The 222,650-nt window shown below is 36.8% G+C and overlaps 5 protein-coding genes and 1 long non-coding RNA gene across 99 annotated transcripts in view; 4 read left to right on the top strand and 2 right to left on the bottom strand.

Moving 5' to 3' along the window:
• Positions 1-21,700: 21,700 nt before the first annotated feature.
• Positions 21,701-35,578, bottom strand: LOC106873545 (chromobox protein homolog 1). Of its 2 annotated transcripts, XM_014920950.3 has the most exons (7): positions 35,525-35,578; positions 34,313-34,426; positions 32,257-32,304; positions 31,961-32,112; positions 31,673-31,844; positions 30,447-30,547; positions 21,701-23,877 (listed from the first exon to the last, which is right to left on the bottom strand). In XM_014920950.3, the coding sequence occupies exons 2-7, from the start codon at positions 34,346-34,348 to the stop codon at positions 23,730-23,732; spliced, it is 657 nt and encodes a 218-aa protein (XP_014776436.1). In that variant the 5' UTR covers positions 34,349-34,426; positions 35,525-35,578; the 3' UTR covers positions 21,701-23,729. The 2 variants fall into 2 exon arrangements, with proteins under 2 accessions (XP_014776436.1, XP_014776437.1); XM_014920951.3 differs by lacking the exon at positions 34,313-34,426.
• A 1,718-nt stretch (positions 35,579-37,296) lies between these two features.
• LOC128248094 (uncharacterized) lies at positions 37,297-50,438 on the top strand. Its single transcript, XR_016242093.1, has 2 exons — positions 37,297-37,597; positions 50,042-50,438. It is a non-coding gene; the product is annotated as an uncharacterized LOC128248094 (long non-coding RNA).
• Positions 50,439-68,149: 17,711 nt separating this feature from the next.
• Positions 68,150-83,845, top strand: LOC106873544 (heterogeneous nuclear ribonucleoprotein A1). 20 transcript variants are annotated; one of them, XR_016242092.1, is made up of 14 exons: positions 68,150-68,224; positions 69,856-69,926; positions 72,155-72,309; positions 72,766-72,886; positions 73,367-73,571; positions 73,670-73,747; positions 73,861-73,881; positions 78,159-78,203; positions 78,378-78,425; positions 78,818-78,967; positions 79,709-79,822; positions 80,478-80,510; positions 81,928-82,009; positions 82,514-83,845. XR_016242092.1 is itself a non-coding variant. In XM_089353245.1 (13 exons), exons 3-12 carry the CDS (start codon positions 72,287-72,289, stop codon positions 81,978-81,980), a joined length of 858 nt encoding a protein of 285 aa, XP_089209371.1. In that variant the 5' UTR covers positions 68,150-68,224; positions 69,856-69,926; positions 72,155-72,286; the 3' UTR covers positions 81,981-82,009; positions 82,514-83,845. The 20 variants fall into 20 exon arrangements, 14 of the variants coding, with proteins under 14 accessions (XP_089209371.1, XP_014776433.1, XP_089209372.1 ...); XR_016242091.1 differs by having other exon boundaries at positions 78,818-78,973; XR_001409890.3 differs by lacking the exon at positions 69,856-69,926.
• A 912-nt stretch (positions 83,846-84,757) lies between these two features.
• Positions 84,758-107,634, top strand: LOC106873551 (heterogeneous nuclear ribonucleoprotein A1-like 3). 21 transcript variants are annotated; one of them, XM_014920968.3, is made up of 12 exons: positions 84,758-84,783; positions 87,115-87,163; positions 87,602-87,765; positions 88,827-88,947; positions 89,038-89,239; positions 89,375-89,569; positions 89,673-89,708; positions 90,974-91,045; positions 92,342-92,404; positions 94,800-94,901; positions 95,061-95,134; positions 104,931-107,634. In XM_014920968.3, the coding sequence occupies exons 2-11, from the start codon at positions 87,152-87,154 to the stop codon at positions 95,108-95,110; spliced, it is 1,017 nt and encodes a 338-aa protein (XP_014776454.1). In that variant the 5' UTR covers positions 84,758-84,783; positions 87,115-87,151; the 3' UTR covers positions 95,111-95,134; positions 104,931-107,634. The 21 variants fall into 21 exon arrangements, with proteins under 21 accessions (XP_014776454.1, XP_014776452.1, XP_089209352.1 ...); XM_014920966.3 differs by having other exon boundaries at positions 87,107-87,163; XM_089353226.1 differs by lacking the exon at positions 104,931-107,634 and adding an exon at positions 102,473-102,952.
• Positions 107,635-109,091: 1,457 nt separating this feature from the next.
• On the bottom strand, positions 109,092-132,759 carry LOC106873541 (uncharacterized). 5 transcript variants are annotated; one of them, XR_016242088.1, is made up of 13 exons: positions 132,714-132,759; positions 130,763-130,935; positions 130,534-130,654; positions 130,117-130,318; positions 128,102-128,230; positions 127,702-127,767; positions 127,362-127,439; positions 126,413-127,087; positions 126,074-126,214; positions 125,835-125,963; positions 121,499-121,552; positions 109,951-110,058; positions 109,092-109,186 (listed from the first exon to the last, which is right to left on the bottom strand). XR_016242088.1 is itself a non-coding variant. In XM_089353221.1 (11 exons), exons 1-10 carry the CDS (start codon positions 132,747-132,749, stop codon positions 125,869-125,871), a joined length of 1,716 nt encoding a protein of 571 aa, XP_089209347.1. In that variant the 5' UTR covers positions 132,750-132,759; the 3' UTR covers positions 124,268-125,400; positions 125,835-125,868. The 5 variants fall into 5 exon arrangements, 4 of the variants coding, with proteins under 4 accessions (XP_089209347.1, XP_089209348.1, XP_089209349.1 ...); XM_089353221.1 differs by lacking the exons at positions 109,092-109,186; positions 109,951-110,058; positions 121,499-121,552 and adding an exon at positions 124,268-125,400; XM_089353222.1 differs by lacking the exons at positions 109,092-109,186; positions 109,951-110,058; positions 121,499-121,552 and adding an exon at positions 124,268-124,512.
• Positions 132,760-159,111: 26,352 nt separating this feature from the next.
• The window catches only part of LOC106873546 (uncharacterized), a 174,516-nt gene continuing 110,977 nt past the window's right edge, over positions 159,112-222,650 (top strand). For 39 of the 50 annotated variants that reach the window (XM_089353193.1, XM_089353181.1, XM_089353194.1 and 36 more), the window contains exons 1-4: positions 159,112-159,239; positions 191,519-191,596; positions 211,998-212,012; positions 219,714-219,857. In XM_089353193.1, the coding sequence (XP_089209319.1) occupies positions 191,578-191,596; positions 211,998-212,012; positions 219,714-219,857 (178 nt within the window). In that variant the 5' untranslated portion in view covers positions 159,112-159,239; positions 191,519-191,577. The remainder of the gene's footprint in view (positions 159,240-191,518; positions 191,597-211,997; positions 212,013-219,713; positions 219,858-222,650) is intronic. The other 11 variants (XM_089353197.1, XM_089353186.1, XM_089353184.1 and 8 more) reach the window with 1 other exon arrangement.

Below are 222,650 nucleotides of genomic sequence, written 5' to 3'. Positions count from 1 at the left end.
ACTAAAGGCGGTGCTCCAGCATGGCCACAGTCAAATGACTGAAAGAAGTAAAAGCATAAAGCTAATTCTTAAAGGTTGTAACTTTGTGATACTTAACCCGATTCTTGTGTAAAATAAAGGGACATCTGAGCAATGCCAGCAGGAATCTATTCCATCATAGTTTCTTACATTCCTCTTTTGAATGAGAGCCAGATATTTATTCACATACACAAGCTGATATCGATCAGACACCGATCAGAAGTTGTACAGAAGTTGTACTGAGTGTACTATTTCTGAAGTTGATCCTTTCCTGACAAATAGAAGTTATCTCCCTTCCATCCTGGTAGTCAGTAGTTTTCCGAGGTTATCTCCTCCTGTTCAAACACTCGCCAAGAATAGATCTTCTGTATTTTTTTCCTAGCAGACTGTCAGCGAGAACTATTACAGTAAATATTGCAGTATAGAATTTCCTTCAGAAATGTTTATTCTCCATAAAAAAAGAAAGACGTTTAGGATTAACCATTAATTACTCCTTTTTTTTGAAGCTGATATTCTGTGTGCTATAAGTGAGTATGTATATATGTATGCATGTGTTTATACGTATTACCAGTCTGTATGCAGCTGTCCGTCCTCTTGAATTATTGAATTTCTGGATTCGATTTTGCTTTGTTTTTATACATTTACTTTATTCAGATTTATTTCGACTGGTTAATAAAAAAAAATTATCAATTTACAATTACTTCATTAACCTGTAAACGCCTCCCCTCTCCCGCACCTTTTTGTTTCTTCTTCTTCTTCTCATAAGACATGTATTTAGATAGATTTTATTTTTTAAAACTACGTCCAGAATTGTAAACATTTCAAAGCCAAAGTTACTATTTGATAAAATGTTTGTGGATACAAGTCTAAATTTATTGTCTTGACTTGGCAAATGATTGACTAAAATTTGGAGAAACCGATTTTTAAGCTTCAATTCAGTCTTCCTCAAGTAGATATTTTAAAGTTTTTAGTATAAAAATTGTCAAACAAGTAAATGTGTTTGTAAATCGAGAAGGAAAAAAATATATATAATAAAGAATTTCAAATTAAAACTGCTCCATTTGTTTGTTGGTTTTTATCTGAAAACTAGCTGAGGGCAGGTGGTCCTGCTGTGGGCTGAAGAAGTTGACTTCCTAATCACAAGGTTTCAGGTTCAGTCCCACAGGGCAACCAAAACCTTGTGAGTGGACTTGGTAGATGGAAACTGATAGAAAGCCCATTAAATATGGGTGCCAGTGTCTCCTTATTTTGACATTGTGCGATAGTTGTAAATGAGTGTCACTCTCATACAAGCAGTGTCATTTGTTGCCAATATTCTGTGGAAAACTTGTCTGACGGTGGGGAAAGATTACTTGGAATAAACAATCCTGTCTGACCAATGCAAGCATAGAAATGTGGATGTTGAAAAATGATGATTCTACATGTCTTATGTACCAAACATTACCCACCAAATGTAGGAATATATGCACATACACACACCATTGATTGCAATACCTGTGTAGGTAAATGGAAACTAATAAAAGTATAAATAGATGTATGAATAACCACTGTTTGGAATCACTCCAAATACACATCACTGGGAATTTAAAGATAAATATTGTATGACCATACCTTGTTATACTAATGTGGCTGTGAATAAAGGCTGCCAGGAGTCCAACCCATACCAGCCTGGAAAAACAGACGTTAAATGGTGATGATGGTGATGACTGCACGATTTAAATAAAGGGAGAAAAATCCGTATTCACTTAATCCAAAAGAATGCAGCAATAGACTACGATTTGTCTGTTTAGATCCTGTTTTCAAACCACCAACCTCGATGCTCCCTCTTTCTCGCTCTCTCTCCTTTTGAGTATTCCAAAGAAACAAGGAAAGACTCCAACTATGTCTTTCTCCATGTCTTTTCGTAACAGACAACAGGATGTCATTTGAGATGTGTATCTCAGGCTGACCAAAGCCTTGGGAGTGAATTTGGTGGCAGAAACTGAAAAAAGCCCATCGTATATATGCGTGTGGGTGTTTGCCCCGCCCCACCACCACCACTGCTTGACAGCCGGTGTTGGTGTGCTTACATCCCCATAAAATAGACCAACAGAATAATTCCCAGGTTTTAAAAAAACTAGAAAAAGTAGTGAGATCGATTCATTTGACTAAAATTCTTCAAGGTAATGCCCCAGCATGGCCACAGTCTAAAGAGGTAAAAGATAATATACACACACACGTTTCATCCTTGTGGTTGCTTGGAAGTTTGAAATGTAAATTGGATGCTTAAACCGACTGGATCATCAGAGAAACCCTTTATGGCAACAAGAGAAGTGATGTGGGAAGTTGGGGAAATGACAAAGCATTTTCTAAGTATTTTGAAAGAGAAGAAAGAAAGAAAGAAAGCATAAGACAGACACAGAAAGAAAGGGGGAGAGAGAGAAACAAGACAAGAAGAAAAGAAAGACCGAACGAGTCAACCATGAAAGGAATAAAAAAGTAAACATTTTAAAGATTAGGATGAAAAATAAATGGAACAAGAACACTCAGAGAGCACCAAACCTCTGCCAAGGCAACACCAATGTCCTCTCAATGATTTAGCAAGAGATAATTTTTAAAACGAGAATATCTTAAATAAATTCGACTGCTCTCACAGACGAGAATACTAAATATGAACCTGACCGCTCTCAAAAATTAAGTAAAAAGCAGGAAAAATAATCCAGAATTCTTGTCTAGTACCAGATCGATCCCAAAATCTAATCAGTTTGTGCCAGTCATGAGGCCAAACATCCCTGAAAGTTTCATCCGAATCCATCCAGCGGTTCTTGAGATATCTTGTCCAGTGACAAACAAACAAACACAACTGAAAACAATACCCCCGCCTTCGCTAGGCGGAGATAATAATAAAATGAAGGCAAATTAAAAAAAGGAATACTTTGCAAGAGAGTTTAGTAGTTTGTCGTCTGTAGCTAAAATAGTTGAATGATATAATCATGCAAGAAGTGTTATAGAGTAATCTCCCTTTAGTAAGGTTCTCCGAAGATTATATTTCATGAGAAGTAATTCTTAATTAATCAAGAAGCTTCGCATTTCTCTTGGAAGTTTCTAGAATGTCTAGCGTTCCATTAATAAAATCAGTTTGCTTGCCCTGCTCTTTGCTTCTTTGTCGATTAGACTCAGAGCCATTCACGTCGTTGGTATGTCTATCTATTCCTCTATGCCACATTACTAAAAACCACTATTTAGCTGTTACTCTTTTACTTGTTTAAGTCATTTGACTGCGGCCATGCTGGAGCACCACCTTTAGTCGAGCAAATCGACTCCGGGACTTATTCTTTGGATACCTAGTACTTATTCTATCGGTCTCTTTTGCCGAACCGCTAAGTTACGGGGACCTAAACACACAAGCATCGGTTGTCAAGCGATGTTGGTGGGGGCAAACAGAGACACAGACATATACACACACACACATACATATATATATATATATATATATATATATATATATATATATACACGACGGGCTTCTTTCAGTTTCCATCTACCTACCAAACCCACTCACAAGGCTTTGGTCGACCCGAGGCGATAGTAGAAGACACTTGTCCAAGATGCCACGCAGTGGGAATGAACCCGGAACCATGTGGTTGGTAAGCAAGCTACTTACCACACAGCCACTCCTGCGCCTGTTATTTCTACATTTCTGAACTTTCTTGCATAGATTAGTTTCTACATTTTGATTATGTTTCATCGACAACCAGTGAATAAAATATATTTTATGTAATATATATATTATAGTTCCTAAATTTATTCTTTTTCTCTGTAAGAATTCTTCTAAGATACATGCAGCATTTCTAAACATATATTCGCACTACAAGAGAAAGAAAAAAAGCATGGTAAAAAGAGAGACTATGATGGCAGAAAGGGACGATAGAAAAAAGGGTATGTTTTGAAGGGGTCAGGGTTTTGAGGCATCCATTGAGACCATTAGAAATTGGAAAATGAATATAAACACGTGTGTGTGTGTGTGTAGGTGCAGGTGTAGCTATGTGGTAAGAAGCTTGCCGGGTGAAATGCTTAGTGGTATTTCGTCTGTTGCTACGTTCTGAGTTCAAATTCCGCCGAGGTCGACTTTGCCTTTCATCCTTTCAGGGTCGATTAAATAAGTACCAGTTACGCACTGGGGTCGATGTAATCGACTTAATCCGTTTGTCCCCTCTGTGTGTAGTCCTTTGTGGGCAGTAAAGAAATAAGAAGCTTGCTTTCCTACTACATGGTTCCAGGTTCAGTCTCACTGCATGGCACCTTGGGCAAGTTTCTCTACTACAGACTAGGGCCAATCACTTGTGAATGGATTTGGTGAACAGAAACTGAAAGAAGCCTGTCGTATGTATATGTCTACGTTTCTCTTTGTGTCTGTCCCCTACCACTGCTTCACAACCGGTGTTGGTGTGTTTATGTATCCCCTCCCCATAACTTAGTGGTTTAGTAAAAGGGGCCAATAGAATAAATACCAGGTTTTCAAAAAAATCCTGGGCTTGATTCATGAGGTGCTCCAGTATGGCCAGTTTCATGACTGAAACAGGTAAAAGCAAAGATAAAGATTACTTTCCAACTGCTGGAAGGGAGGGGGGAGGTCAGCAAGGTCAACCTCAAGCTGGATATAACATATTTTGATGCCAGAAACCAAGATAATAATAACCCTTTCTACTATGATCTCAAGGTCTGAAATTTTGGGTAAGGGGCCAGTCAAGTAGATCTAACCCCAGTATGCAACTGGTACTTAATTTATCAACCCCATAAGGATGAAAGGCAAAGTCGACCTCGGTCAAATAACAGTAGGCACATGGGCTGAAATTTGGGGCAAGAGAGAAAGTCAATTACATCAACCCAGTACACAACTGGTATTTTATTTCATCAACCCCAAAAGAATGAAAAGCAAAGTCAACCATGGCAGAATTTGAACTCAAAACTTAAAGACAGACCAAATGCCACTAAGCATTTTGTCCATTGTGCCAGCCAGCTTTTTTAATAACAATAATTTAGTGAGTGGTGTAGCAGCACCATAGTCAACTGCTACAAAAGTAAAGGTGATGCTCTAGATAGAAATAATTACAGAGGTATCAAATTATTGGATCAGGTGATGAAAGTTATAGAGAGGGTCATAGCCCAACTAATTAGGGAGAGAATTAGCCTAAATGAGATGCAGTTTGGTTTTGTGCCAGGTAGAAGCTCCTCTATGCTGATGACCTTGCCCTAATAGCTAAGTCACTGCCAGAACTAGAGACAAAGTGTAGGGTGTGGAAGCAAGGTCTAGAATTGAAGGGCCTTAGGGTTAACCTAGCAAAAACAAAAGTGTTAGTAAGTAGGAAGGCTGACAAATCACAAACCCCTTCAGGTAGATGGCCCTGCTCAATCTGTAGAAAAGGCATGGGTAGAGACTCCATATGATGTACCCAGTGTAAGCTATGGACACATAAGAGGTGCAGCAATATCAAAGGAAGGTTAACTGGGAAGATAGTTTTTGTTTGTGGCGGATGCACAGGGACAATAAACACTGAAGATGTACAGAAAATAGATTCCATCACATGCCATGGGGAAAAACTAGAAGTAGGACTGAAAGGAATGAAGCTAGTATGCTTTGCTGCATGTGTAATGTCAGTGTGCATACATGACAGAGTGTAAGCACCCTGAGAGAAAAGTTGGACATAAGAAGCATCAGATGTGGTGTGCAAGAGAGACGACTGCGCTGGCATGGTCATGTGTTATGTATGGATGAGGACAGCTGTGTGAGGAAGTGTCACTCCCTATTTGTGGAAGAGGTAGACTCAGGAAGACATGGGATGAGGTGACCAAGTTAGTAGTGGGGGAGGGTGTGCTGAAAGTGTAGCTGCTAGAATAAGAATAGCCTGGGCAAAGTTCAGAGAGCTCTTACCTCTGCTGGTGACAAAGGGCCACTCGCTCAAAGTAAAAGGTAGACTGTATGATGCATGTGTACGAACAGCTATGCTACATGGCAGTGAAACATGGGCCGTGACTGCTGAGGACATGCAAGTGCCTTGAGAGAAAAGTTGGACCTAAGAAGCATCAAGTGTGGTGTGCAAGAGAGATGATTACACTGGTATGGTCAAGTGGCAAGAATGGATGAGGATAGCTGTGTGAAAAAGTGCTACACCCTAGTGGTTGAAGGAACCTGTGGAGGAGGTAGACCTAGGAAGACCTGGGATGAGGTGGTGAAGCACGACCTTCGAACATTAGGCCTCACCAAAGCAATGACTAGTGATCGAGACCTTTGGAGATATGCTGTGCTTGAGAAGACTCGGCAAGTAAAGTGAGATCGCAGCCATGGCTGATGCCATTGTTCCATGTCCGGCCCATTTAAGAGTACCTGGGCGATGTGATATGCTTGAGAAGACCTGTTGAGTCAAGTAAAACCAAAATCATAGCTGTGGCCAGTGCCCCCTGACTGGCTCCTGTTCCAGTGGCATGTAAAATGCATCATCTGTATGTGGTCCATACGAATGGCATGCAAAAAGCATCCACTATACTCTTGGAGTGGTTGGCGTTAGGAAGAACATCCAGCTGTAGAAACATTAGCATATCAGATTGGAGCCTGGTGCAGCCGCTGGCCCTCCAGACCTCAAACCGTCCAACCCCTGCCAGCCAGGAAAACGGACGTTAAATGATGATGATGATGATGAGTGTAGAAGCCATCTCGAACCTTATTTTTCTCTTATAATGAAAGCAGTGTCAAGTGTGGCGAATGGTTATGACCAACAAATGTATTTTCTTTTCTAAATTCTTTATTATTTTATCAATCTAGTTTTACTTTTAATTACCTCCCTTGGCACATTCACAGTTTCATGAAAAACAGTAAAATTTATGCTACCAATTGTCAGAAACAATAAGCTATTGCAATTTAATAGAACCATAACAGTACACTATTAGTGTTAAGTTTTTATAATATACATACACACACAATAGGCTGCTTTCAGTTTCCGTCTATCAAATCAATTCACAAGATTCCATTTTGACAAAGGTTACAATGGAATGTAATGAGACTGAATCCAAAACCAGATGCTTGACAAACAAACATGTTAACCACACAGCCACGCCTGCACCTATGCTATATATATATATATAGGGGTATATATATATATATATATATATATATATATATATAGGGGTAAATATATACATATATAGGGGTATATAATGGAAACTACTTTTTATTAAACTAATTTTTTTTCTATTGTGCAATAACAACAAATTCAAAATTATTCTAGTCTGCACATGTGTTGACAGGCATTAAAATGTACGTTTTGTGCATCATTGTACACCCACTTCCCCACCCCACCTTTTTATATGTTAATGTGTTGAGATGTATGACCTCCCCCCCACTGCTAGGGGTGCAGGTGGTTGGAGCTGCAGATTCCAAATGCTGAAAGGTAACAAGGAATTATCGTAAGGGACAAAAAATCGTGCTGAGATGATTGGAAGTTGACGTATGTGGTTAAGTCTTTAAAACTGGCCACAACAATTAAAACCGTCATAAAAAGAGGATCAAAGTATAAACTTGTGCCATGACAACTTCATTGTTATCAGTAATGGCGATTTGTTCCAGAAGCTTGGAAGGAAGAGAAATAGAAGACATATTTGCTTCAAGAGTGGACAATGAAATACAACATTAAACCAATTTCTCAGAATGGGAAAACAAGCAACAGCAACAATAAAAAGATAATTGAGAAACATTGACAAGCAACAAAACAAAATCCTAACCTATACAGCATCAATAAGTCTGGTGAATGTTGCTAATACAGACACCCAGGTAAGTGAAAGAATTTCTTCAGATTCTCAAGAATCTCACTTAACATGGTAACTCTCTTCTCTAATTTGTCTTCAATGGAGATGAAACAGGATTTTGCTGAAAATGAATGCCAACCTTCACTTTTATCTCCTGAAAGAGAGAAAAAAACACTGCCAGGTCCAAGGCCACAAGAAATCTGTTGAGCTTGAACACCGTTATATCTTAAGAGTATTGAGTCTTGAACTTCAAGTCATTGTTCTGTTACTTTTAAGTATGATGACCAAAGAGCAGAATATCAATGATGGATCTATATGGGATTTAGAAATCAGACAACTTTCCAACACCTTGATGAAGAAAATGTTGGCCAAGATGTCAAAAAAAAAAAAAAAAGAAAGAAAAGAAAAAGGTAAACTTTAGGTTAGTTGAAATATGTTTATCACAGATTTCAACTGCTAAAAGGCAAATACACTGCAGTTACTATGGAAAATATATCTCTTATATGGTTAAAAGCTGTGAAAACAGCCATCTATTAGGAAGCCCAGACATCAATGTTTCAAGCTTTTAGGCTCTTGTCAATGAGATGCACCTAAGAGAAGCAACTCTGAACGAACTTATAAAGCTTTATGTATAACTCGGTCAACGTTGTTGACTGATTTGTGCTAGTAGATTGCCCGACTGGGGAAAATAACAAAATGTTAGTACTAAGAGCTAACCTATCATGAAATCCTGAAATCCACAGAGAATACGAAAACAAAAACAAGAACTGCATGATCAGGGATTTTAATGATCATCATCATCATCATCATCATCGTTTAACGTCCGCTTTCCATGCTAGCATGGGTTCGACGATTTGACTGAGGACTGGTGAAACCGGATGGCAACACCAGGCTCCAGTCTGATTTGGCAGAGTTTCTACAGCTGGATGCCCTTCCTAACGCCAACCACTCAGAGAGTGTAGTGGGTGCTTTTACGTGTCACCCGCACGAAAACGGCCACGTTCGAAATGGTGTCTTTTATGTGCCACCCGCACAAGCCAGTCCAGGGGCACTGGCAACGATCTTGCTCGAAAATCCTACAGGAGCCAGTCAGGCGGTACTGGCAACGGCCACGCTCAAAATGGTGCATCTCATGTGCCACCCGCACAAGAACCAGTCCAGGGGCACTGGCAACGATCTTACTTGGCTTGCCGGGTCTTCTCACGCACAGCACATTTCCAAAGGTCTCGGTCAGTAGTCATCGCCTCGGTGAGGCCCAATGTACGAAGGTCTTGCCTCACCACCTCAGCCCAGGTCTTCCTGGGCCTACCTCTTCCACGGGTTCTCTCAACTGTTAGGGTGTGGCACTTTTTCACGCAGCTATCCTCCTCCATTCTCACCACATGTCCATACCAGCGCAATCGTCTCTCTTGCATGCCACAACTGATGCTTCTAATGTTCAGCTTTTCTCTCAAGATACTTACACTCTGACGGGTATTCACATTGACATTACACATCCAACGGAGCATACTGGCTTCATTCCTTGCGAGCTTACGTATGTCCTCAGCAGTTACAGCCCATGTTTCACTGCCATGTAGCATGGTTGTTCGTACGCATGCGTCATACAGTCTGCCTTTTACTCTGAGTGAGAGTCCCTTTGTCGCCAGCAGGGGTAAGAGCTCTCTAAACTTTGCCCAGGCTATTCTTATTCTAGCAGCTACACTTTCAGCGCACCCACCCCCACTACTAACTTGGTCGCCCAGATAGCGGAAGCTATCGACTACCTCTAGTTTTTCACCCTGGAATGAGATAGAAGTTGTTTCCTGTTTGTTTACAGTCTTTATTGCACCTGAACATCTGCCACAAACAAAAACTAACTTGCTAGTTAACCTGCCTTTGATGTTGCTGCACCTCTTATGTGTCCATAGCTTGCACCGGGTACATCTTATAGAGTTACTACCTACTCCTTTTCTACATACTGAGCAGGGCCATCTACCTGAAGGGGTTTGTGTTTTATCTACTTTCCTACTTATTAGGATTTTGGTTTTAGCTAGGTTGACTCTAAGGCCCTTCAATTCTAGACCTTGCTTCCACACCTGAAACTTCTCCTCTAGTTCTGATAGTGACTCCGCAATTAGAGCAAGGTCATCAGCATAGAGGAGCTCCCAGGGGCAACCTGTCTTGAACTCCTCTGTGATTGCCTGGAGGACTATGATAAATAAGAGGGGGCTGAGAACGGAACCTTGGTGGACCCCTACCTCTACCCGGAATTCATTGCTGTACTCATTTCCAACCCTCACCTTACTGGCAGCATCTCTGTACATGGCTCGCACAGCTCTCACTAACCATTCTTCTATCCCAAGTTTCCTCATTGACCACCAGATAAGGGATCGGGGAACCCTGTCAAAGGCTTTCTCCATGTCAACGAAAGCCAGGTACAGAGGTTTATCCTTAGCTAGGTATTTCTCCTGCAACTGTCTCACTAGAAATAAGGCATCAGTAGTGCTTTTACCTGGCACAAACCCAAACTGCATCTCATCTAAATTGATTCGCTCCCTAATTAGTTGGGCTATGACCCTCTCTGTAACTTTCATAACCTGATCTAACAGCTTGATGCCTCTGTAATTATTTGTATCTAAAGCGTCACCTTTACCTTTGTAGCAGTTGACTATGATGCTGCTACACCAGTCATTGGGTATGACTCCTTCGTGTATCACCTGGTTCGTAATACGGGTGACTAGGCTATAGCCAACACTGCCAGATATTTTGAGCATCTCTGCAGTGATTCCTGATGGGCCGGGGGCTTTCCCGAAACAAATCTTGCTAGAATTTCACAAAGATAAAAGAACCAAAATATGCCATTTTTGAGAAGACAAAGTGTGAATATAAACTGGGAATGGAAAAAAATTGGGAATTACAGGTAAGAACTTAGCTATTAAATAAGAAACAGAGTTAAAGTAACTCACTCATCCAAAATAAGTTTGAAAACCATAATGTAGAGCCATGGATACCAGAAAAAATTCTTCCAACTGAATTCCTCACTAACAGAAATTGAAGACTAGTTTCCTGACCTTCAATTCTTTATCCATATTCCCAAATTCACCTTGTGAACAGGTGTTTATGCTCCAACGGATTTCTTCGCGGATAAACTTGGAGCAGTGTCTAATGAACATGGTGATAAAATTTCACCAGGACATTAGTGCTATGGAGAAACGGTGCCAAGGCTTCTGGAATGACAGTATGCTGGATATCGTGATCAACCAGATCCGGTCAGTGGCCCTCAGCAGGTTGACTGTATGTTGCATGTGTACGAACAGCCATGCTACATGGCAGTGAAACATGGACCGTGACTACTGAGGACAGGCGTAAGCTTGCAAGAAACGAAGCCAGTATGCTCCGATAGATGTTTAATGTCAGTGTGCATACTTGACAGAGTGTAAGTAACTTGAGAGAAAAGTTAGACCTAAGAAGCATCAGTTGTGGTGTGCAAGAGAGACGATTGCGCTGGTATAGTCATGTGGCAAGAATGGATGAGGATAGCTGTGTGAAAAAGTGTCACACCCTAGCAGTTGAGGGAACCTGTGGAAGAGGTAGACCCAGGAAGACCTGGGATGAGGTGGTGAAGCATGACCTTCAAACTTTAGGCCTCACCAAAGCAATGACCAGGACCTTTGGAAATATGCAGTACGCGAGAAGACCCGGCAAGGCAAGTGAGAGCATAATCTATGACCTCTGCCAGCTCACTAATTCGTATCTTTACTCCATTGGACACTAAAAACCCTGCTTGCGATGACCTGTTGAGGCAAGTGAATTTGAAATCGAACCGAATCCGATGACTGGCACCCATGCCAACCTCTCCTTCATTGGACACTAAACTCTGCTTGCAAAGACCTGTTGGGGCAAGTGAAATTGAAATTGAGCCATACTCAATGACTGTGGTGCACTAACAGCACTGTCAAGCGTGTTCATTGCCAGAGCAGCTGTCTGGCTTCTGTGCTAGTGGCCCGTAAATAGCACCATTTGAGTGTAATCATTACCAGCGTTGCCTTCTAGCACTTGTGCTGGTGGCACGTTAAAAAACCATTCGAGTGAGGTCATTGCCAGTGCTATTGGACTGGCTCCTGTGGAGGTGGCACGTAAAAAACACCTTTTTGAGCATGGCCGTTGCCAGTAACATGTGACTGGACCTCGTGCTGGTGGCATGTAAAAGCACCCACTACACTCAGTGGTTGGCATTAGGAAGGGCATCCAGCTATAAAAACTCTGCCAGATCAGATTGGAGCCCGGTTACAGCTTTCTGGCTTGCCAGTCCTCAGTCAAATCGTCCAACCCATGCTAGCATGGAAAGCGGACATTAAATGATGATGTGTGAAGCTATATCCCTTTCTATTTCATCAAAGGCTTTGAGTAATGTCTCTAAATCTCTGTCCATTCATAGGATTTTTAAGCTTCCAGACCCTTCTTTTCCATGCTGGTCGTCTTCTGGGCAACCACTTAGCACTGATCCTAAAGTCACTAACTACCAGTCCATTCTTCGCCTGGGAAGGTCTTGGCATTTATAAGCAGCCATCTTTCCCCTTTTTGGCGAGGATGTAGTCAATTTGGCTAGTGTGTCTACCAGAACGGTAGGTGACTGGCAGGTTTCCCGAAGTTAGTATTGCAAACCATAAGGTCATTTGCATCGCAGACCTCCAGCAGCCTGGTTCCCTCCTCATTGTGGGAACCAAAACCATAGCCCACATGTAAGGCCCTGTATGTTGTCCAACATGTCCACTGAAGTCACCAGCCACAAAGAGAAGGTCCCTGCCATTTGTCAAGGTAGTCTGCAAGAGGGTGTCATAAAATCGGTCTTTCTGTTCATCTGGTGGCCCCAGCCGAGGGGCATAGACCGAGATAATGGTTGCTAACCCATGATGAAGGACTAATCTAATCTTAAGTATTCTATCACATACTCTGGCTACCTCAATTACCTTATCCACCCATTTCTCCACAAGAAGTATATCCACGCCCCCGACTGTGTTCTTTGCCTGTGAGGAACCCAGCCGAACCTCCTTTCCACCTTATTTCTTGGAGGCAGCAGATATCGGCACATCTCCATTGCATCTCAACAATCTCACCAGACTTACCTCATAGTGTGCTGACGTTGAGAGTGCCAACCCTGAAGGTGTGGGAGGTATGGGCCCATGAGGCCCTGGGACGGGACAGCAGCATTATGTACCTGAAAATAAAGCTCGCATTTGGCAGAATTCATAAACAAGCAGTAGCCTTTAATTCAACCGGCATACGCTGCACTATCATATTTTTGCACTATATGATCACTACCTTACATAGGAGGAGATAAACCCTAAGTAGGGGTGGGGGTGGCGTGAAGCCTTTAGAAGTATTCATGGGAGACAAGACAACCAGAGGATGGGAGAGGATAGGAACTTCCGGTCAGGTGGAGAGGGTGGGAGGGCAGGTGCACCATGAGCAGAGTGAGGCAGAGGTATTAAGATCGAGTAGGGGAATCGGGGTGTGTGCGTTAGTTTATAGTCCTGGCGAAGCGCTAAGTAATTGAAAGCGGGAGAGAGATTGAGAGTGAGACAGAGAGAGGGGTTAGGGTTAGTGGTCAGAACACGAGGGAGAAAAATATTCTTTTAGGATTTGTGTAGCATAGTTTAACGAGAGCATATATATATATATATATATATATATATATATATCATCATCATCATCATCATCATCGTTTAACGTCCGCTTTCCATGCTAGCATGGGTTGGACGATTTGACTGAGGACTGGTGAAACCGGATGGCAACACCAGGCTCCAGTCTGATTTGGCAGAGTTTCTACAGCTGGATGCCCTTCCTAACGCCAACCACTCAGAGAGTGTAGTGGGTGCTTTTACGTGTCACCCGCACGAAAACGGCCACGCTCGAAATGGTGTCTTTTATGTGCCACCCGCACAAGCCAGTCCAGGGGCACTGGCAACGATCTCGCTCGAAAATCCTACAGGAGCCAGTCAGGCGGTACTGGCAACGGCCACGCTCAAAATGGTGCATCTCATGTGCCACCGGCACAAGAACCAGTCCAGGGGCACTGGCAACGATCTTACTTGGCTTGCCGGGTCTTCTCACGCAATGCCGGGTCTTCTCACGCATGCCGGGTCTTCTCATATACACACATGTGAATATAGATATACACACACATGTATATATACCTTGCAGCATGCCAGCCCTTGGTTAAACCATCTAACCCATGCCAGTGTGGACAAAGGATAGTAAATTATGACAATTATACACACACACTGATCACCAACAGGAATAACAGAAAATTCAGAGAGCTATTACTCCTCTCTATAATGCTTGTGTAAAACAGTAACACTATAATAGTAGTGATACGCAAGTCTGAATGTAGAGGACATGCAAAGAGTAAAAGAATGAAGCTGGCGTGCTCCACCCATTAGTGTGTGTGTGTGTGTTGAGAGAAAAATTAGGCAAAACAGGAATGAAAAGTAATGTGAAAGGGAGAAGAGTATGGATGAGGACAAGTGCACAAGGAAGTTCCAGTTGCTTAAAGTGGATGGAACTTGTAGAAAATGGAGACCTAGGAAGACATGGGATGAAGCAGTGAAGGCTGATCAGAGATGACAAAAGATTGAAATAATTGGGTGAATTGTTATGCTTAAGGAAACTGATCCATGGAAACCCGAGTCCTAATAGCATTGTGGGTCTGCTAGCACATATGGGGCACTGCTGGGTCACGTATCACTGCCCTACTAACGGCATTTCTTATTTGCTGCAATCAAAGCAGAATCTTCATGTATTACAGCCCACTCTTTGTCTCCATTGATCACCATGCTTGTCACACTATTTCCTCCTCTCTCCACTGCAATATCCCATCCCAACACCTTTCACTCTTGACATACCCTTACATCACCCACCCACACCTTTGTTGTCCTGCTACATCTCCCTCCCCTCCATTCCTACACCTTGCACATCACCCAACTACTTTCTCATTTATTCTCCTTCTTCAACTATTTCCACCCGTCTCTCATATTCACTGACTTTTACCTGCAGATGCTCTCCCACCGATTCTTATATAATGCAAGATAGCCTTGTATCTCCTCTATGGCAAGACACCAGTGCTTGTCCCTCTATCATAATTTTAGCCCCACAACTCTTTGCCCCCACCCCACCCCCACCCCAATGACCACCACCTGAAAAATTCTCTCCTACTCAGTCAACAGCTTTTCCCTGTTCTTTCTCTCTCATGCATTACTCAGCCACCTACCTAGTGCTAGGGCCACGTAAAAAGCACCCACTACAGGCTGCTAAGTGGTTGGCTTCAGGAAGGGCATTCATAAGAGTCAATGCCAAAGCTAACACATCCCTGCAGCTCATCTGATTAGAGTATTCGACCCATGTTAGCAGGGAAAACAAAAATCAAAGGATGATAAAATTATTGGATGTATATTCTATGCAAGAGATAAGATGCTCAACCAAGAAACAGAGATAAATGCTTGGAGAGTAAACCATGAGAGCAGGGCTGAAGTAGGCATATGCAAGTTGACAAATGCATCAAATGATTGAGGTAGTCAGGACATGCAATTAGGATAACCAAGTTGAAGAAGTGGATACGGTTCAAGACATAAGACTAACAGACTTCTGTGCTGCAACTGACCTAACAATATGCAACACACACACTTCAGGACACCAGCCAAGCTTAGTGGAGACCCAAATCAGAAGAGCCATTACAAACACCGAAAGCTTTCCTGCCAAAAATATGCACTATCCATCATAGAGTCAAAGACAGAAATGGAAGGAGATTATGAAGAAAGGTATGGAAGCTAACACTTTGCAACTGGAAATGGATTTAAAGAAATTGTAATTGATGTCTATAACAGTATGGAGGAAAATTTAGATGTCTGTAGCAAAGGTGACAAGCAGGTTATTTTATAGAAATTCCAGATCTTTCTGAATTGACGGGCACCACTTGTTTTCTTAATGAAACACTTTCAAACTTGGGATACTGGTAGAATGTGTCATATAAAACATCTTTTTCTCTTAGCCTTCTTAACAAAAATGTCTATATTGCAAGTTATTTCATGTTAAAGTTGTCGTATTTCTGTAATTTCAACCAATCACTGACATCTATTCAGCTGAATAGTTACTGCTGTTTTCGTAAACAATAATTTTTGCCGGTGTCAAGATCGTTATTCTCTGGTAATTATATTGGTATTCCCTAGTAAGGGTTTAGGGTTAGAGTTATGAGTTAGGTTATAGCAAAAATAATCATAACTCTAAAACCCGAACCCTAAAACCAGTACAAACGATGTTATAAATAACAGTACCGCTGATAGTTGTTGTTGACAAACAACGGCACTAATTTTATGCAAGGGAAAAGATCCCATTACACTGTACAACGTGTGGTGTTCACAATTCACAGCAGTAATTGTTTTCACCTCAATAGACGTCAGTAATTGGTTGAAATTACTGAAATACGAAAATTTTTACATGAAATAACTTCGAACACAAAACATACAAGTATACGAAATTTGAAAGTGTTTCGGTACCAAAAACACTACATAAAACATAAATGAAAAGTGGTGCCCGTCAATTCAGAAAGATCCGAAATTCCCAGTTAAGGTAACAGGTCGGAATTGTGAATTGGGCAAAATCTTAGTCAGGCCAAGAATAATGAGGTTGAATAACATGATTGATAAGGCAGTGAAAGCTTGGAAAACCAGGATGAAAGATGGTAACAGGAAGCATTATCAAATTGTTAACACATCTAGGTGACAGGTATACCTGGCTAAAGGTGAGGCAAAAAGGAAGGGGTCTGCACACATACTGCAATTTGAGGATCAGAGGCATGTAGTGTCTAGGGTTTGCAAGACCATGTTATACAGAAGCAAGACATCATTGGAGAGAACTGTATGCAGAATGAAGAAAGCAAGTCACCATTGATATAGAAGACAAGGAAATGATGTACAAGTGCTATTATGAGATGGTGCAGAAAGTGGAGAATGCATGGGATAAAGAGGGGCTGCTTTATGTTGACCCCACAGAGGGACCAGCAATTCCATGTGACAGCAGAGTGGTGGGAGAAAGCAAGAACACAAAAGAGCAAATAACTAATGGACCTATTAGAAATAGTTGAGGAAATGCTCAAAATATCTGCTGAGGTAAGATACAGGATTACCAAAAGAAAGGTGTCATAACCAATGACTGGCATTGCAGGATCATCATAAACTGCTACAAAGGAGATGCCTACAAGAATCAAACTGTTAGATCAGGTTAATAAGGTCACAGCACAATTGATCCATGACAGAGTAAGCTTAAACGAGAGGCTCAGCACAAGGATGCAATCTCCATCACTAGTGAGGCAGCTGCTGAAGCATGTCTCAGAGCAGACGTCTGTTTCTAGCATTTGCTAACCTGGACAAGGTGCCACACACTGTTCTTAGGTACTAAAGTAGCTAGGTTTTTACGAATGGCTTGTGAGGCATTTACATCACATGCATGTGTTTATATCAAATATTTATATTAAATACATACATATGTAATACACATCTTTTTTTATCTCATGAAAACTAAATCCTATACTCTCCTTTTACTTGTTTCAGTCATTTGACTGCAGCCATGCTGGAGCACCGCCTTTAGTTGAGAAAATCGACCCCAGGACTTATTCTTTGTAAGCCTAGTACTTATTCTATCGGTCTCTTTTTGCTGAACCACTAAGTTACAGGGACATAAACACACCAGCACCAGTTGTCAAGTGATGGTGTGGGGACAAACACACACATATATATATATATACGACGTGCTTCTTTCAGTTTCTGTCTACCAAATCCATAGACAAGGCTTTGGTCGGCCCAAGGCTATAGTAGAAGACACTTGCCCATGGTGCCACGCAGTGCGACTGAGCCTGGAACCATGTGGTTGGTTAGCAAAAACTTTCTTCTACATTTCATGTTAATTTGTTCCAAAATGCAGTTATTTCACGAAATACCTCAAAACTTTGGAAATTAAATGGTATATTTCAACAGAAATATGGTAAGAAGAGGGTTAAAACGTCCCATGTATGAGAGCATGTGTGTGCGAAATCAGAGAGTGGTAGCTGGTGTAGCCTCTCCCAAACCATCCATGCCAGTCCAGCACAGAAAATGAATGTTAAAATGACGATGATGATGTTAGTTTTTAAACAGGAGTGGCTGTGTGGTAAGAAGCTTGCTTCCCAACTACATGGTTCTGGGTTCAGTTCCACTGCGTGGCACCTTGGGCAAGTGTCTTCTACTATAGACTTGGACCAACCAAAGCCTTGTGAGTGGATTTGGTAGGCGGGAACTGAAAGAAGCCCGTCGTATATGTGGGTGTGCTTGATTCCCTCAATACTGCTTGACAACCGATGCTGGTGTTTACATCCCCATAACTTAGCAGTTCGGCAAATGCAACCAATAGAATAAGTCGTGGGGTCGATTTGTCTGACTAAAGGCAGCACTCCAGCATGGCCAGTCGAATGACTGAAACGAAAGAGAATATTTTAGTTAAAAGACAAGTTTGTATTTGGTAGAATTGACATAAAGTAAAATAAAACCGCTTTTCTTTGGAAACATCTAACAAATAAGGAATCTGGAATCAATTTTGGCCGATGCTGGATCAAGCTTAGAATTTTGTAGACAGTAATGTCAGCAATATCCGATTCAACTTTATAATTCTAAAAGACAGAATGTTTACAAATTCTGTAATTGTCATGAAAGGAGACAGACAAAAGCAAGACTAAAGAGCGCTGTGTATTTATACAGAAGAAGGACTGAATTTACTGGAGCAGCAACTCATGAGCAAACCTTCATTGAGCCTTGTCGACGAAATGAACCTACTTTCAATGGTGTACATAAGCTACGATGCAACTATTTTAATTTCACGCTGCTTCAACTGCATACCCAATTTAGAGGTTACGAGTATTGCTCCCGGTATAGCAGGGTTTTCCTCTGCTCACCCCCAATCAAATTCTATGTCCAACATAGCTTTATAAGTTTCCTCATTGCAGATGGCACTTCTCAATCATCTTGAATAAGGATTCTAAAGACAAAAAATCCAAACAAAAAATTCATGGTTTAAAGAATATAAAAAAATTTTTAAAATTTCCATCTTAATACATAAATCTTATTCAGCTGTTGTTTCCATCAAGGCAGAATCACAGGCCCAAAATAATGTGGAGGCCACACCACATGAACTCACTCCCAGCCACTTGTAACCTCTCTTTGAACCTATTATACCCTACTATCAGTTGCTGTTTCATCTCATCTTTTACAAAGGGTTCTTCTGGCCAAAACAAAGCTTTCCTTCTTCATTCTGGGATCTAGTTTCCTTCTTAATAACATCACTTGTGTAATTAAAATAATACTCAATGCATCATAGGTCACTCAAGTGCAGCTGGTAGAAGCAGTTACATCATTGGTTCAGCAGAAACTAAACCGGTTATCACACAAGCTTCCCAGAAACCCAGCAGAAACAAACCAGATGAACTCAATAATGGGTCAATATCCAGCAATACTGGACGATTCCGAAACGCCAGGTTAATGTCCAGTATGCTATCAACTTACTGGGAGTGAGGTGTCCTTTAGCCTTTGTTAAAGCATACCTGGTATTCCCAGCTTGGCCCAAGAGTAAAACTTATCCCTGCCTATAAAAAAGCAAACCACTACAGGAAAGCAGGACAAAAGAGAACTCTGGAATCAGGAACCTTATTTAACGCCAGAACATTTTGTAGGTACACTATCTGTGTGTGAGGCTCCAATCCGGGTTCATTTGTTCTGCTAAATCCCCACCATAGCTGCAGTTCAGTGGTTGGAATAAATTGATTAATAGTTCAATGACTCAGACCAAAACATTGCATTATTAAAGTGAACAACAGGGTGAGATATTAGTATACTATATAGTACGTACTACCATTTATAAACTATTTAGTTCCAATAAAGATAACACACAGCAAGTGTTCTAGCCATGACCATCCAGCAGGATCCAACATGACCACTATATTTTGAAAGCAGTATAATGAAATCAAGCTAACATTGGCACTTGCAACAAGAAAAGTTCCTCCTTTACCATAGTTTGCATGTCTTGATATTCCACCCACCCCCATACTAGTAAGGGTCAAAGAAAATCCCAAAGCAGATTCCTCTGAGCAAATCCTCCTTTGTTGCCAACAATCCCCTGCTTCTGAAATGATGTAGCTTTCTTTTCACAAGTCTTTTGAACTGAACTATAAAAGTTATTAAGCCATTTTGTCCTTGTGAAAGGTCCAGACAGTGTTAAAAATTTGTGTACCATCAAACCCAATTTTATACATAGTCACCAAGAATTAGACCAAGTCCAATTCAAATGGGGACATTACAAGTGGTCAAAAGTGAAACAAGTTGTCTTATTTCTAATACCTAGTAAAATACTCAACAAGAAATCAATTTAAATATAAAGCAGAAAATGAGAGCAAGAAAAAGGGGGTAATCATTGTTTTCTTTAATTGTTACAACAAAAAGCAAACATTTTACGACTACTAAAAGAAGGTTCACCAACCCTGTCACAACCTTCTCTTCGTCCCCTTCCCCAATTGTAGTCATATCTTTCTGCATCTTTCCTCGACTTCTGGACATATTCATTTCTCTCGCAGCACACCATGCAACAATCTTTTCTTCTTCTTGTTGCTCTTTCCGCTTCTTCACACACCAAACCATTCTAACTCCTCCTCTGCTGCTCCCAGTTCCAGCAATATTCCGGTCCTCATTAACATAATCACTCCCTTCAACTTGTATATTCAACATACTAAATTAACAATATATATTCACACCACACCATTTCCAACAGCTCCTCGAAATGTCGTTGACACCTCGGTTAATAATCATGATCACATGATTTACATCTCCAATGGAACATCTCAGCTTACTCTCAACATTGTTCCAAATATGCTACGAGATAATGTTAATATCTTAATGAATCAACTTGATTAGATCACTGAGCAGAACCAGCACCCAGAACTCCAAATAAAAAGAAAAAAAAAACCTACTTATTAATCAATAAAAAAAACAGTACTTTTATAACGACCTTACATTTTAAGAAAAATGAACAACACATTGAAAGATCCGACTTAGAAATCATTCAGAGACCCTAGTTTTACAAGCCGAAACACACACACATGCACACACAGCTATAGCAAATATTAAAATGCAGTTTATAACCAGGACCCATCTTAATTTTAAAACTATTTGCTTCCCCTTGCATTGTTTAGGCAATAACCTAGAATATTTATAAAAACCAATTCATATTCAACAAGCAGGTAACTTACAAACAAGTCTAATAAAGAGCCAAAATGGAGAATTATGCTAAAAGGGATACAGCCTCTCATTTCATTCACTTCGAATAATGACAGAATATGACATTTGTAAAACCAATGAAATAGATTTTGAAATGAATCCAGATAAATGTAAAATGAAAAATAAAGATAGCTCGCTCCAGACAACATCATCCAAACAGGACTACCATTAATTGTAATTTTATAAAGAAAAATGTTTCTATTATTAAGTGGATCAATTAAAACTGGTTGAGCATTTAGAAAGCAGAATATCAAATGAAGAAACATTTTAAACTATAATTAAACAAGTATTAAAATAAAGTCCAAGTCAAAAACATTTCCTAAGTGCCTGAATTCTTTCAAAGGATTGCCCTCCCCGCCTCACCAGGCTGGAACAACTTTGAAAGAGGCCTTATTATGTAAATTTTTAACATTCTGAACAGAGACCGAACACTTTAAAATAAAAATATAAAGCTAGAGAAACATGTTGCTTACATATAAAAGTACAGCTTTTATTAGTTTTAGTTATGTTTAATTACAAAATAGAAGTCAAAAATATTTAGAGAAAATTCTTATAATGAAAATCAGTGAACACAATTTCTGTCTGTGACGTTTAATTTTATTACATGAAGAGGAGCAGTTAATGTAGTGATCCGAGTACATTGTAGTGTATGAAAGCTAGTATATGTCTACTAACAGTAACAGTTTTACAATAACTACTAGTTAACTGCCAAGGGAATGAAGAGGGACATAGAACTTAACTAGAACCTACTTGTTGGAAAAATCAGAGATATATAACACCAACAGGCATCTAGACACAAGAAGTAAATGTAAAAAAAAATTTTTTTAATTAGCTGAATCTTAGATGAAAAATAAAAATCATATGAAACCCACAACCACAATTAACTAATTCTGCTTATGAAATAGTTTGGCACAAGTGTAAATAAGTTGCATTAGTTTGTGCAACCATTCAACTGGTTTAACTCCCAAACAATGCTGAAATTTAGAGGGAAGGGTAAAAATAAAAGCCATGCCCATACACACACTAAGTGGCTTTAACTTGAGCAGTTGAAATATTTTCCACGTGTCTTTGATTAAGTCAGTCGCATAAAAATCAAATGGAAAGTAGTCACTGCTAACAAGAAAATTTAACATCGATCTTGGTGCCAAACAATGTCTTTTTTTATAATAGTATTGCAATATATATAAAATATCGTAATGTATTATAAGGTTTTTAGCAACTAAATAAATTTTGGCTGTAATAATGGTACAAGTACTTCAAGTGCTAGAAGAAAAAAGTAAATAAGGGAAAGGAGAAAGAATTTGATTAAAATCCATTTATTTCACGAGACACAGGCATGGGAGCACTACCATTTTCTAATACAAGTAATGAATCAAGGAAATTAGCAAGTTTACATACAGCATCCTAATCCAGCAAGTCTTCACAAATGAACAATACAGTACAAACAGCAATTTTCAATATGAGATTCTTAAAGGTACTAATGACAATGAGAATTCATATACTTGTAGCCTCTTTAGTGATGATCCAAGTAAAGTGTTGAGTGAGAAGCAGTTGGGAACGTGACAATGTCCCTACCCCCATACAATTCTTCTCAATCCAATCTTTTTATAAGATATTACGTAATTTACTACTTGAACCAAATTAACAATCTTTGCAGCAAACCCCACCAAGCTCATTACAATCAAACTTGGCTGGACCAGTTGTCTACTGTACAATCATCAAGTGTATGTCACCGATAATGAAATCAGATGAGTCATGATCACAATGAAACGGTCTCTAAAGAAAATGGCATAGATATGTTACATGGAGATATATACAACTTTTGTGAATGAGTAAATCTAATTAAGTTGTAAGTACAATAGCTTTTTGTAAAAATAAAATACATGACTGCAAAAAGTCCACTTTGAAAACCTATAATTAACAATTTAATTACTTTCATGTTTAATTGTCAAATATTGATGTTCCATGTCATTGTTACAAGCTTACAAATGTGGACAATTCTTATATAATAAAAACAGTTGCTTACCTTGCCTAAAAAGAGAGGCAGAGATTTATAAAGGAGGTGAAATTTGGTTGTTAAATGAAGTAATGTTTAAAAAGAATATTTGAATGAAGATAGAGAAGTAAAAAAAGGTAAAATACAATAAATTCCTGGGGAGTTAAAGTGGGTAGGTTGTGTAATTTGGATTTATCAGCATTTAAAGCTGGCTTTTTGTAATATTGGCTTTTTTTTTTTGAATACCAACTAATCCCAGCAGTAGCAGCAATGTCCCTATTTCATTCCCAAACACAAACAAGACCTAATTCACTTTCATCAGCAGGGATTTCCATAGAACAATGAAAAGCATTCATCCAAAAATGGTACAGCAATAGGGGGGGTGGGTGAAAGAAGTTGGCGTGACAATATCAATGAATTTTGAGAGATGAACTATTAATACTCATCTTGTTTTGTGATTTGTAATAAAACATGCTCTTGTACCAGTTTCTCTGCCAAATAAAATTGCCACACATCCCAGACAGACTGTTATAGGACACTACACAAGATGATTGACTGTACAAAATGTGGACATAAAAATTGCTGAAACAAACTTAATCATTTGTAATTCATGACTTGCTCTCCTCTTTTTCTTCATCTTCATTGTCATTGTGTGTATGCCAAGTTAGCCTTTCTTCATAGAAAGCAATTACAATCTGTGGGCACTTGACATTGGCCTGTCTTGCGGGTACCAAATCTGCCTCATCACTATCTTTCCTACAACAAAAACAAAGAAAATAAAATAATATCCACTGCGACAATGTGTGCGTGTGGGCATACTGCAATGACATCGAAATTAATACTAATTCTCAAAAACAATTTCCCACTTGTGTACCGTAAGAAAAATTTACACAGGTGATTTTTCAGGATAAAAATTGTTTAAAAAAAAAAAAAAAGTGTTTTGCTCATGTAAAATTCACGCCCAAAAGTTTTCAGAATTGTCGATGTGGTGGTGGGGTTCAATTTAGTTGTATTTAGCATAATTTCACTTATTAGATTTTATCAAATTTTCATTAAAAGTAATTTCTGTTTAACAGGTATCACATTAAAAGCTATTAAATTTATAAAGTGTTTGTGTTGTTTATAATAAACTTTATTTTACATTTCTTGCCCACAAGGGATTATGTCCTACCTTTAGCATACTGCTGTATGTCTTAAATCAATTACAGGAAAAGTTAAGAATTATCAACAAAAACTAAGCTGATAAATACGCACAGGTGTGTGGCAAATTAAGTCTGATTATCAATAAACATCAGCTTGGATGACACCACTCAACCGAGTAAAATATGGCCTGGGCCGTAATTACTAGCATGAATGTCAGACTTCAAAAAGTTGTTAACCATTTAATGGTTTTAGTAAATTTATACAGAAAAGATAAGCATTATACCATCCAACATAAATAAAAGTCAACTTCATTATATTTAAATCGTTATTTTTTCTATAAAAACCTGTTCTGACATTAAATGAGTCAACTTCCAGAATGAATGTTTACGTTTTGTATGTCCTTTTACAACAAAAAAACATTTCTAAAAAATCCTGGAAACGACCTACTCATGTAATATATGCACCCACTAAAGTTTAATTTTATTTTTGTGAAAAAAAAAAAAAAAAAAATGCGTAAATTACATGGGTTTCTACGGTAATTGTTACTTAAGTCCCCCACTCCTGTCACAAAACTTAGTATATACACTCATCTTGCACCTCTTTTTACCTCTGTATTTCTTGCAGGGGGTAGGGCAGTGCGAAATGTGACAAGGAAAAAAACCCAACTAACCTTGAGGATCGTTAGATATCACTGTTACTCCGTCGATTACGACGAGGGTTCCAGATCTGATCAACACAACAGTCCGCTCGTGAAATGAATGTGCATGTGGCTGAGCACTCTACAGACACACATACCCTTCACGCAGTTAGTTCTCAGGGAGATTTAGCATGACACAATGTAACACAGCTGATCTTTTGAAATACAAGTTTAACTCATTTTGGCCAGCTGAGAGGACTGGAAGCAAAGTGAAAGAAAGCCTCTTGCACAAGGACAAGGCACCACCAGGAATTGAACTCGCATCATTACAGCCATGAGCTGAATACCCTAACCACTGAGAAATGTGCCTTCATAAGATATATATATATATATATATATATAAGTAAATTCAAAAAAGGATAAAACTCTTTTATAAGAATTTTAAAAGAGTTTTATCCTTTTTTGAATTTACTTATCAAATATATACACGGAATACATTCAATGTTGAATTTTTTATTCCTGTCTCCACATGGGTACCCAAAAACAACCTGGAAGTATTTCCCGCTTCTTTGATGAAGATATATACAGATAAACTTCATTCCCTTTTCTGTCGGATATGTAGTTGTTCGTTTTTGGTGAGGTGAGAATTCTGTTTATTTATATATATTTTTGGGACAATACTGTGCTGATGAACGAAATCTAGATTCATTCTAGTAATCGCGAAATCGGTCGATACACAATTAAGTCTATTTAAAAGAGAGTTGGTAATCTTCTTTTGGTTGTTTTTTCCTCGCATTGGGTACTAAATGCGGTTATTTTGAGAATGCCACTGTGTGGCGTTTTTATTTTTCTGTAATAATGCCCTTTATATAAATATATATATATATATATACATATGCAGTCTTTTTCATGCTCTTTATTATTGCTTTGATGCATTAAAATCCTACAATACATGCACACTCTTATTTGAGATTCGGTTTACACCCATTGCCTACCCATATACGTTTCCAAGCAAGGCAGTACGTCCCCATTGCCAGACATGCTCTTGTAGAATATTGGAATGAAAATGACACTCCTTGAATGATAGTAGCAATCAGTCACAACTATCATACACTGTCAAGGCAAGGTGACACAAACACATACATTTATCTATTTAGCATCCATCTTGCTAAATGCTTGCATGGGTTGGCCAGGCAGAAGACTGCACTAGACATGCTCTGTGTCTGTTTTGGCACACTTTTTACAGCTTGATGCCCTTCGATCAGTGTAGACTGGATGCTCAGTCATTTAACATCCGTTTTCAATGCTGGCCTAGATTGGACAGATTGACCAGGTCTATTAATCCATGAGGCTGCATCATGCTCTATTTAGCTTGACATGGTTTTTGCGGTTGGGTCCCTTTCCTAATGCCAACCACTTTACAATGTGGACTGGGTGGGTTTTTTCATGTCACCAACACCAGTGGGATTTGTCAATTAATTTGTAATACAGAAAAGCCCTTTTCTCTAAGTAGGAGAGTATTATACATACAGACAACTCAAAATGGTACTCTGGTTATGACAAGTAAGGTTCCAGTAGAGCCAACCAATGGAACAGCCCGTTTGTGAAATTAATGTGTATGCGGATACACACTCCACAGGCAAATATGTACCCTTAAAAAAAAAAAAAGGGTCTCAGAAAGATTCAGCAGGACACAGAATGTGACATGGTTGGCTCTTCGAAATACAAGTACAAAGCAGTTTTGCCAGCTGAATGGACTGGAGCAATGTGAAAGTACTTTGATCAAGGACAACATGCTGCTGGGAATTGAACTCACAACCTGATGATCATGAACCAAATGCCCCAACCAGAGCCACACACAAACACTTACTGGACACAAGTTTGTCGAACAGGGTTGGGTTTTTAATCTTCCTCTAATGTACTTTTGAAAAACTCAACCATGTTTGGGCTTGAAGATATCTATGCTGGACTCACTCACCCGTCCAACCAGCCCCTTTCGGAAGGGAGTTTTCTGACCCCCATTTTATGAATTCTACTATCATCTACAAACTGCCTTCCATTTCTAACTACACACAATTTACCTTTCTTAACCCTTTAGCATTTAAACCAGTCATATCTGGCCCAATTATTCTCCCTGTTTTATGTTCAAAGCAGCCAGATCCAGCCTTTCACACCTTCCTGATAATGTTATTCTTAAAATATGCAATTACATCAACAAAGTCTCTAAGCTATGAGATAATGCAAGATTTTGTTCGACAGAATAATTTGAATGCTGAAGTATTATTAATAGAATTTATCCTAATTCTATCAATGACAAACTGGATTTCTCAAAATCACTACAAACACAGCCTTGCAACCACTTTGACCAATCTGGACTAATTAATTTCATTTTGCAGATTCTTCAACCGTTTTGAAAAATGCCAGTAATATTCATAACATGGTGCACTTGTTGTGTGTAGAGAAACTCAATTTGGAAGTTCAATAAAGTGCACAATTCTTTTATACAACATATCTCAGCTGAATATTGGCTAATAATTTGCAGGGTGAGATTTAAATAGATTTTAAAAGTTAACAATTAGTTTTGAGATGAAGATCCACCACAGATTTACAGAGAAACCTCTTACTAAGTCAAATATGCACATCATCAATAAACAAAGGGGATATGGCCATTGTCCGATCTTTATTTAAAATTTAAATCATGTGAGAATGCATTTTAGGTTTTTAAAGTTATCGATAAATGAGAAAGGAAAAAATCAAAGCCAAAAACGTTACCCATATGCAATAAGAAACCAACGTGTAGTAAGAATGATAGGCTACAACAGTGAGATGAATATAAAAGCAGACAAACAAATTCAGAGAAGGCTTCACATTCACTGTCGGCCGTTCTTTCTCCAATTATATCACATGTTAATCAAGACAACTTTTCACTATCATACTTTAACTTTTCAATCACTTGAAAGAAAGCCACATTCTTCAATACTGAAACCCAATTCAGTTGAAGGGTTGTCTTACAAGTTGTCACCTCACTCATGCCAGTATACACTATAAAGCAGCCAGCCGTTAGGAAGCATAAGAAACTATGCCAAAGCTGACAATGGAACTCAGACAAGATAATACCACAACATAAGGCAGCCATATATGAATGCATTTTCAGGCTAAAACATTTTGTCCCATAACTTATGAATTCAGTAAATGGTGATGAAACCCTAAAGAGTAGTGCCCTTGCAGGGTTACAGTCCAATCACTGAAACCAGTAAAAGAAATGGCACTTCTATCTTCTGTTATTAGCTCTGAAATCTAAAAATGACTTCAATTTCTTATTGTTTTATAGGCATTCAATTTAAAATAACTGATAATTTACAGGTGAACAGTTGAAATGCATTCTCCTAAACATTCAACACCTTCTGTTGAGCCTACTTTGAACCAATTTTACAAGACTTTTCTTCCATTATTATGGCACTACATCAATAGAGAGTAACAGGGAGAAATATCAATATCTGGAACGTGTGTAGACTTTGAAAACTGGACATTAATCACTCCATTTTTTTTTTTGCTAGTATCAACAAAAAACTTTTTCACTTTGGGAATAGTATCAGACAATTACATATGCGATAATATTGTATAATTCAATATTGACATGCGATGGTTCAAAAGAAGTGAAGCTGGCATGCTTCACTTGGATGGGTAATGTCAGGGTGTGCATACAAACTGAGTTTATGTGATTTGAGAGAGAATCTGGGTATACAAGGCAACAGATGCAGTGTGCAAACAAAATAGGTATGTGATGCATATGACAAAAGCTGCATCAAGAAGCGCCAATCTTTAATTGTGGAGAGAACATGTTGAAGAAGACCCAGGAAAACAAGGGTCATAGTGGTGAAAAAGGATCATTGAACATTGGGGCCACTTCTGCTGTACCTGAGAAGATACACCCATCTAAGTTAAATCAGGGATGTCCATATACATAGGCATGTCCTCTACATCCTACTCTCAGGCAAGTCTTGAGCTCATAGATGCCAGGGTCATGTAAAAAGCACCCAGTCCACACAGTGTAAAGTGGTTGGTGTTAGGAAGGGCATCCAGCCGTATAAACCATGTCTTCAGCTGTCAAACCGTCCCACACTTGCCAACCACCCATGACAATAATGATGAACAAATGACGTTTCTCAAGTTGCCAAGAAGCCTTTCTCTTGTATGAATCTCATCAGGATGCTTTTTATCTAATAACCTAGGCATTAAGTCATGACAATTCTCATATATGCATCAACCGGTTAGTCATACCACATTATCATAAATTAGTTTACATTGATAAAATAGAAAAAAAAAAAATTCTAAATCTTGAGAAATATCCAAGAAAAATGCTTTAAAAAAAAAAAAAAGATCCCTTTTATCATTTCCAATTCCAGTGCACCTAAGATCCCGGTCCGACAGCTCGCCATAGTTAAAATTCAGTCCTCAGAGAATGGGATTATATCAAAGAACTTTCTTTAAAAAAAGCTTTAGGATAATTTGCCAGGCACTTTCAACTTAGAATGAAACCAAACCAAAGCCACACTGCATGTCTTCCTTTCATTATCCCATATATATTAATACAAAACGAAAGGGACTTTCTTCTCAGTGGTTTTCTTAAATTAATAGTACGAATCAATTTCATTATGGCCTTTAGATCTTTCGATTTTCACAATTGGGCCTTCTTCCAAAATTACTTACACTTGACAAAATGTCATGCAAGCCAAAAGACATCATTTAAGAATCGCAAATTAAAACTACAATCTCATTTAGATACTTTCATTACTTGTAAGATGGGGTTTTGACTTAAGACATTATCTTCAAACGTTGGGCCTCACAGAAGCAATGATTAGTAACAGAGACCTTTGGTGATGCTATGCTTGAGAAGACCCATCAAGCCAAGTGAAACCAGTCGTGGCAAGGCACCTATGCTGGTGACACATAAAAAGCACCTTTTGAGTGTTGGGCTTCAGAGGCAATGACAAATGAATGAGACTTTTGGCAATATGCCATGCTTGAGAAGAAGACCCATCAAGCCAAGCGAAATCAGTTGGGGCAGATACTGGAGTCATGCAACAGGCACCCATGCCAGTGGCACATAAAAGCCCGTTACACTCTCAGAGTGGTTGACATCCAGCCATAGAAACCATGCCAATTCAGACTGGAGTCTGGTGCAGCCTTGGTCAAACCTGCCCCCCCCATGCCAGAATGGACAACAGACGTTAAATGATAATCATGAAATATTGAACACTGAATAATGTTGTAACACTAACTCTTAACATTTAAACTGGTCAAATCCAGCCAAAATATTCCGTTTTACATTCAAACCAATCAGTTCTGCCCTCTTCTACCTTACATTCTGAAACTGAATCACATTATCAAAATCTTAAAGCTATGAGATTATACAGGATTGATTCAAAACATTTGACCAAGTAATCTGAATGCTAAACGGTTAAGTCTAACTACTTTTAACCACTCTGAAAATTCCACAAAAACTACACAAACAAAATGTGAAGCTAACGAAATTTCAACCTACCATTTCATTAAAAACATCAATTCCCCACTGCTATCTGTTGCTCCAATAATTCTTTCGGGTTGCAGACCACGGTCAAAACCTCTGGGTTTATTGTCTTCTTCCTGATTTAGAAAAAAAAAAAAAAAAACTTCATTACAAACGAAATTCTATTTTGCATTTCATTAGCATCCAAAACTAATTTACTAATAATCAAACATCTCGAAAATTTGCAATTTCTGGCCATTGTATCTTCCACAGTTGTAATTATATATTTTCCCAATAATTAAGAAAACCGACATATTAGCTGTCTACAAATAAATTAGCCCTTCAGACTAAATTCCTAGCAGACCAAGTTCTACCATTTAAAAAAAATTAGTATATGACCCAGAATTGGCTGTAACTAATTGAAGGGACTCAACAAATATTTCATACTAATATCACATCAGAGACTAAGAAATGTCTAAGCAATTCACTAATTACAACTGAACAGAGAAACTATTTTTGTTGAAAGTTCTTTACGAAATTTGAAAATTATATTTGCTAAATTTTACACATTTCTTGAAGTTCATAACTATATTACTGCTATCTCTGTACCAGCATTTGGAAAGTTTTTCTAGTATCTATTTTCCTACGAAGGTGGATAAATTGAATGCAAAGCCATGAATAATAAACATTAATAAAAAAAATAAGAATAAAACAAAACTAAACTCATAGGATTTCAGAAACACTATCAGTTGCAGAAATAAACTATTTGGGGGTTAAAAAAAAAAACCACTTACCTGAAAGTGGTAATATGTTGAATATAATAGTAAATTTACTTATTTCATGAATGATTACATAATGTAAGAAAATTAGTGCGTGTTACTAGCAATTTTTATTGAGCAAAAATCAGTTAACATAATGGCAAAATTAAACCCTAACTCGAAAAATTCCAGAAATACATTTGTTCAAGTGTATTCACATCAACTGGAAAAGAAAAAGAAAGCCAATTAAATATCCCTAAAATGATTATGCCATTGTTAAAATTGAGAAAAATGCAAAATAGCAGAAGAAAATTGATGAAATCTTACCTGTTTATATTCTTGCACATATCAACAATTCAACTCTGCTGGGTCCAGTAGTGTGGACAGAATAATGGATAGATCAAAACTATTAACACATTTCACTATGAACCTTTGCTTATATGCTGAATATTAAAAGATTAACCAGTCACAGAAACTTTTCAGAAATAAACCAAATATACTTACTGTTGATCTCACTTCTGCTATTTTCTTTTTCTTTTTAGTAGAACTTTCGTCTTCTCCATTTTGTTTCCGTTTCTTTTCTTTTTCTGCAAGTTTCTTTTTTTGCTTTTCTTCATATTCTGCTATTAGATCCGGACAATCTAAATTAGCTTCGGGTTCCCAGGTGTTTTCAGAGCTAAAAGAAACAAGAAATTTGGATAGCTTGGCTGCTTTTGTAAGAAAAAAAAAAATTTTTTCCCCACCTCCTCCGTTTGTATTCGAACCAAATTTCAAACTAGAATCAATTCTTACTCTGGATATCCTTTCCATTTCAGTAAATATTCACGTCGACCTCCTCTCATTCGAGAATCAACCACTTTTTCAACAGTATATTCCTCCTCACCCAATTCTTCCTCTTCTTGAGGATCTTCAAATTCTTTTTTACTTTTCTTCCCAATTTTGGGCTGCAAAAAGATTTGAAGCACTGATAAATTGTTGAATAGTTAAAAAGACTTAAAATTCAATTTTACTAAACAAATAAAATAAAATGACAATTATATCGATATTGTGTTCAATAAAAGGGATAAAGATGGGAAACCAATACATACTTGGGTGGTACCTGGCTTCTTTTCTAACGCCATGACTTCCGGCTTGGCCTGCAATACAAAATAGAAGCTGCTTTACATTCTTATAAAATTCAAAATAGAAATATATAATGAAATATAATTATTTTAATTATAAACTTTATCAATTAAAATTTCGTAGTGAAAATGCTATGAATAATTTAAGAGTAAAATTTATTAGTATCCGATTAGTGAAAATTAGCTTTCATGGTTATCTTTCCTGAATGCAATATTTAAAAGTGTAAAAACAATTATCTGAAGTGACTTTAATATGCAAAATAAAGAGGATCCCAGAAAATATATATAGATGGATACATAGTGAGAGGAAAGAAAAAAAAAATCAACTTATGTCAATATATTACAAATGACGCAAAACTAGGCAAACAAATTAATATAGAAATTATCTAAATCCAACATGGAAATATCTGTATGTAGACGTTTCCCCCCATTCATTCATTATTCCTCATTAATTTAATGCGGAAAAACAAGGTTTAGTTGCGGAGTTATTGCCCTTCTTTGATACAATTATTCAATTAAACGTCAAAATATAAACTAATAACATAAAAATGGCATATATACACACAATCTAAAAGGAAATTACATTTTGTACAAACATCGATAGAGAATTAGTATAATTAAAACCCTAGATACTCCATATAGTAGATATAAACTTACACACAAACCTATACACTTAATATACGAATTCTCTTAGCAGATACCGTGTCATCTACAAGATATTTTTCACCAGTAAAATTGCTTTACAGATACACCGCTTTAGAGTCCCACTGAAGTTCTTCTATAGCCTTTCAAACAGTAAAAATAAATAACTAGATAAATAATAGCAACCAAAACAACGTTGGAGGTAATCGATGGACAATGAAAAATTTCCAAACACATCAACTCTCACGTAATACTGATCAACATGATTAATTATTAGTTAGCTAAATTACACATTTTAACATCGGTGTTATCAAGAATATCTTGGCTTATACACTGGATTTACAATTTAATCAACTTTCAAATTAGAAATAATTAGTTGCCGCTAGAGATACGAAGAACCTGAAATTTCATTAATTTAAGCTTCTCTTTTACGATATTATCTTAGACAAATTACACAATTTTTCAAAACAAAAATCTAGTCAGAACTGTAACCATTCCAATCAACATACATTCATATCTTTAACAAAGAACTATTATTTATATCAAGATTTCCAGAAAATATGTCTTTAAAAAATTCATGTTATTAAATAACTAAAGAAAAAAAAATGATTCCACTCAACAAATATACAACATTCTCGCAACGATACACGTCAAAATAACCAAAAATTCTAATAGTACTTTTCTCTGGAACTTAAAGCTTCAATTAGATCCAAACACAAATGCATGACCACCAAGAATATTTTCAAAATATCTCCATAATCATCATCATTCTAATCAATCATGCAACAACTTTGGAAATGTAAAAACACCCAATTTTTGTTACGTTTCCTCTTCCTCGCTGTTTTCGAAAACATCGCATACCAGAAGGAACTTTTGTCTAGAGACATGGAAGAAACGGAATGGTGTCCGCTTCTATGAAGAACTGTAAATAGCAACTGTTGTAATTACGGAGCCAACCAAACTAATGAACTTCCTTCGATTAGCAAAGGAGATAAATGGAAATTATTAATGAGAATATTCAGCGAAACATACGAAGGAGAGATTGAAAAACCTTCAACTACCTACCGCCAAAAGGAATTAGGAAAAAAAATTTTTTAAATGAAAGAAAGAAAAATAGCCAAAGGCAAGTTTCGAGAATTTCGACAAAAATTTCTTCCTTGAAAATAAAAGGAGGGGGAAGGATTTAATTAAAATTTGCCTAGTTTTTTTTTGTTTTGTTTTTTTTTTTGCTCTATTATGGAAGATTTTTTTTTTTTTTTTAAATTTTAAAAGTAGATTTTCAAGATACAAGGAGAGAAAAAATGACCCTGATTTTAAGGTGGTGTCACTTTATCTCCATCATTATCATCATCATCAATAAAGAAAACCTAAAAGTAAGTACATCTCTTTGTTTGACTGCGAGGTTATCAACACTCATGTTATGGTCGGAAGGCGCAAAAGTCTACAATTCGCAACAGTCAGAGGTCCACTATTGTTGAATGAACGCAAATCCAAGCTAGAAAAGATGAAAAAAAATGTAGAAACAAAATTAACGTTCAAACTTTAAACATTAACCGCTCCTCACAAGAAGCACATGGTGTAAATAAGGAGGCACAGTTTTTTGAGTTTTTTTTTTTAATCATTTAAAACATGAGACATAGGCAATAATTTCAGCCAAAAAACATTGATTAATCGCCAGAATTTAAATGGGTTTTAAATCGTGTATTTTTGCTATTGTATACAACGATCTCACTTGATTAATTGGAGATTTAAAAGTTTGTCCCAATTTAGTAAAGAGGAACTAAGTTGAAATAGGGAACCGAATAGGGTGGAATGGGGTAAATAGAATGGGAAATAATAAAACGATAAAGTACATATGAGTATTTATGAAATTATAAATAAAACAATATGAGATAGGATTTACAAGAGAAGCGCAAGAAACCAGACGATCGCAATGAGATGACGACTAGCTTGACATACTTCATCTTCGAAGCCGGTTCATTGTTGGATCTTAAAATAAATCTAAGCAGAAATAAATGTGGTGCTCGCTTCCACCGAAATTTAATGGAAAGTTTTTTGGTGGGGAAAATAGCAATGAAATGAAAGATAATATGAAATTAAACAAGAGGCTCGTGCATAAGTTTTCATGAATTTAAAAAAAAAAGTTTATTAAATAGGCGGTAAATCAAACTGAGTCTGGGCGCATCTTGGCAATGTTGTGCAGTATTAAGTGTAGCACGCTTTCACCACCTCCCCACCTAAAACAGGGAGGCTGATTTCATTTTTTTTAAATTTAACTAAAGTGAAATAAAACTGCAAGAGTTCGTCCACAGCTATCAAATTATACATAATGGAAGTGGAGCAAGAAACAGTGGGAAAGGTGAAGAGAAAACGCATTTTGGTAAAGAAAGACAATGAAGTGAAAAGCTCTGGCAGTTCTAACAGAATTGTTGACAGCTAAGGCGCCATTTTGAAAAATTTATTCCTACTAAACAAACAGTGTTAGTTAGATTTATTATTTTATAGATTATAAAATAGAACAGATAGATGAGTTAATTAATGGAAAAAGGTGAATCAGTAGATAATTGTAGCTAAACAATCAAGTCATACATACCTGGAAGGTATATCACTCCTTGCCTATTTGAACGTCTATTAATGACCTCTTTGCGCATGCGTCAATATGACATCCGGGATATTATGAAGAGGGTTTTAGCGGGAAAATGATCCCTTCGTAAAGAATTTTGGTCGAAAATTCAGTAGGAAGGAATCAACTTTGTTAATTTATTGTTTAATTTCAAAATTTAAAAACCTTTTTAGAAATAAAGAATGAAGCTGTTTTCAAGAAAAGTTGTTATATTCTTGTAAATTAATTAGTCACGTGATTTCGCTTTATTGTTTTGTGTGGAGTGTTCAGCAGTAAATTCAAGGGACGTAATCGATCGATTCTCTTTAATTTCCTCCACTTTTTCTCATCGAAAATATTTCCATTAATTTTTAAATCAATATTTTCTGTTAATTAACCGTTCAATTAGTCTTGTGTTGTTGTAATGTAACCTACAAGTTGTAATATCGTTCATGTAATAATATTTCTTATCTAAGACCCATATTTATCAAATGCAAACATTGTTTTGAAAAACGTTATTGATTTTCATAAAAGAAAGGGTGGAATCATTGATAAAATACAAAAAAGAAAAATATATTGACCCTCACCTATAAATATCTCGATATTTAATATTCAACTTTTATTTAGCAAACTTCAATAAACTCTATCTTTCGTTATGATCTTCGTTAGAAACCCTCTCCTCAGATATCTTACTTTCTTCTATTGCCGCACGTTATTCACAATAGACATTGTTAGCTTTCTATAATACTTAAACCATGTTCTTTATTATTGCAAGATGCTCCTGCGTTTAAACTTCACTTTTACACAATTTCGCTTACGCTTGAAAGGGGGAAAGTTTGTTAGTTTTGTTTTTAACGGTAGTATAGTCATAAATTTTTATGTAAAGGTGAAATTGTCATCAAAATATTTCTATGACCCACAACTTCTAATCAATGAGAAGAAATTGTAAAAGGAAAAGAAAAAAAACGTTTTATCTAAAATAAGAACAGGATAAAGAAATTGGAAATAATTATAAACCTTATTTTAGATGAATTAATAATTGGTGAGAGGGAGTGCTATGTCCAAAAGGCTATTAATAGTTGAGTAGCGAAAAATAAGTTTCCATAACCATTGTACATCAAATATTTCCACTATCCCTCAGTGCAAGACTTTCCTTCCCTTAACGAATATTCTTAAACCCAATTTTTTTTTTCTTTTTACAAGTCATTGCCGTCTTATTGGTAAAATATTAGCATCCTTAAACCGAAGACTTCTAAAAAAAATTCCCTAGCAAGTTTCTTATTGAAAATCCTGAGCCAACAGGTTCTAAATCTTTACCACCAGATCCCACCTTGGAGTAAAACCATGAAAAAAAAATCCCAATCATTTTAAGCATACTGGCTTTGAATATCAGTCGATGAGATAATGGTCATCTTTGTCTTTTAGTGAAAACTGGACTTTAGCATATGTTTGCATTGGTCTTTCCAATTTAATTACAGTCGGGCACTTAGCACATTTGGGAGGAGGGGTGTGTTTTTTTACAAATAAACAAAATTTAGAAATAATTATTTCATTTTTAATTATGCTAAGGAAGGTATTAATTTTTCTCGATATAATATCGTTGTTGCATTTGCAGAATTTCCTTGAAATTTTCCTAGTTTCCTATAAATTCACCTGATGTAAGATTTTCATGTGCGTGTATGTAAATATAAAGTATACATCATTATATATATATATATATATACATACACACACACACACACACATATGCCCGACGCGCACACAGACACAGTCGTATATTGTAGGAAGAGGTCTGCTATAATTCCTGAAAGCGTGGAACAATTGAAAGTAGTTTTGTATTTACTGTTATTCTTAATTTCTGTTTATCACATTTTCTGTTTTTGATTTTTGTCGTGTTCGTGAATTCATTCTAAGTGCGTCAAACCAAAATCCATCTCTAAGAATCTATAAATAAGCCTTTTAGTTTCAAAAAGCTATATGTTTAAGAACCAGACTAAAGCCTATAAAATCGTATGTGTTGTTAATTACAACTGCTTTCAGAAATAAATTACAGAAAATTCACAGGTGAGATTTTAAAGTATTTCATAAAAATTCAACAACTGAAATGTTTTCTTATGTTTACAGAAATTAATTCATAAAATGCATTGTTATTTTAAAATTATTTCGATTTTCTTTGTTTTTCTGTTTTTAGTTTTTTAAATTTCATATGCCAAAACAAAAATATTGTTTACGTATTATGTCTGCGCACGTGTTAATCGTAATTGCCGTTGTAAAATTACATACTCTTAATGTCTCTTTAATTGATGTCAGTAAAACTTTTCAACTCCATCGCATGAGGGTTAAATGAAGTGGCCCTCCTCTCGGCTACATACATCCATTGGATCAGAGGGATGGTCTTGCAATATTAGTCTTTTCCCTCCCTCAAACAATTTGTATCTACCTCATTTTAAACGGTTCTTTTATTGATAACCTAAACGTTGTCCCTATTGACTACATCTTATTTCTCTCACATTTCTTAAATAAGCTTCATTATCTTATTACGACTGAGACTTTGGAAACGTACTTGAATGTGAACTTGGAAACTTGTAACAGCACAAACAGCACAGATTCCTACAAAACAATTATTAAATTCTCATAAAAAAAATATTTAGCTGAAACTATGAATTTTCCCTACACATCCTATACCGTTACTTATAAGTAAACCACATTATTTACTTGATCAAAGCCACATTAGAAAGGCCGGATTCCCCTCTCTGGTCTAGAATTTACTTCTGCCAAAGATGGGTATTGAACCATTGTAATGTTTACACCCTACAAATATGGGATGAAGTTGTAACAGATACTTCATTGGTATATTTGTGGTACCCCAATAACTTGAATGTGGATCCATAAACAGGCACTTTGCTTTTGTCAACAATTGTGTAACACCAGACGAGTTAGCATCAGTTGATATACCTACATCATCTTCCAGACTAGTCAGTTTGTGCAACAGCTGTTATGTGCAGATGCACTGCTGTCAAAAGATATTCTAAGGTCCTAAGATCAATCTGTGCTGCTATGTCATCAACACAGGTCTGCCAACATGTTCACTTTTTGAACCAATCAGCAACATAAACCAGGAAAAAATAGCAACTGCTACCTCAGGTCACGCAACAGATGAGTATTGACTGACTGTCTTTCTTGCTAGTAATTATCAGGTGTCCAGCCTAGTGCAATGATGCAGTACCCTAGTGACCAGTGATTACTGGGTCTCTGTCAACAGTGGACAAAACAACAATGCATAGCAGACCAACTACATCATCATCAATTTGAATATAATTTTCACTGGCATCCCAGATACTGTCATACAGGAAAGAAACCAGGTTCAATACTCACACCTTCAGCTTAAAGAACTTCAACTGACCTTACACAGAAGTGACTACAAGCACATCGTACCAGTGTTTCACCAACAACACAGTTGCTTGGCATTTTCAAATCAACAGCTTCCAATATTGAACTTTTCCACCAGTATGTATACTTTTCTTCTCAATACTATGCAAAGACACTACACACATACAGTTATACCACGTGCAACAGCTAATGGCCACATCTATTACAGTTTCTACACCAATTAAAAGTTACCTTTTCACAGGTAGCACTCACAGAACTTTCTACCGACTCACATGCACAAAAGTACGCATATCCTGCAGATTTACTTGTGCAGGCATGGCTGTGTGGTAAGGAGCTTGCTTTCCAACCACATGGTTCTAGGTTCAGTCACACTGCATGGCACCTTCAGCAAGTGTCTTCTACCATAGCCTCAGGCTAACCAAAGTATTGTGAGTTGGATTGGGTAGATGGAAACTGAAAGAAGCTTGTCATATATATGTGTACATCTATGTTTTTGTGTCTGCGTTTCTCCTCCACCACTGCTTGACAACTGGCGTTGGTGTGTTTACATTGCCAAAATCTAGCAGTTCAGCAAAAGAGATTGATAGAATAAGTACCAGGGTTTAAAAAAAGAAGAAAAAAACCTAGAGTTGATTAAAGACCCTTCATGGCAGCACCCCAGCATGGCCACAGTCAAGTGACTGAAACAAGTTAAAGATAAGACATCACAATTATGATGCAGACCCTCTTGCATTTGGCATGCACATAAATGGTATATTTATGTATATGTAGATATGTGTATATTTCTATCATTATATATAAATAAGCTTTTACAAGGTAAAGGTTGAAAGTGACTGCAAAGTGTCAGCTCGATCACCTTCATCAGACAGTCTGACAAAAGGAAGCAAGCCAATCTTTCGAAGTCACTATCAACTTTTTCCTTTGTTAACATTTAATAAATATTTACTTTACTAAAAACTATTGAGTTATCCTTCACTTTAATATTGAATTGTTTTTATGTATAACTTCATACACACACACACATATATAAATCATCACTGTCCTCTTACATCCACTTTTCATGCTGGCATGAGTTAGTTGGGTTATCACAGTTGGGGTTCTTTCTTATTAGCAGCGACTATTGTTCTCATTGTCTGGTTCTGTTGCATATGTCATTTTGGCTTGGTTTCTACAGACTAGGGACCCTTCCAACTGCAAACCACACAGTACTGGCACCACTACCAGGGCCCTTCCAACTGCAAACCACTTTATAGACAGTACTGGCACCACCACCAGGGCCGTTCCAACTGCAAACCACTTTATAGACAGTACTGGCACCACCACCAGGGCCCTTCCAACTGCAAACCACTTTATAGACAGTACTGGCACCACCACCAGGGCCCTTCCAACTGCAAACCACTTTATAGACAGTACTGGCACCACCACCAGGGCCCTTCCAACTGCAAACTACTTTATAGACAGTACTGGCACCACCACCAGGGCCCTTCCAACTGCAAACCACTTTATAGACAGTACTGGCACCACCACTAGGGCCCTTCCAACTGCAAACCACTTTATAGACAGTACTGGCATCACCACCAGGGCCCTTCCAACTGCAAACCACTTTATAGACAGTACTGGCACCACCACAAGGGCCCTTCCAACTGCAAACCACTTTATAGACAGTACTGGTACCACCACTAGGGCCCTTCCAACTGCAAACCACTTTATAGACAGTACTGGCACCACCACCAGGGCCCTTCCAACTGCAAACCACTTTATAGACAGTACTGGCACCACCACAAGGGCCCTTCCAACTGCAAACCACTTTATAGACAGTACTGGCACCACCACTAGGGCCCTTCCAACTGCAAACCACTTTATAGACAGTACTGGCACCACCACCAGGGCCCTTCCAACTGCAAACCACTTTATAGACAGTACTGGCACCACCACCAGGGCCCTTCCAACTGCAAACCACTTTATAGACAGTACTGGCACCACCACCAGGGCCCTTCCAACTGCAAACCACTTTATAGACAGTACTGGCACCACCACCAGGGCCCTTCCCACTTTATAGACATTACTGGCACCACCACTAGGGCCCTTCCAACTGCAAACCACTTTATAGACAGTACTGGCACCACCACCAGGGCCCTTCCAACTGCAAACCACTTTATAGACAGTACTGGCACCACCACCAGGGCCCTTCCCACTTTATTGACAGTACTGGCACCACCACTAGGGCCCTTCCAACTGCAAACCACTTTATAGACAGTACTGGCACCACCACCAGGGCCCTTCCAACTGCAAACCACTTTATAGACAGTACTGGCACCACCACCAGGGCCCTTCCCACTTTATAGACAGTACTGGCACCACCACTAGGGCCCTTCCAACTGCAAACCACTTTATAGACAGTACTGGCACCACCACCAGGGCCCTTCCCACTTTATAGACAGTACTGGCACCACCACCAGGACCCTTCCAACTGCAAACCACTTTATAGACAGTACTGGCACCACCACCAGGGCCCTTCCAACTGCAAACCACTTTATAGACAGTACTGGCACCACCACCAGGGCCCTTCCAACTGCAAACCACTTTATAGACAGTACTGGCACCACCACCAGGGCCCTTCCAACTGCAAACCACTTTATAGACAGTACTGGCACCACCACTAGGGCCCTTCCAACTGCAAACCACTTTATAGACAGTACTGGCACCACCACCAGGGCCCTTCCAACTGCAAACCACTTTATAGACAGTACTGGCACCACCACCAGGGCCCTTCCCACTTTATTGACAGTACTGGCACCACCACTAGGGCCCTTCCAACTGCAAACCACTTTATAGACAGTACTGGCACCACCACCAGGGCCCTTCCAACTGCAAACCACTTTATAGACAGTACTGGCACCACCACCAGGGCCCTTCCCACTTTATAGACAGTACTGGCACCACCACTAGGGCCCTTCCAACTGCAAACCACTTTATAGACAGTACTGGCACCACCACCAGGGCCCTTCCCACTTTATAGACAGTACTGGCACCACCACCAGGACCCTTCCAACTGCAAACCACTTTATAGACAGTACTGGCACCACCACCAGGGCCCTTCCAACTGCAAACCACTTTATAGACAGTACTGGCACCACCACCAGGGCCCTTCCAACTGCAAACCACTTTATAGACAGTACTGGCACCACCACCAGGGCCCTTCCAACTGCAAACCACTTTATAGACAGTACTGGCACCACCACTAGGGCCCTTCCAACTGCAAACCACTTTATAGACAGTACTGGCATCACCACCAGGGCCCTTCCAACTGCAAACCACTTTATAGACAGTACTGGCACCACCACAAGGGCCCTTCCAACTGCAAACCACTTTATAGACAGTACTGGCACCACCACTAGGGCCCTTCCAACTGCAAACCACTTTATAGACAGTACTGGCACCACCACCAGGGCCCTTCCAACTGCAAACCACTTTATAGACAGTACTGGCACCACCACCAGGGCCCTTCCAACTGCAAACCACTTTATAGACAGTACTGGCACCACCACCAGGGCCCTTCCAACTGCAAACCACTTTATAGACAGTACTGGCACCACCACCAGGGCCCTTCCAACTGCAAACCACTTTATAGACAGTACTGGCACCACCACCAGGGCCCTTCCCACTTTATAGACAGTACTGGCACCACCACTAGGGCCCTTCCAACTGCAAACCACTTTATAGACAGTACTGGCACCACCACCAGGGCCCTTCCCACTTTATAGACATTACTGGCACCACCACTAGGGCCCTTCCAACTGCAAACCACTTTATAGACATTACTGGCACCACCACTAGGGCCCTTCCAACTGCAAACCACTTTATAGACAGTACTGGCACCACCACCAGGGCCCTTCCAACTGCAAACCACTTTATAGACAGTACTGGCACCACCACCAGGGCCCTTCCCACTTTATTGACAGTACTGGCACCACCACTAGGGCCCTTCCAACTGCAAACCACTTTATAGACAGTACTGGCACCACCACCAGGGCCCTTCCAACTGCAAACCACTTTATAGACAGTACTGGCACCACCACCAGGGCCCTTCCCACTTTATAGACAGTACTGGCACCACCACTAGGGCCCTTCCAACTGCAAACCACTTTATAGACAGTACTGGCACCACCACCAGGACCCTTCCAACTGCAAACCACTTTATAGACAGTACTGGCACCACCACCAGGGCCCTTCCAACTGCAAACCACTTTATAGACAGTACTGGCACCACCACCAGGGCCCTTCCAACTGCAAACCACTTTATAGACAGTACTGGCACCACCACCAGGGCCCTTCCAACTGCAAACCACTTTATAGACAGTACTGGCACCACCACCAGGGCCCTTCCAACTGCAAACCACTTTATAGACAGTACTGGCACCACCAATAGAAAGGTTGGTAAATCCTCAGCAAAATTGCACTAATGGGACCTCACAATTCTATGCTTTCTCTTATTTCCCATCCACTTTACAATGCATGCTGGGTATATTTTTGTTTTGTAATACTGGCACCAGAGAGGTTCTCAAGTCCTCTGTAGGACAGGACGAAGGGATATCTCAACTCCATTTTGTCTTTACTTGATCCTCAATCACTTTAGAGCGGAGTTTCTCAACCACTCTTTACCTATGGGTGCCTTTGATTCCTGTATCACTTGGATGTACATCCCTAGCCACCCAATGCTGAAAATAAAAATCATTTTTTTATAATTAAATATTATTAGGAATTGAATAAACAAAATTGTTAAAATATTTTGTGTATTGTAGAAGTAAAACCAATTTGATTATCATCGTTTAACGTCCGTTTTCCATGCTGGCATGGGTTGGACGGTTTGACTGGGATCTGGGAAGCCAGGAGGCTGCACCAGGCCCCACTTTGATCTAGCAGTGTTTCTGCAGCTGGATGCCCTTCCTAGCACCAACCACTCCGAGAGTGTAGTGGGCACTTTTTACATGCCAAATATAACAAATTTTAAATGAAAGATGCGTAAATGATATAAATATTTTAAAGAAGTCCTTTAAACAATACAAACGAGAAATTAGGCAAAACATATAAAATGATGTCGATAAAAAAAAGATATTATATCAACCTATGTAGTTTGTTGAATGCTTGTATTATATTTAGGGAAAGCTTCCTTTTGTCAATTAAGAAGCAGAAAATAATGCAAGAGTTTGGAGAACAATTATTATTATCATTGGCCAGCCATTTTGGTGTTGTGACTGGACTCTTGGATTATTTTCTGGTCCTTGTCTTTATTCACATCACCTACCATATTTTACCTGACTTCTCACCTGCATTGTTTAAAGATCCTTTTAAAAATAAATAATTTACAATTGTTAAATACTAGCCAGTAGTTTCGGGGTTTTAATGAACTGAATTAACTAATACCCAACAAATTATACATCTACCCACCACCACCATACACACACACGCACTCTCTCTCTCTCTTTTAAGCTATAGTAAAATCAACTGACTGAAGCGCACACTTTCATTCACCAACATGAAACTTGGCCTGTTATCAGTCTAAAGATCTCTTCTATTTCTACTACAAAGTCCTCTAAACTTGTTGACTGTATTCTATTTTCACTTAAACTCCCTTCCCACAAACACACCCTACACGTCTCGTGTTTTCCCAAACACAATCACACGCTGGCTATTTTATATGACTATTAACATTTTCAAGCACATTTGCATATCCTGATTTCCCAGTCAAAGCAAACTGTAAATAAATGTCAATGAATTTTTATTAAAAAAAAAAAAAAGAATACTTGAAGATCTCACCTGTTTTCTTCTGCAATTTCCTTTGGACACAGCCAATCGTAGGAGACCTTGTGCTTAAACAAGGTATCCTGATTTTGCTAACAAGAAGGTATGTTCCTGTAATAGATGGGCAGAAAGCATACTGTTTTTACAGAGAAATAAACAATTGCAATATCATTCATTCTCTTTACAGTGGCGAACTGGCAGAATCATTAGCACGCTGGGTAAATGCTTAGCGGTATTTCATCTGCCGTTACGCTCTAAGTTCAAATTCCGCCGAGGTCGACTTTGCCTTTCATCCTTTCGGGGTCGATTAAATAAGTACCAGTTACGCATTGGAGTCGATGTAATTGACTTAATCCCTTTGTCTGTCTTTGTTTGTCCCCTCTGTGTGTAGCCCCCTGTGGGCAGTAAAGAAATAACACTGGGCAAAATGGCAGAATCATTAGCACGCTGAGTAAATGCTTAGCGGTATTTCATCTGCCGTTACGCTCTAAGTTCAAATTCCGCCGAGGTCGACTTTGCCTTTCATCCTTTCGGGGACGATTAAATAAGTACCAGTTACGCATTGGAGTCGATGTAATTGACTTAATCCCTTTGTCTGTCCTTGTTTGTCCCCTCTGTGTGTAGTCCCTTGTGGGCAATAAAGAAATAAATATTATTCAGTCTTTTGAACTAACTCTGTGTACTTTTATTTTTGTCATTGGAGAAAAAAGAACCATCTGAACATGGCTGATGCCAGGGCTGCCTTCTGTGCCGGTGGCACGTAAAAGGCACCAACTGATCATGGCCGTTGCCAGCTTCCTCTGGCCCCTGTGCCGGTGGCACATAAAAAGTACCCGCTACACTCATGGAGTGCTTGGCATTAGGAAGGGCATCAAGCTGTAGAAACACTGCCAGATCAGACTGGAGCCTGGTGCAGCCTCCTGGCTTCCCAGACCCCAGTTGAACCGTCCAACCCATGCCAGCATGGAAAACGGACGTTAAATGATGATGATGATGAAATTACAAGAAAAAAAGACTGCGCACACACACACACACACACACACACACTATTGTTGTGTATGTGTGTAAAGTCAGTAGATGTGAGAGATGAATAGAAATATATTCTTGCATATGTCTACAGCCATTTTATAACCTTCATGTAGTATTATCAATTTTGGAATGCAAAATTATACATAGTTGTTTACACGGATGCTCACCATTGTGGCTGTGTGGTAAGAGGTTTGCTTCCCAACCACATCTGAGTGAGTGTCTGTGTTTGTCCCTCGCCACTACTTGACAACTGATGTTGGTGTGTTTATGTCCCTGTAACTTAGTGGTTCGGCAAAAGCGACCAATAAAATAAATCCAGGCTCAAAAAGGATAAATAGTGGAGTCAATTCATTCAGCTAACCATTCAAGGTGGTGTCCCAGCATGGTCGCAGTCTAATGACTAAAACAAAAACAGTAAAAGAAAGAATTGTTTATTCACAGACTGATGCAAATAATGCTAATCCCTCAGATCATTGGATCAGCAAAGCCATTTCTCAATGTAGTGTCCATTGCAACAGATACATTTATACAATTTCTGAATCCTCTTTGAAAAAATTCACATCTGCACTATTGTACCCACTCCTTCTCAGCCACATTGACCTCAGCTGTGTCGATAAATTGTTGTTTGCAAACACCATCCTTCATTGCACTGAATGAATGAAAGTGAGAGGGTGTGCATCCGTCACAGGGAACCACTGACCAATCCTCTTTGTCATTTCTCTGACTTGTTGCCAAAGATGCGTGTTGGTTGTACATCCTCATGGTGAATATGGATCTCTTTCAGATTATTGTTTGGTCTCTTAATGGCTTCTCTCAACTTTTTCAGTGCCTCAATGTACTGCTCACTGTTCAAGGTGTAGCAACATTTCAGACAGTCAAAAGAAATGACACCATTATCATTCTAAAAAACAAAAAAACAGTAATCATAACTTTCTCTGATGATCATTGGTTCTTGAAAGGGAACAAGATGTGTAACATCATTCTATGGGACTCAAAATTTGTTTCCGGATCATATAGATACACCCACATTTCACCTCCTGTAACCAGACTGAAAAAATGTCTGCAATAGTTTCAAAGACTTTCAGTAGAGCAGAGCAGACAGCCACCCTTTTCTCCTTCAAATTGGATGTCAGCTGCTAGGGTACGCATTTGCACATTCAAAATCTTCCAGCAATTTCTGTTATACATTGTGACTATGATCCTGTTGTGTAGCAAGCTCACAGGTTGTGACCCATCTGTCTGCATAAATCATTTCATCCATTCGCTAGTGATTCATGCGATTGGTTGTCTCCTACTGTGTGGTTTGTCTTCAGTGCTGGTTTCCCTTTCTTTAAACCTCTCCATCCATCTGTTTATATTGCTCTTGTCAGTAGTATCATCTCTGCAAACAGTCCATAGGACTCTATGGGTATCAGACAGCCTAATCTTTTATTTGCTTGCAATAGAGAACAATAAAAAGAGTTGATAGAAGAAGAGTTACGTTACCAACATGTTCAATTTGAATGACAGTAAAATAGTTATGTCAACTTGTGCATTACTTTCAGTATATGTGTGTGTAGGTCATCTCATGCAAGCATGGAAAAGTGAATGTTAAAATGATGATGATAAAGATGTGTGTGTGCCCTTTTTATTTATATGTAAGTGTCCCATCTACTGAAGTTGGACATCTGTTGAGGCAGAAAGACGTCCATGTCTCTCCCCTTTTCTCCAGACAAACAGACTATCTTTTACTTAGTAGCTTGTCAATTTTGAAGAATGTATGTCTATGTGTCTCATTCTCCTGGAGTTACAGTAGGACAACTGCTGTGCTGATGATACTTAAAGCAGTAGAAACACATGCCCCCAGCTGTCCTTTTGTCTCCAGACAATCATACTGTGTTTTCTTTAATGGCCTGTTAGTTTTCAAGAATTCTTGATTTTTTTTAAAATTACCTCCTCATTTGGAATTGGTCCCCAGTTACCACAATGATTATTCTATCTTCTCTGGAGGCAGAGATGATTTCAATAGATAGAGAAATTTAACTGGTATACTGTTTAATAAACTTTTATTTGCTTTTATTCAAATATATACTCCTGGCCACTCAGAGTTACTTATCTCTTTTGTTTCCTGCAGCCATTAATTGAGACACTTTTTTTTTTCTCTCTGTTCATTCGTTTCTGTTGAACAATGTAGGCTCAAAATATCACGGACTCTTCCATTTTACCTGAGCATCAAACTAATATACCAAGTTTGTTGTTCCCTCACCTGTCTCTGTTTTTTGTCTTTTTGTACAATTTAGAACCACATACATACTTTCTTTTATTCTTTTCAGTCATTTGACTGTGGCCATGCTGGAGTACTGCCTTTAGTCGAGCAAATCGACCCCAGGACTTATTCTTTGTAAGCCAAATACTTATTCTATCAGCCTCTTTTGCCAAACCGCTAAGTGACAAGGATGTAAACACACCAGCATCGGTTGTCAATCGATGGTGGGGGACAAACACAGACACACACACATACATATATATATATATATATATATATATATATGTATGTATACGACAGGCTTCTTTCAGTTTCCGTCTACCAAATCCTCTCACAAGGCTTTGGTCCGCCCAAGGCTATAGTAGAAGGCACTTGCCCAATGTGCCACGCAGTGGGACTGAACCCGGAACAATGTGGTTCTTGTACCTATATATATTTAGATTAGTTCAACTCTGGGACATATTTCACTTGTAAAAAAAAGGTCTCTTGCACATCCCCACTCACACACACACTCCTAACTTCTCTGTCCTCACTCACTTCTACTCACCTCATACCGTGAGTTGTCACCTGGACACTTCTTTACCTTTGTCTATCTCCTTGGAAATGTCTCTAGTTCATTTCCGCTCTCTCCTAAATCTAATTAGCCATGTAGCTCCTCTACAAGAAGACCCTGCTCTACCCCAACCTTTTCTCTTATACCTTAACCCACCCACTCCAATCTAGTACAGTATTACCTCACTTTACAAGGACCCACTTTTTGAGACCCCGGGTTTATAAGTTTTATTTCGCAGCTCACTTTTGTATAGTGAACTGAAATTTTTCAAGCACAAAATCCAAATTTTGAACGAAGTGAAAAGTTTCTGCATGTTACCAAGAAATTTATAGAGAGCAGAAAAAAAGGTTCTTCTAAGCAAACAATTCTAGACTTGTTTTTTAAAAAGAAATCTACAAGTGGTGCTGTGCGCAAGTCTAATACGAGAGAAAGTGATTCAGAAAACAGTTATAATAATAATATTTTTTTATTATAAATGATCTTGACATTCTTTTTACTTTACATAAAATATTCTTTACATTCTAGTGTCGTTTTATTGCCATTTATTTTACGAGTATTATAAATTTTAGAGGTAAAATATTCTTCTGGGAACAAATTACGATTTATAACATTGCTACTATGGGAAATTATTGCTCTGCTTTATGAGTGATCTCCGGGAATGAATTAACTTGTATATCAAGGCATGACTATTAGGATGCACTCTTACCCCTTTCTCTGGTTATGTACACTTGCAAGCTGAACAGCAACCTCAATAGTGCCAGTGGCACAAAAATAGGACACAGTACACACTGTAAAGTGGTTGGTATTAAGAAAAACATCCAGCCCCAGATACCATGTCAAAGCAGACACTGGAGCAGAATGCAGTTCTTGGACTCATTGGATCCTATCAAACCATCCAACCAGTGCCAGTATGGAACATGGACATTACATGATGGTGATAATATGTATGTGCATGCATGTGTATTCATTTTGGCTTCTCAACTGCATGTTTCAGTTGGAAAGAGAACCTCTTGCATCTCATTGAATCCCTGGAAACAGGTGAGGATTAGCACGGAAAATCTGCCTCAATAAACTCCACCCAACCCAAGCAAGCATGGGAGGTTGGGCATTAAAGTAATGATGAGGATGTGTGTGCATCTTTTATCGTTTACTTTGTTTCAGTCATTGACTGTGGCCATGCTGGGGCATGCTGCTTTCGAAAGCAATTACCTGCAGTACTTCTTTCTTTCTGTTTTATTTTTTTTAAGCCTGCTACTTATTCTGTTGGTCTCTTTTGCTGAACTGCTAAAGTTACAGTGATGTAAACACACTAATACCAGTTGTAAAATGATAGTGGGGGGACAGACAGACCCAAAGACACACACATAATGGGCTTCTTTCGGTTTCCATCTTCCAAATTCATTCAAGGTTTTGATATAGATGTATGAATGTGTCTGTAGCTATGTGTCATCGTCATCGTTTTAAAATCTGCTTTTACATGTTGTTACAGGTCAGACAAGAGTGTGTAAGACAGAGTTTCTTTGGTGATACACGCTTCCTGCACCAACCCTACCGCCAACATCCAAGCAAGGTCTTTTCAACAACAAACAACCTGGACGTGGTTTGTGTGATGAACTAGAAACAAACCACACTGTATGAATGAGCCTTTTGTTAACAAAGATTGCACATGTCAAGAAGTGGACTGCAAGCACAGAACACAGTCTGTATGAAGAATAAGACTTGTTTAATCAGTGGACCGGCACAACGACGATGGGAGATAGAAACTCCCTCACACAAATGCATGCTTACATACTTATCCATGTATGACAAGGATGAATATGAAGATCTCCGTGTAGCATAACCCTAACCCTTTCATTACTATATTTATTTTGAGATGCTCTGTGTTTCTTTCAATTACTCCAAATATAACAAAGAATTTAGTAAAATAATTTGGTTATCATTAAGCTAGTGTTACGAGCATAAATTGTGACTAAAGTTTGGTGGAAGATTTTAATTCAAAACTTATGAAAGCACAACATTTGTACTCAGAGCCAGAGCCGGTTTCAGCTGGGTTAGTAATGAAAAGGTTAATATTTGTTACAATTCTTTCAGCACTGCTCCACTTGGAACCATATTACATTTAAATGATTATGTGTGACAAATTATACAAGACTTCTATGAATTTACCTCTTATTAACATAGGAAGAGTGGGGAATATATATATATATATATATATATATATATATATATATATATATATATATATATATATATACATACATACACACACACACCCGCGTGTGCATACAGTCATGGCTGTATAGTAAGAAGTTCGCTTTCCAATCACAAAGATTTGGGTTCAGTCCCTTTGTGTGGCACCTTGAGCAAGTGTCTTCTACTATAGCCTCAAGCCAACCAAAGCCTTGTTAGAGGAATTGGTAGGTGGAAACAGAAAGGTATTTGAGGATATACCTTTTTGGGATCGTTGCTGTATTTTTTGCTCACTCTGTATAATCTTTGTTTCAGAAAATAATGGCAGACCCTCAGCTTACTCAAGAAATGAAGAAGCATGCTGTTATTGTGCTGAGCATAGCAATTTAAAAATATCTCAATTTTTTAAAAGTTGCCAGACCTTTCGTCTACAAAATTTGTAAGGAGTGAGAGACTGAAGATGGAAACATATCACCAGCATCAAAGCATAAAAAGCATTCTAAACACTCTGAAATCATCAGAACACCTGAATTTATCCAGCAAGTTCAACAGACCATTGATTACAATCCCAGAAAATTCATGAAGTCGATTGCAAAAGATCTCCATGTGTCAGAAGGAACAGTCAGAAAGGTTGTCCACGAAGACATCAGATATAAGTCTTATATAATGAGGAAAGGTCAGTTTATCAGAAAAAGCAAAAGAAAATCACTACATCAGATCTAAAAGGTTCTTAAACAAACTGAAAAATCCAGCAGAAGATTTGATTTGGTTTTTCTCAAACGAGAAAAACTTTGACCAAGATCAAAAAGTTAACAGAAGAAATGACAGATGGTTATGTGCAGACCCTTCTGAAGTTCCAAGTGTTATGCTCGAAAGTTGCTAGTTACGCAACACCAGCATCAGCCACATTGCATCCATGAGACCCAGTACTCAAAAGGTGCTTTTTACATGCCACCGGTATGGTTGCCAGTTACATAACACCAACAACAGCCATAGCTATAATTTCACTTGGCTTGACAGATCTTCTCAAGCATAGCATATCACCAAAGGTCTCAGTCACTAGTCATTGCTTCTATGAGGCCCAATGTTTAAAGATCATGCTTCACCACCTCGTCCCATGGAGATATATATATATATATATATATATATATATATATAAAAATTGAGGAAGTGGAAATGGTAAAATTCAGGCTACATATGTTTCCTAGCTAGCAGATCCTCTGTTGTAATAATTACTCAATGAGGGGCACTCAGCCAGCAGCTACTTATCAGGCAAATGATACTACCTCATAGTAAATATATATATATATATATATATATACATACATACATACATATTTGCATTTCCTTAACTTTATGATCTCTTTATATTTTCCTTTTTGCATATGGAGATTTACATGCATGTACGTGCACATTGATACTCTGGGCATCCTGTGATGTGCACCAATATGCATGTATATTTACTATGAGGTAGTGTCTTGGAGAAATTTCGAACCTGGGTTATCATTCCTAAGGTATTTTTCAATGTTATTATTATTATTATTCAGGTCACTGCCTGGAATCGAACTCTGTCAAATGTAAATAATGTACATAATTACTCGTCTCTTAAATATAGAACTGTAAGATATAAGTTTGTTGCGTGTTACTGAATTAGTTTTTGTAGTGTTGTAACACTGTTACATCATCATCATCATCATTATTGTTTAATGTCCACTTTCCATGCTAGCATGGGTTGGATGATTTGACTGAGGACTGGCAAACCAGATGGCTACGCCTGGCTCCAATCTGATTTGGCAGAGTTTCTACAGCTGGATGCCTTTCCTAACGCCAACCACTCCAGGAATGTAGTGGGTGCTTTTACATGCCACCGGCTCGAAGGCCAGTCAGGCGGTACTGGCAATGGCCACGCTCAAAATGGTGTATTTTATGTGCCACCTGCATAGGAGCCAGTCCGGCGGCACTGGCAACGACCTCACTCGAATGTCTTTTCACATGCCACCGGCACAAGTGCCAGGAAGGCAACGCTGGTAACGATTACGCTCAAATTGTGCTATTTATGTGCCACTGGCATGGAAGCCAGTTAGCTGCTCTGGCAACGATCATGCTCGGACGGTGCTCTTAGCGCTCCACTGGCACAGGTGCCATCACAATTTCGCTTTCACTTGCTCCAACAGGTCTTCCTAAGCCGAGTTTGGTGTCCAATGAAGGAGACTTTGGCATGGGTGCCAGTCATCGAATTTATTTCGATTTCACTTGCTTCAACAGGTCTTCGCAAGCAGTGTTTAGTGTCCAATGGAGGAAAGGTACGCATAAGTGGGCTGGCTACACCCCTGGCAGAGAGGCCTTGGATTATGGTCTCACTTGGCTTGCCAGATCTTATCACACACAAACTCAAGAATATAAGAGGTGGGTGGGGATATATATGTGCAGTAGAGTGTGAAAGGGGTGGGACTAAATATTAGAGATGGAGATTGAAATGAACATAGTAAATAGTATCATTGGGAAGGCTTGACAGGATTTTGTTTTGTTTTTCTGAGATTAATGGGTCTTCTTAAGCACAGCATATTGCCATTCAGCTCAGATTTTTGTCATCTCTTCTGTAAGGCTCAACATTTTCAGGTTGGTCTTCATTACCTCCTTCCACGTTTATGTATTCTTCCATAATGAGCACCAAAAAAGGTTCTAGAAACTATTGAATGTTGTATTTTCTGGTTTTATCAGGACATTTCTGTCATTCTTTCACTCATTATGTAAAAGATTGAACACCTTCAATTTCTCACAACAGCAACAACAAGAGACAGTGGCAGTTGACATGGATTCAAGAAGTTGTTGGGATACAAATCTCTTAACCACACACATGGTAACCATATTTTTCTTCTCACGATTTCAATAAACAATTGTTTCAATTTTGTGTTTTTCCTTCATTAATCCTTTTGTTCCATTCACCATATTTACCAGGGTATACATTATGCTTTTTTACATCTTCAAATGAACTTAAAATTGTCCTGCATCAAATGCAGCTAAATGGTTACGCATGGAAAACCAAGTGACCATAGGTTAGGGACCCATATGAGCTTAACATTACTGGGCACAATAATTATTCCCAATTACAAAATATTGAAAACAAGCCAAGATATTAGTCTATTAACAGAAACTTATGAAAAATGGCTTATAGTACGTCATTCATTTTATGTGAGGTCACATCATCTCATTATATCTCCTTCCTCAGCATATATAACCCACACCTGATATGTGTCTTGTCTTATTTAATGACTGTGTTCCCCTTAAGAAACTTTTTTCTTTTAATTATCTAAATATAGCTAATTCCTCAGATCATTGGATCAGCAAAGCTAATACTCAATGTAGTGTCCATTGCAACAGATACATTTATACAATTTCTGAATCCTCTTTGAAAAAATTCACATCTGCACTATTGTACCCACTCCTTCTCAGCCACATTGACCTCAGCTGTGTCAATAAATTGTTGTTTACAAACACCATCCTTCATTGGACTAAATGAAAGTGAGAGGGTGTGCATCCGTCACAGGGAACCACTGACCAATCCTCTTTGTCATTTCCCTGACTTGTTGCCAAAGATGCGTGTTGGTTGTACATTTTCATGGTGAATATGGATCACATTTAGATTGTTTGGTCTCTTAATGGCTTCTCTCAACTTTTTCAGTGCCTCAATGTACTGCTCACTGTTCAAGGTGTAGCAACATTTCAGACAGTCAAGAGAAATGACATTATTATCATCCTAAAAAAAAAAAACAGTAATCATGACTTTCTCTGATGATCATTGGTTCTTGAAAGGGAACAAGATGTGTAACATCATTCTATGGGACTCAGAATTTGTTTCTGGATCATATAGATACACCCACATTTCACCTCCTGTAACCAGACTGAAAAAATGTCTGCAATAGTTCACTTCAGAAAGTGGATGACAACAAAACCATAATAGAATCATGCCACACACATGGCTCATTGCAGTCACTCAAAACATCACAGCCAGATATATAAATATTACATTTAGTATAGCAATTCTCTTGACCAAAATGTAGGTAACCATAAAACTGAAATACAGGACTCCCATGTCATAGTTTACTTAGGATAAATTTGTGGTTTCAGACTCCATTCCAGCATTCATGCAGTTGCATGAAACTTTAGTCACAAGTTTCAATAAAAAAAAAGATATTCTCTACAACAGGCACTCCTCTCATTTGTTCAGCATTAAGCAACATATGAATAAATGGCATCCATGAGGCAGAACACTCCCATCAAACCAAGAAACAAAAATTGTAACAGATTCAAATAAAGAATGCAATGGAATGAGACTCGAGTTGTGAGACAAAGTCCCGATTTCAGTTTCAATAAAAAAGACTATATATGTGTGTATATATACAAATATACTTATAAGATAAGGATATAATCATAGAATGACTTAGCACTTAAAAATGACTATAGGTAACATTAATTTTTATTTTACATATCTTATCTATAAAGATATAGTTATGGGCTACTGGAAATGACCAGCACCAGTGCTAGAAATAGGTGTCAAATACCTATGATCCACTCTACAATTTGAGAACAAATTGTAGGTATTTGACACCTATTTCTAGTGTTGGTGCTGGTCATTTCCAGTAGCCCTTAACTATAATTATATATGTATATATATATATATATCCTAATGTAGCTGTTATAAAATATATTAAGGAATATATATTTCATGTAGTAAAAACGTTATCAGATATACAACTCAATCCATTGAATAGAATGGATAAATCTGTTTATCAAAAGTTGATAGTCCATTCTAAATTTCTCCTGGTCCACTTTCCATGCTAGCATGGGTTGGACGATTTGACTGAGGACTGGTGAAACCAGATGGTTACACCAGGCTCCAATCTGATTTGGCAGAGTGTCTACCACTGGATGCCCTTCCTAACGCCAACCACTCCGAGAGTGTAGAAATACTTTAATCAAATAAAAAGTATTTTAATTAAATAAGTTCATTCAAAAATTATTTACTCTCAATTAAATTTCACTCATTTTATTTCTCAACAACTATTCTCCATGAGGCATTCTTATGATTTTTTTATTTTTTATGTCTTATATTCTCCCTTTTGGAAAATAGTTTAACTCATCTCGCACTATCCGTTTATTTCTGTAATAATAATTCTTTATACTTTAGGCACAAAGTCTGAAGTTTCTGAACAGCAGAGCCCAGTTGATTACATTGACCCCCAAAAGTATAAAATGTAAAGTTGGCCTAAGCAGCATTTCAACTCGGAATAGAAAGAGGGATAGTATTCTTATTTCTTTATTGCCCACAAAGGGCTAAACATAGAGGGGACAAACGGATTAAGTCGATTCCATCGACGCCAGTGCACAACTGGTACTTATTTAATCGACCCCGAAAGGATGAAAGGCAAAGTCGACCTCGGCGGAATTTGAACTTAGAACGTAGCGGCAGACGAAATACCACTAAGCATTTCGCCCGGTGTGCTAAGGTTTCTGCCAGCTCGCCGCCTTAAGGGATGGTATTCTGCTAAGCATCTTGTCTGCTCTGCTAGCTCTTCTGCCAGCTTGACATCTCCTTTTAAAACTTTGATGATTCTGAAGGTTCCATGAGGCTTTAATACGAAATAATCCTCTCTACTATGGGTACAAAGACTGAAATTTTGGGAGAGGGGTAAGTCGATTCCATCAGCTGTGGTGCTCAAATGGTGCTTGTTTTATTGACCCCAAAAGGGATGAAAAGCAAAGTTAACCTCAACACCATTTGAACTCAGAACATAAAGCTGAAAGAAATGTTGTTGAGCATTTTTGAACAGCACAGTAATGATTCCGCCAGCTTGCTTCCTTGATGATAATAATAATAATGGATTCAAATTTTGGCACAAGGCCAGAAATTTTACATCAACACCAGCATTTTGCGCAGCACGCTACTGATTCTGCTAGCTTGCCACTTTAATAATAATAATAACAACAACAACAACAACAATACTAATGATAATAAAAAAGGGGGACCTAGCCATATATAAAGCACATGAGAAAGGAGAAATTATGTAGGTTAAATTTGATGGGAAATGGAAAGAATGGTCACTGCAAATTAAGGCACCCATGCTGGTGACATGTAAAAGGCACACAACACATTCTGTAAAGAGGTTGATGTTAGGAAGGGCATCCAGCTGTAGAAACCAGACTGGAGCCTGGTACAGCTCTCTGGCTTAGCAGTTCTAGTTAAACTGTCTAACCTATGCCAGCATGAATAATGGACACTAAGTGATGATGATAGAGTTAAGCTTAAGATGTCAGGTTGTATATCTTTGTGTTACAGTGATGTCTATAACTCTGGTCATATAACAAGAGAAAACTAAAGTAGTCTGCCTTGTATTTGGTGGCTGGTCTCATGGACTACAAAAAAGTTAAATGAGAAAGCTATGTCAAGCCATGTACAAGAGATCTACAAGTTTCAGGTGCCACTTGAGGTTCTAATCTCATTCTGCTTACTTTCATTCTAGTCATTGAAGCTACCAAAACATCTTCAGAATTGATTGTTTGTGGGATTTTCTTTATACTAACAGTTGAAGAATAGTAAAAAAAAAAAAAAACACTTTTTAACCTGGAAGAGTGGATTTGAGATGAAAAGAATGGAGATAAGTATGTACAATGACTAAAGAATTAATTTAATACTAAGTCCAGTAATATTCAACAGATAATCAATATATTGAAATTCCATATGGTGTTGTTTGTTCAAACAATGAATGCACAAAAATGTATATTGGTAATTCTCAGAGAAAGGATAAGCAATTAGAATTTTAGACATGCCAGAGATAGTGAAATAATTAAAAGCATCCAGTATTAACGATTGCTCAATGTAAAGAAATATATTAGCTTTATAAGAAAATATATTTTTCTGAGAAAAGACTTGGGGAAAAAAATTCTGTCACAAAGAAAAAGACAATATTTGTAAATGCCTATCAGTATTTTAATTATTTCAGCAAATATGGGAAATAACTTTGGTCATATTTCAGTTTATTTAGTCCTCCTCCTATGGTGTCAAGAATAATGAAGCATAGACTTCATAGGTCTTGAGAAAAATAGTAATGAGAGAATCATTGAAAAAATGTGCAATGTTATTATTTTAGAGCTCGCTATGTTAGGTAGCATAACATTAACTTGACTATGGTTTTTCATGCAATGAAATATAGCTCAGAAATTATTGATAAATATATCTCAGTAATTCATTCTATAAAATATGAAAGCATCTCAGTCTTTCAAAAATCTTGGAGGCAAATTTGATTTGATAGAGATCATCATCATCATCATCATTTAATATCCGTTTTCCATGCTGGCATGGGTTGGACAGTTTGACTGAGGACTGGCGAGCCAGAAAGCTGCACCAGGCTCCAATCTGATTTGGCAAAGTTTCTACAGCTGGATGCCCTTCCTAATGCCAACCACTCCGAGAGTGTAGTTGGTGCTTTTATGTGCCCCCAGCATGGGAGCCAGTCCGGCGGCACTGGTAACGACCATGCTCAAATGATGTTTTTCATGTGAAACAATCACACTCGGATGGTGCTTTTTACGTGCCACCGGCACGGGAACCAGCCAGCGGCCCTGGCAATGGTCGTGCTCGGATGGTGCTTTTAACATTCCACTGGCACTAAAAATAGCAGTGTACAGGGCACATGTGTTTTGATCCCTTTTCAATTCATAAGAGACATGGAGGATATATAAGGAAGCATCTCAAATTACTCGAGTAATTTTATCATTGAAGTTCATACTCTAGATTAAAATCATATGGGTGTAGAAGGTACTGGATACAGATGTACTTGAGTGTACTGCTGTGAATAGCATTGAAACTGAAATTCATCAATGCAGCCTTTGCTGGAATGGCCATCTGATAATAGAATCTATCAGATAAAAGAGGCCCAGCAGCCTCAATTCAAACCAAAAATGCATTTCAAAGATTCAATAAGAACTTTGAAATGATGGATATAAACTGGGAGAGTTTTTATGCAATTGATTGGCCAAAATGAAGGAGTAAAATCTAAGAAGGTACTGTTTTGTTTGAAGATAACAAGAAGAAACCAGCAGTGATTAAAAGAGAGGCAATAAAGGGGTTTGCTTGTGGCCCATGATTCTTCTTTCTTTATTTATGATACCTGCAACTGTATTTGCTTCTCCTAAGCAGGTCTGTTTAGTCATGAACGAAAGCACTTATTTAGGTCCCTTACTGACTATTCACAATTGCAACCTGTTGAATTATTTCAATTTGTTTGTAATCAGATCCGCAGAAGTAAATCTGAGCTGAAATCTGAGCTAGGCACATGAAATGTCGTGATATCAATTTGCAGCAGTTTTCACAACTAAGTCAAGCATTTTCATGTTGTCTATATAAAAAAATTTGTAAATCTCTTGCTGGACAAAAGAGTCATTTCTGATCATATAACGCATAGACCATCTATGAATGTCTAGTAGTAATTTTCTAAGTGGGAAATATTTTATTCTATAATATTTTTTGTTTTTTATCAGTGGTTCTGAATTCAATTTGTATATAACTGTTGTTTATATATTAATTTCTAGGAGTAAATAATTATTTATTTATTTATTTTAATTATTTATCGTTATTCAAACATTTTATTTTCTTTGTATTTAACAACAACTTAATTTTGAATGTCATTGAGTTACTAAATTCTACTGCATTGATAACTTTCCCTGAATAACTTGTGTGGTTTTGTGTTTAGCTCAGTTCCTATGTATATATACTCTGTTGGTGTGATGTTGGGAACAGTCATTCTTGATTACCAAGTCAACAGCCACCATATATCATTATCATCATCATCATCATCATCATCATTTAACGTCTGTTTTCCAAGCTGGCATGGGTTGGACGGCTTAACTGAAAGCTGGGGAGCTGCACCAGGTTCCAATCAGATTTGGCATGATTTCTACAGCTGGCTGCCCTTCCTAATGCCATCCACTACAGGAGTGTAGTGGATGCTTTTTACGAGCCACAAGCATAGTTGCTAGTTATGAAACACCGGCATCAGCCATGACTATGGTCTCACTTAGCTTCATAGGTTTTCTCAAGCACAGTATATTGCCAAAGGTCTCAGTCACTGCCTCCATGAGGCCCAAAGTTTGAAGGGTGCTTTTTAGGTGCCATGCAAAAAACCCATACATGTGCCACATAAAAACTACTGTGCTGATGCCACATAAAAAGCACCCATGCTGGAGCCACGTAAAAAGCACCTAAACTGGTGCAACATAACAAGCACCCATTCTGATGCCATGTAACAAGTAGCCATTTTGATTCCACATAGAAAGCAGCTATGCTGGTGCTACATAAAAAGCACATAGTCCACACTCTGTAAAGTAGTTGGTGTTAGGAAGGGCATCCAGCCATAGAAACCTTGCCAAAACAGACAATTGAAGTCTGGTGCAGCTCCCTTCAAAACCGGGTGCACAGCTGAATGAGACCCTTAAGTTGCCTATTAAATAATCATCTATACCCATGGAATTGTGTAAAATTTTTGTCCACTATACTGAAGAAGATGCTTCTTACAGCCTTCACAGAGCACTGAGCAGCAGTTGTGATGTTGGCATTTTGATACCAGGTGCAAATCATCATGATACAGGTAACTCTTTCCCAATATTCAGATAGCTTCCAGTCCTCCATGTCAGCTGCTTCTACACTACACCTTTAATCTTTATGCTCTCCAATGCCATTGATTGTTCACCAATACATGAAACTGTTCCTGAAAAACAAGAGACAAAAAAATTGTCAAACGTAGCCAAAACACATGGCATATATAATGACCGAGACTTCTGGAGATATGTTGCAATTGAGATGATCTGGCAAGTAAAGTGAGATCACAGCCGTAGCCTATACCAGTGTCACATAACCAGCCCCTTTAAAATGTATCTTTGAATAATCAGGTGACACACATGCTTGAGGAGACTTACTGAGTCAAGTAAAATCAAAAATCAAAAATGGAAATTGTAGTTATGGCCAACACCAGTGCCACTTGACTGGCTCTTGTGCTGGTGGCATGCAATAAGCACCATTCATGTGTGGGTCATTACTAGTGCCGCCCTGACTGGCTCCTGCGCCGGTAGCACATAAAAGCACCATCTGAACGTAGCCGATGCCAGTTCCATCTGACTGGCTCCCCGCGCTGGTGGCATGTAAAAAGCACCATCCGTCAATGCCAGCCCCGCCCAGACTGGCTCCTGTGCCAGTAGCATGTAAAAAGCACCATCCGAACGTGGTCAATGCCAGTGCCGCCTGACTGGCTCCTATGCTGGTGGCACATAAAAAGCACCCACTACACTCTCGGAGTGGTTGGCATTAGGAAGGGCATCCAGCTGTAGAAACATTGCCAGATCAGATTGGAGCCTGGTGAAGCCACCTGGTTTGCCAGTCCCCAGTAAAACTATCCAACCCATGCCAGCATGGAAAACGGACGTTAAACGATGATGATGATGATGATATTTATATACACTGAGTATGGAGTGTGGATGTTAAAATATGACGATGAGTATTTGAAAAAAACCCAATACATCTACAAATAATTTAACCATCCCAAAAGCATAATTAAAAACCTAGTAAGGAACATACTTCTATGACTCTCTTTTTTATCCTCTAATGAAATAATGTTCAACAAAATAGCAATCCCTTATAATGAACCTCTCAATAATAGTGATTACAAGGAAACAGTAAAATATATAAATAACACCATACTCACAATAAATTTTTAAAATGCAAGCATAGAAAAAGGAAAATTATCTGGTTCAACCCCCACTCTTCAACACATAAATCTCCATATCAATAACCAAATTATTTTTCAGATACTTCATAAACACTTTCATCCCAAGAATAAGTCTCAGAAACTAATAAAGAAACACATTATAAAATTGTCATATTCTACAACCAACAGCTTAAAAAAAACTCTAGCCAATTACAACCACCAAAAACTGTCAAAAACCAAAATTACATACATAATAACAATAATTGAAAGTGTAGAACCTTTTATTCAACCCTCTGGAATGAAACAGTTTCCTAAGCAATATTATCTATAGTGTAACCATAACCACAAACACTACATCAACTACTACATTTACGTATATAGAGTCTGAAACAAACCAGTTCAAAACACGATACAACCCACACTTCTTGCAACCCAAACAGGAAAAATGATATCTCACTATCCAAACATATGTGGACATTAAAATTAAGAAATACTTCATTTACCATTAATTAGAAATTATTTTCACATGCACAACCATACAAAGGTAACAACAAACCCTGTCAACTTTGTACCAATGAATCCTACCCATAAGTTGACACATCTAATGAACACACCTAATTACAAAGATTTTACTGAACTGAATACTGAACTACTGAACTTTAACCTTCACATTTTCAAAACAAAAGGTTAAACATCCCATTAGTATCCTAATAAACCCAACAACTAAACCTAGTGACACATTGACTGATTAACATATACCTTCAACCTAACTACATTCTTGTGTGAATCCCCATGACCTGAAGATGATGCACATAAATATACACATCTGATTATAAAGGTTTACATACATGAATAAATTCTCAACAATAGTACAACCCCAAGTTTAATCAATAAAAATTCTCCATAACATTTTGTCACCACAACCTACCATACAAGTTAATTATCATTCAACAGACCATGGCATACTCTAGAAAATTTTATCTTAATAAAAACTATATAATGCCAAGATGGACTCATGTGCACCACAGCCTGATGAAAGCTTAGCTGGTTATTGTCAATGCTGTTCTTGTTAAAGAATAATAAAGTTGTATTCTGCCAAATGTATTAAGTTATCCTTGAATTTAATGTAAAATTGTTTTTATTAAAACATAAACTCAAAATATCTGGCAGTGTTGGCTATAGCCTAGTCACCCGTATTACGAACCAGGTGATACACGAAGGAGTCATACCCTATGACTGGTGTAGCAGCATCATAGTCAACTGCTACAAAGGTAAAGGGGACGCTTTAGATACAAATAATTACAGAGGCATCAAGCTGTTAGATCAGGTTATGAAAGTTACAGAGAGGGTCATAGCCCAACTAATTAGGGAGCGAATCAATTTAGATGAGATGCAGTTTGGGTTCGTGCCAGGTAAAAGCACTACTGATGCCTTATTTCTAGTGAGACAGTTGCAGGAGAAATACCTAGCTAAGGATAAACCTCTGTACCTGGCTTTCGTTGACATGGAGAAAGCCTTTGACAGGGTCCCCCGATCCCTTATCTGGTGGTCAATGAGGAAACTTGGGATAGAAGAATGGTTAGTGAGAGCTGTGCGAGCCATGTACAGAGATGCTGCCAGTAAGGTGAGGGTTGGAAATGAGTACAGCAATGAATTCCGGGTAGAGGTAGGGGTCCACCAAGGTTCCGTCCTCAGCCCCCTATTATTTACCATAGTCCTCCAGGCAATCACAGAGGAGTTCAAGACAGGCTGCCCCTGGGAGCTCCTCTATGCTGATGACCTTGCCCTAATTGCGGAGTCACTATCAGAACTAGAGGAGAAGTTTCAGGTGTGGAAGCAAGGTCTAGAATTGAAGGGCCTTAGAGTCAACCTAGCTAAAACCAAAATCCTAATAAGTAGGAAGGTAGATAAAACACAAACCCCTTCAGGTAGATGGCCCTGCTCAGTATGTAGAAAAGGAGTAGGTAGTAACTCTATAAGATGTACCCGGTGCAAGCTATGGACACATAAGAGGTGCAGCAACATCAAAGGCAGGTTAACTAGCAAGTTAGTTTTTGTTTGTGGCAGATGTTCAGGTGCAATAAAGACTGCAAACAAACAGGAAACAACTTCTATCTCATTCCAGGGTGAAAAACTAGAGGTAGTCGATAGCTTCCGCTATCTGGGCGACCAAGTTAGTAGTGGGGGTGGGTGCGCTGAAAGTGTAGCTGCTAGAATAAGAATAGCCTGGGCAAAGTTTAGAGAGCTCTTACCCCTGCTGGCGACAAAGGGACTCTCACTCAGAGTAAAAGGCAGACTGTATGACGCATGCGTACGAACAACCATGCTACATGGCAGTGAAACATGGGCTGTAACTGCTGAGGACATACGTAAGCTCGCAAGGAATGAAGCCAGTATGCTCCGTTGGATGTGTAATGTCAATGTGAATACCCGTCAGAGTGTAAGTATCTTGAGAGAAAAGCTGAACATTAGAAGCATCAGTTGTGGCGTGCAAGAGAGACGATTGCGCTGGTATGGACATGTGGTGAGAATGGAGGAGGATAGCTGCGTGAAAAAGTGCCACACCCTAACAGTTGAGGGAACCCGTGGAAGAGGTAGGCCCAGGAAGACCTGGGCTGAGGTGGTGAGGCAAGACCTTCGTACATTGGGCCTCACCGAGGCAATGACTACGGACCGAGACCTTTGGAAATGGGCTGTGCGTGAGAAGACCCGGCAAGCCAAGTAAGATCGTTGCCAGTGCCCCTGGACTGGTTCTTGTGCGGGTGGCACATGAGATGCACCATTTTGAGCGTGGCCGTTGCCAGTACCGCCTGACTGGCTCCTGTAGGATTTTCGAGCGAGATCGTTGCCAGTGCCCCTGGACTGGCTTGTGCGGGTGGCACATAAAAGACACCATTTCGAGCGTGGCCGTTTTCGTGCGGGTGACACGTAAAAGCACCCACTACACTCTCTGAGTGGTTGGCGTTAGGAAGGGCATCCAGCTGTAGAAACTCTGCCAAATCAGACTGGAGCCTGGTGTTGCCATCCGGTTTCACCAGTCCTCAGTCAAATCGTCCAACCCATGCTAGCATGGAAAGCGGACGTTAAACGATGATGATGATGATGATGATAAACATAAGTATTAATATATATATGTGTGTGGTTGTGAGGTAAAAAGCTTGCTTCCCAACCACATGGTTCCGGGTTCAGTCTCACTGTATGGCATCTTGGCCAAGTGTCTTATAGCCTCAGGCTGACCAAAGCCTTGTGAGTGGATTTGGTAATTGGAAACTAAAAGAAGCTTGTTATATGTGTGTGTGTGATTGTGTGTTTGTCCCCCAACTATTGCTTGACAACCGATGTTGGTGTGTTTATGTCCCCATAACTTAGTGGTTTGGCAAGAGAGACCAATAGAATAAGTACTAGGCTTGCAAAGAATAAGTCCTGGGGTTGATTTGTTCAACTAAAGGTGATGCTCCAGCATGGCCGCAGTCAAATGTTTGAAACAAGTAAAAGAATAAAAGAATATAATTATATACATACATACATGTATATATATATATATATATAAAGCTATATTAATGTTTATTTTTATGTTCAGTTCTAATAAAAACAATTTTACATTAATCTAATGACTAACTATAATTTTGTAGAGTAAAAATCTAGGATTCTTAAACAAGAATGTTGCTGACAGTGTTGGCAGCTCCATAAAGAAGTGCCAATCAAATGAAGAGGGAGACCCAGGAAGATATGGAACAAATTACTGAAGGACAACTTCTGGATACTGAACCTTACAAAGGAGATAACAAAGGACTGAAACATCTAGTGCCTTGCTATACTTCAGAAGACTTGTTAAGGTCACTCACCCTGGTGGAGAGGATTCACCTACCAGAACCTAGTGCTAGTGCCATGTAAAAAGCACTCTTGCTGTCATCATGTAAAAACGCTTGTACCAGTGCTACATTAAAAGCACCCAGCACACACTGTATAAAGTTGTTGGCATTAGGAAGGGCATTCAGTTGTGGAAGCCAACCCAAATCAAACTGAAACCTGGTGCAGCTCTTCTGCTTATCACCTCTTCTCAAACCGTCCAACCCTTGCCAGCATGGAAAATGGACATTAAATGATAACAATATATATATATATCGTTATTTTTACACACACACACACGCACGCACGCACGCACGCACACACACACACACACACACACACACACACACACACAGCCTCGGACCGACCAAAGCCTTCTGAGTGGATTTGGTAGACGGAAACAGAAAGAAGCCCGTCGTATCTATCTATCTATCTATCTATCTATCTATCTATCTATCTATCTATCTGTCTGTATATTTGTGTGTATGTCTGTGTTTGTGCCCCACCATCGCTTGACAACCGATGTTGTGTTTATGTCCCAGTAAATTAACGGTTCGGCAAGAGACCAATAAAATAAATCCTGTGGGGTGGGGGGGTCGATTTGTTCGACTAATGGCGGTACTCCAGCATGGCCGCAGTTAGAAACAAGAAAATAGTATATATATATATATATATATATATATATATATATATATATATATATATATATATATATATATCGACTTCATTTTCTCTATACTTTTAGGTTGTGCTTGCAAATGCATTGATATAGATTGCAGGAAAGGCGTATAAATTCATTACAGAAGCACCAGTAAATTATTTAATTTGGAAAGACGCTTATACTTTTCTGATAAGAGATTTATTGCATGCAGGTGACTGTGATTTGGTAAGCCATTCAATCAGTGACATGCAGCATCTAAAGTTAAAACTTGATGAATCCAGTTTGGCCTTTGGGCTTACAGTAAGTTTAGATAAAACTGCTGTTTTAACAAGCTTCCATCCCGTATTGTGAGCCTGTGTGTATATATATATATATATATACATATATATATATATATATATGTGTGTGTGTGTGTGTGTGTGTAAAAATAACGATATATATATATATAAACACACGTGTATATATATATATATATATATATATATATATATATATATATATATATATATATATATATATACACATATGTACATATATATATATATATACACATATGTGTTTGTGTGTGCATTATTATTTTTAAAAAGCAGTTTTGATTCCGCCCCATGCCGAATAATAATTGTTAATAAATGAATATCATTATTTAGCAATAATTAAAATAATATATTTTTTGTGTTTTGACTACATTATTAAAGCATACTTCAAGTGAGGTAATTAATTTATTACAATTGTAAAGGAAATAAGTGAAACATACCACTTAACATTACTGAAGTAAATTTAACTTAGAATATATAAAATGAAATAAAATTTGAATGTGGATGAAGAAATAGTTCACCATCAGAAATATAAAATATATTGCGTTTTCATGGAAGGATCGACATTTTATAAATCTATTTCAGTTATTACAAACCAACTGTCTATTCTAAAAGAAATCATTATTTATGAAAGAGAGAATATAAAAAAAAACTGTCACTATTCATGTCAGAGAAACATCTTGTTAAACAGACGTTTATGTAATTTATTAAATAAGTTGATTGATGAAAAATGTAAGAAACCATAGTAAGAGTTGTAAGAACCTGGTTGTAAGCCGGTTCTCAGTAGAACAGCTTCACTTACGTCACCTTTTATAAGAATAGGTATTACAGACTTCCACTTTATTGTAATAAATTGAGGATTACTTAGGTTACCTATTCAGATGATTCTTTCCAATGTAAAACAAATAATTAAATATAAATATGACAATCCGAGTTTATTAATATAATGCTATTCCTAATTATACATATTTTATTAGCTAGCATTTTGTAGGTGTTACAGTTTACATCGAAATTAATTTTAATAAAAGCAGTGCTATATTATGAACTTTTTTTTTAATTCAGATATAGGGAATTTTCTTTTGAATGTTTTGTTTTAATATGTATTTCATTACTATATATTAAGATATTAATTTCAGACTTTTAGCAAACATTTTCAGCCCTCCTTTTTATTTATTAAATCATTGTGTATTTATAAATGTAATATTAGAAATAAACACGATTCAATAATTATGAAAAAAAAAAAATCTTATGAAAGTTTGCGGTAAGTAGACTAGTAAGTTTTGGGTTGAGATACTTAGAAAGCCAATAATGGAAGTCAGAGCTGGCTTTAAAATATCACGCAATTAAGGGAAGGCCCATACAGGAAGGAATCAGGAGGAAAAGCTTTAAAGAAATAACTAAAAGAAGAAGGATAAGTGCAAAAGAAATAATAATATAAACAGAGAAGAGAAAATGTTTAATGAGGAATGATTTTACGATTTATTTTAATGAAAAAAGACTAAACATAAATGAAATACATTTAAGAAGTCTGTGAGCAAATTAGTTTTTCTTCATGACGGAAAACAAACCAGAATAGGTCGAGTACGCATGCGCACTAGGCAAAGTGATTTTTATAAATTATAAAAATATATAAAATTATGAAAATCACTTAAAGTGATTTTTATAATTTTTATAAAATATTTGAAAATATTTTATATTTATTAGCGATGATTTAAATTTTGAAGGCAAAATCTTGAGTAGGTATTTCTCGACAGCGAGCGATGTGGCAATCACGTGGCAATCACTCGCTGATTGGCCTCTCCCCATACCACGTGCAGAGGTTCTGTAGTTGGAGAAGGAAGTAGAGAATTGTTAGAGAAGTTAGATTAATCGCTAGTCACAATATTATCAAAATGCCTGAGGTAGGAAAGTTATTTATGCATTTTGTTATGTTTTCATAGTACTTATTGTTCCTTAAATTGATATCATCCAAAGTTGTCGGTTTGTTCCTATCACTGTACGCTATCTCTTGTGTAAATAACGATAGCTACCTATGAAAGCCGGTTCCACTCTCTCTTCCTCGTCCCATCAGACATTTTAATCTCGGCAGAAAAATAGAAGAAAAATGACAGATGTATTTATTTCAGAAACTACTTCACCACTTACGGCATTCACTTTTGCTTTAAAACTCTATCGCTATCCTATTTCTGGTCAATGTGTTGTCGTAGCCGGCCTTAGTGTTGAGCTGCTGCTCCCCAACGCTCACCTTGCTACTATTTGTAGGGTTAGTAGCCATTGGCCTTAATCACTAACAACTGCTACTGCACCATTTCACCACACATATTCTCTCTTAGATCGCTATCAACCTATTATTAACACCAGATATATTTTCTCTTTTCCGTTATATTTATTTTATTCTCTCTCTCTTCTGGTTCATCTGTTCACATTTTTATCAGCTACCAAACACCTCAATGTCTTCTTATTTCGCTGCCCTTTTTTAAAAAAAAAATTTTTCCGAATTTAAAAAAAATTTTATCAGAAGTTAAAATATATTTTTTTCCTTCAAGTTAATTTAAACCAATTCCTACGTTCAAAGCACAGCTTTATTGCGTTTAACTCTTTTGGTTAAAAAAAAAAATACCTCAACACAAACCCTGCAAAGTTAATAGAAAGTTCTAGTCATTCCAAATCCAGTGACTTCGACATAGTTTCATTATTTAACTTCATATCTTCCATATCTTTATTATTTTTGCATACACCTCGGTGTACATATGTATCTATATATAAAGTGTTTTTTTAAAATGAGTGTAATAATAATAATGATTAAAATGCCATGCCGCCAGAGAAATGCATTGAGCGTATGAATAATAAGTGAGACCTGTTTGTGGTGGTAGAAGACACATGAATGTTTCTTCGAGTGATCATGGCATCGACGCCAACAACTTCGTCGTCGTCGTCTTCTTGCAGCAGCTTTTTCCCTCCTCAACAAGTGGAGGAGCAACAATTTAAACTTCTCACATTCGAATATCGCACAAAAAAACCACACATTTTGACCAATAAAATTTACTTATAATTCCCCAAACTTATCTTATTTTACGGCTATGTATATATATATATATATATAACATATATTGTTATATATTGCGCCATTGGGTTGTGATATTTTTCTCACTTCTTGAATTGAGTGCGTGTTTAATCAGGGATTTATTTAATGAAAGATTAATAAAATATAAAAAGTTGCCATTATTTGGTAAAGTCTGGTTTGAGATAAAACAGTTTCGTTAATTTGTGGTGTAGGGTGTTGTATATAAATGGTTTGATTGTTAGTTAAGTCGGATTTAATATGCTTAATGTTCAGTTTCCTAAAATAACTTCTGACCTAGTTTATTAATTTTTAAAATAAATATATTTATATATGGCCGTATTAGTATAACGTAGATCGTCAACAAAATAATACTAAAAAAAAAACTCCGTGGTTGTTGCTTTATTTTCACTGTAAGGTTATTTTTGATCTCGCTATTAAACATTTTTTTGTGTTTATTTATAAATTTAGTTTAATTATTCTCGAAATAAAAATCTTAAAACCAAAGCGAGCACCGGTCATTCTATTGATCTGAAAAAAAGGTAAACATATTTTGGCATCATTTAACATTTTGAAAGATATTTGTAAAATATCGATTGTAAAGTGGATTGATTAATAAAAAAAAAAAAAAAAAAAAAAGATGCGTAGGTAATTTGAAATATTTAACCTCCAGATCCATATGTCAAGTTTTCTATTAATAAAAAAAAAAGTCAAAATATCGATCTTTATATCGGATTCTCTGTTCAATTCCACTCGGATCAAAAAAAGTTATTTAATTTTTATATATTTCTAAAAGAAAAAAAAAAAGATCAAAACAGCCAATGTATGTATGTGTGTGTTTGTGACGATTATCAATGTATCACGATTTGTCTTTTTAAACGGAAACGAATTCTTAAATCTATTTGTGACTAAAGATAGATATGATTAATGTTACATGACGGAATCTCAGCTCGACTGAGTTGAACCGAGTGCAATATGTCTGGGTTCTGTGGCACAAAATCCAATTAGAATAATTGTGTATTCAATGACGAAGCAATTGAGTATAAAACTCTGTTATGGAACTAGTTTGGCAAGTGAAAGTTGTATTAACAACGCGTGTATAAATGTATTGTTTGCTAACATCAACAGAATAGAGTGATATACACACCTTACTCGAATTATTTTGTTCAGGTATTCTTTAATAGACTCTCTATTTTATTTATATCGATAATTTTTGCTGTTTGATTATTGACATCGATTTCAAATACAATATTAAAGATGTCTAGTTTTGTTCCAAAACACCCGGTCATCATCACCAATCTCAGACACATCAATAATTTTGAGTTTTTCTCTACTTACAGAGCTTGCTCAGTCTTTTGAATGTCCCTAACTTGGTCTGTGCCCTTCTGCCGGTGTTCCTTCAAGGGTTTTGTTTGGCGAATTAATCGATCGTTTTTCGAATTTGCAATAGCCATTTGCTATTGATTTTGCATTTCTGACCAAAATCTTTAAGGCTTCTCTGTCGTTACGAAATATAACCACCTCTCGTCTTGGCATTGAACTGATTTCGTTAAAAAATGCATATTTGAAAAAGCAGTAATACCTACTAAACGCGATTTTTTTAATTTTATTTTTTACAAAAAGACCCCAAAATAAAATCGATATAGTTGAAAAATAAAGTTAAGAACTAATAAAATAAAAGTATTGATGTATCAAGTGATATTTCGTAATGAGATAGAATATAGAATAGTTTCACTGATGGGTTCAGTAGCTGTGTTATTTGGTTCATATATAACCAGTTTCTGGTATAGAATCAGTGCAAGTTAAGAAAGCAAGATTTCATTTTTAATGGTCTTTGAAATATTAGTCTGACTAGTTACCTACTCAGAAATGTTGTTTTATCTCCAGTTTGTCCCTCAGTGAACAGACCTATGATGGAAACCTTCCAGTTGCGATCGTAATTATTCTTTCTGTCAGGACTTAATCTGGTTTTTCTTTGTTTCCTGTTCCCCGTCAAAGTATTTACCTTATCTTGTGTAGGTATCTTCAGGCTGAAAAATGGAAGTTCTTTGTTAGTAGGGTTAGATAATATAAACCCTCTAAGAGTATGGTTTCCATTAAGTTGAAGCCACCAAACATTTTGTGATTACCTTCATAATTAATATGAAGAATGAAGCATGGCTGTTAACTATCCAAGTTTGTAAAGAACTTTTAGAATGATTAACAGCAAATACAAGAGAGAAAATCATGTTAAGTAGAAGTCATTGATCTCGGTTAGTTGAGTGTCAAGTGGAAGAGAATTTCTGTTGTGATTTGTGTTCACAGCATTTTATTCCAATTGATGAGAAAGCATTTGAACAATTTTTTTATGATTTAAATTTATTTACCATTTGTAGTTGGAAAAAAAACTCCTAAAATCTTTTTTCTTATCCTTTAAAAAAAAAAACCTACCCCCCCACTTTCACTGCAAGCCCCCTCAAGGTATATACTTTCACTTTCAGGGTTCCCTGAAAACTCCTGAGAGGTTATAGTGAAATTTAAGGGAGATTTGGCTAGTGTTTCTCACGGGTTGGGTGATCTCATACAGGCACCTGTTATGTTTTATATATGTTTGAGTGTGTGTGCGTGTGTTTAATGTATATATGAATAATCTCCAAATGTTTGAAGTAATAGATTTTCCTGAATCAAGATTTTTAAACTTGTGAACTTTGACCATAGAATTTTCCCTTGCTGTCAATATTGAAGGTATAACAGTTGTTTTAAAGTGTAAAATATGTTGTCTCTATTTTAGGTACAGAGATACAGGAATGGGGAAGATGAAAAGTTTTGTAAATTGTTTATTGGTGGTCTAAACTACAGCACAACTGAAGAAGGCTTAAAGAGCCATTTTGAACAATGGGGTGAAATAGTTGACTGTGTTGTAATGAGAGATCTAACCACTAAAAGGTTTGTATTTTTGAAATTAATTTTTACTTGATAGCCTTGTGTGTGATGCACACAGTATTTACCTAATGGTAAACAAGTTTAGTTTGTGATTATGAGGTCCTGCGTTCAAGTTTATTGCATGGCATCTTGGACTTTTAACATAATCTCAGACATCCAAGCTTTGTTAGTAAAGTTAGTTGATGGCAGCTGTACAGAAGCTCCTCCACCAGATAATTTATACCTATCATTCAAAGGTTAAGCTGCATTCTGCTGATTCCACCTTTGGATTGCATTAAGTACATATCTGGGGTGTACTTAGCCATTTAACATGGCAAGGAACTTGAAGTCATCAAATAACTGTATGCTCGTTGTCGATATAAGTGAAGATGAATTTGCTTTTTATTGTGTGACACACGCGCACATATATATAATGGGTTTGTGTGTGATGTATAGATGTTTGTTTAATATGTTCTGCAGGTCCAGAGGGTTTGGCTTTGTCACTTATAAAACTGAAGATATGTTGGATGAAGCACAAAAGCACCGTCCCCACAAAGTAGATAACAGAGAGGTTGACACCAAAAGGGCTATTCCTCGTAGTGTGAGTAAAATTAACCTCTTTAGATTGTTAATGCAAAATTGTTTTATCCATCCATCTATGTTTTCCCCTGATTAAAAAAAAAAAAAGTATAATGCTAAGAAGCATTTTGAGATCAGAAACAAAAATTACTAATCCATCAATACAAAGAATATAATTCTTCGGTCTAAAAATGTTATCCAAATGCTTTAATAATGCACTTGTTCAATCTTTCTTGTTAAAAGACTTTGTTTGGTCTCTTACCATAGTTGAAAGTTTTATTAATATTTTTTAAAAAATTGATTCTAATCTTTTCTTGTCTTTGATCATTGTTCTAAAGCACACCATAAAATATGCTACAAGATTTAATTGTCCACAATTCAATTATAGTGAAAATAAATATGTGCTCTTTTAGTTAATTGAGAAATAAAAATTTGTTATTCATGATTCAACTAGTATTGATCTGTGATGTATATTGATAACATTGCATTTTCTTCTGAGCAGGAAGCTGATGAATCTCAAGCTGCTGTGAAGAAAATGTTTGTTGGTGGCCTGAAGGAAGGTACCACTGAAGATGAAATCAAAGAGCGATTTGAAAATTATGGTACAATTGAAAAAATAGAGTTAATTAAAGACAAAGCTACTGGAAAGCAGAGAGGATTTTGTTTTGTCACTTACAATGATCCTGATGCAGTTGATAAATGTGTTTGTAAGTTTTGTTTCTTGGGGTTTCTACATTTATTCCCATTTATTCAATCAAGCAAATTGTTGCACATGTTTATTTTTATGTTGTAACTTATTTTCCAGTGAGAAAACGCATTCAGTTAAATGGAAAAGTGGTTGAAGTGAAAAAAGCTGTATCAAAAACTGAAATAGAGAGAGCTGGTATGTAGATTACAACTTTCTTTTTTCTCTTTCTTTCTGTTGTTTTTTTTTTCTGTCAGTCTCTCCTCCTCTTTCCTCTATTATAACATTATTGCTTTTCTTTTTTTCTACAGGTCGAGGTGGTATGCGTGGAGGTAGGTTCACATTTTCTATTTTTGCAAACTTATACCACACTCTATTGACAAAATTTAACTTCATAACTTTGCTATCAAATTTGGGACAGCTGAAATTTATTCAAACGGAAATCTTTTAACGATAAATGGAAAATCAGTTTTTAAGGAAGCTGCTGTCCTCAAGGATCCACTCTAACACCTCTACTCCACTCTCTTTCCTGGTCACTATCACCTCCTCCTCTTAAATATATTAGCCATGTAGCATCCCAATAGGAGAAAACCTATTCTGGCACCTTCTCTCACATTTTAATCCCTCATTCCATAGAACAAAGCCACCTGCCTCTTTGCAGAATGTTATCAAACCACTGGTTGACATTAGCAAGATCATCTGGCCATCAACATTATGCAGTCCTTGGGTTTGGGTCCTGTCTGGCTGTTTTAGATGGCTTGGTCATGGATGTTAAATGACGGCAATGGCCTTCATTTTAGTGGGTAGTTTCTTAAAGTGGTTGAGAAACTATTTGTTCAGTTGAAGCACAAGTGAGCCACTCAGTGACTTTCTGACACAGCAGAGATTAAATATGAACTATTGGCTTCTCTTTAACCATTTTGGTACTATATTTCTAATCTAAGCACTCACACTGGACTGCTTTCCTAAAACAACTCCAGTATGTGGTGATTTATGGAACACAACAAAAGGTTTTTAACCAAATGTATTGCATAATTTTGTCTCAAAGTGTATCTACTTACCGGTCGGCATAGAAAATGAGTTCCTAGCTAGTATTCAATTTAGTCTACAATAAAATTTTGATATAGAAAAATTGTACAAATTATTGACTGATCAGGTGAATTTAATGCGCATAAGACAGGTACACCATAAAGGTAAAACAGGGAATGAAATATTGAATTTATCTTTGAAGGAAACTAGGAAATGAAACATACCATCAACTAAATGAAATAAACTTACATGCATAGATAAATATAGAGAAACACATACATACACATTAACAAGTCCAATTTCTTCCAAGCATATGGGCAAATTTGAAACTTTTTTCCTCTTTATTCTAGATAATGATTCAGTAATTGCTTCAAAGGAGAAAAAAGTTTAAAAAAACTTAATCTATAGGTTTCATTTTGTTGGAAAAACTAGCTAGGTCTTTTATCTTCCTAAAAATAACTATGCAAAAATTTTCATATTCTTACTACATTCAAGAATTTATTTTCCTCATTTATTGCTATCGGATCTCTTGTCAGAATCATTTGCTTTTTGAAAATAGAAATATCCAATTCATAATTACACACATTTTTATAGTCGATGTATGTTTTGCTAGACTTTTTCATGTCTTTTGAAAATCCTTCAAATTCAAAGTCACAACTTGACAACATAGTGAAACACTTCAGAAACTGAAGTGAACAAAAATGAAAGGACAATCCACAGCACACAGATATCGCATAATGTCAAACAGTATAACTCAATAATTTATGTAGTAGTGAAATGTGTTTTCATAAATGTACTTTGAAATGTGCTCATTTAATTACAAGTAGATCATTTAAGTCAGCAACGGGTGGTTCAATAACTTCAATCAAAATAATTTTGAGGTGTGTATGGGTGTCTATAATAGAAGGGTTTTAATAAACTGTCGTACAGTTAAAAATACAGAAAGCAATGTTGTATAGTGTTTTATTAGGTTTTTCAAGTGGTTCAAATATTAGTATCCTCCCCATCACCATCATTGTCATTGTTTTGTCACTTGTCCATGCTTGCATGGGTCTTTAGACGGAGTTTATTGTGGCAGATGTCATAATGGATGAATGTCCTTCCTGTCATCAACTTTTTTTTTTTTTTTCAAGTAAGGCCAGACATGTCTTCACAAAATATTGGAAATTAATATAATTTCACTAGCAGCAGCCAGTCTGGTACCAGATGCCAGAATGAAAAGGCAGTTGATTCAATATAGGATAGGAATGGCCAAACAGCCAGTGTTGTCACAAATAACTGGCAGGCTACAAATGAATTAGTTATTAACAACAGTAGCAGTGTTTGTAACAAATAATAATTCAGGTGTTCAAGCTAAAGTGGATGTGTTGTTTAGATTGCTTTAACCCTTTCGTTACCAAACCGCCCAAAGCCGCCCGAAAAAAATTTTGGTTCATGTGACCAAACCGCCCGTAATCACCTATTCATATTTAAATGAGAATATCTGAGCAAATCTCGTTAGTACATTCGTGAAAACACGTGATTATTTGTGTAAACAGTTCAGCTATAGTTTTGTACAACAATCGACGTGTTTTTTTAATTTTGTGAATTTTGGGAGATTTTTTTCCAAATTTGTTCCTGTTGTGTTTTCAAAATTTGTAATCCTGACAAAAAAATGGATACGAATTTTATTCTGTCAAGCAGCGAGTCAGAATTCGAAGGATTTTCCGTTGAAGACCTTGATAAATCTAACTCTGTAACCAAAAAAAAAAAAAGCACGTGGTATTTGATAATGAATCTGAGGTTTCATTTTCCGAAAATGAAAGCAGTGAATCCGAGAGCTCCGATGATAGCGATAAAGAGAATGAATTAGTACCTGAATGGAGTGAAAATTTAAAAACTTCTTTCAGTGATTTTTCTGAAGAAACTGGACCAAGTCAGTCTTACCCAGGAGAGTAAAGCTTTAGACTATTTCTTTTTGCTTTTTCCGATGTACCTATTTGAATTGATTACGGCGGAAACAAACCGTTACGCTAAATGTAAACAGCGTAAAAAAGGATAGTTTGAGGTTTCCCATAAACTTGAATGAAATTAAAGCATATTTTGCCATAAATATTATTATGGGCATTAGAAAGTTACCTAGAATAACAAATTACTGGAGTAGTGATGAACCCTTTGGCGACGAATATGTCTCAAGTATAATGACGAGGATACGGTTTTTAAAATTGACTCAATATCTACATGTAAGAGACACGAGCAGTACACCAGTACGTGGAAAACCAGACTTTGATCCCTTATTTAAAATAAGACCCCTCATTGACTGTGTTCAAAGCACATATAAAACAGTTTATAGATAAGGATATGGTGGGCTATAAAGGCCGAGTGCGTTTTCAACAGTATATGCCAGGAAAGCGCACAAAATGGGGGATCAAAGTTTGGAAAAGATTTGTGAATCAAATACTGGGTACTGCTCTGGATTTTAATTTTATACTGGCAAAAGAGACAGTAATAAATCCAGTAATGTGCACAACTCTTCTATAATAATATTTTGTTGTATACCCAATTGAATATTAGCTAATAACCCATTTTCTGTAGCGCTGTTTGAACAAAAATTTTAATAATTTTATATTTTGTTGTATTTACCTGTAATTAAAGTCACTTTGTGACAAAAATTTTGGTATAGAATTGGTTGAGAACCTTTCGTTAATTTATCTTCCAAAAATCACATTAATATGTTGATAAATAAAAGAGTTGTTTAATGAAACCAGCCTAAATTTATGATTATGTTAGAAATTAATTGAAACACATAAGGGGTGTAATTTGGTTAGAAATATGGTAACGAAAGGGTTAAACTATTTACTCCCAGAAATATCGACAATGTGCTAATTCAGCACTGACTATATCAGTTGATGAGGTGATTGCACTGGTGGACAGCGCTCTTGTCTTCTGGTATTTCACCTGCTTCCTCAGATCATCATCAGCAACCAGCCTCACTGAATGACAATGAAAACCAGTCAAACTGATGTAGCAATGGCCAAACAGCCAATGATGTAAATATCCAAATGTAAAAAGTGGGGTGCAATTCATTTCTATATTGAAGTTAAAATACTGATGATCCTTAAATTACATCAGCACACTGCATTTCAATGTGTTGTAATTAGCAGATTAACAAACTAAAAATAAAATATATATCTAACTTAATGCAAAACAAAAACAAAGAATTACCACTGTCTTGAAAGGAACTAAACTAACAGATTGGACATGAAATTGTTTTGTGTTGGTTAGAAAATGTTTGTGCAGGTGAAACTTCACACAGAGGCTATCCTTTATCACTGATAAGCTCTGCTACTTTGTAAAACTGAATAACTAATTACTTATGCCACCATTGCTATTGTGTCTCAATCTGTTGTACGACTACAGGGGCTGCATACATATCTGAATGCTTAACGATGTTACAGTAAATAATGAGAAATACATTGTGTATAGTGGTTGGTGTCAATCTAGGAAGGAATTACTGAAAGATAAGAATTGGTTAAAATTGAAATCTTGACACAGATGATGTTTTAGTTTGGTCTGATACGTTTTATTGTTAATATTTCAGGTTCTGATTATGGTATGCGTGATAATTTTGATGATAACTATGGTGGTGAGTAGATTAAAACAAATAAGCTTTCTTTGTTTCTTGTTTTCAACACTCTCCCTCCTTTGACCAGCATTTTTAAAATCACCTGTACTAAGCAATTAGTTTAATTTGTAAATGTTGTTAGTTGAAGTAAATAAGGTTAATTGATATAGTTCATAAGTACGTACTTAATTTCAGGTGGTGGTAACTGGAACATGGGTGGTGAAAACAACTGGGGTAACTCAGGTAAGCTACGCCAGTGTTTATAATTTTTTTTATTAGACTGTTTTTTTTTGGTTTTTTTTTCTACCAACAAATTGTGTGTTTGTTATGATAGCCGGTCCCAGAGTTTTCTTTTCAATGATAAAAGAATACAGCTTTGCTATAATAACTTTTGAGATATTTGCAATGGAATCCTGTTCAGAAAAGTTAGAAAAATTATTGAGAATCTACTTTATTTAAAACTGAATTAATAAGTTTAAATAAATGGTAAATTAGTTTACAAAACTAATTTACCATTTATTTAAACTTTAGAGAGAAAAGGGGTTTGGCATAAAGCTTAAAATACTGGTCAAAAGTTGGCTTTTGTTGTGATTTCTGCGAATAGTGTAAAGTTATTTTGTAATCTAATGTTGCAGGTGGTTATCCAAACCAAGGTGGTGGCTGGAACCAAGGTGGTCAAGGTGGCTGGAACCAAGGATTTGGTCAAGGCAACAACACTGGGTGTTATGGTGGCAATTTTAATCCTCGAGGCAACTTCAATAATAATTTCAGGAGTGGAGATTATGGTAATGGTATGTTTTTGAGAAGGAAATATTTGTAGGGCTATAAAGAGGGTGGTTAAAGACCTTTACTAGAATTAGTGACACATCTTGTAAGCTTCTTGTTAGTTTATTAACTTGAGATTATTTTCTTAGATTCCCAGCACTGTCTGGCACATAAACGTTTTTTTGTAATAGTAGTATTATTGTTTTTAATAATTCATCTTGAAGTCATTAGACTGACCATGCTGGGGTACTGCCTTGATGAAGTTTTAGTTAATCAAATCAAGCCTAGTATTTATTTCTTCTAAACTTGATACTTATTCTGTTGGTCTCTTTATGAGCCACTAAGTTACATAAACATACCAATGCCAGTGGTCAAGCAGTGACTGAAGACAGGTGCAAACGTCTGTTTTCCATGCTGGCTTGGGTTGGACGGCTAGATAGGAACTAGCAAGGTCAGGGGCCACACCAGCTTCCATTGTCTGTAGATCACACACACGCAACAGTCTTTCAATTTGTGTCCTAAATCCTCTCATGGCTTGGTTGGTCCAAGACTACAGAAGATGCTCACCCAAGGTGCCAGGAAGTGGGACAGAACCCAGAACTATCTGGTTGGGAAGCAAACTTCTTACCACCCAATCACACTATTGTTGGGAGCAAAGTCATAAATTTCAGAGAGGTCACCATTTTGATTAAAAATGTTTTGTTGTCTTGATTAATCAAATGCTATGATTGATGACTGACTTAGTTTTTTTTTTCTTTTAGATGGAAACAATTGGAATAACCCCCCCAATTTTGGAACTGGCTATGGAGGGAGTGGCAATGCTGGCCCAATGCGTGGTGGCAACTACTCTCAGCGATCAAGTGGACCTTATGGAGGTACATGAGATTTTTGTTCACTTTTAAATCATCATCATTTAACGTCTGCTTTCCAAGCTGGCATGGGTTAGACGGTCTGACTGGAACTGGTATGCTGGCTTGGGTTGGACGGCTAGATAGGAACTAGCAAGGTCAGGGGCCACACCAGCTTCCATTGTCTGTAGATCACACACACGCAACAGTCTTTCAATTTGACTTGGAACGGTTTCTATGGCTGGATACCCTTCCTAATGCCAACCACTCCAAGAATGTAGTGGGTGCCTATTACTTGTCACCTGCCACCCAAAACAACCCATTTGTATTTAAATGAGAATTTCACTGCAAAGTTCATTAGTACATTCATTAAAAAATATGTGATTACACTATGCAAAGAATTGTTGTATTGTCAAAGAGGGGAAAAGGATAGTTTGAGGTTTACCCAAACTACTTTAAAGAAGTCCAAGCATTTTTAGAATAACGTGTGTGTATTATACATAAACTTAATTTATATATTTCGTTTTGGGATTTGGTTTGCAAAATTCTTTATGCGAGTTCGTGTTGAAGCATATTCTGTTGTATCTGGGGAGAATCATTTTCTTTTTGTACCTTATAATTTAACACATTCACTGCTAAAATTTCCACTTATTTCTGTTTTTTTTATTTTACTAAATTTTAGGAAAATAATAAGAAATGAGTGGAAGTTTTACCGGTGAGTGTGTTAAATTATAAGGTACAAAAAGAAAATAACTCTCCCCAGACACAACAGATTAATTTATATATATATGCTTTTTCAAGTTTACCTCGTTTTTTATTTACATATAAGATGTGTGAGAAATTTTGGTTAATTTGTATTGTAAATCATTACGGTGATTCTGTAATTTATGTATGCATGTGAATTAATTTCATTTAGTTGATGGTGTGTGTGTGTGTGTTTTATTTTCTAGTTTTCTCCAGAGACATGTTCCAATATTACATTCTGTTTTTTCATTCTCTTTTACCTTTATGGTGCACCTCTCTTATGTGCATTTAAGTTCAACTGATAGAGAAGCCAGTAATTTGTACAAATCCTCTATATTAAAATTTTGTTGTCTACTCAATTGAATATCAGGTAATAACTTGTTTTCTGTGCTGATGTTTAACCCTTTAGCATTTAAACTTGTCATATCTGGCTCAAGTATTCTGTTTTATGTTAAGACTAGCCAAATCTGGTCTTTCACACATACCCGCTGATGTCTTGAATTTACTTCTAATTAGATTTGCTTCGAGACAAAAATTAGGAAGTCCTCATCATTGTGTCCAGCTTTCCATGCTGGCATGGATTGGATGGTTTGACTGAAATTGGTAAGCCAGAGAGCTGCATCAAATTCCAGTCTGATTTGGCATGGTTTCTATGGCTGGATCCCCTTCCTAATGCCAACCACTCCAAGAGTGTAATGGATGCCGGGTATGTGCCACTAGCATGGGTGCTTTTACATGCCAATCACGGGACAACAGCATTGGCCATGACTATGATTTCACTTGGCTCAACAAGTCTTCTCAAGCACAGCATGTCATCAAAGTACTTGATCACCTGCCATTGCCTCTGTGAGGTTCAACACCTGAAGACCATGCTTTACTACCTCGTCCCATGTCTTCCTGGCTCTACCTCTTCCACAGGTTTCCTCCACAGGTTTCCTCCACAGTTAGAGATCCACACTTCTTTACACAGTTGTCCTCGTCCATATGCATCACATGGCCACACCAGTGCAGTCGTCTCTCTTGCACACCACATCTGATGCCTCTTATGCCTAACTTTTCTCTCACGATGCTTACTCTGTTGAACATGCACACTGACATTGCACATCCAGCAAGGCACACTAGCTTCATTTCTTTCAAGTTTCAAATAGATTTGGTTAAGAACCTTTTGTGAACTTGTGTTGCAAAAATCACATTTTATGAAACCATTCATGATTATTTAGGAATTTTATATTTAAGGTATATGTTTCGGTTAGAAATTTAACTGTAAATAGTTTTTATCCATCATCATTATTATTTTATAAAATGGTCCCGTCATGTAAATTCTCAGCTTATGTATAAATTTAAATTATTGACTTGAAGTTTTTTGTAATATTGATTATTTCTTGCAGGTGGCTATGGAGTTGGTGGTGGTGGTGGTGGTATGGGTTATAACAGACGGTAACTTCATTATTTCCTATCATTATAACTTAGGTACGTAAACTTTCGTTATGCAGTCTTCCTTTTTACATAGATTTAAATGTTGATTAAATAGCCAAATTATTATTATTTTCTGTTTTCTATAACAAATATTGATACTGCAGCCTAGCAGAGAAAGTATTAATAACATTCTAGATATCTAATTCTGAATCATTTATGGTTGTAGATCTCTGAAAGTTAGCAAAATTACCTATCCTTTCTTCTTGTTCCCATTGTTTTCTTACCATCCTTAGACAGCATACTTGAGAAAGTATTGACTGGCTGCAACAACCATTTTGGAAGGGTCATTTGTTGTGACCCACTTCTACTTAGAAAACACAGCTAATACCAAAATACAAATTTGCATTGTTTCATAGAAATATAAATTTTATTATACTGTGATGTTTATTATGTAATCTTTTTTAAATATAAATTATTGTAGATTCCTATGTAAAACAGGTTACCTGTTTCGATTTGGAACTGTTTACTTTAACTGACTGTTTTTCTTTTCCTTCTCAGGTATGGTTAAATGTGGAACTGATTCATCAAAGCATCTTCTCTATCAAAATGCTGACCAACTGGAGTACTTACTCTTGACCTGCTGATTTATTTGTTCTTTTTTTTTTTTTTTTTTTTCTACATGATTCAGAGAACCCCCAAGTTACACCAGACAGCTGCAAAATATACCATCCTAATTAAACTAAACCATAAAATTGAAAAAGGGAAAAAAAAAAATATTCATAGACTGTTTCTTTTTATATTGTAAATATCAGTTTCATAAAAAGAAAAATTAGGTTGAAGATTTCAAAAACCTCACATTTTGTACAAGTCTTAAGATTGTGCTTACTCTTATCTTTGCTACATTGTCATGGTTGGTATTCTACTTTTAAGACCAAACTGTTTTTTTTAGATGGTATTGCTAAAGACATTTATTGTATGGGTAACAATAAAAAACAAACAACAAAAGATAAACAACCATCTCATTTCTTACTTCATAAATATCCATACAATTCTTTCAACCACTCCTAATGCTAATTTGTTTCACCTTCTGCACTTACACATTCCTGCCATCCAAATTCAATTAGCCTTGATAAAAATCAAGGCTGTTAATAAAATAATCTTATTTCATGACTTCTCTTCATTTTATGTCAAAAGAAAAGGGGGGAAAAAAAAAAAAAGAAAGAAACCCCAGCTAAATACATATATCTTAAATATAGATTGCTTTAGGAAATTTTTCTCACTGTCCAGCTTCTAGATATAGGAAGTTAATGGCATACAAAATTTGTAAAAAGCTGGATATAAAAAAATTTTAATTTCTACTTTTCTTTTCTGCAAATTATTTAACTATTTCACAGCTATTTTATCACTTTTATATTTGAACTAAAAGTTTTAAATGAAGCTCTTGCAGTGGTATGAGATTTTTCATTTGTCCAAAAAATTTCTAAACACTTGTATGATGAAAGTTGGACTGCAGTTTTTGCGCTGTCCTTTCTTCTTCAGCTTGACATTTCTCTAAGATCCATTTATTCACATCTTGTGCCATAACTTCATCTTAATTTCACATTGGTATAACTTGAAAAATTTTCACCCATTAAATTGTTTAGTGATGAACTGTTCAATTCCATAACTCATTTTGAATTAGTGGATCTTGCCTTGTGAAATTCTGTTCATTAAATAATAGAAATGGTACATTTTGTTTGGACTTGTTTTTCTTAATTTTTTTTTTATTTTAATTTTTTTTAATTTTTATTAATGTTGATTTGCTTGGATATTGGTTTTTCCTTTATAGATTAGATTGAACTGTATAAATTTTAATGTTGAATAAACATGAAATAAAATTTTAGATTTTTTCATTTTTGTTCTGATTTTTCTTTAATATATTTGTATGAATGTTTTTTATTTTGTTCGTCTGTGCCATACGGATCTCACTTTATTTCAAATCAAGAGCTGGTCAACCCGGGAGCTTCGAGTGTTTTCGATTAGGGTGGATTAAATTCCTGTATTTAATAAAACACCAATTGACATTCCCAGATATCCTGCAATTTACCAAGAAATATGATGGCGATTTTCGTTGAAATTTGTTTATTATTAATCAATCTCGTGAAAATGGATTTGAAAAATGTCTGCAGAGGGCGAGGGTAAATAAAGCTAGCAAATGAGGGGTTTGATAAATTATTCTGGAAATTTAAACGCAGATGTTTTATACTGCTGATGAAATGACTTGAATTTCGTTCGAACCAGTTTTTGTATTAAAATTTATTTCATTCGTTGAAAATTGACATTTAAAAATAATTTTCTGTTCGGCATAGGAACTATATTGATGTGGCGTAAGGCAGTGCTTTGGTTATCAATGTGAAGAGGAGGGAGGGGCCGTGATGGAGAAACAGAATGCCATTTTGTAGTCGCCTATTTGGCGTCACTTCTGGTGCTGCCACGTCGCGGTAGAAATACTAACTAGTAAAATATTTCCCTCTCCTCCCCCTATAAATAAAAAATAAAGAAACAGGCATCACCGATAACATTTATTGGTGCAGATACAATTATTGGAAAATAAAAACATTGAAATAAGCTGGGTCTTTTTTAATCTTTCGAGTTTAAAATCTAAAAATTTGCATATTTTGCAAATAATTAGGATTAGTGAAGTAAGCCAGTTGTAATTGACCAATCAGAGCCATCTTCTTTGATTTAAATGCACCAATGAAATGGCTCAATGTGGAGCCTGTATATAATGGCCATTAAAGCGGAAGTCGTCTTTCTTGCTTTATCACAAAGGATCTATCATGCCTGAGGTAAGGTGTTCAAATACATTTTAGGTCTTTGACCAGCCCTTACCTGGCTCATAGTAACATTATTAACTATTAACAATGGCATTAATTGTGTCATTATACGAGGTGTTCAAATTATTTACATTAGCCATTTATTTTTTTTCCTTTCCCCAAAAAACTTCAAGCTAAAAGCAATCTTAGATCACAATTGTTAAAATATTCAAAGATTTAAAAAATATTTTTTGGTAATTTAAATGGAAAACTTGGGTAGTCAGGTTGAAATATTCGAAAATTAGAATATCAAATGAACTACCTTCATAGCGTGACCTTGTTAAGCAATGTCGTCGGATTTTAAACATGTATGCAATTCTTCTCTTGCTTAATTCTATAAAAATCATTGTCGATTTTAAGGTCTTCTACTGGAATATTTTAACGAAATCATTCTATAGTCTGAAAAACGGTTAAATGTTGTTGTGCTATGAAATCTCTAAGTCAGTATTCGTCTCCTAAAATGGAATGGTTGCCGGTTAAAAGAGTGAGGTGTGTGTGTGTGTTGGCGGCATCACACTCTTGACATAGATATTACCGCACATGCCGAATGGAGATTTTCAGCAGCACTTTTTTTTTCCCTTTAACATTAATATCATTTAAAAAACCTCATTTTCTTAGCAGAAACGAATATTTTTATATTTACTTTCACTCTCTTATTTAGTTTTTCAATATTTGAATGATTTCCATGAATATTGATGATAATTTTAGCTTCACAATGAATTTTTTTTTTTAAGCCTTATTAAGATATTCAAGTACACCTACGTTAAATAAATAGAAAAATTTGCTCGGTATCAAATAATTTCGTCATATTTGTCCCTCAGCAAACGGCCCCGTTAACTGCTTGTGTTCTTCTCTAAAATACCCAGAATCTAATATGGCTCTTGGATGGAATCAGACGCCACACATACATACTCTCTCCCTAGCTTACTCTCTTTCACTCATTAACTCTCTCCCTCTATCTCTTTCACTCCCTCACTTTATCTCTCCCTTTCTTTCTCGTGTTCCAATTAACAAAAAAAAAAAAAAAATTATCCTCCATCTTTTTTTATTGTAAGGATATTTATTTGTTGCAGACACCTACAGAAATAGACTATAATAGGACAAACACATAGTTAATTTAATAATTTTAATTGTTCAGTTTAGCTTGAAATTCAATTAATAAGAAGGCTATGGTTAGTGCCAAGTTTCTATTGAAACTTCCGGAAGGTGAAAGAAACAGCCATGTGCTTTCTCCATGGCGGCACATTAATATATTTCTACACTCGGCTTTTTTTTTTTTTTTTTTTGAACATTTATATATAACCATCACTGTCCAGTATATTTAGTCATACATATATATATATATATATATATATATATATATATGTGTGTGTGTGTATATATATATCTTTGTGTTGTATGTAGTCATGGGGTCTTGTGATTAGGGACTTTTTCTCCTGAAAGCTATTCCAATTAATCTCAGTAAAACCTAATCTTTATTACTTTTTTTTTTTCTAATCTCTGATATTGGCCTAATTTTACCACTTTTCCCTCTCTCTTCCATCTAACAATAAAAGGGTAGATTTACAAATCGTAGTTCAATAAAAATTATTTTTTTAAAAGAAAACCTAAAGATTGTTTCTTTAAACATTCTGTTAAAGTGGAAATATTGTCGGATTCCCGGCATATTTTATTTGTAACCATCGTCGGTTAGAAAATATTTTACTCAAAATCAAAAATATTTTTTCAGATTGAATTTATTTTCGGTATTGTGAATTACTTCAATAAAAAAGAGTATGGATGAGTGCGAGCGGGAAATCTAAGTCAATTAGCTTTGAGATTTGAGATTTTATTTGCTGTTTTAGCTATTTTCCACCGGTCTTTTAGCTTATGTTCTAATTATACAGCTGAAATAGCGTTTAATTATTGTGTATTTGAGATTAGGCTTACTTATTTCTAATAGATGAATAAATATGTGTTGAGATTATGAACAGCACCGATATCATTGAGCTTAATTAAGTTGGACATGTAATTATTTTAATTAATGATGATTCTAACAGCGATCGGAGGGTGTAACCTAATTTTTCGTTGACGTGACCTTTTGTTTTGCCATGTTAAAAGTAAAAATCTGGAAGACATCCTGATAAATTTATTATACTCTGCTTTTGGCATCCAGAATAGAGAGGAATGGACTTCTGGATTCTTGATAGATATCTTTTCCGAGATTGTAATCGGTTCTTGTGAGAAACTGTATACATACATTCATTCTTAACGCACGATCTTGCTGCTCCATAAAATTGATATTAAATTTTCATAGTGTTCTAGGTTCCAACAGAATCATAAAGTAGTCAAAGACAGAACCATGCCAAGAAATGTATGTATACTATTTTTATAAAGAAAATATTTCTTATTCGAACTGTTTTAAAGTTAGCATATGATGAAAGACAAGAATAATGAATAGAAACAGGTTTATGACGATACTATATATTATATTCCTTGCAAATATAAGATATTTTATCCAGTTTAAAAACCTCTTTTCGTTATTGACCTGGGATCGGGTGACTTTGTAAGTTACAATTATATATTTAGATTTTCTCTCGTTAAAATCTTTTTATCCCGCGATTTAAATAAGCGATTGCTTTGTTAATTCATAGCTAATAAATTACGTGTCTGTTAACCGTCAGTTTTAAGGAATTAAAAAAATGACTTTGTTCATTAAACCAATTTTATTTAATGTTAGAGAGATCGGCACTCCCCAGACCGAAATTGTCCTGATTGTTCCTATATATTTCTTGCTATTTTTCTTTTACAGTCAAGAGGAAGATATCGAGAGAGCGACAGCGATTCAGAGAAGTTCTGTAAGCTCTTCATCGGAGGACTTAGTTATTCCACAAATGAAGAATCGATGAAAGAATATTTTGAACCATGGGGTGATGTGGTCGATTGTGTAGTGATGCGAGATCCAAACACAAAAAAGTAAGTCGGCTTTACATTTATTGTGTGTGTGTGTGTGCGCGCGTGTGTCTGACTTTTGTCCTTTTGTTAGTGAGTTTTTCCCCACTTGCCCTCATTGTTACAATTACTAAAGGTAAGCTTATTGCTTACAACTATACTATATTTTTGCTTTTAATATAAGTGATTAAAACGTTTTATTTTAGAAATATCAGGTTTAATATATAAATGATGGAAATCACAACGAAAATTATATAATTTGAATTATATGTACGAATTTAGAGGTAAGGGAGAGAGGACGAGTGAATTACCATGATTCCAGTAGGTAGCTGGTATTATACAAAGGTAAGATAAATGGGGTGTAGAGACAATAGAAACGGAGTTCCAATTAATTGGGACTTCTAGTATTACTTCTTCCTCGCCGCCTTTTCTCACTCCCCATCTTGTTGGATGTAGCTGTAAATTTTATTTTTAGAAAGTATACACGTACACTGAATTATTTGGTCTTAATCGATTTAAGCTGGATTATTCAAAATGATAGCTTCATTAAGTCTTCTGAAGCTTAGATTTGAGAGATACTAAGCTGTTTTATTAATATATTTATTGTATTATAGGATTAATGAGAGATTAATGGTGAAGCTCTTCCACCTCTGACATGGTTCCTAAAATTATTTTACTATTTTTTTTTTATTAAAAAAAATCCATTTTGATAATGATGTGTGCTTTTGAGAGGAGTCGGCTGGGAGCAGCTTATTTGTGCCGGTACTTCCCAGATGAGTGCTGACATAGTTAACATAAGGATTGTGGGTTCAATCTTCAGTCTGGTGAAGGCAAAAAAAAAAAGTTTACTCATACCCCACATCCCAGATGAAGAAATAAATTGATAAAAAAAAATGATGCATTCTGATGGCTTGGCTACCATTTCTAATGGAACTTCTTTGACAATCAGTTGTTATATTTTGATATTTCTTCCACAGTATATCTTTTACCAATTCCACAACAACACTTGTATACTTATTTGTTCTGTCAATAATATAAATTTAAGCAAACTGATGTTCATGTTTAAAGTACATTCTTTTTTGTAGGTCTCGAGGATTTGGTTTCATAACTTATAAGACAGAAGAACAAGTTGACAAGGCCCAATGTAATCGGCCCCACAATATAGACAACAAAGAAGTCGAGACAAAGAGAGCTATGCCAAGAAATGTGAGTTCTTCTCATATTTAAGATTTACTTGTAAGAATATAAGAGAGTTATCCTCATAAAATGATTGTTTTATTTGTGTTGTCTTTTTAGGAAACAGATTCTCAAATTACTGTGAAAAAATTATTTGTTGGTGGCATTAAAGAAGACACAACCGAGGAAGATATTCGTGAATTTTTTAGTTCTAAAGGAAAAATCGAGTCGATTGATATGATAACTGATAAGGGCACAGGAAAGAAAAGAGGCTTTTGTTTTATTACATTTGAAGATTATGACACAGTCGACAAATTAGTATGTAAGTATAATCCCTGTCTATGTCTTTGGCATTTAATTGTGAAATATTTAATAAATATTTCTAACTTGAAAGATAGGAAATGAAAAAAAATTTTTTTTTCTAACTACTTCAATTGAACTTTTTATATCTTTTTAGTACGAAAGTACTATGACTTCAAAGGCAAACGGATAGAAGTTAAAAAAGCCTTGTCTCGTGCTGAAATGAATCACAACAAACAGGCGAATATGAACCAAATGAGTGGACCAATGGGGCCTATGGGACCTGGCCCACATATGGGACCGATGGGGCCAATGGGGCCTGGCCCACACATGGGGCCACCAGGACCACATGGTAAGTTACAGCTGCTGCCTTTTTATATATTGGCTTTCATTCACTTCTCTCTTAATTCGTACACATTTTACAATATTGTTGTATATTTTTATGATATTTTTAGGTCGTGGGAATCGAGGTGGTATGGGTGGCGGCCGAGGTGAGTGTTTGTCATTCCTTTCCATTAATGCACATTATTTAGTCATTAACTAAAATAATAATAATAATGATTAATAATTAATAATAAACATTTTAAAACCTGATAGTTTTGGACAAATTTGCACTTCTTTAGTTATTTTTGTAATCTATTCCATCTTTTGCTTCTAGTTTGCATGTGTAAAAATAGTATTTTTGTAACCCTAATCACCTAACTCTGGGCTTTTTAAGCATCTACAAGAATAGAAATTCCATTTTAAATCTTTGTTCAATTTTAGAATTGCTCAATGTTCTCTCCCCTCCCTCCCTCTTTATTTTTGGAACTTATATTTAGTATGCAATATCAAGATTTGGCTTGTGAAGGCATACAATGAATCTTTATTTGATTGGTGTCTATTCTAATTGCCTCATCTCCTGAGTAGACATTGAAATGCTAGAGTTATCTATATATAACAAGAAAACAACTTTTCGAAAATCTGATGTCACATTGGACAGCATTGGGAATTTGCTGTGTATTTATGACTTAATTCTGCAGACCTGCTTTACTTTGTTCCCTTGTCGAGTTATTATTTCTGAGTTATCCATATTGAATAAGGATTTAGAACAACAAGTAGATTATTAAATGAAAATATAATCTAATTGTGTTTGTACAAATTCATAGCAATATAATTGAGAAATTTTTAAAGAAACCTCACTTGCTGCATATAACAGAAAGCAAACTTCAAATGAGAATTGTTAGATGTTTTACATATTTAACTATATTGTCTTATATTGTTGTTTTTATATTAAATTCCCTTCCCGAGCCTGCCCACACTTTTTGCTTAAATTAAGTCTACGAATTAGGTGTAAGTCGTGCTACAATGCTGATTTACATATTTGTTGGTATATGATATCATTATTATTGAGGGAGAGAGGGTTGATGTATAAACAGGATCCTTTACAGTTTATTGACTGCATGTTCCAGATAGAATCTTTTGGCTTTTGACTTATTTCAGTGTTTTGTCTATTTTAGTGAACAATAAAAATTCTAGTTTTCTGTGAGAATTTTGAATATTGACTTATGAATGTAAATTGAGTTGGCATAAATTGTGTGAAGATGTATTTAAGGAAAACATTGTAATTTTTGTATTTAATTTGAATGCTAGAATGTAGTGTGTGAGGTTAAATTTTGGAGACGGTTATTCCAATATATGTGCTCTAGGGTAACAACCACTTGTATAGGTTTGTGCAGGTAACTATTTCTCTGAAACTTACTACTGTTCTGTGCAGGCGGTGGTGACTGGCACAACTCACCTGGTAATTACAGCTACGGTGGTAACTTCAATGGAGGATATCACCAAGGTAAGAAGAAGCTAAACTAAGTAAACTGAACAACTTGTCATTTGGAAACTGATATGTCGTTAACTTTCATTGATTCCCTCTGAAATAGTTCGATGTAGCAGTTTCCTGTGTGATGATAGTTTTCTGACCTGTATATAATATTTTGGTTTAATTTTTTTTAAATTTTGTTTCCCTAATCATAATAATGTTATTAATAAGTATTTATTACTTAATTATAGACACTCATCTATTTTCTGTGTTCTCTTCTAATATTTCATCTTTATTTGTCCCTTTTCCTTGTTTAAGCATTTTTTTTTTAAGTATTTACAACTACTAAATGGCTCCAAACTTTCTCGTTTCTTATTGTGTGCTGCTGCTGTTTTTATTTTGTGTAGAGTTTGCAAATCTTTATTTTTTATGAATTGATTTTTAGATTATTTTGTGCTTCTGAATAGCTTTATGTATTTCCTATTGTATTTCATCAGAGAATGTTGAAAAGATTTTGGTTTTCAATGTCATTGAAATTTTTAGATTAACTACATTTATGAGATCAGTTAAATTGTATTTGTTTTGTTAACGGGTGTGCATCTAGTGAACTAGGAAGTTGAGTTATGTGGTGGAATTGAAACTATTACCAACAGAACAAACTAGCTTTTCTTTTTTTTTTTTTCTTAAGTGCAAGCCTATTGCTTTTTATAGATTATTATAAGGATGATCACACATCATTTTCTTTTTTCACTAACTTGCATGGATGCACAGTCTACTAATTGCACTTTTTTTTTCTTAGTGGAAAAACAATACTTTAGCACATTGAAATATACGAAAATGCATGCTTAACCCTTTGGCATTCAGCCCTTACTCTATCAAATGTAATACTTATTTATTCACATTCTTTTGGATTATCATACATTATCTCACGACTTAAAAATTTTGATGATCTGATTGTATTTTTAGAATTACATTGTTGGGTAGGTGTGAGAGGTCAGATCTGGCTAATTTGAACATAAAATGGATGGAATATTTTGGCTAGATACGGCTGGTTTAAATGCTAAAGGGTTAAAATATAATTTATCGTATTTTTTAAGATTCTATATTTGTAGTGAGCCTAACTTTTAATTAAAGAATACGACTTTTAGGCTGGCTGTAAGCTACAAGTTTTAATTACTATTTTAGTTTAAATAAATTTTTTCGTATAATTTTTGTGCGTTGCTTGCTTTTGAAATTTTGCCTCTTAGTGCTTTTTTTGTGACTCAGTGTAATTGTTTTCCTCCAGTGGAATATTTTTTTAATAAAGACATTTAATTTCTCCAATTTTAGGTCCAGGTAATTGGGGAGGGCGAGGTGGTCACCCTGGTTATGGTGGAGGCTACGGATACCAAGGTATGTAGTAGTATCAGAAATTTAAGGCAAAATTAGATGATTAAAAAAAATGTTTGTTTTGGTTTGTTTCTATCCTAGATTGGATCCTTAAGCAAATCTAGGAATTTATCCCTCTGATGTGAGTTTTAGCTCTTTTCAGCTAGATTATGGGGTACCATATTTAGGGATGCACCCAATGCAATGCTAGTGGGTCGACTGTTCTTAACCACTCAGCAGCTACAGAATTTCTGTCTTTCATGGTTCTTCATATACTTGTTCAGAATGTCACTAATTTGGTCTCCATCTGTCTGCTTAGACAATGGGATGCATCATTACGGCAAAAGCAAGTTCTAGAGACCCTGGGTTGCCCAGACACCAGCATGGTCAACATGATGACTCAAGAACTACACCTGGCAAGTTATATATTACAGTTTGATTTTATTTTTCTTAATTTTTTATATATATAACAACTTTCAACAATTATTCGAATACTCTAAACCTAATATTTAAAGCCTCTTTGTTTCATCATTAGCAGATATTTGGAAAAAATATTGTTTTAGTGAGCATAACATTCTCATGAGAATCCACGTTTACAGACAATATTTAAAGTGCTTCCTTTCTGCTTTTCTAATTCTTCTCTGTTTCTTTAACATATTGTTTTGGTTATGGTTCCCTAAAGTCCACTTGTGAAGCAACACAATTTCTGGAATTATTCTATGGTTCCAATTACAGACATTATGGTCAGTCTTGGTGTTGCAGCTTTTAGCAGTCTTAATAAACATTCCAAAATTCAGTGGCATTTGTGTTGGATTCCAAAAGAGTGCAGTATTAAATGCTGTAGCTAGATTCTACAGCGCTTTGGCTTCAGTATTTCCATATTAATACCTTTGGCTTTGCACATTACTGCTATTTCCTATATGATTAAACATTCTAAATATCTGTAGGGCAATAAATCACCAATTAAAACTTTATGATGAAATTTTTGCACTAATTAGCCTTTCTCCTTCATCTGAGAATCCACCACAACAATTCTATGATTATATCAAATTATTAAAGAACTGGGTTATATCATAATTGATAAACATTTGGTTTGGCATTGAAATGGAGGTTTTTTTTTTTCCTTTCTTTCTTTCTTCCTACTTTGCAATGTAGTGATAATAATGGCGTTGAATTTGTTTGATTAACTGCTATGTTCTTCTTTTACATGGCCCCTTGATTCTTATTGTAAATCTCACAAGGGATCTTTGAAATGGGAACAAATGATTGTAACATGATGCTTGTTCTATTTGTGTTGATAGATGGTGTGTGTAGATATTTCAAATATATATATACACACACAGTGAGATTGTGTGTTACACAAGGTGCATTCCACAAGTCTTGAGGCATTAATTTCAAAGATATAAAAGACTCCTTCAAAGTGGTGTCCAGGATCCTTGTCACAGCCTCTTTCAGCTTAGTGAACAACCAAAAGTCATAAGGAGCAAGGGTCTGGACTGTAAGGGGCAATGGGTGAAGGACAGTTTCGAGGTCCATGTCTGTCAACTTGTTGGTTTCCAGGATGGAATTGGGTTGCTGCAGGTGCTCTGGCCTATTGTGATGAAATCTCCTAAATTCCTTCAATACCTACTTTTGGTTGACCACTTGACCAGAGGAAACCTGGTGGATGTAGATAATGCCCTTGCTGTCAAAAAAGAGGATTATGAGCTTCTTGTGCCAGTTGAAAATAAATGTTTGGCTCATGCAAGTTAATCCATAAGCAATCTGGAGTGTAGCATTTTTGCAGTTTAACACAACTTTATTGCATAGCAAGATTTCATATATCCCAGCTGCATTCTACAACCTAGTCAGCTGTATCAAGCAGTGTTTGAAGTGCTGTTATAGCTGTCTCCTTCAAAATAAAAAAAATGGCAGGTCAGCTTATTAGAAGTAACAATATACTAAATTTACAAGAATCTAAGACAGTTCTAACTGCTTCTCCTAGAAAAGCCTCAACACTTCTGTAATGCCCCTTGTGTGTGTAGATGTTATATTGTCAGAATCGTTTTAGTGTCTGCATATCCCATGCTAACATTTCTGGGTACCAACCCTCATTGTTTTCAATATTGTTTTAACATTGCACACTATGAGAAGACAACACACACACAACCTATTAATGTGATTTCTGCCTGACAATTGGAATCATGAGTCATTGGTTATGACAATGGCAGAAGCAATGAGCTTTGAAGCCAGGTGGCTTTTGAAATGAATATGATGAAGCCACATGCAGCAGCTATCCATGTGTATGCATGAGTTTACACATGCACACACACACACACACACTCTCTCTCTTGTACATGTAAACTTCGTTTGTAGCATGAATCTTTATTATTTTTATTGCCTTTGATTAATTTCTATTTTAATTGATGTTTCTGCTCAGGTAATTATGGTGGTGGTCATGGTGGCTATGGTAACCAACATGGCTATGGAGGCTGTGGTCAAGGTGGTTGGAATCAAGGTGGTGGCTATGAAACCTTTGGAGGTGTGTAGCAAATTATTGACATTTTATTTTAATTACCTTCATTCAATATATTATATAAATTAAAACGCTTGTTGATCATATGCCTGTTTTCATCTTTAGCTTTTCTATAAATTTCAGCTATTATGTAAATTACTAACCAATTATTGTAATTTCTTTTAGGTGGTTATGGTGGTGGTGGTGGTAGCTATGGGGGCGGCTATAGGCGATGAGTCTGAAGTTGGCTTATCTATCAGGTAAATATTCTATTTTATGTTTTTAGAGAAATAAATCTCACATAAATTTATATATTTCAGTTTTCCTCTGATAAAATTCAAGCACATTAATTTTTCTTCTATTGATCAAAAAATTACTGTTTTGAATACAAAAAAAAATCTTTGTGTAAATTGTTTTTCGTTCATTTACATGTAAACCTTTTTGCTTATGTTTTTAAGTATTTAATTAAAATGTGTGTATATATCTATATCATCATTTTCATGATGTAAAGTTGAACATGGGGCAGTCTGATCGTATCGTAGTTGGGAAATTTGGAGAGTGGTTGTATGACTTTTTAAGGGGCAGAAATCAGACGGTCATGGACAACAGTACTCTCTCAAAAGGAAACCTTGAATTTGGACTCTCAGAAGGTCAGTTGCTGGCTCTATTGGACATCATCTCAGTTCTACATATGGTCGCTCGAATGAGCTATGCTAATGATATCAAAGTATCTCGGGTAATATAGAATATTGTTGATGCTGTGAGCCTACGGCAACACTTTCATCCAATTTACGAATACATTGAAGGATACAAGAAATTGAATGCCGAAAAATTCCATGCTCCTCTGTATTATTAGCTCACAGACACTCTCTAAATAGGGTGGAGAGGATGTGGATGTATAACAATTGCAGGGTAACAATAAGCTGGGGATAAATATGAGAAACTATGCATTGTTTCGTGAACAATGATGTACAGGAGACAGTAGGGAACCATGTTGCTTTTGTGGGGTCACTTTGTCTTCAGCTCCCATGACTATTGTTCACAGCTATAATTGCAAAATAGTATTAACCTGTTTCTTACTATATTTATTAACAAACTACAGCTGTTATGTTTCTGTTAGAAAGTTATTGTGAATTTAGACAAGTTTTATAAAAACTTTTATTTAGGAGCATATTAATGCAATTTATCAAAAGGATTGTTTTTTTGTCTCATGAGGCTGATTACAGGTTAATTCATCAGAATATGAAATTATTTAAATTTTGTTTAAGCATCAGCCTAGAAAATGAGTTACTACCTAGCATTCAATTGAGTACACAACAAAATTTTAAAATATAGAATTGTGCAAATTACAGTTTGTCAGTGGAACTTAATACACATAAGACAGGTGTATCATGAGGGTGGAATTTATTTTTAAAGAAAATTAGAGAATAAAATGCACAAAGTGCAATAAATTCATGTGCATACATATAAATAGAAAAACACATAATGATTCACAATACAAATTAATCAAAATTTACCACATCTTACAAGTAAATTTGAAAAAGAATCAGATGTGTGTGTGTGTATCATTCAACTACAGTAGTAGTTGAATAATATTCTTAAGGCTGAAATTTACTCATGCACAACACCATTCAGTTCTTAGCCGAATTGAAAACTTAACATTTTTGAAGAGGACTGGTCCCTTGCTACATTTTGGCATAAAAAAATTGAGATTTGATCCAGTTGAGAAAGGTTTATATGAGAATTTGTTGCACCAACAATCAAGTATATATCTAAATAACTTTTTTATTTTAAAATAAAAGTATAGTTATCTTAGCTTCAATGATAGAAGAAAACATGAAGAATTTCATAGTTTTGTTCCTATCCATCAAAAGTTTGTATCAAAAAAGTTGTGAGGTAAACTATGGAAACAAATATATGGCAAAAAAATTGGATTTAAGTATAATTAACTTTTTTATTTTAAAGACAAACTATATTTTAATTAAACTTAAATGAGAGAGTTCAATTCAAGGAATTTCTTGGTATCAACCTCATGCAAAAAGGTATGAGTGTTTGTTTGGAGGCTGAAAACAGTTCTATAAGGGGACTTTTAATATGTCACCAGCATCATTGGGGTAAGGAAAAAATTATCAACGACACCGCTGACACATTATTGATTAGCATAATAGCATAGACTGGAAAAAACATGGATTACATGGGAAAATACGAGCAAGAGAAGTAATATTCTTAAGATTATAAACCTGGAAAATTACAGGTCAAGTTATTACACTTGGAAAGGTTGAGGACAACTTACTACATCTGGTAAAGTAGAGAGCAAGAAAATTTTTTACTTCAAATATTGCAGCTCAGGATAAAATTGGAATATTAAGAATTATTTGATTTTAATTTACAAAGTAATATTAATTAAAAAAATTTGGCGGGGAAGTGGGGATAGTCGATTACATCGACCCCAGTGCGTAACTCCTACTTACTTCATTGACCCCGAAAAGATGAAAGGCAAAGTCTACGTTGGCGGAATTTGAATTCAGAACGTAGCAACAGCAGAATATTGTTTTTCTTACTTGCATTTTTCCATGTAAGGTATATATATATATATATATATATATATATCATAGCGAAAGCGAAATTGTGATGGCACCTGTGCCCAGCGGACGCCTTTCTAGCACTCGTGCCAGTGCCCCCAGCTCCTGGACTGGCCTTCGTGCCGGTGGCACGTAAAAGCACCCACTACACTCTGAGTGGTTGGAGTTAGGAAGGGCATCCAGCTGTAGAAACTCTGCCAAATTAGATTGGAGCCTGGTGTAGCCATCCGGTTGCACCAGTCCTCAGTCAAATCGTCCAACCCATGCTAGCATGGAAAGCGGATGTTAAACGACGATGATGATAATGATGATCATAGTTTAGTGACTGCCTTCCATGCTGGCAATGGGTTGGACGGTTTGACAGGAGCTGGACAAGTAGTAGACTATCAGACTTCTGTGTCTGTTTTGGCGTGCCAACCACTTTCCGGTGTAGATTGGGTACATTATAAGAGGCACCAGCACTGGCAAAGTCACCAACTATCTTGCAAGACAAAGGACCTTTGAGAGGGGAGGAGGACATTGCAGGAAGTGGTCTTATGTCAAATGGTGGAAGGTTAGAGTTTGACAGGGTGGCAAAAAACAGGTGTCTTGCCGTGGAGGAGGTACAAGAACTTTATATGTATATATATATAATCATCTCATAATGTATAAGTACAAACAAGCGCAATATTCCTAAAGATGCTTGGTTTTCTTCCAAGCATGTGCGGAAATCTCAAACTTTTTTTTAAAAATTTGATTGCTCACAGAACTGTTGTCGGAATCATTTTGCTTTCAAGAATAGAAGTATCTAATTCATAGTCATGAGTGGTTCTTGTGTTCACCTTGTATTTTCTTTCGAAATCCTTCGGATTCAAATTTGCTACATGAAGACATTGAACTGGTATCTAGCTTTTTATCCATAGTGAAACATTTCATTAGTTGAGGTAGAAAAATATCTCCAAAAATTATCAGCACTCAGATATCCTATAAAAGAATGCCAGCCGGCATAACTCAGTTGTTTACATGGTGAGATCACGTTTTCACATCTATTCCAATGAGATAAGTCATTCTGGGCAGGTTAGTTAATTGAGCTAAAATAATTTTCAGGTGTTTTGATGATGAAAGTGTTGCAGAATTGTAGGTCCAGAATCAATCTCATGATGCCTCACATAGAACATCTGAATGCAACTCATTATGAAACTGGGAGAGGTCAAAGACACTAGTCTGTGGGAAGTTATGCAGTGTGTGTGGAAGATAGATCCTTGAAGTGATATACCAATCCCAGATCAGTATTTTAAAGATCTCAATGTCCCACCCTCTACATACTAAATTAGCCTAGGGTTCAAGGGCCCACAAGTTTCCAGTATCTGGCCAGAGAAATAGGATGATTAGAAGTGTATTCAAAAAACACTTGGTTACTTTTGTCTGCACTTCTAGAATCACCACCGTTATATGAAGTAAGCCGAAAGGACAAAGTGGTGACTGCTAATATAGACTGTAGGCTTTGCACTCAGGTGGTCACCCATATCAACCTATGAGATGTGCAGTGTATCTGTAGACAGAATATTCCTGTTAATGCAAATTTTAAGAAGCCAGAAAATGTGGATGGTATTGTCAGTGTTGATTTAAAAGAATTCTTGTCAAGACCTCAGTTGTAATGTATGACAATCTGTGACGGGGAAAAGAAATTTAACCCAGCAAACACCTCTAAACTAAACAAATGTTAGAGTTGAAGCTATGGTTAGTGACTGAGTCACTGCTGTAATAATTAGTTATCTGAGCTGGGTTTTTCAAAACTAGAAGAAACAGCAAATCAGGTTCTCATTAAAGACCTGCTGTAAATATGTAAATCCTTCAGAATTAAGATATTGACATATAATTTCAAACTTCTCCATCCACACATTGCAATATATTTATAAGCTTACAAATTAAACTAAGAAAAGACACCTGTATGTAATGTCTATGTTTGTGTATACGACCACAAAAATGTGGCAAAAGCAGTGCCAAAGTAGGCCCAACTTTCTTCACTAATTTGGTTCCCTTCTCCTCTATACGTTGACTCCATCAGTAAACTCTTGAAAATATTCCAGTAGATACCATTCCCAAAGACTGAATATCAAGGAGAACAATACTTTTGCCTTGCCAATATGGACCACATAACCTTTTGTGCCAATCATTAACTCCAGAATTTGTTTAATGTTGAAGAGATGCAATATGCTGTTCCATTTGATTGGGCCTTCATCTCTGAATCACAAAAACACACTCTTATTTCATTGCCTGTCAATAGATTGCAAACAAGCTTCTCATTGGCTTCCACAATAACAACAAATGAAGAATTGTCGACTGTCAAGATATCCATTTGGCATATACTGCCCATGCTCAAATGCTTGCACTTTCTATAACGCATTGTCACCACAGCCCATGTATGGCAAGTTCAAGGATTATAATTTGCCTGTCCGCATCAATCATTTCATGCCCGTGGTTTCCCACCATAGGGCTTGTCTTCAGTGTTGGTTCCTTTTTTTCTTATTCATCCATCTTTTGTCACCTAGGGATGTCAGGCCACCTGCGCCACTCTTTCATCACCTTGATGGTGGAATATTGCTTCTGCTTAGAACCCATTGTTTGTTTGCAGTTAATGGAAAAGGTCCATTTTTGCATTATGTTCAGTATATGTACACACAGACATGTATCTATAGTTATGGGTGTGCTTAGGAAGTTTGATTCCCAACCATGTAGTTTCAGGTTCAATTCAAATGCGCCTTTTGAGTGGGTACAGCCCAATTACCCATGTGGTCAATCAGCGCTTGGCATAGTTGCCTCATGATTGGTTTATGCAAGAGTGAAGAAGATACTTTAGATGGAATTCCTGAGCCTGGTCATGGAATTATGGCTTGAATGAATAAGTAGGAAATTGGAGGAGATGAGGTACAGTTTTGTGCCAGGGAAAAGTAATGTAGATGCAGTATTCAAGATGAGGCAACTGCAGGAGGAGTATTTAGTCAAAGAAAATCAGTGTATTTAGCATTTGTCAACGCGGAGGAAGTATTCTACAAGGCCTTGCCCTGTGGTCTGGTTGTCACTGGAGAAGTTAGAAATAAATGGCCTGCAAAAACCATACATGCTGTGTGTTGAAGCTTGATTCTCAGACATTTTGGTCTGCCATGTGCTAGTGCTTTCATTATAGTCATAATAGAACTAGATAAAAAAATTCCTAGGCTTCAAGGACAGTCTGGAATCAAACAAGACCTCAATGTTGTCTTAGCAAAGTAAATGTCTGACGATGTTGAAAGTGGCTGCAGATTTGCAGGTTGTGGAAGATTTTACCAAAGACTGATTAAGAAAAAGACAACTGGTCATTTGGTGTGGAGGCAAGAGAATCAATATTTTTGACTGAGCAGTTCTGCTCACTCAGAAGTATGACCAGTATAAATATCTTGAAGAATGTAAAGATGTTGGCTGTGGTGGGTTTCTGGGACGTAGTGTGAGGATTCCTTGTTGCTGGGGCAAACTCATCGTGAAGAATGTCCAAGGCTCTGAATTCTGATTAAAGAGATAGGTGGCTCTAACAGAAGGTTGAACCAAGGCTGGTTGCCAATTGTGCACTGGATGCAATTCGCATAAATAAGACCTTCGTTGTGAGAGCTGGCTTGTACATTAGGTGTTAAGAATGTACGATTAAGATGAAGGGATAGGAACAGATATGTTGCTGTAGAAGAGATAATATCGAACATTGAAGTTGTCCCCTGCAACCACCCATCTTAACACATATTACTCTTCTAAGCTTACAGCTCTACCCTCAACTGCTGTAATTATACTTGAGGACAGAGATGCACATATTTATTCCCTACACCTTTTGATCTCCCCTGACCAGTTCTCAACTATCCTGTTCATCTCTTCTCACATATCCACCCTCTTGTACTTTGAGAGTATGTTTTAATGCCTACTTTTCTCTCCACCATCTTGTTTCTTTTTCTAGCTGGGGTGTGTGTATAATGTGGGACCGCTCCCTCAGAGTGAAAAGCAGATTGTGTGATGCCTGAGCACGAACATCTGTGCTGCATGGCAGTGAGACCTGGACTGACTATTGGGGATGTGCAGACGTTTAAAAGAACTGAAGCCAGTATGGATGGGTAATGTCAGTGTTTTGAGAGAAAAACTGGGGCATCAGATATCGTTTGCAAGGGAGAAAACTGCTGGTATGGTGATGGATGAGGACAGATGACAAGGGACTGAGACTTGTGGCAGTTTGCTGTGTTTGAGGACACATCAGGTGGAATATTCATTGTCCTTGCCAGCCTGGAAAAATTGGTGTTGAACAATGACAATTGATATATCTATATATGGGGTGTGTTTATTGCAAAGTTGCTGCTGTCAAAAGTAGAACAAATTTTCAAAGGTTATTCATGGCTTTATCACCATTTTCCACCTTTGTCCTCTCCTTCAAGCCTGTAAAATTTCTTTGTAGTTTACAATATTTTTCTTACTTGGCTATCATTATTTATATCTTGTTAAGTTTTACCAGAATTACTACCAAATATATCTACCTGTATGTGAACAATCTTGCTGAATTATTGGCAAATGAATTTTCTATTTCAGTCATTCTTCCAGCAACCCACTTGCTCCCTGCTTTTTCTTTCATTGTTATCCAACTCCCTGCCCTGCCTTCATATTTCCTTGCATTTACTGTCTTTTTATCACAATTCAGGCTCGTGTCTTTCATGATTTTCCATCTCTGCCTTTATAGGTATTTATTAATAAAAGCCCTAAACAGACAAATGGCGTACATAGCTAAGATGAGGCTGTATATAAAAGTGGGGTTATTGTATTTAGAAAAAAAAACTTCCGTATATGTTCCTCATTTACTGGAAAATCCTGTTTTCCCTCTTGGTTTAAAATTGCTTTCTTTTTCCTCGCCAATCCCATCATTAAAATTATCCTAATTTCTAGTTGACTGCCTGACTGATGTAGATTTTGATGAAAACTTTTTAAAATTCATTGCTCTAATTTATTTCCATGCTTTCTGTTCAACCCTAGGCAGGCTTATTGTATGCAGGGATGAATGACAGTTTTGCTGGCTGGAACCTGGCAGCTAGCATTATTCTTAGTTTCGCACATATTGGAGTCTGACATAATGGTACCAGTGCCATTTAGTAAAAAAAACACTTGTGGAAGCTCAAGTCAGAACTGAACTAGTCTCCATACATTCACTAGAATCTTCTCACTCAAGAACTTTTATCTGCTTTATTATCATTTTCCTTCTTCCCAGCTAATTGTAAATTGCTGATCTTTCTTCCTTCCATTTTATACTTTGCTTATTCTCTTATTCAATATTTCATAAGTTATCGATTTATCTTCTAAACTTTCTAGCTGCTTTGTTAAGTCCCATGTAATATTGTTTGATAAAAAGTAAAGATATACTAAATGTATAATCTGCCTCACAGATAAGCCTAATCTTTTTTTTTTTCTGTACAATGTAGTTTTTCCCATAAAAAATAAAAAAGTAAGGAACTCCAATCATGTTTGTTACTTTATTATTTCTATCTTAGTTTCTCATGGCTGAAGAGTTCATAGGCTGTTTAAGATACTCTTATGGAACATGACCAATTGAGGTTTATCTTTCAACCCGTTCTGGTCCACTTCTTTCATCAGTGTTGCAGTGCTTGGACCCTGCTGATGAAGAAGCTTGGTCAAAAAAGTCATCAAAAGCAGACGTGACAACATCATCACTTTGATATTGGTTCCCAGCCAAGTGTTTTTCATGTTAGGGAACAGATGATAGTCAAATGAGGCCAAATCGGCAGAATGGGAGGCTGATCAACCGGTTCAAAGCCACAGTTGTGCACAGCAGCCATCAAAATCAAGAACTTGTGTGCTGGAGCATTGTCCTGATGTAACGAGAGGCCTTTCCTCAGTTTTCCTGGGTGATTGGTCTTGATAGCTTTTCATAACTGCCTCGGCAAGTTGGCAGAGCACTCTTTGTTGATGGTGTGGCCCTTTTGAAGATAGTCAATAAACACAATGCCTTTTGCACCCCAAAACCCTGAAGCCATCACCTTCCTTGCAGATGAAATGTCATAGGCTCTCTTTGGAGCAGGTGAGGAGGAGTGTTTCCCCTGCATGGATTGTCTCTGACTCAAAGTGATAAACCCAACACTCATCCTGGGTTAGGAAATGTTCAAGGAAACCAGATGGATCTGCCTCAGACAATGTCGGATTTCTCCTGTGATGTGATCAGTCTGGTGCACTTTTGATCAGGTGTCAGAAGATGTGGCACCCACCAAGCAGAAACCTTTGTCATGCAAAGTTCATTGTGCAGAATATTCTCAACTCTGTCAAGGGATATGCTAATAGCATTGGCTATTTGGTTTCTAGTCAATCACCTGTCATCCATCACCATGTGATGAACACGATCAAGGTTTTCCTCATCAGTTATAACATGTTGGGTTGTCTTCAAGACTTCTGAATTCGTTGCCCATTTTGCACTGGTGATGAAGCTGACCATCATCCCATAACATAGCAGCCGTGTCTGCATAAATGTCCTGCATTTCTGCATGTTGTTAATAAGAAGAGTTGCAATTAATGCATGCAAGGTGTCACACCTCCCAGCATCACTCCTTCATAGTCGGCCAATGAACTTTTCAGCCTCCACCCTTTTTTTTTGTTTTATTTCTTGCAATTTTTTCTAAAATACTGGAGAAATAAATTCCATAAGATTTTGTTTGATGAATTATAGAAATAATTCCATTTTCTATATTTCTCATTATTTCACTGAAAGTTTGCCAGGAATATTTGTAGAACACCATTTTTTCAGGTTTTGCTGAAGTGGTTTGACAGTTGTGTGTTGATTTATTGGGTTGTACATTTCATGTATTAAAATAGTGGAGAATTTAGGAATCTGTTATTACCATACTTCTGTTGAAGTGAAGCCTCTTTCTTTTGATAAATTACAAAATTTTGAAGAGGAAAGTCAAAAGAAAATACACTGTTTCCTTCTCTGGACAAGTGATATTGTGAATAACATTTCATGGCTAAAGCAAAGCTGGAGTTTTAAGGAATGTATTAAATGACTTAACTGCCGTTGTCTTCTGATTGTAACACATTTCCTGTACAATGTCTGTGTGGACACATTCGAAATTTCTGTGCTAATTCCTGGATAATCCCGGTCTTAAAATTTGGTAATTGATCTTTTAGGATTAAAGCATGGGTTTGATAACCTGCATTAAAATTGATTCAAATAAAGAGGAATACAAAGGCATAAGTAATTTAAAATGATTTCCTTCTTGTTTTAGGTAATGTGAAAGTGAACAGCTTGCATTTCTTCTTCATTCTTTCGGGCATGTTCTCATCAATTGCACCACGTTTGTTTTGTTTCAACTTTGATGTATTCCAAATGAATGTGGTCAGTTGTAAATAGGATCCCCATTGATGATGTTTCCTCTCTTTCAGACCTGGTTCTCAATGATCTACCTCTGTTTTGTGTATTACATTGTAGCTGGATACGTGGTCAGTTCCAAACAAGAAGAAGGCCTCCTGAAACGGTGTATGTCTATGGTAGTTGGCAATGCCAGGCATGTGTGTCTGTCGTCCTGCTGTTCCAACAACCCTGCAGTGGAACAACAGTCCCCCCCGCACTAGAGCCAAACTGTCAACTTACCATCAACATGTGGTTCATAGGAATACATGCAGGGGATCCATTTAATACTGCTTAATGTCATCAAAAAGCAGATAATCAGTTTGATATTGGTGAACTATTAACATTTGTCTCGCAAGCAATTGCAGCTTGCAAAGCAAATGAAATTGAAGGGAAAAACTGTCAATTGAAAACTGATGTTTTATGAACCAGCTGGGGAAAAGAATTAAAACTACTGGCAATTGTTTCTTGGTCAGTCCAACCAACCGATGGAAGCAACATATTCCTCACCTAATGATGGGATTTTTGTCTCCTTGACAAATTGTTTGGTCCTGTACATAAGAGTGCAATTGTGCACTAAAAGGCAAACCAGTTCCTCAAAAGACAACTGTAAAACTCTCTCATGATGACTGGAGGATTTGTCCACCCTATGTCACTTCGTTCACTCATTCATTTTATTTTATTTTTATTGATTCTGTAACCAACATTAGTTTCAAATGCTTTCTCTTTAACAATTTAAATCTTTATATCTGTCTATCTACATCTTTTATATTCACACTCACACATTGTGTGTGTGTGTGAGCATGTATGTGTGTTGTGTATATATATGATATATATATGTGCATATACACACATACATTGTTACCTGTGTGTCTGATATATTGAAGAGTTCTTCTGTTGAATCTTCAATATTGAAAAGAGGTTATTCAAGTCGATGCTGCGTTATTTGGCTTAAAGTAATCCAGCTTTACATAGAACGCCGGAAGTCCGGTTGGTTCTATTGCTTGACCTACGCTATTCTTATCTTCAGTTCTATACGTCTTCAGGCATAAGTTAAATAAGTTTCCAAAGAAAATTCTTTTCCTCTAACTAAACTAATATTTAGACTAATAATATTACAGTTTCACTCTAAATTATTAACTCTACCTACTGAAAATATCAGTGTGTCTTTAGGTGGGAAGGATTTTGCGTTGAAACATGACATATCTGTTCTGTATGACATGAGCACGTGATATTTATGGCCACCTTAGGAGAATTTTAATAGGTGTTTAGTGGTAGGGAGCTAACTATCTGCTTCGGTATGTGCTGTATATATATTTTTTATATATACATGCATACATATACACAAACATCATTAGAAATGAAAAAAAAAACTAATTGTTGGTTCCAAGCCAGCTAATCCCATGCTGGTTCTAATAAAAAAAAAATCGCTTTTTTTTTTTTTTCTTTTTTCATTTTTTTTTTCCCCCACAGTTTGAATACTTTTAACAAGAATTCACCTTAAATGATCGCTATTTTCCCCCATGAAAGGTAATGATTGTCAAGTAGTAGGTCTAATTAAGGGTACCTACTTAAGAGTTCTAGAAAAATATTATCAACTTATTAAAAAAATGAAAGAAAAAAACGCCACAATGTATTTTTAGACTTTAACTTGTCGGTATTCCAAACCATAGACAGTGGATTCATTCCACCTACTGTATTATTAAAGTACAACCGTTTCAAAGCCCTTAAGAGTAGAGGATAAAAGGACTATTAAGTGTCAAATATGTAACTGGGCTGATGGAAAACAAGCTAGCAAGTGAAGGATACCAGGAAATTATATTTAGATCTTTCACAAAGTTTTTAAATTACCCTTTAAAAAAAAAAAACCATTTGAAAAATAATTGCTGTATCGTTATTTCTTATTTTTAAATAAGTTTCGTTTGAAAAAAAAAAACTCAAATAACTGCACTAACAGACAGTGTATAGCGATATGTGTAGCCATGTTTTATCTGGGGCATAGTACTACGAGTGGTCAACTATAAACTTACAGTTAAGGCCGTCCCTTAAGGTCTAGTGGCACGAACGGCATCATGTTAATTGTAGTTGTACAAAGCCGATCTGAACGCTGCTTTCCATGACATGTTAACACGTCTTTCTTGATTAACGGATGACATAACTGGGAGAGGAGGGGTTTTTTGGTTTTTTAGTCTTGGGTTTTCTTTCATGTAGGTTTAGTTGTAACACTTCAGTTTTTCTGAAATTCAACATTTATTTAAACACTTATGGCAGTTGATTCTTCCATATGTCTACGAATTACTTCTATTTATTTTTGTTCTTTTCATGAAACATTTCTCACTCGTGTTTTGGTAAATAATCAGTTATTCTTAGGATTAAACTCGGCTCTCAGTTAAGAAAGTAATCTAATCTTTGCCAACATCAGATGCGCACCAGTGCCATGGTGACTATTGATTGACTTGCTTGGTTGGCAACGTATTAAGAATGAAACATGTCATAAAAAGAAAGCTAATTTAGGACATCATCTTTCAGATCCAATTTACTCTATTTAACATTGGTAGGCCAACATATCAAAGACATTGTCTTTTTTCCTTTTTTCAATTTTAGTTTAGCTATACTGTTGCATGACTTCTACTGACATTAGGAAAAATGTAGGCTAAAATAAGGATGTATTGTTATACTTTAGCTGTACATCAAGGTCATACCCACCCTTTTAACCCATCAGTTTGTCTTTGTGAAACATGTAAGTGAAAAAGAAAGTCAATAAACCATAACATGTGTGTAGCAATCTTCTGAGTTTTTCTTCTTGGATGTTCTTTGCTTCTCATTTTTTCAACTCCATTTTAATACATACCAAGCACCGGTTCACAGTCACACTTAAATGGAAGGCAAAAGACATCTCAGTTGGTCCCTGGTATCCCAATATGAAAATTTCCCTCACCAGGGGGTAGGGGAATTACTGTTGGTGGATTCCTTAACATATTTCTAAGTCTGAATGGGTTAAAACAAGAACATATTGCCAGACTGACTCCTGTGCTGGTGGCACGTAAAAAGGCACCCACTACACTCTCGGAGTGGTTGACATTAGGAAGGGCATCCAGCTGTAAAAGCATTGCCAGATCAGATTGGAACTGGGTGCAGCCTCCTGGCTTGCCAGAACCCAGTCAAACCGTCCAACCCATGCCAGCATGGAAAGCAGACGTTAAATGATATTGTGTCAGCTTTCTATAGACAGGTGCTCTCCTTACCACTCCAAAAACAGCAGCTTTCACAGATGATTACAAATTCTCCTTGCTTTGAAGGGAGTAACTTTCTTCCAACAACCAACTCTACAAGTGACTCTATACACACACTGAGGGATATATGCTAGAGAGAAAAATGTTGGCGTATTTTGATTTGGCCAGCTACAAACTATAAACGAATGCCTTGGATGATCATTGTTATATCGTTTAAAGTCTTGTTTTCCTTGTTGGCATGGGTTGAGCAGTTTGACAAGATCTTGAGAGCTACACTAGGTTCCAGTTTCCACTAGATGCTTTTTATGTGGCAGCACCATAGGTTATGGTATTATTGATTGAAGTATATTGAGTACGCTGAAGAAAAATGGGAAGACTTCTGGTTTTTTTACTGATTATTTTGGAGATTTCTTCATGACTAACCCTTGATTTTGCCATCTGCCAAGCAAATTAATAGAAATCTATTCAACAGGGTTAATAAATTTACAGACTCCTCCAAATCAAAACTAAAAAAAAATTATCTTCAAAAATATGTTTTACAGAAGGGCATCTTGCTATGTAGATGCATTAAAGTTTACACTGCTTAAGCATGACCTTAGCTTATATAAGAGAATTTACCCGTGGGATCACATTTAATACTTATCCCTATTAATTTTGAAACATTAAGCTCATTTTGATCACTTTTACTGCTTAGCATTTAAGCTGGCCATATCCAAGTGAAATATTCTGACCTTCACACCCACCCTATAATGTCATTTGAAAAGCCATCACAGCAAAATCTCAAAGCCGAGGTTGATTCAATACAATGTGGATAAATAAGCATTACATTTGACGGAGTAATTTGAATGCTAAAAGAGTGAAACAGGAAGTAAAGATTATGATAGAAACCCCAACAGTCATACTCGACACATCTGACATAAGGAGGCAGCTTTTGCTTAAACATCAGTCATTAATCAAATGTCAGCATGAAAAATACAAGCAGGATCAGAAAAGACAAATTACAGAAGCATTTGTAGAAAAATAGATTTATTTAGTTAAAAAGGTTTTTATGTACATTCATTCATGCTTCCAGGATGAATAGAAGCCTCCACTTCCACAAGTAATCTGGAGTAAAGAGAAAGAAAACATTAAGCATAACATGTCAAAACAGTACACGAAAAGATAGCAGTAATTAAAACAGGGACTGAGACAACAATAGTTAAGGATGGTCATTATTAATTTAGCACAAATAAAATTATTTCTATTTCACTCAATCAAAAGGTGGCAAATTGGAAGCAAAGACTCTGACAGGAGCAGAATTAACAGCCTGATTGCGAAGTAGCTGTGATTACAAGTTTATCAACCAGGATAAAGAATTATTTGTAGCATTAAAATGGAGGCAGGAACAATGTCCAATGACAGATAAGCTGAGGGATACCAAAATGTGCCTTTAGCCGCAATAAATCAATAGAAGCTATTTTGTCATGACAACATCATCATCATCGTTTAACGTCCGCCTTCCATGCTAGCATGGGTTGGACGATTTGACTGAGGACTGGTGAAAACCCGATGGCTACACCAGGCTCCAATCTGATTTGGCAGAGTTTCTACAGCTGGATGCCTTTCCTAACGCCAACGACTCAGAGAGTGTAGTGGGTGCTTTTACGTGCCACCGGCACAAAGGCCAATTGGGGGGTACTGGCAACAGCTACGCTCGAAATGGTGTCTTTTACCTTTTTTTTTTACTAAATACACACACGATCCATACAACTGAGATACATCATTAAAGTATAAATACCCACTTAAAACTAATCAATTTAAAATCATTAACTGTCACACTAACATCTTGTACTAAAGACTTACAGACAAGAAGTTTTCAATGAACCTACCTTGTTTCCTGCTCAAAAGTTCCAAATTGAAGTCAGTCAGAACTGATCGATTTGCAGAAGGTTTTCCTCTTCGATATCACAGCTAGGATTATAATTTTAAAAAAAGTCCTGAAGAAAAATTGAATAAAAAGGATTCACATTACCAAAAATAATCATTGTTTCTTACTATAAGCACAAGGCCAGAAAATTTGGGAGAGGAGTTGATTACTTGGTTCTTATTGAAATTGACCATGAAAGGATGAGAAGTGGAGTCTCAACCGAGGCAGAATTTGAAAATAATACATAACTCAGTGGTTAACAGACCAGATATACCTAAAGACATATAAAGACAGTGATGGGTGGAAGATATCATTTAGTTAAGTTTCATCATAAACTTATTGAAAGATGTAGCAAAGATTGTTTGCCAACATAACATGGCAGCCCTGGTTTAGGACGAATGTTGCTGTAATTTAGCCCCAGGAGACATTGTCTCCAGTTGGCTATGCAACACGATCTGTGTATTACGATTTCCGGGTTACTTCCCTTCATCAGCACAATAATTGTTCGGACAGATAGAGGTAGCGCTGCCAAATTCCCACTCGAAATATATAGTTTTCAAAGTGACAACTAGTCACTGATCTATAAATTAGGAAATTACTATTTTTAATTCTCACAACGAGAGAAATTCGGCAACAGTACTTTGGAGTAAAGATTGTTTGCCAACATAACATGGCAGTCCTGGCTTACAACGAATGTTGCTGTAATTTAGCCACAGGAAAGATATTCTAAAACAGCTTTGTTACAGAAAAGGTATGATTCTGTGCATGGTAATACAATGTGGCAGTCTCCTGGAATAAAGTAGGAATCTATAAATATACAACATTATGGGGAGGGAGGAGGAAGAGTACCTTATTTCTATTTTATCTTCTTTCAGAGCTACCATTAACTTGCTTATAATTTGGCCAAGATAATTATAATACAGAATGCAGAACTTGTATTTTGGGCTTTGATGTTTTATTTCACTGCAAATCAGTCACTATAGGATGGTGCATCATCACTATTATTCTATTGTCATCCAATCATCATAACAGAGAAAGATGAAAGTTTAGCACTCCTTTCATCTTACTAAAAAAAAAAAGTTTCATAAACGGGAAGAGAAGCATTAAAATTCTGATGTGGAACATTTACACTGGAGAAGGAAGCAGAATGAGATGTGACCTCTCCACATAACAACCAACAAATCAGAAGCAGTTTTTCATAAGCTCAGAGTTTGTTCTTCAATATTTTAATACCAACAATTATTGTCTAGCAGATTCATGCTTATCCAACTCCTTGCCCTACGACACCCAATCTCTTATACACAAGTTACATTAAATACATGTGTAGTATGCGTGACTTTCCATTATAGATCGAAGTAGTCTCCCCTGCCGTACTATTATAAATTAGTCTTGCTCTGAGGCCAATTTCTGGTTTGTAGCAAACTCAAATGCTGAATACAACCCAAGTCTGCAGGCTTTATATGTCAAACCAAACATTGAAGCGTATGTTTGGGCTATCCACAGACAAGCGTTTAATTATTCAGGAGACAACCTCTTAGCAAAGGAGTGAATACTTTAAAGCCATAACACTGCTGAGCAATACACAGATGACTAATAAAGGAAGCCTTAATGGCTTTTATTCCTCACAGATAAAACAAAGTTTAATTGACATTAAAAACAAAAAAAAATGCTAGATCTGCAAATCTATGAACAAACATTTGAAACGTCAGCATCTTTCACACGGCCTGTCTCAGTTTAATGAAACTATGGTTGATCTTTCAACAGTGGCAGCATGTAGTTCTGCTGCAGATTAAATGCCCCACAAAGAAGCAAGAAGAGACCTTATGCTATGTTCTGCTCATCTCCATCTTCAGTGGCAACCAAAATAAGCTGCGTTTTCTGCTGGTTCACCTCCCTGTTTCTCATGGGTTGTTAATAATTATTAGAATAAATGGAAGAATTAGTGGCACAAGCAGAAGGAGGCAGCTACCTCCATTACGTTGAAGGTTAATGGAGTGTCAAGCCAGTATTGAATTTTCAAATGATTATTATGAGTGAATCATTCTCCATTATCTATAATCTTTGTTCTGTCATTCCCAAGACAAAACTTCCTTAGGCACCACTCGGACAGTGGAACCGTCTGAGATCTCAACTCATAGCTGAAAGATCTAAACAACATTCTCTGTATGACCAGAAATTTATAAATTCTAAGACAAGATATTTGCTAAAAGAGGGTTTAGGTGTTGGTTACACCTGCTGATAACCATTAGAAACATATGGTTGCGGATTATTCATAGACAATAAACCACTGTGTTGTTAGATGTCTTCTCTCCATCACATATTGAGATGATGGAGAAAGAAACAAGGGTACATTGAATCCACAAAGTAGAGATAAGAGAAAGCTTATGCTGCATTCGATACTCGTCACTACTTCTACTATTTTAGATTCCTTTTGGAAATCACTAATGAGGTCATTAGCTTTCAATATATAATTAGTATTTGAAAAAAGGACTGAATGCCACCATTGCATATACATGGTCTGATCAATAAGTATCCAGACTGTTGCCATAGTAACGAAACTAAAGCACGCAGAGTGAAGCCGCTTGGCACAGATTAACCTTGAACTCTGCTGTGCACGGAAGATGTGTAGTGTATGTTTGTCACATTAACTATAATAGAGAAAGTGGAGCAGAGAATCTGCATTAAACTTTGCCAAAAACTTGACGATATCTACTCAGAGTTTTTATCATACTTCACACAATCTAGGAGATGTTGTACAACTGAAACCTGAATGTCTTTTTGGTCAGCTGAAAGCAGTTTTGGTACAAAGCTGGCAGACGTGCATCTCATACCCAAATCTTCACTGATAACGGACTGAAATGCAATTAATCTGCACATCCTCCGATAAGGCACAGATGGTGATTCGATGATCTCCCATCACAGCTGCATGCACATCTGTAATGTTTTTCTCAATTCTGCTGGTTGCAGGTTTCCCAGAACATTCATCAATGACATCTTGGCCATTTTGGAAACGTCTGAACCACTCGTACACTTTCTGCAACTTGGCATAGGCTTCTGAACAGGTATCGCCATGAGAACTTTGTCATGGTCAATGTGACAATCACACGCTACACACTTTCCTTCCAAGCACTGCTGTAGACAGCAGCAGTGAGCTAGAATGTTAAAACTTAGTCGTTTGCACAGCAGAGTTTAAGGTCAATCTTTGCCAAGCAGCATCACTGCATGCTTTAGCTTTGTTACTATGGCAACAGTCCAGATACTAAATAATCAGACCTCATATTAACATAAATTTGTGGATATAACCAGAACGCCGATGATCACAACCTCAAGATTCTAAAATAAAATAACCTTGATTTAAACAAAGAAAAAGTGGGCATTCTTTTACCTACAAGACCAACAATACATTTATTAGATCAGATCCAAAACATATTTGACTGTTCCTTCGTCTTCCTCACACCAAAGAGATGACAACTCTGAAGTATGCAATTGAATACTGACATTTCCTTAGAAATTCTGTCCTTTAGTCCCCTTTCTGTCTTCAGCCCTGAAAGCTTTTGAGAATCTAAAGCAGGATATTGCCAACTTTGCTATGAAAGCTATTGATCCTGCTGAGACCAAAGCTTTGGATTATGTCATTGCTGCTATCCTATGTCAGTCAGGATACCCAATGACTTCCTGTTCAACAACACTCAACTGAGCAGAAACCTTTTATAGAAAGGGAAATCTACATTATTGTCGAGACTCTTCACCTACCAATTCTAGTTGCTAACAGATAAGGAATCGGTTGCCATCATGTTTGATAGTAAACGGAATGGGAAAATTGTTGGCATTTAAAACTCTCAAGTTTTTAATAAGTCACTTTCTAATGCCAGGGAAGGACAATGCTGCTGGTGGTGGTGGTGGTGGCATTCAGTTATGGAATATTGTTGAAAAGTCACACAATAAATACTTTGTTGTATGTGTGAGCAAACAATTTTCCATATTTATCCTTTAACATGTTTTCTATGCTGGCATGGGTTGGACAGTTTGGGAGGAGCTCATAAGGTTTGTGCAGCTAGATGCTGACCCTGATGCCAAAGAGGAAATCTGGGGAGAAGCAAAAGCATGATCTCTACATGCTCCACATCTCAGACAGCCAAGATTTTAGAATTCAATATCCATTTTTGTGATAAAAGCTCCTCAGTCCTTGAGTAGCTTTTACCTAAAACAAGAGATTTGCTGACCATTGTGGAGGAATTCTCAAATTTCACTTTTGCTTTCCCATAACCAAAATTCTTCTCAATTTTTGCAAAGACACCATATATTCACTCTGATCATGTCAAAGGATCATAAAAAAATTCCTCCCTCAGCAAAGCAAAGATATTGGCAGAAAACACTCCTTACAATTCAGAAGGAAATCGGCAAACAGAACAATACACTGGAATAATTTGAAGACCAATATCACTGCCCCTGAAATTGCCAACACTTGAAACCAGCAGAATGGAGACTACTACTTCTTGATGTATTCCACATGATGATCTTTTCCCACAATCAATGGAAATCTTCAAATGGTTAGTCTATCTGTCTTTGGTCCTCTTCTTTAGCTACCAAGATATCAATGAAATAAATACAACCTTTTAGTAAAGGAACTCAATGTGAATTCTTACTTCACAGACGTCAAGGTCTCACCCTGTTCCTCCTTCAGTTCAATCTGGTCCCTAAACCTGCTTCCCAAACAAACTAACCCTCAGAACACACCTTCCCCTCCTCTACTCGGTATTGCTACAACCAGGAAGACTTTGGTTGGTTCTTCTGAATCAAAGACAAGTAAAAACAATGACCCTTTCTTCACACTAAACCCAATCCTATGGGTTACGTCCTACCGTATAAGTGTAGGAGTATATATCTTGAAATGTTTAATTTAGCTGGCTACAATGACTGGCAATGTAATACCAAGTAATTCAAAAAGTGAGAATTGAATTAGGACTTGCCATCATAGAAGTAGTCTCCCCTGTTTGTTGCGCTCTTTATAAATCAGTCGGACTTTGTGGCTTATCTTCCAGCTTGTAACAAAAACAATGAACTGTAATAAACACTGGCTTCTTAGATAAATTCATTTCTTTCCAATATTGTTTCAATCAGCAAGAAAAGTGCTTTATGGGGTCTTTTATAGCTCAATTCTCTACATTTCTGACATTTGAATAAATTTTATCCCTTTTCAAATGTAAGACAATGGAGAAGGAAGAGACAGCCCTTTTGACACCAGTCTGTCTTTGCTTTCAATCAAACTGCCAAAGCTGTACAGAACATTTGTCCTGTGTATGGAGAAAGTGTTCTAATTGAGAGACTTTGTTTTCATGCTTCGGGGAAGGGAAATTCTTCCTCACAAACTCTCCATGTTCCAACCAATCTGTTCAATTCAATGACTAGTGATTAGACCAAACAAGCTCATCCATGAGGACCCATACCAATTCCCCACTAAGGACATGGCTCAGCAGATGGAATGCTCTCATGAAACTGCTGTTACCTTCACTTGAAAGGTAAGACCCAAAAATAATGCATAGGTGACATGTTCTCAACAAGAGACAAACCCCCAGCACACCTCTATTGCTGCCAGTTTGCTAACGTGAGATGCTGCATCTATGCAACCCAATGATCTGCATCTGGTAGGATTAGGAAGGGCTAATCCACTACGAAATAAAAAGAACCAATGCATTGGCTTAATGATGTAATCCAGCTGAAACCACCAGACTGGCAACATGGTGTGCTTCTTCAACACAAAAATGCCCCGCCTCACCCACGATTGCTAATCTGACCAAGAAACTATAAATGCTATTCAAGAGCTCAGTTGAGAAATTCTACTTCACCTACACTATTCCCTAAATATAGCGCCTAGAGACTATCTCCATTTTCAGTCACTCTGAGCGGTATTTATTTCAATAATGTGAGGCTGAAAAAAGTGGCTTGATGAATTCTTCCAGTCAAGACAAACCATTGACAAAGAAGTCAAACAACAAAGGAGAATATATCATTGACTGATTTATTTAACTTGATGGAAACTGATTAAAATAATGAGAAAAAAAAAAGAAACAAGAACAACGTTATTCTAAAATACCAAGGATAATATAAAGACATGGCTCTCTGGACCCTAACAAAGGAATATAAAACCAGATGCTCTTGGGAAATACATGCAACATCGTTGTCATCACAGAATCTAGAATTGAAGAACTTGGCAAGCACCAAAGTTCTAGTAAACAGGAAAACAGACAGACAGATGCCTCCTCTCAGGTATGTAACTCAGCTCCATATGTAGGGCAGGAATTCTGTAGGGTGTACCCCATGCAAAGCATAGACACACAAGAAAGTGGAATCACTTGACGGTTAATGAAGAAAGTATAATTGACAAAAGTTGAAAGAGCTAATGCCTCTATTGGTTACAAAATGTCTCTCCCTCAGAATGAAAGGCAGACAGTACAATGCTGGTGTACAAACAAGGTGATACAGTAGTGAGGGACAGGCCTAAATGGAGAGGTCAAGCAAAGGGTAGATGAAGAATGAAGCTAGTATGCTGCTTTGAATGTACAGTAACAGTATTAAAATGTACTGAGAGAAAAATTTGGCAAAAGAGGCCTGGTTCGGCCATGTGAAGAAAATGGACAACTATACAAGGGCCAGTTGCTTAAAGCAGATGGAACTTGTGAAAGAGGGAGACCTAGGAGGATGAGGGATGAAACAGTGAAGGCTGATGCTGAGCCTGATGGAGAAGATGACAAAGGACTGAGATGATTGGCAATTTGTTTTGCTTGAGAATAGCAAAAACAATGTCCTCCTAAAAGCACTGTTTAGGGCTTGTAACAAATTCTGCCCCATCAAACATTCCCCTCACATCCAATCCCTACTTGAAAGCAGAACTGACAGCAGGCATTCTTCCTCCTTGCTTCCATTCCTTTGAAAACATCCACTCGTCCCTCCCTCTGCCATACTTCATCAGTACACCTCTCATATCTGCCATCATTCCCTACACCCCAACATCTTTACTCAGTGTAACCACAGCCACCCCTATGTACCTCTACATCTCCCTCTCATCCTCACTCCACCTTGCACACCCTCCTTCCCTCTCTCACCTCCACCCTTGCTCATTACATTCACCTCTACCTGCATCTCTAACCATGTTACTTCCTCCTCACACCTCTGGCACCCCAACATTACCAGATTTCCCTTCCCAGTTACTACTTCTCACCCATATAATGTTGGGTAGCCATGGATTTTCTTTAAAACAACACACCAGAGGTGTTCCAAACATGGACAGATACAAGGCGTGTTCAATAAACATTTCTCCTAACCCACTTCCCAAGAACTGGCATAATTCTTAGTCCTTCTCTACATAGCCAGCACCAATGGTAACACACTTCTCCCATCACATTATGCAGCTGTGAAGACCTTGTCCGTAGAAGTCGGTAGAGTGTGTCCTAACTCAGATGGTGCAAGATCAGGAGAGTAAGCAGGAGGAGAAAGGCTCTCATAAATACAGGAGGGTGTAACATGCACATTGTGAATTGGAGCACTGATTTGGAGAAGGCAGACTCTTTTAGTCAGCATGCCAGGCCTCTCTGCTTTGATAACATCTTGCAATTTTTGCAGTGGAGAAGCATAATATGCCGTATCAATTGTGGTGCCCTTTGCCAGAAAATCCATCATCACTACACCACGCTGTCCCCAAACGACTGTGAGCATCACTTTGTCTGCTGAGGGTCGGACATGAGACTTCTTTGGAGGTGGTGAGTTATGCTTCCATTGCTTTGACTGGACTTCACAGACTCAAGATTATAGTGATTGACCTACGTTTCATCTTGTGTGATAAGCTTGCCACCAAAATTATTTTCTTGGGTACATTGCCAAAATAGCCTGGGAGCAACTGACCTATTCCTGCTTCTAAAAAGGTGGGAGCATTTGGGGAATCCATTGTGCAGACAGCTTACACATGTGCAAATGGTCGCGAATGATTTTTTCCAGACCCAACACTTACCTTCACTTCTTGGGCTGGTTGCCAAATAGTTATGCAGTGATCCTCCAAAATGGTGTCATCATCATTGGCAGAATGTGGCTGTCCAGGAATAGGATCAGTTTCCACCGATGTCCAACCACATTTGATCTGGTGGTGCTGATGCTTGACTACGTCCTACGATGGTACATTGTCACCAGAAACTTTCATTTCATCGAAAAGTCTCTTTTGGTGTACGACCTTTCAAGTATAAGAACCAGATCACTGATCTACATTCAACTGCCTCCATTATAACACCTTAGTCCACTTCATCGGCCGTAAAAGACAAACGAATACTAGAGGAAAGCTGCAATTTACAAAGTGACATGCAGAAACATGTATGGTTATACCTGTACAATTTCCGTCTGCTGCAATAACTGGAAGTGGGTCAGAAGGAAATTTTAATGATCACCCCTCGTATTTAAAGACGGTGGTATATAAAGGCATGGCTGTGTAACAACCAGTGGGAGAGAGAGAGACATAGGTTTCATAATCCTCATCAATTGTACATTTTCTATGCTGGCATGGGATGGTTTGACAGAACCCAACGTGCCACAGGGTGGCCCCAAGTTCAACCATCAGCTTCAACATGGTTGCCCTTTTCTTGCCATTGTGGCACCAGAGAGGTTGCTGAGACAGAAAAAAGAAAAAAAAATAGTAAGCGGGGTGGGGGTGGGGAAGCACCTGCTTTTGAGTGGAGTATTTAAATAATGGGAGGTGGCTTTATGCCAGATTTTGAAGGGCTAAAGCAATGATAAGGGGACAAGTACAAGTGTCTTGCTATGGAAAGAGGGGATGGGGGAAGAAGGTAACTGGTACAGCAAAGAAAGGGAGGAACAGTAATCTGTAATATTACCCTTAAGTGATGGAGGGCTGAGTGTTAGGAGGATGTGGGGGAAAGCATGGCAGGGAAGAAACAGAATGGTGTGTTTGCTGTAAGGTCCTTCACTTCAGTATTACAAAGCTTGAAATATAATTTAGCAGAAAGGCTCGGTTGTTTCCCTTGAAGTTTGGGGAGAACTAGTATAACTAAAATTTATGAGAAAATAAGATAGTCAGTGGAAAAAAAAAAAAAAAAAAAAAAAAAAAAGAAATATTTAAATAGGGGACTTGATGCATATTAAAATTGCCATTTAAGGCAAAATCTCTGAATAAATAAGTATTTGCATACTGTCACATCCAATCTATATTCGAAATAATTAAATCGACTTGCTGCTATAAATAGCAGAGAATGAATTCTATAGAATGGGATCATTGAGATTTGAAAGATGTCCCTTATAATTTGCATAAAGCAGGGAGGGAGAAAAGAGCTTGCAATTTCAACAATGTCCCTCATAATTTGTAGTTCCTATCCTAGCTTCAAAAACAGGCATTGTTTAATTTATTATTACTACTGAGACGAAAAATACAAGCAGTAAACCAAAGACATTATGTGGGAGAGGAAGACAAGGCAGGGAGTGTCAACTAGTCTGACGTGGGCTGAGAGGGCTCTGCCATAGGTCGAGTATTGGTGGTTTGCTTGGACTGAAGAAGAGGAGTAAGCTCTGGACTCATGCATTTGGAGGGTTTTTTTCTGCCCCTCCTACAATCCTGTTTATAGGTGACACCTTTGTTGGTGCAGCTTTGCCAAGCAGGGCAGTCTTATGCTTGCATTTCCCAGGTGTCAGGGTTGCTCTCAAACATCTTTGGTGAAGGGTCTGAGTGTATTCTTCAATGACTTTTTTGTCCACCCTGCTGCATGCACTTGCTTTCCACCAATTCACTGTAAAACAGTCTCATGCCAGGCATTCAAACAAAGTGGCCTGCCCACTTGAGTTGCACTCTCCTCAATAGTGTGAAAATGCTTGACAGATCAGCTTGAAAGAGAACCCATGTCTGGGACCTTGTCTTGATGAGTGATTTTCAAATACTTTCTCAGGCAGTTCATCTGGAAGTAGCTTAGCTTTTTTGACATAGTGTTTGTAAACCACCCAAGTCTTACAGGCATACAGTAAGTGTAGGCAGTACAATGACTTGGGTACACCTTCAACATGGTGACCAGCCTAATGCCCCTCTCCCACACTGATTCCATTGAATCAGTGAGTTCTGGATACAAAGAGAAGCAGCAGCAGCAGATCTGAGAGTAAGAACCTGGAGCTTTACAGTAACAAACAGCTAAAACAAGTTAGCTGCACAAAACAACTTTAGGAAAAGTGTAAAAGGCCAATAACAATATCTAGTAGACTTAATGTAAATTCCTTTTTTAACTAGTGACTTGTAATTTCTTCAGTTACCAATTGTAAAAGACTGATCCTTTCACTAACTTATTTCTCTTGAAATTTGCTGTTTCAACTGATTTTTAAAAATAAAGAATTTAGTAAATAGCTTTGTCATTATTAAGCTGGGGTTTGAAATATAAATTAACATGGAATTATCATCATTTCAGGTCTATTTTCCATGCTAGCATGGGTTGGACGGTTTGACTGAAACAGGCAAGCCAGGGAGCTGCACCAGGTCCCAGTCTGATTTTGGCTTGGATGCTCTTTCCAGTGCCAGCCACTCATAGTGGGCGCTTTTTTGTATGTCACTGGCACCAACCACAACTACAATGCTACCTAGCCTGATCAATCTGCTCGAGTACAGCAAATTACTGAAGGTCACAATCACCTGCCATTGCATTCTTGAGACACAACAAAGATCATGCCTTGCTACCTCGTCCCATATCTTCCTGAGTCTACCTCTTCCACAGGTTCCCTCCAGAAACCAGCACTTCTTTACACAGCTGTCCTCATCCATACACATCACATGACCATACCAATGCAGTATTCACCTGTCTTGCACACCACATTGCCTCATGTGCAATTTTTCGCAACACAGTTTTACATGAACATCCAATGAAACATTCTAGATTCATTTCTTTCAAGCCTTCACAACCCACAATCTGCCTTTCACTGAGAGAGGCCTTTGTTGCCAACAAAAGTAGCTCTCTGAACTTTGCTCAGCTTATTCTAGCAGCTAAACTCTCAGAGAATCCACCTTCACTGCTGACTTGGTCACCTAGATTACAAAAGCTATCAACTACTTCTAGGTATTCTCCCTAGAGTCTATTTTCTGAATTATTTCTAGTGTTTGTTGCACCTGCACATCTGCCAGACTTCTAATATTGCTGCATCTCCTGTGTCCATAGCTTGCACCAGGTACATCTAGAATTTCTACCTACACCTTTTCTACATGTGAAGCAGGACCATCTATCTGAAAGGATTTGTGATTTGTCTGCTTTCCTACTAAGACTACTTACAATGGAAGATTGTAATTTATATCAGTTGAGTTGGTGTGAAAAGGGTTCTAAATGGTATCAATGGTGACCCACCAAATCATAGCTTGACTTCCTAAACACAAAAACAGGACTGATTTCTCCAACTTAAATTTAGCAGTTTGACTGGCTTTAAATTTTATAATGACACAGGGAAATGAATAATAATCAGGTAAATGATAATTAAATGTTACTCACCATAGATGCAGCACAAATTTATTTTCAACACTTCTGCAAGCCTGATGGACCAAACTAAAAAAAAATTAAAAATACACTTTTTAAACACTTTGCTATAAAAATGTGAAAAGCATTCATAAAAATCAGGGTTTTCTCACAATCTTTAATGTTCTATTTCTCTACACTAACAATATTCCAAACAGAATTAAAATTTACTGATCTTGTTAAAAAATTCGGTTTATTACCAAACTGCTCTTCTTATCAGCCACTGAACTTCTCTGCTGCTAACAATTTTCAATTCTAAAAATTAGCTACATTTTGCGGGGTCAAAGCACGAAAGATTTACATTAAAATTGCCCCACAGAGAATCATCCATATCACTTGAAGAAAAAAAAAAAAGTCTACGTCTTGACTGTTTAGTGAGATTTTCTTTTCATAGAATTTTTACCAGGTAAACATAAAAGTTCATAGCTATTATATAAAGTATTATAAAATACATTACTTCAGTGCCTCTACAGAAATTGTCATTAAGCCGAAAGTGCATGTAGTAGATTTTTGACCAATCAACTATCAACAGCTGAATAAAGGAACCTCATGGAAAAGTTTACCTGACAAGACATTTTCTTAGCAGACTCTATAGAAAATTCCATTTTCTCTTTTTAAACTATTAAACGAATACAAACAACCAATAATTAGGAAACAATTAACAGTCTAATCTAAAAGTTGGAATTTACTAAAATCCTATCTTACCTGCACTTAAAGGTGTCTTTTTCCTTGGCTGCGACTTGACACTTTAAGCTATCTTGTGAGTTGAAGGGTTAGACATGGCAAAATCCTGTTCAAGCAAAAACTAACTAGACTGGCGTCATTGGGGATGATCATTTCAGAGTTTTTTGGGGTCCATGATCATCAATCAACCATTTTATTTTTTCTGACTGTGAAAAAGCAACTAGCTATGCCACCAATCATATTTGTTTTTATCTAATAAAACTGCTGTAGAAAACCAATTCTTTCTAATTCCCACCACCACAACAGATAAATCTATATTGCAGAGGTTTCATACTCTAATCTGGAGTGATGACACTCAAACATGAAAAATAATAATTTTGCATCAATCATATTAATCTAAAAAAGGCAGTGCTTAATACATAAGAACCAGGAAACATTTTCAGTTGAAAAATTTCAATACTCTGCAAAGAAATATTTAAAGAATCTCATGACAGCAGCATCATGTATCATGCCAAAACATTAACTGTTGATGGGAATAAGCCATTTCTTGGAAATATTCCGATGAACAGTTTTGTTTTTGTTTTTTTTTTTACAACAGAGCAATGCACAACTGAATTTGATAATTTTAAAAAATATTTTGCAAATCAAAGCATTGCTGTCCATGATGGAAGTCTTTGTATGATTAAAAATTAACCGTTATTTGATGCAACAAACAATAATGAAGAAAAAGCTAGGCATCACTGAACAAATGAAACATATAACAACATTTTAGAGTCCATGTAACTCTCATCTTAGTAATGGTAACATTAAGTCAAATTGATCTATCGGTAGAGAAGAATTAAGTTTTAATAACTTCAGAAATTGCTACGATGTAATCTCAAGTTATACATTTTTCAATGTTCAAACACATTTTTTAAATTCTTTTTTTCTTTTCTTTTCAAATTTGATATTAAAAGTAATTTCTCTACTAACTTAAAATTGGTCCCAGGTTTGCATTAAAAGAGCATTTTATGAAGAAACTTGTGATATTTAATAATTTTATACAAATAAGGTTTACAAAAAGATAACCCAAACTGGATGCATTCCAACATACTTCATGTAGCCAACTTATTTTTCCTTTTGTTTTTGGTTTATTTTTAACATTGTTACAAGTATTTTTTAATGAAAATCCATTCTAAATACTAAATTTTGAGTAACTTCAAAATACTTGGAAATCTTATAATAATTCATGTCACTATGTAACAACAGAGCATTATAAAATTTTATAGATTTCAAGTCATTCATTATGAGCTAAATCTAACAAAAAACCAAACTAATGCTTAACACTTTAATCTAGAATAGAGTGAATTAGTGTTTAATGCAACAAAATTTATGTTGGAATATATCTCAGTGCTGTTACATATGGAAGTCAAATTGATTCGTTCAGAAAAATTACTCCATTTAAAACAATACTAGATATAAGCCACAAAAGAAAGCAGAATGGAAGTTCATGTAGAAAATCTGCAGCGGTGAAAGAATTCCTCTCAAAATTGTAGCTTACTCCAAAGTCATGCACACAAGCAAATACATTGGCAGTTTTATGAAAGCTTGCAACTGCAATAAGCTACAATTTCAGGAGACTTGTGTCAAGTAAATCAATGCCTGGAATAAAGACTAATTTTTCATCCAAATACAATTATTAAATATGCTGTACTTAACATTTACACGTTTCTATATTTCCATCTACAGCATTAATAATAGCTAATGTCTCAAACACAAACTTTTGCTAAATAAAGGAGTATTTTTATTAAAATGTGCAGCAAATGTTCAAGAATTAAGTCCAATTCCTAAATTATGTATTTCTGATGATTTGGAACTTCCTTTAAGGAGTAGAAAAATTTTTTTTTAAAAACCCAAACATCAAAATAAAAGAATTTGAAATACAAAGTCTTATGTATCCGTGAACGATGACAACAGCTGCTGCTACTAAAATATTATTAAACAAATTAGACTTCCACAATGAGCAGATGTTTTCTTAATGTATACCCAATAGAAACAGAAATAACACACATTCTCAACGACTAATTTTCAATATTTTATTTTTTAGGGAGAAAAAATTTAAAAAAAAAAGTTTTAAAAAAATGGGTACATGCAAATTTTACTGCAGTTCGATGAAAATGACAGTTGTTTGATAACTGACTAGAAAAAATCAGCTATGACATAATGGTTTGTATCAAAAACATTTACAAACTATGGAAGTGTCTGTAAGACAATGTTCAAATACTCTGTATGGTCACAGAAGATCACTAACACTGTCCATTTATGAGCTGTAGAAATAATAAGTAGTGAAAGACCAGAATCTAAAGAATCACAAACATGTTTTTCACAAATAACATGTGACTTATTACACTATGGAAAGAAGAACACAACAAATATATTGGAAAAAAATCTGGAAAGTCCATTGTTGTTTTTATAACCACCAAAGCTGAACTCAACATTCAAGGAAAGCAATAACAGTTCATAGAGAAACTAGTTTCACACTACTAGGCTCTAGCACCTTTTTATATCTTGCAGTTTCTAGTGTGGAGTACTAACAGTCAGCAAAGTGTTGTCACAAAATACCATCACAGTTGACAGTATTACATGAAAAGAATATTAAACCTGACCAATACTTTGCCTTCATACATTTTCTTAATATAATTAACATTTACGTATTATGCCAAGCAGTGGGCAATGTCAAAGCTTAATTAGACCTAACACAACAACTTTATTATTGTCTGTTTATATTGAAAATTTCAAATCTAGCTTACACATCCCACTTCTAAACTACAAGCCAAATGATTAATATAGAAAATGTCCCAAAATGTGTCAAAGTCTCATACATCTACGGCCAAATATGACCCTTACGCTACGACTGTCACTTGAAAATGTCTTAAAATTGTAAAATGATGATCAAAGCCTGCTACCAAGTCATTTTTTTTTCTCTGTTGTTTCTTCTTTTTATTGGATCTTTTTAATATTTTTTTTTTTTAATTTAGAGTGGTGTTCTTTGAGAGCCACCAATCTGCTTCTGCCCATTTCCTTGGTTACACTAAGTACAATCCTGCCTCTCTTGTGTCTCCTCAGTACTACTACAATTGCCTCTTGCCTGTCTCCACGGTTACACTAAGTACAATTCAAGCTAGCTGCCTCCGTTTCTGCACTGTAAAGCCTGCCTAAACATATCAAATAAAACAGATTAATATTTAAATGCATTTAAAAAATATCATCGCTAGAAAACTCTACACTAACAAGATACAAATATTGTTTTTATCAAGTTATCATATAGGCTAATCATTTTGTCACTTCATTTAGCCTGCAATGAAAATTCCTAAGCTACCACCTAACTAGACTGCAATCTATTTTAACATACTATTATTTTAGAAATTAAAATTAAATATTTTTAGGCAATACTGGTTTGTAAAAGCCTTTCCAGTAACATCCTTATATTAAGAAATCTTCTCCTCAAAGAAGTGAAAAGAAATAAAGTAATCAACATTGCTTTTTATATATAATATATACCCTATTACTCTAATACATACTAAACTGGCTAAAATATCAATTTGAAACAGACCCTCAATCACACAAAACAATCGAAAACTCAAAATACCTGAATGTTAAGTTGCTGCCGGGTTATTTTTTTTTTAGCGTCTGTAGCTACTGCTGCCGCCGCCACTGCCGCTGCCGCCACCCCCACTGCCTCCGCCGCCTCCTCCAAAATTACCACCGCCGTAGCCACCTAAAACATTTCAACAAAACATTTTAGTAAATTTGGCACACAATTCAAAAGTTACATGCAACAAGTCTCAGAGTTTAATCCCAACAAATGACAGAATCCACATCTTTTACCTCCATAAGGACCAGATCCTCTCTGAGAGTAGGTGCCACCTGAACCACTTCCTTTGATTGGGCCACCACCACCGCCACCATAGCTGTTGCCATAGTTGCTGCTACCGCCACCGCCGCCACCTCGCCAATTATTGCTGTTTCCTGCCAAGCAATCAAAATTTGACACTTTCAAAACAGGTTCAAGAAATCGACATAAAAATAATACTTTGAAGTTATATCTGTACAGGATGTTGCTGGATTATAATCCAGCAGATGGAGATTATAACATCAAAATGGAAAATCGAATAAATTAGAGGGAAAAAAAAAGAAAAAAAAAACAAACTTCAAATATATCCTCACCTCCGCTAAAACTGTCATTGAAATCATTGCCTCCTTGCGATCCACCATAGCTGCCGCCACCCCCGCCGCCGCCACTTCCACCCCCACCTCCCATACCATAACCACCGCTTCCTCCACCACTACTTCCTCCATAATTGCCACCCCCACCCCCATAGTTGCCACTACCACCTCCACTGCCGTAATTACCGCCACCTCCTCCCCCACCTCTACCACTACTTCCCCCATAGTTACCACCTTCACCACCGTAGTTACCCCCACCACCACCGCTACCATATCCACCACCACTGCCACCGTAGTTGCCTCCGCCACCTCCATATCCACCACTTCCACCGCTACCATATCCACCCCCTCCATAACCACCACTGCCACCTCCTCCGTAGCCGCCACTACCTCCACCCCCATATCCGCCGCCACCTCCGCCTCCATAGCCGCTGCCACCACCACCATATCCACCGGGTCCTCCACCACCTCCACCTCCATAGCCACCGCCACCACCATATCCACCAGGCCCTCCGCCACCTCCACCAGGTCCATAGTTCCCACTGGGTCCTCCACCTCCACCATATCCACCCCCTCCATAACCGCCGCCACCACCAGGTCCTCCACCCCCTCCATAACCACCCCCACCAGGTCCTCCTCCACCACCACCACCATAACCGCTACCTCCGAAATTTCCTGTGGAAACAAAGTAAAAATCATAGCTTCAACGACATGTAACATACAAAACATCCTAAGAAATTTGTCAAACGGAACTAAGTCAAAATTTAAGGACGATAAAGCTTGAAAACCATTTTAAAGCAGAGGATTTAAAATAATGAGCAATTATTCCATGTCTAACAAAACAGTTTTACAAATCAAAAACAAAACAAAATCCACAATTGTCAATGATTTAGCAAATGCTTTTGTATTATGAGGGATAAAAAATATGAAAGGGTAGTTTTTAACGTACCATAACCACCTCCAGCACCAAAGTTGTCTCTTCCAAAGCCTCTACCAAATCCAGGAGACCACTCACCATCAGAGCCACCTAGAATGAGAACACCAAAATCCCTCGCTCAACACTGAATCGCATACAATAATGTTCAGATATAAAACATGCATCAAAATAACTCATTATTACAGCTACCCCTAAATTATAAAATTACTGAAGCATACATCACTAGTTCTCATTGGACATTATTTCCTAACTTAGAAAAAAAAAGTATTTGAAATAAAACGAATAAATAATTGGGCAGTAAAAGAGTCAACAACAGACTTTCAAGAATGGTTAAGTGCAATCACAAACCTACCTCTTCCACCCATACCACCTCTCATGGGGCCAGGACCGTCATTGCCACCTCGTCCACCTCGAGGACCTGCACAATAGAATTTACAATTTGAGGTACACAATTTAGCTCCCTCACTAAAACCATCTCCCCCATCCATAATCAATTTACAGAAATTCAAATTCATGCAAATAAGGACATCATTATGTATTTGGACAATACAGTCGTCGGAATATCCAGTCTACTAATATACTAACAAAACCCTATTGTTGTTGTTGTTGTTGCTACTATTTCATTGCATTTCAGCAACTCTATCGAACATTCATTGCATTTCACACTAACTCTACCAAACGGGAAGTAATGACTACCAAACTAAATATCAAACTAAAACCAGTTTTTTCAGAAAAGAAAGGGTCAGACTTACCTCCACTGCCGCCGCCGCCACCACCACCATAGCCAGGTCCACCACCCATTCTGCTATTGTTTATTTCAGAGCGAGACAGAGCCTTCTTCACTTCAATTTGCTTTCCATTTAAAGTCAAGTACTTTTTCACTGAAAATATATTACATACATACACACATAAGACATTAAATAGTGATGGCACACACAAATAGGAGGAGAGTGTTTAATCAGAGAACCTTTTCCCAATTTCCATCTTATTGCCAAACCCTACAATTACCAGAGTCATACAAAAGTCAGAGGTAGACAAGTCACAATACTTTTGTGATTCTCATATTTTGGCTTCAGCCTCCAAGCCTGTTGCAAAGTCATGTTGCTTTTTAAGTCTAAGTTTGCTTGCAGCTGCTTTTTAAATATATTTCAAATAAATCCTATCATTGATAATACAGTCTAACCATAGACATCACAGCAATATGTTGAAACACACATAAACATAACCAGATGCTCACATAAAGAGGGAAATCTAAAAACCTCTGATGCCCAATGTTGAACTCAGTGACATCAAAGTGTCTCGTTCCCATTTATATTTGATCACGGTCACAAAATGTCATCATCAAACTTATTGTCATCTGCTTCTGTAATCAGATTTTAACCATATGTCTCCATGGTACTATATCTAAGGCCAAGTTTTGCTTATATAATAGTAGCCAATTTCTACTCAATCTACCTTGCAATATTAAGGATTTCCCATTCATATCCATGTAAGTGACCAACAAAACCATTTGTATGCAATTACAGAAATTTTTCATTTCTCATATACACAAATGTCTGTCTTGCTTTTTAAAGATTGTTTCTCTTCACATCAGACCCTCAATTTTTCTGACTCAAAACTTCTTCCTCGCCGTGTAACACCCAACTTAAAACTGTCTTTCACTTTTCTGTCACCCTCTGGCATTGGTAATAGAATTGTTTCCAAACACTTTTGCTAACAAATCCGTGCCTTACACAGGCAAAAGAGATTTAGATGCATCAGCAAAATACATAGGTGCAGGTGTAGCCATGTGGTAAGAAGCTTGCCTCCCAACCACATGGTTCCAGGTTCAGTTCCACTGTGTGGCACCTTGGGCAAGTGTCTTCTACTATAGCCTCAGCCAACCAAAGCTTTGTGAGTGGATTTGGTAGATGGAAACTGAAAGAAGCCCATCGAATATGTGTTTGTCTCCCGACCATCGCTTGACAACAAATGCTGGTGTGTTTATGTCCCCATAACTTAGCGGTTTGGCGAAATAAGCTGACAGAATAAGTATTCAGCATACAAAGAATAAGTCCTTGGGGGTCGATTTCTTTGACTAAAGGCAGTGCTCCAGTCAACTGACTGAAACAAGTAAAAGAATAAAAGAAAAAAAAATACAGACATATCAGACACATTTCATAGCACAAATGAGTTGTGTAATTGGTTACATTTGTGTGTGATGTCATACATTGATATTTATCCACATTATATCACGACCCGACTCATAGCAACAAAACAAGCTTCCATAGACCAGGGACATGCAGTTTTCTTTCTGAAGACTGCAACTTATCTTTCAGGTAAATACAATAGACTCTAGAAAATTTATAAATAGACTGCTGCTTCTATTTGAAGGGAAATACAAAGGGGCTGTCGGGATTTGCACACAGCCGAATGGCTAAGAAGCTTGTTTTGCGATCACATGGTTTCAGGTTCAGTCCCAATGCACAGCACCTTTGGAGAGAGACTCCTATTATAGCCCCAGGTCAACCAATGCCTTGTTAGTGAATATAGAAAATGCCAGTCGTATATGTGACAACTGGTATTGGGTTTCTTGACATACCCAAACAAAAGAGACCAATTGAACAAGTCCTGGAGTTGGTTTGTCTGACTAAACCCATCAAGGCAGTGTCCCAACAGGGTCTACATTTATTTGTCCATACAAGTACATGTAAAACTTGTTTCACACCTAACTAGATGAGATTTTGTCTGTTAATCATGATACAATCAAGTTAGGATGAATACTCACAGACAAGTTTGTCCACAGTATCATAATCTTCAAAGGAAATGAAACCAAATCCTCTCTTCTTGCCAGTGGTTTTATCGGTAATCAAGTCAATGTTTGCTATTTTGCCATGGGGTTCAAAAAACTCCCGTAACTGATCATCTGTGATGTCTTCTTTAAGACCACCAACAAACATTTTCTTGACAGTAGCTTGAGATTCAGCATCCTGTAGGAGTAAAAATAAGAAAAAAATTCTTTTTATGAAAATGTCCTCAAAAGAAGGCACATCAGAACTATCTTAATTGTTTGCATAATGGATCATTATCAAATATTTTTATAATTTACTTAAATGACTTTGAAAACTGGACATGCCAACAATATACGTAAGTTCTAAATCGATAAAACACATTTCAATTCCATATTTGAACTTCACAAACTTACATCTCTCGGCATAGCACGCTTGGTCTCAACTTCACGGTTGTCCAAAGAATGTGGTCTATTCTTCTGAGCTTCATCAACTTCACTCACATTTTTGTAAGTAATGAAGCCAAACCCTCTAGACCTTAATTATAAAAAAATTAGAAAGAGTAAACAAATTGTAGATAGAAAAGTGAATTTTAAAAATAAGCAAAAATCTTCACATTTTAAAACTCAAATGAAAAATACAAACCATTTAGTATTGGGGTCTCTCATCACTACACAGTCAACAATATCACCCCATTTTGAGAAGTATTTCTTCAAACTTTCTTCATTGGTATCATAACTTAGACCGCCAATGAAAAGTTTCCTGAATTTCTCGGAATCAGGTCCATCATCGAAGTGTTTTCGTCCACGTCTGGGAAACTAAAAACAAAAATACCTCTTTAGTATATTGTAGAACTTAATCCAAAATTTATGTAAACATTTCAAATTTACACTGGAGACGTTTTTCTCTTCCCATTCCCCCCATACGCGCATGGTGCAGTTTTGTTCAACAATAGCTTTTCATGAAGTAGCAGTTGCCACACCTAGACTACTTAAGACCCTGAAGAAAAATTACTATATCTCTCCTATATTTAATTACTTGGGAGGGTGGGGGTCGGGATTTTTTCCGGTCAATCATCATTTAAAGTCCGTTTTCAAATCGAAATTAAATTTTAGTTAATCATTTATACCGAATAATTTAAATGTCAAACATTATTTTACACTGAAAAATAATCTTTAGTTTTAAGAATAATTTTGAAATTAGCGAGGTATGCAGAATTGAATATTCCCGTATACCTTTACTTTCGCAATTTTGCCATCTTTTAACTTCTACAAATAATTACAAATTACTGGTATTTCTTTCAAAAATTCATTTGAAAAATCTTTCCCTTTCAAATCATTTAAAAAGTGAATAAAATTTATCACAAACATTTTTATATTTAACATTCAAAATAGAATTGATGAGATAAAAATAATCTTACAAGTAAAATAAAAGCAGCAGTTACGGTTTGAGTGTGAATTACGTTGTTTAAAAGGAAACGTGCGCCAACCAACACTGACCCACTATCATTACTATTACTACTATTATTACCATTAACATTATATTATTAATATAGAAACGGCTTTAGCTCCTGCTATTTACTTATATAGATATTTTATTTTTATTTTCCGGCGATGATTTTTCTTAAATCACAAAAATAGAGACATATTTAACAATTATAGACTTTCAAAATCAAGGAAAGTGAATATTCCATTATCTAAGCCGGCCAAATCTTATGAATTAATGGCAAGTCTAGTTGCCGACAAACTCTCATTGTGTCCATGACAATTCAAATACAAATAAATAAAAAAAATTGGAAAAAAACTTTCATTTTCCTTCGCGAAGAAATAATTGAAATATTTAAGAAGAAATACTAACTTCCCGGTTACGCCATCAGACAACATGGCGAACATTGATGATTTAATAATGTCTCGTTTAAAAAATATAGATATATCAGTAGGCAACAATAATTTAGGTAATTTCTAATTAAAATAAATAACGAAATTTGATAGAATTAATAACGTCATTTTTTTTTGTCTAAATTAAAAGCACCTGAGTTGCCGGCTTATTGAAGATTATAGATTTTTTTCATACAAAGACGTTATAATTTTACTTATAATTTTGTGAAACAAATATACCTATACTTAATTTTTGTTTTAAATCTCATTTAAAAAATATAAATAAAAATTTTTATAGTTTTCGACTGATTTTTATTCTCCCTCGCACTGAGCGAGAGAAAGATAAAGGGATTCTGAGTAAAAAAAAAAAAAAAAAAAAAAACTATCGAAGGGAACAGAAAAATTATTTTGCTCTCATATCTCAATATATACATATATTACCAAATAAGTTTCCAACATTAATTAATTAAGAACTATTATTTTTTTTGTTTCATTCCGTCTTTTTTTTGAAGATGTTTGATTTAATTCGATTCAATTTCCTTAAATTTACCGGAGGGGGGGAGAAGAAAAACCGTTGAAGAACATATAGAGCTAAATTTAATAGAGGGACCCGAGAATATTTATTAGATATGTTACAGCAAAACAGTTTTGTACGAAATATATCAGAAAAACAATTAAATTCATAAAAGAGTTAAAATATAATTAGAAAAATGTCTCACCTTCCTTTGAGAAGGAGGCGAATAATCTCCTTCCATTGTAACAACTGGGAAGACAGGGTTTGAAGTTGACCAATCAGAGAACTGATAGAACACCCTCTACTGGCAAACTAGAAATATATAGACCTAACTAAGGGGAATAACTCAGTAAATGTAACCGTTTTAGCTTTGTGTCAAAGACGGAAAATTTCAAATATATAAAAATTATGTCGATGTAGTTTTATAATAATGTGTTAAATTCTATTATGTTTTATTGTAAATAATTAAATAGGGTTGAAAAGCAATGCCGTTGATGGATAGTGAAAGTGTAAAATAAAAGTTTATATATCCTTTCCGGTTTATTTATCCTAATTAAAAGCCACGCGGTAACTGAAAGATGATTCTACGTCGTAGTTATTAGTCCCCTCATCACAAATTAATCAAACGTTTCTGAAATGATTTTCGAAATCAATCTCTCATAACTGATTGAATTATGTAAAAACTAATATATTAGTCGCCTACTAATACAACATATTTCTATTTAATGGCTAAAATGAAAGTCAATCCGCAATGTATCAACCTAATAACCGCAATAAATATTTTATAATGTGACAAAGTGGATATTTGTATCCCTCAGATAATACGTCGTAATATCAATTCTATTATGAAGGGTGGCTAGGATAACAAGGGAAATAAAGTGAAAGTAGATCTATGACATCAATTATTCAAACAATGTTGAAAAAGTGTCATGTTTCGAATGGAAACCATATTTTTGTTATTCTAATTTTTATTTACGCATACTGTCAAGATTATAATACAATCTAATATTTTATTTATTTATTTTGTATTGAAATCTATATTCAAAATCGTATTTTTTTATCCTTAAATGTACCTACATCCTGAAACATATTTAAGCGGTTAAAAATTTGTGTGTATGAAAGCGAATGAGGTTTGAAATACAATTTAAAACTCGTAATGTTTAAAATTATTTTAATACGCTATTTATTGGAGTGTCTTGTTAAGTAATTCTATCATTTATCTTTACCTCAAAAACAAATATTTTTATTAGGTTAAAACGATAAATAATACAACCTATCCTTTAATTCAATTTATTAATATGTTTATATAGGATGAGTTATATATAATTCATTTAATTTCATGCGGAAAAGTTCCTTAGAATAATTAAGCCAAAAATTAATTATGATTAATTTTGAAATTAATTATTCCGATATTACGAATTTAATTATCATTCAATCCCCACGTGTTGAATTAAAGTTTAAAAATACAGAAAACCATGTCAATTAAACTAGCATTCGATTTCCAGTTTTGTCCTTTTTTCAATTCACTTGCGTTAGTTAACACCTGGGGTCATTCAGATCGATAATAAATTAATGACTGTTGAGGTTATGAAGCGGTATCATAGAGAACATTACTAACTGGAATTATTGGTAATGGTCGTTTGCACTGCAACTGAATCCAGATTTGAAAAGGCCAATTACCACAGCCCAGGCTATAATGTATGTGGCAGTTGACGAAGCAAGGGTACGAGTTAATACAGTGCAGTGTTAGAGAAATACCTGGTCAAGAGTAAACCACTATTTCTGACATTCATTGACTCAGAGAAAGCATCTAATACTCTGTAATTTGGAGCTCACTCAAGAAACTAGCTGTTGATGAATGTCTTGTGAGGGCTGTACAAACTATATATGCTGTAAAGTGAGAGTCAACAGCAACTTCAGGGATGAACATAGAAGCTCATCAAAGTTCCTCAATTCTCTCCTATTTAGCATAGTCCTGTAGACCATCACAAAGGAGTTTAAGACTGGCTGTCCATGAAAACATCTATATACTGATGGTGTAGTTCTCAGAGTTGAATTGATAGGGAATAAGAGAAGAAATTCCAGTCATGGAAGCTAAATCTAGAATCAAGAGATCTAAAAGTAAACTTAAAAAAGACTAAGGTTTTAGTAAGCAAAATAGAAGACAAAATTCTGGCATCTACAGGGAAAATAGCTTTGCTTCATGTAGAGAAAAGAGGTAGATATAAACATCTTATGTTGTACTCAATATAAGCTAGAGACATAAATGATGTAGGGGAATCACAGGCAGACAAACAGGAAAGGTAAGCTTCTTATGTGACAAATGTACTGAAGCAGTTTATACTATGAGTGCACTGAATATAAATTCTCAAAGATACCTGAACGGCTCACTAGAAGAGGTCAGTAGCTTTTATTACATATGAGATGTAATTATCCGAGGATGTTATTGCTCTGAAAGTATAATAACCAGGGTAAGAACAGGTTGAAAAGGTTCAGGTAGCTGTTGCTAATGCTAGTAACAAAGGTCTTGGCCTATAAAGTAAAGGGCAGACTATATATTTGTGTTAGACCTACAATGCTGTACGATAGTAAGACATGGGCCTTGAATGTAAAGGACTTGAGAGGATTGAAAAGAAATGAAGAAAGCATGCTCCAATAGATGTGCAATGTATAGTGTGTATGAAAAACATAGTACAAATGTGCTGAGAGAAAAACTTGACATAAGAGAAATCAGATGTAGTGTTCAAGAAAGAGGACAGTGCTGAATGAATGAATATGTGATGCATATGGATGAAAATAGTTGTATGGGGAAGTGCTGATAACTTAATGAGGATGGAACTTGTAGAAAAGGAAGATATGGGACAAAGTAATGAAGGCTGATATCAGGTGAATCTTATGGAAGAGATGACAAATAACTGGGGTTACAGGTAATATGCAGGTCTTAAGCAGACCCACTCACCTCAATGAAATTTAGATTTTGGAAGCACAATATATATATATATATATATATATATATATATATATATATATATATATATACATATATATATATATATATATATATATATATATATATATATATATATATATATATATATATATATATATATATATATATATACATATATATATATATATGTTGTGCTTTCGTTTTCTCTTCCCAGATTTGTGAGGGAGCTAAATTTAATACATGAGCACAAGGAATGAAGATCACACATTTTCAGGCATGGTGGTGTGGAGAAAAAGCTTACGTCTTAACCATGTGGTTTCAAGTTCAGTTCCACTATGTGGCACCTAGGGTAAATGTCTTCAGCTAGAGCCCTTATCTGACTAAAGCCTTGTGAGTGAATGTGGTGGACAGAAATTGAAAGAAGCCCACTGTATATATATATATATATATATATATATATATATATAATAACAATAATCCATGATGGATGGATTGCTCAAAGAAATGAATGCATGAATATGATTCACTCGATACTCATGGATACGATGGACTGTAGTGTAAACATCTTAGGAATATGGATTATGATCACAAGAAATATGTAATTTGTGGAAACATGCATAGCAATGCACAAGAATATTTATAAATTCTATTGATGGATGATTATTATTATTATTATTATTATTATTATTATTACTATAGTTATCCTACATTATATCAGCACGGCTCAGTACAACCCCAAAAAACTGAATTGTTATTGCTTGTTGGTATCATTAGGGCTGTAGCTAGCATAATAAAATAGAAGCTTTTACATGCATATTCAAAATGTTTCTCGTAAATGAACTGAATGGATATACATGCACACACACACACACACACACACACACACACAAACATATCTATATATATTTATAAAAATGAGAATGTTTGTCTGTGTGTCTGTCTGTTTGTGTGTGTGTGTGTGTGTCTGTTTGATTCCCTAAAACTCGAGAACTACACAACTAATTTCATTCAAATTTTACACATGCCTTACTTAGGGTCCCGGTTGTGTTTCAGTCAAAAAAAAGTTTTAACTTCTTGCATAGTTCAAGCCCACAGCAACATCATATCTCCTCCACTATTTAAGTATTACATGTCAAAAGTGAAACAAAAACACTCATGTCAAAAACTTTCACTTTAAAAATGAAACTATTCCACTAACTGAAACAATCACATTTCGATACTGTAGTGACAGATACTTTCACTTTATTGGTTTCATTTTCATACTGAATCTACTACAGTGAAACTATACTCTCACATATATACAGGCATGCATACATATATATACATACATGCATATATATATATATCTGCACGAATGTATCCATATACATGTATATATATATATATATATATATATATATATAGAGAGAGAGAGAGAGAGAGAGAGATGTATATGTATACATGTATACATATAGATGTATATGTACATGTATCGTTTAACGTCCGCTTTCCATGCTAGCATGGGTTATATATATATATATATATATATACACACATCTATATGCATACATGTATATGTATACATATGTGTAGATGTATATATATAGATGTACATGTAATATGTACACATATAGAAGCATCAGTTGTGGTGTGCAAGAGAGACGATTGCGCTGGTATGGACATGTGGTGAGAATGGATGAGGATAGCTGCGTGAAAAAGTGCCATACCCTAACAGTTGAGGGAACCCGTGGAAGAGGTAGGCCCAGGAAGACCTGGGCTGAGGTGGTGAGGCAAGACCTTCATACATTGGGCCTCACCGAGGCGATGACTACTGACCGAGACCTTTGGAAATGTGCTGTGCGTGAGAAGACCCGGCAAGCCAAGTAAGATCGTTGCCAGTGCCCCTGGACTGGTTCTTGTGCGGGTGGCACATAAGATGCACCATTTTGAGCGTGGCCGTTGCCAGTACCGCCTGACTGGCTCCCGTAGGATTTTCGAGCGAGATCGTTGCCAGTGCCCCTGAACTGGCTTGTGCGGGTGGCACATAAAAGACACCATTTCGAGCGTGGCCGTTTTTGTGCGGGTGACACGTAAAAGCACCCACTACACTCTCTGAGTGGTTGGCGTTAGGAAGGGCATCCAGCTGTAGAAACTCTGCCAAATTAGATTGGAGCCTGGTGTTGCCATCCGGTTTCACCAGTCCTCAGTCAAATCGTCCAACCCATGCTAGCATGGAAAGCGGACGTTAAACGATGATGATGATATACACATATACATGCATACAGATATCTATACATATATACACCCCCCCACACACACATACACATGCACACAAACACACACATTAGTCATTTGTTTTTTTATCCAAAACTACATCAAAAGTACTGAATGGATCTTTATGAAATTTGAAAATTATATTCTATGTATAACGGCCATAACTCCCATGAAAATTCATATATTTTTGATGTTGATGAAATTTTAACCATACATATTACACACAAGTAATATTTCTAAAATTTCTTTTTCTTAGAAATTACAAAGACCCCTTCATGGCGACTTCACACCCACAATTTAGTCATTTTTCCTAAGCAAAGACGAATAGAGTTGTACCATTGGAAGCTATAGGGTCACCCGAACATAACAGATGAGCATTATTTGTAATTCAACGGTACAACAGTGTAAGACTATCCTTTCAGATATACTTACACTGTGATTTCTGCAATGTGGTACATAAATTGTCAAGTAAATGAGATGCATCTTTGCCTCCACTGATTCACTTGCAAAGTGTTGAGTAAAATTATTTTGTTGCAGACCTCCTTTGAGTCTTTTTATTATCACTGTGACACATATAGTCCCCAGTTGGTAACATTGATTTCAAGCCCTTCCCAGATGAGTGACTGGTGGTTCTAAGACATTTATTGATTGTAAATTTTTTCTACACAGTTACCTATCGGTATAGTGGTCATTTTCAAACTCCAGAAGCGACACTTTCATTTCCCTTTACTCCAAACATCACACATTGTTATTTTAATTGGGTCATGCCCTTCCAGTTGCTATAGATCCGTAATGCATCTTACAGCTGTGCCTGTCACCTGTATGGTGAGGAATCCTACATGCAAAATATTTCCTGGGTAAAGAATTTGCAACTCAGCATAAGCTAGTGGTTAGTGACTTTAGGCCTAGGGCCTGAACGATGCAGAGATGCTAGCCAATATAGAAAAGGAGGCTGTGGAAATTCAAGGATCCTTGAAACAGGCAGAGATTTAAAGGTGTTCTTAATGAGGCCTTTGATGAGGAGCGAGAGATAGAGACATATGACATAGAGGACAACTGGAAGTTCCTAAGGGACAATCTACTAAGGGCGACAGACCAAATTTGTGGTTGGAGTAAAGCCCCTACCAGACCAAGAGTGATGTAGTGGTAGAACAATAACATTGACAGGGCCATAAAAGAGAAGAAACAGGTCTGGAAAGAGTGGGTAGCAAAGAATCATATCAGAAGACTAAAAGGGAGGCTAGATATCAGGTTTATCTAGCTAGGGTAGTAGCAGGAAAAAAGAGGTTTGCCAAAGTCTTACAGTGTGAAGTTCAGAGACTTGAAGTGTTCTGATTGCTAGACAGTGTGTCAGTGAGAATTGAGTTATTGTAGATGAGAACTGTGTGTGGATGGATAATGGTACGCTTGCACTTAGTGATGTGGAGAAAGAAGAGGCATGGAAAAGTTACTATGTGAGACTGCTAAATGTAGAGAATGAATGGGACAAAGAAAGTTTTCCTCGTGTGAACCTAACAGAAGGACCAGCTATCCAATGGACAGCAGTATAGTAGATAAGGCAATTAAAAACATGATAACTAGGAAAGTCCCTGGTCCATACAGAACCATGGTTAAGATGCTCAAAATATCCGCTAAGGTAAGATATAACCTAGTCACCCACATAGTTAATCAGGTCATTCAGGAAGGTGTATTACCCAAGGAATGGTGTAGCAGCATTATTGTTAGCTGCTACAAGGATAAGAGTGATGTTTTAGATAGAAGCAATTACAGAGGCATCAAACTCCTGGACCAGGTTATGAAAATAATGGAGAGAGAGTTGTAGTTCAATTAATTAAGAGCAGAATTAGGTCAAACAATTAATTAGGAGCAGAATTAAGTTAAACAAAATGCTTCATTCAGGGGAGAAGCACTACCGATGCTATTTTCATAGTCAGGCAACTGCAAGGAAACCATTATATTTGGTATTTGCTAATCTAGAGAAAGCCTTCAATAGAGTTCCCTGCTGTGTGATATGGTGAGCTCTGAGGAGGTTAGGGATAAAAGAGTGGCTTGTGAAAACTGTACAGGCCATGTACAAAGATGTGGTCAGTAAGGTGAGATTTAGCCATGAGTACAGTGAAGATTTAGTGTACAGGTAGGGGTTCATCAAGGCTCAGTCCTTAGTCTCCTCCTTTTCATCATTATCCTTCAGGCCATAACAGAGGAATTCAAGACCGGCAGCCCCTGGGAACTACAGTATGCTGATGATCTTGCCCTCATAGCAGATTCCATATCAGAGCTAGAAGAGAAATTTCAGGTGTGGAAGCAAAATCTGGAATCTAAGGGCCTTAAGGTTAACTTAGCAAAGACTAAGGTCTTAGTAAGGAAAGTGACAGGACCCCCCCCCCTTACCTGCTTCAGGTAGGTGACCCTGCTCGATTTGTAGAAAAGGTGTAGGTAGGAACTCCATATGGTGTACCCAGTGTAAGCTATGGACACACAAGAGGTGCAGGGGGTTAATAGGAAGATTATCAAAAAAGGTGGTGATCATATGTGGAAGATGCACAGGATCCATAAAAACTTGGGAAATTGATTCTCTCAAATGCTCTGGTGGCTCATTAGGGGTAACAGATAATTTCTGCTACTTAGGGGACCAAATTTGTAGTGGGAGAGGATGCATGGAGATTGTGATAGCTAAAATAAGAATAGGATGGAGGAAATTCAGAGACCTGTTCCCTGTTTTGGTTATGAAAGAGTTTCTCTTTCTGAGTGATGCATGTATAGGGACAGCAATTCTACATAACAGTGAGATGTGGGCCCTGAATGCAGAGGACATGCGAAGGTTAGAGAGGAATGAGGCTAGTATGTTCTGCTGGCTGTGTAATGTAAGTGTACATGTTCAACAAAGTGCCGGTCTTCTGAGAGAGAAGTTAGGTCTAAGAGGAGTCAGTCGCTTTGTGCAAGAGAGAAGACCACACTGGTTTGGTCGTGTGATGCAGATGGATGCTGACAGCTCCATAAAGAAGTGCCAATCTCTCAAAGTAGATGGAACATGTGGAAGTGGGAGACCCAAGAAGACATGGGTGAAGTACTGAAGAATGACCGCAGGACATTGAACCTTTCAGACAAGATGACAAAGGACCAAAATGCCTGGTGCCTTGCTCTACTCAAGATGACCTGCACTCCACATCAGAAGTGTTAAGACTGGACCCCCTGGGGGTGAGGATTGGCCTGCAAGAGTTCTGTGCTGGTGCCATATAAAAAGCACTCATGCCAGTGCCACATAAAAGCACTCAGCACATTCTGTAAAGTGGTGGGCCCTAGGAAGGCCATACAGCCACAGAAACTATGCCAAATCAGACTGGAGTCTGGTACAGTTCCCCAGCTTGCAGCTCCTGGTCAAACTATCTGACCCACACCAGCATGGACAATAGATGTTGAATGATGATGCTGATACACACACACACATTCAGAGACACATACACACATTCATACTAACGCACAAACATTCTTAATCCACCACACTGCCCATTCTTAATCTTTGTTCTATCTGCCAAAAAACTAAGAAATTCTTCCTTCTTTATTTACTTTACTCACTCATTTCTCTCTCTTTCTTTCTCTGCTACTGCTGTCTTAATATAATATTCTCCCTTTTCCCTAGTCTCCCTCTCCCACCTTCTCTCTCTGTCCCCCTCTCTCTGTGTTTCTTTGCACTTTTCAACCTTGTCCTCTGTACAAAGCCATGCCTGTTAGACTACCGGTGATGCACTTACTCCCACCATTCCTCCTACCACCAAATCCAGAAATCTATCCTAATTCCCTCCCCTGCTAAGCAACATGTCTTCAGCCTCTCTCTGAAACTGCTATTTTCCTCCCCTTTACTGCACAACCTCAATCTATCTCTGCGACTGCTATGGCTTATCCTGTAGAACATACATCCCTTGTACTTACTACCATTACCCTTCTTCTTCAAACAACAGTTAATTGAGGCTACACACCCAACAACAACAGCAACAGCAATAATAATTCTTTCTAAATCTTTGCACAAAGCCAGTAATTTTGATGGGACAGGTTTCGTTGATCATATTGACCCCAATGCTCAGCTGGTACTTATCAACCCTGAATGGATGACAGGCAAAGGTGACTTCACAACTATAATAATAATTGTTTTTACTATAGACCCAAGGCCTGAAATCTTAAAGGAGACAACTGGTTGAGTACATCGACCCCACTGCTCAACTGGGGCATATTTTATTGACTCCCACCAAAAATGAAAGGCAAAACTCATACTTCAGTGAAATATGAACTAATAATAATAACAATAATGATAATAATAATAATCCTTTCTTTTATAGGCACAAGGCCTGAAATTTTTGGTGGAGGGGCCAGTCAATTAGGTTGACTCCAGTACGCAACTGACACTTAAGTTATCAACTCCGAAAGGATGAAAGACAAAGTCGACTTTGGTGGAATTTGAACTCAGAACGTAGTGGCAGATGAAATACTGCTAAGCGTTTCACCTGGCATGCTAACGATTCTGGCAGCTTGCCACCTTAATAATAATGGTAATAATAATAATAATAATAATAACAATCCTTTCTACTAATGATAGTAGTAGTAGTAGTAGTAGTAATAATAATAATAATAATAATGATAATAATAATAATAATAATAATAATAATAATAATAATGATAATAATAACAATCCTTTCTACTAATGATAGTAGTAGTAGTAGTAGTAGTAATAATAATAATAATAATAATGATAATAATAATAATAATAATAATAATAATAATAATAATAATAATGATAATAATAACAATCCTTTCTACTAATGATAGTAGTAGTAGTAGTAGTAGTAATAATAATAATAATAATAATGATAATAATAATAATAATAATAATAATAATAATAATAATGATAATAATAATAATAATAATGGAACAAATAGGGGCTGCAATAAGGATGGAGCACTTGCAGAAAACAGCACTACTTAGAACCGCTTGAATACTCCGGGTGGTGCTCGAAAAATAAGGGGTGTTACCTTAGTTCACTGGTAGTTAACAGATGGCACTGTAGTACATCTCCAGCGTTAGAAGCTGTGCAAAGGCAATAATAATAATAATAATAATAAGAAGAAGAAGAAGAAGAAAAATAAGAATAATATTCAAGGATTGATGTTACTCCTCCCTAAGGTAAAGGAACAATAAGAACTAGATTGAGATGATTATTTTGAACTTGGGGAAGATACACAAAGTGTCGAAATATTGTTTGTTCGATAACAGTTGCACTCTTCTTATTGTTAATAATGATGATGATGATGATGATGATGATGATGATGATGATGACGATGGTGGTGATGATGATGATGATGATGATGATGATGACGATGGTGGTGATGATGATGATGATGATGATGATGATGACGATGGTGGTGATGATGATGATGATGATGATGATGATGATGATAATGCTTTCTACTATAACAATGGTTCCCAACCTTTGGTCCATGGATCCCTGGAGGTCCGCAAAGATAGTACTGGTGGGGGTCCATGAACTAAATTCAAAATTTCATATATATATATATACATAAGGATAAGCATATTTAAAAGGAGTCTGTGAGAAAACTCATTTAAATAAAAGGGGTCCTTGATAGTGAAATGGTTGGGAACCACTGTACTATAGGCACAAGGCCTGAAATTCCAGGGAGGGGACTAGTTGATTCCATCAACCCCAGTGTTTCACTGGTGCTTAATTTATCAACCCTGAAAGGATGAAAGGCAAAGTCGACCTTGGAGAAATTTGAACTCAGAACATAACAATTTGGTGAAATACGATTAAGCATTTTGTCCAGCATGTTAATGATTCTGTCAGCTTGCCAACTTTTTTAATGACATTAATAATATTGAGATTGGTTTAACTTTGAGAGTTGCATTAATTCAGAAATCTGCTCTAATGGGGAAAAGGCAAGGATTGTAAGAAAGGTCCTCCGTATCTTAGAAAATTGGTTGTGACTCGGTATTTCAGACATTGATTCTGAATGTAAAACATTTGTGCATACCATGAATAATAATGATGATGATGATGATGATGATGATTTCTTTTATTAGCTGCAGAGACATAGATGAAGAGGATATCACAAGGGCAGACAACAATTTCTGTGGGGATTTGCATAAAGTTTGAGGAGAAAGAAATAGAAAAAGACATTGAAATGCGATTGAAGTATACAAAGTGTGTGATAACATGATTGATGTAGTCCTTCTGATACAAAAGAAACTCCAACTTAGGCCAGTCAAGGAACAACACAGATCCAAGATTACCCTGACCACCAAAGGTACAAGCCCTCTCTCCTGATCTCCAATCTACAGGCCATTCACTCTAGACCATTTTTGCCACAGTCATCCATCTTTTCACAAATTCACTGAGAGGTACCACTTGCCTCTCCATCCTTAATTTCCATTCCAATTGGAACTTAAAAAAGTTGATGAGAGCTTGACTGAAGAGGAAAGTGTTTTTCCTCAATCCTTTCAGCCTCTTTTGCCATAGCTACTGGACATTGGAACACTGTTTGTCCTGCCTTCTTAAAGAAGGGTGGTGGAACAATACTCAGCATGGGTTTGGCCAATAGATGAATTCATCCCACACATGATAACAGCTGTTTGACACAACTTCACAAGCCAACAATACTTAGGCATTGCATCAGTGTATGCAGAATGGTTTCATCACTCTGCGAGCCTCTTGGACAGTCCCACCTGACAGCACATCCGTACCTGTAGAGTTTATCTCCTCAGTAGCACTAACAAGCCAGGGATTTCTGGAATTTATCCATAATAGCACTGGACCCGAAAGTCCTCCAAAATAGATCAGCTAATTCATCCTCGTTGATGCTAAGAATTTTCCTGAGAACGTCATCTCTTTTATCCACCATTAGATTTCTATACATTACTTCCGCTGTAGAATTTCCACTGATCATATTGCCTAATTGGTAGAGAATGGTGAGTGCCTGATAACATTCCAGAAGTCAGGTGCCTAATCTTGGTGTTTTCTTGACCCAGAATTACAGCTTCATCAAAGAGATGAGCAGCAGAAAAGCATTTGTTAGAAATGGAGACTACACTGGCTCACCATCCAGGAAAATCTAACGATGATCATAAAAATTGTTTCTAATTTTGGTATAAAGCCAGCATATTTGATGGGGGAGGGAAGTCAATTACATTAACTCCAGTATTTGACTGGTACTTTGTTTAATCAACCTGAAAAAGATAAAAAAGCAAAGTCAACCAGGGTGGTATTTGAACTCAGAACATGCACTAATGATTCTGCCGGCTTGCTGTCTTAGAATATTAATAATAATAATAATAATAATAATAATAATAATGATGATGATGATGATGGTGATGATGATGATGATGATGATGATGATGATGATGATGATGATGATGATGATGATAATAATAATAATAATAATAATAATAATAGCCCACAGTAGTTGGAGCAAAGATAGCATCTCTAGATGGTTACAATACCAGTGATTGTAGGAGTACTTGAAATGATCAAAAACGGAACTGAAAATTATCTAAGAATGATCCCTAGCTTACTTTCCATGCATGAAGTACAAAAGATTGTCTTAATTGGTAACTGGTCACATGTACTGAGAAGAGCATTGTTGCTGTGAATTTTTTCCTTTTTTTGCCCTTTATTTTCTTTGTTTACTTTTATATTTTATATTTTTTCCTTTTTCTCTCTGTCTTTCTTCCCCTTTTTTCTATCACATGACTTTGTAAACTAACAAGCTGGTGTGATTATTTTAATGGCCTACTAATGTATACAGTGCGTGCCTCTGCCCTAGGTGTCAGGAAGGCACTCGGCAAGAAAGGAAACAGTTGAAAGAAGATGATAATGAAAGTGATAATAATAATAATAATAATAATAATAATAATAATTAACGGAACCCATAACAAAACCAACCAAAAGAGAAAGAACGGTGAACGGCTAATCATAGATACTATAAAATAGTTCATTTATGAGTTACACACACACACACACACACTACTATGCAATACCCCTCCAAAAACATACAAGAATAAATTCATACTGTAAGTACCCAACAAAATGAACAAAACCCACAACATGTGCCATAGAAGGCCGATATGAAGACAGAAGAACACAACCTGTGCTACACAAACAACACACAAGATAAAAGCTAATACAACCTAAGACTCAAACAAAATCATATAAGAAAACATACTGATACAATACAATATCTCTCCCCCACAAAAAATGTAGCACACACCACCCCACCAGCACAGAGGTGCAACAAATGATGAAATAGAAAATTTCTTGAGACTTTCAGATGCTGAGAAATAATAGTGGTGATGATGATGGTGCTGAACGTTACCTTACCTCAATTTATGAGACATAGGAGTTTCTAAAAAACTCTGGCTGTAACAGTGAAAATGAAGCCGGATCTTTTTAGGAAAGGCCTCTTGCTTGGCAGTGGATCAGTAAAGATGTAGACTGACCACAGCTGTCATCCTAATGCAGCATCAGCAGATAATAGAACAAAGAGGGGGAAGCAGACCAGCAAAGAAAACAGGATAGTGATTCAGTGCTACTTAGAAAGTGAACCTAAAAGAAGAGGCTATAGGAAACGAATGCTAACACATTGTGTAGGGAAGGATATGTTTAAAGTAACTGAACAGAGATTAGTAGATCATGCTATTAGGAGAAGAAAGTAGATGACAGAATTGGAGGTGGAAGAGATCACAAGAGAATTGGAAAAGGCAGTGGAAAGACAGACAACAACATAATACATCTCAAACCAAAGAACCTAATAGGAAAAAATAATAATAGCATTACCAATAAGGAAGGTACAACTGGCATTAATTGAGGAAGATCAGAAGATTTTAGATGAGTTGCAGGAAGTAATGAGTAAGGAAGTAAGAAAAAGATTGCCAGCATTAAAAGACATCAACAGAAGGAAGCTAAAAGAAATGACTAGGAAAGTAGACCGTTATCAGGAGGATAGATACTAAAAATATAGAAGACACTAACTTATTGATCTATGCAGGAAGGGTAGTAGTCTCCAGATTAGATATTTCACAAGGAAAGATAAATGAGAGCAAATGTGGAAAAGAGACTACAAAATAAAATGAAGACTTCAAGACAAGATCTGAGTAGAAAAAAAGCCTGGAAAGCAAACAAGTTAGGAAACACAAGATTCAAGTCTTGCATCAAGGAAAGATATTTAGTCAAAGAGAAATGATTTGGGACAGCACTAGAAAGAAGAGTTGAACCAGCGAATCATAGCAGTATCAGGCAAGCTCTCCAGATATAAGAAAAGAATAGATCAATATCTAACGAATAGATTATTTCAGATAGACACAAGGAGATTTTATAACCAAACAGATAGTGGAAAACGAAGTACTGAAGATGAGAAACCTAATACAGAAGAAGCTAGAACGTTTGGGAGTAATATTTGGGATAAACTAGTCAATCATAATGGAGATGCAGTATGGTTAAAGAAAGTGAGGGAAGAAGTTGTCAGTAAGAAGCAGCCAGATCTAAGATTAACTAATGTATTAATGAGTAAAGTATTAGGAAAAATGCCAAATTAGAAGGGCCCAGGACAAGCTTTAGTTCAAGGGTACTGGCTAAAGAAATTCAGTAGTTTACATGGGAGACTGAGGAAACAACTTCAGGATTGTCTTAATGGAGGAATAACACCAGTTCGGATGACTAGAAGGAAAACAATACTCCTTATGATGGATAAGAGCAAGGCTAATATAGCTAGCAACTACAGACCAATCACTTGCTTACCATTAGTATGGAAGCTGTTAACAGGAATGCTTTCAGAAAGTGTTTACAAGTAACTCGACAACCAGAATTCACTGCCAGAAGAACAGAAAGGTTGCAGGAAAAAGGCTAGAGGAATGCATGATCTATTATATATAGACAAAGCAGTTTTAAACAAAGTAAAAGCTAGAAAGAAAGATCTAACAATAGCATGGATAGATTATAGGAAATCTTATGACATGATCCCACACTCATAGATAAGTGAATGTTTGATTATATTCAATATAGCAGACAACATAAGAGAACTAATTAGCTTTAACATGAAGAAATGGAAAGTAGATCTATACTCAGGTGACACACTTTTAGGGAATATTAGTATCAAAAGAGGAATTTTCCAGGAGGACTCGTTGTCTCCTTTAATATTTGTTCTATGATTGATTTCCCTCAGTTTAATATTAAGAAAGGCAAAGGCTGAGTATCAGGTCAGAAATAGTAAGGGAAAAATTAACCATTTGCTCTATGTGGTTGATGTGAAGCTTTTTAGTAAGAACGAAAAAGAGATAGATTCCTTAATACAGGCTGTGAGACTCTTCAGCAAAGATACAGGTATGGAATTTGGCATAGATAAGTGTGTAATATTAGTCATGAGAAGGGGACAGGTAGTCAACAGTGAAGGCATCCAATTACCAAATGGACAGAATTATAAGTATCTAGGATTATAAGAAGAGTACTAACTACAAGAATGAAAACGAAAATTGAGAAGGAGTACATCAGAAGGGTGAAGAAGCTAATGAAGTAAAAGCTAAATGGTTCGAATCTTGTGAAGACCAAAAATACTTGGTCAGTATCATTACTTAGATACTCTGCAGCTTTTGTAGATTGGAGCAAAACTGAATTAGCAAAGCTAGACAGAGGGACGAGGAAGGAATTCAATATGAATGGAGGACTCCACTCAAGGGCAGGAGTAGCAAGATTATACTTGCCTAGAAAGGAAGATGGAAAAGCGTTAATATCAGTGGAAGACTGCGTAGAATTAATTAGAATAGATAGAGGCTCCTATGTTGGTAATAGTGAAGAAAGTTTTAAAAAAGCTGCTAGAGACACAGAAAGACATAGGAAAACCAAAACACAAAACGAAGTTAAAAACCCAGAAAAAAGAACAGAAATTATCTGACTGGCAGGAGAAGGTGTTGCATGGTAAATTCCCAAAGATAGTTTCATCAAATAGTAGTAGTGAGACATGGTTATGACTGCAGAAGGGAAAGCTGAAGAGGGAGACAGAAAGTTTGTTAGTAGTTGCACAAGATCAAGCATTAAGGACTAATTGGATAAAAACAAAAATAGACTAAAACCAAGTAGATTCCCATTGTAGATTATGCAAATCAAAAGTGGAAAGCGTTAATCATATAGTTAGTGAATGTAGCATGCTGGCACAGAAAGAATACAAGAAATGACATGACAGTCTATGGAGAGCAGTCCACTGGGAGCTATGTAGAAAGTTAGGATTTGAACACAATGATATTACAAGAAAGTCAGAAATACAAGATGTTGTGGGACTTAACATTCAGATTGACAGAGTTTAGTGTCCAATGAAAGAAAAGTATGCATAAGTGGGCTGGTTACATCCCTGCTATAGGTCACGGGTTATAGTCTCACTTGGCTTGCCAGGTCTTCTCACGCACTGCATATTTCCAAAGGTCTTGGTCACTAGTCATTGCCTTGGTGAGGTATAATGTTCATTTTGATGTATGATACATGTTCCTGTGTTGGTAATTATACCTGTCCTAAACAAAATGGCATTACTTTTTGACTCACCCTTGTAGGATAACATATAACAATTGTTATATTTATGTTCTTTTAAATCAATGTAGCTATGACAACTAAAGCCAACCATTCTAAATAGTACAAAGGATATGAGTCTTCAGTTTTGAAATCAAAAAGATATCTTTCAGGAAAAAAAAAAAAAGAATGTTATAAATAGAGCCAAACAATAATCCTTTCTATTATAGGTACAAGGTCTGAAACTTTGGAGGAAGGGCTTGCGAATTACATTGACCGCAGTGCTTAACTGATACTTAATTTTTTGACCCCAAAAGGGATAAAAGACAAAGTCGGCCTTGGTGTCACTTGAACTCAGAATGTAGATTTGGAAGAAATGTCACAAAGCATTTTGCCTGGCATGCTAACAATTCTACCAGCTCACTGCCTTAATAATAATAATAATAATAATAATAATAATAATAATAATAACAATAATAATAATGATAAATTAATTCTTTTATTAGCCACAAGGGCTCAAATACAATAACATTAAATGACATAGAATTATTACCTTTCTAAATCTCTCAGAGAGATTTATACAGTAGCAGCACGATAAAGTGATGGTATGTTGCCTACTTAATGTGGCAGTCCCATGAAAGGGAAGAATGCTACTGCCATTTAGCCCTCAGAAACATCGTTTCCAGTTGGTCATGACACATTTTCTTTCCTTCTGTGTGCTTATCTCCCCTTTGAAAACATAAGGACAGAGAAAATGAGTCATGGCCAACTGGAAAAGGTGTTTCCTAGGGCTAAATAGCAGTAGCATTCTTCCCTTTCATGGGACTGCCACATGAAGTTGGCAACATGCCATTAAATGACATGACACAGACATAAAAGACAACACAAAACAAGACGAAGGGTTTTACAGCGGGTAAACAAAATATAACAATGAAAAATTAAACTAATTAAAACTCCCAATAGGGGAGGCGCTTTAAGGTCCTTGTGGAAAAACCCACAAAAGCCATGGGTACCTGATCAACTGGGCAAGAGCCCTTCTTTTATTTCTCACAGGCGTATGCTCAGAATTGGTCCTTTCACACTGGCCATTCTTCCAACATTCACCCACCTTTCAACAAACTTGCTACAAGGCAACACTTCCCTCTTCACCCTCAACTTCCTTTTCTAGTAAAACTTGAAAAAGTTGATGAGGCCAAAAAGGAAAGTGTCTGTCTTTAGCCCTTTCAAACGAGTCCACCATACTACCTCTTTTGCTACAAATAAAAATTACCTGCCCTTCTTGGCCTAAAGAGGGTGGCGGGGCAATCTTCACAATGGATTCTTTTATTGGCCACGAGGACTCAAGACATGGAGGACAATATCAAAGGATGAGTTACAACACAGAAAAAAAAAAAAAGTACAAAAATCATATGGGGTTAATATCAATCAAGAGGAGATACTACCACATTAAAGGATATAACAGAGAATATGTAATAGAAAGTAGAGAAATAAATAGAATCTCCAAACAGCGGGGCAGTCCACTTAGGGTAATCTGGGGTAAACCCCACACAAAAATCCCAGATTACTCTACCATCTCCAAGGCATGGGAAAGTGCCCTCTTCCATTTTCTTTCCTCCTGCTTAGAAAAGCATATTCAAAGTAGATCCATTCAGTCTCACCACTGTTGACCACCTTTTGATAAACACACTGGAGGGCAGTACATCCTTCTCTACCCTCACCTTCTTCTTCAAATGATAGGGCATCCAGCCACAGAAACCATGTCCAAGCAGACGATGATGTAGTACAGGGCAGTGGCTCTCATGGCTTCTGATTTTAAATGATTGGAAGTGTTATCATGTACATTATTTTGTCTTGCTATAAAAGATGGGAGACAGCAAATATTCTGCTTAATACCACAGATTTGCTTGTCAGTTGTTTTACCTTAACCAGTTGAGCATGTCCCTTAATGGCTGACAATATGTGCATCTCTAATCACCAGCAGAAGGAGTTGGGGAGCATCAGGAATTCTTTGGGGTTTGAATAATTCCATATGGAAACATGGGTGTTTTGTTCATCATCCTTAACCCTTTGTAACCCAGCGAGGTCTCTTGGGACCCCAGCAAATTAAAAAAGTTATGCAACTTTTACATTTTGTATTTAAATAATTTTATATCTCTATTATTGTCAAATAGTTTATGTATGCCCATACAAATTTTGAGTTAAAAATTTCCAGTCAAATGGATGTTATAGCACAAAATATGGTCATTAGGGTCCAACTGGACCCCCATTGGCCTTCTGTGAAATTATTTTTTTTTTTCAGATATTCTGATGAACTTTAAATCAATGTTCTTCTTCGTATTTGTTCTGGTATGAATCGATGTATTTTCATTTCTTTTGTTTTATTTTATATTTAGTGCTATACGTATCTGATCATTCATAAAACTATAAAAACAGTTTATTTATTTCAATAAAGGTTTTTTTTTCAGTCAATAAATGATATTTTAATTCCCTTCCATTAAACGCTAATAATTTATAGACAGTGTGGAAATGTGCAAAAATAAAAGGGGGTCTCTTGGGACCCCAATAGCCTTTTGTGTAATTCCAACCCCATCGGTCCACGAAAGGTTAAAAAATCCTCATTCAGGGACCTATTGAGCAGGATGGGCTACTCAACCAGAAGAAAATTCTAACTGGACCCCACCTGCAAGGTCATGCACTGTTTATCTTGATATGAGACAACTATGTCAAGCATATATGGCTGTGATGCATGCACCTGGTGTAACCTTATCAGCTAGGTAGTCTTGATGGCTATATTGGGCTTCGTATATTTGTACCCATGTCACTTTGATGGCATGAACTGCTTTCTCACTCAATAATAATAATAATGATAATAGTTTCAAATTCTGGCACAAGGGGAAGGAGGTGGTCAGTTACATAGACACCAGTGACCTGCTGGTACTTAATTTATTAGCACCAAAAGGGATGAAAGGTAAAGTCAACTTTGATGGAATTTGAATTCAGAGGACGAAACAGCAGTAAGCATTTTGACCATGTGTTAAGGATTCTGTCGGAACTAATCAACACCCACTCAAAATTGCTTTTATGACTTAACCAAGGGGAAGAAGAGGGGGAGTCAGAGGAAGGACAAAGAGAGAGAGAGAGAGAGAGAGAGTGTGAGGTGGAGGTAGTTTTAAGGGGAGGATAGTGAGAGAAGCAAAAGTTGATCAACAGACAAGCAGTGGTAGAGGGATGGTAATGATATAAGACATAGTCGGTGGGGTGGTTGTGGTGTGAAAGAATAAGTAGCTGTTTACACAGACACTCCTCTTGTCCTTGACACACACACGTTATCTTCAACATCTCTCTTACACATACAAACACAGGCTTGGTTATCTGACAATCACCTGATGATTAGACCAATTTTTGATGCATGTAAGCATGCAAAAGAGCTCTAAACGATGATGATGATGATGGTATTCTCATTCACTTTTCTGTCCCTGTATGGAACAGAGGAAGTTTGTTGAGGGACACTCTTTTTTTTATGGTTGGATGATCTTGTTGCCAACCCTCACCAGTTATCAAGCAAGGAAATCTTTTTCCTTGGTCCTTTCAACAGAAACAGCAGAACTACTGGACATGTTTTACATGGAAAATTGTGAACAGGAGTGGTTGTGTGGTAAGAAGTTTTCTTCCCACCCAGTGTTCAATCCTACTGTGTGGTACCTTGAACAAGTGTCTTCTACTATAGCCTTGGGACAACCAAAACCTTGTGAATGAATTTGGTAGATGGAAACTGAAAGAAGCCCGTCGTACATATCCAAGTGTGTGTCTTTGTGTTTGTCCCTCACTTGACAACTGGTGTTTGTTTATTTATGTCCCCATAATTTAGCAGTTCAGCAAAAGGGACTAAGAGAATAAGTACCAGACTTGAAAAGTACTGGGGTCAATTCAGTTGACTAAAAGTTCTTCAAGGCGGTGCCCCAGCATGGTCGCAATCTAATGACTGAAACAAATAAAAACATAGGAGTGGCTACCGACCACATGGTTCCAGGTTCAGTCCTACTGCGTGGTACCTTGGGCAAATGTCTTCTACTATAACCTTGGGCCGACCAAAACCTTGAGTGGATTTGGTAGATGGAAACTGAAAGAAGCCTGTCGTATATATATATGTGTATGTTTGTATGTGTGTGTGTATACGTTTGTCTGTCTGTCCCCCCAACATCGCTTGATAACCGATACTGGTGTGTTTATGGCCCTGTAACTTAGCAGTTCGGCAAAAGAAACTGACAGGAAGATTAGGCTTACACAGGATAAGTCCTGGGGTTGATTTGCTCGACTAAAGGTGGTGCTCCAGCATGGTCACAGTCAAATGACTGAAACAAGTAAAAGAATAAGTGTCTTTGTCATCCCCCACCCCACATGACAGCAGTGTTGGTTTATTCACATTCCCATAATTTAGCAATTCAGCAAGAGAGATTAATAGAATAAGCACCAGGCTTAAAGAAAAAGTGCTGGGGTTAATTTGTTGAAGTAAAACCTTTCACGATCGTACATTGTTGACAATTAATGCACGTCAAGAAGACACAGAAATACACATACATACATACAAGAATGCATGCATATATACACATGCGTATGTGATGGCTAGTGGAGGCGCAATGGCCCAGTAGTTAGGGCAGCGGACTCGCGGTTTCGATTCCCAGACCGGGAGGCATTGTGAGTGTTTATTGAGCGAAAACACCTAAAGCTCCACGAGGCTCCGGCAAGGGATGGTGGAGAACCCTGCTGTACTCTTCCACCACAATTTTCTCTCACTCTTACTTCCTGTTTCTGTTGTGCCTGTAATTCAAAGGGTCAGCCTTGTCACACTGTGTCACGCTGAATATACCCGAGAACTACATTAAGGGTACACGTGTCTGTGGAGTGCTCAGCCACTTGCACGTTAATTTCATGAGCAGGCTGTTCCGTTGATCGGATCAACTGGAACCCTCGATGTCGTAAGTGACGGAGTGTCAACACAAATGTGATGGCTGCAACTTAACTTTTGATTGTTCTCTTAAATACGAACAACATGGATGGAGCTTTTCAGTCCTGCTAGCTTCTTAACTTTTTCTCACAGATGTGACAACAATGGGTGTCGCTTGTTGTAGCTGTTACAATCCTGTATCAGTGAACCTTCACCTAATAATTCAGTCTGCCTCCTGATACACATTCTTTTCCATACACCCTGCAAGTAGATATGCTGTATAATCTTTTCTACTCTAAGCACAAGGCCTGAAATTTTGGGGGAGGGGGGGCAGTCGATTAGATCGACCCTAGTATGCAACTGGTATTTAATTTATAGATATGCTGTATAATGCATAGTTAACATCATCCCTGTGTGTGTGTAGCTCTTCTGGTGATTTCTAAGCTTTGCCTTACTTAGTCAGACACACTCACCCTCATTGCATTTTGAATTGGGCAACATACTCGTTACCCCACCTTACAAACATCTCTTTTGGGCTGTTCATGTATACATATAAGATGCAGGCATGGGTCGGATGGTATGACCGGGCTGGCACACTGCACCAGACTCGTCTGATTTGGCATGGTTTTCTACAGCTGGATGCCCTTCCTAATGCCAACCACTCCAAGGGTGCAATGGGTGCTTTTACGTGCCACCAGCATGGGTGCCATTTGCATGACACCAGTATCTGCCATGTGATTGATACACATTTATATAAAACATAGGATACCTGAAACATGTTTAATTATGATAACTAGTTATGTAAAAGCCTTAGCTGTGGAGATTACAGATGATGTGAAAACATGTTTGTTCTTTTAATGGAAAATAGGGAATTTTACAGAAATGTTTTGGGATAATTGTCCCTCTTCAAGAGATGTACCACTGTTCTTTGGCCACAAAGGGAACTATGAATCTAAATTGCTATATATAGCTGTAGATGTGAAGATGTAACATTAACAGTCATTGTGATATGCATATTATACATTAACCCTTTTGATACCAACCCGCCTGAAATTGCCCCTGTAGTACAAATATCTTGTTTTCAAAAGTTCCAAATTAAAATTTTCCTTCAAACCTTAGTCACAATTTATGTTCCTAACATTAGCTTAATTATAACTAAGTTATTTTACTAAATTCTTTGTTATATTTTAAATTAATTGAAAGAAACAGTTTGGTAACAAAACGGTTAATCAGCCATGTGGTGATTAGCTAACATCTTACTTCCAAATTGGTTTGCTAATTAGTTATCTCTTCCCATGTCCTCTGTTGCTATGAACTAGCCCGTTTATTATGCCCTGCAACCAAACCCACCTCCAAAATACTGCTCTAAACATTTTATGATGATGATGATGATGTTCCTTCTCAAATTAATTCCTAGCTAATCTATACTCTCCTGTTTCTCCTATTAATCCTCAAATGTTCACAATGAACACCATCTCATTAATCTGGGAAGATCTGCAGACATCAGGGATTTGCAAGCTTCTCTCTCTGGCTGTTGATAAAAGCAAGACATGGCACAAAACACTGAGTCAATGTTGCTAGAAAATAAAACATACGTTTGGTGGTTTACTCATCATAAATCAGATTCGAGATGAAAACATGAGATTCACACCATGATGTGCTCATCATCCTAATGGTCTTTTATTATTTGACTGCTTTCAATCACTGAAATATGGCCATGACAGGAGTATTGTTGTCAAGGGCTTTTAGTCAATCACTTCAATCCAAGGATTCATTTGCTTTTGGTTTCCTGAAAGGTTTATTGTTCATGACAACAGAACACCATACCAACACACACACACACACACATATATATATATATAAAAAAACAAATAGTAAATGAGTATATGCATATATACGTACATACCGACATCCACCTATATGTATAGGTGCATATCTGGGTACAGGACATTGCAAACATAACATAGACGAGAAAACACACAAGCCACATAGAGAACATTCTTCTTCATCAGCTACCCCCGTTTTAACACCGGCGTTTCGAAGAGCTGGGCATATATATATATACACACACACACACACTGGCTCATGCAGTTTCATTTTTAAGACATCATTGATCAGCCCATGGCTAGAACAGAAGATACTTGTCAAGGAGCTGTGTAACAGAATTGAACCTCGAACTCTGTGGTTGCTAGCGAACTTCTTAACCACCTCACAGCCATATTTATTTCTTTGTCACAGGGGGCTAAACAAGGACAGACAAAGGGATTAAGTCGATTACATCGACCCCAGTGCGTAACTGGTACTTATTTAATCGACCCTGAAAGGATGAAAGGCAAAGTCGACCTTGGTGGAATTTGAACTCGGAATATAACGGCAGACGAAATACTGCTAAGCATTTCACTCGGCGTGCTAACGATTCTGCCAGCTCACAACCATATTGTTGCACCCATTTCTTTTGTTTCCTATTTCCTGTGATTTGCATCTAAATCGAGAAAGAGTGTATTAGTCCAAGTGAAAAATGATTAAATTGCAGCCACATTTATATCAATATTCGGAAAAGTAGAGTTAAAGGGGCAAATGTTGATAAGTAGACAGATACATAGCATGTATGCATCTACTTGAACCTTCAGTCAACTTTATAGTCAGTCGTGATAGAATGTAAAATAATTTTTCTATGAATTAATTTTATTTTTTGAGACAGAGGAAGCAATATTTTGCGCACGAATAATAACAGTATTATTCAACATTGCACCAGTTAATTAAACATCAACGTAAACAGAGAGTTTATGTTAGAATTAAGTTTACGAAATGTTATTGCGTTTACAAGCACCACAGAATTCGGTAAGAGAAAGTGTTGTAGGCAGGACCGTCTTGACAGCGTAGATAGATCAGAATTAGGCCCCTGGACAAACTGCTGTGTCCACGACTTTAGATGAGCTGGCTGTAAGCACACTGGAAGAGTCAAAGAGACACTGGAAAAAGTAATAACACAGTACCTGGTTGTAATGGTGCCTTTAAAACTTGGTCTCACAGTAGAACTGTTTTACATGCAAATGATTTAACAGTGATTGCCAAGAAGCGAGCACCAGGCGTCTAAGACTGACAATAATCGATATACTGTAACAAATCATATAACTACGTGGCCAATGAGTGTAACAGGAAGATGATAAAGTTTTCCTGGAAAGTGAAATCTTTTAAGAAACTAGTAAATTCGGTTCTGTAATCAGCATGAGCACAAGGAATACAGTGCTAATGTAGATTCGCACCTCACTTTTTCTGAAAAAGTTTACATGTCGGAGATTACAAATATGCAAAAAAAAAAAAAAAAAAAAAAAATCAAGATTTTACATTCCCCTCAACCTACCCCCCCCCCACGCGTCCAATGTATTGTTATTTATCAAAGTGTGGAAATTTCATTAAAGCAGGGTAGTATGTAGCGTGGGAAAATACGAGGATTTTAACAATACAGAAACAAATTTCCACAGTCTAGCCCAATGAACATAGAAAGTGTACTTTACATACCTGCTTTAATAAAAATTTCCACACTTCAATATAGAATACATTTAAAAATGGTGGAGGAGGGGGTTTAAAATTTTGAAAAGTCTTTTCTGAAAAATGCAAGGTGAGGTGCGAATCTGCATTAGTCCCAGGAATAAGATTGCAGCGTCGTATTTTGCAAGGTAGAGTCTCACGCATTTATAGGCAAAACATACATTGGGGGGAAAAACTGCACGTGAAAATAGTGCCCGAGTTTAATGAACAATAAAACTGCGTTAGGAAATACAACAGGAACACAATGAGGTGTTCACGTGACTTCTTTGTTTACATAGCAACGTGATAAGACATCTTGGTACGCATGAAGAATTTCGTGGCCCTCAATTATGTAATCGTACACATACAAAATATCGAGAATAGACGCGGAGAAAAATGCAATGTGATCATAGTTAGCAATGAATAATCTTAAACCGTACCTCATAATTCTAAAAACAACTAAATCATGATCTAGAATAAGTGTCGAGTTTATATGTATATTTTTTATTTCTACTGCAATGGATATAAAAAGTTCTGCAAGTTTCATCTTCGGTTCCAGAGGCAATAGAATACCATTATCGCTACAGAAAAGGAAAACAGACACGCAACTGCCCTTCTTCCGACAGAACGTATCTCCGTGTGAATTCCTTTGCTACAATTTCCAAAGATGCCTAAATAAAACGTCAGTGTACATTTTCATTGTATTTTTTTTTTACCATTATCCAGTCTTATATTCTTGTGTTTATTAGGTATTTCATCAATACAACTGAAAATTCCAGATTATCTAAAAGTTAAAACGTCATAAAGTAAATCAAAACAACGACACTGAATAAAAATTGATTATTATTATTCATATTTTCAGAAATACAACCAGATACCAATTTAAAGCATTTACCTTTTTTTTTAACATTAGAAACAAATGGTATATTAATCGAGTAAATATGCTCCATTATAGTCAAAGCCACACAAGATTAGATTCAGTTTCAAAATAAGAGCGATGTCTAACAAGAGAGATTTCGAAATTAACCGGTCCGGCTGAAAATGTGGCAATAATTGCAGAGGTGAAATGTGAGTGCGCATGTGCTACTGTTTAAGTAGCGAGCACTGACTATATAAGGAAGCCTGTACATGAAATAACCATAGTATTGGTATTGACTATCTAATTCGAAATAAAATGTTTAATTGATATATTAATTATCATATTTCTCGGATTAATCATCCTGTTTCTTACATCTATTTTGAATTGATAACGATCAATGTAAATTTTTCGGGATTCCAATGTTTTAAAGTGTATAATATTATACTTCGAGGCACTCGTAAAAATAACTAATAACAGGTATATTTTGTGAACCGTAAGCTTTTGTTACTTACTTGGTTAATGGCGCCCAGGTGTGGCTGACGCGTATTTTAGATCCCACCCATAACAAGGAACTTAATTGTACCAAGTGATACTCTTAACCGTTTCCAGTTTGAAATTGTGAAAAACTCTGGTCAAATGTAAGTTATATTCACTTCATTAATCATTGCTATCTATTCAGCGCATGTTTGGTGTCTTCTCTCCTATTATAACATCCTAATTCGCACTTCTTCCTTGGGCCTCAATAATTTACCTTATCACTCAAAAAATTAATTTTCTGACGCAATATATCCTATATTAGTTGATTTTCATTTATTGTTCATGTTTGTTATAGTTGTTACAGTTTGGTATTCATAAACGGTAGCGGCAATACTCCGTAATTAATAATTATAAATACTCGCTAAAAGTAATGATTGAATTTTTTTTAAAATTTTCATTTTTAGCATTTCAAATTCTTTGACGGTCGATATTGGATCTTTTTATTACTTGACAGAACTTATTAACCACTAACAAGCGATAATTCCTGTTATTAGCTCTAAAACATGTTCGGTTGCGACTAAGAAGCCGACAACCACTTGCCTCGCTGTTAATTCAAGATGCCTTCGACTCCTTTTTTCTTACATTAAAAACATCGGCAAGAAAGAACCCCAGAAGTTTCCCGTCTTTTCAACAATTACTTTTTGATATTATCATTAAATCCTATCTTTGATGACTTCGGTAACCGAATGATGTTTTAGTAGAAATGTTAAGTGCATGTTGGTTTTGAAAACATTGCCATAGCAGGAAATAGCGGAATATTTGAAGAACACGGCTCACCTGATGGAACTAAATTGGATCCAGTGTCTGAGTTGAATCTAAAAGATTCATATTTAATGTCTTAATCTCTATAGATCTGTAAAATCAATAGAAATTATATGACGTTTATTGTAAAATTATGTGAAATCTTAATTAGGCCTGTATATCTCTCACAGTTTTGAAAGTTCTTTTATTTTTAATTAATTTTTTCAAAGAGTAAAACCAAATTATGGACTTTTATTTATCACCACTTTTGTTTATTAAACCAGAATTTATAAAATTTATTGTAAACATTAATTATACAAATTATAATTCTTTACTGTTTTTACAGAACGTTAAATTCATTTACTTAATCAGGAATTATATCTAAAATTGTTTTCCTTGCCATATTTAAAATTAAAACTAGATTAGGGACCAGAAAACCTTGATAAAGGGTTACTGATTCGTGGATAATATTTGGAGGGCTTCGTATTCTGCTTTAGGAAACAAACAATAGAAAATAGTTATTGATCGTTAGTGTGACAGATGAATATATTTTGTAATTGTACCAAGTACATGACTTACGATATATCATTAACAATCACTTCTGCTCGTTTGACCGGATCATGAGGTTCTTTATTGTTTGGTTAAAGTTGGCGGTTGACTTACCTCCTTTCTCTGGCTAGAATTATCAGATATATCAAAAAACAAACAGTAATTCGTAAATTTCTCCTAATAACGATTTCAGCAACAAACCTTTTATAAAAAAGATTCTTTTTTTCTTTTTGTTGTTGTTGCTGTTAATTAATTGTCCAATTTCATTTAGATTCATTCCAGTTTAGAAACGAACACTTTGATTTCTGTTTTGTTACCTAGCAACTATATCCACATGTTTATTGATTTCTTCACCTTAGAATTATAAGCGAAAACTGATATATTTGATTAACTAGTTTCAGGTTTGCCTTTCAACGCACAGACTACAAATAAGCTTATACTGATGACGACAATTAATGATTGTACAAATTTTATATTTTCCTATTAATTGAAAAGTAAGAGATTTGGAATCTAAAGCACTATTTAAAAATGATTTTTAATTTGTGATTCTAAATATTCCAATCGCCAGTAACATCGAGTCAACGATGGAAACTCCGCATCTTGCTAGAAATAACAGCCAATTCACACTGCCATATTAAAAGGAAAAAAAAAATAGGACACATCGGTTAAGGTAGTGTATGTCTGAAAGTAAAACTGGATGGTCATGTCTGGAACTTCCATAGCCATTTATTTATTTGATTAGGGCTGACTAAGGGGCTAAATAATTACTAACAAGATGAACAATTTGGTTTTAAGAAAAAACAGCCCCCCCCAATTTATTATTTAAAATGTCATATGTATATGTGTACAATGTAAGACAAATTTCGTATGACTAAGGCACACTGTGTGTGTGTTTGTACGATGACGGCGAGCAAACCGAAACTTCGAAGTCACTGACAACCTTTTCCTTGTACTATATATTGAGTAATCCATCAGTTTAATGTGCCCCATATATATATATATATATATATATATATATATATATATATATATATAATTATTATCATTATTATATTATTTATATTATATATATATATTTGTGTGTGTGTGTATCCCACTGAAACTTCCTGTCATCATCTCTCTCTCTCTCTCTCACACACACACACATTCACTCTTTCTTTCGCACACGCATATTCGCGTGCGCACACACGTCTCTTTCTTAGACTGTTCCAGATACCAGCTGTGCTGAAGGAAACTCCCCCTCCCTCCCCTCATCTTTACGCCTTCACCAATCTTGATTGCACTGTAAAGTTCAGGACTTGAAATGTTTGGAGGTCAGCTGGTTTTGGGGAGGAAGGAAAAAAGAAACAAGAAACAAACCTAAAGGAGGGAGGGGGAAGATATTGGCAGCAGTCACTTCTTGTAGGCCAGGAGTGGAAGTAGTAACAATGTTTTCATTGAGGCTGTTGGCTACTTTCACTTATATTTTTAGAGATGGATTTTTGTTGTCAAGACATTGGTTGTGTGTTTGAACTGAAAGAACTTATTGTGTTCTTTGTGTGGTGATAACCCACAGGAAAGATGAAATAATTCCTGTGGTGCCGATTTAAAACAATCGGTTTTAAATAAAATTTTAAAAAAGAAAGTGTTGACCTCATTTAAACAAACCTAAGATCAAAAACTTTCAAGCTATGGATGTCTTTTTTTTTTTTTTTATTCTCAGAAATAGTGTACCAAAGGCGAAATTTTTTCCCACAAGTATTCTGGACCCCAGTAATGAGCTCAATTGCATACAGCCAATCAGAGCTCACCTTGACCTTGTTGTTAAGTTAGCAAACACACTCTACCAAGTAAACTCAAAACGAAGAACGGTGTTGTAAGTCGACCGATCGCCAAGTTATGCCTGATTTTAGATGGAAACAAGTAATTAGATAGATTTGCATCTATACCTATTATCGGTATAGATAATAGGTAAAGATGTGGATGGGAAAAATGTGGGTAGAGGGTGATGTGCCAGCAACCCTCTCCTCTTATTGTTTTACTAAGTAAACAACAACACAAATAATTACGCAGAGACAGCCATGGTTGAAACAAGAACAAGAACAACAAGCATTATTAAAAGAGAAAAGAAGCATGGTCATTCCTTGTCCAAGTGACCTTATCTTATCGCCCATCACTTGTTATGTGCTCATCAATTAGTTTGATAGTTGAGCTCTGGTTGGCTGTATGCAAATGAGTTCATAACTGGGGTCTGGAACTCATGTAGGAAAAATAATTTTGCGTACCGAAGGCTACATTCAGTGTGTTCATTTTTCAGATAGGAAAGTGTGCTTTGAGGGATTGTTAGCTGTTATTTCTAGAAGGTCCTCTTCATTGGTCTAACAAAACCGTAAGTTGATGGATATGGTGAGTTATTCTAATTAAATGGTGGAATTTGTTAAATCATTTGTGAACTGATACCCTTTCATATCGACCATCCCAGCCCACTCACTATAGTCACCCTTCTGAACCTCAACATCTCCCTTTCCACTGCTCCTCCATCTTGCACAGCACCTCCCTACTTTCCCTTCACTCCATATTATTTCTCATCACTTCCACCTTTGTTCATCGTTTGTTACATTCATCTCTACCCCCCCTCTCCAAACAGCTGTCACCCGGACCCACTGTCCACCCCCTCTCTTTTGCTTATGTTCTTATACCATGAGAGTTTACCCAGTTCTCCATCTCTATCATCTCCTTATACTTTAGCTTCTCAACATAAAGCCACCTCCCTCCTCTCAAACCCCCCCCCCGTTCCTGTTCTTTTTCTGTGTTGCATGTTACATGGTCACCTCACTAGTGCCAGTGCCCTGTAAAAAGTAACTGAGTACATTCTGTAAAGTTGTTGGTATTAGGAAAGGCATCTAGTTGTAGAAACCATGTTGAAGCTGACATTGAGAATCAGTATAGCTCTGCAACCCATTGGATCCTGTCAAACTATCCAATCCATGCCAGTATGGAAAACAGATGGTAAATGATGATTATGTCAAGAAATCAAAAATAGCCTTTAGAATTGAAATTAGATATATGAAGTGCTAAATATTTTATACAAAATTAAAATTAATGGTTTTTTTTTTTTAATGTTTATGTATTAACCATTGAAGTGGAGGAGCAATGGCCCAGTGGTTAGGGCAGCGGACTCGCAGTCATAGGATCGCAGTTTCAATTCCCAGACCAGGCGTTGTGAGTGTTTATTGAGCGAAAACACTTAAAGCTCCACGAGGCTCCGGCAGGGGATGGTGGCGAATCCTGCTGTACTCTTCCACCACAACTTTCTCTCACTCTTACTTCCTGTTTCTGTTGTGCCTGTAATTCAAAGGGTCAGCCTTGTCACACTGAATATCCCCGAGAACTACGTTAAGGGTACACGTGCCTGTGGAGTGCTCAGCCACTTGCACGTTAATTTCATGAGCAGGCTGTTCCGTTGATCGGATCAACTGGAACCCTCGACGTCGTAAGCGACGGAGTGCCAGTTCATTAACCATTGAAACTGGTTTAATGTGTTCTACTGGTGCTACATAAAAAGCAGCCAGTCCACCCTCTGTAAAGTGGTTGGCACTGGGAAAGACATCCAACCACAGAAACCATGCCAAAACAGACAATTGGGACCTAGTGTAGCTCTCCAGCCTTGCCACCCCCTGTCAAACTGTCCAATTCATGCCAGCATGGAAAATAGATGTTAAGTGATGGTGCTATTCAGTAATTCATTGTTGATTTACTTTTAACTGACCTGTTTCTAATTTCACCCCGCCCACCACATTATTATAGACCATCTTGAATAATTTTCTTTCACAGGCATAGTTATGTCAGTGATCTAAAATTAGTTGTTTCGAAACACTGTAAGCATACTTTTCGTTTCCTTACTTGCTTCTAGTCAGTGCTTATCAGAGAGCTAATTTTTCTTTGGCTTTTTATTATTATTATTATTATTATTATTATATGCCTCGTCAAAATCAGATACTCTCTTGCTGAGATGGAAAATCTATTCAAGAAAAAATAAGTGGAGTTTGGCTAGTTTTATCAATTTCTGTTTGTATTTAGCTCTGTAAAGTTGATTTAACATTGTGTGCAGTTGAACGGCCTAGAAAAACGGTCTGTTTCATATAAATTCTCTCTCTTTTTTTTTTTTTTTTTGTTTATTTGAGCTAATTATGATCATGGCTCTTATTCTAACAACAATAATATATAATTGAGCTAGCTAATTAGTATTTATGCTGTTGATTAGGTATAATTTAATGGGTTGATAATTTATTTCATTAATCATTTTGTCATTTATGCTGGTGGAAGTGAGTTAGTGTAGGCGACACAAGTGATGGGTGAAATATGTAAGGGAGAGGCCTTTATCTGAAAATTAAAACAAATAGTTCACCAATACATATAGTATGTGACTAAAATACTATGGAGTGTTTGTGTGTGTGTGTGAGTACATGTGTCATTAGAAGCACCAGTTCATCAGATATGTCTTGTTTTGCATCCAATTGACCTGGCACCAGTGGCTTTCTGGTTGCTATCAACTGTTACTGAAACTTAACTTCGACACTGTTTTCTTTTATCTTTCATTTGTTTCAGTCATTAGACTGTGGCCATGCTGCAGCACTGCTTTGAATAAATGACCTCGGTACATATTCTTATTCAGTCAGATACTTATTTGATCAGTCTCTTTTGCTGAATTGCTAAGTTATGGGGGCGCATGGCTCAGTGGTTAGAGTGTCGAGCTTACGATCGTGAGGTTGTGAGTTCGAATCCAGGACCGGGCTGCGTGTTGTGTTCTTGAGCAAGACACTTTATTTCACGTGTCTCCAGTTTACTCAGCTGTTGCGATGTCACAGGTGCCAAGTTGTATCGGCCCCTTTACTTTTCCTTTGGATAACATCGGTGGCGTGGAGAGGGGAGGCTGGTATGCATGGGCTACTACTGGTCTTCCATAAGCAATCTTACCCGGACTTGTGCCTGGGAGGGTAACTTTCTAGGTGCAATCCCATGGTCAGTCATGACTGAAGGGGGTCTCAGTGGGGGTGCAAATAAACCAACACCAGTTGTCAAGTGATGGGGAAACAAAGACACATACGTGTGTGTGTGTGTGTGTGTGTGTGTGTTATCATTTAACATCCATTTTCCAAGCTGGCATTGGATGGCTGGTTTGACAGAAGCTGGTGAACCCAGAGAAAATGCCCCCACTGTCTGCTTTGGCATGTTTTCTATGGTTGGATGCCCTTTGCAATGCCAACTGCTTTATAGTGTGTGTGTATAAATGATGATCTATATGTATGTATGTATGTGTGTGTTTGTCTGTATAAATGATGATCTATGTGGATGTATATGAGAGGCTTCCTTATAGTTTCTTAATCCATTGGTCAGTCTAGGGCTTGAGTGCCCAAGGCACTGTGCTGTAGGACTGAACTCCAAACCAAATAACTGTGAAATTCCAGTCATGAAAAAATTACTTTGAAGTAAGAGAGACTAATTTCAGTGGACCTAAGAGGACATTTTGTAGTTGATGGTGACCAATGTTATTGGGAAGGAGAGAAAGAAAGAAAGAAACTAATGATGATTAATGAAGCTTATGAGTAATTGCTCGTACTGAATACTAGAAAATGAAGTATCTATGAGTGGATCGGAAATAAGTAATTCAACTCCTCCTCTGTGTAATTAATGAAATCTAAAACCTATTATCAAAACCCCAACTGCAGCAGAGAAGCGACATAAAGGCTTGTTCTGTTCATCATTATAAAAAAGATTCTACTTATTTCATCATGTATTTCATTTTGCTTTCATTCACTTCATTTTAGTTCTTTCTATTACAATCATCAATTGTTCACATTGGCCTGTCTTAATATTTACATCTTGAAGTATGTTTATAAATTCATTTTTCTTTTCCAATCCATTGTTCTTCTGGAAATTAATCTCTCTCTCTCTAGAAAAAAAAAAAATTGTGTTCTTTTGTTCAGAATATTTGGAATTTAAGGGCTGGAAGATTTTTTGGGGGTGGGGGTGGGGAGAGGGGGGGTCTGGGGTTATACCATCAAAACTTGACTATAAAAAAAGGTTAGATATCACAAGAATATAGTTGTCTACCAATCTATGGAAGTTGCTTCAAAATAGTTTTTATATTTTCTCTCTCAGTGTGTATGTGAATAGGCCATAGGGAATTTTGATATGTGTGTGTGTGTGTGTGTATATATATATATATATATATATATATATATATATATAACTATGAAATGCACTGTTAAAATGCCAAGTATAAAGAGGGAAAGACATTCTGTACAAACACAGAGAAGAACTGCAGAATCACACTTTGCCATTTTTGTTGATTTTCTTGGTTTTTCATTCATGTTCTGCTAGCAGACATAGAATATAAATTTCCGCAGCTGCATATTGTTGAAGTAATTGCTGCATATCTTTCCTACATTTTACTACTGAAATACAGTATAGGATTGAAATGTGTTATTAGGCAGAGCTTAGATAATAGCTGTAGGAGAAAGGTTCAGATCTTATGTGCTTGGTAGATCAGCTTTGCATCATAAAAAAAACAAAACAAAAAGAAAAAAACCCACTGAGATTGTGAAATAGTTATTTATGTCATAAAACCTAGAGAAGTGTAATGAATCTATCAGCTATTTTGGGTCTCTTTCAGAATCAGGAGTTCATAGAAGCAGCTAAGTTATGATTCCTACATCAGGTTTACATATCAGTTTGGGTAGGAATTTTAAAATTAATATATTTACTTATTGTTAGAATAGTTATTATTCCAAAAAGGTGCTGCATGTTTTTGTGATCATATTTCCAATAATAGATTACCTTTGTCATCAATTTAATATTTAGAGTAAGGAAAACTTTAGACTTGTTTGGCAATTTTATAGTTATTGGTACAGGCGTGGCTGTGTAGTTAAAAAGCTTGTCTTGGGTTCAGTCCCACTGAGTGGCACCTTTGGCAAAAGCCTTCTACAGCCTTGGATTGATAAGGGCCTTGTAAGTGGATTTGGTACTTAATGTATGTATGTGTGTGTGTTTGTTGGTGTGTGGCCTTGCCTTGACATAATGCGGTGATTATAAATGAGCATAATCATCATACAAGTGATGTAATTTGCTTCCAGTCTTCCATGGAGAAATTATTGAATTGGTTGGAAACTGGTAAGGGTTGGCAACAGGAAGAGCATTCGGCTGTAGAAAATCTGCCTCAATAAACTCAATGTGACCCATGGAAAAATGGATGTTGAAACAGTGATGACTGTATGTTGTACTAGTGTTCAGATTTCATCTTAATTAGAGACAGATATTTGCCATAATGGCTCATTGCTTAGGCAGTTTGAGCATGACTCTTAAATGCTAGTGTTGTGGGTTGAGTCTCATTATTGCCATTGAAAAAAATCATCCTTTCAGGCTGGATTGATCTGCATGCAGGCATGGCTGTGCAGTTAAGAAGCTTGTATTGCAACCACACAGTTTGGAGATCAATCCTATTATGCAATACTTTTGGCAGGTGTATTCTTCTATAGTTCCAGGATGACCAATACCTCACAGAGTGAATTTAATTCATGGATATTGTATGGAAGCCCATTATGTGTGTGTGTGTGTGGTGTTTGTCCCCCTGCTCCACTTGACAACTGATGTTGGTTTGTTGACATCCCTATCACTTAGCAATTCAGCAAGCAATTCTGACCTTGAGAAAAACAAGAACTGGTGTCAATTTGTTTGAACTAAACCCATCAAGACGGTGCCCCAACATGGTTGCAGTCTAGTGACTGAAGCGAGTAAAAGATAGAGGATAGGCTAGTCCAGAGCCGCTGGCTGAAATACTTAACCCTTTCATTACCAACCCAGCCGAAACCGGTTCTGGCTCTGAGTACAAATGTTTTTGTTTTCATAGGTTTTGAATTAAAATCTTCCGCCAAACCTTAAGTCACAATTTATGTTCCTAACACTAGCTGAATGATAACCAAGTTATTGTACTAAATTCTTTGTTATATTTAAAATGAATTAAAAGAAACACAGAGCATCTCAACAGAAATATGGTGACAAAAGGGTTAAAATATATAATAGAGAAACAATTCTTAACCCTTTTGATACCAACCCAGCTGAAACTGGCTCTGGCTCTGAGTACAAATGTCTTGTTTTCATAAGTTTTGAATTAAAATCTTCCACCAAACCTTAGTCACAATTTATGTTCCTAACACTAGCTGAATGACAACTAAATTATTTTACTAAATTCTTTGTTATATTTAAAATAATTGAAAGAAACACAGAACATCTCAACAGAAATATGGCTAGAAAAGGGTTAATGTCATTTATGTAATCTAATTTAAATGTGAACTGCTGGGGATCTTGAAGGGGTTAAGCAACTGTAGCCTAAATGTATTTTTATGCTTTATATCTGTAATTAAGGTGTTGAGCCGGCAGAATCATTAACACTCTGGACAAAATGCTTAGCGGCATTTCGTCTGTCTTTACGTTCTGAGTTCAAATGCCACTGAGGTTGACTTTGCCTCTCATTCCCTTTCGGGGTCGATAAAATAAGTACCAGTTGTGTACTGGGGTTGATGTAATTGACTTGCCCTCTCCCCCAAAACAGCTGGCCTTGTGCCAAAATTTGAAATCAACATCTTATATTTGTATGTTAACAGGCCAGCTGGAGCTCTGAATTTAAGTATGTATAAGACATTTGTAACATCATCATCATCATCATCTACTTTCCTATGCTTACATGGGTTGGATGGAATTCAATGAGGCAGATTTTCTACAGCTGGATGTCCTTTCTGTCACCAGCACTTACTTATTTCCAAGCATGTTTTCATGAAAGATTGGAAAGGAATGATGGTGCTTGCTTGACAATGACATTTGTGATGTCAACCCTTTCGTTACTATATTTCTGACCAAAATACACCCCTCAAGAGTTTCAATTAAATTCTAAAATAATCATGAATTTAGACTAGTTTCATTAAACAACTGTAATCTTTTTACTTAACGCATTAATGTGAGATTTGGAAGACAATTGAAGAAAAGATTCTTAATCAATTCTATTGCATAACTTTTGTCTCCAAAGTAACTCTAATTACAGGTAAACCGAGCAAAATATATAAATATCAAAATTTTGTTTAAACAGCATCATAGTCATCAGCTAATATTCAATTGGGTGTGCAACAAAATTTTAATATAGAAGAATTGTGCACATCACTAGATTATTAGTTGAATTTAATGCACAGGTATACCATAAAGGTAAAATAAACTGAAATACTGGAATTTGTTTTTGAAGAAAATTAGAAAATTAAATACATCAACTAAATGAAATATACTTACACACATACATGAATATACAAGAACATATGTAATATTTACAATAGAAATTAAATCAAAATTTGTCACTCACCTTACAGGCAAACTAAAATTACAGGTAAATTAAAATTACAAATAAAAAGTAAAAATGAAGAAAATTTGAAAAATATTTATACAATCTAATTATACATATATAGAAACAATATTCACTCAATATTTCTATCATGGAAACTTGTAAAACATTCCACTCTACATACTGCAACCTTGCAGAATGGATATTGGAAAGACATTTCAATTGGCCGTCTAATGTGACACAAGCAGATACATATGGACGCACACACACATATATGTATACACACACACAATTGACTCCTTTCAGTGTCCACTTAGCAAATATACTCCAAAGCTTTGGTCAACGTAAGGCTAGTGTCAGAGAGTACTCTCAAGAAACAGGAAGGTGAGTTTAAGAGAGTATGTGGACAAAGTTTATTTGGTGGGTAGATTTCCTACATAATCATGTCTCTACACTTCCCTTATATAAAATATGTAATTATGTTGGTGTAAAGGTCTTGAGTTCAAATAAAACATTATTCTACTTGCTTCAATGAACTCAGTTGGGGAACAAATAAAAAACCAGTTTTAACCCTTGTTCAGTTCACTTTTAATAGAAAAGTTTCCATGAATATCCTAATACAGAACACACTCCCATCCAACATTTAGTGAACATGGACAAGATGGACAACTGTAGTATTTTAAAAGTGAATTTTTAATTATGGAATTAAGCTTATTTCCTGTGTCCATTGTGCATACAATATTGAGTGGCCATAATAACTGTCATATTTTTAGCCACCAGTAACTGTTCATCAAAGCTGACTCATCTTGTGTCCCTATGTCAAGTAGGCATTCATCAAAAGGGGGACTCGCTAGGTCTATTTTTAAAGACCATCCAGTTTAACCTCACCTCCAACACCTACCTCCTTATCTGCTGTTCATATATTAATCTCCAATTGTACTTTTTTACGCTTCAAAGTATCATCAGTCATTAAATATATATGTGTGGTGTGTCATTGTTTTCACCATTAACATCCACTTTTCCTCTCCATGCTTGCATGACACACACGCACACGCACACAAGTGGATGAACAAATGAAAGGAAATAGCACTCAACACATTTGGTAGAAGTTAAATGTATTTAGTAACAGTTGGGCCTCATGGAGGCAAAGTGTCTGAGTTCCTTTCGAGCATTGGGCCTCATGGAGGCAATGACCAGGACCTTTGACATTGTCGTGCTTGAGAAGACCCATCAAACCAAGCAAAATTGCAGTCATGGCAGATACTGGTGTCATGCATATGGCACTTGTGCCGGTGGCACATAAAAGCACCCATTACACTCTCAGAGTGGTTGGCATTAGGAAGGGTATCCAGCCGTAGAAAACCATACCAAATAAGGCTGGAGTCTGGTGTAGCCTTCCAGCTTAACAGTCCTGGTCAAACTGTCCAACCCATGCCAGCATGGACAACAGATGTTAAACGATGATGATGAACATTGTGACTCAGTTGGACAGGACTTGCAGTTTTGTGGGCACATAGGTCCATGTTTGGAGGTAGATCTTCTGAGGAGTTCAGTCTGTCCTATTCACCCATGAAGATTTTAAGTCTGCTGTAGCTGCATCAAATTTCGATATATAAGAACATTGATTGGCTATGATGCAAAGAGCCATGGAACGATCCATGCTAGAAATATGATTACGAAAGCATGTTTCAAATGAGATAATTTAAGAACTGAGCAGTGTGAAAAATGTGATCACAGAATACCGAAAGCACAAGTTCCACTGAGTTGGATATATTGTAAGGTTCCTTGACAAGAGGTGGACTTGTACAGTTGCCGAGTGGTATCCAGCAGATGGAGAAAGGCCACTCGGAAGGCCTCCATGATGATGGGAAGATGATTTAGTTAAGTGATTTGGGTCAAGATAGAAAAGAATGGCATGATTATGACAATTGGAAGCACATTGTGATCAGTGGTGTACAGCATCATCTGATGGTCTGGTGATACTCTGATATTGTTATATATATATATATATGTGTGTGTGTGTGTGTATATATATATATATATATATATATATATATATATATACATATATATACGTATATACAAACACACACACAAATATTCAACCCATTCGACTATTGTTATCCATCATGCCTGCTCAAAGAAAACAAAATTCTAATTTCTTTCAGAACGCTATCTTACAAATATATTCTTTCATGTTTCTTCATCTGGGCCTATCTTCCCATTTTCCATTTCTTTTTTTTTATCTTTGTCTATAAATTATGATTTTCATCTGTTCTTAGCTCATCTTCACTCTATTTTCCTTCTTTCTTTTTCTTAGTTTATTTTAAGAATTCAGTGATTATTATGTAATCTGTAGCTACTTGTAGTGGTTCGCAGGCTGGTTGGAATCTAGTTTGTGGAAGTTTGCCAACCTCTTGTTGTTATTGTGTGTGTGCGCGCGCATGTGTTTATCTTTGTACTTATGTTATTTACAACAATTATTTAAAAGAATTTATTTTTTTTTTGTTTTCTTAAATTCATAGTTTTAAACACACTTTTTTCTTGGCCAAACTTTTCAAATTTATACTGTATTAAAATTTATATTTTCTATAATTAGTTAAATATCTAGAATGAGTTAATTTTTCTACTGTCATAAATTCTTTAGTCATTGCCTAAAACTTTAGGAATTTCAATTATTCTATCAACTTCCTCCTATTAATTGATACACTATTCCTTTTTAATAATTGTTATTGCTTTAGGTGTGGCATTGTACTAAAATGGAGTTTTACTTTGGGTGTGGCATCAAGATGAGTTGGTAATAATCACTTTTAGGATAGGCAAACACAGTGAAGGTGGCAAAGTGGTAGGCTGTTGAGGGGAAGCTTGCAGGAGATTGTTTGGTGTTATGTTTTTCCTCCAAATCACATTCTACAGTTTACAGATGTGAAAATGAGTACAACTCATAGCTGAGTTTGGTGTGAGGCAAAGAGAGCCATGAGTAAAAGAGCCACCTATCTGTTGCAACAGTTAACTGCATCTAACTCCAGATAGCATAATAAAAAAAAAAAAAGGAAAATAGTTAGAAAAAGAAACAAACATCTTTTTTGTGTGTTTTTTTGTTTTTTGTAAATCTGTAATTGTAGCTGTTGCTTTTTTTTTTTAATAAAACTAAATGTCTATGGTAGATGGTGATAGGACGGAGAAAATGGTAGCTGTTTGGTAAGGTATGCAGACAGTGTAAGAGAAACAGGTGTGTCAGTAACTGTGATTATGTAGGTGGATACAAAGTGGAACTGGATGGTATGAAATTGTAAACCTGATCAGCAATAAATGGAAGCTTTTGCTAGCTGTTCACATGTTTATCAGGATTCAAAATCTTCTTTTCTTTTCATTCCAGTTTTTGAAGTTCCAACATCAGGAGATGTGCCATGAAATTCTATTTATTCATAAATTTGGTCTCCTTACTGATTCACTGGAAACATTTTACTTTTTTTTTCTTTTAATTTCCTCCAGATTTTAAACTGTCTGCCTGTCTCTGATAATCCAAAGTGGATTAAGCTAAACCAAATTTAAAATAATTTTGTTGGAATCACAGAAAGTTGGTTCCTTGAAAAGGAACAAAGAAAGAAATAATTTCATCTTTTAACTGTTTCAGTCATTAGACTGTGGCCATACTGGGGTACCACTTTGAAGAATTCTTAGTCAAATGAATCGATTCCAGTATTTTTCTTTTTAATCCTGGTACTTACTCTAGCAATTTCTTTTGTCAAATCACTAAGTTATGGGGACATAAACACATCAGCACCAGTTGTCAAATGGTGGGCAGGAGAGGTTGACAAACACAGACCCAAAGACACACACATACTCTTTAAGTTTCCATCTACTAAACCTACTTGCAAGGCTTTGGTCAGCCTGGGGCTATAGTAGAAGCCTCTTGCGCAAGGTGTCATACAGTGAAACTGGTCCTATAAGATAAACCTCAATAAATTTCACCTGAGCCATACAAGCATGAGAAAATAGACAGGGAGACAATGTTGTATAATTAGCATCTTGATTCATTTCTGATAATTACTTGGAAGGATCATATTTGGTAATATTCTAGAATCAAGTATTTTGATGAAATATTTTGATGGTTAAAGAAATTATTCTACTATCTAATTGATATTTTTTTCTCTATTTGATATGTAAATTAATTAATTTTCCTAATTACTCTCTTCCTGAAATGAGTCAGTTGTTTGTTTAGTTTTAGGTTGTATACTTTTAAAGGTAATCAAATAACATCTGCAGATTCTTCTCACATATTACTTTCAAAGTTTCAAACAAGGCCAGCAATTTCAGGGGAGTGGGGGGGGGGGTAAGTCGATTACATAGACCCCCAGTTTTCAACTGGTTCACCTTTTATTGACCCCCAGAAGGAAGAAAGGCAAAGTTGACCTCAGTGGAATTTGAACTCAGAATGTAAAGATGTGAAAAATGCTGCTAAACATTTTGCCCAGCAATGCTAACAATTCTGCCAACTCACCTTCTTAAATCACAACAACTAAATATTGATTCCTGTCTTTTGCAAACATAGAATTGGATAGCCTGCAGTTTCAAGAACATTACTTGTTAATCTTACTCAAGTCCAGTATTTTCTATGCCACCATTTTACATTCTCTTCTGCATGCAGTCTTGTGTCCAAATGACTTCTTTGTTTGCCAACAGCTCACAGACTTTATCAAGTATTGTTGGTGCTGGTGCCACATAAAAAGCATCCAAATCACTATGTAAAATGGTTGGCATTAGGATAGGCATCCAGCCATGGAAGACATTCTGGAACAGGCAACAGAACCTGGTGTAGCTCTTGCAGTGGTGGTGGATTCAGTTTCAAATTCTGGTATCAGCTGGTTGCTCTCATTGAATTATAAATTGTTTTTTAATTGATACTATTGCATTTTCTTGCTTATTACCTTTCTCATTTATTTTTTGGATATGTAAAATAATTTAGAAAGGAGTAAAATGTATGTAACCATGTAGCTCTTCTACAAAAAGACCCTCTTCACCACCCACCCACACCTTGCCCTCATCTCAGAGCACAAAGCTGTCCATTCCTCTTGCTTCAAGTTTTGTAGTTTTACAAGCTGCATGGTGGCCTTACTTGTGCTGGTGGTATGCAAAAAAGCATGCAGCACACTTTAAAGTGGTTGGCATTAGGAAGGGCATCAAGTTGTAAAAAAAATTATACCAAACTATCCAATCCACGACACCAGCATGGAAAACAGTTGTTAAATGATGGTGATAATTATGATATAAAATATTTGTTTTGTTTGAAAGTGTTAATTCTAGGGATTAAGTAAAGACTGAATTAATATTTTGGTTGGCCATTTTATTTTTATTTGATTCTGTTGGCTTGTTCTGGTGGAATTGGTTGCACTCATAGCATTCCTGGTCTGTGAGGCTGGTGAGAAGAACCACATGGGCAATGTTCCTCTTGATTAATTTCAAGGTAACAGCTGCAAGAGAAACACAGGGAGGGAGCGAATTTCAGTTTTGATGTTTTGAGAAGGAAGAATGTAGTGATTCGTATGTGTGTGCTGACACTCTGGATGACGAGAGGAGAGATGAGTGAGTTATGGATATCTGAGTGAAAGTACCATGAGAATGACAATTGCCAAAGTAGAGAGAGAGAACACAGCACGTCTATGAGCCAGTGGATTGGTGAATGGCTTTGAATCAATCAATTGGTCTTTCTGAAGATATGGATAAAGATATGTATGGTCATTGTGTTTTCATTTTGATGAAGGAGACAAAACTTGCATCACTTCATTGAAGGGGAAATGAGTTTAAAACCCATCTTAAACTGAGTTTTGTCAAAGAATATTAGAAGCTGCCTGTAAAACCAGCACATTTTTCTCTTTGTGTCCTTTCGGAGGATTTGTACAAAATTTAGAATCTACAAATAGAATTTACTCCAAAGTAAGGATGCTTATATTTTATATGCTTTTTTTTTTTATACATCACCTGTCATCCAGGAAAACATTTACTGAAGTTAATCCTCTTTTTATAAATATTTCAAAATGTCACAGGACATGTTTTCAAATGGAGACATTCTTTTAATTACTCTCACAAATTCCATTTCCACTGAAGATTTTGGTATGTTGTGATTCTCTTTATATATCAGTTCCCTCCTCCCCCTCTCTCTTTTTCATTCACATTTATCCACTTTCATCTGTCTGTCTCTTTCTTTTATCCTTATCCTTTCATCTCTCACCATCCCTCTCTGTATCATTGTCTCCTTCCTCTTTCTTCTATACTTCCTCATTCTCCCCTTCTTTACATATCTTTTTGCTTTACCAATTACAACCATCTTAAATGTTTAATGGGAGATGTTTCTTCTGCATGCACAACACATTACTGATATTTAAGCTTTTTTCCTTTCTCCTTGTTCTGCACCCGACTGATCTTTTCCACTTTCTTTGTGTAATCCATAAGCAAGCCTGAATTCTAAACGAGTCCCTAAATGGGTAATGACACAAAAGGAAGTGGTTAAACTGTTGGTGTTAATGGAGCACATTGAAATAGTGGTCTTTCAGTGTGTCTTGACACAACATAAAATAGTCGAGGTGTGTGTGTGTGTGTGGGGGGGGGGGAGATAAATTAGTATTAAGGCTTTAAATATTTATAAGAGGAGAATTTCTTCTCTGATGACAACTGACCTTTCTCTATCTTTATATGTTTTTATTTGCATTAAAAAAGTAATATTCTACAAATAAACATGGACTTACAAATATACATTTTCAGCTACACCCTAATTTTGTTTTATTTCATGTTGCTAATATATATATGCATGTGTGTGTGTGTGTGAGTGTATATATAGAATGACTTTGAATCTGATACATAAAATTGGCGAGTGACTTAGGTCAGAATTAATGCTGTATATATATTGGACTGTTGGAATGATATCATTTTTCCATTATAAGCCAGGAAATGGTAACCTTGTCCTTTGCAAGTCGGATTGCTTTTTAACCTGCAAAGGAAACTCTCTATTAGTGGGTGTGGAGGTGGGGGTTTGCTTTGTCAGAAGCAGAATGAACAAATATATAAAAAAAAGGGATCACTTTTGATGAGAACATGACCTACAATTAGTTAATAATGTCAAATAGTTTTCTGTACTAACTCAATAGGTCAGACACTGTGCTGTCATTATAATAACTCTGCTTCATTTATCTCTCTCTATTTTGGGCCTTGTGCCTAGAATAGAAAAGATTTCTCTTTCTCTCTATATATATCATCGTGCATTCTATTATTGCTCTTTTATTTTCTGTTTTTTTTTTATTTATAGGATTTGTTTAAAAAGAAGAAAAGAATATTAAGGTTAAATTGTATGTTGTAGTTAATTAAAATTAATAAATCAATATTTAACTGCTCTAGGGTGGCGAGCTGGCAGAATTGTTAGCACACTGGGTGAAATACTTAATGGTATTTTGTCTGCCGTTACATTCTGAGTTCAAATTCCGCCGAGGTCGACTTTGCCTTTCATCTTTTCGGGGTTGATTAAATAAGTACCAGTTATGCATTGGGGTCGACTTAATCCCTTTGTCTGTCCTTGTTTGTCCCCTCTATGTTTAGCCCCCTGTGGGCAATAAAGAAATATTTAACTGCTCTTTCTTGGTTTCATTTCAGTCAGTCTTGTAATTAATATTATTCGTAGGTGCAAGTGTGGCTGTATGGTTAAGTTTGTTTCCTAATCACATGATTTCAGGTTCAATCCATTTGCATGCAACTTCAGGCAAGTGTCTTCTATGGCCCTGGACCGACCAAAGCCTCCTGAGTGAATTTTGTAAGATGGAAATGGAAAGAAGCCCAGTGTATGTGTGTGTGCCTTTGTGTCGACTTGATGTGATTGTTGTAAATGAGTGCCACTGTCATACAAGCAGTGTCTTTCATTTCCTGTCTTCCATGAAAATATGTCCGTTATGGAGAAGCATTACCTTCCTTGGAAACAGGTGAGGGTTGGCAACTGGAAGGGCATCCAGCTGTAGAAACCTTCCTCATCTACCTTCCTTCCTAACCTTGGCTAGCTTGGAAAAATAGATGTTAAGCAAAGTTCATTGTGTTTGAGCAAATACTTCACATGCATTTGTTACAGGCATTTATATATATATATATACGATTCACTGTCTTGTAAAAAGCTACCAAATGAATAAATCTAAGAGGATTTTTGTGTGTTGCAATCTCGTTCCTTCTTGTTTGTGGGTGGGGGCTGAGGGTCTGTGGATTTTAAGACAGAATTAATTGGCATTCTGTCGGTAATAATAGTGAACGTTCCAGTTGATCTGATAGACAGAACAGCCTGTTCGTGAAATGAATGTGCAAGTAGCTGAGTACTTCACAGACATGCATACCCTTAACATAGTTCTCAGGAAGATTCAGCATGATACAGAATGTGATAAGGCTGGCCCCTTTGGAATTTCAGGTACAACTCATTTTTGTCATATGAGTGGGCTGGACACAATGTGACGTCAGGAATTGAACTCTCAACCTTTATGATTGAGAGGCAAATACCGTAACCACTTCACAAGACATAATTATTGGCTTCTAAAGAAGCTATAGATTCAAGACAACCTGAAATCAATAGTGTCATACTAATTAACTATAAAACCATTGTTGACTTTGCAGCTTTGCTCAAATATATTTGCCGCTAATGATTCTTGTATTTTACCATTGTGTGTTTCCAACAGTAACTGCAAAATTTATTGCAAACATTTTAATATGTATTTCAAAGCTTATAATGTTATAGACACCACTGAGCAGAAGTTCATAGATTGAACATAAAATGGAGGACTTAATAAACCAAATTATTTTTGGTCCTGAAGAACAAGATAAAGTTTCTTACAAGATAATTACTGAAGAATTGACTGAACATTTTGGAAAAGTGCTTGCTTTTTCTGATTGCTTTTAATAAATTTCTTTAATGTTCAATGAAGCTGAGTCACTCATATGATTTGGTAACTAAAATGATTTCATTAGCATGAGATTGTAAGTTCTAAGATAATTTGAATATTGGTAACTGCCTGATATGTGATCAAGTTGTCACATTTACATCACACAAAGAAATATGCCATGTCTATGTGACAAGAATCCATCACTCTGCCAAATCTATTATTCATGTATAAGAAACCAAACCATTCCTGAGTCATACAACATTAACAAAATTTCTGCAATGTCATTAAATTATGCATAACTGTGTGGGAGGAAGTTTGCACGATTTAGGTTCAGTCCCACTGCGTGGCACATTGGGCAAGAATCTTTTACTATAGCCTTGGACTAACCAAAGACTTGTGAGTGGATTTAGTTGACGGAATCTAAAAGAAGCCTGTTGTATGTGTATATATTAAGTGTATGTGTGTGTCTTTGTGTCTGTACTCCCTCCCCCCCCCACTTTATGACTGGTGTTGGTGTTTACGTCCCTGTTACTTAGCAATTTGGCAAAAGAGACTGATAGAATAAGTATTGGGGTTGATACGTTTGACTAAAATTCTCAAAAGTAGTACCCCAGCATGGCCACGTTCTAATGATTTAAACAAGTGAAAAGTAATGTTAAAATCATGAAGGACAGCTTTTTTAAAATTTATTTATATTTTCCAAGAAGCTTGAGTCATATTTTGCTGCAAATTGCGAAAGTCAATCACCGAAGCTGACATGGTTCCAGTTTTTCCTTTAGCTTTTATTTAAAATTTATTGAACAAAGGCTATAGAACAGGTAACAAAAGGTGATTGTTCATGAAATGTGTTTATTAATCCTTTTGATACCAACCCATCTGAGACCATCCCTACTTCTACAATGCAAACATTCTCGTTTAAAATGATCAAAATTAAATTTCCATAAAAATTTCATGTTAGGTTCTAACTGCCGTGCTAAAAAACAACGCAATTATTTCACTAAATTCTTCTTTATTTTCAAAATTGAAACAAAGGCAGTTTATTTCAACAGAAAACTGGTAACAGAAGGGTTAAAAACCATCAATGCCTAATTCCTCATTTGATGCTTCAAATACCTTCAATTCTTCTTTTTGATTTAGCTTTACATTGCTATCTCAGTTCATTATTATCATCTAAACTTGCAGTGATGCTTCTAATTGCATCCTGTTTATTCCACAGCAGGGATGTCAGTTCTTGAAAAAAAAAAAAAAAGCTTTTGGAAACCATGTTTTCAGGTAAATGATTCCAAGCTACTTTTGCCCAGGTGGCAATAAGAGAATGGCTAAGATTTTTGAGATTACTTCCTGCTGTTTTTCTTTGTCATCTGCTTCATCTTTACCATTTATTTACTATTTGGCATTTTCTTCAGTTGGGGAGTTTCTTCTTTCTTCATAACCCAATGCTGTTACCTGATGCAAGTTACTTGGCAACCCCACTGGTGCTGGTGCACCTAAAAGCCAGTTGTGCCAGTGCCATATAAAAATCACTCAGGCTTTGTAAAGTGGTTGATGTTAGGAAGGACATCCTGTCCTAAAAGCCTTACCAAAACAGGCAATTGGACCCTGGTGCAGTTCTCCAGCTTGTCAGCTTGTGTCAAACAGTCCAGCCCATGCCAGCATGGAAAATGGGCATTAAATGATGATGGTGTGTGTGTGTGTGTGTGTGTGTGTGTGTGTGTGTGTGTGTGTGTGTGTGTGTGTGTGTGTACACAATGCTCTTACAATATCTCTCTTTCACATCCATACTTTCAGTAAACATATGTATACAATGGTGTTTCTTACATCTCTTTAGATCTATATTTTTAGTACACACACGTGTGTGTTTGTGTGCATTGAGGGTGTTGTGTACAACAGACTTTCTTACAATGTATCTCTTTTCTCTACATATCCCTGCTTTTAATACAAGGGTGTATGTATTGCATATGTGTTCCACTATTGGTACAAATCAATAATGTAACTATCAGGTTTAATCTTCTCAATTAAAGAACAGCTTTTAAACAATGCAGTGTGTAACCACACACACACACACACACACACACCTGGCACATGAACAGATTAACAATTGTCAATGGATTTATTCACTACAGTGAACTATATTCAGTCTATTCACTAAGTTCACTACAGTGAATCACATTGGCATGTTTACCATGTTCAGCATGGTGCCACACTGGACCTGTTCACCATGTCCGCTATGGTAAACCATATTGGGCCTGTTTACTATGTTCACTTCAGTTAGTCACACTGAACCTGTTTACTGTTTTTGTTACAGTGAGCCACATTGGATCTGTCCATTACATTCAGTACAAGGAACTACATTCAGCTTGGAAACAGTGTTTCATAGAGACAATGGGATGTATACATTAATCAGATGTTTTGGGATTACCTCCCTCCTCTCCAAAACATCCTCTCCTTTTTTTTTCATTCTTTACACTTGTGTATATCTCTTCCTCAGTTTTGTGCCAATTTGTTACATTATACATGAGGAAATACAATATTTGTTCTATTATACATCGGAAATGCTATAAGTATTTACATACTTATTGTATTTCCTCTCAACAATTGACCATCATAAGTCTAAACATCGACTATATTAACTGACTCTGGCTCCACCTATCCCACAATTCAAGATGCTGTAGAAGCGTCATGAGTATTTCATGTTTGTAGTTTCACCTTTTAGCATTCAGATTATTCTGTTAAATGTAATTCTTGTTCATTTACATTGTGATCAATTAATCATGTATTATTCTGTAGCTTTGAAATTTTGATGATGTGATTGTTTATTTTTAGAGTGACAATGTAAGGTAGATGTAAGAAGTTGGATTTGGTTAGTTTGAACACAAAGCCAGGAGAATATTTGGGCCAGGTATGGCAAGGTTAAATAGTAAAGGGTTAAGGAAATTAGTTCCAGTGCAGCTGTTTCAAACTACAACTCCTTGGATTTTGCTATTTGTTTTACATTTTCCATGCTTGCATGGGTTTGGTGACTGTTATCTATCTCAAGCATTATCTTACAGCTGGATGCCTTTCCTGATGCTAACCCTTACCTGTTTTTAAGTAAGGGCTCTTTTGTGCCACACAGCTTTGAAGGCATGAAGTGACTGGATGAGTTGTTGATAGGAAAACTGAGAACAACACCTGGCTGATGGAACCTTTTTTTGTACAAGCGATCACAAATACAAACATGCTCCTGTACTGTTATCATTTGATGTCCATGTTCGATGCTGGCACGGGTTATACAGTTTAACAGGATCTGATGGCTTCAGCAATCTGCTTTGTCATGGTTTCTCTGGCTGGATGCCTGCGGAGCTTTCTGTTGGGAAATGAGGGTCAGGGAATGAGAAGCAGGTGGTGGTTGTAGGGGAACTCCATGGCTGCTCACATTTAGAGGAGATAGTGAGAATGAATCCGTAATAGCTACAATGAGATAATTAATGAATCCACTTGCAAGAGAAACTACGTAATAACAGTAAATGTTTAAACTTCAGTTCAGCTGAGCAGTAAGCATATCCTTAGTTGTCTTTATAAAATCCTTCTGCTCTGTTAGTTGTTAGTTAATTTGATTCTATGCTTGGGTTAGAAGCAGTGCATGGTGAGCCACAACTGAAGACATGGCAGATTTCACATTTATCTGTGTTCCAGAAAGTTACCGTCTTCACAACTGGAACATCAACCAAGGATTGACAGTGAAATTGTTTGAAACAAGACATGGCTTCAACTAAACGTCTGATGTTGCTTTGCTTCCATAAAATACAATTATACAGAATTTTACAACCTAATTAATAACGCTAAGTCATTAATTAGGTTTATTTATCTTTCCTAATTAGGTGTAATTAGGTCTCATAAATGAACTGAATATAGAAGTATGGTTAACTCTTACCATACTTTGGTCATTTCAGTTCATGATTGTACTCTTTTGGTCATTGACCAACATTTATAACCGTAATTACTATTTGAAAAAACCCAGAAAAATAAAAAAAAAATTTCATAATTATTTTTTTAGACAAGTTAATTTTTATCACAATAAATGGAATTCTGTAGTGTGAAATATATACATAGAGTTGATGTGGAAAAATTAATTTGACATGTGGCTATATTTTAATCTCTTTTAGAAATTAAATTTCAATAATATATTTTAAAACTTGGTGGTGGTGGTCGTTGTCATTTAATGTCCATCTTCCATGCTGGCATCATGGGTTGGGCAGTTTAACAGGATCCAATGGGCCCATGGACTGCATCATGCTCCAGTGTCTGCTTTGGTATGGTTTTTACAGCTGGATGCTCTCACTAACATTTCAAACTTCACTGTTGTAGTGGCGGTGGGGGATTGTTGACTCCACCCTCTCCCAAATTTATGCCCCCCCTCCCAATTCCTGTCTTTGTTACATTTGATTGGTGGAATTGTTAGAATGTCAGAGAAAAAAGATTTTCTGCAGTATTTGTTTTAATGCTTTATTGAAGTAGTTGTATGCTGTCAACTTAATGTGACAGTCCCATGAAAGGAATAATACTACTGTTGTTTAGACCTAGGAAACTGAACTGCTTCCTGTTGGACTTGACACATTTCCTGTGTCTTTATGTTTACAAGGGGGAGATTAGCACCTCCACCCAGCTAAGCCTGCATCCAGAGACATATTTCTGAGTCTTTGCTCGTCATCAGTCTGGAGTAGCATGACTTGCTAGTCGAAGATGCCTGCTAAGCTCTTGTAAACATAATTCTAGTGAAATACATTCACTGATTTCAAAATTAGAAATAGTACATTTCTAAATCTCTTAACTGAGTGGAAGTGCTTGTCTCCTCCTTGTAAACATAAGGACACAGGAAATGTATCAAGGCTGACAGGGAGCGGTGCAGCTTCCTAGGTTTAAACAACAGTAGTATTATTCCCTTCATGAGACTGTCACATTAAGTTGACAGTATACAACTACTTCAACGTATCACTACTGCATAAATCTCTCTGAGAGATTTAGAAATGTACTATTTCTAATTAATGCTTTATGTTCTGAGTTCTGTGAGTTCAAATCTCACTGAGGTCAACTCTGCCTTCTGTGTGTTTGAGATTAATTAACTAAAATATGGGTTGAGTACCAGGATCAGTAGGATTGGCTAATCATCTTCTCTCAAAAATGATCCAAGCTAGAAACAATTATCTCTGTGGTGTCACATTTCTAAATTTACTCATTTCATATTGCAAAAATATTTTATTAATTCTCTCTAATTTATATATATATATATATATATATATATATATATCATCATCATCATCATCGTTTAACACCCACTTTCCATGCTAGCATGGGTTGGACGATTTGACTGAGGACTGGCAAACCAGATGGCTGCACCAGGCTCCAATCCAATCTGGCAGAGTTTCTACTGCTGGATGCCCTTCCTAACACCAACCACTCCGAGAGTGTAGTGGGTACTTTTACGTGCCACCAGCACAAGGATCAGTCAGGTGGTACTGGCAACAGCCACGCTCAAAACGGTGTTTTTTTTTTTTTTTACGTACCACCTGCACAGGAGCCAGCCCAGTGGCACTGGCAACGACCTCGCTTGAGTATTTTTTCACATGTCACTGGCACACGTGCCAGTAAGACTATGCTGGTGCTATTTACGTGCCACTGGCATGAAAGCCAAACAGCTGCTCTGGCAATGATAACGCTCGGATGGTACTGTTAGCACTCCACTGGCACAGGTGCCAGTCATAGAATTTGGTTCAATTACGATTTCAATTTCACTTGCCCCAATAGGTCTTTGCAAGCAGAGTTTAGTGTCCAATGAAGGAAAGGTTGGCATGGGCGCCAGTCGTCGAATTTGGTTCGATTTCACTTGCCTCAACAGGTCTTCGCAAGCAGAGTTTAGTGTCCAATGAAAGAAAGGTATGCATAAGTGGGCTGGCTACACCCCTGGCAGAGGCCGCGGATTACGGTCTCACTTGACTTGCCGGGTCTTCTCACGCACAGCATATTTTTATATATATATATGCATTTAATTTATCTATGCAGTTGGAGCTTGTAGAGTAAAAGCAAAAATTTTCAGCCAGAAAATTAAGACACTACAAGTGAGAGGTATCACCTTGCTTGACCAATTATATTTTATGTAAAATAAGTTTTCTAATTTTGGAGAGATTACAAGTTTTTAGTGTGTCTTTTATGTTCTTTTCTGAGCAACCCATCCATGAACATAAGATATCTTGGTACATAAACAATACAGATAACATGAAGTTGCATGATCACAACTTAGCTCTTTTTACAGCTTAACAACACTAACGAACCCATGTAGCTTCTTGAATAATTAAGAAAATTTCAATGTAATCACTCAGCCTTTTAGAAGTGGCAGCCAGATCTTTCGCATCTTTATAATGTCATATTATAAAAGTACAGCAGCCACAAAGTACTCAGCAATCACAAAGTGATCAATGCAAGCCAAATGAGATTAAGATAAACTAAAATTAGCAGTGTATACAGATAGGCATAGGTATGTGGTTTTGGGTTCAGTCCCATTGCACAGTCCCATTGCTCTTGTGCTGGTGGCATGTAAAAAGCACTATTTCAGTGTGGTTGATGCCAGTGCTGCCTGACTGGCCCCCGTGCTGGTGGTATGTAAAAAGCACCCACTACACTCTCTGAGTGGTTGGTGCCAGGAAGGGCATCCAGCTGTAGAAACCTGGCAAAATCAGATTGGAGCCTGGTGCAGCCTTCTGACTTGCCAGTCCTCAGTCAAACCGTCCAACCAATGCTAGCATGGAAAGTGGATGTTAAATGATGATGATGATGAACACTGGTGTTGATCTAATTGACTTATCCCCTCCCCAAAATTGTGTCAAAATTTGAAACCAATATTCAATCCTAAAAATATAATGGGATTTCTAAAACATCAAATAGCTTTGAGAGTCCATCTGATTCATGATCATTGTCGTTGTTTAACGTCCGCTTTCCATGCTGGCGATCTACCCGGTCTGCCCACCTACCACAACCTACTTAACATACTCACAAACTTTATTGTCACACCTCAGTGTTCACATCCTGGTACACAGACAATACAGGTAACACAAGATGAACTACAAGACATCAAAGCTAAACTCTTTTTTGACATCTTACCCAACACACACTCGTACTTCACTGAGCTCACTCTGACTCATTTCCACATATCCCTGATTACATCACACACATAACACAAATTGCATTGCAAATACTCTTCCTATCACTTTCCTCCAAACACCCACCACTTAATGCACGCCCACACAGTCATACATCAATTTAAAAAATAATATTTAGTGATACTATTTTTACTAAAAGACACGATCATGGTTTCAGAATTCAGTGGGCCCTAATTATCAATATAGATATCAGAGCACATTTGAGCCAAAGAAATTGCAGAAGGAATCCCCTCGTTATTGACAGTTATTAGGCGCAGGCATGGCTATGTGGTAAGAAGCTTACTTTCTAACAAGATCATAGTTCCAGGTTCAGTCCTACTGTGTGGCACTTTGGGTGTCTCCTACAATTGACCCAGGCTGATAAAGCTGTGAGAGTGGATCTGGTAGACAGAAACTGGAAAAAGTATGTCGCATGCATGTGTGTGTATGTGTTGTGTCTGTGAGTACCTTTGTCTTGGCATCATGTGATATTTGTAAACAAGTATCACTGTCATACATGCAGTGTCATTTATTTTCAATCTTCTGTAAAAAAAAGTGTCTGGCCATGGGGGCGGGGCGGAGAATATTACCTTAGTTGAAAACAAGTGAGGGTAGGCAACAGGGAGGGTATTCAATCATGGAAAATTTGCCTTCCAACCCATGCAAGCATGGAAAAGTGGAAGTGATGATGATGATGTGTCTGGGGAATGTTGATCTTTGAGTGTGATTCAATTCTTTGTTGGAATGGTTCAGCATTAATTGTTATGAGAAAGGTATTATTGGATCAAATGAAACCTGATGAATGATATTATGACATATTCACTTAAGATGGTGAGCTGGCAGAACCGTTAGCACGCTGGGAAAAATGTTAAGTGGCATTTTGTCTGTCTTTACATTCTGAGTTCAAATTCCACTGGGGTCAACTTTGCCCTTCAGCCTTTCAGGGCAGATGAAATTAATACCAGTTGCATACTGGAGTTGATGTAACTGACTTATCCTCTCCCACAAAATTGCTGACCTTGTCGCTGAAATTTGAAACCAGTATTACATATTCGCTTTTAAACTATCTGTTGTATAAAGGATAGAGCTGCTTTATCATTTTTTTACGTGTGTGTGTGTAACATGCATAGAGAGGAGATTGAGATCAGGCTGAAGCAATGTTTGGAATTCCTGAATAAAGATTAATGACTTCCAGAATGTTAATCATTTAACAGAAGGATGTTTTTGCGATGGTGTCTTTTTTAAAGAAATGAAATCTAATTTCTTGTAAAAAGACTTGAAGTGACTTAAGTTTGTAGGCACTGGATTCCTAACCAGATTTCACATGTATTTGCTGTCCTAAAGGAAATGGTTGAACCTCACAGATTCCATTTTTACATTTTCTATGACTTAAATCAGTTGGTTTGATCATTTGTTTATCACTTCTGATCACTGAATCTCAATCAACCGATTGATCGAACCTGCAGTGTGTGGGTTGAATGTTGCCTTCATGTTAACCCTTTTGTTATATTTCAGTTGAAATACATTGCCTTTGTTTAAATTAATTAAAAATAAATATATATAGTTAATCAGTGTGTGTAGGAGAGAGAATAGTGATGTTGTAGGAGAGAAATGTGTTCGCATGGATGATGGTACGCTTGCATTAAATGAGGATGCAAAGAAAGAGGTCTGGAGATGCCACTACGATAGATTGCTTAATAAAGAGAATGAATGGGAGAAAGAGAGCCTGCCTTATGTCGACCCAATAGAGGGACCAGCTATCCGAGTTGATAGTACCAGGGTAGATAAAGCAATTAAGAGTATGAAGACCGGGAAAGCCCCCGGCCCATCAGGAATCACTGCAGAGATGCTCAAAATATCTGGCAGTGTTGGCTATAGCCTAGTCACCCGTATTACGAACCAGGTGATACACGAAGGAGTCATACCCTATGACTGGTGTAGCAGCATCATAGTCAACTGCTACAAAGGTAAAGGGGACGCTTTAGATACAAATAATTACAGAGGCATCAAGCTGTTAGATCAGGTTATGAAAGTTACAGAGAGGGTCATAGCCCAACTAATTAGGGAGCGAATCAATTTAGATGAGATGCAGTTTGGGTTCGTGCCAGGTAAAAGCACTACTGATGCCTTATTTCTAGTGAGACAGTTGCAAGAGAAATACCTAGCTAAGGATAAACCTCTGTACCTGGCTTTCGTTGACATGGAGAAAGCCTTTGACAGGGTCCCCCGATCCCTTATCTGGTGGTCAATGAGGAAACTTGGGATAGAAGAATGGTTAGTGAGAGCTGTGCGAGCCATGTACAGAGATGCTGCCAGTAAGGTGAGGGTTGGAAATGAGTACAGCAATGAATTCCGGGTAGAGGTAGGGGTCCACCAAGGTTCCGTCCTCAGCCCCCTATTATTTACCATAGTCCTCCAGGCAATCACAGAGGAGTTCAAGACAGGTTGCCCCTGGGAGCTCCTCTATGCTGATGACCTTGCCCTAATTGCGGAGTCACTATCAGAACTAGAGGAGAAGTTTCAGGTGTGGAAGCAAGGTCTAGAATTGAAGGGCCTTAGAGTCAACCTAGCTAAAACCAAAATCCTAATAAGTAGGAAGGTAGATAAAACACAAACCCCTTCAGGTAGATGGCCCTGCTCAGTATGTAGAAAAGGAGTAGGTAGTAACTCTATAAGATGTACCCGGTGCAAGCTATGGACACATAAGAGGTGCAGCAACATCAAAGGCAGGTTAACTAGCAAGTTAGTTTTTGTTTGTGGCAGATGTTCAGGTGCAATAAAGACTGCAAACAAACAGGAAACAACTTCTATCTCATTCCAGGGTGAAAAACTAGAGGTAGTCGATAGCTTCCGCTATCTGGGCGACCAAGTTAGTAGTGGGGGTGGGTGCGCTGAAAGTGTAGCTGCTAGAATAAGAATAGCCTGGGCAAAGTTTAGAGAGCTCTTACCCCTGCTGGCGACAAAGGGACTCTCACTCAGAGTAAAAGGCAGACTGTATGACGCATGCGTACGAACAACCATGCTACATGGCAGTGAAACATGGGCTGTAACTGCTGAGGACATACGTAAGCTCGCAAGGAATGAAGCCAGTATGCTCCGTTGGATGTGTAATGTCAATGTGAATACCCGTCAGAGTGTAAGTATCTTGAGAGAAAAGCTGAACATTAGAAGCATCAGTTGTGGCGTGCAAGAGAGACGATTGCGCTGGTATGGACATGTGGTGAGAATGGAGGAGGATAGCTGCGTGAAAAAGTGCCACACCCTAACAGTTGAGGGAACCCGTGGAAGAGGTAGGCCCAGGAAGACCTGGGCTGAGGTGGTGAGGCAAGACCTTCGTACATTGGGCCTCACCGAGGCGATGACTACGGACCGAGACCTTTGGAAATGGGCTGTGCGTGAGAAGACCCGGCAAGCCAAGTAAGATCGTTGCCAGTACCGCCTGACTGGCTCCCGTAGGATTTTCAAGCGAGATCGTTGCCAGTGCCCCTGGACTGGCTTGTGCGGGTGGCACATAAAAGACACCATTTCGAGCGTGGCCGTTTTTGTGCGGGTGACACGTAAAAGCACCCACTACACTCTCTGAGTGGTTGGCGTTAGGAAGGGCATCCAGCTGTAGAAACTCTGCCAAATCAGACTGGAGCCTGGTGTTGCCATCCGGTTTCACCAGTCCTCAGTCAAATCGTCCAACCCATGCTAGCATGGAAAGCGGACGTTAAACGATGATGATGATGAATCAAATATATTTAGTGAGGATAAAGTGTACTGGATTTCAGATAAGTGCTCTTGTTATGAGAAATGTCTAAAACCTTAAAGGTATTTAGAGATTCAATTAGAGCGATTATATATTACAGAGTAAAAGCAGGAAAACTTACATAAAAAAAATCACAGAATATATATGTCTATGATATAAATAATATTGTATTAATAAATATATAAAGTATGATCATTTAAAAAGGTTTGAGCTATCTTAAAACTGTTTCATGAATGTATTACCTTAAACCTTTTTAAATAATCATACTTTGTATATTTATCTATTAATACAATATTATTTATATTATGGACGTATATCTCCTGTGATTTTTTGATGTAATTTTTTCTGCTTTTACTTTGTACTTGGAAATAATGAAGAATTTTATTAAATTCTTCATTATTGAACTGGTGTTTGGAACATGAATTAACATGGTGTGTGTGTGTGTGTGTGTGTGTGTGTGTGTGTGTGTGTGTGTGTGTGTGTGTGTGTGTGTGTGTAAAATAATTTAGGTGAGAAAAAGATGAGAAATTGAAATCAGTGTTATGATTGTTTTTGCAAATAAACTTTGGTTTATTCCGCACAAACTCTTACAATAAATGCAGTGAAATTATTACTGTTCATTCACATTTTCAGAGATTTGTGAAGAGCTCCTCTTTGCAATTGGTTGAACTGATATTTTTCTGTTATTAGCTAGGTCTCTACATAAAGTGTCAATGAACTGTTAGGTTGGATTATAGTTATCCCTTCAATCTACATCTATCTTTAATGCTGTTGGCACAGTCAGATTGAAAGGTACTGCACAGGTGTTGAAACCATAGTGATATCCATTTGGCAACTGATGGGAATACACCTATGTTATGCTCAATTGTGAATTTCTTATAGCCTAGTTTTGTTATTCTGGGTTGTCCTTTATTCTTTGTACATACTAGTTTCTAGCTATAAGTTATCAGTATTTCTTTACTCTTATGTTGTTACTTTTAGTCATAAGCTGGTGGAGTCCCAGGCAGCAATTATAATTTTAATGCTGTTGACATCTGTCAGATTCAATGGTATTACTACCCAGGTGTCGAAACCATAATGATAACCATATGGGCAGCTGATGATGGGAATGTACATACATTATGCTCAATTGTGGATTTCTTATATCTTAGTCTTACTATTCTGGATTGTCATTCATTCTTGGGAAGTGGAAAGTGTTTGTAGATTCCTAGTCTGTGAGAATCGTTTACTTTGGTATTGGTTTTATTCATAGGTAATCTTATTAGGCTTAGGCAATGGTTAGATATTGGTGTCTGGTTTCGGAAGATTCTGTGATGCACATACACACATGCACATGTGTGTGTATTTATATGAAATATTTGGAAACAAGAAGGAGCTGATGACTACATATATCATTCTCATTGTTTAACATCCATTCTCCATGCTGGTATGGGTTAGACATTTTGAGAGGAGTTGACAAGCCAGAGAACTGCATCTCATCTAGGCTAACTCTTTCCTAATTAGTTGAGCTGTGGTCCTTTCTGTAATTTTCATCACCTAATCCAGCAATTTGATATCTTTTGTAATTGCTTCTTAGGCATTTCCTTTACCCTTGTAACAGTTGAGTACAATCTTGCTACACCAATTGTTTTATATAAAGTGCATATGTGTGTAATATGCGTGTATGTATGTATATATATATATGAAACCTGTTTTATCAAAATATACAAGTCTTACATTCTTGCATGTATGCTTCTGTTATTTTGGAATATCGTTTACTAAATATTCCGTTACTATGCCAACTGAATTACGATGAGATATTTCTTCATATGTTTCTCTGTTATTGCTATCAACATAAGCTTGTATTGTAAGAATATATTCCTCAGCTGATCTAAACAAACGTCTACTTTGTTTACAGAATTGAAGTCAGTGAAGAAGACATTACCAGTTGCAGTTCCTTAATTGTACATATTGAAAATGGCTGATACTCAGGAAGGTAGGAAATATTTTCTTATTTGTTGAGACAAGGGTGGTGCAGTGATAGAGCAACAGAAAAAAGTGCTTTGCACTATTTGTTCCAGTCCTTAAAACATTCTGAGTTCAAATCCTGTCAAAGTCAACTTTTGCTTTTCATCTTTCTAGGGTCCATAAAATACCAGTCAACTACTGGGGTTAATGACATTCACTTACACTCTCCTCTTGAAATTGCTGCCCTTCTTCCTCAAATTGAAATAATTATTTTTTGATATTTAAAAGATATGCATTCACCCTCTATCCTACATTGTGTGTGTGTGTGTGTGTGTGTGTGTATAGTGTGGGTCACCATCAGTTGATGATGAGGATTCAGTGTTGTTTGATCACCTGAATTACCTGCCCCTGAATTAACTCCTTAGTAACTATATGTTCCACAGACCCCAAGTACTGTTAATGTAATCCTCAGGCAGAATCAACGTGACATGGTGTGTGTCTGTGTGTGACAAGTCCGGACCTTTTGAATTCCAGATACAATCCATTAGATGGGCTTCTGTACAGTTTCTCTCTCCACAATTTTTACCAAAGATGCCATGCAGTGAGATTGAACCTGGGACCATATGCTTATAAAACGAACTTTTTAACCATTTGGCCATACTGTGTGTGTGTGTGTGTGTGTGTGTGTGTGTGTGTGTGTGTGTGTGCACCAGTATGGCAGCTTGGTTATGAAGTTCACTTTCCAACCATGTGGTTCCAGGTTCAGTTCCATTGCATGACAACTTGAGCAAGTGCCTTCTACTACAGCCTCGGGATGACCAAGGACTTGTGAGTGAATTTGGAAGACAAGAACTGTGGGAAACCACTTGTATACATGTCAAAGCAGACTTGACTAGTGCTAGTGTCATGTAAAAAGAAAAAAAAAGGCACTCAGTACACTTTTGTAAAGTGGTTGGTGTCAGGAAGAGCATCCAGCTGTAAAAACCAATGCAGACAGTGGTGCTTGGTGCAGTCCTGTGGCTTATCCACTCCTGTCAAACTGCCCAACTCATGCCAGCAATGAAACGTGGATATTAAATGATGATGATGATGATACAGTGCATCATCATCCTCATTTTAACATCCACTTTTCATTGCTTGCATGGGTCAGACAGAATTAATTGAAGCAAATTTTCTATGGCTGGATGCCTTTCCAGTCACCAACAATCGGGTAAAAGTGAAGGACACTGCTTGTATGATGGTAACACTTGTTTACAACTAGTATGTGATATGAAGATAAGGAAATACAAGTTTGTCTCCTTGTCTTGATATTGTGTGATAATTGTAAACGAGTTTCATTGTTATGCAAGTGGTGTCATTCTTCTCTAATCATCCATGAAAACCCATCCAGCAATGGAGAAAATATTGCCATGCTTGCAAAAAGGGTGAAAGTTTGTAACAGGAAAAGGGGTCTGGCTGAAGACAATTTACTTCAATGAACTGACTCACCAGTTCCAGTCAAGCCATCCAACCCATGCCAGTATGGAAAGAAGACATTAAATGATGATGATTAATAGATTTATGCATCTGTTAATTACAGCAGCGCAAATTCTTTCATGAGAAAACATTTTATGTAATGAGAATTTGTGATGAATTTCTCTTGTTTGTGAAGATCCAAAGACATGGAACTTTATTAAGAATATTTTCCAGAATATCAAACATATAAAGTATCTTGGTATATGTACATAAAGCATGAAATGTTTTTGTGTGTTTAAACATGGTGTTTCTCTAATACGTTGACAATGGATCATCTGATCTGAATGTTCCACTAAGCAGATTGAGATATTTTAAGGAAACATTGGTGAAAGCCAACAACATTGAGTGGAAATGGTTTTATGATAGGAATATGTTGTTGTTTGGACGCAGATCAGTCCTGATCGGTTAGTCATTGGGCAACATATTGTTTTGTAGAGACAGGTCAGTCATTGGGCAATATGTAGTTGGTTGAATAACAAAAAACAGCTCACAGATCCATCTTCTAGTTTGACCAGTGGTTCTCAACCATTTTTTTGCCCATGGCCTCTTTTGGTTCCTGTTTTACTCAAGGGACCCTCCTAGTCATTTGATATTTAAAAAAATCCTATAAAATTTATACAATTAATATTATTAGGAATTGTATAAAAAAAAGTAAAATATTTTGTGTATTGTAGAAGCATAACTGATTTATTGCCAATAAATTTTAACACCAAAATCTTATATGGACCCAGGTTGAGAACCACTGAGTTAGACCATGTTTCCACCTAGCAGTGACCATACTGCATTCTCCAACATCTTGTACTCTTTCTCTTTCTCTCTGTTGTCCAGTCTATTCCTGTGTCTTCTGATGGTGATTGTAGCAGAGGTGGTCAAGGAAGATATGGTCAGAACAATAATTTAATTATTGTTCCTTAACAATAATTGCTGCTAATATAATTACCATCTCAGTGTTTAGGACCAGTGAGGTTATTGATCATCATCATCATCATCATTCAGTGTCTGTTTTCCATGCTGGCATGGGTTGGATGGTGTGACAAGAGGAGCTGGTAAGGCTGGAGAACTACACCAAGCTCTATTTGTTTGCGTGTGTTGGTATGGCTTCTACACCTTGATGCCCTTCCTAATGCCAACCACTTTACAGAGTGTGCTGGGTGCTTTTAATGTGACGCCAGCACAGATGCTGTTGCTGTGTGTATCTGTTTCTCTAGTATAATGTTGAAAGACAGAAAGAGAGAGAGAGAGAGAGAGAGAGAGAGAGAGAGAAAGTGTTTTAATAATGTTGCATTGAAATATTGTAGATGTATCTGAGTGTTTGGAGAGGTTTTTTTTTTTTGGTCATCATGGATTGTCAAGGCAACAGAGTGTGCCTCTTGCATGTCCAGCAAGTCTTTCAGTTTTACTCCTTTGGTTCATTATGGAGGTGGCTTGTGGATGCAGTGTGTATAAAACCTGTTATGGTATCAAGCAAACTGTTTTGGGTTTCTTGTAGTTTCTTGTGATTGATTGAAGAGAGATCGGAGGCAGCCCAGGTAGGGTTGTATTTAATGTATAGTTTGTACCTCATCAGCCTTGTTGTTGTTGTTTTTTTTTTGCTGGCCAAATATGATTGTCTGTGATTGCTTTATTAAGGATTGTGGGTTGGTAATGTTACAGAGCTGTTGTATGGAACTCTTAGTATTTTTGTTTTCTGTTTTTTTTTTTTCTTTAACGATGATGATGATGATGTGTGTGTGGGTGTGTTTGATGTTCTGTGGAGTTGCTGGTAAAAAGGAGGACAGCAAGATTTGGCAGGTGCTGCTGTTCTCAGTCTTTTGGTGCCAGGTTTCTTGGTGACTGGATTTGTAGTGCAGCCATGTCTGAAGAAGAATTGTGGGAGTGTATGAATTTGATGTCTTTTGCAGATGAGGTTGGATGTTTTGAAGTAGAAAAGTTGAAAAGAGTGGCTGATAGGACAACACATCCTCAAAGCACTCCATTTATTGCAGATTCTAGAAGTGCTGATTGTGTACATTAATTCCATAGTTTTGGCAACCTGACAAATAATTTGCCAACTAGTGGCAGTTTTTTGTTGTTTTTTAAGGTGGTGCTGAATAGTTTCTGTGTGAGTGGTTAGTGAAGAAGGGTGGAGGAAGTCTCACTGATGTTGATGGTGGTTAGATTGGTACATATAGGCTGGTGGTGGTTGTGGCTGGTTGTTGTTGGGGTCATTGTGCATTATGTGCTGTCTGAATCTTTTGATTTGGAGAAAGGGTGGAGTGGGGAGGGGCGGTGAGTTAGTAAAATCAAAGAATGAAGAGTGATAGGTCTGCCTGTTTTGTGTTATTTTACTTGATTTTTTTTTGTTTTTTCTTTTTTGTTGGGTTTTAGAATTATGGTTTTCTCTGTCTTCCAGGTTCTGGGTATTAAAAAAGAATAACTGCTCTTGCTAATGAGTCAGTGGTTCCTTCAAAAGCATTCAGGTGTTTTTAGGTATAAATCTGTGATTTTGTCTGGACTCCAAGCACTGAGGTTTTTGAGTTTTTAGATTTCTTTCATGCATTTTGAGTGTCTGATGGAAGAAAAATGGTCAAAACTGTGGTCTGGATGGAAAGGTGCATATTTCCTGATGAGTTCCTACTTTCTTTGTGAGGTTTTGTGGTGGCTGATTTTTGAGAAATATTTAAGAATGAGGACATTTATTTGGTCTGGCAATGTCAGTATTTGAGGTTATTCTGACACAAGGTCTGCTGGAATCGTTGTTGTTGTTGTTGTTGTTAATCTAGACAGTGTTCTACTGTTTTGTGGTTTATGTTGCACACAGATGTTTGTCAGTTTTCTGTTTTTTTACTGGTTTATTATTATCATCATCATCATCATCATTATTATTATTATTTTATGTAGTTTTTGTGTGGTTGTCTGTTATTTTATGAAGTTTCCTCTTCCCAGCATGCAATTGGGTTGTATTTTTTTAATATTGCTTTGTAGGATGTTGTTTTTTCTCCTTCTTTTTTTAGCCGTCTTTGTGGAATGCATGCAGTGCGGTGCCTATGCTGATGATTGTGAGTGAAGAGTGTGAAGCACAAGGTGGTGCCTGACGAACAGTTGTTGTAGTTGACTTGCTGGGGGTAGGTTTGTGTGTCGGTGTGGATTATTTAGGGTACAAAGAGAGTTCAGCCATTATGATATCATGTTACCTCCCCTTGTTATCTGTACCATTAGCCGACCTGGAGGTGTTTAGTGCATTAATGTCTCCTTCACTTGTGGTGTTTGTGATAGTGTTGTTGTTGGAATGTATAATTTAGTGGGGTGGTTATTTAAGTTGCTGGTGTGTGTATGTATGTATATATATATATATCTCAATGTATTTCGTATTGCTCGTTTTTATTTCGAAAGTTTATATTTTTAGTGTAATGTCATTTTCCCCGTTATTTTACAAATGTTGTTTGTGGTATTCATACATTGAATGCAAAGTTATGTGTGTTATAAGACGACCCCCATTGTGAAAGGGTCTGTCTACTCGGATATGAGTATGTTTTTGTAATGTTGAGTGATTTGTGAGCTGGTAGTGGGAATGCTTCCTGTATTATTGTTATGTGAATGTTGTAAGTGAAATATAAAAATCATGTAAACGCTTTTTATATGTTGTTAGGGTTGTATTTAAGAATTTTTAGATGTTTTTAATAATAATTTTTATAGAATATATTTTTGTGTTTCTTGTTAAATATATCCTGGATAGAATAAGAGCATATTTTTAAAATGAGGTATGAAAATGCTATTGTGAATGGTTATTAGAATTAAATTGTATAGTAACGGAACTTTCCAGCTGGCAAACTTCACCTGTTTCCGAGACGGATCACATTTCCATATGGCCAGACATGTTTTTCATGGAAGACTGGAAACAGATAACAATGCTTGTAGGATGATAATACTCATTGACAATGATCACATGTCAAGACAAGGGTACACACAGACATGTATGCTTGTATGTGTGTGTATATGCATACTTGCACACACACACATACATGACAGGCTTCTTTCAGTTTCCATCTACAAAATCAGCAGTTACTTTTAAACAGAACCACCTTTGTTTAAAGATTTGATCTTCAATGCATGAGTACTACTGAAGGAAATTATTATAGGTGCAGATTTGGGTTCTCAAGCACATGGTCCCAGGTTCAGTCCCACTGCATGGCACATTGGGCAAGCATCTTCTACTATAGTCTCAGGCTAACTAAAGCTTTATGAGTGGATTTGGTTGACAGAAACTGAAAGAAGCCCATCGTATGTGTGTGGGTATGTATGTGTGTGCATATATATATTACTCAAAGAAATTCCAACTTTGATTTTCATGTTTTATTTACAATCTTATAATAATAATATAATATAATATAATGAAATGATAGAATATTAACTGTCCATTCTGATTGAACTACTACGTTCATGCATTAAATTATGCAATCATTAGGTTCATGTAGTAGTGGTGACAGTTATGTTTTACAATGTATAATGAAGAAATAAATGGGATTATTATCCCCTTATACAGCACAACTAATTAGCGCTCTAATAAAGTGTCAGGAATATAAAGCCAAGAAAGAGAGAACAAATTTATAAGTCAGTATTCATATTTACTCGGTATATTTCAAAGCATCGGAATACCTCACAACATACATACGTGCATTCATATATGCATGATATAATATAAAAATATAAAAACATATAATTAAATAACTGTACTTGTGAGGCTGTATGTTGGTATTAAAATCAATGAGGATATTAAAATATGCATTTGGTGAATGCATAGCATTAATTCAAAGAGATGAAAATGTTGGTATAAAATGATTTTAAGGAGAATCTTCAGCAGGTATAAAGTCTGACAGCTGTTTCGAGAAAATATAGGTTGGCGAGTTAATTCCAACCATAACAATCCTCTACATTTCTCTCATCAGAGTTAATCTTAAAATTTTAAGCAATGTGAGAAATTTTAGAATTTTAAAAATTTGAATGCTATGTCGGAACATACTGTTCAGGTGGATGATAGAATAAGAGCTAAATTTACATATTTAAATAGGTTATGAAGCTATTTGATAATAGTGTTTTAAGATGAATCCAAATGCAGAAAGGGTAAATAGGTTAAAATCATATAAACTAATTATTTTTGGAAAAAAATTTAAAAGTCGATAAATATTTATGTCTACAAAGAATAATTACATCCGAGATCTTATTAAGTAAAACTTTTTTGTCAGCACGGAGTATATTGATCGCTTCTTTTGTGCATAATTTACAATTTCTGGTGTGTGCATTGTATGGTATCATTTCCATTATAATAGACCAATCCAGACTGAATTCTTTATTACACATTTTTAATTTATTAATGTGGATAGCTGGTGCGGTTGAGTTTTTTGTTTCTTGATTAATAAATGAATTTGTGTGACTCCTATATCTAGCCTTAAAGACAGTTGTACTTCCTATGTATATCTTCTTTGATTCACTAAGGGTTGAAATCTCAACTTTATACACAATATTTCTCCTTAAACAGAATCCCTTTAAAAGACATAAAACCCAGTTACAGCAATTACATGTTTTATTTCCATGCTTTGCCTCTTTATATTTTTAATATCAGGATTCTTATTGTCATCTCTATCTATACCATTATTCCTAAGTTTTAGTCTATCATTATAGATCCTAGATTAGGCGTAGTTGAGTACGATAATTTAAGGCAGGATCTGTTACAGATGGGATGATATTTATGGCCTAATGGGAAATACCTATCAATGATCCTAAGAAATAATTTAGGGCTGTTACTGACTTGGAGGGGAAAAGGAGGGTTAATACATAAATATGACTGACTTTAAGACTAGATATAGGGGTCACACAAATTCATTTATTAATCAAGAAACAAAAAACTCTATCGCACCAGCTATCCACATTAATAAATTAAAAATGCATAATAAAGAATTCAGCCTGGATTGGTCTATTATAATGGAAATGACACCATACAACACACACACCAGAAATTGTAAATTATGCACAAAAGAAGCGATCAATATACTCCGTGCTGACAAAAAAGTTTTACTTAATAAGATTTCAGATGTCATTATTCTTTGTAGACATAAATATTTATCAACTTTTAAATTTTTTTCCAAAACTAATTAGTTTATATGATTTTAACCTATTTACCCTTTCTGCATTTGGATTCATCTTAAAACACTATTATCAAATAGCTTCATAACCTATTTAAATATGTAAATTTAGCTCTTATTATATCATCCACCTGAACAGTATGTTCCAACACAGAAGCGAATTTAAAAAAAATTTAAATTTCTCACATTGCTTAAAATTTAAAAATTTCAATAACTCTTTTATAAATCCTTTTAGATTAGCTTGCCCATACCAACCATTATTTTCTTGAAATGGCCATCAGACTTTGTACCTGCTGAAGATTCTTCTTAAAATCATTTTATGCCAACATTCTCATCTTTTTGGATTACATTCACCAAATGCATATTTTAATATCCTCATTGATTTTAATATTGACATACAACCTTGCAATTACATTTATATATTTTAATATCATATCATTTATCTATGAATGCACTTAAGTATACTGTGGAGTTTCTGATGCTTTGAAATATACCAAGTGGATATGAACACTGACCTTTCAAATTTGTTCTTTTTCTTGGTTTTATATATATATATATATATATATATATATATATATATATATATATATTAAATGTATGTGTGTCTTGTCGTCCCTCTCCTCCACCACTACTTGACAACTGGTGTTGGTGTGATTATGTCCCCATAACTTAGTGGTTTGGCAAAAGAGGCTGATAGAATAAGTAACAGGTTTTAAAAAGAGTGCTGAGGTCGATTCCTTTGACTAAAGATTCTTCAAAGCATTGCTCCAGCTTGGCTGCAGTCAAATGATTGAAAGAAATAAAAGAAAAAAGAATGATTGTATTCTTCAACCAGTTGGCTGAGACATCAATGACTTGGTGCCAAATGTTTGGTTCATTAGATCAATAATCAATCTTAATCAAGGAATTATCACCTGTGTTATATTTGATTTCTGTTTAGTTTTACACCTGAAATCTGATGTTTTTTTTTTGTTTGTTTTTTTTTCAATATTGTTATTTATCTAAACTTTGATATATTGAGGTTTTCTGTCTCAGACTCAAAAGAAAGTTGGCAATCTACAAAGGTTATGAGAGTTAGACTCCTTCATCAAACTTAAACATTGAAATTAGGTTAGAAACATATAACGAGAAAAGTAATGATAATTAATTAAGGTAATCTCAACAGAGTGGAAACTAGATTGATTACAGGTTCAGGTGACTGACTGACTGATGAATGCTGTTTAACCCTAGGTTGACTCTGACTGAGACGACCCAGGACAAAAGGTATTTTAGTCCTTGTTGTATCCTCTGTCTCCGATGTCATAGTACCATCATGATATTGTCACAGATGGTTTAGATATACTGTACCAGTGTTGTAACAGTAAACAAGATAAAGATGCATTTGTAACAACAGCGTAATGATCCGTAATCTCTCCATGAACCAACAGTCAATATTCCAAATGAACCAACCAGCTGACACCTTCCCACTTCACTGTGAACTCAACTCCAACTAAAACACAAACTTCACTCTGACTGCTACTATTTATAATCGCTTGTTCCAGTCTATTTATCGCAAGGGAGTGTCAAGACTCTCATCACAACAGTCATGAACATTCATCTTTTCTTTTATGCAAAATATACTTCTGGTTTATATTATCTGCTGTGTCTCTTTTTAAGGCAGTTGGGTATGATTTAAAGAGGATTGGCTGCTACTTCTAGCAGGTGAAGCTCTTTTTATTAATTTACATTGTTTAGTTAAGACTTGTTACATGGCTCAGCCTTCAGAGCAGGATAAAAGTAGTGATGTTTGGTATTTATTTCTATGGAAATGGGAAAAGATGATCTTCTAATTGAAAGCTTTTCTGTACATATTTTGTTGTGGTTTCAAGGAGATTTATGAATTATATTTAACCCTTTAACATTTAAACCAGCCAAATCTGGCCCAAATATTCTTCCTGTTTTATGTTCAAACTGGCCAGATCCACTCCTCACACTTATCCTACAATGTCATTCTAAAAATAACTGATCACATCATTAAAAGTTCAAAGCTATGAGATAATGCATAGCTAATTAAAAAACAATGTGAATTGATAAAGCATTCCATTTGACAGTAATTTGAATGCTGAAAGGTTAAAACGAATCAGCTGAGATATGTAATATTGTACATTCAGGTGTTGTGTGTAGGCTAATATAAAATGTACAACAAGGTTTTATATTGAGGTAAAGTGGGAATTATCATTGGTCTCCGTGGTGATTCTGGTAATTACTCCCTTTGGGTTTTGTCATCAGCTTTGTATGTTGGATGGTTTGTTGTGGTTGAAGCTGGTTTTTATGTCAAGTTATTCTCTTTTGATGCAGACTGGAAGATCACATTTCACTGGGTAGGAAGCAGAAATAAAATCTTCAATGCAGTTGTTTGGTAAATTTATTTAATGACTGATCTCGGACTTGAATCTTTTGAACCTAAACTTCAACAAACAGTTTTGGTTATTTTAGCATGTTCACAATCTACAATGCAGTCTTTTAAACTGTGCTTGTTGCTTACAAAAATATACAAAACGTGCAAGTCAAAGAAACTGTGGAAGACTAAATGTCAGTAGTACCAGGCCAATAGTTTATAGAAATAACAGGAACAACATTGTTCCAACTACTTTTGAAGCTCATTTCTTTTCTATCATAACCTTGCTATCATGTTTGTGTTGGTTGCACACAGACATACACAAACATAGACCCCCCCTTCCCGACCCCACAAACACACTTAACTTGTATCCCTCACCCTTTATCCACCCTTTTAACCCCATAAAATCTCTACAGTTGTCATCTACCCTTCCCTGCCTTCCCACCCACTCTTTATTCTGTTCCCATTCTCTTCTATTCACCTTGGACCCTGAGGCCACCTTCACACCACATCACCTCTATTTTATCTCTTTCAGCTCCACTACAATACTTTAACCCTCTCCAGACATTAAACAGTGATGATGGATCTAATTTGATGCATCATTTACACCTGTATGCTCACCCCATCCAGGTGCACATGCATGCATGCAGGCACATGCATGCACACACACACACACGTGACACAGTTGGCACTCAGCTTGTCTACCTGCAAGGTATTGGCCAACCTGAAGCTAGAGTGGAAAATTGAGTTACAAACTAAGCCATTTTTACCCATGCGGCTCTTCCTGCACTTATCTCTGTAGATTATATTTATTTCTTTATTGCCCACAAGGGGCTAAGCATAGAGGGGACAAACAAGGACAAACAAAGGGATTAAGACGATTACATCAACCCCAGTGCATAACTGGTACTTATTTAATCGACCCCGAAATGATGAAAGGCAAAGTTGACCTCGACAGAATTTGAACTCAGAACGTAATGACAGACGAAATATCACAAAGCACTTCACCTGGCGTGCAATCGATTCTGCCAGCTCGCTGCCTTTATAATCTCCATAGATTATATTGGAACAGACTTTGCTGGGTTTAAGACGGCGAGGTGGCAGAATGGTTAGCACGCCAGGCAAAATGCTCAGCAGCATTTCATCTGTCTTTACGTTCTGAGTTCAAATGCTGTCAAGGTTGACTTTGCCTTTTCTTCTTTCAGGGTCGATAAAATAAGTACCAGTTACACACTGGGGTTAATGTAATCAACTTACCCTGAAATTGCTGGCCTTGTGTCAAAATTCGAAACCAATACCCTTTACTAGGTTTTTTGTTTGAATTCCAGGTTTCTATTTCCATGCATAGTTAATAGAGAGAAGAGTAGCATAAAGTTTATATTCCAACATTTTCAATGTCGTGTTTGGATTCTGGAAATCTCTAAAACCTATTCTAACATCATAACTATTCTTCATTGTTCTCTAACTGAACATTTAAGGTGGCTACGAATGCTGCCCTGCCCCATCCTTGGAAAGATATGTTTGTGTGCACTTTTGTCTCGACATCCCATAGTGGTGGTAAATGAGCATCACTGTTATACAAGCGGGGTTAAGGGACAAACCTGCTTTGCTAACAGATGGGAGATGGCAACAAGATGGTCATCTGGTTGTAGAAAATTTGCCTCAGTAAAATCCATCCGACTCATGCAAGCATGAAAAACTAGATGTTTAAACAATAATGATGATGATAATATTTGAAATTCATCAAGACTAAATTACTCTCAATGTAGTGAAAAGATTTTATAAAAATGGTTTACTGTAAAGTTCCAGTGTTTTCTTAATAATGGTTATTATTTAAAACCCTTTAGCATTCAGATTACTCTGTCAAATGGAATGCTTATTTATTCATATTGTTTTGAAGTAATCGATCATTATCTCATTACTCCAAGATTTTGATAATATTATTGTTTATTTTCAGTATGACATTATCGGGTTGATGGGAGAGGCCAGATCTGGCCAGTTAGAACATAAATTAGAATATATTAGCCAGATCTGGCTGCTTTAAGCTCTAAAGAGTTAATGTAGTTGTATGAACAAAAAAAGCCACCTCATGATTTCTCTCAGACTGTTTTCTCTTTATAGTTAACATGTGTCCTCTCAATATATGGTCTGACTACCCCCCCTCTCATCTCAAACTTGCATAGATGGCTGCCTTCTCAGCCTCACTTTTATTTGTATTTTACATTACTTACACCCTCTCCTTCTCTTCAAATTTTTCATACTTTTCTTCCATTTTCTTTTTTTTTTTTTTTTTTCACAATTTAGAACTTTATTTATTTTAAGCCAGTTCTTTGATATATATCACTGAAATCTTTTTTGAATAATATTTTTCTCTCGTTCTGTTTTCTTTCTATTTCTCTCTAGCAACTTGTTGTTCACTTGTCCTTGTAGAAGTCTCCTAATTTGGCGATAACTCCTATCTTATTCAACCTGATAGTCTTTTGATATTTTTAGTAGATTTTCTTTTGCTAATTAACCTAAATTGTGTTAGCTCTCCATTTACTTTTGCTAACTTCTGTAAAGCCTGCAACTTGCACTGGTTTATGCCAGATTACTTGCAGTTGTTATTTATGGCAATTGAAATCAATCTCTCAGTCACAACAACTTTCTGCTACTCATTACTTAATAATCTTTGTTTACTATTCATCTAATACACACTGGCTAAACAGAGATGAAAATTCTACCATCTATTTACTTATTTATTTACTTGTGTTTCTCTCTGTTCTTCCTCGCTCTCTTTTTGTCTTGCAAATATGAAATTAATTATCTTTTGTTATTGTAGGAAAACTGTGACAGTTTTGTAAATGAATAAATCTGCAAATCTGTCTAGGTTCACAGGGGTGTTAAAATCCCAAAACTGGTGATAGACTTGCCTTTGTGTGAAACGCTATTGTCGTGTGACATTTTCATTTCAACATGGAATAAACTGTTAATTTATCAAGATAGTTGCAAAGATCTGTAAACCTTGTATGGGTTTATGTTAGTGTAAGACTATTTAGGGATTTAACTGAAGAAGCAAAATTAAATTTAGTGAGTTTTTTTCAGGTCTTTGACATAGTTTTGAATTCATATGATAAATAACAATAAACCAACACTGATAAAGTTTTATCATTTATTTAATGATTTTTTCCCCTGTTTTTTTTCTATTTTTCTTTTTAGCACACACACACACACACACACACACACACACACAAAATCAATTATTCTCTTTGTTTACTCAGCATTTATTTCATAAATTTGATAAGATTAAATATTAGGTCTGTAGATATTTCCCTGATAGTGCTGCATGTGATAACTCTTTCAATAAATGTCAATTTTTCGCTGTCAATTGGAAATCATCTTTTTTTCTCTCTTTTGTTTGTATGTGATGATGATAATGATGATCCTCTCCTCTTCATCATCATCACTGTTGTCATCACCATCATCATCATTGTCATCAAGCCTAGCTTTGATTAAAATGTTTCAGTTTCTCAATCTTTTTTCTCAATAGTTTCCATCCACCCACCCATCCATCCATCCATCTTCTCCACCCACTTTTCCTGGGAAGGTCATGGCGAGTAGACTCCTCGGGCACCTCCTCCATTTTGTCCAATCAGAAGCAACTGTCATTAGACTTTCTGGCTGGATTACAAAGTGTGACCAACTGAGACTATGGCTATTATCCAACCCACTTGGTCTTGCACTACTCTGCAGGTCTCCTACCAGTTGGCTCAGCTTGAAGAATCTGTCTTTTGATTATTTCTTGCAGCATTTTAATCACATATCCATAGTCCTGGAGCTTTGGCCTCTCAATGCAGAGAAGTGGTGGCTTGACTTGGGGAGGCTCTCTGAGTAACGCATTCTCTCAAATAATATTACTCCAGAGATCCTTGGTAGGAACCTCATTTTGGCTGCTTTTATTCCTGATCCATACTCTTTTGATCATTGCCTGACATGATCTATGTTTTCTTTGGCCTTACATTACCAGACATGTCATCTGCCAACAATGTGCCTATTGTCCAAAACAAAACTGAATGTCACAAAGCAATAAACAGGACACATGGGGCATTAGAATAATATATACAGAAGAGCATGGCTGTGTGGGGAAAAGTTTGCTTCCCAACCACAAGGTTTCAGGTTCAGGTACAGTGTGCAACTGGAAACATTTGGGCAAGTGTTTTTACTATTGCCCCTTGGTCAACCAAAACCTTGAGTGAATTTGGTAGACAGAAACTTAAAGAAACTCACTGTGTGTGTGTGTCTCCACGCATATGTGTGTGTGTGTATGTGTGTATATATTCTTTTATTCTTTTACTTATTTCAGTCATTTAACTGTGTCCATGCTGGAGCACCACCTTTAGTCGAACAAATCAACCCCAGATCTTATTCTTTGTAAGCCTAGTACTTATTCTATCGGTCTCTTTTGTTGAACTGCTAAGTTACGGGGACATAAACACACCAACATCAGTTGTCAAGCGATGGTGGGGGAGATATATATATATGATGGGATTCTTTCAGTTTCCCTCTACCAAATCTATTCACAAGGCTTTGGTCAGCCCAAGGCTATAGAAGACATTTGCCCAAGGTGCCACACAACCCAGAACCATGTGGTTGGGAAGCAAACTTCTTACCACACAACCACTCCTATATTTAAATATTGCGTGTGTGTGTGTGTGTGTGTGAGATGTTAACTCACACATACATATGTTTATATGTGTGTGTGTTAATTTCTCCTTGTGTGATAGTTGTAAACAAGCTTCATAGAAAATAAATCACACAGTCAGTATGACAACCTTCTGTGAAACCTGTTTGGCCATTGGGAATATATCACCTTGTTTGGAAACAGGTAAGGGTTGGTGACAGGAAGGGTGTCCAGCTGTCCAAAATTTGCCTGAATAAACTCCATTCAATCCTTATAAACATGGAAAAGTGGACATTAAGATGCTAACGATACAGAATAATATACAAATAGTGGTGCATTTAATTGCACTATTTGGATATATTTTGCTGCACCATCATCATCATTGAAAAAATGCCAATTTGTCTCAGAGAATTTGAATGTAGAAGGATACAATGAAATATATTACGGCATCTGTTTTAGCATATTTACCATTCTAATAGATTAATAAATATTTACAGAATTTAGAATATTCCCTGTTGTGGTATGATTAATGACAGAATTGGTTTCAGTGGAATTCATGCTGAGACACAAGCATGGCTGTGTGATTAAGAAGTTCATTTCCTAACTACATGGTTCCAGGTTCAGTTCCACTGCATGGCACCTTGGATAAGTGTTTTCCACTATAGCCCTAGGCCAACCAAAACTGTGTGAGATTTGGTCGGGGAAGACTGAAAGAAACCTGTCGTGTGTGTGTGTGTGTGTTTGCATTACTGTCTCTTTACCTTGACATTTTGTGAAAGTTATAAACGAGCTTCACCATCTTGCACATAGCATCTTCATTTCCAATCTTGTGTGAAAACGTATTTAGTCATGGAGAAATATTACCTTTCCTGGAAATAGGTAAAGATTGGCAAAAGGGAGGGCCTCTGACCATAGAAAATCTGCTTCAGTGAAATTCTGTCCAAGCCATGCAAACCTAGAGAAGTGGGTGTTAAAATGATGGGGATTTTATATTTAGTCACCACAGTGTTCATAGATTCTTACTTATCTCTATACTTGGACTATTTCTATATCTTCTGCATCTTTAAATTATTCTCGCTTATAAAATGCTAATTTCAGTCATAAAAGGCTGCCATTTTCTCTCTCTGACACCTCATTTTATTAAATTTATCCATTCTGTCCATTCCATTTTCTCTCATTGCATGAACTGGCTCTGGAGAGTTATTAGGTTTTCTCATGAGACCAATATCTCATCTTATCGTTCTGTATTCACAACAACAGCTCAATATTCACTCACAATTCCCAATATGGATTTGCCATTCAGAAGAATTAATACCAATTTCATTTGTTATTCCTTTTTATTATTTAACACAGTGAGAGACAGTGAGTCAGCAGAATCATCAGTACTTTGGACAAATACTTAATGGCATTAGTGGTCTGGAAATTGAGCCCATGGTCTGGCACTTGTCAGTGCAACACCCTAATTCCTGGGAAGAAGACAAACAAAATCTAAAATACATTATTTACATTTGATGGATATTTGTCCTCATCTTGTTTGTTGTTAACACATTTCGGCTGATATACCCTCCAACCTTCATCAGGTGTCTTGGGGAAATTTTGAACCGAGGTTCTCATTCCTAAGGTATTTTTCAATGTTATTATTATTATTATTTCCCCAAGACACCTGATGAAGGCTAGAGAGTATATCAGCTGAAATGTTGTGCTAACAACAAAGATGAGGACAAGTATCCATCAAATGTAAATAATGTTAATAAATGTACATAATTCCTCATCTCTTAAATATAGAACTGTAAAATCTAAAATATTAACAAAGTCTTGGTTGAATATTAAATATTTCCTTCAATATCTAGCTAGAAAAAAAAGAAAAGAAATTGTACCAGTAGGGGCAGGCCTGGCTGTGTGGTGAGAAGTTTGCTTCCCAACTATACGGTCCCAGGTTCAGTCTCACTGCATGGCACCTTGGGCAAGCGTCTTCTACTATAGCCTCGGACAGACCAAAACCTTTTGGAGTTGATGCTTAAACTTGAAAATATGTGAACCTTTCTTGAATGTTTGAGATAAAAATTTGGATGATTCTTCAAATGCTTGCAATTTGTGTAATTGGTATCAGCCGAAGGAAATTAGTTGGTCTTTAATACACATTGAGATCAGAATATAATTTTCTCTCTGTTCTCCCTCAAATATACAAATACTGTGTAGAGGATTTGAGCTGGTGGTGGTTGTAAAAGTACTCTTCTTAATGTCTTACACTCATTCCTACCATTTTTGGATAAATGTTGTGTTTTACTTTGTTTTGCAAGATTCTTGATGGGAATTTGTGTGTTGAAACAAATCTTATTGTGTCTTGGGAGGGACATTACACCCAATAATTATAAACACATACACACTGGTTCAATTCCACTTTATTGTTTGTCAATTGGATAAAATCCAAACAACTCACTAATCAATCTTTGATTAATGTGTTGATTAAATAATTAATCTCAAGATGATATATCATTGATGAGGTTGCAAATAACAACAAAAGGACTTTGACAAACAAACAACCAGCACATTAAACAAACGATTGATTAGTTAGTTGGTTAGATATTTAACCAATTGACTAACTAAAGAAGTGATATTTGTGTGTGTGTGTGTGTGTGTTTATAATATTTGGTGTAATGACCCTCCCAAGACACAACAAGAAGTGTTGTGTTTTAGCTATGGAAATGTACAGATAGCTGTTGCAAATAATTTACCATTAAATGTCTTTTGTACTGCTAATCACTCGATCATAACATATGAGTAATAGCTGTTATGTAGCCAGAGAAAACTGAAATAAGCTGGGTAATGTACTTTGGCTAAGGTAAAGCAACTCAATTAATCAATTACTTAGAATTGATTAACAGTCAAACCATAGAAAGTCATGTATTGGAATTATTCAGTTCTGATTAGTCCATTTTACAAGCAACAGAGAGAACAAATAACTATTGGTAGTCATTTATTGGTGGATGTCTATTGAAACTTGTTGAAATGAATTATAACAAAACCTGTTTAAATTAGAGCAAAACCTGTTTAAAAGGTTAGGATGGCGTTACCATTAAAATGGCGAGTCTTGTATTATATGGAAGGAATACTCTCAAAACATGAATGAGACTTGTGATTTTGAAATAGAAAATAGAGAATGTTTTATTAAAAGAAATTAAGTGTCAAGGGAAGGATTACAGCTGTTTCTATTGTGTGTACAGCTTTGAGTTAACATCTTAAATCTATTCGCAAAGTGCTTCACAAATCCATAAAAATGTTCTTAAATTCAACACAAAATTTGAGTAGGCATTGATTAAAACCTTGAATAGTTGTTTAAAAACAAAATCTTTCAAACCGTCTAAACAGCCATCTCCTCATTATTATTCCTGTGGCATGTAAACAGCCCCATTTGAGTGTGGCTGATGTCAGTGTCACCTGACTGGCTCCCGTTTTGGTGGCACATAAAAAGCACCCACTACACTCTCGGAGTGGTTGGCGTTAGGAGGGGCATCCAGCTTTAGAAACCTTGCCAAATCAGATTGAAACCTGGTGCAGTCTACCAGTTTACCAATCCTCAGTCAAACCATCCAACCCATGCCAGCATGGAAAGTGGACGTTAAATGACGACGACGATGATACTTGCTGTTCTTTCTAGCATTGTTAAGAAGTACTAACATACTTCTTCTTCTTCAGTGATCTTTTTGGCAGTTATCAAATCTTTTGATACCAACCTGTTTGGACTGCCCTGCCTCTAGGATACAAATGTCCTCTTTAAAGAGATCTAAATTAAAACTTTGCCTCAAAATTTCTTGCTAACTTATGTTCCAAACAATAACAGTTATTTTGATAAAGACTTCATTATTTTCAAAATTCATTTAAACAAAGACAATATCTCTACTGTTTAGTATTTAAATCTGTAATAAGAAGCACTTAGAAACAACAAGGAAAATATAATTTTTTTCTTTCTGTGTATAATAATCCTTTTGTCATTTGTGCATAGAACCATAGTTTTACATGAGAATCTCTGATTTAACCATTTAGCATTCATGTTATTCTGTCAAAAGTAATGCTTATTCATTCACATTGTTTTGAATTAATCATGCATTTATCTCATAGCTTTGTGAGTTGATAAAGTAACTATGAATTTTTACAATGTAGGGTTGGCATGAGAGGCCAAATATGGCCAGTTAGAACATAAAACAGGTGAAATATTTTGGCTGGATTTGACCGGATTAAATGCTAAAAGGTTAATCTCACCATTTTTGGATTTGGTTTTGTGGTCAAGATTCCAGTTAAGCAAGAGCTTTGACTTTTGTTCCTTGGTAAAATATGTTAACAATTCTCATAAATGATATATAAATTATATTTTAATGAAAAGGTTATGAAATGCATAAGATTTAATCTTGTGCTTCCTGGTGGCTAAATCTTACCAAAAGCTGTCAAACTTGCCTCTTCATACCTCTAGAGTTTTACAACTGGACAGTTTCATTAGTCAGAAAATTACTATTTTTAAATCTCACAACGAGAGATATTCAGCAGCAGTACTTTATAGTAAAAATTGTTTGCCAACATAACATGGCAGTCCTGGTTTAGGACGAATGTTGCTGTAGTTTAGCCCCAGGAGACATTGTCTCCAGCTGGCTATACAACACGATCTGTGTCCTTATATTGTTTTGAGCTGAGTGGGGATGCTAGATTCCCTTGTTCGAAAATATAAGGACACAGATCATGTCGTATAGCCAGCTGGAGACAGTGTCTCCTGGGGCTAAATTACAGCAACATTCGTCCTAAACCAGGACTGCCATGTTATGTTGGCAAACAATCTTTACTACAGTTTCATTAGTGTTCCTTAAAAAGTTTAACAATGGTTGCCAAATATCAATTCTCAATCTTTGTCCTGAGATCTTGTATTTCTACCGTTGGATTCTTGTACATTTTTTGAGTCACAAAAATCTGACAATTTAGAATGGGCTGAATTAATTAATCCTCATCATCATTATCATTTTAATATTCACTTTTCCATGCTTGCATGGGTCAGGTGGAATTTGTTGAAACAGATTTTCTATGGTCTGTTGCCTTTCCTGTGGCCAACCCCGACCTGTTTCCAAGCAAGGTAATATTTTCCCATAGAGAGGCGGCGAGCTGCCAGAAATGTTAGTATGCGGGGCGAAATGCTTAGCGGTATTTCGTCTGTCTTTACATTCCGAATTTAAATTCTGCCGAGGTCGACTTTGCCTTTCATCCTTTTGAGGTCAATAAATTAAGTACCAGTTGCATACTGGGTCGATCTAATTGACTGCCCCCCCCCGCATTTTGGGCCTTGTGCCTAGAGTAGAAAAGAAAAGATTTCTCCATGGAAGACTGGAAATGTGCAGCATCACTTAAATGAGGATGAAACTCTTTTAGTCATCACATGTATGTTTACAGATATACATCCATAGATATATACATTATATAGGTATGCATAACTATGTATGTATGGGAAAGCAAATGTCTTTTCTCTTTCTTCAGATTATCTAACTTTTGATAAGTTGCATTCATTTTTAATTAACAATGGCTTATCATTATTGGTTATTTCTACTTCTCAATCCTTTTCTTTTATTAAAAAATAACCTTTGAATGTGAAAGCAGTGATTGGCCCAAGTCAGAGAATGCCACTACCATACAAGACCATATTTCTGTTTTTAGAGTAGTTAGACTCAGTTTTTCACTCATATTCTTACTTGTGTACTCATCATTTGTTTGTTCTCTTCAGGTTCTAATGTTGACTGTAAGTATTTCATTAAATCTGCTTGATTTTTGTTTGTTTTTTTTTTTCCTGGTAGTAATTTGTTCTCAAAGAAAATCAATTGAGTTTTTTTTTTCTTCCCTTTTTCCTCCCCCCTCTGTGTGTCTGTTTAAATTTTATCGTGACTCATTGTGACAGAATGTTGTTTTGATGCATGTCTGCATCCATACACTTTATATACATTATAATAGACATTATACACCTCGTTTCATATCTTGCACCATCAAAAAACAAACAAAAAAACCCCTCAATTAGGAAGCAACCCATTCATACATCATCAAAAGCTAGATTTTCTTTTAGAATTTTCTCAGATTTTGTCAGAATTGCATTTCTAGCATGACCAATTCCACCCCCCCCTTTTTTTTTTCATCTGTTTTACTTCTTTTGTTTCTTGAAGTGTCATTGCTTGCTTTTCATGCAAGATTTTAGTAGACCTGTCTTTGTAGCTGAAAGTAAAATTTTCACTATTTAGTCTTTTGTTATGCATTCTATCTTCACTAAATCTATCATTGATATTGTTCGTTGTTGAATGATTTGAACTTATTGTAAAAAGATGTGTTGTTGATATTTTAAATTAATGCTAATTAAACAATTTGTTGTTTTTGATAAGATTTTGTAAGCTGGAAATTATTTCCTTTTATTGAAATACTGAATTGAATTAGATGTGCCAGCAGTGTTTCTTTTCTATACTAAAATTTACTATGCAGTATACCCAAAGATTCATTAATCAATTTACTAGATAAATGAAATAGATGTAAATGTCTGTCTTGCTTATACAACCTCGCTATGTCACCAAAATGATTTCTGTGACAAAACTAAGGGCTGAAAACCTATCAAATCTGAAAATTAGTTAATCTGATTTAGCAATAAATCCAGTTTCATGGCAGATTAACCAATTACTGATGAGGCTGTAAGAATAATTGAAATAGTGTTGTCCAGTTAGTCCCTCTTATAGTGTTCACAATATGATCATATAAACATGACAGATGTTTACATCTCTGTTATATATTGAATAAATTCATTTCATCTTTGATTGATAAAATACATTATGAATTAAGTACTGTGGTTGATGGATTCAGATAACACTTTCCCCTCAGAATTGCTGGCCTTGTACCTCCAACATCATCACCGAAGTGGTGAACTGGCAGAATCATTAACCTGCCACACAAAATGCTTAATGACGTTTCTTTCAGCTTTTTATGTTCTGAATTCAAATGTTGCCAAGGTTCATTTTGTCTTTCATCTTTTCTGGGTTGATAGAACAAGTACTGGGCTCAGTGCAATTGATGTGACCCCTTTCACCAAAATCCAGGCTTGTGCCTAGAGAAAGAATTATTATTATTATCATTATTGAGAGGGCTGCACATACCCTCAAAGTGATACTGGGGTACAAATATATGAAGCCCTCTACACCCATCAGGATTATATATATATATAGGAAAAAGAAAATGGAGATTGTGGAGTTAATGATAGCTTATTCTCAATAACAAATCGATCATTATCCCCTACAGCGGTTTCAATTACATGCAGTGAATTAATTAAATATCAAGTTCATATTTCTGAGCATAATATCTTCAGAGGGAAAAAAAAATATACCTTTGGATGTTTTGTATGTTTGTTTATAGGCTCATCACAACAGACTGAATCAGACTGAATGTGTGTAATTGAAACAGCTGTAAGGGGTAACGGTGGATTTGTGGTTGATAATAAACTCTCATGAACTCCACAATCTCCATTTTCTTCTTCTTTTATATGAATATAAACTACAGTTTATATACAAACCTATTACTTTAAGGAAATCAATACCCCTGCCCCAAATATTAGGTATTGAACCAGTATTTCCTGGGATGACACCATCCCTTCATGAGTCTAACATGACCTCTAACTGAATTTTATATATATATATATATATATATATATAAAATGAAGAGTAACAGAAGCAGTATTAATGACAAAAATTTATCCTCACTTAAAAGTAGATGTTGTGTTAGAACACAGAAAACTGCGATAGTTCTCATGAGAAAACCTTTCATGTGAAATTGTGGTGCTTATAAGCACTTATGTTTATATCACTAGTGGATGCTTGTATGCAGTCCACATGAGAGATCCTTCTCAAGGTAAATAAGTTTTCTATGTTAACAACACAACATTCACTTTTAAGTAAGGGTAAGTATTATTATTAGTATTATTATTATTATTATTATATATATATATATATATATATATATATATATATATATGAGATATTCATCATCTGAAATTAATGGCTTTCTGGTCAAGTGAAGTTGACAATAAATATTTTCGGTTGATTTGAGAAATATAGCTTTCATCTTTTGTTCTTTCTTCTTCTGTTTTGGTGACTCAACAACATACTATTCTCGTTAGAAAAGTAATGTGAAGTCAGGACATCAAACATTTGGTGCGTGGGCGTGCGCGCACACACACACACACACACTCTGGTTTTAGATATCAATGTCTTCCTTGTGGCTGGTGTGATACAGTTAATGCAGACACTGGGTTCAAAATGAGTCATCTTTAAACACAAGTCACCTCATTTCGTGGCTGAAACTTAGTTTTTACTAAGTAGGGCATTAGAATGGCAAGCAAAATCATCTGTAAGTGCCTCAATAGATTCGGGGATAGAATTTGAACATATTTTGATAACTCAAGTCTTGTTTTCTGTGAAGCTGATATATTTGGGCAGCATTTTCATTTAGTAATTCTGTTAATTCTCACTGCATGTTGAGTTTGCAGTCAACCACTTGAACTTCAAAGTGGTTGCTATAATCAAAATGCAATAGACAATGCAATAATTGTGTGTGTGTGTGTGTGTGTCTCAAGTATACCTCTCATAATATAGTTACAAACAGAATGACACTAGCTGTATGATTTAGTCCTAAAGAAACTCAGAACACAGCTCACTTGGAATGGTGTCAATGGACCCTCAGACACTGCTGTTTCAACTTAATTTCATTCCCTCAGTAATGGACATCTCACCGTAGTCATTCTGAGTTGTCATAACTTTCATTCAAATACGGAAATGCAATATTATGGAATCTCTATACCATGTTGTTAAGCAATGATTGTAAATAGTCACAGTACTTAATTATATTCTCATCAATCAATTCATTTTTCAAGCCCTCCAGTTGTTGAAATTAGCAGAGTCGATGCCTAGAAAGCTGTGTCTGATATGGTGCCAACTTAAAAAATAAAATCAATCAACAAGCATTTTTTTGCTTTTCTTGTACCAACAACATGAAGGTCATTAAGTTTGAATATGTCACTGAGAGAAAAAAAAAAAAAAACATCAAAGAAGCGGATAGTGGAGGGTTTTGAAAAACTTCTATGATTGTATTTAACAGCTTGACAAAAATGAAAAACACTGTTGCAATTTGAGAACCATCATACTTTATAGTTTGGTAAGAGAAAGTCTCAGAATCATTATCATTGTCACAGCCCACTCAAGAGTTGAAATCACCTACAAAGGATGTCAGCTAGGTTGAAAAACTCTAAAGCAAGTTAATATTCCTTGCTTCATCTAATGTAGTTGATACCAAGTGACTTAATATTTGTTTGTAAGCCTATATTAATATATTCTCATCAAATAACCAAAGAATCTTATTGGTGTTTACGGTTGTCAGAGATTTTCAGAGATTTTCCCTCTCTTCCATTGCACTGTTACATACTTGGTTTGTGCATCATAGAGTTTTTATTCTTGTATTTTAAGAGCTTCTTTATGAAGCAGCAATTTTTTTTCTCAATTCCCACTGGCCAATTGGAACTTTTGACATTGCTAGTACTAATTAGCGTAACATCATCATCATCATCATCATCATCGTTTAACGTCCGCTTTCCATGCTAGCATGGGTTGGACGATTTGACTGAGGACTGGTGAAACCGGTTGGCAACACCAGGCTCCAGTCTGATTTGGCAGAGTTTCTACAGCTGGATGCCCTTCCTAACGCCAACCACTCAGAGAGTGTAGTGGGTGCTTTTACGTGTCACCCACACGAAAACGGCCACGCTCGAAATGGTGTCTTTTATGTGCCACCCGCACAAGCCAGTCCAGGGGCGCTGGCAACGATCTCGCTCGAAAATCCTACAGGAGCCAGTCAGGCGGTACTGGCAACGGCCACGCTCAAAATGGTGCATCTCATGTGCCACCCGCACAAGAACCAGTCCAGGGGCACTGGCAACGATCTTACTTGGCTTGCCGGGTCTTCTCACGCACAGCACATTTCCAAAGGTCTCGGTCAGTAGTCATCGCCTCGGTGAGGCCCAATGTACGAAGGTCTTGCCTCACCACCTCAGCCCAGGTCTTCCTGGGCCTACCTCTTCCACGGGTTCCCTCAACTGTTAGGGTGTGGCACTTTTTCACGCAGCTATCCTCCTCCATTCTCACCACATGTCCATACCAGCGCAATCGTCTCTCTTGCACGCCACAACTGATGCTTCTAATGTTCAGCTTTTCTCTCAAGATACTTACACTCTGACGGGTATTCACATTGACATTACACATCCAACGGAGCATACTGGCTTCATTCCTTGCGAGCTTACGTATGTCCTCAGCAGTTACAGCCCATGTTTCACTGCCATGTAGCATGGTTGTTCGTACGCATGCGTCATACAGTCTGCCTTTTACTCTGAGTGAGAGTCCCTTTGTCGCCAGCAGGGGTAAGAGCTCTCTAAACTTTGCCCAGGCTATTCTTATTCTAGCAGCTACACTTTCAGTGCACCCACCCCCACTACTAACTTGGTCGCCCAGATAGCGGAAGCTATCGACTACCTCTAGTTTTTCACCCTGGAATGAGATAGAAGTTGTTTCCTGTTTGTTTACAGTCTTTATTGCACCTGAACATCTGCCACAAACAAAAACTAACTTGCTAGTTAACCTGCCTTTGATGTTGCTGCACCTCTTATGTGTCCATAGCTTGCACCAGGTACATCTTATAGAGTTACTACCTACTCCTTTTCTACATACTGAGCAGGGCCATCTACCTGAAGGGGTTTGTGTTTTATCTACCTTCCTACTTATTAGGATTTTGGTTTTAGCTAGGTTGACTCTAAGGCCCTTCAATTCTAGACCTTGCTTCCACACCTGAAACTTCTCCTCTAGTTCTGATAGTGACTCCGCAATTAGGGCAAGGTCATCAGCATAGAGGAGCTCCCAGGGGCAACCTGTCTTGAACTCCTCTGTGATTGCCTGGAGGACTATGATAAATAAGAGGGGGCTGAGGACGGAACCTTGGTGGACCCCTACCTCTACCCGGAATTCATTGCTGTACTCATTTCCAACCCTCACCTTACTGGCAGCATCTCTGTACATGGCTCGCACAGCTCTCACTAACCATTCTTCTATCCCAAGTTTCCTCATTGACCACCAGATAAGGGATCGGGGGACCCTGTCAAAGGCTTTCTCCATGTCAACGAAAGCCAGGTACAGAGGTTTATCCTTAGCTAGGTATTTCTCCTGCAACTGTCTCACTAGAAATAAGGCATCAGTAGTGCTTTTACCTGGCACAAACCCAAACTGCATCTCATCTAAATTGATTTGCTCCCTAATTAGTTGGGCTATGACCCTCTCTGTAACTTTCATAACCTGATCTAACAGCTTGATGCCTCTGTAATTATGTGTATCTAAAGCGTCACCTTTACCTTTGTAGCAGTTGACTATGATGCTGCTACACCAGTCATTGGGTATGACTCCTTCGTGTATCACCTGGTTCGTAATACGGGTGACTAGGCTATAGCCAACACTGCCAGATATTTTGAGCATCTCTGCAGTGATTCCTGATGGGCCGGGGGCTTTCCCGGTCTTCATACTCTTAACAAAATTAATTCCATCTGCTGCACTAATTAAATCCTGATGGCAAAAAGTTTTTTCAGGTAGTAGAATTTAATGGACTCCAGGCAGCTACTATCATTTGAACCGATGCAGCTTTATATTAGTCATGAACCTCTGTTAGTTCTACTTAGCAGGATATAATTGGTGTTCAAATCTCATTCAAAGTTCCCCTTTGGGGGAAACTGGCTTTCATTGATGGCATTCCCTGCATTGATGTATATTTATGCTTTTCCTAGGTTTAAAAATGATTCATTTTTCTTTTTTTTTTTTTTTCAAATGGTGTCACGTCTATCATTGACTGACATTTTGTTTTCTTGTTTTAATGTTCAACTGTTTTTTGTTTGGCTGAAAGAAATTGACTGGAATAATTATGGATTAAGGATAATGAATTTACTGAGTATTTTTCTTTTGAGTAAATATTGTTACGAACGCCCGCACACGAAGCACCTCAACGAAGAGAAAACTCGCGCGTGCGCGACTGTCGACGCTCAGTGAGTCAGGATGTTCGCCACTACTAAGCCCAGCCGGAGCACGTGACAACGACAACAGGCAAGGAAGAAGAAATAACACAGAGACCATATGTTGCGTAGTGAAACTAACTTTTTTTTCTTAGCAAAACAATACATCATCAGAGCATAACAATAATTCATAGTACTTGCAGTAACACATGTAACACATGTAACACATGTAACACATGTAACACATGTAACAATAGTTTTTCCAAGCATTTAACAAAAGGTTTTCAATCATTACATAATCAAAAGTTTACAAAGTTCGTGCATCGAGAGTCAATCAAAAAGTTTTTTTACTTCGTTGTTTTTCTTTTCTTTGAACAACATGTAACAACAAAGTTCTCTCTTTTCTTTTCTTTTCAGTTAACATCACAGTTAACGAAAGTTCTTTCTTTTCTTTCTTTTCAACCAGTTAATATCACAATTAACAAAATCTCTTTTTCTTTTAAAACATGTAACAACAAAGTACATTTTTCTTTAAAGAAATGCAAACAAACCTTCACCGCAAGAATTTCCTTTCCTTCAAATATCCCACTACAATCACAAGAACTGACCAAGGTAGTCTACTACAATCTTTTGCCTGCCACAACAGTTCCATCTCTCTGTCCCTCTCTCTCTCAGACTCTATCCATTTCTGCTGACTGGTGCCTTCTGACCATAGCCTCTCTCTCTCAGCCTCTGTCTGTCAGTCTCTTTGTTCATCTTGATTCTCTTCACTCACTGCTGGCTGTCACATCGTTCTTCACTGGCTGACCGCTGGTACATCGACTGCTCTGCCCATCTTCACTGGCTGACCGCTTACGCCAACTGCTGTACGCCAACTATCTGATACCAACTGCTTGTCCCCAACTATCCTACTGTATTTATGACAAATACCGTAGCCAACAGTCCTACGTTACCCCCCCCCTCCAAAGCTGGGTCAGTTTAGTACAGTCCCTAACTTGCTTTTCTAAACTTTCGGTGACCGGAAAGGCTCAGCGTTCACTCCTATGCTAAAAATAACTGTGCTTGTTGACAGGACAAAAGCAATACCATTGTCCTCAACAACTAGAATACGGTTTCAAACCCAGCTCGGGGAATAGGGACATAACGTTATTTTGTATTTCAGCGGTCCCTATCAATATTTATTCAAATTTCACAGACTTCCTTTAAATGTTCTGAATTAATCATTATCTGTATTGTTTCTTTAAAAAGAAAAAAAAAGGTTTCTTGTTATCGATATGGACTTATTTGAGCCACATTTTTTAATTTTAATTTTTGATTGTTATATCCTGACTGTTAGAATTCAAGAAATTTAAAGAGTATTTTTTTTCATTTTCCTTTTAGATATTGTTATGACTCCAACCAAGAAAGGAGAAGCCACTCATATAAAAATTGAAAGGAAAAAACGGTTATCATTTGAGGATAAAAAAGTAGCTCACGTTGGTGGTGGAGAGCACAAAGGCCTTGTTATTAACAATCAAGCTGCTGGTGAGTTCTTTATTAATTTTGACTTCAACACCAGAAAATGTTTTTACTGTCTTTCTTGGTAGAAGTAAGCATTTTAAGAAGACTACTACATAAAATATCAAATAATAGAATTCAGTAAAATTTATGAAAAGTCTTGAAAACTAAATGCGTTTCATGTAATTCATCATCATCATCATCATTTAACATCTGTTGTCCATGCTGGCATGGGTTGGACGGTTTCACTGGGCTGGCATGCTGCAAGGCTGCACCAGATTCCAGTCTGATTTGGCATGATTTTCTATGGCTGGATACCTACCCTTCCTAATGCCAACCACTCCGAGAATGTAATGGGTGCTTTTACGTTCCACTGGCATGGGTGCCATTTGCATGAAACTGGGGTGCATTCATGTGCCATTTTGTGTGACACCAGTATCTGCCATGACTGCGATTTTGCTGAGCTTGATGGGTCTTCTTCTCAAGCATGACATAATGCCAAAGGTCTTCGTCATTGCCTCCGTGAGGCCTGTTACTCGAAAGGAACTCAGCCACTTTGCCTCCATGAGGCCTGACACTCAAAGGGAACTCAGCCACTTTGCCTCCGTGAGGCCCAATGCTCGAAAGGAACTCAGCCACTTTGCCTTCGTGAGGCCCAGTTGGAAATTGAAATGACACCTGAAATGAATTTTTAGTGTTAAGACTATGAAAATGAGTAAAAGATTTATGCTATTGTAGATTTTAGAAATAGAATTTAAAAGATTTATTTTTTTGTAAGAAGATTTAAAATCAAGGAGTCATTTCATTTAACATTCTTTGTCTTTAGCAAAATTAGTGAAACCCCTCAATGCTAGAATCAATAAGGACTTAATCTTTTAGACAAGTTCAGTATTGATTCTACCATGGAACCAACTGATCATCCATGAAAGTAAGAATCCTGGTTCAGTGCCATTTAAAACAAATTTTTTCAAAATAGATTTACCAAAGTCCCTGAATGTTTCAGTGTTATACTGGATGACAAAACTGATGCAGTTGCATTTTGTATGCATAAGCATGGCTGTGTGGTAAAGAAATTTGCTTTGCAACTATGTGGCTTTGGGTTCAGTCCCACTGCACAGCACTTTGGACAAGAGTCTTCTATAGTTCTGGTCTGACCAATACCTTGAGTGAATTTGGTCGACAGATATTGTGTGGAAGCCCGACATATATGTATGTCTGTGTTGTGGTTGTCCCCTACCACTGCTTGACAATAGGTGTTGGTTTGCTTACATCCCCATAACTTAGTTGTCCAGCAAAAAGCCAGATAGAATAAGTACCAGATTTAAAACTAATTCCTGAGGTTGATTTGGTCACATCCAATCCTTCAAGGCTGTACCCCAGCATGGCCACAATCCCATGACTGAAATAAAACAAAAACGATATTAAAAAAGGAAACCTTAAATATATTTTGCTTTTACTTTTTCATTGCAATACTTTGTTTGTCCACCCCCCAGTAACCTCTGCTTTTATTTCAATGGGAATGTTCCAAGTAAACTCAAAGGTTTTAATCTCAACATTTTATAATATTTTTTTTTTAAATGACATCAATTGAGGAAGTCAACAATAGTAAAAATACAAGAGATTTAATTGTGTTTGGTTTTTGTGTTTCTCCCCCACCCGCAAGAGTTTTCATATTGAAAGGTCAACCATGTTGAATAGTTGACTTTTTATTTAACCTGTCCAAGGTCACAACTAGGGTTATTAACTTATCTAGACTATTTGGTCTGATATCTTGTAGCATGGCAAAGCGAAACAACTGCCACTTGTTGTATTCTAAACTCTTCTGCCAAATTATAGAGATGGACGTGGAGGAAAAACATTTGTTCCTCATAAGTGTTTTAATCATTGTTGTCATCAATATCATCATCATGACATCATAGCTGTGTAGTAAGAAGCATGCTTCCCAACCACATGGCTCTGGGTTCAGTTCCATGTGTGGCACGTTGGGCAACCGTCATTTATAGCCTCAGGCCAATCAAAGCCTTGTAAGTGGATTTGGTAGATGGAAACTAAAAGAATCCCATTGTGTGTGTGTGTGTCTGTGTTTGTCTATGTTTGCTCTTCCCCTCCCACACCATTTGATAACTGGTGTTGGTGCGTTTACATCACTGTAACCTAGCAGTTCAGCAAAAGAGACCAATTAAGTGCCAGGCTTAAAAAAACAAAAAACAAAAAAAGTTCTGGAGTCTATTCATTCAACAAGAAATTCTTCAAGGCGGTGCCCAAGCATGGCCACAGTATAATGATTGAAACAAGTAAAAAATACAAGATGACTAGATAAAATCATTATTTTTGGTCATCTAAGATTTCTTCCAACATTCATTTCGTTGCTTTTATGCAAAAGTGTCGTAAGTCCAAAATATTGCTTTTTCAGAACAAGAAAAAGTAGTTTCATCATTCCATAGCAAAACAATTCTACTACACTTTGACACTTTTTAATATTTTGGCATCTGAAGCAGATGGAGATATGATAGCTTGACCGAAAGAACTGGCTACTGCAAGTAAAAATAAATTTTGAAAAAAAAAAAAAATAACTGCATTTGGCCAAATTTGGACATACGACAGTTTAACATAATAACAACGGTTTGTTTCACTCTGACAACAGCTACAGTTATAGAAACTCCTGTACCCCTCTTCCCCCATCTAACTGTAAGGTTTACTGCCTGTTTATAACAATAGAGATGAACAGAGGATCTCTTTGTTGATGGGTTGGTATGGGTGTGAAATTACTAAATACTGCGCGCGCGCGCGTGTGTGTGACTGACTTCTAAAGTCATGGTT

This window comes from Octopus bimaculoides, chromosome 6, assembly GCF_046866305.1.
Source record: "Octopus bimaculoides isolate indiv1 chromosome 6, ASM4686630v1, whole genome shotgun sequence".
Taxonomy (NCBI): Eukaryota; Metazoa; Mollusca; class Cephalopoda; order Octopoda; family Octopodidae; genus Octopus; species Octopus bimaculoides.
The sequence above is the reverse complement of the archived record's forward strand: the minus strand, read 5'-3'. Positions and strand labels throughout refer to the sequence as shown.

Excerpts from the sequence above, each read along its gene's own strand:
- LOC106873551 (XM_014920966.3), top strand. Across the intron at positions 91,046-92,341 it reads CAATGGAGGATATCACCAAG|GTCCAGGTAATTGGGGAGGG; the intron begins GTAAGAAGAAGC and ends CTCCAATTTTAG. Across the intron at positions 94,902-95,060 it reads TGGCTATGAAACCTTTGGAG|GTGGTTATGGTGGTGGTGGT; the intron begins GTGTGTAGCAAA and ends AATTTCTTTTAG.
- LOC106873545 (XM_014920950.3), bottom strand. The coding sequence starts at position 34,348 with ATGAGTGTTGATAACCTCGCAGTCAAACAAAGAGAT. Across the intron at positions 30,548-31,672 it reads TAGCAGAAGTGAGATCAACA|GAAGAAGACAATAAACCCAG; the intron begins GTAAGTATATTT and ends TTTCTAAATCAG. Across the intron at positions 23,878-30,446 it reads TTGATGTTTTTAATGAAATG|GAAAGATAGTGATGAGGCAG; the intron begins GTAGGTTGAAAT and ends TTTTTGTTGTAG.
- LOC106873544 (XM_014920943.3), top strand. Across the intron at positions 72,887-73,366 it reads AAAGGGCTATTCCTCGTAGT|GAAGCTGATGAATCTCAAGC; the intron begins GTGAGTAAAATT and ends TCTTCTGAGCAG. Across the intron at positions 73,572-73,669 it reads TGCAGTTGATAAATGTGTTT|TGAGAAAACGCATTCAGTTA; the intron begins GTAAGTTTTGTT and ends CTTATTTTCCAG.
- LOC106873541 (XM_089353221.1), bottom strand. The coding sequence starts at position 132,749 with ATGGAAGGAGATTATTCGCCTCCTTCTCAAAGGAAG. Across the intron at positions 130,936-132,713 it reads CGCCTCCTTCTCAAAGGAAG|TTTCCCAGACGTGGACGAAA; the intron begins GTGAGACATTTT and ends TTTTGTTTTTAG. Across the intron at positions 126,215-126,412 it reads CAATGACAGTTTTAGCGGAG|GAAACAGCAATAATTGGCGA; the intron begins GTGAGGATATAT and ends ATTGCTTGGCAG.